Source organism: Diabrotica undecimpunctata, chromosome 4 (genome assembly GCF_040954645.1).
Source record: "Diabrotica undecimpunctata isolate CICGRU chromosome 4, icDiaUnde3, whole genome shotgun sequence".
Lineage (NCBI taxonomy): Eukaryota > Metazoa > Arthropoda > Insecta > Coleoptera > Chrysomelidae > Diabrotica > Diabrotica undecimpunctata.
The window spans coordinates 90,007,025-90,295,382 of record NC_092806.1 but is presented as its reverse complement, the minus strand read 5'-3'; the positions used below and the strand labels follow the sequence as shown (position 1 = coordinate 90,295,382).

Here is a 288,358-nt window from a genome sequence, read left to right as displayed (position 1 = left end):
TAAACTAACATTTTCTAGCGTTAACCATCCACAATCTAATGGATCTATAGAAAGGTTTCATGCCACACTCTCAGAAATGATTAGAGCAAATCAAGCCGAGAACCCAAACGATCATCCCTTTACTATACTTCCTTATGCAATAATATGCTATAACAACACAAAGAATAAGACCCACGGTTTCACACCATATGAACTTATATTTGGGCACACTGCAGGCCGACCACCAGAAACTCTATACAATCAAAAAACACTAATGAGTAAATATATTCGAGACCTGAATAACCGCATGGAATATTTTTACAAAGTAGCCAGAGCAAAAACAGAAAGACAGAAAGAAAAGGCGAAAGTAAGATTTGACGAGAATATTTCAGAACGAAGACCTGATTTTAAAATTGGTGACAAAGTTTACGTAAAAGAATCACAAATTAAATCAAAATCGGATAATCTTTTTAATGGACCTTTCGAAATTCAAGAAGTTTTTACAAATTCCGCAATTATCCTTAACCCCAAAACTAACCAAACCTCTAAAGTAAATTTTGACAGACTCAAACCTTATTTTGAATAATTTTCCTTTACAGATTCTATGGACTCCTTCCTATCGTCCAATCCCAAATTCTCCTCACTCCAATTAATAACACAATTGGAATATTTTTTCATGAAAAAGGAACTATACGAATATCTAATGACAAATGGACTTTACTTGTTTACAAAGAATTATTACCTATCAAAACTACAATATCCAATAATGACAGAATTTTGGAAAACCTGTTAGAAAAATTTATTAACGTGGATACACCGAGAAAACTTGCCTTTCAAGCCGAAGTACAGACACATGTTAGTCTGCTAAAACAAATCTCAAACTCCGTTAATTTAAAATATAAAGAAATAACCTCTGACACAGTACCTTATAATAAACGCCTAAAACGCGGTTTAGTAAATGGTATTGGAACAATCTGGAAATCTATTACTGGAAATTTAGACGCCTCTGATGGCGAATACTTTAATAAATGTATAAATAAGATAAATTCCGATGAAACTCAAATTGAAAATCTCCTAAAAAATCAAATATCTGTTACCACTTCAGTTATAAGAACTTTCAACACTACAATTCAAAAATTGCAAATAGACGAAGAAACTTTTAACAAAGACTTAAAAACTATCGAGACTACACTTCTGGACATTAATAACGACATATCCTTTTACCAAGCACAATTACAAATACTAGATTTATGTGAGTCCTTAATGGAAAGCTACGTATTTTTAGAAAATTATTTAAATGATATACTAAATTCTATAACATTCTCTCGCCTGCAAATTCTACATAGTTCTATTATTTCGCCCATAGACTTAATGGACGCATTAAAAGAAATCTCACAGTCATTACAAAATAACGTATTGCCTCTACCCACTTATATGTCAAATATAGCTCAGTATATTGACATAATAAAACTGCAAGCTTATCAGCTTGATTCAAAAATTGTTTTCGTTCTCGAAATTCCGTTAGTTGATCCCGAAATATTCACCTTGTATCAATTATATTCAATACCAATATTAGATAATCAAACTGGTTTTCATCATATACTTTCAACTGTTCATAAATACATAGCGCGAGATGATGATTCAATTTCATATGTCTTACCCATGGACACCGAAAAATGCAAACAAATCAGTCAAAACCAAAGAATGTGTACAGACATTCTTCCGTATCCCATAGACACAGATGCTATATGTGAAGCCCAGCTTTTGAAACCTCTTAGCAACTTACCAAAAACTTGCCAGATGTCCATGCTCTTGGCACAAGGTTACAATGTACAAGAAATTGACCGAAATTTATGGTTACTAACCATTTCCGATCCATTACCAGTAACAATCAAATGTGCAAGAAAAGACGTCACTACACAAATAATCAAAACAAATTCAATCTTAAGATTAATTCCCGAATGTATTGCATTCATCGGCAGTACCAGAATTCATGCTAGAGACCAAATTGAGAAATATACAAATATCACGTATAGAAGTCACCCAGTTAACGTACCCTACAGATGCTGTGACCATTTTGAGACAAAGAGTCACCTATCAAAATTGAAACCACTTAAACTCAGTAAGATCAACGTAGATGACTTAAATATTGCACAACACAAATTGGACCAATATTCAGAAGAACTGGACCATATTATGAGCCAATCATTCATTGAGGAACATCTACCCTTATTCACTATATCAACCTTATCCCTGATTATTATCCTAGTTATCTTATACCTTTTCTGCAAATACCGAACCAAAATATTCCCAAAAATTGCAATCTCCTTGTCCCAGGATCAGCGTCCAACTTCATTACCACGCAGAAATTCCATTAGACAGAAACTTCAGGGCTTAGCCTCCTTCAGAAGAAGACCCAATGTCCAACAAGAAAGCGAAGCAGAAACACCAATTACTCTGTAAAAGTCAAAGCAATGGCATTGACTTTTCACTAATAAGGGGAGCTGTTATATGAGAAAATATTAACCTTGAACTAGCTTAAGTTCGCCGACTTCAGATTTCATCATCCCATTCCCATAGAAACCGCTGAGCACGCATTAGAACTTTGTACGAACCGTTGGCCAATATTCATGGGAACAGCAATTCAGCACTTCATACCAAACATATAAATTACCATTCTCAGATGCCGGAACCACTCTTAGCTGCAACTTCGACCAGTCCAGTTATTGTAGTCATTTTAAATTAATTTAATTTTGTACTATTATTTAATATTTAATTTGTAACAAATAAAGTTCTTTTTTTTTAAAAAGTCAAATACGTGATTAGTGATCTAACATATATATATATTAGAAGTGATTATTTCGACAAAAAAATAATTTATAAATACATCAAATTATCGGGTAAAGTGGTCTGTAATAAAAATCTTTCTTTTTCCTAAATTACTCAATATTTCGCCATTTATTTAAAAGCTTCCTCAGGAGTAAACTAAAAACAATTTGAACATTACAAAAAATGGCGTACAAATACATTTTAAACCACTCACAGAATTTAAAAGATTTCGCAAATAAAAACTGACATTGAAGTATTTGAAATATTGAATGTCAAGATTAAATTGTCTTAAGCACGTTCGTTTATATATATATATATATATATATATATATATATATATATATATATATATATATATATATATATATATTGTTATGATGTATTGTTTGTTTGAATGATGAGCAATGAGTATTTTTTAATAATATAGGGTTTTTATCGCGGTTCTCAAAGAATTGGTTTGTAAGTACTTTTTTAAATTATCTTTATTATATCTATTATGAAACACACACATATATATATATATATATATATATATATATATATATATATATATATATATATATATATATATATATATATATATATATATATATATATATATATATATATATATATATATATATATATATATATATATAACCTAGCCAATGTAAATTTAAAATAAACTATCTTTAAATTGAAATTCTTATGAAACTAATTAAATTCTATAGACAATGTAAAATTTAAACAAAATATCTTCAAAATTGAAATTGTTATGACACTAACTAAATTATATTAACAAAATTTTGTACCTTCCTGTCACTGAATGCCTAAATGAACTGTTTTCCACTATATATATTATAATCACCACTCAAATGTCTTCTTCTCAGCTTCGGTTATCCCTGTTTTTGTGAAATTACTTTTTCCAATTATCAGCTTCCACCAATTTAAGATATTTTTCTTCACAGCATTTATAAACCACCAAGCAAACCAGCAACAGCATTTATTTTTATTCTTCTTTTCAATATATCAATATCCAATCACCAAAATATCATTTAATTTTAATATTCAATTAATACTTCTTCCATTATCATCATTTATACATAACATAATTTTTAATCTTCAATATTATTTTCTTTATACTGTTTCTTAATATTGATTTAACTCACTATATTGAACAATTGTAACTGATTGACTGCCTCTAACTAATTTTCATACAAAAAAAACTCATAACTAACTGAATCGACTTTCTTACTAAACTTTCTGACTGCTTGACTTAAACTTTCTGACTGCTTGACTTAAACTTTCTGACTGCTTTGAATCCAAATCACCGGGTATTTATATCTTTTTGGATGTTCCAGAACCATCTGGTAAGAAATCATGTTCCATTTGTTCTATTAAATACATGTCTGAATTTTCTGGAACAAACCATTTCGCAAACAAAGCCATCTCCGGTGATCTAGAGAATTCCTTACTTATCTATCGAGAATTTTGTTGGCATTTAGGCTTTTCAGATCAGAGTATACATTTAAATCAGTAACTTATATAAATTAAACATTTTAATTTAATAAATTACACATTTTAAACAACATATTATCATTATAACCCCACTTTATATTCGTAATTATTCTTAAACGTCACTTCAGAGTATGTATATCTGGTTGCCTAGTCACATGGCTCACTTAAATATATCTACAACATCATAATTACTAAAAAAATACATTTTATATGCTAACTTCTTAAAAATGCCCTCACATAAATATATTTTTATTAAATTCTCTAGTATATAACTTCTTAAAATAACCAAATACTTGTTATATCTAAAATTATCTAGTATATAACTTATAAATTATTTTCTTTAAACACCAATCATATCAATATATATATATATATATATATATATATATATATATATATATATATTGAACAAAATTTATAAATATTAAAAATAGCCAACATTCATCTTAATAACAATTAATAATTCATCAAATAAATATTATTCTTCTAACTTTTCTTTTATTGTTATTTTTATTTTTACATTTGAAATAATTTTAAATTTTTTTATCGTATAGCTGTAACGAACGTGCTTAAAACAATTTAATCTTGACATTCAATATTTCAAATACTTCAATGTCAGTTTTTATTTGCGAAATCTTTTAAATTCTGTGAGTGTTTTAAAATGTATTTGTACGCCATTTTTTGTAATGTTCAAATTGTTTTTAGTTTACTCCTGAGGAAGCTTTTAAATAAATGGCGAAATATTGAGTAATTTAGAAAAAAGAAAGATTTTTATTACAGACCACTTAACCCGATAATTTGAACGTATTTATATATATATATATATATATATATATATATATATATATATATATATATATCTATATATATATATATATATATATATATATATATATATAAATATTTAAATTTAATTATATTCAACAGCGATGCCAAATTTCTTATGCTAAACTGATTGATAATGAAAGTGGAATATACATTTTCATGTATATAATTTCAGCGAGTAAACGGTAAAACCCTAAACTAAATATACCTATATAATATTTTCACTGTACGATCATTTTAGACTCAAACATTTTCTGGCATAAACTTATATAACTCAATAAGGGATAAAAAGAGAAAGCGGATATTTTAAAATACCTGCACGGGATCGAAATTCTTGTAACAAGTACAGGAAAAAAGTTATTAAGGTCTTGTAAAGTAGCGTCGATATACAGATGCTACTTTGCAAGACGATGCTAAATTGATATACGGCATAAAGTGGACTCCGCCCATGTTAAAATTCAGGTTTAAGTGAGCCCCGTGGTCAAGTGGACACCGATATACGGAGCTCACTTGACCATTCCAATATTGATTCTGTCGATTCGTTAACATACAAAGCTTCATAATTTTTAAAAATTTTGTGGAGCTCATAAGTACACATGTATTATAAATGTATATCGTGTAGTTCACGTGTATATATTATAGGGGTCGTTCAGATCTTTTTCAATATATATTCGAACCATACGTTTATCGGTTTAAGTAGTCTCTGATAGTTTGGCAACTCTGCGACGGTTTATATCTGCGTATATATATATATATATATATATATATATATATATATATATATATATATATATATATATATATATATATATATATATACATATAGATATATATATATATATATATATATAGATAGATAGATATATATATATATATATATATATATATATATATATAGATATATATATATATATATATATATATATATATATATATATATATATATATATACCTACGGCATAAAGTGGACTCCGCCCATGTTAAAATGCAGGTTCAATTGAGCTCCGTGGTCAAGTGGATACCGATATACGGAGCTCACTTGACCATTCTATAATATTGGTTCTGTCGATTCATCAACATGTAGACTTTAATAATTTGTAAAAATTTTTTGGAGCCCGTAAATACCCCTGTATCATAAATGTATATCGTTTAGTTCACGTGTATATATTATAGGGGTCGTTCAGATCTTCTTCATTGTATATTTCAACCATACGTTTATCGGTTTAAGTAAGCTCTGAGAGTTTGGCAACTGTGCGATTATACCGTATATTTTCAACATATACCGTGAACGGTTTATATGGGCTCCTTATTTTTATCTACTGTTTGCAGACAGTGTAATGTCATACGCATTACACTGTGTAACAGAGGATATCGTATTACCTGGTATAACTACGTACTAAAAGGTAACTGGTTCTTTAAAAAACAGGTATATAGATACAAAAGGATTTGGGCTTATTATTTAATAGAATGTTCGCTTGCATAGAAAATTTTATTTTTTCTGCATTTTTAAAAATAATGTTGTTTTTTTATTTAATATAATTTTATTAGTTCAATGCTGAACTCGATGTTTTTTTAATTACAGAAATTTCGTAATATATTTTGTTTACGTAAGTATGTCTTTGTACGTTTTATGGAAGCATCCGATTAATAAAAACTACTTTTATTTTATCCAACCTTCTGCAATATCTTGTATAAAGCTTTTTTATTATTTTAGTTCTGGTCTTATTTGTGTAATAAATATGATATCTCGATAGAACGTTATCTCAAAATAAATATGTTATACAGTGTAGGTGCCTTTATGCTACCCTAAGCGAGAATGTTCTTCAACTGCCATTCTTACCATTATGTGATACAAAAAATTTTCTCTTGTGTAGGTATACGGAGACAATATAAGTGAGTTTGTTATGTAAGGGGATATCATATAGTTTTTGGAGAAATATTCTGTAATTTAAGGTGTCGTAAGCGGCATTTAGAGTGAAAAATACCACCCCTGATACCCGATATTTTTCGTACTGGTCTTTGATTTAGTATTTGTGATGTACATAATCTTCCCTATCTATAGCCACTTTTGCCTTTTAATTTAAGTTTTTCTTCTAATATCGGTGATATCATATTAACGATCTTGTGCAAAAGTATTTTGAATAGCTGACAAAATAAAGATATTGGCCGATAGTTTTTGTAGTCGTTGGAGTTTTTGCCAGGTTTAAGCAAGTTAACAACTTTGGCTTGTCTCTAGACTTTAGGTATCTCCATAATTTGAATACAGTTGTTCATCATCCGGATCAGCCATTGTAGTGTTTTTGGTCCAGATTTCGTAATAAGCTTTGTGCTCAGATCCTCAATGTCGGTAGTTGTATTATTTTTCATTAAATATGTAGATGGTGGATTCAAGCTCAACATCGTTGAAAATTCTCTGAAAGCTGACTGGTTTTGTCCTTACTTACTTTGAGTTATTCTTTGCTTTCTTTCCGACAGAGATAGCATGTCTATATCTATAATGTGGTTTTAACGATCAGCTGTATACCAAATACCCTAGGTTAGGCCCTATATGTGTTTCCTGCACTAGAAATAAGTCAGATTCGTGTTTAGCTCATATGTCTGATAAGTTTAAGTAAAGAAAAGTTTCTTGATCTTTAGAAATACCCTTAACAGTTATAGACATATGTTATTAGAATAGTTGGTCCTAAAAAGGACCAATTTGATTCTTCTTCTTCTTCTTCTAATGGCGCTACAACCCTTTGTGAGTCTTGGCCTGCTTAACAATGTTCTTCCATTCTGCCCTGTCGGATACTTTCCTTCGCCACTGCCTGATGTTCATGGTTTTAAGATCCCTCTCTACGTCGTCTATCCATCTTTTACGGGGCCTTCCTTTTGTTCTGTTTCCTTGGGGCTTCCATCTCTGGACTACTTTTACAGCTCGATTATCTGGCATTCTTTCTAGGTGACCAAGCCAGTTTAGTCTTTGTGACTTTACAATTCCCGATTTAACCAATTTGATTAAATCATATTAAAGAGGTGACTGAAGAATTAGCCGATTAATTAATTAATCATTACCCGGGGTATGCCCGATTGCGGTGGCCTTATTAGTACTTCAATCTTCGTAAAGGCTCGTTCTTTGAACCACAGAAGTAATGCCTAATCTTTTACTTTTTATTAAAAATTTTAATTTTACATGCCGTGTATTACTTTTTGACGATATTTCGAATCAGATTTGTATAGTAATAATTTTAGGTATTAAAGGGCCTCTTTGTGGAAAATAAATAAGTTTGTGATATCGGTCGCAACTCATCTATAGATAATAAAAAAATAAACAGTTAAAATAAGTGTAAACAATTTCAACTACATACATCGGCGCCACTGTTTAGGTCATAGGTTTACCATAGATATCAAAGGTAACATTTTAATTCAATGTTCTATTTACGTATTTTCAATATTAAAAAAGTAGGAAAAGACATTTTTATGCTTTTATTTTTTTTAAATCTATTCTATTTTCTTTCTAGAGTTCCGTCTTTTTTTTAACAACCTGTGCTATTTTTTCAATTGGGCACTTGTCCACAGCTATGACAAATCCTTTGTCCTCTGCTATTCTATATTAATATGACTGATTCATTATTTTCTCTAAACACTCATCAAGTGTTTTCATCTCTGCTGTTTCTAAAACCCTTTTTTTCTTCTCTGTGTCAGGTCTTGTTTCTGCCGCGTATGTCATTATTGGTCTGATGACTGTTTTGTAAATTCTGCCTTTCGTTTCTTTTCCGATATTTTTATTTCTTCGTATTGTTTCATTTAGGCAGCCTGGAGCTCTGTTTGCTCTATTCACTGGATCTTCCACTTCAGTTTCGAGCTTTCCGTAGCTAGATAATGTGATGCCTAGATATTTAAATTCCATCACATGTTCTATTATCTGACCTTCCAGCTCCAATTAACATCTTAGTAAATTTGCTGTTGTAACCATGCATTTTGTCTCTTTTGGGGAAATTAACCTGTTAAATTTTATATGAAATTGGTGTAGGATACGTTGTAAATCATCTTCACTTTGAAAGAGTAGTATTGCAGATTATTTTAATTTGTTTTTCTTCCATTTGGTATCCTTTTTAAGTTCTTACTTTTTTATTATTTCATCCATAATCAGGTTGAACAATAAAGGACTCAGGGAATATCCCTGCCTTATCCCACTGTCAGTTTCAATAGGGTCGGTTAGTTCTTCGTCTACTTTTACTTTTATTGTGTTGTTTTGGTATAAATTTTCGATCGTTTTGAGTTTTTCTAGAGGTATCTCTCTTGCGTACAATAAGTGGATAAAGTTTTTTAATTTATATATCTTCTGTATATTATTATTTCTTCTGTGTATTAAAAGTTAAATTTTGGTTATTATTAAGATTCTCTTAACGTGTTTATTGTCTTGTTTCTGCGGTACGAATATATGTGTATCATAATAGATTGTAATGCATATTTCATTTAATATAATTAAAGTGCTCTTTGCGTTTGCCAATTACTTTCTCACTTCCTCAGCGATAGGTCTTTTTTTTCTCATCAATAACCTTATCCTCGCTCGATACAGCTATTCTAAGATATTTATATTTCACTATATGCTCTATCATTTGGTTTTTATCTCAAATTTGTACCTATGAAATATCTAATATCTGGTGCTTTCATATGAAACTGGAATAAAACACTTGGTAGATAATGTTTATTCGTTTTGAGTACACTTTTTTTAGAACCTAGTACATTAAAGAATAAATATTTGTCTGTTTAGTGTTTTCAGAGAATTGACAGCCATTTTAAACTTAAGTAAGCGTCTATTATAAACTTCGAAAGTTTCCATTTTTATGCATTAGTATTTTCTTTTAATGCATCGCACTGAAACATTTATCATATAAATGTACGTATATCGAGTGGAGTTTTCGTGTAACAGTTTAAGAAAGTAGTAGTACTCTAATATTTTTTACCACTAGAATTATAGAAAACTCTGTACAGCAGGGAGATCTTAGTAACTTTTCGATTGCTACAGTTTATGACGTGCAATATTTGTTTCATAAATTAATAAAATTTAAATTACAATAATTTATAAATCACTTTATAAATTGATCACTTATGTTAATAGAGGTCATCGTGAGTGCAAAAAGTAACAACGAGTACGAAAGATATCAGGCATCAGGGGTTTTATTTGTAAATCTAAATACCGCTTACGACACCTTAAATTAAAGGGAATTTCTTTAAAAACTATATGACATCCCCTTAAATAATAAACTTACTCATTTTAATATATTAAACTTGCTGTATATAGAGACTCGCGGATAGCGGGTAGGAACTCCTTTTTGGACAGTCCTATCAGGGAAAGTGAATCAATCCCTGCCTTCCGCAGATTCCAGGTGTTTCCTGGCCCGGGAAACTAGTACCTCTTAAGGGTCCCTTCTCCAGGGTTATAGATGAAGACCACAACGGCATCCAGGGCAGAGAAGAAGGTCTTCACAACGGTCTGGAGGGCGGAGGTGGCAGCCCAATGGTTTTAGGGTTAATATAAAATCGAACTTGGAAATCGGTAGCTGGTCTTTCAGTATTTGTATTAAGCGGAAGTCATGTAGGCCAGAACGATCAATACATAACAGTACCCGGTGCGGTGGTAACCACTTAAACATGTACACAACGGTTTAGAAATCCAAGGGAATGACTACTACACTATTTTTCCCAGGTTTATCAATATAGCTGAGGAATTAAACGATGGCCTCGAGTACGGGCGCTTCTTAAATAAGACAGGGGTGCGAAGAATGGGTCCGGCTTGGCCAAATTTGATATCGAAAAAAGCTGTAGAATAGGCACATGGAATGTGCGGAGTTTATATGAACCCGGAAAAACACAGAATGCCATAAATGAGATGAGAAGACTGCAAATATCAATTCTGGGTATTAGTGAAATGCGATGGCCCCGATCTGGCCAATGCCATATGGATGATCATGAAGTGTATTATGCAGGAGAAGACAGTAATTATCATCGTAATGGTGTAGGATTCATAGTCTCAAAGGAGGTTAGCAAATGTGACAGGGCGATATGCCAGGTATCTGAACGGGTTATAGTGATTCAGTTGAACGCGAAATATAAATTTAATACAAGTGTATGCACCGACAGCGGAAAGTAAACTGGAAGAACTTGAAAAGTTCTACGCCGATGTAAAGACTGTCACTGATTAACTCAAGACTAGAGATCTTACTATTCTGATGGGTGACCTTAATGCTAAGATAGGAAAAGGCAGACAAAGTAACATTATTGGATGTTATGGACTGGGCGATAGAAATGAAAGAGGAGATTATTTCTCAGATTTTTGCAAAGAACATCATCATCATCATAAATCAGCCCTGAGTTGTCCATTGTTGAACATAGGCCTCCTCTAGACTTTTCCATCTGCTTCTGTTCTGCACATCTGCTATCCAATTGGTCACGATTCTTTTGAGGTCGTCGGTCCATCGCGTTGAGGGTCTTCCTCGGCTTCGCTTGTCAGTCCGTGGTCTCCACTCAAGCAATTTTTTTGTCCAACTGTCGTCTTTTATTCTTGCAACATGTCCATGCCCATCTCCATTTTTGCCTTGTAATATGTTCGGTATTGTCTTCCACTCCGGTTCGTCGTTTCTTGTTCTATTTCTTAAGCTTATTCCAAGCATTGATCTCTCCATCTTTCGTTGTGTCTTTCTCAATTTTTCGGCTGATGTTTTTGTCAGAGTTAAGGTTTCTGCTCCGTATGTGAGGACTGGTAGAACGCACTGGTTGAAAGCTTTTCTTTTTAAATGGATCGGTATATTTGTTTTAAATACGTCTCTCATTTTTCCGAATGCAGTCCAACCCAGACTTATTCTTCTGAGTAGCTCGCATGTTTGGTTATCTCGCATTAACCTTATTTCGTGACCCAAATACACATATTTTTCCATAAGTTCTATGGGCGACTTTTCGATTTTTATTAGCTCATTAGGGACGAGATTGGTCATCATTTTTGTTTTTCCATAGTTTATTTTTAAACCGACTTTCTGGGTTACTTGCTGTAGTTGTTGTAGCATAACTCTGGCTTCTCCTAAGTTGTCTGTTATGAGAACAATATCATCGGCATATCTGAGATGATTGAATATCTTTCCATCGGTGCTAATACCCTTTAATTCCCACTCTAGCTGTTTAAATGCGTACTCCATAACTGTTATAAATAGTTTTGGCGACAATTTATCTCCCTGCCGTACCCGTCTGCCAATTTTTATCTACTCAGTCATGCAATGGAGGTTAACGGTTGTTGTCGCATTTTCGTATATATTTCGAATAATATTTGCATACCTGTGATCTATTATGCATTCTTATAGTGCTTTTAAGATAGCAACTGTTTCGACTGTGTCAAATCTTTTGTGGAAGTCGACAAAGATAAGATCAAGGGGTCTGTTATATTCGATAGACTTTTCAACTAAAGTTTTAAGGCATTGCAAATGGTTGTTTGTTCCGTGTCCCGCTCGAAATCCTGCCTGTTCTTCTGATTGATAGAAATCAAGTTTTGCTTCTAATCTGTTTGTCAGTATTCGAGTAATAAGCTTGTATAGATGGTTAAGCAAACTAATTGGCCTATAGTTTTTAAGATCTGATTTATCCCCTTTTTCTGTGGGGATATCCTCCGATCCTACATTATGTACCTTTTGTATTGGTTGTTCGATGAGCTCTGGAATAACTTGACTTTTATACATATAATGTTTCATAGAAACTTTCCACTATATGTAATATGCTTGGTCTATCTGAGATAATATTTCCATTTTTGTCTTTAAGTTGGAAGATTTCTTTTTTGCCATTTTCCATTTTTCTCCTCAATGCTTTTATACTTTTGTTGTCTTCTATAGTTTTTATAATTTTCTTGTTGTTGTATTTTCTAATATTCCGTCTGATGGCTTTAGAAATTTCTTTATTGATGCTGTTTATATCTTGCGAGTCAACATTTCCTTGACTTCTCAGCATTCTACGGTCTACCATTTTTTGTTTCGTTTCTTTACTAATTTTTTGTTCTTTTTCATGTTTAGGGCCAGATTTTTTCTGAGCTTGTGTTAATGTATCTACTATTTCTTCGTTTAGGTTATTTATGTCTTCTCTTGTTGTATTGAGAAATCTCTAAATTGATTTAAGACGGTAACATCTTTGACTATATGTTTTTTGTCAGTGATGATGAAGTCGATCTCATTTTTTGTCTTACCATCGGGGCTCTTTCAAGTCCATCTTCTATGGATCTTCTTATAGAAGAAGCTATTCATTAAGTATAGATTGTTTTCTAATAGAAAATTTAAGAGTATTTCGCCCCTTTCGTTTCTACCTGGTGTGCCAAAATTTCCGAGGGCATTTTCAGCTGGGTCAGTGCTTATTCCTATTTTGGCATTAAAGTCGCCACATATTACCGTAAAATGTTCTTGGTCTTCTGAAACAGCTGTGTACAAGTCATCATAGAACTGTTCTATTTCTTCGTCAGCGTGACTCGATGTTGGTGCATAGACTTGAATGATCTTAATGGAGTAACGGGTGTTTAGTTGTAATTTTGCAAGTATTACTCTTGTGAAAACTGCTTTTACTGATATGATATTATCAGCTAGTTTTTTATTAATAAAGAGCCCAATGCCTCCATTCCCATCGTTTTCTCCGACATGATAGAAAATGTGACCGGATTTTAAAGTGGTTAGGCTTTCTCCTTTCCTTCTGACCTCAGCGACTCCAACAATGTCCCAACTGATTTTATTAAGTTGAGATTCCATTTCTATAAATTTTCTTCTGATAGCAGGGTTCTTGCATTGAAAGTTGCAATTTTTAGAGATATATATCTGTTAGATGGTTTTCTAAAATATGTCAGAATTTTGTCCCCCCCCCCCCCCAGAATCCGTGGGACTGACTGATAGTCTATCAGTGTAAGATTCTAAATTCTTCTTTCTACTCACCTGGGGTAAATCCATTTTTGTATTCGTATCTGACATAATAAAGGGGTAATAGCAATTAAAACGTCACGCTTACTTTGCGTGTCCACGAGTTTTTAGTTCAGCCGCCCATTATGGGTACAGACGCTGTTGACAACCGCCCAATATGCGTCAGACGCTATCGGTTTGGTTTTATACCATCCCTTAAATCCAGGGATGCCACTTCCGTCATCCACGTCGTACCGAAGATCTTCTTCTCCGCCGTACCTTCCGTTGTGGTCTTCACCTGTATCCCTAGGTAGGGGTCCGTGTTATACCCCACAGAACTGGGTCCCGATTTGGACTTGGCCATCTATTCACTCCGGCCTACTGAAATGATAGATGCCAATCCCCGCGACATGGACGCGCCAGATTGGAGTTACCCACGTAAGCGACAGAGAAGGTGGCTCTGTGCTCCGCAAAGAACATAACCTATGTATAAAGAACACCTTTTTCAAACTACCTAAACGGAGATTATATACATGGAAATCTCCAGCAAACACTCCCCGTAATATCGTCAGAAATCAAATTGACTACATAACTATCAGTGAGCGTTACAGAAATGCAGTAAAGTCTGTAAAAACTCTTCCTGGTGCCGATGTTCCATCTGATCACAATCTGTTTTTAGCAGAAATAAAATTAAAACTTAAACGGATAAAGCAACAACGATCCTATAACAAACTGGATATGGATTTTATTAGAAACAATAGCCAGATGATTGCAAACAATTTAGAGAGCAATTTTGAGAATTATGAACAACAAGAATCCATCAGGATCATTGAAACCCAATCAAAACGATTATAAGCAACTCAACTTCAAACTTTAAAGAGATCAGTCAAAAAAAGCAACAGTGGATGAACGATGAACGATGAATTTGATCGAAAAAAGACGCAATTTTAATAACCAAAACGTAGAAATGTATAAAGTAATTGAAGGGGTCAGAAGCAAAACCGCCTAAGTAGCAAAATACACATTTTGAGAAATAAAGCATCAAAGTTTTTGCTTCTTTAAAAATTCTGGATGTTCAAAATTAAAAATTTTAAAGTACTAAACAATTCAAAATAAGTATAAAATTTTAAAGATACTTCTGGTGAGAATTTTTTTTTATTTTTTTTGCCTTTGTCGACAAAAAAATCACTTAGGTTTTTTACCTTTAAGCAAAAATGGCTTTATAATATACAAAAAGAACTAAACAAAAGCTTAATTTTCAATTAATATTAATTTTTTCTTTAAAAAAAAACAAAAATGTTACTCTTTTAGAACACTAGAGTTACTCATAATCTGAGAAAAAATCTATGTAGTCGTCTTGTTCGTCGTTGGCATCCTCTTTGAAAGACTGAACAGCAGTGCTTTTTCCTTGTGTTTTTTTTGCTGCTTTGACTCATGCGGCAAATCATTATAAAATTGATGGTAAATGGGGTGTATGAACTCTAGCAGATGTTGTAAATTTTCCCATTTTTGATACTTAACTTGTCTCGTACTTCTTTTTTTTTTTGTCTTCAGTTGATGCTGAGATTAAGCTTACCAATCGATCGCATTTATTGTATGAATGAGGATGGTGAAATTTTAAATTTTATTGAAAATATGACGGTGATATAATTCCTCAACTGGGGGTTCATCGTTATTAGTGTAATTATTATCTTTGTAGAGACAATACATTTTACGAATGTTTAAATCGGATGGAAGGCGTTTCGTATTTGGATATTGATTATAAAAGTAATGACTCCTATAACGTGGAAATCATCTGATGTGTTCAATTACTCTTTTTCTTGCGTTCTCTGATACTTTGTTGGTTGGGACATATTTTTATCAGGCTCCACAAAATTGTCTTTGTCAACTTTTTTACACATAATCTTAAAGCGACTATCGCTGATATCAAAAGTTTTTAGGAAAACCCTGCATACAGAGCGGTCAAGAAGTTTAATTTATGTACTGTAATTCTTTTTGGTATTAGCAAGTTTTTTTAGGTTTAGTTTTTCTGATGTATGAAGCTAAAATAGCTGTTTGCAGGTTGGTAAACTGTAGAAGTTAAAGAAGAGTCGTTGTCTTTCAACCTCGTTAAACATTCCACATTGGTACCTACACGTATGCACATACTCCTGAACACATTTCTTTCTCTGCTTTCATATTCCTGGCCAGCGAACCTCCTATTTGTGATTTTATTCCTCTTCCATGCATGTATGTTACGTTTCCTTTTTCGGGTAGTTTTGAAAAGAAGAAATATGTTAACCCCTTACGTTGAACTTAACTTCGAAATTTCTAAAAGTACATAACTAATAATTACTAAGTTTATCGGTATCTACAAGTTTTATATTTACATAATAAATTAATTTTTGTTAGGGATATCACGCTTAAATTGAAACTATAAATTAACAAGCTAAAACACACACTTTTACTACTCAAATATTATATTCCACATGCGTGCTTGTAGTTGCTTCCTCGGCAGATATTATGGAATTATCGCTGTCGTAATCTTCTTCATATTCACTCGGAATAAAATCAGATTCTCCATCTGTAGCATATGGATTACTATCTGACTCTAAAAATAATATAACCTTAAAATTATTTAACTAATAATTCTATTATTTTATTATTTTTCCAAAAATCATTATAACTTACCTGACTCAAAAAACATGATCGAAATATTATGACAAAATATATAATTTCTGCAAAACACTAGTATCACTTAAAACACTGCTATTAATCCAATAAAGAAGTATAACCTACACACCATAAACAAATCCAAACCGTTGAGTGGAACCCAAACAACATAAGTAATAAAAATATATTTATTTCCAGTCGCATGTTTGGAAGTAAAACAGCCTAGGTGCACTAAGGCGATTTCTGCTCTTAACGGTTGGTGAATTTCATTTTGGTTGTTTTTTCTATTCATCAAAAGATGGCGATAAAGTAGGGTTAGAGCGTAGTCGATTTTACTACCAAACAATATAAGATATTCAGAACGCGAAACATCACTAAAGTCGTTTTGGTAAAAATTGGACTTAGGCGGTTTTACTTCTAACCCCTTCAATTAATAAAGAAATAAGGACTAAAATAAAATCTGCAACACAAACATACTTCGAAAACAAATGTTTAGAAATTGAAGAATTACAGGGAAAACATGATTCATTTAATATGTATAAAAAAATAAAAGAACTGACAGGACTGATAGTTTCTGCCCTTCAGGGACGATTTTTAAAAAATAATTATTTAATTTACAAATGCGAGAGAACTTTATTGCGTTCTTAAAAGTTACAATATTAAAATTAGACTTCGCTGTACAAAGTTTCAAATCAGACTGAATAATAATTAATTAAAATGAAATACATTACACATTGAAAAATAAAACAATAATTCGCAAGTTGCACTTTTATATTCAGGTCGATCATAGTTCAGGTGCTGACGCATCGGATTTAGGGTACTGGCTTATGGGGTCAACGACTATAACTCCTCCACCCTTAGTTTCTGGAATTTTTCATGGAATTGAAAAATGACCTAGGTTGGGCTTGGGGTAGGTTTTCTTCAGGATCATCTTTGATGTGAACACTCTCCATGGGATTATCATCTTTTCTTTGTGAATTTGTTCTTCTTATACATTTAATACCAAAATATGCTAAAATTATTATAATCAAAAATAATATTGATAGGTTCCAAAAATTAAAAGGACTAGTAGCTTTTGAGCTTTTAAGTATCAATGTTTTAATTTCTTCTTGTTTCTTCTTAACTAAATGAATCTGGTCCAGTTGGACATCTTCGATATGAACTTTGGGAATCTCTTCTTGATAAGGATGAGGAATAACTATATTCGGAAGTAATAGTGGCTGACTTTCAGAAATGAGGCGATTATTGCTAAATGTTTGATCTTCTGTGCTAAACTGGCATTGGAAAGGAACTGTGATGAGATAATTTCCAGAAATTATTTGAAAGTCTGTGTTAGTACAGTTCATTTGGATTTTGGTTTTGGTTACCAAAATGGCGATGTAGTGGGACTCATCTACTTGTTGGATTATATTTTTTGAAATGTGAACTTCTATTCTTTGGCATCTCGTAGGATTAGATTTCAGTTTAAGGAGTTGGAATAGACAGTCTTCTTCCTTTTTACTTTTCAGATGATTCTCGGGACAAAAGAATTTTGGCTTCAGATTAGAGCATGGTACAGATGTGTATTGGTAAAAATTTTCATTCATTATCAGATAGGTGTTAGGGGGTACTATGGTAGTTCGATTTACAGTAGGAATCGAGTATAAATGATAGTAGGAGTATTCGTCGGGATAAGCTATTGGAACATGGACAATGAAAACAATTGTCAAGTTAGAATAGTACGCTTCTGTTTCTAAGATATTATAATATTTATTTATGTCTGATGTAATATTCGGATAAATTAGTTCGTTTCTTGAATGATATTTCATCATTTGAGTTAATATTGACTTCAGTTCATTAATCTTTACTATACTACTATTTAAAATACCTAGTCTCGCAAATGTTATAGAGTTTTCTATTTCTGTGAGCAACTGTAATATAATATTTATACTTATACTTAGTTGGTCTAAAATATTTCTAGTTATAAGGAAATCTTCGAAATTAAAAATAAATTTATTAAGGTTTGAACGAATAGATTCTAAACCAGAGAAAATTACTTCTTGGTTACTCTTTATGAGAGAAATAGTATTATTAATATTCTCTACAATCTCAGTCGATAATGAAATTTGTTTATTAAGTTTATTTACAATTTTATTTTGGTTACTTTTTAGTTCTTCTAGTGCGTTATCATAATGTTTTGCGTCTTCTGTATCTAAGTTTCCTGTAATACATTTAATAATTGAGCCTAGTCCGTCTATAAGACCTCTTTTTGCTCTGTGGTCAGGTAATAGTGATTGGAGTTTTTGTTCAGCTAATTGTAGCTGGAAGAAAAGGACACGATCAAAATTTTCTAATTCGGAATAATAAGGACTACTAAGGCCGTCTTTGATTGCAGCAGTTACATTTTGATAGGAAAGCCTTAGGGTATTAATTTCTTTTTGAATTGGTTCTAAATTGACATAATGAATAAATGAATGAGTACTGGATTTAATTTTTGCAGTACCTAATTTATAAGGGAGTATACCGGGATTGTCTTTAAGATTTGTAAAGGTGATTTCTTTAGTCTCGACTTGTTGAAGGCCCAGGACCATCATCGTTGTCATTAGGAACCTGCAAGAGTTTTTTCCGGTTAGTTTTTGGTCGTCTTAAGTTTTGTTTATGTAAAAGTCTTTTTTGAGTAACAACTTTAATTTTTGCATCTTTAACAACTTTATCTTTCATAAATTTAGGGTTAAGTTTATTTCGTACAAGTGTAGTGTTTTTCCTGTAAACATCACTGTCTTCTTCGTATGTGAGTGGTTCGTGTCGATCCTTATTGTGATATTCAATACTTTTTTCTTTTTGTTCGATCAATTTTTTATTAAGTTCTTTATAGATCTCTTTGGTCATATCTCTATGTTTTTGTATATAATTATTAATCAGTTTTTGGTCTATGTTCATATCAAATATTTCTTTAGTGTTAATGTGTCCATTTATAATATCTATAGGCTTTTGTTGAGTTACGGAATGTATTGAGTTATTATATCCTAAAATAGCATAAGGCATTTGATTTAAGATATCAATTTTTTCATCTGATTTACTTCTAATTATTCGTAGGTGTTCTATTAGAGTAGAATGAAATCTCTCTATAGATCCTTTAGATTGGGTACTATTTGTAGTAACATAATGAGTTTTTACTTTATGTATGTCGAAGAATTCTTGTACAACAGAGTTTTTTAATTCTGTGCCTCGGTCCATAGTTACGAGATCAGGAATTCCATGATGTGTCATGAAGGTTAGAAAAGCTCTTACAATTTCAGTACTTGTCAAAGCTGAAAGTGGGTATGCTTGACCGTATTTAGAAAATGTGTCTATTATAGTAAGAAATTTTTGGCCTTGACTTTGAAAAGTGTCTGCAAATATTATTTCAAACGGTTTTGTAGCTGTGGGTGTAATCATTAATTTTTGATTTGGCGGATTACGATCATATTTATTTACTTGGCAAATATTACAATTATTTATAAAATCTGTTACATCTTGTTTTATTCCTGGCCAATAGTAGGTACGTTTAATTCTAGTTTCTGTTTCTAGAATACCTCGGTGATTGGTTTTTTCTTCATGAAATAACCTTATTTTTTCATGCTGTTCATCTTTGTCTACTAAATCTTTTAAGATGCTGTTACATTTTATTAACTTGTAGGCAGAATTTTTAAATGTGTTTTTTAACGTTTCTAATATTTCTGGTATATAGGTGTCTTCTTTGAAGTACACAGCATATTTGTATTTTGGGTCAATGTAATTTTTAAATATATTAATAGTTTCTTGTACAATATTATTTTTTGAAATTTGGATATAAAGTCTTTTTCTGTTGGGAAATATTTTTTCAATTTTTGGTTTGGCAGCTGAGTGTAAAACAAAATCAATTACAATTTGATGATCAAAAACATTAAGATGTTTATCAGAAATGAGCATTCCTAGTATTGGATCTTCTATACTAGTATGTACAGTTTCTCCATCATCTTCATTATCTTCAATGTCGTTATCTTGGTCATTTCCTTGTTCTAGGTTTTCTTCGTTAATGTCGTCGTCGATATTTACAGCCATCGAAACGCTATCATCATCGTTCCTTGTCGGAGTCTTATTTTGTTCTTCCATGTATTTTAAAAATTCATTACAATGAATCTCTATTCTAGATAGGGAGTCTGCATTTGCATTGCAACTTCCTTTCTTGTATTCGATTATGTAATCAAATTCTTCTAATTTTAAACGCCATCTCACTAATCGTGAATTTGGTTCTTGTAAAGACATAAGCCACTGTAAAGGTTTATGGTCTGTCATAATTTTAAATTGTCTTCCAAACATATAAGGTCTAAAATACTTAGTTGCCCATACTATCGCAAGAAGTTCTTTTTCTATAACACTGTAGTTTTGTTCGGACTCGTTTAATGTTCTCGAGGCATAAGCTACTGGTTTGTCTTGACCATTTACAATTTGAGACAATACGGCTCCTACTGCTACATTACTTGCATCAGTAGTTAATATAAAATCTTTATTAAAATCTGGATACTGAAGTATAGGTTCATTAATTAATAGATTTTTGCAATCTTCGAAACATTTTACAAATTCTGGAGTGTGTTCTATCTTAGCATCCTTTTTTAAACATTTCATTAATGGTTTAGTTAATCTGGCAAAATCTTTTATAAATCTCCTGTAATATCCTAACAATCCTAAAAATCCTTTTATTTCGCGTGCTGTTTTAGGAATTGGATATTTGACAATTGCATTAATCTTATCTGGGTTTGGTTTTACACCTTCTGTAGTTACAATATGACCAAGATAGGCTACTTCTTTTCTTAGAAATTCACACTTATCTAATTGTATTTTAAAATTATTGGCTTGTAAACGTTTAAAAACTTTTTCTAAATTTACAATATGCTCTTGTAGTGAGGTAGAAAAAATAATTATATCGTCTAAGTAAACAAGACAGATGTCATCTTGAAGACCTCGCAGAATATCGTCCATAACTCTCTGAAAAGTTGCAGGAGCATTCTTGAGTCCAAATGGCATACGAACATATTCATAATGTCCATTCTCAACATTAAATGCTGTTTTGGGAATATCGTCTGGGTGCATCTCAATCTGATGAAAACCACTAGCTAGATCAAGTGTACTAAAATAGTTGCATCTGCCTAATTTATCAAGTGTATCGATAATATTTGGTAATGGGTATTTGTCTGGAATTGTTTTCTCGTTCAGTTTCCTATAATCTACGACAATTCTCCATTTCTTTTTTCCTGAAGCATCTGCTTTTTTGGGTACTACCCAGATCGGCGAAGACCAAGGTGAGTTGCTTGGTCTAATAATTCCTTGTTCTAACATTTTGTTTATTTGACTATTTACTTCTGGTTTATGAACAAAGGGGTATCTATACGATTTACTATAAATAGGTAGTTCATCCTTAGTTTTTATAAAATGCTTAACTCTATTTGTAAATGTAAGAGGTTTATCTTCGCTATGAAAAAGATTAGAATATTTATTACAAATTTTTAGAATATTTTGTTTTTCTTCAGAGTTCATATGAGATGTACGAATTAAATTTTCAATATTAAATTTTTCGATTTTGTCAGCAGGCACTATGTCTGCATGGAATAATTCATGACAATTTTCGTCAAAGGGAACAGTATCAATTGGAGCATCTAAGGTGACAAAAATTTCATCTTGGGTTCGGTTATAGATTTCGACTAGAGCAAAACCGTCTATTGCGTTCGAGAGACATGCAGGGATTTCACATTTTTGAATAGTTTGGTCAGGGATAAATATACATCCTGATTTTTGAGAAACTGGAATTTTGGCTACACTACAAGATAATGGGTCCAATTTTTGTTTAAAGATTATTTTTAGGTCAGATTTATAGTATGTTATAGGTATACTAGAATATGGAGTAGTTAATTGGGAATTTACGAAATCTAACTTAGCATTAAGATATTTTATGTTATCTAGTCCTAAAAGACCATCGAAACTTCTATGAAAATCAAAAAGATGGAACTTAATCTTACCTTCCTGATTAAATTCTGAAAAAATGGGGATTTCTGCACAAAAGTCCTTCTTTGTACTTTGAAATACTGCGGAAACAACAAAGGGTTCATAAAAGATATAATTTTTGTAAAAAAGGTTAGCTTTTTCGGGATTTAAAAAGGATTTAGAGGAACCTGTATCTACCAGTAACTTTAATGGAGGATCATGAATCTGAATATATGGCAGTTCTCTTTTATTTGTGGAAAAATTTAATTCTATTAAGTCGGTTGGTTTTGAAAGATGCCGTCTTGAAAATTTTGATGATGCTCTTCGTTAACAATATCATAAATTTGTTGATGAGAAGTCTGAGAAGTATTTTGGTAATCACTATTATTAATCGATTCGTATTCAGTATTATATAGTTCTTCGAATGTAAAATTTTGATTTGGATTTCTAGGGTTGTGGAAATTATTCCTGAATTGGGGAGTACTATTTCTAGTAGTTGTACTCATAGGAGTAGATGTGTTTGGAGCAAAATTGGGATTTAATCGCCAAGCGTTCTGAGCTGGCTTGTTAGAGTTTTGAAAGCTATTTCTGAACTGGGGAATACTATTCCTAGTAGATGTACTCATGTTAGTGGGTCTGTTGGGAACAAAATTTGGATTTGGTCGCCAAGCATTTTGAGTTGGCCTATTAGAATTTTGGACATTATACTGATAGTTTTGGGGAGTGTTTCTTTGATACTGATGTGATTGTGTAGGTTGAAAATGTCTATCATTGCGAGAATTTATTTGGGAATTTAAATGAAAGTTATAGTTTGGTTTTCTAGAATATTTGTTACTATTATTATTATTATTATTAGTATTAAAATTTTGACTTTTTTGATAGTATTTAATATTATCTTCTTCTTTAATGAATTGTATAGCTTGCTCGATAGATTGTGGTCTCATTGCCCGAATTATGGGTCCTAAAGGTTCTCTTAAACCTGCTAAAAATGTTTTTAATGCTTGTTTGTTAAAGAAATCTCGTTTATATGTACGTTCCTGACCAAGATGGTGTAAATCTATATAGTTACAAATAGAATTTAATAAATCTAGCACCTTTTCATGAAATTGATAAGGTGTTTCGTTTGGCTTTTGTTTAAGATTAACTAGATCCTGATTTAGACAATTTTCGTCTCTTTGATCGGCAAAATTTAAAATTAATGTATTTTTTATACCATCCCAATCAGTATTGCCGCTAATCGCAATTATTTCTTCAGCTCTTCCTTCTAATTTATTTAATATACCGTTCAATAATAAACAATTTTGAAAGCTATTAGGATTAGTTGTATCAAAATAATATTGTAAGATTGATTCGGTAGCATTTATAAATCTATAAAGTTTATTGATATTACCATCAAAACGAGGAATAATGGCTAAATTTGCGATATCTAACTTAGGTACAATAATAGTAGCATTTGAAGTACTTGGTGAAGTCATTTTATTTTTATTTAATACTTTTCTTTCTTAATTATATTCTTATCTATCAAAAATAATAAGTAAATAATACGTACTCTTGACTATTATTTTCACAAAAGGATTTAATAGGCAAAGAGGAGTCTGAATATGAATAAAAATTATTAGCTTACCACATTTATGTACTTCTGCTTGTTTATTCTGATGTCCCTGGAAATTCTGGATGTCCTGATGGAGCCCAAAATCACTGACAGTTCGAAAAGTTTATGAAAAACGGAAACCGGTTCTTTTTTCGTCAAAGAGTTAAAACTCACGAATATCCGCAATGGAATTCTACGAAAAATCCACTAAGACTGCGCCAGTGATAGTTTCTGCCCTTCAGGGACGATTTTTAAAAAATAATTATTTAATTTACAAATGCGAGAGAACTTTATTGCGTTCTTAAAAGTTACAATATTAAAATTAGACTTCGCTGTACAAAGTTTCAAATCAGACTGAATAATAATTAATTAAAATGAAATACATTACACATTGAAAAATAAAACAATAATTCGCAAGTTGCACTTTTATATTCAGGTCGATCATAGTTCAGGTGCTGACGCATCGGATTTAGGGTACTGGCTTATGGGGTCAACGACTATAACTCAGGTCAGAACAAAAAACAGGCAAATAACATCGTTGATAGAGACGGAAAACTGACTATCACTAATTCGCATAAAATAGACAGATGGAAAGAGTATATTGACGAACTGTTTAGTGATGAAAGGCCCGAGCTTGAAATTAACGAAGTAGTTACAGGACCTGACATAACTATGGACGAAATTGAACAAGCAATACGATTAGCAAAGACCCGAAAAGCGACGGGACCAGATGAAATACCGAGTGAAATAATAAAGTGCTTCCAAAGTTTAGGTAAAATATCTCTCCTTCATCTGTTTAATAAAATTTATGGAACTGGCTATATACCAACGGATTGGCGGCTGTCGATTTTTGTGACGATACCTAAAAAAGCAAATGCAAAAAGATGTAGTGACTACCGAACCATCAGTTTGATGAGTCTCAAATCTCAAAAATCCCTCTTTTATACCACTTAAAAGAACAAAGTGAAGAATGACGGTACGCTGATCTATATCAGGTGTTGAATCAATAATTAGAGAGTAAAATTTCGCTTTCTGTAATTTGTTCACTCTTATGAGTTGCAGATATTTCAATACAATAGAAATAAATTCATCACCTATTGTAGGGATAAATAATTTATTATACCAATCTTGCAGTTAGATTGAACTCCATAAATATTCCAAAGCACGTATTTAATTACCATTATTTTCATACAAAATCATTTTTACCACGAAACGTTAAAGTGTAAGAAATAAATTTGATTGTCGCTACCATGGGTAAAAGTACTTACCTTCAATATATTTTTTTTCAAATATTATTTTTAAACACGTGCATAGTAAATAGGAATGGGAACACTATATCCTCCATACATTAAATATATCAATATCGCTCAACAGTTTAATACAGCATATTGGCACGTATGTAATATAATCCAGAATATATTACATACTAAAAAATACTATGTCTAAGTAGCCATTGTCAAGATCAATAGCGCCGATATAGGTAGTTAAAATTTTGAACACTTATTTTAACTGTTTATTATCCATATAAACGACTTGTGACTGAAATTACAAACTTATTTACTCTGCATAAAGAGACTCTTTATTACCTACAGTTATTAGTACACAAATCTGATTCGAAATATAGTCGAATAGTAATAGTCTGTAAATAAAAATAAAATTTTTCATAAAAAGTAAATGATAAGCCATTACTTAAGGGGTCAAAAGAAGGAGGCTTCACGAAGATTAAAGTACTAATGAGACCATTGCAATCGGACGTTCCCTGGGGAATGATTAACTAATTAATCGGCTAATTATTCAATCACCCGTTCAATATGATTTTGTCAAATCGAACCTTTTAGGACAACCTATTCTAATAATGTTTATAAAAATTGAGGGCATATCTGGAGATAAAGAAACTTTACTTCACTAAAACTCATAGGTAAGACATGTATCTAACACAAAAGTGACGTATTTCTAGTGCAGATAAAACCATGTGATAAATAGAAAAGTGTTATCTTTGCTGGTAAAGAAGCAAAGAAAAACTCAAAGTGAGAGAGGAAAAAACCAGTCACCTGAGAGAACTTTTCAACGATGTTGAGCTTGGAGCCACCATCTACATCTCTCTCTCCAATGGCGCTACAGCCCAAATCGGGCCTTGGTCTCCTCCAAACTATGCCTCCAACCTTGTCGGTCTCGCGCCGATCTTCTCCAGGTTCTCACGTCTAGCAAATTTTGCGCGTCCGCTGCCACTTCATCCTCCCATCTTTTCCGTGGCCTTTCTTTTGGTCTTGCGCCCTGCATTTTACTATCAAGGGCTCTTTTCGGCAATCTTTCTGTCTCCATTCTTACTACATGACCAGCCCAGCGAAGTCTCTGAAGTTTAACGAATTCTGAGATCGGTGTCTCTTTGAACAGTTGGTAGAGTTCATGGTTATACCTGGATCTTCATATTCCGTTTTCGTTAATAGGTCCAAATATCTTTCTTAGGACTTTTCTTTCGAAGACTTCCAGTTTTCTTTTTGTCTCTTCTGTCATCACCCATGTCTCGCATCCATAACATACTATTGGTCTGATAATAGTTTTGTAGACCCTGATTTTCGATCTTCAGTGTGTGTTGTTGGAGCGAAACACATGATCGAGTGAAAAATAAGCTTTGTTTCCCTTTACTAATCTTCTTTGGATTTCTGGTTCTTCTGTTCCATCCGTGTTTAATGTAACTCCTAAATATATGAAACTTTCTACCGTTTCAATATCGTCCTCTAATTCAACTCTGCGTCTGTTTCCCCTAGCTCTTGCCTGTGCTAACTTTTTTGTCTTTTGAATATTTATTTTTAGTCCGATCTCTTTTGCCTTTGATTTTAACTGTAAATATATTTCTGCCGCCTCTTCTGTTCTGCAAGACATGATGCTGATATCATCGGCATAGGGCAATCTGTATTGATTTATTTGTTAGGAGATTACCTCTTCCAATAATCAGCTGTCTTATCACATATTCCAAGGTCAGGTTGAATAGTGTCGGTGCCAGCCCGTCTCCTTGCTTTAATCCTTGGGCTATCGTAAAATTTTCAGTGAGCTCATTTTGGACTCTGACAGTTGCTATTGACGAATACATTGTTGTTTTTACCAGTCGGATGTATTTTTCGGGGATATTAAAGCTCTGCAATAGTTGATATAACTTGTTCCTATTAAGTAGTAGGATTGTTTGAAATGTATGAATATGTTGTGGACGTCAATGTCGTATTCCCACGATTTGTTTAAGATTTGTTTCACTGTGAATAGTTGGTCAGTTGTAGATCTTCCTTCTCGGAAACCGGTCGTTTGTTTAGTATGTAAGTAAAAATTTTGTACGCCGTTCACAAGAGGGTTATGCCGCGATAATTTGCGCATTTCAGTTTATCCCCTTTTTTATAAATTGGGCATATAATCCCGGTTTTCCAATCATTAGGGATCTTTTCATCATTCCAAATCTTGTTCATGAGCACATGCATTTGTCGTACTAGGTGATCGCCACCTAATTTATATAGCTCAGGGGGGACGTTGTCAATACCTGGAGCCTTATTGTTCTTTTGTGCTCGTATTGCCTGTTTTACCTCTTCCATCGTTGGGGGTTCTATATTTTCGGTGTCTCCCTAATTATGATGCATGTCAATATGATCTTCATTTTCTTGTGTCCCTAAAAGAGTTTGGAAATAGATTTTTCAGACTGATTTTATTTCTTTTGGATCACTGGTTATTTGTCCTTCTTGATTTCTGCATAGATTTGTTCGGGGTTTATATCCTTCTCTTAAATTGCGTAGATATCTGTACGCCTGTCTTTATTGTTGCTTTGAACATTTTCTTCCATTTTCTGTATATTCCGTTTTCGTATTTGCTTTTCTCTGTTCGGCATATTTTTTCTGCCCTCCGTCTTGAATCTTGGTAACTTGCCCTTCTTTCTCTGGTTCTTCTTTCCATATATTTCTTGTGTTCTTCATTTCTTTTCTGTATGGCCTTATTACACTCGCCATTAAACCATTCCCTTTTTTTATTTTTCTTTTTCTTGCCTATGATTTTTCTTGCTGCGTCAATACCTTTTGTTTTAATTTCTTCCCAATGTTCTTCGGTGCCTAGTGCTGTCAGTGTTTGTGTTATTTCTCTTTCATAGTTCTGTTTGACATCTTGATGTTTCAATTTTTGTATATCTAGCTGTTCTGTTCTTTGTTCCTATCTTTTCCTCCTGTTTCTCTGAATTCTGCATCTGTATTTTATCTGTACTAGGAGATGGTCAGATCCACAGCACGCTCCTCTTCGGCTTTTCACATCTTGTATGCTTGTTGCGGTCCATTTGTCTATCAAGACATGATCAATTTGGTTAGCGGTTGTTCCTCCAGGCATAATCCATGTCGCTATGTGTAAATAGGTGACGATAAAAGAAAAGCTTTCTATGATCAGTTAGGTGGTAGACTTAGAAATATTCCAACTAAGAAAAGACTCATAATAGAAGGTAACTTCAACGCTAATATAGGCTAATTAGACAGAGGAAATAAACATATAGATGGAGGATACGGCATTGGAACTAGAAATAACGCGGCAGATAATATACTGGAATTGGCAGTAGCACTAGGTATGGCCACTGTTAGTAAATGCTTTTAGAAGAGAGAAAGCCAACTTACCAACCAATAGAAATATTAAAAAATCAGTTTAAATTCATGCAAGGCAAATCAACAACGGATGCAATTTTTATCATAAGGCAAGTAATGGAAAACTAATGTTAGAACAGGTGAACGTAAGACTGATAAATTTCATTTAAGAATAGTATTGCATCAGGGGTCAGTGCTAATCCCTTATCTCTTCTAATTAGTGTTGGAAAAATTAACGAAAACATGTCAAGGAGATATCCCATGGTGCCTGATGTATGCTAACGATTTGGTGTTAGTAAGAGATAAGGAGAGAGAATTCAATTAATGATTGAGACAATGAAGATGGGCGCTTGAGCAAAAATATACTAAGGAAGACAAAAACAGAGTATATAAAGTGTGCATTTAAAAATTAACTTCAACTTCACTTTAAATCAGGTTGTAATGTTGACTGGTGAAATTATTGAAAAAAAAATCGTTTTAGGTAGGAATCTAGATTTGATGTTACAAAGCAATGGGGAAATAGATGGAGATATAGTAGACTCAAATAAGGATGGATAAAATGGAAAGAAGCAAGTGCTGTCTTGTGTGATAGAAAGGTTCTTACGAAACTGAAAGGTAAATTCCATAATACGGATATAAAACCGTAATTGGACAGTTAAAGAAATAAGAACAATGAATGCATTTGAACGAAATGACAATGCTTAGATGGATGGGTGGCTTAAAAAGAAAATATTAAATTAAAAATTAAAATATTAGAAGTCTAGGCGCAGCACCTCATCTATGCAAAAATGGGGAAGCATAGGTTACGATAATTAGGGCATGTTGATCGTCGACACAAGAGTCATGCAATAGATAGGATTCTGGTTTTCCAGGTCCCAGAAAGTAGTAGGAGAGAAAGACCGAACAAAAGATGACGGGAAACGAATAGGAGAAATATGTGTATGAAAGAAATTCATCTTGATATGGCGAAAGATAGAAAGATATTCCTGTATGTAAGGATAAGGCGTAAAGGGATAGAGGCAAAAAGAATGATGATGAAGAATCAGTAAATGTGGTGATACTTGCATATATACATAATTTTTCAAAATAAATGAATCGCTTATTTTTATTAATTATTCGCTACTCGATTTATTTAAAATATTATATAACAAATTGTTCATATTTGTTAAATCAGTAATGTTAAAACTGTTTGAGAAACACCTAGTTAAGAACCACCTTAAGTTAATGAAACCAATAATAAAAGAAAAGAGCTGATTTCAAACCGATAATTTTTATTCAAAGATAAAAAATATCCTATGATTAATTGAATATACAGAATTATCGATATAGGTAACTAAGTGAGAAACTTGTTGAGAAAAACGTTTTAGAAAAAAAAATGTGCTAGTCTTTTTGACATAGCTTAGGCCTTTGCTAAAGTATAGCATGGGAGTTTAACCTGCAAATAGTATACCTACATGGTCATAGTTGGAAATGGCACTGTCATACTCACAGTATTTGACAACATCAAAGTAGCAGCAAAAAAATTATAACTGTTATTAAATAAAATTCATATGTACTGAAAATTGGAAACCTAAACTAAATGAGTCCAAATTAATGAACGTCAAGTTTATACATCTGAAAATCTAAAACATTAATTTTACAAAAAACGATGTCTAAATACCCTATGCATCTTCCACAAAATACATGGAAACTGTACTTGAGACTTTTATAGTATATGTTAAAAAAAGGGAGGAACTCAGAAAAGTTATCAGAAAAGTATCCGCAACTCCTATAGTCATTAACTTGGTACTGATATCTCTGCTCCCCGATTTTAGCAAGCAGTCACCAAACCAATAAAACTGCTACATTCATGCTTCCTATTATCCAACGGTAAGCCAGTCCAGGAATATATGCATTATTATGGTACTGATATTGCTGCTGCCCCTCATAAGTAAGTAGAATATGCAAGGAAGTTTTTGGCAATTTAATAGGGTTTTTGTGTGTTACAATATAATTTCTCGAGAAAGTAAAGAATATCTATCCGCTATCCTGATTTATTCCATAGATTACATATTAGAATACTATAGAATAATGCTATTACCAGCCAAAAAACGGTATAATAGTAACGAGAAAACCAAATAAATGTTCATTAACAGACAAAAGAGACGATGTAAAATAGGGCATATAACGTAACAATAGACCCACATAATTTTGAAAAATTTAAGCGTTTTAGATATCGCAGATAACGTTGTCACATAAGAGACAAAAGGGAAAATTCAGGTAGCAAACTGATATATGTATAACCTCATAACACTTTTAAATCCAGAAGTGTAATACATACTACTAAAATCAGGATATATAAAACAGTGTAAGTAAAACTCAGGTATTAATTACATCAGGATTGCTAGAAAGATTGCCCTCAGTCAGAAGTGTTTTACGACCGGGAACCAATGCTAAGGTCAAACAGGTATATAAAAATTGCACCGTCGTACAAGAAACTAAATCTCAACGATAAAGTTATTGCTTTGCACTTTGTATTGATTTATAATCTGATTCATAATAGAATTATATATTTCTCCAAGAATTCTTCTTTCTGCGATGCTCAATCGGCTCTTATTTTATTTTTTCATTGTTCGTGTTTTACTTACATACGTACATTATTATTTTTCCTACTGCGGGATGTATTTTTGGATTTATTTTTTTGCTTAAAACGTAGCAATTGTCAGCTTGTATTCTGTTGTTATTCTCTGTTGTAGTGTTTTTGTTAAAAGTGCTCTTAAATCCCAAATATTTAGACCGATGAAACATTTCAAAGTTATACTGGTCTATTGAAATATTATGTCCTATTCTGTTTCTTATGATAGTCTTCTTATGATAGCCATATATTTTTTTATTATCGTTGATTTGGAGGACCCTTTTTTGCGATTTTTTCTATTGAATGTATTAATGTTTTTTTCTCACTAATAATTATACTCGCTACTATGTTAAACTCATCGTCAAAAGTCCCTATAATATGAGGACCTTAATTATTAAAGTGTGAGATTTTCTGTATTTGCTTTCCGGGCGATGCTCTCCAAAATGATGGTAAACACGATTGGAGACACGGCATCTTCATGTTTGAGGTCACTGAACATTTGAAAGTAACTTGGCAGTTAATTTCCTTATGTATGCCTAGTTCTTCCATAGCATTTTAGTTACAATCATATAATTATATCATTATATCATTATAGTTCTTCCATAGCATTTTAGTTACAATCTTATAATTATATTATATGGTTTGTTTAAAATCTATAAATAACTAGCTTAATGTTTTTCTTATTCCCAACATTTTTAATTAAGTATATTATAGTGAATATTTGATCAACGGTTCATTGAATTTTTCTAATTTCACATTAATCTTTCCTAATTTCACATTTGTGGTTGCTGGATGTCAAAGAAGACACCATTTTCCATAGCGGGTGCTATGATTCCAATGGGGTAAAGTACAACCTACATATTTGTTGCCAAAATTACTTTGATGCTGTCTCGAGTACCGTTTACTGGTATATGAATTTTGTTACGAATTTATCTTGTGTGCTGAACTCTATTAAATCTTTTACCGGAATTGAAAGGCATGTTTTAACCTTTATTTGTAACATTTATCGTTATTTGTCTTATATGTATACAAAATCGTCCTAATATTTGCGTTATACATGTGGCAATTAGCTGTAAAGTCATTAGTCTTTCCTGTCGTATCATATTTTCTTGATTTTTTTTGTAGACAAGCGGTTTAGTTTGTGTAATATAATATCCCCAATTCGTTTCATAATATTTAGTTTTCAAAATAGCTATTCGCTAATTCGTTCACCTTTTTTAAAGCACTTTGGGTTATGACTATTGGATTTTACTTTTTAAATAGAGTTTGGAATGGAATCTTCCTGTTTGAAATCAATGTACATTTAAAATTAAGTCGACAGTTTTTCTTGAAGTCTTACTTTACTTGTAGATTATTCCTTGTTAAATTAATTAGTTTATTAGGTAAGTCTAGTTCTGCCATGGTATTTCATAGTTTTATTCTTATGATTATATCAGTTTTTGTTTAAAATTTATAAATAACTAGTTTAATGTTTTTTTTTGTATTCCCAACATTTCTCATTAACTGCCTAATAGTGAATAATTGATCAACGATTTATTAAGTTTTTCTAATTCCACACTAATATTCACCTATTTTATAGTTCACCTATTTACTTAATCGTTCTAGGTGTATTAGAAAAAATACTGTATATCCTAATAATTAATAGATATATAGCTTATATCGCTATAGTTTATGCAGTACATTTTATTACATATTCCTTTTGTGTATGAGTATGCTTTTCAGCAAGTTGGTACTTACTCTTACTTCTAAATTGACGGATCAGCCTTTTAACTGCCTGTACTGAACTTTCTTCTTCATTTTGCAAATATATATAAAAATTAATAAAAACCACTCTGACATACCGCTGATTGAAATGTTGGATACCCTGGCCTATACTATTCAATCAACGAAAATACTAAGATCACACGGGGAGAATATCATGCGTTATTTCTGGTTTCGTCATAATTTACACTGAAATTATTAACAAGAGAGTGCTCTCACTTCCACATGTTAAAATTGATATATAGTACCAATAGATGCTAGTCATATTATACCATCAGTACTAATAAAATAGAAACTATCAAATTAATGTCAATTTCATTTAATCAAACGTACTAACCTTAGACATGGTCATTTAAGGAAACACACCTCAAAAATATTGACAATAAATTAAAAATATCTTAAGCGTGATAAAAGTACCAGAGAAGCAAAGCTCACAGCATGAGAATATTGCCTCGTACTTTTATATAGCAATTTGTTCTCACAATTTTGTAGTTTTTCGAAAAATGAACTCCAATTCGATGATTAAAACGTCAAACAAAATGTAAAAACCTATTCATATTTTGAGATCTAAAATCTTCAATTTAGATATTAAACATTCTTAATAAATGTATAATCTAATATTTAAGCCTGTTTATATTTTACAGACTTGGAAAACACTGAACAGACAAATATTTATTCTTTAATGTAACTAGGTTCTAAAAAAAGTGTACTCAAAACGAATAAATATTATCTGCCAAGTGTTTTATTCCAGTTTCATATGAAAGCAATAGATATTAGATATTATAAATTTCATAGGTACAAATTTGAAATAAAAACCAAATGATAGAGCATATAGTGAAATATAAATATCTTAGAATAGCTGTATCGAGCGAGGATAAGATTATTGATCAGAAAAAAAAGACCTATCGCTGAGGAAGTGAGAAAGTAATTGGCAAACGCAAAGAGCACTTTAATTACATTAAATGAAATATGCATTACAATCTATTATGATACACATATATTCGTACCGCAGAAACAAGACAATTAATAAACACGTTAAGAGAATCTTAATAATAACCAAAAGTTAAGTTTTAATACACAGAAGAAATAATAATATACAGAAGATATATAAATTAAAAAACTTTATCCACTTAGTGTACGCAAGAGAGATACCTCTAGAAAAACTCAAAACGATCGAAAATATATACCAAAACAACACAATAAAAGTAAAAGTAGACGAAGAACTAACCGACCCTATTGAAACTGACAATGGGATAAGACAGGGATATTCCCTGAGTCCTTTATTGTTTAACCTGATTATGGATAAAATAATAAAAAAGTAAGAACTAAAAAAGGATACCAAATGGAAGAAAAACAAATTAAAATAATCTGCAATACTACTCTTTCAAAGTGAAGATGATTTACAACGTATCCTGCACCAATTTCATATAAAATTTAACATGTTAATTTCCCAAAAAAAGACAAAATGCATGGTTACAACAGCAAATTTTCTAAGATGTTAATTGGAGCTGGAAGATCAGATAATAGAACAAGTGATGGAGTTTAAATATCTAGGCATCACATTATCTAGCTACGGAAAGCTCGAAACTGAAGTGGAAGATCCAATGAATAGAGCAAACAGAGCCCCAAGCTGCCTAAATGCAACAATTCGAAGAAATAAAAATATCGGGAAAGAAACAAAAGGCAGAATTTACAAAACAGTCATCGGACCAATAATGATATATGCGGCAGAAACAAGACCTGACACAGAGAGGACAAAAAGGGTGTTAGAAACAGCAGAGATGAACACACTTAGAAAAATTGTTGGTAAGACACTATGGGACAGAGCTAGAAGTACAGATATACGACGTAGATGCAAGGTGGAGAACATCAAGAACTGGTTAAGAAATAGAAGAGTAGAATGGAACAATCATATAAGCCGAATGACAACAAATAGAGTAGTAAAGACGGCAAGAAACGGTTAACCCATAGGAAAATGATCAGTTGGAAGACCACGAAAACGATGGAACGGCAACTTACTGGAGGCACATTGAAAAACAGACAGAGTCATATCTATATAAAAAGAAGAAGAAGAAGAAGATACACAGGATAATCACTAAAATAGCTGCAAGAAAAATAAAATAAATCAGTCATATTAATGTAGAATAGCAGAGGACAGAGTGTTTAGAGAAAATAATGGATCAGTCATATTAATGTAGAATAGCAGAGGACAGAGTATTTGTCATAGCTTTGGACAAGTGCCCAATTGAAAAAATAACACAGGTCGTTAAAAAAGACGGAACTCTAAAAAGAAAATAGAATAGATTTAAAAAAAAATAAAAGCATAAACATGTCTTTTCCTACTTTTTTAATATTGAAAATACGTAAATGAAATATTGAATTAAAATGTTACCTTTGATATATGTGATAAACCTATCACCTGAACAGTGGCGCCGATGTATGTAGTTGAAATTGTTTACACTTATTTTAACTGTTTATTTTTTTATTATCTATAGATGAGTTGCGACCGATATCACAAACTTATTTATTTTCCACAAAGAGGCCCTTTAATAAATAAAAAATATTACTATACAAATCTGATTCAAAATATCGTCAAAAACTAATACACGGTATGTAAAATTTAAATTTTTAATAAAAAGTAAAAGATTAGGCATTACTTCTGTGGTTCAAAGAACGAGCCTTTACGAAGATTGAAGTACTAATAAGTCCACCGCAATCGGGCATAACCCGGGTAATGATTAATTAATTATTCGGCCAATTCTTCAGTCACCCCGTTAATAGGATTTTGTCAAATTGGTCTTTTTTAGGACCAACTATTCTAATAGCATATGTCTATAACTATTAAGGGTATTTCTAAAGATCAAGAAACTTTACTTTACTTAAACTTATCAGACCTATGAGCTAAACACGAATCTGACTTATTTCTAGTGCAGGGAACACATATAGGGCCTAACCTAGGGTATTTGGTATACAGCTGATCGATAAAAACTACATTATAGATATAGACATGCTATTTCTGTCGAAAAAAAAGCAAAGAATAACTCTAAGAAGAGAGTCATTCTTATATTGTAGAGTAAGAAAGGACAAAAGCAGTCAGCTGAGAGAACCTTTTAACTATGTTCAGCTTGAATCCACCATCTACATATTTAACCTTCGGAGTACCAAGACTGGGTCAAGCGTGACCCGAAATTCACTTATTTCTTAATATTTCCTGAAATAATTTTTTTACAAATCCTATTGATCGTAAGTGCTCCTTATCTGTTTCAATCTATTTTTTCGTGTATCATTCGTGAACATGCAAATTACAGTTTTTCCTCTACGTAAAATCTATGATGCCGGGTCAGTCCTGACCCGTTCTTGAGATTTCGAAGGATTTTTCAATATGTTTGTAGGTACACGTAAAACGCAGCCGTCTCTGTTTACCAGTGAACGTATTCAAGGCCAAATGATTATGTTTGTAGAAATATTAGTCGATAGAAGTTAACCTTGGGAGTAAATGTAGTGTCTAATAGGCATATTCTACAAGAAAGTCCGAGACGAGAGGTCCAACTTTGGTGTAAAGGGGTATTTCACGTTTGTTTATAAATTTAAATCAAGCATCGATCTTGAAGTGTGCGGTATTATATCAAAATGTGGAAAAAGAATAAACCTTTGGGTGAAGCTGAGTTGTATGCCTTACTCCTATCAGATAGTGAAGAAGATGGCCTTGCAGAGCTTGATGAAAGCAATAGTGAAGCGAGTGATAATGACGGTTGTGAGCCAGAAGCACATGAAGGTAATTTATCAATTACTGAACTCGAGAACGAGGAAGTTTTAGCGACAACTTCTGAAAATATAGATAGTGAAAGATCTAACGTATCTGATGTTTTGTGCGAAGGACGAACATGGCGTTATTTAGCTCCAAAAAAGGGTAAGACATTGGCATGTAATTTATTACAGAAAAACGTAGGTCTAACTAAGAAAAGTCAAAATATTGAGACATGCATGGATGCCTTTAATTTATTTTTTTCTGATAGTATTATGTCAATGATTCTCGAGTATACCAATAAGAGAGCTATTGAGTTCATAGCTGCGTATAACAGTAAGAACGAGGAAAACATGAAGGATTGGATTGAAGTTGATCTAGTCGAACTGCGTGCTTTCTTTGGTATACTTATATTATGTGGAAGGTTCAGAGAGTCCCATCAGAAAGTGCAGAATTTATGGTCCAATACAAATAATGCATTTACGCGTCCTATTTATAAAGCATCTCTAAGCCAGAATAGATTTTTAAGTATTTTGAAGTATATTCGCTTTGATAATTTGGATACGAGAGCAGAAAGAAGAGAACGAGATAAATTAGCTCCTATTCGAGAAATCGCTGATCTATTTGCCCAAAATTGTAGGGAATCATATGAACCATCTGCTTTTGGTACTATCGACGAGCAGCTTATTGATTTTAGGGGACGTTGTCCATTTCGGATTTATATACCAAGTAAACCGAAGAAATATGGTATAAAGGCTTGGACCCTATGTGACGCTAAAAATTTTTATTGCTGTAACTTTGAGATATATACTGGAAAGATTGGTGATCAATGTGAACGTAACTAAGGCCCAAGAGTTGTCAAAACACTTGCAGAACATTGGTATAGGTCTGGTCGAAATATTACAACTGATAATTTTTTTACCGACATTGCTTTATCTGAAGAATTCTTATCCAAAAATTTAACTCTTTTGGGTACTATCAGAAAAAATAGGAAGAATTTACCCAAATCATTGCTTGAAATGACCGATCGCTCACTGTATTCTTCAAAATTTTTGTTCACTAAAAACATTACCTTAGTTTCATATGTAACCAAGCCTAACAAGTTTGTTGTATTGTTATCGACCTTACACAATGAACATGAAATTTCTGATGAAAACCAAAAGTTTAAACCAAGGATTATTTTGGATTACAACAAAACCAAAAGTGGAGTCGATATTTTAGATAAATTGATTCGAGAGTACACATGTAAAAGAGCAACAAGAAGATGGCCCTTACGTATATTTTTCAACTTTTTGGATATTGCGTGCTACAATGCTTTCGTTCTATGAAATACGAAAAATCCTGAATGGAATAACCAAGTAAATATAAAACATCGCAGAAAACTATTTCTGGAGGAGCTTGGAAAACAATAAACCTCACCCAATATAAAACGAAGAGCGGAAGCAATACAAGAAGAACCCACCGGATACCATAAATCCGTAATCGCTGCAATAGAGACCACCGGTGTTAGTGTAAAAAAGCAAATAGAAGTGCCGCAATCTGCAACAAAACGAGGTCGTTGTTATTCTTGTAGGGGTAGTGACAATAAATATTCAAAACGGTGTGACATGTGTAAAAGATTTATTTGTAATACTCATTCAAAACGCGAAGAAGTACATATTGTCAAAATTAAATGCAACTACTGCCAAAAAGACCAGGATGGTGAACCATCTTAAAAATTTAAATACAAAAATTTAGTATTATAATTATTTTGTTTCTTTGTTTTTTGTTAAATTAAAGATACTGTATAACAATACTGACTATTTAAAACATCCTTATAAATAAAATGAGAATGGGTCACGCTTGACCCATCATGGTAATCTAAGTAAGTCAAATAATCTTGGTACTCCGAAGGTTAATGAAAAATAATACTGGAAAATGAAATGAAAAATAAAAATAATAAATCTGGACCAAAAACACTACAATGGCTTATCCGGATGATGAACAACTGTATTCAAATTATGGAGATACGCAAAGTCTAGAGACAAGTCAAAGTTGTTAACTTGCTTAAACCTGGCAAAAACTCCAACGACTCAAAAACTATCGGCCAATATCTTTATTTTGTCAGCTATTCAAAATACTTTTGCACAAGATCGTTAATATGATATCACCCATATTAGAAGAAAAACTTAAATTAAAAGGCAAAAGTGGCTATAGATAGGGAAGATTATGTACATCACAAATACTAAATCAAAGACCAGTACGAAAAATATCGGGTATCAGGGGTGGTATTTTTTACTCTACATGCCGCTTACGACACCTTAAATTACAGAATATTTCTCCAAAAACTATATGATGTCCCCTTACATAACAAACTCACTTATATTGTCTCCGTATACCTACACAAGAGAATATTTTTTTTATCACACAATGGTAAGAATAGCAGTTAAAGAACAGTCACGCTTAGGGTAGCATAAAGGCACCTACACTGTATAACATTTACACAAACGAACGATCCATACCGGTAGATACTAGGACTTCTATTAAATAGACGATACACCTATTATATATAAAAATAAACTATGAATCAATTTTCAGCCAAAACCCCTGAAAAACTCGTGTGTGCTCCTTCAATTTCTCTAACATAGTAGCTTTCACAAAACTGAACATCCAATAATGTCATGAATTTGTTGAACGGTAGACTTCCTATAAATTCCTTGAAAATGATTTGTATCGCTTGGGGTCAGTCACAGATCATTGTTTAAAACTAAAAGGTAAATTGATGACCAGAAATAATATACTTCGCAAGTTTTTCAGCTAAAAATGAGGCGCACGTCCTTCCGCCCTTACAACATAGATGCTTGCACTATATGCTTCTGCTGACGAATATACCTTGTTAGACAAATTAACCATTATTTCTTTTTGTGCACACTACTACCTATTTTAACACAAAAATATCCACTGAAGCACTTAATGATATTTATTTTGAGATAACCTTCTATGGAGATATCATATTTAGTACACAAATAAGACCAGAACTAAAATAATAAAAAAGCTTTAAACAAGATATTGCAGAAGATTGGATAAAATAAAAGTAGTTTTTAATAATCGGATGCTTACATAAAACGTACAAAGACTTACTCACGTAAACAGAATATATTACGAAATATCTGTAATTAAAAAAAAACATCGAGTTCAGCATTGAACTAATAAAATTATATTAAATAAAAAAACAACATTATTTTTAAAAATGCAGAAAAAATAAAATTTTCTATGCAAGCGAACATTCCATTAAATAATAAGCCCAAATCCTTTTGTATCTATATACCTGTTTTTTAAAGAACCAGTTACCTTTTAGTACGTAGTTATACCAGGTAATACGATATCCTCTGTTACACAGTGTAATGCGTATGACATTACACTGTCTGCAAACAGTAGATAAAAATAAGGAGCCCATATAAACCGTTCAGGGTATATGTTGAAAATATACGGTATAATCGCACAGTTGCCAAACTCTCAGAGCTTACTTAAACCGATAAACGTATGGTTGAAATATACAATGAAGAAGATCTGAACGACCCCTATAATATATACACGTGTACTAAACGATATACATTTATGATACAGGGGTATTTACGGGCTCCAAAAAATTTTTACAAATTATGAAACTCTACATGTTGATGAATCGACAGAACCAATATTATGGAATGGTCAAGTCAGCTCCGTATATCGGTATCCACTTGACCACGGAGCTCAATTGAACCTGAATTTTAACATGGGCGGAGTCCACTTTATGCCGTAGATATATATATATATATATATATATATATATATATATATATATATATATATAAAGTGCACTCGTAAGTGAATGAGATGTTTTCGGTCAATTTGGAGATAAAAAAGACAAGAGTTGTGCTACTTTATCTATTTATTGAAGGCGTTTCGCCCACTGTTCAATGAGCATCATCAGTTCATCTAAAAGAGTTATTAGCGATACATCTAATATGAAAAACAATTAAGTTAATGATCTTACCTTTAAAAGATCTGTAGCATTAAAATGTTATTGTGAAGAAACATCAAAAATTAATCTACTAAATACATCAGCCAAAACACAGAAATACAGAACGCCGGAAGATTCCCAATTATTTTAATAATAGTAATTTTATATTATTTTTTTAATTTAACTTTTGAAAATATTGATTGATTATAAAATCTATCAAAAAATATAATTGTCAATTTTGAAATGTTATATTAACAACGACACGGCTAGGGTTCTTGACTGTTATGATCATATCATGCAAAATGAAGTATTTGAAAGCTCGAATACGGAAGAATCAATTTTGTAGTATTAGTGCATGCTTAAATTTGGCTTAAGTTGCTGATATCAGTTCTCTTATTTAATGCATTAGGTTGTTTCAAAATATGACACATCTCCATAAACTGTCTCTTATTAAGGTTACGTTCTCTACAGAGAATTCTAACATCATCAAAATTCACAGTATGTTTGGTGTTGATTGCATCTTCTGCAAGGGCGCAAGTATGTTTAGAAAGTTTAATGTCACTACGATGTGAAGTAAGGCGTCCTTTAAGGGAACGGCCAGTATGACCAATATAACATGCATCACATTCAGAACAGGGTATGTGATAGACTAAATTCACTTGTTCCAAAAAGGAAAGAGGTGTTTTAATTTTAGAAAACAAGTTCCTGACAGTCTTAGCATTATTGATAGCAATCTTAACATTACAATGAATAAAACAAAAGTAGATTTTTTTTAAGCTTAACTAATAAAAAAATAACTAATTTTCATCGCTATCGTCCGGAGGCTTAGATTTTAAATCTTTAGCATTCCAGGTACCAGCATGAACACCTTTCTCGTCGATAAGTTCGTAGGTCCATGGTGAGACGATTTTCCCAATAGAGAAGGGACCAACAAACATTTGCGCTAATTTGGCGCTAAAAAACTTAGATGCGTCCGACTTCGCATCTTCTCCAGACCATATCACCAATCTTAAATGTTTCACTGCGATGTCGCAAATCATATGGCTTCTTCCTTTTCAGGTAGGCAGACTTTAAACGTCTTTTAACATCAGCAAACAAATTCTCTAAGGCTACCTGCTTATCCTTTACGTTGGTGACTACGTTCCTTGGGAGGTTTTGCACATTTTCGTCTTCTGTGCCCGTCAAACGAATTTCTCTCCCGAAGTTTATTAAATTTGGAGTTACGTCAGTCACTTCATGCTTGGAACATCTCATAGTACAGGTGATTTTCGGTAGAATCTGGTCCCAATGACGCTGATCTTCCGAGACATAGGCTGTCAACATGGTCTTGATGACTCGATGTGGCCGCTTTACCGGATTTGCCTGTGGATGATACAATGCGACATATTTGATCTCTACCTGATAATTTAACATAAGATCTGAGAAGGAATGGCTAACAAATTGTACACCATTGTCAACGATAATTTTCTTTGGCACTCCATATACGATAAAAACTTCATTTTCGAGAATCTTAAGTTTTCGATTTGTGGCAGTTGCAGTTCGAAGAGGATACGCTAGGAGGTACTTACTAAAACAGTCTAAGATAGTTAAAATAAAAGTAAATCCTGTGGTGGTTCGTGGTAATGGTCCTTCTAAATCTACGCTAATTAACTCCCATGGACGGGACGCGGTTGGTTGAGCAGATAACATTTGCCCTTGGGGCAATTTTTGCTTCGGTTTAATGCATTGACAAACCATACATCTTCGTACATAGCGTGCTACGTCTGCGCGCATCTTAGGCCAGTAAAATTTTTGAGTTATCCTAGCGAGGGTTTTGGTAACACCTAAATGACCATAAATAGGTGGATCGTGATGATCTTTAATGGTTTGAATTTGTTTGTCTCGTGGAATAACTTCTAACCATTCTGAGAGTCCTAAATCTGGATACCGCGGCTTGGTATTTTTAAAAAGTTTATCGCCTTCCACTGCCCAAAAAGGGAATTTGTCAGGAGCTGCGTTCACTTTGAATAGCATATCGGAGTACCACTCGTCAGTAGACGAAGAGGTTATCACAGAATCGATGGAAGGAGTGACAGCTCGTGAAAGCGCATCTGGTACAAGATGGTCCTGACCTTTTCTGTGGACGACTTCGAAATCATAAGCCTGTAGTCTTAAAGCCCATCTTGCAATCCGTCCTACAGGATCCTTCATGCTGAACAACCACTTCAAGCTGTAATGGTCCGTGATTACAACAAACTTAGACCCTTCCAGGTATGGCCTTAATCACTCCACCGCAAAAAGCACCGCGAGGCATTCTTTTTCAGTGGTGGAGAACTTTCTCTCGTTTTTGGTGAGAGATCTGCTAAGATATGCTATCACATGATCGCCATCCGGATGACGTTGGGACAGAATGGCTCCTAAGCCATAATCGCTTGCATCCGTCTCCACAGTAAATGGAAGATTGAAATCGGGGCATGTCAATATTGGTGCAGTGCTTGATTTCACTTAAAGCTTTCTCACATGACACATCCCAAACGAACGGCACGTTCTTCTGGGCCAATCTCGTTAACGGAGATACTAAAGTAGAGAAGGACGGTATAAAGCACTTATACCAGGATGCCATTCCAATGATTCTCCTGACTTCCGCCACCGTTCGAGGAATTGGAATTTTTAAGATGGCATCAACCTTATCAGGATCAACTAAAAGTCCAGATCTATTAATGACATATCCGAGATAGTTTAATTCCTGACGACAGAAAACTGATTTTTCTTTATTTAAAATTAATCCCGCTTCAAGAAGTCTGTGGAGGACCTTTCTTAGGACCTCGATATGTTCCTCGAAGGTAGAGGTACATATAATTATATCGTCTAAATAGACAAACGTATGTTTATCCAATTCTGGTCCTAAGATAGTGTCAATTGCCCTCTGCCAAGTAGCAAGAGCGGAATGAAGACCGAATGGCATTCGGGTGAACTGAAACAGACCCCTATTTGGGACTGTAAATGCCGTCAAAGGTCTTGAATCTTTGCCAACTGAGATTTGGTGGTAAGCACTTTTAATATCCAACGTAGAGAGGTATCGTGCGTCACGAAGCTTGTCCAATATGGCACTAACATAAGGTATTGGATAAGCGTCGGGAGTGCTTACTGCCTTGAGGCGTTTGTAGTTGACACAAAATCTCCATTTCTCTTTTTGTTTAACCGAGACGATAGGTGATGACCAGGGTGATGATGACGGTTCTACTATGCCCTTGGCGATCAGGTCGTCTAATTCAGCATTAACCACCTTCTGCAAAGCAGGTGATAGAGGATAATATCTCTGCTTTATAGGTGGTGACTTGGTCCGTATCACATGTTCAACAAGAGTCGTTTGTCCTATTTTATTATCTCCCATGACGTCAAAAGCTTCTTTAATAGCATCATCAAGCAAGATGCGCTGTTCTTCTGTCAAAGACTCCAATATCCTGAATACCCGAAGCTTGGACGAGGTTCACTTCTTCACTTTTCCTAAAATGCCATTCTCCATTAAATAAGTCAGGAACAATATCCATTTGTGTCCAGAAATCGATCCCTAATATTAGTTTGTGGGTTATGGATGGTACGACAAGAATGTCAAGGATACGTACTCGATCCCGTAACCTAACTGGAACAAACAGAGTACCGATACTCTAGCATGAACTACCAGATTCAACAACACAAGAAACCTTTTGATTAGGGTCAATTCTAATTAAATATATCGAAACCATAACTACCCATTATTGTCCGTGTTGCTCCACTATCTAGTAATCCCATTATTTCTTTTCCGAGAATAGAAACGCTCAAGTACGGCCGTTGGTCGCCTTGCGCATGAGCCAAGATAAAGTCCAGGACTGCCATGTTGGTAGAAGAAAAAGAAGAAGAAGAGGGGGCCGATTCCTTAATATCCCCTGCCAGCCGGCCTACTGTGCACGACGTCTTGAGTTTTTTGAACAATTCGTACAGGAGTTGGTTGTTACGTTCGATCGTCCACAGTTAAAACAAAATATTTTCCAATTTTGAGTACATTTTCTAAATTTGTTGAAGCGGTACAAGATGAGGAATCTTCCACTGCACATGAAAAGATAGGATTAACTGGTTTTCTGTAAGTGAGGTCAGGTTCAACTAGCAATCGAGTATTCGTTGGTGGAGGACAGAACTGTTTTATTCTGCATTCGGTTTCCTCAATAGATTTTGCAAGGTGAAGCAACTCATGTATATTGTAAATCGAGCGAAGAGAAAGTCCTGTTTGTATGTAAGGAAGCATGTTCCGTTTGATTAGCTGTACTCGCTGGTCTTCAGAAGGGGAAGCATTAATTTTTTGAAGAAATTTTCCATCACAGAACAACAACATCACATAATGACAACACTGTGCAAGCAGCCATTAAAGAAGATACAGTCGTGCCTGCGAGAAGCGAAACGATCATAGTAGCGCGGCTACAGGAAATTGTGGACGAAGGGAGACCTGTTATGATGGAGCCTTGGAACGACGACGATGAGGTTGGCCGTGGAATCATAATTATAAAGGAATTGGTGACTTCGGCTAAGGAAATTCCTGTGAGACTTATCAATGTCAACGACTACCCAGTGACCATAAAGAAAGAGACAAAAGTAGGAACTTGTGTACCTGTGACATCCATAATCCGTCAGGCGAAAACATCTGATAATTTCAACGACAAATTAGACCAAATGGTTGCAGTTGCAGGACAGTCTCTGAATCAGATTGAAAAAAGGAAATTAAGGGAATTTCTTCGGCAGTATCGTGATATTTTCGTACCGAAAGGAGAAAAGACGGGAAGAACTACCTTTGTTAAGCATAAAATGGGTACTGGTAATGCTAAGCCAATTCGTTAAATAGCTCGACGATTACCACAGGCGAAAAGAGAGGAAGCTGAAACGATTGTTCAGGAAATGAAGAAAGACGGGGTGATAGAACCTTCTACGAGCCCATGGGTCTCTCCGGTGGTCCTGGTTAAGAAGAAAGACGGAACGACGAGGTTCTGTGTGGATTACCGTTTGCTGAACAACGTTACCAAGAAAGATAGTTATCCTCTGCCTCGGATCGATGACACATTGGCTGGAAGTAAAGTGTTTTCTACTTTGGATTTGAAGTCTGGATACTGGCAGGTAGAAATGGACCCAGTAGATAAAGAAAAGACAGCCTTCATCACAGGATCTGGATTGTGGCAATTCAACGTTATGCCATTTGGACTCTGTAATTCTCCTGCGACATTTGAGAGGCTTATGGAAAATGTGTTGAGAGGGTTATCTTGGAAAACATGCCTGGTTTATTTAGATGACATAATCGTCTTGGGGGAGACATTTGAAGACCATCTGAAGAATTTAGAAAACGTTTTTATTCGACTTAAAGCTGCCCAATTGATGTTAAACCCCAAGAAGTGCCAGCTATTTCAAGGTAAAGTCAATTATCTGGGTCATATAGTCAGTAAAGAAGGAGTGGCCGTGGATAAGGAAAAAATTGATTCCATTAAGGAATGGCCAGTACCAAAGGACAAACATCAAGTTAAAAGTTTTCTTGGACTATGTACCGTTCGCGTCATAAAAAACTGGTACAACTCTTATAACCAAAAACCGTGTTTTTTAAGTTGTGTACGTTGGTCTTATCACATGTGTCATTCTAATTTCTAGGGCACTGTTGCCAGTTCAACGAAAATATTATATAAAACCAGCTAAAAGCAGGGCTGTGCGACGGACCGCCAGTTTTGAGTATACTAAAAACTAAAACATTATCGAACATTCTCTATCAGTCAGTCACATTCATGTTAACATGCATCCTCAAAAATTCTCCTATTACTATTGTAATTTTCCATAATCTTAATTAAGTACCCACACATTGATTTGTGTTTTATTATAATTTATGAAAATATTTCAATTCAAAAATAATGATAGATAATCAATCTAGACATAACTTTAAATTATTATAATAAAACATTACAGTGAGATATTGGATTGTAACTGTCACGTTTTGAAAAGCGTTTTTTTGTCCCGGATATTTTATAATTTATAATACGTAGGATAAAGTATAATGCTAGTTTTTCACATTTATTGTTCTTGTAATAAATAATAATTTAATTTTGGTAGTGTGCCTGTTACTAAACTTATTGACACAAAATACAACTAGTGTTCGGTAGGTAATTGAAGTATAAAATTACAGTATATGCATTCCAATGTTCCCTGTGCCAATACACTAGGTTTAAAGGTCCTTCAAACATTTTGGATAGTAACTCAACCCTATCTCTAGTTATTAAATTTATTAGATACGGTTTTTTGTTGTTAATGATAAAAATAATACCTATCTAAAAACTTTGTACATTTTTGAACGTTATTTTTATTTAGATTTTGTGCAATCTCGTTATATGTGATGGCAACAACGAATTGATTCACGGACCATTGTGTCCAGTCTGAACACAGGTTTACATTGGGAAAAAAAAGTGTACCAGTTTTATATGACGGGAAGTGTACTTACTACCGAAGGTTTATTAAGAAGTTTGCAGATATCGCTAAGCCATTAACGCGACTTACAGAGGAAGCAAGAGAATACCGCTGGGATACAGACTGCCAAAATGCCTTTGAAACCTTAAAAAAACATTTAATAACAGCACCAATTTTAGGGTATCCACTGTCAGAAGGAGAGTTCATCTTAGATACGGATGCAAATAATGTGGGAGTTGGAGTGATTCAAGGAGGACAGGAACGAGTCCTCGGATATTTTAGTAAAGTTCTTTCAAAACCTGAGCGGAATTATTGCGTCACGAGAAGAGAACTTCTAGCAGTATTTAAATCAGTAGAGCACTTCTATCAATACCTTTATGGTAGGAAGTTTCTAATCCAAACCGACAATGCCGCCCTTAAATGGTTGATGTAGTTTAAGAATCCAGAGGGTCAGATAGCCAGGTGGATCGAACGACTCCAAGACTACGATTTTAAGATTGAGCACCGGGCCGGAGTTAGCCACAGAAACGCTGATTCTCTTTCCAGAAGGCCATGCCCAGCAGAGTGTTCCCACTGCAACAAAACGGAATCCAAGGAAGCAGCAGTGCTAAGAACGACGATGGTCAACGACGACTGGACGCCTACTAAGATAAGGGAAGAACAAGAGAGAGATCCAGTTATACAGAAAATCCGAAAATGGAAAGAGGAAAACCGTCGATCACCTTGGCAAGAAATGCTAAGAACGACGATGGTCAACGACGACTGGACGCCTACTAAAATAAGGGAAGAACAAGAGAGAGATCCAGTTATACAGAAAATTCGAAAATGGAAAGAGGAAAACCGTCGACCACCTTGGCAAGAAATATCAAACCTATGCTCAGTAGTTAAGACGTATTGGACCCAGTGGGACTCATTTATCGTCGAAGATGGCTTGCTCAAACGAGTCCTGGAAAATGATGATGGTTCAGAGAAGAGAAGACAGTTGGTGATCCCAAATAGCAGAATAGTCGAAGTACTTCGTCAGTTACACGACAGTCCAGCAGGAGGGCATTTTGGTGTAAAGAAGACCCTTCAGCGAATTCGGGAACGGTTTTATTGGATGAACAGTTCCGACTATGTAAAAGACTGGTGTAAGAAATGTACTATTTGTGCTACGAGTAACGGGCCTTATCGAAAAAGGAGAGCCCCTATGAGACAATATAATGTTGGAAGCCCGTTTGAAAGAATAGCTTTGGACATCGCTGGGCCATTTCCAGAAAGTGAAAATGGAGGCAAGTACAAGTTGGTAGTAATGGATTACTTTACTAAGTGGGTCGAGATTTACGCACTTGCAGACCAGAAGACCGCCACTGTTGCAGATAAGTTGATCCAAGAATATATCAGCCGATTTGGAGTGTCTTTGGAGATCCATAGTGACCAAGGCAGGAACTTCGAAAGTGATCTATTCCAAGGAATATGTGATAGACTAGGCATGAAGAAAACAAGAACTACAGCATATCATCCGCAATCTGATGGTATGGTAGAACGGATGAATAGGACAGTTGGCAAGTATTTGACAAAGATGGTGTCCGATCATCAGCGAGACTGGGACCAATATCTTCCGTTCTTCACAATGGCCTACAGATCTACTGTTAACGAGTCGACAGGCCAGACACCAGCCAGAGTCCTATTCGGACGCGAGATGCGACTACATTGTGATCTAGAGTTTGGGTGTCGACCTGGAGAAGATGTAGCAGGTGAAGATTATGTGATCGAATTACGAAGAAGAATGGACAACGTACACGAGTTGGTCCTTTCCCACCTCCAGATCGCTAATGACCGAATGAAGAAACGGTACGATAAGCAAGCCGAAAAGGGATGTTTTAAGAAGAACGACAAAGTCTGGCTCTACAATCCCAAAAAGCGAAAAGGTTGTTCTCCCAAGTTGCAGCAGTTTTGGGAAGGCCCATACTTAATTATGGTTCTCGATCAACGATGTCATCTACCAAATAAGCAAGATTCCGAGGGGAAAGCCGATGATAGTACACCATAACCGGCTGGCGTCTTTAGAAGGTGACCACGACGTAGATGAAGAAGTGAAAGTAAACCAAGTCCAAGATGTGTCTGACCTCACGTTTGAGGAATTCATGGGTGCCTATGGAGGTACCGGTAAAGCAAGACATGGTGTTACCACTGAATAAAAGCAAGATCTACTCGCGCTCCCCGATGACTACTCGCTGGCCCTTACCATCCCGGTCAGTATCAAAGACGCACCAGGGTTGGCATCCGTCTTTCGAAGGAAGTTCGGTCGAGTTGCAGAACTTCAATGCCGCCAAGTGCCAGCTCCTGGGAAAGCCTTGAAACTCCAAGAAGCATCACGTTACCTTTTCTACCTGGTAACAAAAGACACTGCCCGTGACCAACCTACCTACCGAGATGTATGGGAAGCCTTACTTCAATTGAAAGAGCACGTACTAGAGTCCGACGTGCAAAAGTTAGCCATGCCAAAGTTAGAGTGCCGCCAATTAGATTGGAGGGTTATCCGAAGTATGGTGGAGGAGATCTTTAAAGACACCGAAGTCCAGGTGTTAGTCTGTTGCAATCCGTATAGTTACTGGTGCGGAGAGAAAACCGTCCCTTGTCATTTTTATACAACTGGAAGTTGTAAAAGAGGGTCCAGTTGCCGATACCTGCATACCGTTCCAGTTCCAGTCCCAAGGTTCCAGGAGGAACCCTCTTTTAAGAGGGGGGCAATGTTACGATAGATGGTGACGTGTCGTATGACTCAGAACGGTAAACATGTTTATTACTAATATGCTTATTCATTTGAGTATTTTCTAGGTAATGCCTACCTGACACACGATGGGTCCCCCTTTGTTATAAAAACAACAATTCCAACCTTCTGGAGATGTATATACCTGACACACGATGGGTCCCCCTTTGTTATAAAAACAACAATTCGAACCTTCTGGAGATGTATATATAGAACATCCCAGAGGTACTTTTCAGTGCGTCATTAATTATGACGTCATAGAATGAATTAGGTGTGTCGAGAATTATTTCATATAATTATTGAAGAATCTGACAGATGCCAGGATCGTACTTAGCCACAGGGGTTAATCCCGTATATAAATAAAAAGTAAACAATATTATTTTTTAAATTTATAAATATGGAAACATTTAAAATTGACGACAAAATTTTATTGAATTTTTGTATCTTCTTCTTCTCAAGGGGCTGTCTGCGCATCTAAAGTTAGCAATCATCACAACGATTTTTAATTTTGAGACAGCGGCTCTAAATAAGTCGTTATTACATGAGTTACGTCTCCTTCCTATGGATCTTTTTTCCGGATTTTGTCTTCAGTCTCCTCACATCAATTTTCTTCAGTGTCCACGCTTCCATCCCGTATTATAATACGGATAACACGTTGCACCTCAGCAGTCGTATTTTTAACTTAAGGTTGTTAAGTTTCTACAGCAGAAAAGCCTCTGTATTCTTGTAAATGCGCTTCTGGCCTGTTTGATTCGTATTTGTTGAGAGCTGTCATTGTTTTCATTAATAGTTGTATCTAGGTATTTGAATTCTCTTACTATTTCAATAGGCTGATTCCGTACATATATCTCACGAATGTCCTGAGTTGTCTTATTATCATATATTTCTTGCTCTGTTGAGTGATGATCCATATTCTTCTTCGCTTACTGCGGTCACCTAATTAAGAAGTATCTGTAGGTCTTCATGTGATTCGGCTAAAAGAACTGTATCATCATCGTATCTCAGGTTATTAATGATTATGTCATTAATTCTAATGTCTACGTTTCGTTAATCCATTGCCTTACTTAATATGTCTTCCAAGTATATATATTAAATAATACTGGTGTATGTATACACCCTTGTGGAATAACTCTTTGTACTTCTATTTCTTCTGATGTTATTTCTTCTATTCTCACTACTGCTTTTTGGCCATAGTATAAGTAACACAAAAAAGACTGTTTTTAAAAATTTATTAGGTAACTTAAAAATTAATTACATAAATAAAACGTAATTCTAATCATAAAAACTATTTACTCACTAATGCGTAATAATAATAGTTTATTGAAAACACTGAAAAGTAGAATTTGAATATCAGTGTAATAGAAAATTATAGAAAAATACTGCCAGTGGAGAGTTTCCTTAAAGATATATCCTTAGACCAATTCATGGTGAAATATTTCGGTCATAACCTAACAAAACATTAATTAGAGAGGTGCCAGTCAGATTTGGATATAAGAATTGGATGATAACTGGTTCCACTGGATATGATTATGGTTTTCACGTTTGTTGCGAAAAAAAAAAACGAATGATATTGAAGATAATAAAAAAATACCACTTGGAGCTAAAGTAGTAATTGATCTATTGAAATACCGGCCTGAACCATCTAGAAATTAAATTAGATCAGGTCATTGGATGAGGACCTAGGAGTTTCCTGTGTTTACAACGTTTTGAGCAGAGACAAGTACTTATAAATAACAAAGTTTGTTCATCTAGCGGATAATGTCAAAATAGGCGATTCTACAGTTTGTATGTACAAAATTAGACTTTTAGCGTTTGTTTGTTTGTTCATCTAGCGGATAATGTCAAAATAGGCGATTCTACAGTTTGTATGTACAAAATTAGACTTTTAGCAGATAAAATTATAGAAAAATACTGCCAGTGGGGATGTTTCCATAAAGTTATTTCTTAGACAAATCCATGGTCAAATATTTTGGTCATAACCTAGCTAAACAGTTAATTAGAGAGAAGCCAGTCAGATGTGAATATAAGAATTGGGTGATAACTGGTTCCACTGGATATGATTATGGTTTTCACGTTTGTTGCCGAAAAAAGCAAATGGTACTATTAAAAAAGACCACTTGGAGCTAAAATAGTAATTGATATTTTGAAATAGTTGCCTGAACCATCTACAAATGAAATTTTTTCGATAAACATTTCATGACATATCAACTAATGATATATCTGAAACAAAAAAAATGTAAAGGCAACAGGAACTGTAAAATGTCCAGTAATCGAGAAAGCTAATGAAGAAAAATGCATATGATTATAGATTTGACAAAACTAATGAAATTTTGTGTGTGAATGGTGAAAAACTATGTGTATTGAATGGTGTTTTGAAAAATAACATACACATACCTAATGTCCCCATTGCAGGACGCCCTTGTATTTCAAAATGTTTTTGAAAAAAAAAAAAAAAATATTTTTTTGAACATAATAATAAATGTAACCCAAACGTCAAAATTGGCGAATCAAACGAAAAACGGTTGAGTATCAGCCAACAAAATCGTCATCTGAATAGTCAGAATCCGATTCATTTAAATCGACAATTACTGGAGCTATGGGGTTTATGTCAATTCTTTTGGTTTCTCCGCATGTTTTACATAGTTTCTCCATTTTTCTGGTGTAACCTAAAATTAAGCAAAGTTATTACCTAAGAATTAAAAAAAAATTAATTTACCTGTTGTAAAGATTGTTTCCAAATATTTAAAACTGTGGCTTCATTTGTAACGCCAGCAGTAGTTATATTCGCATCGTAATACCTTTTGCAATCAGACCAAACATTCTCTATCGGATTAAATTGACAATGGTATGGAGGGAGTCTCAAGACCTGATGGCCATATTGAAGGGCAAGTCTATCTAGCCTGTAAAACAAAATACATAAAAATGCCATTTAATAAATAAATTCTAATGTGTACTTAAATACTTTATCTTTATATGATACAGCTACATTTGCAGATAATACTGCAATAATAACCTCAGACGTGAACCTGACGAGAGCATCTGAGAAGCTGCAATACTACCTGGATATCTTTTCTAGATGGCTATATAAATTGAAAATAAGTGTTAATACAGATAAATCCGCTCAAATAACATTTACTACAAGAAGAAGCAGATCACCTCAAGTTACCATAAATAACAACCCAATCCCCATAAAAATTTTGGTAAAATTTCTTGGACTCCACTTGGATGAGAAACTGACATGGAAGACACACATAAAAGCAAAAAGAAAACGACTTAATCTGAAAGCCCTTGGAAGATTGAAACGAATCTGGCCAGAAGACCTACTTGAGTAACTGTACGGAGAGGGAGAGCCATTGCTGAATGGTACCTGGCACATGCATACTACAAAATACAAACTATTTACTTATTACTCTAAATGTTAGTGTGGAATATATTGTGAATTTGCAATGAAATAAATAAAAAAATTCCTATGATAGCCATATTAAAGGGCCAGTCTCTCCAAACTGTAAAACAAAATATATAAAAATGCCATTTAATAAATAAATTCTTATACATACTTAAATATTTTTTCTGGTAAATGCTTCTTTACAATAGCCATTAACTCAAACTTCATCATAGACATTGAATAATTTATATTTCGGTTTGTCAACCATTCTATTAAAGAATGTTTGGTCCAACTTGCATTTGGAATTTTTTCAAGTAAAGTTGAATGGTACGATGCATTGTCCATTATAATCAACGAAGGTTCTTCTAAGTTTGGTAAAAGCTGATGCACAAACCATTTTTCAAAATTATCTGAATTTATCGAATCATGGTAGTCACCAGATTTACTTCCACTTTTGAAAATGAGTTCACAGTTATTAATAAACCCATTTTCAGAACCTGCATGAAGGACAATGTATCGTACACCTTCTCCACTCTTCTTTCGGACTGCATAACTACTGCCATCTTGCCAGCTCTTCCGGAATCCTCCTTTACTAAATATCCACGTCTCATCCAGGAAAACTGGTTTAAAGGGGTATCCATTTCGTTCTCTTTGTACGCTTTTAAGAACTGGAGTCTCTTTAATGTAACATGTGTTTGCTCCATTAAATACTTCCTGTTTGAAATATTACAATTCACCCATCTGAATTTTAATACTTTTAAAACTCGCTGAAGTGCAGAAATCGAAATTTTAACCTCATCCACTTCCTCGAGCTTTTGTTTTAGTGTATAGAGAGTTACATGCTCACCTAAAACGAACAAAGTAAAATTAATAAGACACTATAGTGATTCTTCTAGAAATAATATTTGGAATGTAAAGTAACATATTAATTGTAACATTTGGAATTTATCTATTTAAATGGTATATGCAACAAACAGTATTCCGTTCATAAATCGTAGTAAGCATATTTGAATAATTCAAAGTGTAAGAGTTATAAAAATATATCTATATATTTTCCTAAAATGTATGATGTAAATGGACAAACTTCAGCAAAAAGGCAAAGAGGACTCTTAAATCTTTATTACAATATTGTTAGTAAGTTTACCAATTTACCACAGAAGTTTGGTACTTATATCAGTAGTATTCTCTTTATAATCACTTTTCACTTCTATATATTTTATATATTATGTAACTAGTTGTCAGTAACAATTTAAAAAAAAAAATGTATCTGAAAAGTTAGTTGCTCCTGCCTTTCTACATAACAGAAATATGATAAAATATTTTAACTACATATATTATTATTAATTATATATTATCTGTGACTTGGAATAAAAAGGGCGGATGTCCATTTTTCTGGATTTTAGGTTAATATCATTTCTATAGTAAGGACATGAGATAGTTTCATTTAAAAAAATCAGATGTCTGTATCTTTTAGGTTTTTACCTTTTGCAAAACATAAAGGTGTAAATAGATTTTTTTTTTTTATTTAACATCCAATGTTTATTGCAATCTGTCTCATTATAAACAATAAGCAATATGTATAATATATGTACAATAACATAGTGGGAAGCTGCCCAGTGGCGAGCACCCAGGTAAAAGATAACATAAATATAATCTATGATATATCAGCTAATTTGAACTTAACAAACAGAGTTTAATACAGGTAAACATCACTGACACACATATGAGAATTACAAGGCAAAAACACAAATTAAGGAAAGATTTAGAAAACACCTGAATAGAAACTTGTTATTTCACCGCACCATGACACTATGTTCTATTTTTCCTGATTTACTAGAGGTCCAAAGGGTCTGGTCGTTTTAATCTTCTTACGTGTGAAATGTTGAGCAGATCCGTGGCCAGCGGATTTGGATGGCAGGATAGTCTGTTCTTGTATACAGAGTTTACAGCAGATATTGCTTCGCAAACTGTTTGTAGCTGTAAATCGTGATGTAATCTGTGGTTCGTGATATACCAAGGGGCATTACAGATCTGGCGCAGTACTTTCGATTGGAAACGTTGAAGTTTTTGTATGTTGGTATTACTTGCTGTACCCCAGATTTGTGCTGCATATTGCCATACCGGTTTTAAAATACATTTATATATCAGAAGTTTGTTCTCCAGGCTAAGATTTGATTTTCGACTCATGTACCAATACATTTTCCTGTAGATTAAGCTGAGTTGAAGGCGTTTCTTCCAGATGTGGATGCCCCAATTAAGTTTGCTATCCAAATGGATTCCTAAGTATTTAACGACGTTATTAACTGGTAGTGGAGTGTTGTTTATAGAAACTGGTGGCGCGACACCTTTTTTTAAGGCAAACGTTATTTGTGTTGATTTTAAACTGTTAACTTGGACTCGCCACAGCTTAAGCCAGCTCTCTAGTTTAAGTAAGTGATTTTGTAATACCTGGGCTGCTTCAGTTGCTGTAGAATTTGAAGCCATGATAACTGTGTCATCGGCATATGTAGCGATTGTTGTATTGGTCGTCGTTGGGAGATCTGATGTGAATATTAAGTAGAGGGTGGGTCCTAGTATGCTTCCTTGTGGAACTCCGGAACAAATTGGAAACAGGTTAGTGATTTCCCCACCTCTTTTGACTTGAAAGAATCGATCTGTCAGGTAGGATCTTAAAAGTGAACTTATGGGATGAGGAAATATAGATTTAATTTTGGAGATAAGACCTACATGCCAAACTTTGTCGAATGCTTGAGAGACATCTAGAAATGCAGCAGTACAGTAATTTTTTTGTTCAAGCGAATTTCTGATAGTCTTTACCACCCTATGAATTTGTTCGATAGTACCATGTTGTTTCCTAAACCCAAACTGATAATTCGGTAAAACATTACTGTCATATAAAATAAGCTCCAGTCTTCTCAGAAAAAGCCGTTCAAATACTTTAGATATAATAGGCAACAAGCTAATAGGACGGTATGAAGATACTTCCGTGTGATCCTTATTAGGTTTTGGAATCAGAACAATTTGAGCAACTTTCCATTGGAGTGGAAAATAACCTGTTTTTAATATTGAATTAAATATATAAGTAATTAAACTTACGCCTTCGTTGGGTAGATTTTTTAGTACTAAACTAGATATTAAGTCATATCCAGGTGACTTTTTAATTTCCAGATTATCAATTATTTCTTTGATTTCAGATTTCTTAACAGGTTTAATAGGTGGAGCCATTTGATATGGTGCATTTACGACTTCATGGATAGCTTGTTCTTCTTCAACTGAGACTTCCCTCTGATGCGGTTGAAATACCTCGCATAGATGATTTGCAAAAGTATATGCTTTATCTATGTCAGTTTTAGCCCAAGTGCCATTTTGTTTCCTGATTGGCATATTCATTTGTTCGTTGTGTTTAAGTTTTTTTGTTAGTTTCCACAGCGAATAGTTTGTATCATCTGCAGGTGAGAGGTTCTTTAAATATTTGTTGATTCCACTGTCTTTATGTTGGATCAGTTTTCTTTTGAGTAGTCTGCAAGCTCTATTCAGATTTGTTTTATCTTCTGGATGCCTAGTGAGCTGCCATATCTTTCGCAGTTTTCTTTTTTCCAATATGAGTGTATTTATGTGTGCAGGATAGGACTCGGAATTGTGTTTGTAATAAATTTCTGGGGTGGACGTCCAAGCAGCTTGCTGAATAACTGTAGTTAAGTGAGCAACTGCGTTTTCTATGTCACTATCACTTTTAAGAGGCAAGTTTAGATTGATGGATGTTTTTATTTCTTCTCTATATCTGTTCCAGTTTGTTCTTTTATTAGAGAGTGTTAAATGTTTAGAACAGTTATGAATTTGGCTTTGTAGATCTATGAAGAAAGGGGAATGATCTGATGAGAGGTCAAATGAAGGAGAAATTTGGAGGTAGGTATGTGATATTCCTTTTACTATAGCAAAATCAATAAGATCAGGAATTTTTTGTCTATCAGTAGGCCAATACGTAGGCTCTCCAGTAGAGAAAGGAATTAAATGATTCTCATTAATACTTTTTAATAATTCTCGTCCACGTGAGGTTACGATTCTGGAACTCCATTTATGATGTTTGGCATTATAATCTCCAGCAGAAATGAAACGGTGTCCTAGCATCTTAAAGTATTCAGTAAAATGATCAGCTTTAATTATTTTATTCGGTGGACAGTAAACAGCAGATAGAATAATCGAGCCTTGTGAATCTTCGACCGACACTGATGTGGCTTGGATGTTAACTTTACTAATTTTATTTGTTTCATGATGCTTAATGTTATTTCTTATAATAATTGCCGTACCTCCGTGGGCTTTACCTAATGGATGTTGAGTTACATAGGTTGAATATTTGGGAATATGGAAATGGCTCTTATCAGTCATGTGTGCTTCGGAAATAAACATAACATCTAGATTATGATAGTAAATAAATGCTTTAACTTCGTGGAAATGAGAGGTTAAACCATTGGCATTCCAACAGCACATCTTTAGTTTAGTGTTGAAGGTTAAGCTTAGATATCAGAGAAATTATGAGATCAAACATCTTATCCATTCTTTCCATTAACTTATGTACAAGTAGTTCTAGATTATTTTGTATATGTTGAGGAGTTGTTGTTTCTATTATATGAGAAGTCTCATCTATGGTAGATGTATTTCTATTATCTCTTCCTGCAACAATTTTCGCATAGCTTGTAGTTGGTTGAGTGTTTGAAGGAAATTCTGCACGAGGTGGTTGACTTGCGTTTTTATCTCTAAGTGTTGGAAATTTTTTTTTCTGTAGCTCTTTGTATATTGAGCATCCCTTATAGCTGGCAGGATGATTTTCTAGACAATTTACACATTGAACATCTTTTATATTTTTTGGTTTTGGGCATTGAGATGATAGGTGATCGCCCACACATTTTACACAGCGCGGACTCCTGTGGCAATAATTGTGGGTGTGGCCAAAATTTTGACATCTTTGACATTGGGGTAGTTCCCTTTTCGGATGCGGTGGCTCAACTGTGACAATAGAGTTTAGTAATTTTGTAATATTATATATATCTTTATTGTTACTTTGAATAGCCAGTTCTATATTAAATAGTGGCAGATCTTTCTTTGTGCCTCTTTGCTTAATGTTGGAGATGTTCAGTGCTGTATGTCCGTGCGCTAGCAACGCTTTTTTAATGTCATCTGGATCTGTTGAAGGATGTAAATTACGTATAACAACTCGGAATCCACGGTTTTGTTTCAGTTGGTATGTATGGTACTGAGTATTTTTTTCTGCTAAAGATTTTACAATTAATGAATAGTTTTTGGATGAGTCAGCTTGAACTTTAATTTGGTTATTAGCAAGACATTTTAAAGTATATTTACCTGGAGTTATCTGCTGTAGTAATTCCTGTAGTGGTTTGATACACTCAACATTTTGGATAAATATAGGTGGTGGCTGTTCATCTTTTTTTTCTTCCAGCATTTCATCCTCTTCATTAGATTTATCATTTTCAAGTGCCTCGTATCTGTTAGATGTAAGAACAGTTTTACTTAGCCAATAATCTTTGAGTGTAGCTTGTTTGGTGTTTTTCAATTCAGGACTATCATCGTTGCGTTGACGTTTCTTGTGGTGGACTGATACCCATTCACTACCACTTTTTACCTCTTCTGCATCTGTGAGATTTTTTTGTGGTTTCTCTATTTGAAAGTTTGATAATTTTGTTTGTAGATCGATGTTGCGTATTTTAGATTTTTTCTGCTGTTCATCTAGAGAGTTGTAACTGTCTTTTCGATTTCTTCCAGGTGGAGGAGTGCGGGCTAGGCAGGATTTTCTAATGGCTGGATTTATGTCCTCAATGCATTGGTAGCTAGTTGGTTCTTGGTTATCTAGTTGGTGATCCATAGTTTTCCACTAATTACAACTAGGAATTGTTAAGACATTCCGGCATATTTTGTTAATATACCGGACTATTTTATTTGTATTTATGTTAATAAATGTAGTAATTAAACTTGTATTAGTTCTTTGTTGGATAATTATAATAACATTGAACACAATCACTTTTTCGGTTGTTTTTAACTTTCTTGATAACAAATGGCTTATACTAATTATAGGTACTAATTACAAAAAGATAAGATAATTATACACAAGTACAAGTGTAAATAGATAAAATAAGGATAAATAGTTTAATTACTATTAATAAACACAAATACAACAATCATATGGTTCTTCTACAATGGGTGGACGAGCAGCATTAAGTGTCATTTTATTTTATGTTATTTATAACATTTCTAGCATACAAATTGTTTCAAACATAGGGATATTCCAATATTAACTTTTATAAGTATATTGATACGTATTGAGTCATAAGCTTTTACACTACAATCAAAGGTGGTTACAATGTGGCCAAATACAAACAATGGCAGATTACTGGAGTTTACATGTTGTGACACCAGCCCTTTTTATTCCAAGCCACATTATATATATATATATATATATATATATATATATATATATATATATATATATATATATATATATATATATATATATCTCATATATATATCATTTTATTTATTTGTGTGTATCCTCCACCAATACTAACTATTCCAGTTATTGCTGCAGAATTGACGTCGAGGGATGGTTGTTTATATTTTTCAGTTTCTACTTCATGTTTCACGCGATACATTGGGCATAAGAGAGTGAATTTAGAATAAAATCCTTTTCACCTTTCACTAGTTACCGTAATATTTTCCGAAGAGCAATTGAACAATCCGTGGTGAGGGAATTGCAGTATTTGCCTAATAAAATATTGAACATCTACAATTCTTCTTTCTTGTAAAATGAAATCTGAAGTAGTTTGTTTAAAAGACATAAATTATTTATTTATTTTTAAAAGTTTACTGCACTTTAAATATTTTATATTTGGTAAAAAAAACTTACGTAGTAGCTGAATATTTCTTTATTATGTTTTCCTTGGCAGATTCTTCGAAATTACGGGATTGACTATTACAGAAAAATCGTATTAATTTCATGTTTAAAAAATTAAAAGTATGGCTTACTTAATAATTATCTCTGCTATTTATTCAGCCGCCTCTCCAGAATACCGTGCTCGTCTATAATAGTCCAAAATAAATAACTTAAAAAAAATAATGTATTACTTATTTAGTACCTACAGTTTCCGCTTCGACTAACTCTCCAGTCATTTCTGGATAACTAGTGGATCTTCTGCAATAGTGAAATTAAATAATTACATAAATAAGCGGTAAAAAGGATGACTTACTTATTTAATATCTTTTATTGGTTTTCTTATGGTTCAAATATTTCGAATATGCATTTTGAGCAATCTATCGCTGTATATATATATATATATATATATATATATATATATATATATATATATATATATATATATATATGTATATATATATATATGTATATATATATATATAGGTATATATATATATATATATATATATATATATATATATATATATTTATATATAATACCAAGCGTGTAGGGTCGAGGTTTGTTTAAATTTAAAATCGTTTTTAGCAAGATAAAAACCACTTATTAATGTCAAAATATTTTTAATTATACGTGAAGGTTTAAAGATTATACAGCTTTTTGTAGAATGGTAATTCATTTTAGTACATTTTTAGAAAAAAAAAACTCCCAAAAATAAATAATTAAGGCATTTAATTAACAAAAAATTAGAAAGAACTCGAAAAGGAAGCATTTTTGGAAAAATTAACAGGAAGGAAAAAGTATTTACTTCAATGAGATACGTCTAAAAAAATTTATTCGAAGCGATTTGTGAACGTTATTTGTTAATAACAATTTCCGGCCTACTTGGAAAAATAAAAAAGGTTTGGTGCGGTAGAAATGCAAAAAAAATTAGTCGGTATTTTCCGTTTCTAAGCGTCTTTTTAAAGGTAAATCGCTCACCTATTAGTAATAGGCACAAAATACTAAATGGTGTATAAGATGTAAACTTTCTACTACAATGCTAGCAGTGATAACCACAAACATAAAATCTACAAAAACTAAACAAATAGTTTATTCCTTTAAACCAAAATAAAATTTAATGCCAAAATTCTTGGTTTAGGGATCGATTTTATAGATGATATTTTCACTATACATTTACAAATCAGTTATATTAATCATATTTTAATTTATGCAAATAAAGAATTAAATAAAGTTTTATGAATTAATTGAGCAATAACTATACAACCCAGCTCTTCACAGATATGCACGTGCTAAACCGATTCTGTATAAAGTAAATACCGACACTTTTAAAGCTTTCATACCAGTGAGAATTTTACTACACGTAATTTGCTGTGTAAAAAAGATGAACTAGAGATCAGTGTCGATTCGCTCAGTTTAAAATCTGCTCCTACGCTCTTAATAAGTGGATTATTATGTCTGCAGAAAATCATGTAAAAAAATATAAAAAAGCAGTACCATAGTGGTATTCAGAATGTGAACTAACCGTACGTCAATGCAAAATAATGCATAATAACAATGCACTGAACTTTTATTTACCACTCTTACATTTTACCCTTACATTTGTCGGCTGTTGCTGACAATTCGTGAGAAAAATTTGAATACCGAGTAAAAAAAATATTTCACTCACTTATAGCCTAATATGCCTAATTATAGAAATAACTATTCCTTAATTAGATTATGTTTTTTGTTGAATAAATTGATTTAAATAAAATGCTGTTTACACTTATTCTTAAGGTTTCTTCTTCATTACGAAAGGGTGGCTATAACTACAGCAAATTGCTCTCTATCTTGAGCTGTTCTTAGTATCGAATGTGTGTCCATGCCTGTCCAGTCTCTTACATTTTTCAGCCAGGAGCATTTTTTTCTTTCTGGACCTCTTTTTCCTTCTACTTTCCCTTCCATTATGAGTCATAGAAAGTTATATTCACCTCGTTATTGGTCACGTGCTCCGTTTACGTAATCTTCAGCATTCTTTGAAAAACACACATTTCAAAGGCTTCTATACGCCTCATACTTGTAATTCCGAGAGTCCATGATTCCACTCCGTAGAGCAATAAGAAATAAATGAATGTTTTTACAAATTGATATCGGATATCCAACGATAAGATAGAGTTTATTAGGAATGTTAAATACATTCATTAATGTTTACACTTACATTGAGTTATTGCATTTAAATGACTTAAGTTTGATTTATACTTATTTATCCTTGGTTTGTTCTTGATTTTGTAGCTGTAGGATAGGTGGGTTTAAATTAATTGTCTTTAAAATACCTAGTTTACGTTGACAGTCCTTGATTTTTTAGTATTTATATTTTAATAACTTTCCTTTGGTTTAATAGTTTTGTACACTTGATTTTACTGTCATATATCGCTTAAAATAATTATTGAGAAAATGGTTCACTTACATGAGGTACAAAATATCAATCGTAAAGGTGCAAAAATCTAAATCCTATATCAAAATCACCCTTATGACCCCCCCTGACAAAAATTTCTGGATCCGCCACTGCAGCCAACAGCTGAAGATTGATTCAACTTCCAGCAGCTGAAGATTGATTCAACTTCCAACAGTCCAAGGTTCATAACATTTGGAACTGAGACTAATAAAGATTCTATGAATCTATTTTAATTATAAAATTTTATTAAACTATTTGACCAGAAACAATTATTTCACATATGTAAAAGTAACATTGACAAAATAATCAATAAAATGTAAGTTGAATAAATCTAAGTCAAATAAAGTAAGAAAATATTTTAATTTGAAATTATTTAATATGAAAATATGATAGAACATACACCTTAGGGGACAATTTTTAAAGTAAAAAACATATTAAGCCTAATTCTGCAATATTAATGCATGATAAATTTGGCTCAAGTTACTAATGTCCGTTCTCTTATTAAGAGCGTTAGGGTGTTTAAGTATTGAACATATTTTAAAAAACTGCCTTTTAACGAGATTATGTTCATTGCTAAGAATCTTAACTTCAATAAAGTCCACTTTGTGTTTAGTGTTAATAGCATGCTGGGCAAGAGCACAAGTATGCTTAGATAAGTTTATATCACTGCGGTGTGTCGTAAGACGCCCTCTCAGTGATCTCCCTGTCTTCCCGATGTAGCATGAGTCACACTCAGCAAGGTATGTGATAGATGACATTAACTTGTTCCAGAAGGGACAAGGGTGTTTTAGTTTTAGAAAGCAAATTCCTGACAGTCTTAGCATTCTTAACCGCAATTTTAACCGGTACGTTTTTCTGTTTGTATAGTTTAATAAGTTTTTAAGTAACTTGAGGAAAATAAGGTAGAGATGAGTAATAGGTGGTTGGAGTCCCAAGTGCAGAATTAGGCAGAACAGTGTTATTAATGGAATTATTTGATATTATTCTAAGTTGGTCACCATTGGGTATGTCATTTAAAGAGGAACCATAGCTTTGCAAATAAAGGTATTTATTAATGAGGGACGGTGGATAGGAATTCTCAATTAGAATATTTCTAAGTAATTGAAGGGATTCACTTCGATTAACCGGATGTGTCGGTCTATTTAGCCTACAGCTTAAAGATTTAATTAGGTTTAGTTTATATTTGAAAGGATGACAAGAATGGTAGTTGAGAAACCTATTAAAGGCCATTGGTTTCCTATACCAACTTGTGGTTAAGGTGTTATCTCCTATTTTAATGACACGCATGTCTAAGAAGGGAATACTATTTGTGGTGGGGTCCTCAAGTTCAGCAGTGAACTCTAAGTGAGGATCGAACTTGTTGAATAAAGACAAGGTGGCCTGTATCTTGTCTGGGGGTAAGGCTAATAATAAGTCATCAAGATACCGCTTAATAAAAGGGATTTGGAAATCTAAAAGACCCAAATTGCCAGATACTAAATCATCCAAAACAAAATTAACTAGGATGGGAGAGATTGAGGAACCCATAGGTATCCCAAAAATTTGAAGATAATATTTGTTATCAAAGACCAAAAAATTAGTGTCAAATACTAATTGCAACAGTTCTGCAAATACATTCCAGGATACAGGACAGTTAGGTTGGATAGAATTCCAACGATTTCTTAAGGAAGTAGTAACACTAGAAAAAGGTAAATTAGTGAAAAGAGATACCAGATCAAAACTCACTAAAACGTAACCTTGTGGAAGTTCAAAGTTATTAATAAATTCACTAAAGTGAAAAGAATCAACAATATTAAAGTTCTTATTATAATTATAAGATTTTGATGGTATATCAGTTAAAAATTTTGAAATATTAATATTTGGTGAATTAATGGAGGAAACAATCGGCCTCATGCTCAATGTGGGCTTATGTATTTCGGGTAGACAATGAAATCTGGGAGCATATCCATCATAATTAGTTGGTTTTTCATATTGTTCTTTTTAGATCAACTGATGATGCTTTCTGATTAGAAAGCGAAACGTCTTCAATAAATAGATGAAGTAGCCATCTTCTTTGTCTTTTATTTCTCCACTTTGACCGAAAAACCCACCACCCTTCGAGTGTTCCTTAATTTATATTGGATTGACGGTCGTACTCCTTTTTTCGATCATTTATATATATATATATATATATATATATATATATATATATATATATATATATATATATATATGTATATATATATATATATATATATATATATATATATATATATATGTATATATATATATGTATATATGTATATATATATATATATATATATATATATATATATATATATATATATATAGCTTTAATCCGCTCAAAACTGGACTACGGCAGCTTCATATACATGTCTGCATCAAAATCTGACTTAAAGCTACTGAACTCTGTGCAGTGCATAACACTTCTATTCGTCTTTGCTTAGACGCTTTCAAATCTAGTCCCATAGACAGCCTTTACTGGGAGGCTAATGAACTACCTCTCTGGATTCGACGAGAGTATCTTCTTCAATCTTACTTTGCTTTCGTATTCGCAAATCCATCCAATCCAGTCTACCATTTATTTACTTCAACATCGCCTCCGTAGACCCCGTAAAGGATCCAATCAATAATATACATCCAGAAATTAACTCTAAGAAAAACCATTGATCTTACTAAAACACATCCCTTCCCAATCGCGGATACTCCACCTCGGAATAGACAATCCCACATTCAATCACTTCTCTATTAGAATACAGTAAACATGAAACCTCAAGCCTTCTCATAAGGCAACACTTCGAAGAAATTATAAGGAAGATCCAATTCCAAAAAATTCTGTGTACAGATGCCTCCAAAAGCGAAGCAGGCGTTGGATGTGCCGTTACCACATATGATGAAATAATAAAATCATGATAAAAACCAAGCAATATACACAGACTTCCTGTCGTCACTACACTTGATAAAAAGTCTATACTCTCAGCATCCCTTAGTTTAAGAAATCCATAGGACTTACAGTGCACTCGCTTTTCAAGGTGTAAATGTCACGAACATCTGGCTACCATTCCATATCGGCATCCCCGGTAATCAAAAAGCAGACCAAGCTTCTTGTGTAAACAGTCAATCCTCAAAAGCCCAACATATTCAAATCCGTAATGACCTAAAGCAAATATTCAAGCAACAATAGTGTCATACCTAGCAAACCCACTGGAACACAATCAAGAGTGCATTACATGAGATCCGGCAGACTGTTGAAAAATTTGAACTTCCAACAATCTCTAGAAAAGAAAAAGCTGCCATCCGAATATTAAGAATAGGACATACCCGATTCCCACATGAATACTTAATGAAGTCCGAGCCGAAGCCCAATTGCCAAATCTGCCCAAGTGTATTAACTGTGAAACACATCCTGATCGAGTGTCCCCGGTACGCAAAACACAGAGTACAACATAAACTTAAGTCAAATAATTAATTAAAATCCTTTGTAAAAGGTATATATTTCTCTATAAAGGTCCTTTTACAAAGGATTTTAATTAATTTTTTAATATATGGTATACAGCCAAATACAGGAACGTAGATTCCCTGTGGATTTTAAGTCAAATATCAAAGAGGTTTTAAACTCCCACGATCAAGTCTTTAACCTAATTGGTTTCTGGAAAGACATGCAGTTGTTCAACAGAATATGACCCCTTGTTTTCCATGTACTTTACCTTTAACTTATAACTAAGTGATAGGTTAGGTTCTAAACTTATAGATTAACTGTAGCAATTAGTAACATATCCTTATCGTAATTATTGTATACAATATTGTTCGTGTCAATGGTGTCAATGATATTCCGATACTATAAAACAATATTTAACACAGTACGGTAGAAAATAATTTGGGAATATATGTATATATATATATGTATATATATATATATGTATATATATATATATATATATATATATATATATATATATATATATATATAATGCTGACATTAAACTGACAATAACTGTTTACAAAAATATATTTATATGCATTTTTAAAATTCATTCACTTATTTAATCTTTTTAAATGCTTGTTCTAAATCGGCAATCAAATCTTCGAGATCTTCTAACCCTACGGATATTCTTATTAAACTGTCAGATATTCCTAACAGGGCTCTCTGTCCGGCTGGTACTGAAGCATGTGTCATGACAGACCTAAAAAACACAAAGACGCGTAAAACATTCACATTTTAAAAAATGTAAGTAATTTGATGTGTCTTTTTAGAATAAATATTTTTGAACGTTTGATGCGTGGAAAATGAAATAAAAAAAGTGGTACGGTAGGCGGTACTGTAGACTAGCGCGAAGCTTCATACTATGCTTTCCGTATTTTTAAAATTTAAACAGTATTCATTGGCCGTATTTTCGAATTCGTTCGAGCATATTTCGCATACGAAATTAGAAGAAATTCGCTCGAAATCCAGTTTTTTATATTTTCGAATAGTGCGTATACGAATTTTTTCGTATACGACGACACGAATGGGTATAAACCATTCGAATTTCGATGCTAGTTAGTATACGATCAAAGTAATTTTTGCCATTTCAGTTGTCACTGGGCCCGTGTACGTCAGATAAAATTTCAGCTGATAGTTTTTAATCGTTGTTTTAGATTGAACAATACAATAAAATTTACATTAATACCTACCATATTTTTACATTGAACTTTGTTAATGGGTGGTTTAAATAATTTTTTAATAGAAAGAAATAGTTAAAGCCCTTGCCGAGGCGATAATATTAGCGGAACGAAGAGGCAAGTTTACCAACCCATTCTTAACCATCTAGAGGACTATTCGGATATACAATTTCAAAAATTGTACAGATTAACAAGGCCCCTCACAATGGAGTTGATAGAAAGGCTTTTTTTGTTCGGCCGACACTGAACCACCATATTTCATGCCCTTTTTTACTTCATGTTTTAGATAATAAATTCACCATAAACTAGGTTAAGTAAAACTGCCAATTATTCTTCTTTTTTTATTATTTAAGTTTTGGTTGTTCGAATTTGCAGTGTTGCCGGTGCAAATTCTTTTAGTATACGTATAAAATTTCGAAGGACGTTCAAAAATATAGATTCAAATTCGTATACGAAATTTTTCTTTCGAGTTAACTCGTATACGAAAAAATTTGATTGAATTCGAAAATACGACCCCTGTAGACTAGCGCGAAGCTTCATACTATGCTTTCCGTATTTTTAAAATATAAACAGTATGTTTAAAATTGCATAAAGTAATTTTATTATTTATTTATTATTATTCATTATAAAGTTTACATGTTATGTAACGGTCACCCCTAGTCACGTAAATGGCTCTTCCAATTGTTTACTGTGATTACTATTTCGTAAAAATTTCGTCATACTTTGCTGAGTTAGAAATCTCTTCCAAAGTATAAATATGAAAGTTCAACTTAAAATATTTTACTAATAACGGATAATTGTAAAAATCCGAAATTATATTTATATGAAATTGTTTTAAAATGAGAAGAATAGTATATAGAATAAAAATTAAATCAAGATTTCATAAGGACAACCTAAACCAAACCTTAACAAATGTTCTCTTTAGTGTCACACCCACTTTTATAACACCTACAAATCTTTTTATTTTTAAAAATAAACTTAGGTCTTTAAATTAGTAACTTGGTAATTGTGTTACTATCAATTTTGCTTTATTTTTGTCGAAATCACCTTATTTTTCTTATTGCATATTAATTTGTGTGTAAAATTGTTAATTGTTATTAATTGTCTGTATAAAAAAAATAGTTCTGTAAATTTCACAAAAAGGTGAAGTTTTACTTATTGAGGAAGTGTTGGAAGTGTATTGATCCAAATATAAATCCATTAAGTATAGAAACCAAGAAAAAATATGAACGAAAATTGGAAGTTTTAAATGAAGAAAATGATCAATACGAGGACAAAGGTGAAAGAGAAAAAGACCAATCATACAAAATATTAAGAAACAAGAATTAAAAATCAAAATATTAAAAATTGAACATAATGAAGGTAATAGATTTTTGTTTCGATACAGGGCAGCGACAAGACGCTTATACGTATTTCGACCTCTTTAGGTCTCCTCAGAGCGATATAGCCACTGCTCTGAACCAAAACAAAAATCTTTTCCGTCCTAGACAATAGTTATCAAAATAACTATATACGGACGTAACTACGCCATCTAAAAACAAAAAGAGAAATCAAACGATTTCTACCTGGCGAAACCGAATTCAAATTTTTACCACTGTGCCTTCTAAAACTTGCAAAGCAAACAGCTTGGTAAATTACTTGGCGAGGGAATCTAAAATTGTATTCCACATGCCGTTCATCATGGTCAAAATTCGTAGTGAATTCAGTTTCTGATACTCCAAACGGAGTAAAGTAATAAATCATAATGACGGTATTAGATTTTTGTTTCGATACACGGCAGCGACAAGCCGCATATACGTATTTCGACCTCTTTAGGTCTCCTGAGAGCGGTGTAGCCACTGCTCTGAACGAAAACAAAAATCTTTCCCGTCCTAGACAATAGTTATCAAAATAACTATATACGGACGTAACTACGCCATCTAAAAACAAAAAGAGAAATCAAACGATTTTTACCTGGCGAAACCGAATTTAAATTTTTACCGCTGTGCCTTCTAAAAATTGCAAAGTAAACAGCTTGATAAATTACTCGGCGAGGGAATCTAAAACTGCATTTCACATGCCGTTCATCATGGTCAAAATTCGTAGTGAATTCAGTTTCTGGTACTCCAAACGAAGTAAAGTAATAAAACATAATGACGGTATTAAATTTTTGTTTCGATACAGGGCAGCGACAAGCCGCTTATACGTATTTCGACCTCTTTAGGTCTCAGAGCGGCACAGAAACTGAATTCACTACGAATTTTAACCATGATGAACGGCATGTTAAATGGAATAATGGAATTTTAGATTCCCTCACAGAGTAATTTATCAAGCTGTTTGCTTTGCAAGTTTTAGAAGGCGCAGTGGTAAAAATTTGAATTCGGTTTCGCCAGGTAGAAATCGTTTGATTTCTCTTTTTGTTTTTAGATGGCGTAGTTACGTCCGTATATAGTTATTTTGATAACTATTGTCTAGGACGGGAAAGATTATTGTTTTGGTTCAGAGCAGTGGCTATACCGCTCTAAGGATACCTAAAGAGGTCGAAATACGTATAAGTGGCTTGTCGCTGCCCTGTATCGAAACAAAAATCTAATATTGTCATTATGTTTTATTACTTTACTCCGTTTGGAGTACCAGAAACTGAATTCACTACGAATTTTGACCATGATGAACGGCATGTGGAATGCAATTTTAGATTCACTCGCCGAGTAATTTATCAAGCTGTTTGCTTTGCAAGTTTTAGAAGGCACAGTGGTAAAAATTTGAATTCGGTTTCGCTAGGTAGAAATCGTTTGATTTCTCTTTTTGTTTTAATAAAAATTGAATGTAATTAAAACCAAAATGTGTTCAAGAAAATTTATAATAAATATACTGTACAAAAAGTGTTGTATTTTAATGTTATTTATATTAAATACAGTTACAGTTACAAATACTTGGTTACTTCAATAAACGAAACTTGAGACCAAAACAATGAAATAAAAATTTCAATGTGTCGAAATTGCCAGGGCCATCTTCATAAAAATGAGGAAATTTTTCTGCAACAGAGATATAAGCATCCCTCGCGGATTAAGAATGCTAAACGGCTACGTATTTAACACGCTATTATATGGTGTAGAGACCTGGACTCTCAAGCAGAACAATATAAAAAATATTGAAAGTTTCGAGATGTGGGGCTACCGTCGAATGATGAAGATAAGTTGGGTTGAAAGAGTTACAAACTTTGAAGTAATGCGAAGGATAGGAAAAGACCCAGAAATTTTGTCAACGATCAAACGAAGAAAACTCGAATATTTGGGTCACCTGATGAGAGGACATAAATACGCATTACTTCAAAATATAATGCAAGGAAAAATAGAATGAAAACGGAATCCAGGCCGTAGAAGAATGTCATGGTTGCGTAATTTGAGAGAGTGGTTTGACTGTACCACTAAATGAACTCTTTAGGTCAGCTGTAAACAAGGTCAGGATAGCCCAGATGATTTCCAATCTCCGACAGGAGTGGCACAAGAAGAAGAAGATATTAAATAAGTAAATTTAAACTATACAAAAATTTTAAGAACAGTACAGACATTGCTGAACTAATATATTTATGATTAATATACATTCGCGATCATAAAATCCGGGTCACCTTGAAAATCGCCGTTATTTCATTTTTAACGAGCTTTATCGTAAATAATAATAACACAAATACAAACTAATGCATGTTTCTGAGAATTGTTGTCAGCTTAGCGGTTTCCTTTGTAACAAAGAATTCCAATAGTGCCGATTTCGCGGAAAAGTGCACACTTCTCAAAATGAACGGTACCTGTGACTGCCGTTTGTTTTAAATGTCTCATTTGTGCTTCGACTTTATGTTCAAACGCAACAAACAAACGTTTATTATTGCCGCCATTAGTGTTTATTAGTGCCATTATTAGTGTTTATTAAAATGCCTTGACTGTTGCTGAAACGGCACGCATTGTTGCGCTTATGGAAGACGGTCACACTCAACGGCAAGTCGCAACAACTGTTGGCGTAAGCCTTTCTACGGTTCAATGAGTGCTTCAACGCTTTCAGGAGACGAGTTTGCTAACCAGACGATCTGGCTCTGGACGAAGAAGAACGACTACGGCACGAGATGACCGTTTTCTTGTGTTTCAGGCTTTACGAAACCGAACCTCAACTGCGGTTATGCATCGAAATTGCCTACAGGAAGTACGACATTGCAATGTTAGCGTTGCAACAGTCAGGAGAAGACTTCGTTCTTCTGGACTATCTTCTCGGGTAATGGCTACAGGACCGCCACTTGGCCGGGCGCATCGAGTTGCACGACTAGCTTTTGCTCGACAATACGCGCATTGTGAAATTAATGATTGGAGCAAAGTGTTATTCTCAGATCAATCCCGTTTCTATCTAACTGGATCCAATGGTGTAAGAATTTGGAGGAGAAACGGTGAATGATTTTCACAAGCTTGCATTGCTCCAAGTATGCCATTTGGTGAAGGCTCGGTCATGGCTTGGGGAGGTGTATTTTCCGACTTCCGCACAGAATTACCCTTCATCAAAAATGGGTCCTTAACTGCCCGAAGGAACATTACGGAGATTCTGGAAGAACATGTTATGCCCACCATGGCAGGGCTTGGAGAAGACGCCGTTTTTATGAAGGACAACGCGCGACCGCACGTTGCCAGGATCAGTATGCAATACTTGAACGAGGTTAGAATTACGAGGTTACCCTGGCCAGCTAGGTCTCCGGACCTGAATCCCATCAAACATCTCTGGGACGATTTGAAAAAACGTATTCAAACCCATACACCTCCTCCTAACAACGCACAAGAGCTTAAGGATCTGTTAGTGAGAGAGTGGAATAACATACCTCAACATGTAATCCAGAGAAAAATTGAGAATATGCCCCGTCGTCTGCAAGAGGTTATTAGAGCAAGGGGAGGCAATACACGACATTAGTCATTGAAATTCCACTGATGTTTTACCACGTTCTGTATTTTTCATTTTTTCTTTCGTATGTCTGTTTCAACAATTTGGTTTCTTTTCTGCTTTTTCAATAAAAACAATAAAAAAACCGTTTTTTTTTCTTTCAAAAGAAACTTTGATGACAAATAAAAAATACATTAGTTAAAAAAAAGGTTATTACTGCACCAGATGCAAAAATATTCAAGAAACTTGAAATTTTCAAGGTGACCCGGATTTTATGATCGCGAGTGTATGTATAATAATTATAAAAATAAAAATTACTGAAATATAAGCATCATAATCTATAAAATTTATCATGGCAAATGTGAACGTAAGTGTAAAACTTTGTACATCACATTGTAAATCAAGCTCTGCAAAATGTTGTGTAATACATAATTTACAATAATATTTCCTCAATTTCACCTTGAAATTGAGGAAATTTTTTATGGCATCAATTAAATGGTTTTCTTGTTGATCCAGATTATGATCTATAGGAAACAAGACTCCATTTTTTATGGTGACATTTTATATCATGGCAAAGGTGAACGTAGGTGCAAAACTTATACATTGTAAATTACCTCAGAAACAAAACAATTGGTTTAAAAGAAAATACTTTTTTAGAAATTGTAAATCAAGCTCTGCAAAATGTTCTCTAATACATAATTTACAATGTTTCTTCAATTTCAAATTGTCTTTTTTTTTCATTTTTATGGCCTTAATTAAATGGTTTTCTTATTGATCCAGATTATGATCTACAGGAAACAAGACTCCATATTATGACATTCATAGTCACTTTCAAATTTAATTTCATTTTATTTTTAAAAATTGAGAATCACCGTTTCCATACCCTGTATTGCCTTTCCACAACCTTCCTAGTTCGTATGGGAGATTCTTGGGAGATTATCTGCTTTTGTTCTAGCATCTTGTCTAGCCATGTCATCAAATATGATTTCAAACTGTCACCACATTGACCAACTATAAAAAGAGTACAAACCTAACAAAGTCTTCAGCTTCAAATCTTTGTATGGCACTATTATTAAATCTTGGTTTGATTCTGTACAGAACCCAGCCATTTTGCAATAATATTTCTAATTTTTAACTGATTTTTCGGACATATAATGCCAAAATTCTATTTCTGAACGATATATGCAGCTATGCATCTTTTAGATCATAGAATGGCATAAAACTCTTCTTCAACTTGGACCATTTCATCATTTATTTGATATATTTTCAAATCTTGACGCTGTTGCCCTCGATAAAGCTAGTCAGCTACTGATATTTCCATTTTTCCAAAAGCAAAAATATTAATGTTAAAAATAAATGTTATACTGGTGAAGCAGCTTCTCTCCTAAACATATGTGCTTATTAGAATTTTCTCTATATACATTAGAATATTAATGTTGGTTGGTTTGACTTTTTAATGATTTTTTATCCACATAAGTTAATGTGATAACACATTTTACTATATCTTAGTGATATTACTTATCTCTGTATTACGAAGTTTTACTAAAGGTTTAATTTGTTCCAATAAAGACATAACTATATTTTCTCGGAGGAAACCATTCAAAGAAGTATAAATCATAATATTATTCTTAAACAATTCATTCTTTCACTGTAAACTTTTAAGTGGCGTACATTAGAGACCGACCGATTAATCGGCTTCGGCATCGGCTTCGGCCACCTTCGGCCTAAATTCGGCTTCGGCCGAAACAAAGCCGAAGGTTTCGCCGAAGGTGGAATAATAAAATGCTCTGTCAGTATACTATACTACTATACTATAGAAATGAAACAATCTCTGAACAATATGCTTCGGCGAGTCTTTGATAATTTAAATAATATTTACACCCTATTTTATACCCTTAACTAAAACGTTTTACAAACTTTTAGGTCAGGTATTAGGTAGGATATAAATTTTAACAATAGGCCAAGATGTCTCAAAGATCATCATTTGAATATTTCTCACGTAGTAAAATTCTGATAATAATAATTTTATTGTATTTGTTAAAACTCACGATTACTGGTGTTTTGACTAGATACCTAAATGGCAAAACAAAGACTATTGACTATAAATTATTCGACTTTAATGTTTTATAATGTTATTTATTTTTATTATCGCTTCTATTACCAAATAATGTATAAGTGTTTGACTTTTTATCTCATACTTTCATATTTTTGTTTACCACTTATCAGGTAATAAAAAAATAAAGCACATTATTTAAATTTTTAACATATAATAGGTATATTTTTAGTCACCTTCGGCTTCGGCCGAAGGTAACCTACAGGCCGAACTTCGGCATCGGCTTCGGCTTCGGCCAAAAAAATCACATTCGGTCGGTCTCTAGCGTACATATATAAATTCATTTTTGGATTAATTCGAACTTGAAGAAGTAATCAGCATCATTTTAAATTTGAAAAACAGAATTAGGTTATAATGTATAGTTGACAAATTTCTACCATTTAAGTCAAAGTTGGATCGTAGTAGGTATTATGAAATTAAAATTTACACCTAAAGCGGCCTTTTAATTTATTTAATGTTCACTTTAAATTTATTATGATGTCAGGCGTTATTAAACAGATGATTTTATATTGATATTAATTTGATGGAATGATATTTATGACTTTTGACATTTATGATGAATTTTGACGTTCAAGAATCGTGAAAAATCGAATTTTAGTATCGGTCTTTTATTTTTTTAAATTGATATAAGGTTAAAAATGCTCGAATAAATAAACTTTGATCAAATGAAAGGCAGATATCGAGCACAGCTTATTAATTAAATATTACCCAAGTACTTTCGCTTCCTAGAGCATCTTCAGGGGCATTTCGTCAATTTTGGCGTATCCAACAATCTGTTGTGAATGTCATAAACATAAAATTGTGCATTACACTACACGCCACAAGGAGCAATAGTTTAAAATTCTTTAAAAAACGGCGAAGCTACATTATGGTTGGCATCAGGGGAGAGAATGAGAGATAAGAGAATTTCTCTCTCCTGATGCCAATCATAATGTAGCTTCGCCGTTTTTTAAAGAATTTTAAACTATTTGTCCTTGTGTCCTGTAGTGTAATGTACAATTTTATGTTTATGACATTCTCAACAGATTGTAGGATAGGCCATAATTGACGAAATGCCCCTGAAGATGCTCTAGGAAGCGAAAGTATTTGGGGCAATATTTAATTAATAAACTGTGCTCGATATCTGCCTTTCATTTGATCAAAGTTTTTTTTATTTTTTTGCTTGGTTTAGTATCTTTTATTGACAGATATACGTTTAATTTTTTACTTTTCATTTAATGTCTGTATTTTATTAGTTATTTTTCATGTAGTTTTTAATTTAAACCTACTTAGAGTAAATATATGATGATAAGAAAGGAATTGATCGAGAGTAGTGAATCTATGTGAAGACCCGCTATTCTATGTCGCTACCCGTGACGACGCCATCTTGTAGCGCTAGTTCTGTGACGCTCGCTTCAGCATTTCACTATAGAGAAGAAAGTAAAATACAACGCCAGTATAGAAGCTTCGCTTCAAAAAGATTGTATAAAAACTTACGGCAACTCTACCAAACTTTCGTAACCTCCTAAACTTTCACCAAGAGTGAACACTTCAAGTGCAGATAAAAACTTTTGTGATTCAGTTAAACCACCTTTCAGAACGAAAGAGAATACTCCACTATGTCCGCTGGTTTGACTTTTAAAAAGCTCATACTGTGGATGTGACTGAAGACCTAAAAAAATTACATACATATAAACAACGTATGGCAAGGAAAAGGGAATTTAAACAAAAAATAGATTTTATATTAGCTAAAAAAATAGATTTTATTATTCATAATTTCTCTATTGAAAAGACATTTTTCACAATATCAAAACAAAGATATTCTCTGTTGTGTTGAGAATATCTTTTAAGACAATTAAAATTGAACTTCTATCCAACTCATTGCTTTGATAAGGTCATTACGGCGTTGTTTAATGAGTTTAAATGCCATAGCACGATGGATGTATCTTTTATAAAAGCATTTAAACAAATATCATAAAACATTTACTTTGCTGTAATTTTATACGCTAAATTTAATATGCTAAAAATATGCGTAAAATATAATTTTAGTAATTAATGATGATGAACTGTCATGTTCTCAATTGCTGCACGGGTGTTTATTTGGTTATACCGTACTCATAAGACCAGAGCACTACGAAATATATTAAGAAGTAGAATAACCCCGTAATATATGTAAAAGAAAACATATGTTAGAATAGGAAAACATACCAGGGAAACATTCTCTATTACCACTGGATTAAAACAAGACGATGGGTTATTGCCATTCTGTTCAACAAAGTTTTAGATATGGCCATCAAAGAAGCTAACATACAACCTTAAGTGTTTTCGGACCAAAGACCTCAAATGATTTTGGCGTATGCCGACGACGCGCGACGTCGACACTGAATGAAGTAGCATCTTCAAAACAAAGAAAACTTTTATAAAAATGAAAGAGCAAGCAAAAAAGATACGACTAAACAGAAATGAAAAAAAATCAAATATATGCATATCAACCGCATAGCAGGTAGAGAGATAGAATAAGACAAAATATAAGTATGGGCACATACAATTTCTGAAGTGTCAAATAATTTCAGTATCTAGATGCCCCTATAACTCACGAAAACGACATGAACAGTGAAATACGGGCAAGAATACAGAAAGATAACAGAGGCTTCTACGCATTACAAGAAAATCAAAGATTTTGTGCCGTCGAGATCATCGCAGATCTAAATACAGTCTATCCGCTGGAACTTTACACAGGTATGAAATTATTCACGAATTATTTTTTATATTACGTATCTTTGGTACCCACAAAAACTAAAACAATGAATCCGTAAAATAGTTTCGAAACACAATTCAGATTTCTGCTTTAATCTGAACCTTCTATAAATGCAAGATATAACAGACGTTGATAAAGATGTTAATAGAGACATGGGGAATCTAAAATTTGCATTCCACGACATGTCTCCTCAACTAAGCAGAAATCGTTAGCGAATTGGTTTCTTGTACTCATACAGAGTAGATCCGAATAAAATGAAAAAGACAGTAAAGATTCCATTTCACGTACAAATCGTCTATGTATCTGTTTATACGTATTTCGCTTTAATAAAGCTCATCAGAACAGTTATTCATAGGCGTTCTCAACGTGAAAAATAGATCTGATTAACATCTTTATCAACGTCTGTTATACCTTGCATTTATAGAAGGTTCAGATTAAAGCAGAAATCTGAATTGTGTTTCGAAACTATTTTACGGATTTAATATCAGATGTCGCTATTGCGTCCGTTTCGAAGCCATTTTATCGTTGCTTCCCAAAGACAGAAAAGATCTATTTTTCACGTTGAGAACGCCTATGAATAACTGTTCTGATGAGCTTTATTAAAGCGAAATACGTATAAACAGATACATAGACGATTTGTACGTGAAATGGAATCTTTACTGTCTTTTTCATTTTAAAACAATGAACTTAAGTTGCCTGTCTATACACAACAGCATACTGCCATAGGACGATTGGTCTGTGATTGATTCACCTACATTCATTCACCGTTGTTTTGAGAGCATTTGTACTGTTTATACACTGTTTTCGTGTCATTTAAATATTCAATACTTTTTCTTACTTTCAATATACATATTATTTTTAAACAAACAGTTGTTATAAAGACTAACCGTTACCTTCGTGTTCAATTTATTAGGGTAAGAATTTATTTATTAGCGAATAATATAGGTAATACATATTCTAAGCCAGTGTGGTCCAACCTCTTAGACGTTGCGGGCCGTATTAAATTTGAAATTATTATGAAGGGCCAGAGAACTCGACTCGTTTTAAAAAAGTTTATTTTAAAAAATAATATACAAACGAAATATTATTTACAAGTATTTTATTATGGTTTACAATTTACATGTTATGTTTAAAATTTAATAAAAAATCAATGGGATGTTTAAGGCAAGAGTTTATCCTCTACTAACTTTTGCACATCTATAGCTATGCTAGTCGTAGTGAGTCTAATACACGCTAATATATACGTACTACCTACCAAACATTGAATATAGTTTAAACGCAAAGTTACGAAGTTTAGGAAAACGATCTTTGAAGACTAACTTCCAAAATGTACTAATGTCTTCATTTTCCTTTGCTTGAAAAAACGAATCGGATTGTAGTTCGCACAGCTCTAATTGGTATTCTGCTGATTGATTCTGGATGTTGACTCCCATTGAATTGTTAAAATGCTCAAGATTGGGTTTTAGTCAATCAAATTCCGATAACCTTTCATCGAATTCAATTTTTATTTCTGTAAGAACTTTTGCAAACCTCGAGAAATCGACCATAGTTTCATCTTCATTTATTTCGAAACACGCAGGAAAATGTGTGAGGTCGTAAGTTTTTTGCGAAATGTCTCAATTTGACTAACCAACTGTGACACTGTCTTATTTTCCCCTGGAGTTGTAGGTTTAATGTGTTCAAGTGAGAGGTAATGTCTGTCAGAAATGCCAGTTCCTGAAGAAATGTTTTGTTCTTAAGCTTTGTTATAAATACGTCCGTGTTTATAACAATTTCCGTTTCAAAAACAGTAAGATCTCTTTTCTTAAAGAAAAAAATTTCCAAGGCATTTACCTGCACTCAACCAGCGTATCTCAGAATGTAGGGGGACGTCCTTATATTCAGTATTTAATTCCTCTCCAAGAGAGAGATGACGAGAACTGAGTCGACCATTTTTTTAAATACATGCGTATTCAGCTCATCAACTCTTCTAGATACAGTTTGATGATAAACTGAAACACATTCAAAATTTTTGGCCATCTTTTCATCTCCAAAGAATCGCGCCATTTTAACGGCACACTACTTGATCATTTCTCCATCTCTAAATGCTTTTTTACTTTTGATAAGCTCTAAACATACTTCATATGATGCTGCTAAGCTTGATGATTGAACAGCTGTCAGTTTTGTAAATAGAGATTTTTGTTTATTCAATTTAGCTTTAAGTTCTTTTACAAGAGTATTGCGAGCTTCACCTTGATATTTGTCGTAGTTTGTTTTGTGCTGGGTTTCATAATGCCTACTAATATTGTATTCTTTTGATACCGCGAGTACTTGACAACAAACAATTCACTGAGGTTTGCCTTTTAATTTGATGAGGAAATAATGATTTTCCCATTTTCACTATTGGCACTACTCATTCTGAATTTAACATTTAATTTATTCGCCACTGTTAACTCAACACGACACGTGCAGCTGACTTAAGCTAACTGCACGCTCATCGGGAGTAGGTGTTCAAGGTTAACTACTTTCTTAGGATTACGGAAAGTTAGACAGGGTTGGAACAGGTAAAAGTTATCAATGGCAATATTTTTGAAATGTGTTTGCCGGGGCCGCAGTTTAACGAGCCTCGGGCCGCATGCGGCCTGCGTGCCTGAGGTTGGACTACACTGTTCTAAGCTATAAATTGACATTTAGTTATTTAAGTTTGTTTAAAACTCGTCAATGAAGTGATACGAAATACGTTTTAGTGGTTTTTATTTTTACAGTATGACTGGTAAACCACTAAATTCTCAAGCGCAGCAACTTGTGTTAAATGTGTTGGAGTATTTAGAATTAGAAAAAATAAATGGAGGGTGTTTGGAACCATTTTCATGTGTTCAACAGGTAAAATATTGAAACGTATGTTCGTTTATCAAAATACACATCATTGAACTATTCTTTATTTAAGAGAGTAGCTGTTGCATTTAATTTAAATAATTTATAGTTTTATAAAAACAAAGCACTTATTTTCTTGTCTCTGAACTAGTTAGAACAGCTCTCTGAGCTAGTTTTAGAGAACGATATTAGTCTGTAAAGTATAAGTAATGAATTAAGGGTAAATACATTGTATTTATTGGCAAACCATCTGTTAGCATTTTGTTAAAATAATTGGGATTTAAATACGAAAAGAACAATGATCGAAGAGCATTAATTGGTGGTACCAGTATTGCTGCCTTAAGAGCAAAGTTCCTTCGTAAATATGTGGAAAATCTTATTAGTGTGCATCCCAGAGATTTTATTTTTTGATTAAACATAGAATTATTCAAAGGGAAATAAAACAATTTTCTGGCAAGACAACAGTGTTAAAAATGTGTTAAAACGTAAACCAGAAGAATATAATGGTAAACGTTTTATAATTGTTCACGCTGGTTCTTCGAAAGCAAGTTTATTATTTTGCTCAAAATCTAAAGTAGCTGATTATCATGGGGAAATGAACAATGACATTTTAAGTAAATGTATAAGTGAACGATCAATTCCCAATTTAGAAAAGCCATCATGAATTGTGATGGATAATGCTTCATATCACTTTAGAAAAGCAAACTTTCACTGTTTCAACTAGAATGGAAATTATTACCTGATTGACAACAAACAAGATCAAGTATAACGCAAAACTCACAAAACCTAAATGATTACAAATTACAAATTAACAGAAAAGAGAATGTGTATATAATTGTAAGCTATTAAGAGTGCACGGCCATGAAGTGTTGAAAGTACCTCCTTGTCACTGCGAATTCAATACTATTGAATTAATTTGGGCAAACTGTAAGCCTACTGCAGACTACAATAACTATATTGGTAGATATAGGCCAGGGAAATAACCAAAAAATGTACCCTGTTTTTGACACTCGTCCAGCCAGGCACACGATAGTTGTTTTGAGTAGTACGGATCTCTGTAACAAAAACCTATCTCTCTTATTAATAAACACGGACTAACCTTGGACTAACATTAGTCCCAGGACTACACCCAGAACATTCATTTTTCGTATTAATAAACAGCGACTAAGGACAGTCTAAGCTAAACCTTGGCTAGTCTCGGACTAACATTTAATCCGAGGTAGTGGCAGGTTTAGAGAGTGACTAACTTGACAATTGACATTGAGTTGAGTTTTGGTATTCATAACCTGTAAATCTGTAATTGTTTTTGATTATTCATATACATTATTTAATAATGAAAGATTATTTTATCAATGACTTAAGATTAATAGAACAACTTAATGACTATAGAAATCAGCGAAATAATATTCATCTAAGACATATTAAAATATATAAAATTAGAAAAAATCCTCTAGAAGAATTAGAAGAAAATGAATTTAAGTACATACAAATATCGCTTTTCAAAAGCCACAGCAGTTTTTATAATAGATATGCTTAGAGATGATTTATCTGGTGATTCCAGAGGTGGACATATACCTACTCATTTAAAAGTTTTGTCTGCAATAAGAACTTGGGCCCGTGGAGAGGTGACATTTTTATTAAAGTTATTAATAAAAGTATATCTATATTGCATCTAGTATTGTTAACTTTTAGTTCTAAATATTTATTAGTTACACTATAAGCTCAGCAACATTTAATTTCTAAATTGACTGATTACATTATAATTTCAACAGATTCAAGATGATGCTGGAGATATTAGAGGTATAAGTCAGCCAGCAGTCTCCTTTGTTTGTAAACAAGTGGCTTTAGCTCTGGTACAGCACAGAGCTCGTTGGATTAAAATGCCAGAAAATGATTTGGAACAAAATGCCACAATTGCAGGTTTTTATGCAATATGTGGATTTAGGCAAGTAATCGGAGTTATCGACTGCACTCATAGAAGAATATCAAAAGTTAGTGGAAACATTGGACAATATTACATACATAGAAAAGGATATAGTTCAATAAATGTACAAGTAAGTTAAGAATAATTCTAGGCTAATTTGGTCACTTACTAAATTTATTGTATATGTCAAAACATAAATCACCTTTTCTGGGCTCATATAAAATAATTTTAGCAAAAAAACCACAAGAAAGTTTCAAAACCACTTGCTAAATGTCTAAAATTTATATATTTTTAAAATATACAAAACCTCTGTATATGTTCAGTGTGGTTTTATTTCTAAATATAAACAACTGCTTGACTGTGACTTATATATATAAAGTCACATATGTCAAACAGTTGTGACAAGTTATAAATAGAACGCTAGTGAAAATCCAGAAATTTGTATTTTTTAATTTATTTCAAAAATAATATGACTGGAATTACTCAGCTGTTTCATTCACTTACTAGTATGTAATACTATTTTATTTTATTTCAAGACATAAACGTCTGTTTTATTTTAGATTGTGTCCAATGCAAATTTGGAAATTATGGACATAGTAGCTCACTGGAGAGGGAGCACTCATGACTCCAGAATATTTAACGAGTGTAGTTTAAAACGTAGGTGTGAGCAATCTGAGTTCAAAGGCAGATTATTACGAGATTCAGGCTATGCCTGCACATCTTATTTATTTACTCCTGTCTTAAATCCACGATCAGAAAAGGAAGGACGCTACAACAGGGCACATATAAGAACCCGCAACTCAGTGGAACGGTGTTTTGGTGTGTGGAAACAAAGATTTAGGTGTTTATTACATGGGTTTACCACCAAATTAGAAAACACAAAATTATATATTATAGCATTGGCAATACTTCACAATATTGCCATTTACAAAGTTGATATGGTTGATGATATTGAACAATCAGGAAATGATGGGATGCCAGAAATACCTGCAATAAATAATACGATAAGAGGGAATGCAGCACGAGCTGCGTTTGTTAATGAAAATTTTTAAAAACAAAATTTATTTAATAAAATATTTTACAATCCATTCTATTTATTAGTATTTTTTATATTTTCTCTTTGTAATAAAATATTTTTTAAAGTTTCCTCCTGAATTTTTATTTTGAGGCTCTGTTCTTTTTGAGCCATCCTATGCTCTCTTGCCATAATTTTCATGCGTCTCTTATGTTCAATTTCTAGAAATTCCATATATTTCTTATGCTCATTTTTTTTAATTCTCTTGAAAATTGAACCAAACTTGCCACATATTCTTGATCCTGCAAATTATAATAATAGTTAAAATATGAATAAAAAGGAAAGGTTTGGCAGTCAACTGTTACAATTTCAGCTTTATTTAAGGACTTAATATTTACTACATGCACATAGCAGTTATCAGAAGTTATATAATTAAATACCTTTGACATGATTTGAGACTTTGCAGCATCCTCTTTTAAATTACCTTTGGATATCTGGAAAAATAAAAGTTAATTAAAATACTGACTATGAAAAGTAAGATGAGAATATATAAACATCAATAATTAGATAATTAGACCAATATTATTATATGAAGTAGAAACAATGATGACTAAAAATTATTATATAGATATATATATATATATATATATATATATATATATATATATATATATATATATATATATATATATACATATCGTGTAACCATCAATTTAAATTTCAAAAGTATTCAGCTAGTGAATGATGAAAAACAAATAGCAGTCAGCTACTTCATTGATTTAATGAAAATGTTTCCCTTTATATTTCTAAAGCTTCATCAGTTCACTGCAAAAAGGGAGTATGTATTGCACAATGGTAGGTTTATTTCTTAGCCTTTGTCATCTTTTTTTTTTGTAGTGAACTGATGAAGTTTTAGAAATATAAAGCAAAACGTTTTTATTAAATCAATAAAGTAGCTGTCTTCTATTTTTTTTGCCAAATAAAATGACCGAATAAACCTTTGCATTCGCTAGCTGAATACTTTTGGAATATATACTGTTAATTAAAATTTTCCAAAGGTGCTGTTTTTATACCTACATACCTTCTTACTAATTTTGCGTTCCATATTTTTGATATTTTTCCTAATGGGAGTGGAGATGCTTGGTATGTCCTTTCCTTTTGATGTGCTTGCCCCTTCATTAACATACTAATATAATAATATGGGTTACACAAACAAAACTTAATTATAATTAAATGAAAATTTGTAAACTATTGTGCAAAGATGGTCATTAACTCATTATTTAGCTCTGGCACATCAAATCAACCAACCTGTTTTATTTTTTCAATCTCCACCTGTTCACTCTCCACCTCTGTAAATTCTTCACTCTCCATCGGTGACAATATATCATTCTCAAATATCTGTTAAAACATGTTTTCATTAATCATATACCATAATTAAAAAATTTAAATCTTTGATAAATCCACTGACCTTTAATTGGGTGTCCACTTCTTCACTAGTACTTGGTTCCATTTCATAGGTTCATAATTGTATTATCTGTGAAAAACAAAATTTAATGTAATGTATGTAATAATACCTATTATATAAAAACTCACAGGGCCAACAGAATTATATAAATTATGATCTCTCAACAACTCTGCAGGATTCATGATGTCTTTAATCTCCATCACTATCACATCTGGAATTGTGGGTCCCTGTCCACCTCCAGTCTTTTTCTGTTCTCGATTATAATCACTGTACACCTTGCGGGCATTCATTATGTGTTTCCATTGGGACCTAAACAAAAACAAACAAAGTTCGGGAATTGTTAATTAAACAAATTGAATAAATAAATATGAAATTTCTGTGTACTTTTTACAAAAATGTTTATATAGGTATTAATAATTAATGAAATTTTATTAGAACATATAAAATATCTCACTTTTGATGAACTGCTTCCCATGCTTTTGTTTTTGATTTATTGGAGTTTGCATTTAACGATTTCTCCTCTATGATGTGGGAATAGTCTCTCAAAATACTGCGAAACAATTGCTGGAATATTACAAAAAAAAATCAGAAATAGGAAAATTTCTAATATAAACTTTTAAGCAAATTACTTACCCTTTCTTCTTCATCCCAATTCATTGAACGAATACGTTTTGCTTTTTGTTCGGTCATTTTAAGTTAAAAAGTTTAAACTTTTCAGGTAAAAAAAAATAATATAAAATATAAACAAACTCTCTCAGAACACAGTCCAACTAAAATTAACTCCAACTTATGCTAACTGTCAAATTCCACGGTTCGTAGTAAGCTTAGACAAGGAAAGAGAGAGGACGGGTAACGCTCGTTCAAGCCACGGTTCGTAGACTTACTACGGTTGCCTCTTCCGACTGGGGTGGGGATGCTTGAGTTACGTCACCAGAGTACACAAGATTACAAAACCCATTTAGGTATTGGCGATTGAAACTGAATGTAGAGGGCAGGTAGATTGCAGTGTTGATTGGTTGAAGGGGAAGAATTACGTCTCGAGAGTACAGTTTCGGGCTTAATGTTCATTGGTTAGGCGGAAGAGGCAACTGTAGTATGTCTAGGAACCGTGCGTTCAACCAACGTTCAAAAAGTGAAGCCACTTTTCGATGGGTCCGCCATTTTTTTGGTGTCAAACAATAGATGTGACACCAGTTTTGTTTTTAAGTTAAAAAAAAAGTGAATTGAACACCGATTTTTTTGACTACAAAATGGTGAATTGTGCGTATATTCTTTGTAAAAATCGCCGCGAGCAGAAAACACCAGGAATATCGTTTCATAGGTAAATATTTATAAAAGTGTAATTAGGTATTAATTGATTTTACTTCTCATTTCAACTTTAAACCTCAAAACCTATTTAAATTAGTATTTTAAGGAAAGGTGAGATCTAAATTAGTAAATAAGAATGCTAAATATGCATAGTTATTTCAGTAATTGTATTATAATTAATAATTTCCGACATTTCACTCACACACCATGATGATTTGCCAGTGGCGGTGTGCGTTGAGGGTTAAAATTCCATAAAAAATAAATTAAATTTCTAAGCATTCTTTTTTTAGGCATTACCATTGTTTATATAGTAATATTCCTATATAAACAATTATTTTATTATTACTATATTAGTATTACCGTGAGGTATTTTCAGTAACTCGTGGCATTACAATGTGTAGGTATAAAAGCGGTCATTAAAAGTATTATTAAGTAATTAGTTTTGTTTATAAGTATCTAAATTAGTAGTTTAAACTGATGTTATGTTTTTACAGATTTCCTCTCAATAATACCGAGAGAACAAATTAATGGGTTCAACAAATGAATGCTGTTAATTGGATGCCCACAAAAACCAGTAGACATGACAAAAACCAGTAGACATGACAAAAACCAGTAGACTGTTCGAAAAATTTCGAAAAAGAATGGTTCCACACAAGTGGTGACAAAACCTATTTATTAGGTAGTGCGGTTCCTAATATATTTGAGGAGATTAAAAAACGAAGAAAGGTAACCTTTTATAGCAATTAACACACTAAAGTTTTTTTTACATTTTTGGTATACAATTTTGTTTCTAATAATTGAAAATATTCAGTTAAGTATTAGATAACAACCCTCTAAACATAAAATGTCTTTTATATTTTCAAATTATCCACAGTAAAGTTCAGAATCTCTTTTATACTTCCATTACACGCTATTGGTAGAAGTGTTTGTTTTAATAACCTGAAGAGCACAGGTCATTAGCACATATTTTTTTTTTTAATTCAATACATCTTTTTTAAAGTTTTAATTTTGAGAGCTTATTGGATCGTGGTTAGGATATATGAACTATAGATATCCCCTTCACCTCTTTCAATCTTGGTTATTATGACTGATACAGCTCCAGAAACTATTTTCCGAATTTAATAACTTATTTCATTGTTTTAGCGCTGTTTAGAAAGTAGACAATCTGAAATTTCAACCTCGTTGGTGGACATCCCATCAACTTCAGCCCAGGCAGTCGATGAAACTCCACGCAAGAAAAAATTAAGAAGAAGACTATTTGCGGTACAAATGAAGAGTAAAAAGAAAATCAGACAATTAAATCAAAGAGTTAGACGGTTAAAAAAACGAGACGGCTAAAATACTGTGTTCAAGAATTAGCTGGGGATTCACAAAATGTTTTAAATTCTTTAATTACAAAATATCTTGTGGTGGTTTAACTTATCCATCAAAAGATGTAATACAAATTTGCAATATTTCAGAACATTTTATAAAACTGTATGAAAGCTCTTTACATACGAATAAAATTGTCGATATTATAAAAAATAAAATTATGTTCGAATGCATTCAGCTGCAATTATTTAAAAATCTTAAAGACCATGTATTAACATCAACAACTAATCATATATACTTTCTAATAGAATCTATAATTTTAAAATATTTGAATATTAGAATTCATTTTATTACAAAAAGAAGATCAGAAATTATAGATCTTCTTAGAAACCATTTAACACAAGAAATTTTGTTCCAAGGTCAGTAGTAAATTAGTGCTTACCCATTAAGGCCAAATTTTTTTTTAATTTAAAATTTTACTTATACACATAATTATGAGTAATCTTGTCCTTAATAAGGAAATATTCATGAAATTACTTTATATCCACGTCAGATGTCGTTATCAAAATACAAAATATTACTAAATTAAACCAAAATGTTGTTGCTTGGTAAAAAAATGTTTCTAATAATTTAATCTGACTCATTTATATCGGCAATTTAGACATATTTTATACATTTTAAAGTAGAAGACTTTAAAACAATATTGCCAATATTTGTGAATTGCGTTCCTGGGGCGACTTTATTGAAAGGTTGTTCATTTTATTATCAATATCCGTCACAAAAAACTATCATAACATGTGATTTGCCTTGAAAAAGACAACCACATGCAATGGTGACAGTAAAATTCTCGTGTTAATGATTCCATAGTAAATCACGAGGAAAAACCAGTTAGAATTTGAAGTTAACAAAAATTTTAACATGTATGACCTAGTGCGTTTTGATTCTATAAAATGTTGTTTTCAGGAATTAATTAATAAAGCAGACTCCCTCTATCAAGAGAACTGAAATGGCAGACTAATTACCTCGTTAAAAGCGGATCTCGTTATATCAGACAACAATGAATGAATGTTACGAATCTGAAAGTGATATAACAAATGCTTTTGCACATTATTTTGAATCTATACATTCTAACACTAATCCAATAATAAGAAGGAATATGGGCTTGAACAATTATGTGTTGATTGTATAACTCTAGAAGAAATCAATATTGCAATTAAGTCTTTAAAAAGTAGTGCAGCTATATATGTGGATGGGATTCCTTTTTATCTGTTTAAGGCGTATTCAGAAGTCCTGTTACATCCCCTACAAATGATATTTAATAAATGTTTAGAGACAAGCACGTTTCCGGATGCACTTAAGGCAGGTAGAATAACTCCTATCCACAAATCTAGAAATACCAGTTTAATATCAAATCATCGTCCTATAACAGTATTGCCTTCTCTTTCAAAAATCTTGGAAAAAATTATGTACAATAGACTGTAGACTCATGTTTCAAAAACTTTAATTGAAGAACAACATGGTTTCATAAACAAAAAATCAAATTAAACAAATCTGTGCATTCTCATTCACTATATTGCTTCAACCATAAATAATTCTTAAGTTGATGTTATCTTTACTGATTTAGCAAAAGCCTTTTATAGAGTAAATAATTCAATACTATTAAAAAAACTGAGGTCATATGTACTTTCTGACAAACTTATAAAATTCTTTGAATCTTACCTTACCAACCGTACTAATGTAGTCAAGTTTGGGAGCTGCTACTCGGACACTTTTATAACCAGGTCAGGTTACTTTTTGTTATGTTCATAAATGACATCACCGATTATATAAAATTTGCCAAGTTTCTTCTATTTGCAGACGATTTAAAATTATTTCTTGCAATAACAAATGAACATGACTGTATTAATTTACAATAAAATATTCAAGGTATATCCACATTCTGTAAAAATATTGATTTGAACTTAAATGAATCAAAATGTAAACTATTGACTTTTTCTAGAAAGCGAGAAATCATAAGAACCGATTATTTTATTAACGAAGTAAAACTTGAAATGCTAACAAAAATCAGAGATCTCGGGGTGTTATTCACTATACTATAAATTCAATAGGATTGTCAGGGCAGACATTTTGTAGTTCGTTAACACTCGGTGGTAAGCGGCTATATATTTATTTATTTATTAGCACACAAATACACTTCTTAATTATCATTTTTGACGGTTACATCTATTGGAAGTCCGAACTAGAGAAGGTACACTCGCTTTGTTGCGAAATTTATTATTTAGTACCGCTTGCAGCTTATCCGTGCCATTGAGGTATACCCTGAATGCCAATAGAGAGGCAGGCGGACACCGTTATTTCTTTTCGAAAGTAATATTCTCAATGCAATACGGCAACATTGTGAAAACTCACCCACAAATAACCATTAAAATCAGGTGGGTGGTCGTATTTCATGAGCGTACCGTCGGGTAACATCATGGCATCAAAACCAACGTGCAGTACATCTGTTAATAAACAAAATAAAAAAAAGAGGTTGTCTGTGAGAGAAAAGCAAATGATAAAATCGGTTTATGAGGGATTGCGTAGAAGATATCCAGATATGCTTATAGAGGACGTCGCGGCATTGTCTGGAGATTTAACGAAAGTATCGGCTCATACGGTTTTCCGAATAATTCAAGGTAACAAACCTATCCAAAAACCAATCCATAAAGGACGTGCAAAAATTGTATTGGACGATAGTATGAAAAGTATAATCCGAAGAAAAGTTCATGGATTTTATTTTAGGAACGAACTGCCCACGTTAAAGGCTATTCAACGAGAAGTTAATGCAGACGCAGATGATACTTTAAATAAAATATCCATGAGAGTATTACAAAGAACTTTACATGAAATGGACTTTCGGTATGTGAAGAGAAATCGGAAAAGTTTGTTGATCGAGAGAGACGAATTAGTGATCCGGCGGAGAAAATATTTGCAAAAAATTCGTGATTTTAGACGACTTGGTAAAAAAATTTATTATACGGACGAAACGTGGTTGAATGAGGGTCATACGAAATCCTGTGTGGCAAGACTTGAATATTAAAAGTGCGCGACAGGCTTTGATTGAGGGACTTTCAACCGGCTTAAAAGCACCCTCGGGCAAAGGAAGACGTCTCATTATAACGCACATTGGAAGTGATTCAGGTTTTTTACAAGATGATTTAAATGTGTTTACCTCAATCAAAACGGGCGATTATCATGAGGATATGAATTCGGATGTGTTTGAAACGTGGTTTTCGTCTATACTGACTCTTGTAGATCCTGGTTCGGTAATTATAATGGACAATGCATCTTATCACAGCCGTCGTATGGAAAAAATACCGACTTCTGCATCTCGAAAGGCAGATATAATAGATTGGTTAAGAAGTAAAAATATAGATTTTGATGAATCCATGATGAAAGGTTCAATTACTTGATATAGTGCGCGAACATAAGAGTTAATACATCAGATTTGCAGTAGACGAAATGGCACGCGAGCATGGCATCACCGTATTAACCCCCCAAAACCTGACCCCCTTAAAACTTATTCAAAAATGTTTTTCTTTTCAATTTGGCAATAAAATGGATTAAGATACAATAAACTTCAGGCATTTTTGTTTCAAATATACCTAGGTGGTCGTAAATAGCTGTCTAAATATTCATACGCTAGGCTTTCACAACACCATGTTTTTATTAGAAATTATACAATAATAGAAACGAAACTAATGAACTAATGAACGTTTACAAAGAAAACTTAAAATTATAAACAAAATAAATTTATCTCAAGTGGTACAATTTAAAACAGTTAATGTGAAGTCCAACATTCCATTTGCTGCAAATAAAAGTAACGCATTTATGGCATCTTGCACAACGTCTCTGTGTTTGATTTTTTATCGGCCAATGATTCAGTCTGTCATATCGAACTTCATCAAGGACATTTGAGGTTCTTTGAGGTGTAGGAGTACGAAGATCATTCATTTCTTCAAGTAACAGCAAGGAATTGAAATAATTATCTAGGAAAATTTCACTTCCTTCAGGAACATATCCTAAAGCCATCCTTTTTGTAACAGAACTGCCTAAAGGTATATTAGTATCTCTTTGGCTTTTCCCCTCATATAGTTCAAACTTAACGCAGTATCCATTAGTAGGAGTATTTAAACACCAAAACTTAAACTCAAATCGAATGGGCTTTCCCCTAATGAATTGTTTGAAATGATGACGACCGTAATAGGGTTCCATCGCCTCATCCAGAGACCATACAGTAGGTAACGGGTTTGCATACAATTGAAACTTTGATGACATATGCTTCAAAACGGGTCTTACTTTTCTGCATTTATCCTGTGGATCAGTTTCGTTGTTATCACTAAAATGAAGGTATTTAAAAATAACCAGAAACCTATCCGGGGACATAGCATTTGACACAGCCGGGTTGTAGGTGTTAGCCGATTTCTCCTAATACATTCTTCGATTTGGAAGTTTCACATATCCAGAAAGCAACAAAATAGCCAAAAATTTATAGAACTCTTCAGGAGCAATTGTAAAAGATTCATTTCCATTTTTGTACTTCGCATATTTTTGGGACTCTTCGCAAATTTGTTGAACAAATTCCAATGGCCAGAAAAGCTTAAAAAAATCAATTGGGCGACCTCCTGACTCGATCATATCATTTATGATTTGAGGTCGATTTTGAATTTGATTTTTTGTTTTTAAATTAGAATCCTCTGGCAACTCTTCTACAAAATGCAAGGGTTTCCGCGAACGTCTTGTTTTTTCGACTTTCAATTTTTTAGGCTTAGGTATGCTAATCCTGTTCTCATTTTTGAAGTAGAGAGGGTCCCAAATTCAATTCCATCCTTTCACGGTCGTGTGTAATTATTTCCACCTGAGAGCACTCTGCTAGTAGACCAGGGCCCAATTAATTTACGCTATTAGTATTCACCAAATTTTCTTCCTCTGGAACTTCATCGGTATCCGTGTCTCCGTCGTTTTCAGGGGGAAACAATGTAATGTCTATTAATTGTGCACCGGCAAGTTCATCGTCACTATTGGACTCTTCCAGACACGCTATTAGCTCTTCGGTAGTGAGTGGTCTCCTAAAAAAAACAAATATAAAATTACAATGCCTAACTAAACTAATGGTCATAAAATCCTAACGTATGAATTTTCATACGCTTAATTTTTGAATACCCTCGGTAACACAAATTAATTCTGTATACCACTAAATATAAACAGTAGTGTAATATAACCTCTAAATGAAAAAATAAACAAAGAATCTGACTAAAAACATAACAACTTAGCAATATTTTTGTATAAAGACTTACCTCCTCTCCCACTTTTGACGGAATTTAGTTGTCACGTCAGTTTGATTTGATTTAGAAGCCAAATTTTTAACTAAATACACCAATTAACCGGTAAAATATAAACACGACACGTTGTTTAATTGATATTTGACACAATAAACAGAAACCAGCGCCGTCTTTTCGCTGTAAAGTTAAACAAAAATGGTATGTTTTGCGTATGGATATTTAGACGGTAGGTTTTGAAGGGTTAAGAACTCCACCGTATCATTGTGAATTGAGTCCCATCGAGCCAATATGGACACAAATAAAAAATGAGGTAGCGCAAAAGAATACAACCTTTAAATTAAAAGATGTCAAATTATTATTAGACCAAGCCATACAAAATATAACCGCTTCCAACTGGCAGTCATGCATTAAACATACACAGAAAGAAGAAGATAAAATGTGGGACGTAGACACGCGTGTTGATGTTCTTATCGAGCCCATTATCATTACTCCAGGAGAAGACAGTAGTGATAGTGAATTAACAACAGGAAGTGATTCAGAATAAAAATATTTCTTTAAAATAATAACTAATAGGTACAGTTCTAGAGATTTTTTGTTGCTACATTCGGAGACTACCTGTGAGATCCTTCGTCCTACCTGGTTATAATTTTCTAAGTAGGTATGTACCTAATAACTATAGTATTATTATTATGGCAAGTTTGTTTTTCACAATTGTAGTTTACATTAGGTTGCTGGGTCTAGAATTATTATTTTCTGTAAAGAAGTTGGTATTTATATGTTAAAATGGATTTTATTAAAAAAAAAATATTGTACATTCTACCGATCTCAAAGTCGATCACAAAGCTACTAAGTTATTTCGAAACTATTACCTATTTACAAATTCATTCACATTTACTTAAAACTCTCATGTATAAATTGATTGTAAATAAAAGTTCAAAAGAAAATTTCTCAATTTGAATGCTACGTCGTGTTTAGTTTAAAACGCATATTATGACTAACGAGGGTTTTTCAAAAGGTTAATCTGACAATTCATCTACAGTTTGATGTCTTAACGGTGGAAAATTTTATAAAAAGCAGCGGAAGATATTCTATTGGGGAAATGCAAGGCGATACAACAGTTATTAGTTATTCTTACGTTTACTACTAAAAGTTTCGTTTATATTTTTAAGTTATTTTCTTTCTTGTTTGTTATGAATTTAAGATATTTATAAATGATAGGTTTTGTTTATTACAAATTATTACGAACCAGAAGTATATTCGTGACATTTCATTATTATAAGGGAGAAAGTTTTGGATTTAAAATATAATATAATTTAGCACCTCGATACCGTAAGGTACAAAAGGACGGCTTAAGTAAGTAAGTATAATTTAGCATTTGAGATGTTGTAAAATAAACATGTACATATTTCTTAAACTAAAAATAATATAAATGAATGAAAATATTGTGTGTACATCTGGCTTACACAATTAATTGTTAAGACGTAATATTTTGAATATAATATTTTTACATAACATTTTAACAAAATATATTTAACATAAATTAACAATTTTACCGTTGACGCAAAAATATTTTTATGTGCAAGTTTCCTATTATTTTCCTTATTTTAAAAATATACACGCCACCATTGAACTACACGCGTCTCTCATCTCGGACCCCTCGAGGATCTATCATTTCTAAGCGATAACCTGACAATCCTATTGAATTTCGACTATAGCACATTCTCCTTTAATGAGCACATTCTCAAACTAACTAATGATTGTTATAGACAGTTAGGCTTTATCCTAAGATCCAGTAAATAATTTTATTGTGACACTACAATTAAGCTTTTTAATGTATATGTAAGGTCAAAACTCGAATATCGTTGTACCATCTGGACTCCCTCCACAATATCACATAGTGATATGATAGAGTGGATTCAGAGGAATTTTTAAGGTCTTTATATCTGAAGAAATTTGGGATTTATCCTCTTAAGATTTCCTATAACTTGCAGAGAATGCTTTTTGACACTGTGTTATTGAGCGAAAGATGTAGAAATGCCTAAATCATTTTCATATTTAATATAGTTTATCAAATTATAGATTCTCCTACGATTCGTTCATTTATAAATTTTAATGCACCAGACCAAAGACTTATTTAAAATAACTCCAGAATACGCAAACTCCCCCATGGCACACTGCTTAATGGCAATGAACGATTTAATCGTGAGTGAAGACCTTGACCTATATAATATAAAAAAAGAGTACTATGTTACATAAATTGTGACACCCTTATTTATTGTTTTAAAGTGTATTTATTTTGTTGTATTATATAAATTGTATGTTCTTATTTCTTTGTATTGACCAACTGTGTGTTTATAATTGGCATCATTGCTGTAAATGTGCAGTATAAATAAATTTCGTTAATTTTGATTCCAAAATATTTGTATAAAATAAAATAAATTAAATAAAACATTTAATTTACAAAAATGTTTCATTTTAAATACGAATTAATCAATCCTTAAAAATACCCTAAAGATACGCCGCTGGCCACTACCTCCTGGTGGCAGTTTGGCTTCACTTTGAGCGATACGGTTACGCGTCCTCTCTCTTTCCTTGTCTAAGCTAGTAAGTCTACGAACCGTGGTCAAATTCTCAAATATTTTTCTTCTTTTTCATAAAATTCGCTCCATTTTTCTTCTTATTCGCAATGGTTGCCAACATAAACTTGTTGTAACTAGGACTAAGGAAGGTTTAGTTAGTCTGAGCTTAGTCCATGTTTATTAATGACATTCTGAAAATGAAGTTAGTACTCGCTTAATCTGGGACTAACTAGTCCGAGACTAACTTCGGACTAAGCAATTTTTATTAATAAGACAGTATATGTTTCCTGCAGTCGATTTTTTGGACTTAATTAGTTATTAACAAATTAAGGTCGAAAAACGGAAAAGTTTTCCTTTTTTCGTCTATCAGCAAAAAGTGAAGCATTTTAAACAAATTTTAGAAGAGAAGAAACTTATAAGTCATATAAAACCCTTCAAAATGGCGTTTTCTAAATGTTTCTATCCTTATTTGTTGCTTAGGAAATTGCAAAGTAAGTCAAAAATTTCGGTTTATTATAAATGTTAATAACTTTTTTGAAAATGAACTTATAACATTTATATTTTATGGAATGCTGTGTCTTGTAGTGCTTGAAATACGGTTAAAATTTCAAATTGATAGGTCAAATAGTTTAAAAGTTATTTTATTTGTTTATCCCACATTAATTTTGTTTGCAACAATATAAGTCAGAAAATTATATGTTTTAGTAATAGTAAGGGTAGTTTCTGAAAGAAGAAGACTTATTCTATTATTTACATTTATAAAAAATTAGGAAAATTAATTTTAAATATTGTAAAATAATTTTGCAAAAACATACATTTTTGCTTATAAACAATTAGAATAACTTTTTAACCATTGCATGTAAGAATATTTTTTTTATATTTAAAAAGCCTGATTTTTTTCACAAATTTGAAACAAAAAAAAATATCCTAAAATAATGTGGGACAAAGTTAGACACTTTTTTTATTTAATTCATAGCAGCTTTGTTTATAACAACTAAGAAATCTAATGAGCGTTATTTAAAAGTACATACTTTATAGTTTTAATGTACCAAATTTTAAAAATTTTGCCCTTTAATGGAATCGTCCACAAAGCTTCAAAATGTGTCCTTTAAATTCGCCGGCTTTGAAACTCGCAGGAGCTGAAGGGAGTTTTCAACGTTTATTTTTGAACTTGTATGTACTTTTTGCGTACATTACGAATAATATATTTATTTCAATAAATACATTGTCAAATAAACTACCTAATTTGTTTAAAAAAACTTTTGTTTTTTAATTTTTTTTAGTAATATTTAAGGTAAGTTTGAATGTAAAACAGAAATATTTATGATTAATGTATACTTCTTTAATAAAATTGTAAATAATTTATTAATAATTTGGTATAAATAAAGTTATATAAGAACAATTTCTTTTCCTACAACTTTTACTTATATATTTTTTTACCCTATCTATGTAAATTTACAGTCGGTTCGCCGGATCTTTGCACAAGTATGATATCGCACATTGAAATCAAAAGTGGCATTATACAAAATTCGGTGGTTTTTAGTTACAGCGACATCTAAAATCTACGAGCAAAACTACGTCCGTTGCAAAGATCTCCGTTGTAATAGCTCGCTCGGTTTTCAGTAGACGTCGCTAATGTCACTTCTTACTTTGTTGTCGCGAGCATGGGTCGTGACCGAGAAACCGACACTAAACCAGTAAAGGTCCAGCCGCCGCAACGAGTCTTAGCTGAGGTGAGTGAAAAAGTGACATATTTTGTATAATGTCGTTTTTTTAATTACTTGATAGTAAAAATACATCAAATTATGATTTCGTTATTGGCTTATTATTATTATATTATTATTACTTTTGGGTATGGAATCATACATACCCATTAACTCGGCCCACGGAGCACAGAGTCATCTTCTCTGTCGCTCACGTGGGTAACTCCAACCTGGCGCGTCCAAGCCGCGGGGGTGGGCATCTATCACTTCAGTAGGCCGGAGTGAATAGATGGCTAAGTTCAGGTTGGGACCCAGTTCTGTGGGGTATAACACGGACCCCTGCCTAGGGATACAGGTGAAGACCACAACGGTAGGCACGGCGGAGAAGAAGATCTTCGGTACGGCGTGGATGGCGGATGGCGAAGTGGCATCCCTTGATTTTAGGGATTGTATAAAATCAATACTCTATTCTAAGACCACAACGGCGATGAAGGTGGATGAGAACAAAATCGAAACGGCGAAGTCGGCGGAAGTGGCAGGAATAAAACACAAGAAGGGAAGATCGATCTCTAAAGTCCCGAAAGACAGTCGATCTAGAGGAAGGAAACCTTGAGGAAAAATTACCTGGTCCTCCAGGTTGGGGGTTTAGGCGTCAGGCCAGTTCCCTGTCACTTGTAAAAACTGGAAATTACTAAAAAGCCTAATGCTTGCCTCGGAATTTCGGACGGATTATATGGAAAAAGACACAAGCTACGGAAACGGATATTGAATATTGGTACATGGAATGTCCAGGGAATAAGAGTAAAAATGGAAGAAGTTATTCATGAACTGAAAAACGCCAACATGGATATAGTAGTCTTGACGGAGACTAAGAAAAAAGGAACTGGCACAGAAACTGTAAATAACTATACACACATATTCAGTGGCATCCCAAAACACCAAAGAGCAAAGAGAGGAGTCTCTGTAATGATACACAAAAAATTCAAACACAAAATAACTGATTTCGAGACAATCGACGAAAACATCATACGTGTTAATATCAACATAAATCAAACGCCAGTGACAATTCTTGGAGTCTACGCCATCTCAGATGACGAATCAATTGCTGCTAAGGACGAGTTTTTCGAAAAATTTAACGACATAATCACCAACATAGGAAAGTCACGAGAACTGATAATACTGGGAGATCTGAATAGCCGGGTGGGTCAAAGAATAAACAGTGAGGTGATCGGTCCCTACGGTGAAATAAACCTGAATGACAATGGAGAAAGGCTGATCCAAGTGTGTCAGAGTCATACTCTGAGAATAATGAACGGCTTCTATAAACACAAAGATATTCACAAATACACATGGGTACAACATACAAGGAATCTAAAATCGATCATTGACTATGTAATAGTCAAACAAAGCACTACCTTAAAAGTGAATGATGTAAGAGTACTTAGAGGACCGACGTGTGGTTCCGACCACTATATAGTTAGGACAAAAATGGTATTTCCTTTTAAATCTAACAAGGACAATAACGTTAATGAGGAACCTCAACAAACAGAAGTGATAACGAACAAACGATATAACTTAAACAGCCTTATCAACGAAAGCACAAGAAACCTATACCAGCACAGATTAGACGAAAAGTTGCTACATAATATAGAAGACCAGTCAGTAGAACAAGTTTACGAAAACATAACGAGTAGCATCAAAGAAGCAGCAGAGGAGGCCATTGGACTAAAAACTAATTCCGCTAGTAAAAAACTTTGGTGGAATCAAGAAATTGAAGAACTAGTACTTCGGAAGAAAAAAGCATACCACAAATGGCTAAATACAAAACAGGAGTTGGATAGAGAAGAATACAAAGATATTAAAAAAAGAACACGACAACTAGTAAACACAGCTAAACGAGAAATGTGGGACAAAAAATGCAAAGAGATAGACACATATATGGGAGGTAGAAAATGCTCAGAGACGTGGAAATTCCTGACAAAAGTTAAATCAAATGAAAAAAGAGAAACAAACATACAATTAATAACAACAGAGAACTGGATCCGACATTACGAAAATCTATTAACAGAAAACAGAGAGGAATATAGAGAAATGTCTCCAACTGAAATACACATACAGGGAGAAACGATAAACATCGATGAGAGGACTGTCATAAAAACGATACAACTACTAAAAAATGGTCGAGCTGCAGGTCCGGAGGGAATTTCAGCAGAACTAATCAAATGCGGTACTAACAAACTGTTTGAACGATTAACCTGGTGTATAAACCAATATCTAAACGGTGCACCAGTCCCGCATGAGTGGAAAGTATCCTTCATATCATCTATACATAAGAAGGGAAGTAAACTGGACTGCTCAAACTATCGAGGTATATCAGTAACCAGTACCTTAAGTCGCCTATATGGAAGGATACTTCGAGACATTATCGAACAAGAATATAAGGAACAAGAAGAAGAGGAACAATCTGGCTTTAGAGCGGGAAGGAGCTGCACCGATAATGTGTTTGTTTTGAAACAAATAATAGAAAAAAGATCAAGTACCAATCAAGAAACCCACCTTATGTTTATAGACCTTCAGAAGGCCTATGATACTGTACCCGCTAAAAAGCTATGGAAAGTTTTGCAGGAAACAAACATTAACCACACAGTAATTAACGCCCTTAAACAGCTTTATGAAGGATCAACGTCGGGAATAAAAATTGGAAATAGACTTTCAAAAAAATTTCCTGTAAACAAGGGACTCCGGCAGGGGTGTTGCATATCCCCCACATTGTTTAAAATCTACGTGGCGAAAGCACTGTATCAGTGGAAAAGAAAGTGCAGAGGAATGGGCATTGACCTGGGAGAAACTTGCCTATATACCCTACAGTTTGCAGACGATCAAGTCCTTATAGCCAACGATAAAGAAGACCTGACATATATGGCCAGAAAACTACAGGAAGAATACAAGAAGTGGGGTTTAGAACTCAATACACAAAAAACAAAATATCTCCCAATAGGCGCAGAACTATCCAACATTCAGATGGACACAACCGAAATTGCATTCTGCACTGAATATACCTACCTAGGAATTGATTTCGACACCACAGGCACAGACAATAGGGAAATTAGAAAACGAATAACCCAGGCCCGTAGAACAATTGGATGCCTTAACGGAGTTCTTTGGAGCTCAGAAATTGGTAAAAGACGAAAATACAATATATATGAATCTCTCATAAAAACCAGCTTAACCTATGGTGCAGAGACATGGAGACTAACAGAAAGCAATAAAAGAAAACTCGAAGCAACAGAAATGGATGTATTTAGACGATCACTTCGAATATCTAGAGCAGACAGAATTAGAAACGATGAAATAAGAAATCGGATGGGGGTAGATGGATCACTGGCAACAGACATAGAAAGGAAACAACTTATATGGTATGGCCATGTTCAAAGAATGCCAGAAACAAGACTACCAAAAATCGCCATGAAATGGATACCACCAAATCGTAAGAAACGAGGAAGACCAAAAAGAACATGGAAGGAGGGAATAACAAAGGCAATGAGCTCCCGAGACTTGACCGAAGAACAATGGAATGATAGAAATTCGTGGAAATTAGGCATCGGACAACGACGCAAGACGTTTTGAAACCGATATATATATATATATTGGCTTATTTTGTAAAGTGCCGATATTTTACTCAACTATTCCAGATAATTGTGTTTATATAGAATAAATAAGGGGCATATTGTGCTTAGTGTCATTTTTGTGGTTTAAATGTCATATTTTTAATTTCTTGCCATATTAAATAGACGTCATTTTAAGTAAAGTGTCATTGTTTTATTTAAAAATGTATATTTAATTAGAGAATTAGGATATTAAACACCGACATTTTGTTTTTATCACGTTTATTCCGTATTATTTTATAAAAGCTAAAACTTTTTAAAAGGCTAATTTCATTATTTTATAAGTTTATCACCTTAGATTTCTATGTATTTACTACCAATGACTTTAATTTTTGAATATAACCTAAAAAAGTACTATTTGTTAAAGGTACAAGAACTATCATGAATCCATCAAGAAGCAGAGGAAAAAAGATATTACAACTGACAATTGGGAATGACAGTAATACCCAAAATACTGTGCCTACTTCCACCAGGAACTTCGAACAGCCTGATGTTCCACTTACAGAAATAACATCTTCTGCTTTAAATATTATGAATAATTTACATGAAATTGGAGACAGCTCTAACCTTTTACCTGCTGAAATCAGTGATGATGGCGACTTTTCTCCCGCCTCAGATGATGATAGGACGTACTTACCCCCAAAAAAGAAACGCCGCCGATCTACTTCGACTTCATCATCCTCCAGTTCATCCTCATCTTCATCCAGCTCTTCTTCTTCCTCTAGTTCCTCGACTTCATCAAGTACGTTGTCTGATTTGCCTACAACCTCTAAAGCTAATCAAGGTACTCATGATACCGAAACTTCTGCAAGCAATGTTAATCTTTCAAAAACTGATGAAGCCAAAGTAATTAATTGCAGGATAAATAACGACCTAAATTACCAGTTACCTGAAGTTACTAAAAATTACGAAAATCTTACAAATGACCAAACTGCTCATAATTATGTCGGCAATGATGTCGAAGAGAATTTTGCAAATGATGTCTCTGGCACGCTGCTGAATGACGATTTTTTGGAACGGGATTTTGACAATAATTATAGAGTTGATAATGTAGCTCCTACAGCTTCAAATTCTCAGTTAGATGACCAAAGTACTCAAGCTCACGATGACAATAATGCCGCCCATTCAGCATCTGATGGCAATGATAAACCAAATAAGAAGAAGAAAAAGAAGCCGAGGTATGCCAGTATTGCGAAGAATTTAAGAAATGCCGGTCAAGAATATGTTATAACTTCCAAAACAAAAAAGGTTTTTCCGGCAAAAATTCTAAAACAAACTTGTGGAAATAACTGTCGGCTGAAATGCTCAGATAAAATATTTGGAGTGTCAAGGCAAAAACTGTTTGATGCTTACTGGGCTATGGCTTCCTTAGACCGACAAAGAGAATACATAGCTCGTAGTATTCAAAATATTATCCCGAAATATCAATACAAGAAAATGAATTCAAATAGGAAGGCAAAAAATGCTTTTTATTTTGAAATAAATAGTACCAAAACCAGAGTATGCAAGACATTCTACAAAAATACACTAGATATAACTGACAGGTGTATCAGAACTGTATTGGAAAAAAAAGATTCTTTTACTGCTATTCTAGAAGGTGAAAAGAGAGGAAGATATGAAAATCTCAGAAAGTTGTCTATCGATTTGGTAGAAGGAGTAAAAACACACATAAACAGCATCCCTCGAATCGAGAGCCATTACTTGCGTCAGCAAACCTCGAAGGAATTCATCGATGGTGGAAAAACAGTAATGGATCTTTACTCAGACTACAAAGACAATAGCATAGAGCAAGGACTACCCTATGTTATGGTACATTCCTATCGAAAAATTTTCAACGAAGAATTTAATATTAGTTTGTTCGTACCTAAAAAGGACCAATGTGAACAATGCACAATATATAAGCTGGCTGAAGATCCCAGAAAGGAAGCTTTGAAGGAAGATTATGACCGCCATTTAGCAGAAAAACAAAAAAGTCGAGAAGAAAAAGCTAGTGACAGATTGTTTTATCGTTGCATGCTATGACTTACAAACGGTAATAACGGTTCCTAAAGGAGACGTATCAACATTCTATTATAAGTCCAAAATAAATTGTTTGAATTTTACCATATCGGAGTTGAAAACAGACAATGTTGAATGTTACTTTTGGGATGAATCTCAAGGCAATCGTGGAGCCAATGAAATAGGTAGCTGTGTTTTGAAGTTTTTGCAAAAGAAGTCTTCTTTCGCTAATAAAGATCTTGATATAGTGTTCTATTCTGATAACTGCTGTGGCCAACAGAAGAACCAGTTTATCATTGGAATGTACGTCTATGCAGTATTAAATCTCAAAGTAAAATCAATAACCCATAAGTTCTTAATCCGAGGCCACACACAAAATGAAGGGGACGCAGTACATTCAACGATTGAGAAGGAAGTAAAAAAAAGTCTTAAATCTGGACCCATTTACGTACCTTCCCAATACGTCTGTGCCATCAGAAGTTCGAAAAAACGTGGGATGCCGTACATTGTAAATGAGATGGGATACGAAGATTTTATGGATTTGAAACAACTGCCAGTTATTAAGCTGAATAGGAATGTTGATGGTGCGGTTGTAAAGTTGTCTGATATAAAAGTCATTAAAATTGAAAAGAACGTAATGAATGAGATTAAAATATTCTATAAAACGTCTTATTTTGATGACTTCAAGGAACTTGATTTGGCAAAAAGAACATCCAGAAACAGCCGACCTCAAGAACTTAAACCATTGTACCACCAAAAATTGGATATATCTGAAAGGAAGAAAAATGACGTGAGGAGTCTTGTGGATGCGGGGTTGATTTCTGGATATTACCGATCCTACTATGAAAGTATTTTTAATTGAAAATGTAATAGCTCTTAAGTATTATCACATTTTTACAAATGCCTATTTGCATTTTTTGTTACGATTCGTTTATTTTCTTAGTTTATTTTGATAGTCTTAAAATATTTTATTTTAATTAAAACATTGCGTGATATTGTCGTGACTGATTCGAGTAAGACTTTCTTTTGTAGTACATACAAATAAATACTTTATTCATCTAAAATTAGTTTTTATTTTATTCCTGACATTCATTTACTCAATTGGAGTAGTAGAATAGAAGAAGAGTTAATGAATTAAATATGCCATTAAACAAAAAATAATTGATTGTATAAAAACAAAAGTGACACTATACTGAATTTCTTTTTTCAAATACCTTTTTTTTTCAACAAACACTAGTTAATTTATTTAAAAGTTATTTTATACTGAAAAAGAGATAATTAAATTATTATTTAAAACTAATCACATTGCTTGTTTTCAATTTATTTTTAAGTCTGGGCATAAAAATCATGTTAAAAAACTTTAAACAGCTATACTGTAAAATTGAGTTTTTTATATAGTGCCACTTTTGATTTCAATGTGCGATATTATTCACGAATTATTTTTTATGTTACGTATCTTTCCTACTCACAGAAACTAAAACTATTAACTTAAACCTCCTGTCCATACACAACACCATGCATTGAACAAAGACAGTCATAGAACAATGATCGCTGATTGATTCGTCTACTGACAATTGACATGACAATTGGAAATTTTGTTTTGACAGAGTTTGTAATATTTTTATAAATTATTTTCGTTTGATTTAAATAATCAATCAATTTTTCATACTTTAAATATACATATTTTTTAACAAACAGTTGTTATAACGACTAACCCTTACCTTCGTGTTCAATTTATTAAGGTAAGAATTCATGTATTAGCTAATAACGAATAATATATTTTTTTAACCTCTAAATTGACTACGTCAACGGACAATATGAAATATTTTTAAAGGTTTTTATTTTTAGAGTATGCCTGTCAAGCCTTTGACTTCTCAAGCTCAGCAACTTGTGTTGAATGTGTTGGAGTATTTCGAATTAGAAAAAGTAAATGGATGGCCTTTGGAGCCATTATCATCTGTTCAACAGGTAATATACTGAAATGTATGTTCGTTTATGAAAATCATTAAACAATTCTTTATGTAAGAGACTAGCTGCTGCATTAAAAATATCACGACGAACAGTATGTACAATTATTAAAAGGAAAGAAAATAATCACATTCTTTCAAAGCCAGGCAAAAGTAGACCTCGTCCGAAAAACAAAACAACTGATCTATCTGAGGTATCAAAAATGGCAGTGCGTAATACAGTATACGACATGTACCAACAAAGTAAGTAGTTACCAATTTCTTCAATCTGAATTTGATATACCATAAGATAATGGTATCATGTACCATGATAACCAGAAGGTCCTTTTAATCAATACTTTATATAAATGTATGTTGTAAAAAAGATTGTTGAGAGTAGTTTAAGAAAATTTCTGCTGAATACATTAATGGATATTAAGTCAATTTTCTTGTGAGTTTTTTAATTTGAAATAATTTAGTTTTATAAAAACAAAGTATTACTTTTTTTCATTGAACTAGTTATAACAGTGTGGTTTGTTCTGTACTTATCTGTTCTTTTTTTTTTAGAGAAACATGTTACTCTGCAAAGTATAAGTAATGAATTAAGGGATAAAGTTCCTTCGTAAATATATGGAAAATATTAATGCTGTGCATCCCAGAGACCTTGTTTTTTTGGACGAAACGTGGATTTATTCACAGGGAAATAAAACAATTTCCTGGCAAGACAACAGTGTTAAAAGTGTACGTAAACCAGAAGGGTATGATGGTAAACGCTTTATAATTGTTCACGCTGGTTCTTCGAAAGGATTTGTTACTGAAGCAAGTTTATTATTTTGCTCAAAATCTAAAGTAGCTGATTATCATAGGAAAATGAACAATGAAATTTTCACTAAATGGATAAGTGAAAAATTAATTCCCAATTTAGAAGAGCCATCATTAATTGTAATGGATAATGCTCCATACCACAGTGTGCTTTTAGAAAAGCAACCTTCCACTATTTCAACTAGAATGGAAATTATTACCTGGTTGACAACTCACAAGATCAAGTATGAGGCAAAACTCACAAAACTTGAATTATTACAAATTGCGAAAATGAACAAAAAAGAGAATGTGTATATAATTGATGAACTACTAAGAGAACACGGCCATGAAATGTTGAGACTACCTCCTTATCACTGTGAATTCAACGCTATTGAATTAATTTGGGCAAACTGCAAGTCATATTACAATAAGCATATTGGTAGAGATGGACATTCTGATAGTGCTGTTATAAATATGTGGAAAGAGGCACTAAACCAATGTAACACAGAAATTTGGGAAAAATGTGTGAAATATACTCATGAAATTATTACAAAGTGGTATATCCGAGAAAAAAATATGGTTGACACTAACATTCAACCAATCATAATAGACACTGGTAATATGAGTGACTCAGATTCTGACAGTAAAGAATTCTTAAATTTATGATTGGCTACGTGGCTGTATAGTGTATAAGGCTTCAATAAATATTTAAATTATATTATTGTTATAATAAATTTTTTATTATTATTAGATGTTCTTCTCTGATCTTTAAAAACGGTCTCTTTTGTTTACTTACATTTTAATCTTCTCATATCGCATTTTTGTTACTATTCTTTTTTGTAACCTTCTTAAATCTAAACCGATATTTACCAACAACGGGAACATCATCTGACGATATGTCAGCACCATATATTTGCTTATATTCAATAAAAAATACTTTAATTTCTGATTTTGTTTCGCTAATTAAATAAAATGTTTACAATATTTCAAAACTTACTGAAGATACCAATTCGAATTCATAATGAATTCAGAAAGGGAAGGAAAAAGAGAATCAGAAGGAAAAAGTGTACAAAGGTTATAGTTTTATTTTTATATGTTTTTAACTCTTTTTTCAACTTAATTTATCATTAGGATTACATTACCATTAATTTATAAGTATACCTAATAATTTTTTCAATACAATGTTAATAACTAATATTGTTCTGAAACTATTTTCTTGTGGCATCTTAATGTCATTTCCTATTTTTTTAGGGGAATAAGCCACAATTTAAGTTTATAATAAGTTTATTTGTGACGTTTCGATTTCTACTTCGGAAATCTTTCTCAAAATACAGAACATTATAATCAAATTTTGTTTTGGTTACTTGGTAGAAAATTTTTCTAATAATATATATATATATATATATATATATATATATATATATATATATATATATATATATATATATATATATATATATATATATATATATATATATATATAATTAGTGATGTAACGAATATTCGCATATTTTGGCATATTCGCATTCGCGCGAATGTTTTGCATAAAAATCCATTCACTTCTCAGTTTTTTTATTAAGAAAACTCACTTTATTTTACAAGCTTAGAAAACTATAAAATTAGATAACAAAAAATAAATGATACAGTAATTTTTTTTTTAATGTAAATAATAGAACAAGTCTTCTTCTTCCAGAAACTACCCTTACAATTACTAAAAATATATAATTTTCTGACTTATATTGTGGCAAAAAAAAATTAATTTGGGATAAACAAATAAAATAACTTTTAAACTATTTGACCTCTCAACTTGAAATTTTGACCATATTTTAAGCACTGCAAGACACAGCATTCTTGAAATGTAATGTTATAAGTTTATTTTCAAAAAAGTTATTAACATTTATAAAAAAAAACGAAATTTTTGACTTATTTTGCAACTTCCTAAGCAACAAATAAGGATAGAAACATTTAGAAAACGCAATTTTGAAGGTTTTTGTATGACATAAGTTTCTTCTGTTCTAAAATTTGTTTAAAATGCTTCACTTTTTGCTGATAGGCGAAAAAAACAAAAATTTTCCGTTTTTTGACCTTAATTTGTTAATAACTAATTTAGTCCAAAAAATCGACTGCAGGAAACATATAGGTTTTTGTTACAGCGGTTCATACTACTCAAAACAACTGTTGTTTGCCTGGCTGACCGAGTGTCATGAAAAAATGCATATTTCCCTGGGCTAATATGGACATTCTGATAGTGCTGGTTAAAATATGTGGAAAAAGGGCAAAAACACCAATGTAGCACAGAAATTATTAGAGAGTACTATCAGAGAACAACCGAACACAGAGAAGCGACAGTCCTTTGAAGTTACGTGGCCAAGCCGCCAATGACAGCTAACAACCAGAAAATTAATAGTCAGTGGGCATATCACACAATATAAATTCTTAAGAGCGTAGGCGCAAGTATTTTTGAAAAATTTAAACGCAGAATGAAAGACTACATTATTACTGAGGGCCGAAAGTCCCTGAAAACTTCTATAATGTTTATTATAATAAGTTACAGGGGTGAAAAAAAAAAAAGAGAAAATTTAGTGTGATTTTTAATTTCAAATATCTCATTCAAAAAAACTTTTTGTTTATTCTAAAGGACTTTCAAAATTTTTCAAAAATATTTGTTAGTTTTTTCAGGATTCGAAAAAAATGATTGTATTTAAAAAGCATTGGCCCGAAATTTTGCGCCTACGCTCTTAAGCGAAACAAAGAAATTACTAAAAATCTTAAAATTACAACAGAACAAGACTTCAAAATTGCAAAAACATGGTTGCAAATAAACAAACTTACATTAAATTATGGAAAAACTAAATAGGTAGTCATCTACTTTTTGCTATATACAAAAGTTGTCTGCCAATTTTTAATTCGTTAAATATAAATAACAAAGATCATTGAAGGTACTGCGTCATGCGCCAATGTTTTTCTTCTATTTCCTTTTACAATAACATTATCTTCAAAATTCAGTTCACAAATCCTATAATTATTATAAAGTGAATCCATTTTGAATAACAAATCTTCTCGTCTGCAAGCTTCTATCCACACTTTGGCACTACAAATTTTTAACAGAACAAATTTTAAACAAACAACTTTTTCTGTATTTATAAATAATACTTTATTACTTATAACTATAAGAGTATTAGTATATTCTAAGTATATTGTATGTAATGAAATATTTAACTTTTGTCAATATCTAATCTTAAAAAATTTACAGTTTTCTCTAATGTCACTAAATATTGAGATATGCAACAAATAAAGTTTTAATATTTTTTATTTGTAATTCCCATTTAAAACTCCTAAATATTTTATGTACTTCGATCCATATATTTGATCTTTTTTATTTATATTTAACGAATTAAAAATTGGCAGACAACTTTTGTATATAGCAAAAAGTAGATGAGTACCTATTTAGTTTTTTCATAATTTAATTTAAGTTTGTTTATTTGCAACCATGTTTTTGCAATTTTGAAGTCTTGTTCTGTTGTAATTTTAAGATTTTCCTAATTATCGGTCTAATTACGATTCCAACAATTTTTAGTTTGAGCATTTAGTAATTTCTTTGTTTCGTTTAAGAGCGTAGGCGCAAAATTTCGGGCCAATGCTTTTTAACATTTTTTTGCAATCCTGAGAAAACTAACAAATATTTTTGAAAAATTTAAACACAGAATGAAAGATTACATTATTACCGAGGGCCGAAAGTCCCTTAGAATAAACAAAAAGTTTTTTTGAATGAGATATTTGAAATTAAAAATTACACTAAATTTTCTCTTTTTTTTTTCACCCCTGTAACTTATTAAAATAAACATTATAGAAGTTTTCGGGGACTTTTGGCCCTCAGTAATAATGTGGTCTTTCATTCTGCGTTTAAATTTTTCAAAAATACTTATTAGTTTTTTCAGGATTCGAAAAAAATGAATACATTTAAAAAACATTTGCCCGAAATTTTGCGCCTACGCTCTTAAATCAAAAATATTCTTGTGTATAAAACCCTCTATATATTTTTATTTCCTAAAAATACTATATTCGTATTGTTGTCTTCGAGCGCGCTGACACCCGGCAACCATCTGTTGATTTTTTGACCTGAGCCTTCGGAGACTTGCGTCTTTCAATAAAAGAAATAGCACTGACACCAAATTTAATGTTTTCATTTTGAACTATCCCTTGGCAGACCAAAGTTTATTTTTTATAGCTCGGACAGACACGTCGGCGTCGGCTTACTGTTCGAAAGTGAAACCAATACTATTATGTAATAACTAATAATAATTACAAAGCAATAGTAATTACCTGTTATTATTCTTAGGAAATCTAAATAAACTTATTCCTTTTCCTGTCACAGATGAACATCCGCGAATCGCACAAATATATCCAGACATTTTAAATATAAATTAAACTTTTAACTATAAACTATAAATATAAACTTATATATTTAACTATAACTATAAACTATAACTATAACCTTTTAACTATAAATAATTATATAAATGGTCAAATGCAATTGTTGTGTCGAGTATTTACCATAGACGCCTACGGACTATCGAAAACAACCAGAATTCAAGAATAAGCACGGGTTTTTGACAGTTATACAACCAGAATCGGGCATGTGTATACAAAAATGGTACACGCTTTTGGACCGTTGCGTCGCTTCTATGTGTGTTCGATTATTCTATGGTACTATATCCGAGAAAAAAATATGGTTGACATTACATTCAACTAATCATAATAGATTATGAGTAGCTCATATTTTAACAGTGAAGAAATCTTAAATTTATTATTGTAAATGATACTTAAATATTTAAAATACCCAGCTCAAAAGTTTTTTATTATTTTTTTCAATTTAATTTGATAACACGTGTAACCTGCATCTAGTCTTATTGGGGGCTATGATGTATCATTTACGTAAATAATTACATACTAATGTAAAATTCCGAAAACGTACATCAGATTACAGTTCTCAAAACATAATGTGTAAAAACGGTATGATGTATCATGCCCTGCGTTGCTATGCGTAAAATGACCAAGCCACAGCAGAAAATTACATAAAACGTTATTTTCATTTCTGTCATATCCTGAAGATCTGTCAGATAATTCAAATTATCCTAACTTTTGGCTTCTTGTTTGTTTTTGAAAAAATGGATTTTGTAAATTTGTTATTACTCAATGAATTGAATGATGTGGCAGAAAGAAATTATGTAAATGTAGAGCAACGTCAGTTACGGGATACCAGTAACCCATTTGAAATAGATAACCAGATCTAACTAAATTGCAATAGAATTAAAGGTTCTCTCCCTACTTAATTTTGTAGGAAATGGAAGTTACCAAAAATGTACTGGTAACAACCTGTTATTTTCAATGGAACAAAGTACATTTAGTAAAGTATTAACAGAAATAGCTGCAGGGATAGTGGAACACTTGGTGCCAAAATGGCACTGAAAAAGATGAAGTACAGCCGATAGTTCTCATAGAAATGATTCCAAAGGAGGCAAATCAAAACAATGGTTGGGTGTTGGAAGCACAGAGAATAAGAAGTGTTATTGCTGCAAACTTTGTATAGTGAAACAAAAACTTCTTAATATTTTCATAATTTATTTATTTCACAATGATACATAGTGATATAGTTTTATAATCAAATATAGTTTAGTAATATAATTTTACAATTTAGTGATATTTCATCATTTTATAATATATATGATAGAGTTCTATAATCTAGTATAGTGTAGTGATATAAATGTTAATATTTCAATTAATTACAAAAAGCTCAAAACAAACAATCTAAAACATATTACTAAGTGGCTCAAAATTTTTTAAAATGTTTAGATAATACAAAGATATTATATTGCTGCAAACTGTATTATAACATATTTAATTAAAAATGTTTATATATTGTTAAAAGCAAAAACATAAATCATGTATGTTACAATTAATTACAAAAATGACACAACACTAACAAAACAAAAATATATTACAACTTGGCTCAAAGGTTTTGAAAACCCTTAGAGAATATAAAAAAGTGTTATCGCTGCAAATTTTATGTTATAAAATATTTAAATAAAAATGTTTATCCTCAGTTTATTTTATAATTATATGATTTATATTTATACAAACTTTGTGTTATAAAATTTTTAATTAAAAATGTTTAAAAAAATAAAACCTGTATGTTACAATTAATTGCAAAACGTTCAAAACAAACAAATTTCAAATATATTACAAAGTAGTCCAAAATTTGTTAAAACCCTTGGAAAATTAAAACATACAAGTAAAGAATACAATTTCAAAAATTAACACAAACCTAAAATATACCACAAAGTAAACCTACAAATACACCTAAAATATACTACTACAAAGAACAAGGTTTGCAGCACAGGCATTACAACTTTGGGTTGTATAGAACCGTTGTGGAACCTGACATAAAATTCATTAAGGTAGCATACCTTACATGGATAGAGCATTTCATCAGGCAAGAGGTAGGTGCGACAGTCAGAAATTTATGTTACAATTAGTTACAAAATCAAAAAGAATAACACAAAGATCAAGAGAAAACAAAAAATCTGAAACATATTACAAAGTGGCTAAAAAATTTTGAGTTATAAAATTGTTTATTCCATAATTGAGATATAATTTTATAAAAGATATGTTTATAGAATTTTAAATAAAACTATTGCCTTATTAATTTTCACAGTTTTCCTTTTCCTTCTGAAAAATATTATACACCATAATAAACATAATACATCAACCATTAATCTTTACCTTTAAAATCCAATGTATTTATAATCTGGGGCTCCCCAAGATGAATCTTTGAAATCAGTTGCAAAATCTTCCACTGATTGAACACCTAAAAATTTGGCATTTATTAAATTTGATAGTAACAGAAATTAATTTTCTTACATGTCTTCATTGTTCTCCTGTTTTTTTAGGGCCACCATCTACTGTATTTACCATGATAGCAAATTCCTCTCACAATTGGGCTACTTTCTTAGCCTTCCTTGACTATTTTGCCAGTAAGCACTATTTATTTTTATGAAGTCTAACATCACTTCCAATTGTTTCCTGGTTATTTTCTTTTTAATTGAAGCCATCAGTTTATTTTATTATAATTATAAAAAAAAATAGTAAATAGTTTCCACAAATTACATACAATAACATAACCTAACTAAGAGCGAAAACGGCACCTAATTTTATACAGCTTAAAAATTACATTATTTACATATAGATAAATTACATATCAAGGTAGGCAACTCGTTATACGTAGTTCTTAGATCATACCGATTTGAAAATGTTTACATAAATGTGTTAAAATCGGAGTTTACAGCATGTAATTATTTCACATAAATGATACATCATAGCCCTCATTATGTGTATTACAGTTTTAGTCATTATGTACGAATAATACCCGTTACGAGAATCAAAGCTCTGCAATCTTGAATCAATCAATCTCGTCAACAGTAGTAAAATCAAAGTCATTAACAGATGATGGAGCCCTGAGGTAGATTTCTATTTAGTTTTTTTAGATCATAACCCATATATTTGCTTATATGCAATGAAAACACTTTTATTTCTGATTATTATGGTTTAAATATTGATTTACTGTAGATATTATTGGGCAACCTGTAGGTTTCCAAAAATTATAAAATCACGTTTATAAATGTAAATGTAAATGTTATACGGCTCGAAACCTGGAACATAAAAAAACAAAACGAACTATTTTTAAGGCGTTTTGAATGCGAACTACTACGAAAAATTTATGACCCGACACTTAATAGGATAACAGGATACTATCGAATTAGAACAAATGAAGAACTGCAAACTTTGTAAAACTAGCCAGACATGTGCATAGAGCCAATAAAGAACGGCCCATCAAACATATATGGAAGGAAAGTCGTAGATGAAAAAAAAAATAGACTAAAATGAAGGAATAACATTCTAAAATATTTTCATGCCATGGGAACACACAACTGGTGAGAAGATATGATTTACGTAAGTAAGTGGAGGCAAGTCCTACAGACAGCGAAGACCAACGAAGGATTGTGAGAGACTGTTATGAGACCTTTCCCACCATGGTCTGACCTGCGCGGAGTCTTACTCAGTTCAGAGCTTCAGAGCAAGGATTTTGGATCAAGAATCATTATTTTTGTGTCACTGACACAATAACCTAATAATAGAGCCGACGATATAATTGACCAGCAATAATGATATGGATATTTATTAAAATTAGCATAGTAGTTTTGGAACATCTTTAAGTTGCGTATTTTATATTTCCGTATACTTTAATTTTTACCTATTAAACAAAAAAAATTAATTTACCTGGATGCATCACCTTTTCCACCTGAGGATGGGTTTCCAAATATTTAGCTACTGCAAGACCACTAATCTTATGTTGCGTCATCCTTAAAGCTAAGGTTTTAAGGCTTCTGTTGACTTGATAACAATCGAAAGGTGCAGGTACTATTCCCATTGCTAAAATAAATACTTTAGTTATAGAGCATACATATAAACTTACCATTACGTACAATTTTGTAAAAATTTTAGCTTATCGAATAATTCTTTGTTGTTTGTTGCAATAGAACCCATGATGACATCCGAATGTCCATTCATATATTTAGTAAGTGAATAAACTGCCAAATCGGCTCCAAGGTCAAGAGGTCTTTGTAGATATGGGGTTAAGAAAGTATTATCTACAGCTAAAATTACATTGTGTTTCTTCGCAATTTTAGCAGCAGCTCTAATGTCCATTACTTTCAGTGTAGGGTTTGTTGGAGTTTCGCACCATATTAACTGCAATAAAGTGAAAGCTATAACATGTATTTTAACGTGACTGATAGTTTCTGCCCTTCAGGGACGATTTTTAAAAAATAATTATTTAAATTACAAATGCGAGAGAACTTTATTACGTTCTTAAAAGTTACAATAATAAAATTAGACTTCGCTGTACAAAGTTTCAAATCAGACTGAATAATAATTAATTAAAATAAAATACATTACACATTGGAAAATAAAACAATAATTCGCAAGTTGCACTTTTATATTCAGGTCGATCATAGTTCAGGTGCTGACGCATCGGATTTGGGGTACTGGCTTATGGGGTCAACGACTATAACTCCTCCACCCTTAGTTTCTGGAATTTTTCATGGAATTGAAAAATGACCTAGGTTGGGCTTGTGGTAGGTTTTCTTCAGGATCATCTTGGATGTGAACACTCTCCATGGGACTATCATCGTTTCTTTGCGAATTCGTTCTTCTTATACATTTAATACCAAAATATGCAAAAATTATTATAATCAAAAATATTATTGATAGGTTCCAAAAGTTAAAAGGACTAGTAGCTTTTGAGTTTTTAAGTATCAATGTTTTAATTTCTTCTTGTTTCTTTTTAACTAAATGAATCTGGTCCAGTTGGACATCTTCGATATGAACTTTAGGAATCTCTTCTTGATGAGGATGAGGAATAACTATATTCGGAAGTAATAGTGGCTGACTTTCAGAAATGAGGCGATTATTACTAAATGTTTGGTCTTCTGTGCTAAACTGGCATTGAAAGGGAACTGTGATGAGATAATTTCCAGAAATTAATTGAAGGTCTGTGTTGGTACAGTTCATTTGGATTTTGGTTTTGGTTACCAAAATAGCGATGTAGTGGGACTCATCTACTTGTTGGATTATATTTTTTTGAAATGTGAACTTCTATTCTTTGGCATCTCGTAGGATTAGATTTCAATTTAAGGAGTTGGAATAGACAGTCTTCTTCATTTTTACTTTTCAAATGATTCTCGGGACAAAAGAATTTTGGCTTCAGATTGGAGCATGGTACAGATGTGTATTGGTAAAAATTTTCATTCATTATCAGATAGGTGTTAGGGGGTACTATGGTAGTTCGATTTACAGTAGGAATCGAGTATAAATGATAGTAGGAGTATTCGTCGGGATAAGCTATTGGAACATGGACAACGAAAACAATTGTCAAGTTAGAGTAGTACGCTTCTGTTTCTAAGATATTATAATATTTATTTATGTCTGATGTAATATTCGGATAAATTAGTTCGTTTCTTGAATGATATTTCATAATTTGAGTTAATATTGACTTTAGTTCATTAATCTTCACTATACTACTATTTAAAATACCTAGTCTCGCAAATGTTATAGAGTTTTCTATTTCTGTTAGCAACTGTAGTATAATATTTATACTTATACTTAATTGATCTAAAATATTTCTAGTTATAAGGAAATCTTCGAAATTAAAAATAAATTTATTAAGGTTTGAACGAATAGATTCTAAACCAGAGAAAATTACTTCTTGGTTACTCTTTATGAGAGAAATAGTATTATTAAAATTCTCTACAATCTCAGTCGATAATGAAATTTGTTTATTAAGTTTATTTACAATTTTATTTTGGTTACTTTTTAGTTCTTCTAGTGCGTTATCATAATTGCGTCTTCTGTATCTAAGTTTCCTGTAATACATTTAATAATTGAGCCTAGTCCGTCTATAAGACCTCTTTTTGCTCTGTGGTCAGGTAAGAGTGATTGGAGTTTTTGTTCAGCTAGTTGTAGCTGGAAGAAAAGGACACGGTCAAAATTTTCTAATTCGGAATAATAAGGACTACTAAGGCCGTCTTTAATTGCAGCTGTTACATTTTGATAGGAAAGCCTTAGGGTATTAATTTCTTTTTGAATTGGTTCTAAATTGACATAATGAATAAATGAATGAGTACTGGATTTAATTTTTGCACTACCTAATTTATAAGGGAGTATACCGGGATTGTCTTTAAGATTTGTAAAGGTGATTTCTTTAGTCTCGGCTTGTTGAAGGCTCAGGACCATCATCGTTGTCATTAGGAACCTGCAAGAGTTTTTTCCGGTTAGTTTTTGGTCGTCTTAAGTTTTGTTTATGTAAAAGTCTTTTTTGAGTAGCAACTTTAATTTTTGCATCTTTAACAACTTTATCTTTCATAAATTTAGGGTTAAGTTTATTTCGTACAAGTGTAGTGTTTTTCCTGTAAACATCACTGTCTTCTTCGTATGTGAGTGGTTCGTGTCGATCCTTATTGTGATATTCAATACTTTTTTCTTTTTGTTCGATCAATTTTTTATTAAGTTCTTTATAGATCTCTTTGGTCATATCTCTATGTTTTTGCATATAATTATTAATCAGTTTTTGGTCTATGTTCATATCAAATATTTCTTTGGTGTTAATGTGTCCATTTATAATATCTATAGGCTTTTGTTGAGTTACGGAATGTATTGAGTTATTATATCCTAAAATAGCATAAGGCATTTGATTTAAGATATCAATTTTTTCATCTGATTTACTTCTAATTATTCGTAGGTGTTCTATTAGAGTAGAATGAAATCTCTCTATAGATCCTTTAGATTGGGTACTATTTGTAGTAACATAATGAGTTTTTACTTTATGTATGTCGAAGAATTCTTGTACAACAGAGTTTTTTAATTCTGTGCCTCGGTCCATAGTTACGAGATCAGGAATTCCATGATGTGTCATGAAGGTTAGAAAAGCTCTTACAATTTCAGTACTTGTCAAAGCTGAAAGTGGGTATGCTTGACCGTATTTAGAAAATGTGTCTATTATAGTAAGAAATTTTTGGCCTTGACTTTGAAAAGTGTCTGCAAATATTATTTCAAACGGTTTTGTAGCTGTGGGTGTAATCATTAATTTTTGATTTGGCGGATTACGATCATATTTATTTACTTGGCAAATATTACAATTATTTATAAAATCTGTTACATCTTGTTTTATTCCTGGCCAATAGTAGGTACGTTTTATTCTAGTTTCTGTTTCTAGAATACCTCGGTGATTAGTTTTTCCTTCATGAAATAACCTTATTTTTTCATGCTGTTCATCTTTGTCTACTAAATCATTTAAGATGCTGTTACATTTTATTAACTTGTAGGCAGAATTTTTAAATGTGTTTTTTAACGTTTCTAATATTTCTGGTATAAAGGTGTCTTCTTTGAAGTACACAGCATATTTGTATTTTGGGTCAATGTAATTTTTAAATATATTAATAGTTTCTTGTACAATATTATTTTTTGAAATTTGGATATAAAGTCTTTTTCTGTTGGGAAATATTTTTTCAATTTTTGGTTTGGCAGCTGAGTGTAAAACAAAATCAATTACAATTTGGTGATCAAAAACATTAAGATGTTTATCAGAAATGAGCATGCCTAGTATTGGATCTTCTATACTAGTATGTACAGTCTCTCCATCATCATTGTTATCTTCAATGTCATTATCTTGGTCATTTCCTTGTTCTATGTTTTCTTCGTTAATGTCGTCGTCGATATTTACAGCCATCGAAACGCTATCATCATCGTTCCTTGTCGGAGTCTTATTTTGTTCTTCCATGTATTTTAAAAATTCATTACAATTAATCTCTATTCTAGATAGGGAGTCTGCATTTGCATTGCAACTTCCTTTCTTGTATTCGATTATGTAATCAAATTCCTCTAATTTTAAACGCCATCTCACTAATCGTGAATTTGGTTCTTTTAGAGACATAAGCCACTGTAAAGGTTTATGGTCTGTCATAATTTTAAATTGTCTTCCAAATAGATAAGGTCTAAAATATTTAGTTGCCCATACTATCGCAAGAAGTTCTTTTTCTATAACACTGTAGTTTTGTTCGGACTCGTTTAATGTTCTCGAGGCATAAGCTACTGGTTTGTCTTGACCATTTACAATTTGAGACAATACGGCTCCTACTGCTACATTACTTGCATCAGTAGTTAATATAAAATCTTTATTAAAATCTGGATACTGAAGTATAGGTTCATTAATTAATAAATTTTTGCAATCTTCGAAACATTTTACAAATTCTGGAGTGTGTTCTATCTTAGCATCCTTTTTTAAACATTTCGTTAATGGTTTAGTTAATCTGGCAAAATTTTTTATAAATCTCCTGTAATATCCTAACAATCCTAAAAATCCTTTTATTTCGCGTGCTGTTTTAGGAATTGGATATTTGACAATTGCATTAATCTTATCTGGGTTTGGTTTTACACCTTCTGTAGTTACAATATGACCAAGATAGGCTACTTCTTTTCTTAGAAATTCACACTTATCTAATTGTATTTTAAAATTATTGGCTTGTAAACGTTTAAAAACTTTTTCTAAATTTACAATATGCTCTTGTAGTGAGGTAGAAAAAATAATTATATCGTCTAAGTAAACAAGACAGATGTCATCTTGAAGACCTCGCAGAATATCGTCCATAACTCTCTGAAAAGTTGCAGGAGCATTCTTGAGTCCAAATGGCATACGAACATATTCATAATGTCCATTCTCAACATTAAAAGCTGTCTTGGGAATATCGTCTGGGTGCATCTCAATCTGATGAAAACCACTAGCTAGATCAAGTGTACTAAAATAGTTGCATCTGCCTAATTTATCAAGTGTATCGATAATATTTGGTAATGGGTATTTGTCTGGAATTGTTTTCTCGTTCAGTTTCCTATAATCTACGACAATTCTCCATTTCTTTTTTCCTGATGCATCTGCTTTTTTGAGTACTACCCAGATAGGCGAGGACCAAGGTGAGTTGCTTGGTCTAATAATTCCTTGTTCTAACATTTTGTTTATTTGACTATTTACTTCTGGTTTATGAACAAAGGGGTATCTATACGATTTACTATAAATAGGTAGTTCATCCTTAGTTTTTATAAAATGCTTAACTCTATTTGTAAATGTAAGAGGTTTATCCTCGCTATGAAAAAGATTAGAATATTTATTACAAATTTTTAGAATATTTTGTTTTTCTTCAGAGTTCATATGAGATGTACGGATTAAATTTTCAATATTAAATGTTTCGATTTCGTCAGCAGGCACTATGTCTGCATGGAATAATTCATGACAATTTTCGTCAAAGGGAACAGTATCAATTGGAGCATCTAAGGTGACAAAAATTTCATCTTGGGTTCGGTTATAGATTTCGACTAGAGCAAAACCGTCTATTGCGTTCGAGAGACATGCAGGGATTTCACATTTTTGAATAGTTTGGTCAGGGATAAATATACATCCTGATTTTTGAGAAACTGGAATTTTGGCTACACTACAAGATAAGGGGTCCAATTTTTGTTTGAAGATTATTTTTAGGTCAGATTTATAGTATGTTATAGGTATACTAGAATATGGAGTAGTTAAATGGGAATTTACGAAATCTAACTTAGCATTAAGATATTTTATATTATCTAGTCCTAAAAGACCATCGAAACTTCTATGAAAATCAAAAAGATGGAACTTAATCTTACCTTCCTGATTAAATTCTGAAAAAATGGGGATTTCTGCACAAAAGTCCTTCTTTGTACTTTGAAATACTGCGGAAACAACAAAGGGTTCATAAAAGATATAATTTTTGTAGAAAAGGTTAGCTTTTTCGGGGTTTAAAAAAGATTTAGAGGAACCTGTATCTACCAGTAACTTTAATGGAGGATCATGAATCTGAATATATGGCAGTTCTCTTTTATTTGTGGAAAAATTTAATTCTATTAAGTCGGTTGGTTTCGAAAGATGCCGTCTTGAAAATTTTGATGATGCTCTTCGTTAACAATATCATAAGTTTGTTGATGAGAAGTCTGAGGAGTATTTTGGTGATCACTATTATTAATCGATTCGTATTCGGTATTATATAGTTCTTCGAATGTAAAATTTTGATTTGGATTTCTAGGGTTGTGGAAATTATTCCTGAATTGGGGAGTACTATTTCTAGTAGTTGTACTCATAGGAGTAGATGTGTTTGGAGCAACATTGGGATTTGATCGCCAAGCGTTCTGAGCTGGCTTGTTAGAGTTTTGAAAGCTATTTCTGAACTGGGGAATACTATTCCTAGTAGATGTACTCATGTTAGTGGGTCTATTGGGAACAAAATTTGGATTTGGTCGCCAAACATTTTGAGTTGGCCTATTAGAATTTTGGACATTATACTGATAGTTTTGGGGAGTGTTTCTTTGATACTGATGTGATTGTGAAGGTTGAAAATGTCTATTATTGCGAGAATTTATTTGGGAATTTAAATGAAAATTATAGTTTGGGTTTCTAGAATATTTGTTACTATTATTATTATTATTATTAGTATTAAAATTTTGACTTTTTTGATAGTATTTAATATTATCTTCTTCTTTAATGAATTGTATAGCTTGCTCGATAGATTGTGGTCTCATTGCCCGAATTATGGGTCCTAAAGGTTCTCTTAAACCTGCTAAAAATGTTTTTAATGCTTGTTTGTTAAAGAAATCTGGTTTGTATATACGTTCCTGACCAAGATGGTGTAAATCTATATAGTTACAAATAGAATTTAATAAATCTAGCACCTTTTCATGAAATTGATAAGGTGTTTCGTTTGGCTTTTGTTTAAGATTAACTAGATCCTGATTTAGACAATTTTCGTCTCTTTGATCAGCAAAATTTAAAATTAATGTATTTTTTATACCATCCCAATCAGTATTGCCGGTAATCGCAATTATTTCTTCAGCTCTTCCTTCTAATTTATTTAATATACCGTTCAATAATAAACAATTTTGAAAGCTATTAGGATTAGTTGTATCAAAATAATATTGTAAGATTGATTCGGTAGCATTTATAAATCTATAAAGTTTATTGATATTACCATCAAAACGAGGAATAATGGCTAAATTTGCGATATCTAACTTAGGTACAATAATAGTAGCATTTGAAGTACTTGGTGAAGTCATTTTATTTTTATTTAATACTTTTCTTTCTTAATTATATTCTTATCAATCAAAAATAATAAGTAAATAATACGTACTCTTGACTATTATTTTCACAAAAGGATTTAATAGGCAAAGAGGAGTCTGAATATGAATAAAAATTATTAGCTTACCACATTTATGTACTTCTGTTTGTTTATTCTGATGTCCCTGGAAATTCTGGATGTCCTGATGGAGCCCAAAATCACTGACAGTTCGAAAAGTTTATGAAAAACGGAAACCGGTTCTTTTTTCGTCAAAGAGTTAAAACTCACGAATATCCGCAATGGAATTCTACGAAAAATCCACTAAGACTGCGCCACTGATAGTTTCTGCCCTTCAGGGACGATTTTTAAAAAATAATTATTTAAATTACAAATGCGAGAGAACTTTATTACGTTCTTAAAAGTTACAATAATAAAATTAGACTTCGCTGTACAAAGTTTCAAATCAGACTGAATAATAATTAATTAAAATAAAATACATTACACATTGGAAAATAAAACAATAATTCGCAAGTTGCACTTTTATATTCAGGTCGATCATAGTTCAGGTGCTGACGCATCGGATTTGGGGTACTGGCTTATGGGGTCAACGACTATAACTCGTGTCACAGAGACGAAGGTCTTAACCTATAGAACTTACTTCCGCTTTTTTTAAAGCAAGAAAATTTATTTTAAACATGTCTAATTAATAATTCGATATACCAATAATACCAATATATCGATATACCAATGAACGCACTTCGAATATGCGTTTGTTGTCAATTAAGTGCTAACGTGTTCATAAGAAAAAGTTCTTGAAAGAACTGTCTGATGAAAAATTGTTTGTTGTTTGATCGAATCTCTGGAAACTGATAAAGAAATATACAGGAGTAACGATAGTGTTGTAGATCCAGACTATGTTCAACATAATATATTACCGAAACTTTACTTTTTAGACTAAGATCCAGTAGACCGGCGACAAAAACTGCTATTGAGTGTATGTGTCGGGTTCCTGTTCAAGAGGATTACAGGGAATAAAAAAACAAATGTTTATATGGTTTTTTGACCTTAAAAAAGTATATCCCTTTCCCCACGTACCCACACAATCGTGTGGGATGGTTTTGAATGGATGTAAAACTGCTAAATCGTAAAATCTAGCGTTCAGTACAAACGACGATGGTTGTGTAGGTTCAGTGTTATGCTTTGCGCTGCCTGATACGATTGTTGGATTTATTTTGTTTTAACAGTCACAGCTTGTCTTGCGACAATGGCGGGTCGTCAATTCCGTAAGAAATGTAAGTAGATTTTTGTTATTAAAAAATGTCAATAATAAAATGTAAATGCATGTAGATTACTAACACATCTGTATAGAAAGCATCTACACATACACATTTAAAAAAATGATATTAATAATCTCAAAATATCCAATTACATTACTACCAACACAATTGTGTGGGTTGGGTTAGCATTATTGTCCTTCTCTCTTTTTGCAGATTTTGACTTTTACAAACCAGAAGATATCGAAGAGGCAATGAACATTATTTATGAAGATTCAGAACTAGAAGGCTTTAGTGATGACTCAGATTCTGACCAGGTGTGGAGTATTGAGCCAAATAGCTTTCGCAAAAGCCTCGGAGATAGCGAATCCTCGGATTCTGACCAAGAAGGAGAAGATACTCGTAACAATTCCCTAATTCACAACAAAAACCCGTGTTCACAAAATGACGTTGAGGCTCCTGGTCCTTCCGGTGTAACTGCATCTCCCATATTTGATCAACCACAAACCACTGGAAACCGTAGTTCTAAAATTGAAAAGCTTTCATTTCGGTGGAGCAAACGTTCATTTCAGGGCATCGAGAATAAACCAGATTAAAAAGATTTTCTAGGTAATCGAACAGATGTAATTGTTCAGAGTCCAATGCACTATTTGAGAAATATTTTCCAGATAGCCATTTCCAGCAGGAAGCTACGTATACGAATATGTATTGTTTGTCTAAGAAAGGTACAGAACTTTATACAACACCATCTGAAATAATGAAACTCTATGGTGCCCATCTTGTTTTTGGATTTATACCTTATCCACGTTTGCACTGGTACTGGAAAATGGGATTAAGATTACAGAGTGTTGCTGATGTTTTGCCCAGAGATCATTTTACTTTGCTTAGAACGTGTCTTCACTTTGTTGATACAGAGAAGCCACCAGATGATCCCACTAAAAATAAGGGAAAGTTCAAAAATAAGGGAAAAAAATTATGGAAAGTTCAACCAGTTATCGAATGTGTGAGAAATGTATGTCTTAAAATTGAAAGATCAGTTAATAACTACAGTATTGATGAGCAAATGATTCCCTTTACCGGCCGTTGTCATTTACGTCAATATGTAAAGGAAAAACCAAGGCCCACAGGCTTGAAAAATTTCGTTGTTGCTTCATCCACTGGAATAGTCTTAGATTTTGAAATATCAAGGACGATTGGCTCCTCTGCCAGATATAAAGTATGGACTTGGACCAGCAGTTGTTTTAAGACTGTGTTCATCTTGGCCCAGGGAAGTTTTTTACATTTTGATAGATATATCCGTAAAATAGTTTCAAAACACAATTCAGATTTCTGCCTTAATCTGAGCCTTCTAAAAATTGCAAGGCAAAACAGACGTTGATAAAGATGTTAATAGAGACATGGGGAATCTAAAATTTGCATTCCACGACAAGTCTCCTCAACTAAGCAGAAATCTACTCATACAGAGTAGATCCGAATAAATGAAAAAGACAGTCAAGATTTGATTTCACGTACAAAGTGTCTATGTATCTGTTTATACGTATTTCGCCCTAATAGGGCTCATCAGAACAGCTATTCATAGGCTTTCTCAACGTGAAAAATAAATCTTTTCTGTCTTTAAGAAGCAACACTAAAATGGCTTTGATATGGACGCAATAGCGACATCTAATAATAAATCCGTAAAATAGTTTCGAAACACAATTCAGATTTCTGCCTTAATCTGAGCCTTCTAAAAATTGCAAGGCAAAACAGACGTTGATAAATATGTTAATAGAGACATGGTGAATCTAAAATTTGCATTCCACGATATGTCTCCTCAACTAAGCATTCGGATCTACTCTGTATGAGTACAAGAAACCAATTCGCTAAGGATTTCTGCTTAGTTGAGGGACATGTCGTGGAATGCAAATTTTAGATTCCCCATGTCTCTATTAACATCTTTATCAACGTCTGTTTTGCCTTGCAATTTTTAGAAGGCTCAGATTAAGGCAGAAATCTGAATTGTGTTTCGAAACTATTTTACAGATTTATTATCAGATGTCGCTATTGCGTCCATATCGAAGCCATTTTAGTGTTGCTTCTTAAAGACAGAAAATATTTATTTTTCACGTTGAGAAAGCCTATGAATATCTGTTCTGATGAGCCCTATTAGGGCGAAATACGTATAAACAGATACATAGACACTTTGTACGTGAAATCAAATCTTGACTGTCTTTTTCATTTTGATAGATATTTTACAACCCTTAATCTAATTTCTCGTCTAAATGGATTAAAGTTTTATGGAACTGGTACTGTCATGAACAACCGAATTTCCAAATTGAATTTTTCACCAGATAATAAATTTGGAAAAGGAGACAGTGAACAGTTTTATTGCAGTAAACAAAACATGGTTGCTGTTAAATGGCGGGATACCAAATCCGTTACTATGTTGTCAAATGCGTCAGGGATTCAACCAGAACAAAGTGCCAGAAGGTGGTGTAAGACAGAAAAACGATACGTAGACGTCAAATGCCCTGAAATAGTAAGAACTTACAATATTAATATGGGTGGAGTAGACATCTGCGACCAGCAACTTGAATATTATAGAACCTGGATAAAAACCAGAAAAAGGACATTAAAAGTCATACTTCATTTTTTAGATTTAGCCGTAGTAAATGCTTGGATGGAATACCGCGAAGATTGCCGGTCAAATAATATTCCAAAATCTAAAATACGAGATCTTCTTACATTTAGAATGGGAGTCGGTGAAAGTTTATTAGCGTCACCTAAAAGAAAAAGATCAAATGAAGAAGTTGAAGAATAGGTTGAGGAAGAAGAAACACTAGATGAAACACAGATCAGGCCACAAAATTATCGAGCTCTACAACCAGCTGAAGATAAAAGGTTAGATGGTACGAACATTGGCCAAATATTGACCACTTAACTACAGCAAGATTTTGCAGAAGGTCGGGTTGTAAAAGCAGAACCCGTGTTAGATGTCTTAAATGTGACGTTTACTTTTGTCTCACCAAAGACCAAAACTGTTTTAGGAAATTTCATACCAAATAATATGTGTTCTAATGTATTAATATTTTATAGTTTTAGTAAAATAAACCCCAACCTACACAATTGTGTGGGTATCTTATATCTAAACACCCTGTATAAAGAATTGTTTGCACACAACCTTGTTTGCAATTACACAATGTCTTTTTTAAAAGTTCTTGTGCAGGCTTTTTTTGCATTCTGATTGATTGCAAAGATCATTGTATTTGATAATATTTTTTTAATGCGTTCACTTTAAGTCCGACATTTTTTAATTTATTTATTTGTAATAAATGTTAATAAATTTATATATAAGTTCGGATAAATTTCCGTAGTCAGGTAAACTCGACTTAAGTTTAGAATTGAAAATTTGGAACTCGACGTTTCAGCACATTTGGAGCCATTATCAAGAGGAATACGGTTCCGTTCGAGTTCGGGGTCTTAGTCAGCCCACTCCCTCACTCGTGAAGTACCAGTATCGTGTTCTGTAAAAATGATACAACCGTCAAACGGCACTGAGGTCTCAATCTGTCTACTCCTCAATGACGAGTGACGATTGGTCTTATCCTGTGGAGCTGCTTTTATACTCTCAGTATGCGCGGGTACGGTATGCGAAGAAACGGTCTGAGCGGGATGCAGTCGTTTAGTGTCATCCGCATGTTTAAGCTGTTACGCCGTTTTTCAATTTCGATGGCTTCACGAATGATTCTCGATTTTAAGGAGCGGATGGGGGCGATGGTTTTTGCTTTTTCGAAATCTATTTTGTGGCCTGTCTGAATATGATGTTCGGCTAGGGCTGAAGTAGTATCGGAATGTTTTGCAGATCTAGAATGTTCGTAAATACGGTTATGAATTCGTCGGTTTGTCTGTCCTATTGTAATTATAACTGGTATATTTTGTATCTTTTTATTGGTAAAGTTAACGTGGACAGATTTAATTTCGTTCAGTATCGTCAGCAAAGGTGGGAAGTATTATGTTTTAATACGGGTATGTCGGACATGTATAGTAAATAAAGGGCCGGGCTCAACACGCTACCTTTCGGAACTCCTGCTCTAATTTCTCTTATGCCTGAATAGGTGTTTTCTTGTTTAATTAAAGTGTCTTTCAGATATATAAGACTGTAAAATTTGCAAATATTGCTTGGGCATAAATGTTTTTAGCTTATATACCAAACCTTCATGTCATACTTTATCGAAGCCTTGAGCAACATCAAGAAATATAATAAAATATACCTTCTTTTCTTCTAATGACTTTTCAGTGATGTTTATGATTCTACGCACTTGATAAATTATTGCCGCGTGATTATTTCTGAAGCTAAATTGATGTGTCGGCATCAAGTTTTTTGTTTCAATACTTGTTTTCGTTCTTTTGTGTAGAAAAGTCTCGAATACCTTCGATATTACAGGAAGTATAGTGATATTGGTCTGTACGAAGAAACTTCATTGGGAAGTTTTCCTGGTTTAGCACTCATTATGACTTCCGTCATTTTCCATAAGATTAATAAGATTAGTATGTTTCACAATAGCTTCACGAGGTAGATTTTATAGTACCTCACTAGTGATTAAATCATAGCTTGGAGCCTTTTTTGGGTTGATATTTTCTCTTATTTCAATCATTACTTCTTCAGGAAATGTCGGTCTTATTACGTTCTCTACTTGAACTGTTTTTTCTTAATTTTGCTCATCTTCTTGTTGTGGACAATTAGTCTTTTTAGTTTTTTTGAAGCTTTTCATGAAGAATAATCAGTTCTATTATCATCCGTTAATTTTTTTAAAAATATATTAATCGTTTCATTCTTTAGTTATTGGATTTCTCTTTTGAGTTCTTGTCTCGCATTGTTTAATCTTGTTTTATCTTGAAGTGACCTAGTTTGTTGCCATATTCTTCTTAGTTTTCTTGTTATCAGTTATTAATTTTCTTATTTCGTTTGGATAATTATTTCCCTTTACCCTAGGTTTCAGAACAGTAGAGTGTTTTTCCATGCTGCTTGTTCACAAAAAGTTCCTCATCGTCATCTAGCTGTTTTTTGTAGTGGTACTGCTAGTTTGATTTTCTCTTTAAGACATATTTTAAAACTTTCCCAATCCGTTAGTTTATTAGTTAGTATTGGAATATTATCTGTTTTAATGATCGTATCGCTTACAGTTAATACTCTATGGGTGAATGATCCGAGTTATTGTCTGAACCATCATCAATGTCTAGGTAATTGAGTGAAATATTTTTAATTGCGAAGAAATCTATTTGGTCTGGAATTTTATTTCTATCTGTACGCCAATAGGTTGGTTGGTCGGTAGATATTGATTCGCACCTATGTTCGTTGATAGGCAATAGAAGTTCCTTTCCTTTAGTGGTAGTTAGTCTACAGTCCTAACGAGTATTCTTTCCATTGAAATCTACTCCTAATATATATATATATATATATATATATATATATCCTAAGGTATTCAAGAACTCGGTATATTGTTCTTTTTTAATGGAATGCCTATGCGGACAATATATTGAACTAACATTGATATCACAGTATTTAGTTCTTACACATACCGTAGTCGCTTGTAGATATGTAGTTTTATATTCTCTCCTCCTCGTGATGAAGTATATTATTTTTAATTACGATTGCACTACCTCCTTTGGCTGCATTATCAGGGTGTGTGTGGTACACTTTATATTCTCAGATATAGGACAGATATGCCAATTTTTTCGATGGCAAGGATCACCTGTAACTCTTGTTGATGTTATAGCAAACCACTGGCATTCCATTCCATGATTCTAATTTCACTAACCATTTCTGATTTTGGGAATAGCACCCTTAGCGCTATGTTCCAGGTAAGTAACTCTTTCATTCAATTTTTTTTTTAGTTCATCTACTATGAGCTGTACAGCCGAGTCTGATTATTTCTTATTCTGGTTTTCCATTTGTAGATTTGCATTGTTGGTTTTTAATGCATTGTTATATTTCTTATTTACAGTAGTTCTTACGGTTTGTTTCTAATCCGTTGCATTTTCTTTATTTTTAGTTACTCTACTTTTTGGAAGATTTGGTAGGTTGACCTTTTTTTTTTCTGTATCTCTTTTGCGACAACACACCCTCTGTATTTGGCAGGATGCTTTTCATCACAATGGACGCATTTTAGTTCTGCGTTTTTTGGTTTTCACATCTTTAGTTAATGCTTTTCTGTACATTTAACACATCTTGGTTCTCTGGCACAGTATTTTTAAGTATGCCCATATGCTTGGCATCTCTTACATTGTGGCACTAATTTAGAGCTCTTAACTGGCTGGATCTCCACTCTTAATCTCAAGATGTACGTAATACCATAAATCTTATTGACATCTTCATCTTGCCTAAAGATTACTATGAACATGTCTAATGGCTGTTTGGTTCGCATATTAAGTTTATGATATAACTTTAAACGGTCTGTACTGCTTATTTTCATATGAGTGGTATTGATAATTTTCCTCATTTAAAGCTTTTGTTAAATTTCGATATTGTTCACCATCTTGAACATTAATTTTTATAACATCACTATTAACAATTTTTGTAGTGAAACAAATGTTCTTTAATTGAAGATATTTGCGTAAGGTATCGTATCGTTTAATGCCTTTTACTATCACTGGGGGTGGTGGCATCTTGATTTTCTTGTCTGTCATTTCTCTGGAGACAGGTTTTGGTGGTGTAAGGGAAGTATCATTTTTCGTTTTTTTTTTATTTTTTTCTTTTACTCTAATCCATTCCGTCTCCTTGGCTAATTTTTCGTCGTCTGTGTAGTATTCTGCTTCTTTTGCTGATTCTTTTCTCTTTCTTTTATCTGGATAACTTTTGTTGCCAACCTTGTAAGTTGTGTCTACAACTGTGCTATTTGTCTTTCGAGAACAGCAACAATTTGACTTAGTTTAACCTTGTGATTCTCGGCAGTTTTCCAAGCATGATTCATTGCCTATTGTCAAAGTCTCCCCACATGCAGCACCAACTTGTTCTTCCATTTACATGTCTACAGTGAGTCAAGAAGGTAGTGGTGTAAAAACTTCTGTGTCTCTAACATATAAAATTTGATGTGTGCAGAAAGTTGTGCTATTATCTGGCAAGTAAGAATTTGTGTACTCATTAAGTGTTTACTTTTTATAATCTTTTTTACTAAATTGTGACTTATGAAGAATTGATAACATTTTCTATATCTAATTTAATTTTACAAAATATTAGATAACTCGGGGTAATTTTGCTCCAAACGAGTGGTGCAAAGTTACTCCGAAATATATTGTAATGATTTTATTTACAGTCTAATTTATCAAAGCCACCAAAGACGATTATGTCGTCTAAATACACCAGGTACGTTTTCCAAAATAAACCTCTCAACCCATTTTCCATAAGCCTCTCAAATGTCTCAGGAGCATTCCATAGTCCAAATGGAATAACGTTAAACTGCAACAATCCAGATCTTGTGGCGAAGGCTGTCTTCTCTTTATATACTGGGTCTATTTCTACCTGCCAGTATCAAGACTTCAAGTCTAACGTAGAAAACAAATGACTTCCAGCCAATGTATTAAACGTGTCATCCGAGGCAAAATATAACAATCTTTCTTGGTAATATTGTTCAACAAACGGTAGTCCACACAGAATCTCGTCGCTCCGTCTTCTTGACCATGGCCACCGAAGAAACCCATGGCCTGATAGAAAGTTCGATCACTTTCTTCATTTCCTAAAAAATCGTTTCAGATTTCTCTATCTAAGACATAATAATAAAGACATATATGATGTGAGAGCACTCCAGAACATGATTGTGTCCTTCGAACCACCATATCCCAAACGTCAGGTTCCCCAATGTACCAAATATCAACGCTACGGTCACACACAAAAATTCTGCCATATGCCTCCAAGATGCGTAAAGTGTGCAAGTAATCATCTTACTTTACACTGTCCACGAAAAGAACGCAGCAATAACGTAAAATGTGTACTTTGTATGGGAAACCATCCGGCCAACTATAAGGGCTGCAGCGTATACAAACAAATACAAAAAGAAAAATTCCTCCAACTCAGAAAGAATCAAGAGACCCACAGAACAGACACCCGTGAAACCAATAGTCAAAGAGTAACCCCTGGTGTTTCTTACGCTCAAAAAACTTCAGAAAATAGTCAAGCGGATGAAATCACAAATCAACAAACTAATGTCAGCTCAAACCATTCAACGAAAATCGCCAACCTTGAAAACCTGATGACAAAACTAGTAGAGAGAATGGACACTATGCTTAATCTTCTTATGTCTATGATTTCCAAAATGCACTAATGCAACACAGACTTAAAATAGCCGTCTGGAACTCAAATGGCCTAACGAACCACATCCAAGAAATAAAAATTTTCCTCGACGAGAAGAAAATTGATGTTATGCTTGTATCAGAAGCTCATCTAACAGACAAAAACTATATCAAAATTCCAAAATACATTGTCCACTACACAAAACATCCAAATGACAAGACACACGGTGGCACAGCTATTATTATCAAATCTAATATAAAACACCATGAGTTAAATAAGCTCAGCGAAAAGTACCTGCAATCAACTAGCATTGTCATCGAAGACTGGCTAGGCAACCTTACCTTATCTGCGGTCTACTGTCCTCCTGGTCAACCAATCAACGAAAACAACTTTAGCACCTATTTCAGTTCTCTTGGACACAAATTCATAGCAGGAGGAGACTTTAACTGTAACCATCATCACTGGGGCTCTAGGGTAATTACAACAAGGGGTAGACAACTGCTGAAGTCAATAACAGGAAACAACCTACAACACATATCTACAGGAGAACCAACTTATTGGCCTACAGATCCAAATAAAACACCAGATCTCTTAGACTTCTGTGTGATTAAAGGTATCTCTCTTAACTATTTAGCAATAGAATCATGCTGGGACCTCTCTTCAGATCATTCTCCCATTCTAATTGACCTAGACTCCAAAATCATACTCAGAAATAAGCCTCCAGTCCTAACCAATAATCAAACAAATTGGAAAATATTCCGAAGCGCACTAGCAGAACAAATACCAACGAACTTGCCACTTAAAACAGAATTACAAATTGAAAATGCGGTACAACAACTTACTACCTCCATACAAAAGGCAGGTTGGATTTCTACTCCTGAACAAACAACATGGAAGGAAAGCATAAACTGTTCGCAAAGTGCAAAAAACCTGATCGATGAGAAAAGAAAACTTAGGAAAAAGTGGCAAAACACACACACTCCTATTGACAAACAAAATTTAAACAGAATTACCAGAAGACTTAAAAATCTATTAAAAGAAGAGAAAAACAGGGGGATCCAAACTTAGAAAATTTGACTCCGTCCAAAGACACCAATTATTCTCTATGGAAGGCGACGAGAAAGGTAAAAGGTCCACAAGACGCCATACCTCCTCTAAAAAATGTCAAAGGTAAATGGGCAAGAACAGACACAGAAAAATCTGAGACATTCGCTGAACATCTTTCTACAGTATTTAGTCCATTTAACAGAATAGTGCCATTAGAACAAGAAGAACCATTTAATTCTTTTCTTGAGGCTCCATATCAAATGGATCTACCAATCACCAAGTTTAATATTAAAGAAGTAAAACAGATAATAAAGAATGAGATACAACCCAATAAGGCTCCGGGATTCGACCTCATAACGGGTAAGATCCTCCAGGAACTAACCAATGACTGTTACAGAATAATCACTATGATCTTCAATGCTATGCTTAGTCTGCATTACTTCCCTCTGCAATGGAAAGTGGCACAGATTATACTCATTCAAAAACCTGGTAAAGATCCAAAAGATGTCAACTCATACCGACCGATTAGTCTACTCCCAGTCATCTCTAAGGTCTTCGAAAAACTTCTACTACGAAAAATCAAACCAATATTGGACGAAAAGTGTCTCATACCTGACCATCAATTCGGTTTTCGTAACCAACATGGTACAATAGAACAAGTTCACAGACTATACACAACAATAAGAAGTAGTCTCGAGAACAAGCAATATTGTACTGCAGCCTTTTTAGACGCCTCTCAAGCTTTTGACAAGGTGTGGCATACAGGACTTCTGTACAAATTAAAGAAAAATTTACCTTACCCTTACTTTAAACTGCTTCAATCATACCTTACAGAAAGGAGATATCTGGTAAAATATAGTGAAGCCTATACAAAACTCTACCCCATCCTATCTGGTGTACCTCAGGGTAGTGTGCTCGGACCGATTCTGTACCTGATATATACGGCTGACTTGCCAATAAGCAATAACCTAACGCTTGCAACATTCGCAGATGATACTGCTTTCTTGGCCTCTCATAGCAACCCAATGATAGCATCAGAGAGACTGCAACTACATCTGAACAAAACAAATGAATGGCTTAAACTCTGGAGAATTAGAGTAAACCCCTCAAAATCTACACAAATTACATTCACTCTAAGAAGAGGTACATGTCCACAAGTTAACCTCAATGGACATCCTTTGCCCCAAAAGCATGACGTAAAATACTTAGGTATTCACCTTGACAAACGTCTAACTTGGACCAAACATATATGGACGAAAAGGCTTCAATTGGGAATTTTATACAGAAAACTTTACTGGATGTTGGGAAAAAACTCTCACCTATCGATTGACAACAAGCTGGTGATATACAATACAATAATAAAACCCATTTGGACATATGGCTCACAGCTCTGGGGTTCAGCTAGCAAATCTAATATTATGATAATACAAAGATTCCAATCCAAAACTCTGAGAACAATCGCTAATGCACCTTGGTATATCCAGAATGATGCAATACATAGAGATCTTCAGGTACTAACAGTCTCTGAAGAGTGCAAAAAAACTTCTGAACAATATCAAAACAGGTTGCGGGTGCATCCTAATACCCTGGCACACAATCTTCTAAACAACCAACAAGCGAAGAGATTGAAGCGACATGACCCCTTGGACCTACCTCACCTATCCTGACAGAGCCTACAGCAGTGGGAGTTACGCCTTCAACAGCACCCAGCCATTGTGATCAGTGCCGCTTTTAGTGCTCGCGTATCAGTGTATGTGCGCATCCTACCGGTAAAAAGCCAATTTGTGTCGAGATGATTTGGTCACTGGATCTTACATCTCTCTGTCATGTAAAGACAATAAAAAAAAAAAAATCTCTATCTTTGCCTATGGTAATCGTTGAACTATTTGACGAACTGGCTTAGCATTACTAGTATCAATTTTATGTTTAAAAACGGTAGTTCTTAATGTCTTTCCTCTTTTCGGTACGAAAATGTCACAATACTGCCTAAGAAATTTCCTTAATGTCCATTTCTCCACCTGATCTAGAGACTGGCCAGCAACTGCAACCATTTGATCGAATTTGTCGTTAGAATTATCGGATGTTGTTGCCTCACGAATTATGGACGTCACAGGTTTCAACTTTTGTCTCTTTCTTGATTGTCATCGGGTAGTCATTGACATTAATAAGTCTTACAGGAATTTCTTTAGCAGAAGTCACCAATTCACTTTTAATTCTGATTCCTTGGCCAACTTCCTCGTCATGGTTCCAAGGCTCCATCATAATAGGTGTTCCTCTTACCAATGTCGGCATACTAACGAAGGAAGATGGGAACAAAACTTTCAACTTTCGCGAAAGTGCTGAGGTCCTGATGAAAACACACTTTCCCGGTTCTAGTCTCAAATCACAATCACAGATCAAATCAAATCAGTCTCAAACGACTGGCATCTCGCCAGAACAATGATTAATGAGGAAAAGGTAAAATGGGCCATATTGTGCTTCACCCCTTTCAAATCACCAGGGCCTGACGCATATATCCAGCCCTACTACGGTGGGGACTGGATATCCTTCTGCCGCACCTCGTGGAAATATTCAGAGCCTCTTTGGTTCTGAGATATATTCCTAGGAAGTGGAGAGATTTACATACCAAAACCAGGTAGGATGGACTACACCCTACCAAAGGCTTTCCGACCAATTAGCCTAACATCCTTTCTGTTGAAAACGATGGAAAGGCTATGCGAGAGGTACATAAGGGATGAAGTTCTGGTCCATAACCCACTTCACCCAAATCAACATGCATATACTTCGAGAAGATCTACCAATTTTGCACTGCATCATGTAGTGGGAAGAATTGAAAGATTACTGGATAATAAAGAATCCACCCTAGGTATATTCACAGACATTAATGGAGCGTTTGATAAAACCACATTCCCAACTATCACCCAATAGCTCAACGTCAGGAATGTTACCCTGGCCGTAATCGAATGGATATTCAGTATGCTCTCTAATAGAAAAATAGCATAAATGTAAAGACGTTTCTGTTAGAGGCATGGTTACGAGGGGGTGTCCACAGGGAGGGGTGTTATCACCACTACTCTGGAACATAGTTCTAGATACACTGGTTGACCAACTCAGCAGCAACGGATTCTACACAAGAGCCTATGCAGACGATATTGCTTTCCTGTAAAGCGGTAAGTTTGAGAACACATTATGTAAGAGATCACAAGTTGCTCTCCGACTAATAGAAATATGGTACAAGGAACACTCACTATCTATAAATCCTAAGAAAACAGAGATGGTCCTCTTTACCAGGAAAAGAAGAATCACGGGCTTAATACCCCCAAGGATTCTAAACTACAGTCTAAATTTTTCTGACGAGGTGAAGTACCTTGGTATTACCCTTGACAGGAAGTTAACATGGAACTCACCCTTAGATGGTAGAGCTAAAAGAGCATATATTGCGTATGAGCAGTGACGACGAACGGTCGGGCGGACTTGGGGCCTTACGCCCAGGGTGATCGCCTGGGTCTACACCGCTGTCATTAAGCCAATGCTAACTTACGGAGCTATTGCTTGGGTACCAAAAGTGCTACAGGCAACAGCGATTAACAAACTAAACCATATTCAACGGATGGCTTGCATAAATATAACAGGTGCCATGAAAACAACACCAACTGCTGCAATGGAGTTGATCATTGGCATCAAGCCTCTAGATATATATGTCACAGAGGTGGCGCTAGTGACAATGATGCGACTGCGTTCAGCTGGTGCAAACCTTGATGTATGAATGGGACAATTAAGAACTCGTTTCTGGCGGGGAGAGCTGGATGCGCTACCACTGCTACAGGCAGGCTACGACTCAATTGATCCAAAGTTTGTCTTTAACAAATCCTACAAAATTGAAACAAGACAGTATATGGAGACAAACGTGGCAAATGCCTATTGCATATACACCGATGGCTCCAAAATGAAAGAAAGTTCAGTATGCGGGATATACTCCACATCACTGAATCTAAGAAGAAAGTGGAGTATGGACAAAAATGCCAGCGTAGTTCAGACAGAACTGACTGGTATCTCCATAGCCGCAAAAGAGATAACTCAAAAAGGTATAGCGGGGAAAACTATAATGACCTGCACAGATAGCAGACAAGCGCTACTAACCTTGAATAGACCACGTGTCACATCAGGTTTAGTAATGGAGTGTCACGAGTCACTAACTCAAGCTTCGGATGGTAATACCATCATCCTGAGGTGGGTTAAAGAACATAATAGGAATAAAGGCAACCGCATTGCTGACCAATTATCTAGGAAGGCGGCAGGCCTAAGACTCTTAGGACCTGGGGATCTTTTTGGTTGTACAAAAATTGGACTACAACAATCGCGGAAATTGTCAAATGTCACTCCCATACGCAAACCGTAAAAATATGGGAAGAAAGACAAGGATGTAAACTTGCCAGGGTAACACTAAGTAACCTTGAAGAGTAAACATCAAAGAAGTACTTGGGAATGACCAGGAAAAACCTACAGTTGGTTTTTTAACTGGTCATTGTCAACTAAGCAAACACCGGCACACACTGGGGCTAGCAGACATACCCCTATGTAGGAAGTGTGAACGAGAAGACGAAACTGTAGAGCATGTCCTATGTGAATGCCCGGAGTTATCGTTAATACGAGAGTACGCGTTCGGCGAGTCCTAGCCCACACCTGCCCGCATAAGAGAGGTGTCCCCTGGTGACTTGTCCACCTTCCTAGAAATGGCAGGATGGACAATGAGCTAAGGGTGAGAGCTCCCTGGGAGGATGCACAATGGGTCAATTGTGGCCTAAGTTCTGTGAAACTTAACTCGCCCTCACTACTCTACAGATACAGATTTACCAATTCCCTGTAGCCGCGCTACTATGATCGTTTCACTTCCCGCAGGCACAACTGGATCTTCTTTGCTGCTTGCACAGTGCCGTCATAATGTGAATGAAGAAATACCTCCTCGTTACCAACTTTGATAACCCTATTCTTAAAATCCAATTGAAATCCATGCAAATGTATTACGTCCATTGCTAATATAACATCCTCTTCGATGTCAGCAACTATGACGGTACGGACGAACTTTTCTGCTCCAATTCCTAATTGTATCTGGATTTCTCCATGGATGTTGGCATTTTCACCTGTCGCGGTCCACAGTCGCAATCTCGAGGGTAAAAGTTTCTTACGACTGTTTATAACTGTCGGGCGTATAATGGTCCTGGTCGTTACGGTATCCACCAACAATGTATGCTTTTTACCATTTATTTCTCCATCTATATACTATCCTCACGACATTTAAAACAAGATATTAGTACTAGATGGTCTTTGGAAAAGTTCCTGGTCGAAGCTGCCCCTACGTATTTCCTGCTGGCCAGTTTCTTGATTTGTGTTGTACTCACAGTGTTTACTTAAACTTCGTGCGTGTTCCTTTTCACCACAATCACAACACCTTATGGTATTCGTTTTCTTGAATGCAATTCCTCTGATCACATTAACAAGTTGATCAACTTTGCCTTCTTCTTCTTCTTGACAAGATATCGACCAGCGTCTTGTGACGAGCTAATCGTAGTGTTCTCTACATTTCATGATCACGAAAACCATCAATAAATGTCAAGCCAGCCAAATTTTTAATCATGTCTTCGGGAGCTGTTGGATAAGCATATCGTACTATCCTGGTAATAGCTACCTCATATTCTTGAAGAGACTTATCTATCTTTAGTCTTTGTATTGTCGAAGTCATAAGTGACATTAGAGATTTCCAAAGACATGCGCTAGAAACTTTGCTTTCCGGAGACCCAAAGTCCGTCGAAACTTTGTTTTCTAGAGATGTAATGTCTCCAGAAGCTTTGGCTACATCGGAAGAAACTTTCGAAATATCACTAGGAACTTTGTTTTCTAAAGATTTAATGTCACCGGAAACTTTATTTTCCGGTCTACAAGATGTGATTAACGAAATCAAAACAACAGGCTTGTCCTCAAATAAATAAGTTTCTGGCTCGAAACACTCTTCTTTGAAGGTGCTCTTTAGTCGTTGGACTAATTCAGGCTTTCTCCCAATAGAACTTAGTTCTTTATCTTCGAGTTCTCGTCTCTCAGATCTATTACTTTTAATCCATAGGTCGTTCTCATTTTTACACAATTTATTTAAATACTTAACACCACTTGTAAGTTATGTTTTTATTTACAGTAAATTTATTAACTCTTTTAACTTTTTATTAAAATGTTCTAATAGGTAGTTTATTCAATTTTTATTTACACTCATTTATTTTACACTAAAACTATTCATTTACACATAATTAATTAATTTATATATATATATATATATATATATATATATATATATATATATATATATAGAAACAAGTATTTATGCCTGACTACAATACGCGCGTTATATTTCAAAACTCGACTGACTCTACGATTTTAATTTAATTGTTTATTTGTATGTATACGAATTCAATCGTTCTGGAATTTTCATCGAAGCCGGCCCCTGCGTCTATACCTGACCAGAAATTTCCTCAGCCATGATAGCGCCAGGTAGAGAAGTCTGAAACCCTTGGTCGGAATTGGATGTCAAAATTTTAGCCGAATCGGACTCGTATTTTTGTTTTCACAGTATGTACTCTTTCACCACGACAACGCACCGGCACACACCTCCGCCATCGTCATGGCCAAATTGACCGAATTGGGCTACAAACTGCTGCCTTATCCACAATATTCTCAAAATTTGGGCACGTGCGAGCGACTTCTTTTTGTTTCCAAACTTAAAAAAGTTACTCGCCGGACAAAAATTTAAATCGAATGAGGAGTTAATCGCTGCCATGGAAGCCTACTTACAGACCTCGAAAACTTATTTTTCAGACGGCTAACGAAGTTGGAGCATAGCTAGGTCAAGTGTATCCAGCTAAAAGGAGACTATGTTGAGAAATAATCCGCCACTTTTTCAAAATTTTCGTTTTTCTTTTATAGGCTAAGTACTTATTGGACAGCCAACATTTCTTAACAAATCACATAGATAACACGTACAAGTAAAGTGTAACGTTAATATACAAATATACAAAATATTTTGCGGACAATAAATTACAAAATATGTCCTACGTATCATGAAAGATTCTAAACACCAAACTATTTTATTAAAATATTTCTGCCAAGTTCTAGAGAATAATAATGAACTATTTACCTTAGTATTTGGTTTAATGGAATTCTCAAGATTTTTTATATCAACCATATCCACAATAGTAATCTCAATATTGTAGTTAATGAGAACTTTGCTAAAAAATCGGTAAGTTCCTCCGTAGACATCATCCCCAATAACAACATTATCTCCACTTTTAAATAAACCAGCGATAGCCGTAAGAGCACCAAGACCAGAAGAAAAAGCTAAACCGTACGAAACATTGTCTAACTTGGCTAGTACATTTTCCAGAACTTCTCTGGTTGGATTTCCAGATCTGCCATATTCGTATTTCTGAAAAAATAATAATTATATCGTAAAAGATCATGAGAATAAAATAAAAAAGATGCAGTTAAATGTGTCGATAGCAATTAAAGTAAATTGTATACTCACGCTTAATCAAGCCATTAAGAGCGATGCTGGGAATATTTATATTCCACTAAGCATCAACAATTTACCCATATAAATTGCTATCTTTCTTGTACTCATTGCGTCGAGTAAGGACGATAAATATGCTATCGACACATTTAACTTCATCTTTCATCACTAGATGTCTCTAGTAGCATACTCTGGTAATTATTTTGTCTATAATTGCCGAGTAGCCGGTGCGTTTTGGTTTAATTTGAGTTTTCTTACAAGCTCTCTCTGATGACGGGAAGACCCAGAAACACGTGTCAGGGAGTGGTAAGAAGCTCAAATTAAATCGAAACGCAACCATTTTCGCATATAAAAAAGATGCATTTTATTCCCGACTTAAGCCGGCCACTCACGATACTGCGACGTCGTTCAATTTTATCGAATTCGACTAATTGACAAACATTTTATCGTCTGTGACCGTGCATCCAACAAAATCGTTACAATTTTACCACAGAGAAACCGGTTTCTATCATGCAGTACTGCAGAATTGATATAATCGAGGATTTTGTCGAACGACACCGCAGTATCGTGAGTGACCGGCTTTAGAGGTCGTAGTTTACAAGAACAGAAAGAAAAAACACTATGATTAAAAAATAATTAGGTGTACTTAATATTATACTTCTTTTTAAGAAATACTAGAGGCCCATCAAAAAAATCACCTAAGATGGGCCTCTAGTATTTCTTAAAAAGAAATATAATATTAAGTACACCTAATTACTTTTTAATCGTAGTGTTTTTTCTTTCTGTTTTCTATGTGTCAGCGTTAAAACACACCAGCAAAAGATGCCATAAACAAAGTTTTATTATCTTTACCTAAATTTTAAAAATTTTAGAATGTATTTTGTCCATTATTTTATATGTGTGTTATTAATGAGTGTCAATGCTTTTATAAATAACCTCAACGACTTAGTAAGTTGCACTGAAGAATTGTGATATTTTATAAATATTTACATATTTTTCTTATTACAGTGTCTTGAAAAAGGAATAAAATCATTCCGAAAGCTGGACAAAAAGTCAAAAGAGTGTTTTATTAACACCCCGGCCAATTTTCTGACTGCAACCCTAATAAACTGTGTTGTTTATATAAGGATCACTCGAAAAGTGGTGGGTTTTTCGGTCAAAAGGTGGAGAAAAAAGACAAAGAACTTTGTCCACTTCACCTATTTATTTGAAGATATTTCGCTCTCTAATCAGAAAGCATCATCAGTTCATCTAAAAAGTACAGTATTAAAAACCAACATCCATAGAATAGAATAGTCAATATAAATGTGTTACCTCAAAAAGACATGTAGCAGTCAATGGTATAATATGTAAAGAAGCTTAAGATATTAGACATTAAATGGTTAGGTTGTGTAAATTGAAACATACGGTTATATAAATTTAAACTTTATTAAGTTTATGTTATGTTGTATAAATTGAAACTAAACATAGTTTACAATTTGATTCAAACATAGAACAGCAAAAGACCATGTGGTCATTGCACATGTAATTTAAAAAAGTATGTAAAAAATAAGTATTTGCTGAGAACTAACAAGATCATAAGATCACACTTCCAACAGTATGAAATGAAATTAATTTAATTTAATTTTTACTTTAGGTAACATTATTGAAATGATTAAGAGTTTTGTAACCGTTTCAAAAGATTTAAAAGAAAATCATTATAAATTTCGATTATTTTTTTTTAATAAAATTACTAACCCCATCTATCTGTCAAGTACTGGTAGCCGACTAAAGGATTCTTCTGTAATTCCCAAATATATCCGGTAGATGATCAACTTGTCACTCACGCCCAGATTCAGAGAGCGCAAGAATAGCGTCTCCCTCTTTTCTCTTAAGAACGTCCAACCGTTAAGACGTGTTTCCGAAGTGGGTCTCATTTAGAGGTAAGCTAAGAAATCCTTTTCTTGTCCATATTTCAGATAGATATTTATTTTTAGACCCTTATTGGAGAGGCTATAATGCTGATATATTTCTAATACATGTCTCAAGATAATACTGGTATGGAGTTATTCCAGATCCTGGCCCAGTAGCGGTATCTTTTTATGGAATACCTAACCCCTCTTATCTAGGATGGTGGTGGATTGATATAGGATGGAGCCGAACCAATGGTTTCATTTGGTTGACTGATTAAATAAGAAAAGAAACAGAGCAGATTCAGGTTGTACCAATTTTTATTATATCTTCTATCAAGAAAACGAGAAATAATTATGAACTCAAAGAATGAAAATATAAAGTATATTCGTTTACCAAATTCCCATCAGTAAACATGAGCACGTGTTGATATTCGCCGTCTCATTCGTCAAGAGGCAATAAAATATAATTTATTACCGTAAGCGAGGCATATTCTCATGTTACAGATCCCAACTTGTGATTATTTTAAATTCTAATTGTATCGTGTTGATTTTTAAGTAATTATATTGTGTTATATTTATGTTATAGTTATTGTTAGTTATTTACTGGTCGTGTTATTTTTTAAAGTTTAGTTTAATTGTGATATAATGATTAAATTTCAAGAAATTCTTACGCTAACAGTTTCAAAAGTAAATATTTTTAAAAATCATATGATACATAGGTCGTACATCAGTACGACCCTGTTTGGCTTACACGTGGTTCTGTTGACGACTGGGAATTTGTAGAATGAATAGGGTTTAGTGAAGTGTTTTAATTTTATTTAAAGGTTTAATTTCTCTATTGTTCCTAGTTGATAAATAACTATATTATTTTCAATGTAAACAAATTTCGAAATTTGGGGTTATATATATATATATATATATATATATATATATATATATATATATATATATATATATATATATATATATATATATATATAGAAATGTAACCATTAGCTCCCAGACTATTAACATTATTGTTCGTTGAACTCCAAGAAATAGCAAGCTCAGCAATTGCAAACCAAGGGACAATAAACTTGATTTTTCAATTTTTATATTTTATTCATTCCATTATCATTCTCTGATCAATGCGTTTCATTTTGTAATTAAGAATTTTTATTGTTTAATTTTTGAAGTAAAAACTTAGTTGTACTATTTTAAAAATAAAATCTTTTTTAAAAGATATTTTGAAAGTGCGTAAATTTATCTGGCGCTGCGAACAGGATACAGCTCGTACAAGAAACATAAGCAGTTTCCTTGGTCAACGAAGTTGTTAGACGAGAAATCCGAACCGCAAAAGAAAAGATTATGTGCAGGACATCCCAACAGATCATCCTACTGTAAGTACATTTTCCTTTTCATTCCTATTTTTGATTTATGAGCACTTTCATTGATATTTCGCAAGACTCTGTTAATAATTTAAATACTTTGCTTGAAAATCTCACATTGAATACTGAAATTGATTCTAACACCCGTATTAACGCCGATCCCGATTTTACTCAACAAATCCCTACTATTATTATCACAGAAGTTGAAATGCCGTTTCTAAATGCCGATATTACTAGCCTATGTGCTACGTTGCCGGAATTTTCCACCGGAGATAATTTATCTACCTTTTTAAAATCGGTCGATAACTTGATTACATTCCTGGTAGGCCAACAGCTTACAGCTTCGCAAGAATTTATCTTAAACTCTAACATTATTGCTCGTATCAAAGGCGAACCACGGGATTTTCTTAATTATTCAAACAAAACAGCTTGGGCTGAAGTAAGGCCAGCGCTTTTAGCTAAGTACGGAGACAGACGCTCCGAAGATATTCTAGTTACTCAACTTTCTACGACTGTCCAGAAAAATCACGAATCTTATGATCAATACCACCAGAGAATTACAAGAAATTTAAACGATTTATTACAGTATACAACTCTAAATGATAACGTTGAAACTGTTAATTTTAAGACTCCCTATTTTAAAGATATAGCCTTAAAAACATTTTGCACAGGTATTAATGAACCATATGCCGAATATTTGTCGCATTTTACAATAACTTCGCTTGAACAAGCGCTCCAAAAATGTATAGTTTATGACAATCACAAATCTCAACAGAAATATATGAATTATTTAAAGACGCAACAAAATAACAAACCTTTTTTACCAAAACAAAAACCTGCTAATACAAACCAGACATTTTTTAACAATAACCCAAATCCCACAAGAAATGTTTTTCAACCAAACTCTAACTTTTATCCGAGACAACCAAACTTCAACTCTTATCAGAGACAACTAAACTCCAAATCTTATCAGAGACAACCAAACTTCAACTCTAATCCGAGACAAAACTTTTCTCAAGCGAATTCTAACTTAACATCAAGAAACAATGCCCATCAGAATACAAATTTTGCTACTAGGCCAAACGCCAATGCAACTCCTAACTCTAATTTTAATTCTTTTAGAAATAATCCACAAAATAATAACAATTTCAATAGACAAATCCGAAATCCCCAACCTGAAAGATATCATGCTACCCCAATGAGTCAGGTACAGACTATCGCCACAAGAAATGAACCCATGGATTTGGATGCGTCCACTATTAGACGTACGCATCATTTTAACATTAATGCAAACTCAGATGAAAATTTCGAATACCCCCCTGAAAATGTCGAATACGCCCCTGAATATTTCGAAGTTAATGACAATGACTATCCCCAAGAATTAATTGAAGAAACTTCTCAGGATTTTCTCGAGGATCCAACAGACGAAGATCCTCCACCGATATCGATCTAAGTAATCTCCAAGCTAACCCCCGACTACCGTTCTTCTTCTTACCTGATTCAAATATTAAAGTATTAATCGACACTGGTGGCACCCACACAGTTGTCTCACCAAAAGTTTTAAAATATTTTGATCCCTCACATATTTACGAAAAACCCTTACTGACATCCATGAAAACAACCCAAAATTATTTACTAAACATAAAAACACCTCTACTACAAGTCTATAATATTTACGAACCCATAGATGCTCGAATCGCTAATTGGAGCGAAGATTTCGATATTCTTTTAGGAAACTCTGAGCTTGAACGTTTTAAAGCCGTAATTAATTATAAAACTAAAATACTAAACTTAACCACTCACAATGTCGAAATTAATTTCTATACTTTATACAATAAAATACCCGTTGACATACAACGAGGACAAGTCTTTATTTACGCCACAGAAATTGCAAATTTACAAATACCTAACTCAATCCACAATGTAAGTGACGGATTTTTAGAAAACATTATACTTCAAAAACCTATGCAATTAGACACTTTACACGTCGAAACTCTAGACAATTATGAAATTTCACCTCCTCCGACCGAATTTGACGAACCAGCAATAAGAACAGAACACCTAAACGAAGAAGAAAGAAGTAAAATCATAAAACTTTGTAAAAAATACAAAGATATTTTTTACGATGATTCAAAGAATTTAACTTTCACATCTGCTGTGAAACACGAAATAAAAACCAAGGACGAATTACCCATTTATGTTAGAGGCTACAGACATCCAAAATCTATGCAAGAAGAGATCACTCGACAAGTAAACAAACTTTTGGACAACAAGATAATCCGAAATTCAATTTCGCCATACTCAGCACCTGTATGGATTGTTCCCAAGAAACCTGACGCCTCAGAAAAACGGAAATTCCGTATGGTGATTGATTATAGAAAACTCAATGAGAATACTATTGGAGATAAGTATCCTTTACCAAAAATTGATGAAATCCTTGACTCTATTCACAAAACAGCATTTTCAGTACCCCACGGCCACTTCGAATTTTTACGAATGCCTTTTGGACTAAAGAATAGTCCTGCCACTTTCGAAAGATTAATGGACAACATCTTAAGACCCTTCCTACACAAATTTTGCTTTGTTTATATGGATGACGTTATAGTCTTCTCAAAATCTTTACAAGATCACTTGGTCCACATCTCCACAATCTTTGACACATTTCGAAAAAACAATCTCAAGGTCCAACTAGATAAATCTGAATTTCTGACTAAAGAAGTTGCCTTCCTAGGTCACATAGTTACTCCCGAAGGTATAAAACCAAACCCCAGTAAGATCGAAGCTATCCAAAAATACCCTCTACCCAAGACTGTCAAAGAAATAAAATCCTTTTTAGGTCTCATTGGCTTCTACAGGCGTTTTTGTAAAAACTTTGCAAAGATCACCTCTCCATTCACAAGATGCACACGAAAAGATGCAATCATTGACCCCACTAATCCAGAATTTTTAGAATGTTTTGAAAAATGTAAACAGTTACTAACCAACGCCCCGATTCTTCAATATCCCGACTTTTCTAAACCATTTGTATTGACCACTGATGCATCTAATGTCGCTATTGGATCAGTGTTATCTCAGAATAATCAGCCAATCGCCTACTACTCTCGCACACTAAATACTGCAGAGCAGAACTACTCCACAATCGAAAAAGAATTACTTGCCATGGTAGATTCTTGTAAACACTTCCGCCCATATCTTTATGGCCAACATTTTATCATTGAAACCGATCACAACCCACTCGTTTGGATTAATAAAATCAAAGACCCTTGCTCAAGATTATCTCGCCAAAGGATTAAACTTGAGGAATTTCAATTTGAAGTCCGATATAAAAAAGGTAAAGAAAATCAAGTAGCCGACGCTCTCAGCCGAGTTCAAATAAACGCCTTAAGCACTAGTTCAAACTCTGCTGAACCACCGGATATTAATGACCAATTTGACGTCGATGAATTCTTAAACGACTTTGACAAAAACCAAAACCTAACGGACGAAAACACGCAACACACCTCTGTCGAAAATCCCATAACAGGAATAGAAATATCAGAAGAACTAATCAACTTGTCATCCAACCAAATTATATTTGAACCTCACTCTGACGAATACAAAATGACTTATAAGAAAATTTTTAACAAACACCGTCATACAGTAACTATCACTGATGATTGGAAAAACGAATTACCAGAAACCTTCCAACATTTACTTAGGCCCAACCAAAAATTTGCTATAAAAATACCACACGAATTCCGACCATTCATATGTAACTATTTTAAAGAAAACATAAATTCTACAGTCAAAACAATATTTTGCAACAAACTATTACAAGACATCGAAGACGAAACACAACAGTTAGAATGTATCAGAAAATACCACACTGATAACCATAATGGAATAGTAGAAACTTACAAGCATCTGAGACATACATTTTACTGGCCTTCTATGCAAACTACAATCTCAAACTTTATCAACTCGTGTGAAATATGCTTACAAAACAAGTACGAAAGACACCCTTACAAACCGCCACAATTAGGACCACTTTTGGGACAAAAACCGTTCCACATATTACACATAGACGTATTTCATTGTAACAAAAATCTTTATCTGACCATTGTAGATTCATTCTCCAAGTACGCTCAATGTTATAAACTACCTGACAAAACCTCGATCTCTATTCTGAGTAAACTAAGACACTACTTCTCTCATCATAACTATCCCCAAAAAATTGTTTGCGACCCAGGCACAGAGTTCAATTCTGCAATCATTAAAGAATTCTTAAACCTTCATAAAATAGAAATACATTTTACTACTGCCAACAACTCATCTTCTAATTCACCCGTAGAACGCTTCCACTCCACACTTATTGAAAAACTTCGCACCTTGCGTGCACAAAACCCTAACTATTCTCTAGACGACGTATTCACACATGCCGTTTTAATCTACAACCAATCTATTCACAGTGCTACCAACTATTCTCCTTTCTCAATCCTTTACGGTCCATACGCCGAAAAAATACATTTCGATTTCGACCTTCCAGTGTACGAAACATACAACCAAAACCATAAAGACGAATTACAACCATTCATCCAAGAACTTTATAATAAACAAAAAGAAAAAAGACAACACGCTTTAGACAAACATAATGAAAACGCCGAAGAAATACCCGAAGTCGATCTTTCACAACCTCTGTATGTATCTAAGAAAAAACACAAACCCAAATTACACGCCCCTTACTCCACAATGCATCCCGGCAAACAAGAAAAGACTAAAATAACCGGAAAGACAGATAAACAAAATAAAACTAGCACCCACCTTAAATTTGTAAAACGAACCAGGAAACATGTAGACAAAAATATTTCAAACAAAATCTCCTTTCAGGATAACCCTGTCCCTGGGACATCCACTCAAAATACTGGAAGTCCCCAATAATGGATACTTCGCCGAAGATATTGGCAAATCTCACGAAATTTGTCACTACCACAGACACTTTCTTCACATTGACTTAGAAAAACTAGAAGAAATCCTAAACATTAGCCCATTAGACTATTTTAAAGACAACCGCTTTCGACATTATACTCTCAATACAAACATTTACAACAACAAGCACAAGATGACCTACACAAAATTACACGTAAAAGAACGCAAAAAAGAGGACTTTTCAACTTTCTAGGTACAGCTATAAAATACATTACAGGAAACCCAGATGACTCAGATCTAGACCTTCTAAAAACTCATATTACCGCTATAGAAATGAAACAAAACGAGATAATTAAAACGCTTAATAATCAGATCTCGTATGGGCAAGCCAGCGATACGAGGTTCGAAAAACTCTTGATAAATTTAAATAAAAATAATGCTTTGCTTACGTCCACTATTAACAAGCTGTCAGTTGACCTCGACGGATATGTCGCACTACAGAACGAAATATTAAACCTTCAAAACATTTATGAATTTTTGATGAAATTAATCAGAACCATCTCCTTATCTCATCTAGATATCTCCAATATCTAATTGTTTACATTAAAGGAACTTGAAACTCTTAAAGCCGATCTCTTAAAAATTTATCCCAGAAATTCTTTATTAGTAAATGACGAACACCCATATGAATTAGTTGAACTTTCCAAAACATTAGTTTGTGTCACACAGCGAACCATGCTCATAATAATCAAAATTCCTATCCTCTACGAACAATCCCACAACACATTTAAAATTTATCCTATTCCAAATGCAGACCATATTATGATTCTTCCACCAGCACATTATCATTCCAATAATAAATGGTTCGAGACCTGCACGAGACAAGCCGAGAACATGATATGCACAAAACCAGTAAGATCCCAATGTACTATACCAAATGTCAAGAATTGCACCAAAAGTATAGCCAAAGAAAATTTCTTCCAAGAAACCAACAATGCGATACTATTGGGAATAGTAGAACCAATAAATATTAGAGAACAAACTATTAAATCCAGCAGCATCCTTACCACAAATGAATCCATTACCATAGATGGCATCAAATTCAACAGAAAGTCAAATCAAGAAATCCACGTACCAGATATCATACCCATGGAACTTATTGCAAACCACGAAATCATAATCGAAAAATTGAGAATCCCAGAAACGCATGGACAAATTCAACCTATCGAGATGATCGCTAATTTACCGCAACTTTCCACTGGAGTCAGCATCACTGCACTAATAATCATCTTATTTGTGTCATCGATCCTAACAATATTCCTACTGAAGAAAAGAAAACGTATTTCCAAAATCCTTTTCGGACCTAAGCTAGACACAGCCCAAATCCAAATTTTAGAAGAACTAGTAGCAGAAGTATCAAGAACTTCGAGGACGAAGTCAAATCTCACCGAGGGAGAAGAAATGTAACCATTAGCTCCCAGACTATTAACATTATTGTTCGTTGAACTCCAAGAAATAGCAAGCTCAGCAATTGCAAACCAAGGGACAATAAACTTGATTTTTCAATTTTTATATTTTATTCATTCCATTATCATTCTCTGATCAATGCGTTTCATTTTGTAATTAAGAATTTTTATTGTTTAATTTTTGAAGTAAAAACTTAGTTGTACTATTTTAAAAATAAAATCTTTTTTAAAAGATATTTTGAAAGTGCGTAAATTTATCTATATATATATATATATATATATATATATATATATATATATATATATATATATATATATATATATATATATATATATTGTTATGATGTGTTTTTTTTGTTTGAATGATGAGCAATGAGTATTTTTAATAATATAATATATAGGGTTTTTATCGCGGTTCTCAAAGAATTAGCTTGTAAGTACTTTTTTAAATTATCTTTATTATAACTATTATGAAACACACATATATATCTAACCTAGTCAATGTAAATTTAAAATAAACTATCTTTAAACTGATATTCTTATAAAACTAATTAAATTCTATAGACAATCTAAAATTTAAACAAACTATCTTCAAAATTGAAATTGTTATGACACTAACTAAATTATATTAACAAAATTTTGTACCTTTCTTTCACTGAATGCCTAAATGAACTGTTTTCCACTATATATATTCTAATCACCACTGAAAGTCTTCGTACTTCGGTTATCCTTGTTTTTGTGAAATTTCTTTTTCCAATTATCAGCTTCTACCAATTTAAGATATAGTTTTCTTCACCAGCATGTATACACCACCAACCAAACCAGCAAACAGCATTTATATTTATTCTTCTTTTCAATATACCAATATCCAATTATTATAAGTTGATTTATACTAATCTCCAACCATAATATAATTTAATTTCTTCCAATATACCTTTTTTTATCTTCAATAATTATTTGTGTATAATTATAAATGTGCATTAAATTATATGCATAATTTTTAATCTTCATTTAACTCACTATATTAAACATTTTGACTATTTGTACTTGATTCACTGACTCCAACTAACTTTCATAATAAACTGCTTGACTTCTGACTAAAAACTTCTAAAAACTGCCAAAAACTCTTCTGACTACACTATCTAAAACTTTTCTGACTAAAAACTTTCAAAAACTGCCAAAAACTGCCATCTTGAATCCAAATCACGGGTATTTATATCTTTTGGACATTCTAGAACCATCTCGTAAGATATCATGTTCCAATTTGTTCTATTTCATACTTGTATGAATTTTCTGGAACAAACCATTTCGCAAACATGGCCATCTCCGGAGATCCAGAGAATTCCATTCTTTTCTATTAATAATTTTGTTTACATTTAGGCTTTTCAGATCAGAATATATAATTAAATTAGTAACTAACACTCTAATTTAATAAAATACACAATTCAAACAATATATTATTATAATAACCCCACTTATATTCGTATTATGATTCTTAATTTGACACTTCAGAGTATAAATATCTGTCAATCTCCGAGAGTATTTTTGGTTGCCTAAGCACATGGCTCACTTATATATATTTACAATATTAAAATACAACTTTTTATAATTATTATATGCTAATTTCTTAAAATACCCTCACATAAATAATTTTTATTAAATTCTCTAGTATATAACTTATTTAAAATAATCAAATACTTTTTTATATCTAATATTATGTAGTATATAACTTATAAATTATTTTCTATAAACCCCAATTGTCACAATACCCCAAAATTTAAATTTAAAATAAATAATTTACTTATTATTTTTTTAAATATTAATTTTCTTATCCCTTATTAAATTTAATAAATCAATTTTTTTTTTTTTTTTATTTAAAATGTGTTAAATACATCCCTGTTCGCTGTCTATGTCAAAACAGAGAACAACGGAGCAAGCACAGTCCGGCTATTCTATGGTCAAACTGTCATGTCAATTGGAGCAATGAAAATGGAGGCTATGTCAAAAATTAAAAACAACTAATGTAAGGTTCTATAATTATTTTGTATTCTGTTTATTTATAGACAAGATTTCCGTTCACAAGGCTTTCATCTATATGAATCGTAAGTTTTTCACTTTCCATATTATTTTTAGAAAGACATTTATAGTATTAATTCTGTATCTAACCCCAAATTATGATTTTTAGGGTAGCAACAATTTCCACATGTACAAAATTCAACAAGTATGATGTCAAATTTATTCACAACAATGAAATCTACCATCTATTTAACAAATCAAGTCTATTGAATAAAATGGATATATCAGTAAGCTGTTAGTATTTTTATAATTAGTGTTAAGTTTATAATATATTACTTCTTTTTGAAAAATTGTACATTTTTCTTGATTTATTTTAAGTCCAACTTTATCTAATCTGTTTATTATAATTTTTAGGTGTTTCTCATGATCTTCAGCCGTTTTAGAAACAATTAATATATCACCAATGTAGTGAATTACAAAATGTTCATATTGATCCAAAATATCATGAAGACATCTACATAGAACACTGCAAGATGATTGAAGTCCAACTGGTACTACTTTGAATTGATATACTAATCTATCTATCTGAAATCCTGTATACTGTCTACTTTTTCTTTCTAGAGGTATTAACCAGAAACTATGCTGTAAATCGATTTTAGTGAAAAATGACATTCCTGTAATTCTTCCTAATATTCCATCTATACTCATTGGTGCTTCAAATTGCTTTTCAGTAATCTTGTTAATATTCCTTGCATCCAAACATAACCTGATTTCACCTGATCTTTTTCGTACTACTACTATGGGGTTAATAAAACGTGTGTCTGCCTTCTCAATGATCCCATCTTCTAACATATTATTAATTGTTTTGTTTACTTCTTCTCTGTATTTATATGGTATTGGGTATGATTTTGTTTTAAAATCTTTTTCTTCTTTAACTTTTATACTATGGATATAATTTTGTGCAATTCTATTTTCTTTATTGACAAGTCCCTTGTGTTGCTGCAATATGGAAATGACTATTGATTTATATTCTTCAGGGCAATTTAAAACTTTCATTATATCTTCTTCTTTACAAATAAAATTATTCTTCATTATGTACTCATTATTCCTTGCTTCCAATTTTACGCACTCCGCCTCGTAGGCATCCATCTGCTTAAAATTTCCATTCCTTAAATATTCACTACAATAATTATTCTTTACATTCTTTTGGGACATTTCCCTATCATCAAAATACATTTCTTCTTCATAAACATCATTATTTTCTTTTAATAATATCCTATCAACTCTTATTCCTTCTTCTACCTCATCTTTCTGCATAAATTTAATTATTTGCCCTTCCAAAGTTACCATTTTTTTTTCAAAATCTATCTTTACTTTCTTCTTTTCCAATTCATCATTTCCCATTAATATATCAACACATAAATCCTTGACAATAAATCCTTGCATATTAATTTCTTTATTAAGAATATTAATTTTAAAATTGGCTAGTTTATCAATTTCACCCAACTTCTTATTATTTGCACCAATAATTTTAATTTTTGGAATCTTTATTATATCTGATAGTTTTAATGTATTAAAAATAAAATTCTCCGAGACTAAAGTACTTTCTGAACCAGTATCTATCATAATCTTAATCATTTTATTTTTGGCCAAAGCATTTATATAAATTAAATTAATAGATTCAATAATTTTATCTTCATCTAAAGAAATAAATTCAGAAGGTTTTTCATAATAGCAATGGCCTAACTTGTAATTCAGAAAGTTTACTGCACAAAATTTTGATTATTAGAATTGTCAGATTGTATCTGACCGCTTGGATCTGATGTCGTATGTCTTTCCCTACTATGACTTCTACTCACATTTTCTTGCCTTGTACTATTTCGTTCCCTGTCTTCGCAGCTTCTATTCCTTCGAATACAATTTACCTGTCTGTTATAGTTAGGTCGCTCTGTATTTCTTCTATTGTTAAAATCTTGTCTATTATTATTAGTACTGTTATTAAAATGTTGTCTATTATAATTAGTATTATTATTAAAATTTTGTCTATTATAACTAGTATTATTATTAAAGTTCTGTCTATTTGGATTACTGTTAGTATTATTAAAATTTTGTAAATTATCACCATACCTAGTGTTATTGTTATATGATTGTCTATATTGTTGAAAGTTATTATTGTTTTTTCTGTTGTTATTATTACTTGTCATATTGCCTCTTTGTATTCTTTGAATAAAATTAATAAAACTATCTATTGTTTGAATATTTTGTACAGTTACGGTTTGCACAACATCAGCATCAAAATGTCTAGATACATTTAAGACTGTTTCATCCTCTCTAAGTGGTGGTTCTAAATATTTTGCAACTGTTATCAATTTCAATGCATAATCTACCATATTTGATTTTAAATTTTGATTATACTTTCCAAAATATAGAATTTCTCTAAACTTGGCTTGCTCTAATTCACCCCAATAATAATTTAAAAATTTATTTTCAAATGTTTGAAAATTATCTAAATCATTCTCAATACTAGCAAACCAAGTTGCTGCATTGTCATTTAATGTCATTCTAATATAATCTTTAATATCATTAATATTATTCACAAATCTTAATTTATGTTTTAAACTATTTATGTATACTCTAGGATGCAAATTTTTTATATTACCAGAGAATTTAATCCCAGTCTCATTTGTTAAATTTAAGTAAGGTCTCCCTATGTCTCTCATTTGTGAAATATCATCTATTCTCTGTTCCACATTTCTTATTTGATTACTATTTATTTGGATATTTTGTTGTATATCGTCTAATTTTTCTTCTGTGTTTCTCCTGTCTTCGTTAATTTTTACTTCTAAGTTACATTTCTGTAACTCTATTTTCTGTTCTATATCTATCTTATTATCTTGAATAATCCTCTTTACTTCTGTCCTCTCATTGTCTATCCTTTTCTTGTAGTCATTCCGTATACTTTTTATTTCATTTGCTACTTTTTTCTCTGCAGCTTCAAGTTTTTTATCCATTTGTTTTACAATTTTATTATTATTATCTTCTATTTTCTTTTCTAATTTTCTATAATTTTCTTCCAATTTCTGTTCCATTTTTTTCATGTCTTCTTTGACTTCTTTTGAATTCTCTTCCAATTTTTTCGTATTCTCTTCCATTTTCTGTTCCATTTTTTTCATGTCTTCTTTGATTTCTTTTGAATTCTCTTCCATTGTCTTGTTCATCTGCATCATTAATGACATCAAAGCTGCCATATTGACATTTTCCTCTCTTTCTGGATTCATTTCTGCAGTATCTTGTGGAACTTGAACTAAACTCTCCTCTTGTATAGGTTGTGTTTCTACTTCCACATCTTCTTCATTCTTTTTGCTTCTTATACCTTTCTTTCCTTGAGACATTTTGAGACTTTACTTGTTCAAATATAATTAAAATTAAAATCTATACTTTTTTCTTTCTACTGATAATTAATTTAATTATATGAGAGCACTTATCTTCCCAAACTAATTCTTTTAAATAGAGAGCCACCGCGTTGGGTGCCAAATTGTTATGATGTGTTTTTTTTGTTTGAATGATGAGCAATGAGTATTTTTAATAATATAATATATAGGGTTTTTATCGCGGTTCTCAAAGAATTAGCTTGTAAGTACTTTTTTAAATTATCTTTATTATAACTATTATGAAACACACATATATATCTAACCTAGTCAATGTAAATTTAAAATAAACTATCTTTAAACTGATATTCTTATAAAACTAATTAAATTCTATAGACAATCTAAAATTTAAACAAACTATCTTCAAAATTGAAATTGTTATGACACTAACTAAATTATATTAACAAAATTTTGTACCTTTCTTTCACTGAATGCCTAAATGAACTGTTTTCCACTATATATATTCTAATCACCACTGAAAGTCTTCGTACTTCGGTTATCCTTGTTTTTGTGAAATTTCTTTTTCCAATTATCAGCTTCTACCAATTTAAGATATAGTTTTCTTCACCAGCATGTATACACCACCAACCAAACCAGCAAACAGCATTTATATTTATTCTTCTTTTCAATATACCAATATCCAATTATTATAAGTTGATTTATACTAATCTCCAACCATAATATAATTTAATTTCTTCCAATATACCTTTTTTTATCTTCAATAATTATTTGTGTATAATTATAAATGTGCATTAAATTATATGCATAATTTTTAATCTTCATTTAACTCACTATATTAAACATTTTGACTATTTGTACTTGATTCACTGACTCCAACTAACTTTCATAATAAACTGCTTGACTTCTGACTAAAAACTTCTAAAAACTGCCAAAAACTCTTCTGACTACACTATCTAAAACTTTTCTGACTAAAAACTTTCAAAAACTGCCAAAAACTGCCATCTTGAATCCAAATCACGGGTATTTATATCTTTTGGACATTCTAGAACCATCTCGTAAGATATCATGTTCCAATTTGTTCTATTTCATACTTGTATGAATTTTCTGGAACAAACCATTTCGCAAACATGGCCATCTCCGGAGATCCAGAGAATTCCATTCTTTTCTATTAATAATTTTGTTTACATTTAGGCTTTTCAGATCAGAATATATAATTAAATTAGTAACTAACACTCTAATTTAATAAAATACACAATTCAAACAATATATTATTATAATAACCCCACTTATATTCGTATTATGATTCTTAATTTGACACTTCAGAGTATAAATATCTGTCAATCTCCGAGAGTATTTTTGGTTGCCTAAGCACATGGCTCACTTATATATATTTACAATATTAAAATACAACTTTTTATAATTATTATATGCTAATTTCTTAAAATACCCTCACATAAATAATTTTTATTAAATTCTCTAGTATATAACTTATTTAAAATAATCAAATACTTTTTTATATCTAATATTATGTAGTATATAACTTATAAATTATTTTCTATAAACCCCAATTGTCACAATATATATATATATATATATATATATATATATATATATATATATATATATATATATATATATATATATATATATATATATATATATATATTCATTTACTTTATAACTAATTCTTAATTTAATACGATACAAAGCTTTTTTGTTTATGGTAATGTAAACATGAAATGGTATTTTGGTATCCTTTTGGGATGACATAACTTTTAATGTTTTCTTTTTGTTCATTACTAAGAAATAATAAAGTATAGTTTTCTTGTAAAACTTCCATAAATCTTAATTTTTTTTGCTCGTCCCCTTCGAGGATAAACCAGGGGTGGCGTCCAATAATAAATTATAATTTCATATTATCTAATTGTGCTTGGATTTAAGATACGATATAGTTTCTATATGTTTAAAAAAAACCCCGCCCAACACTCTTCGACAACGAGCGATTCTGGCCTTAAATATATCATTGTAGTACGCAATGCTACAAAATTTGGCACTCTTTGCGTGGGGCCTCTTTCAGGCCTTTTGAATATTCCTGCACATTCAGAATTTTTTAGATTTGAGTCCCTTTTCCCGAAGCCAGATATCTTTCAATATTATTAGTTGTTTTGTACCCCCCTGTATATGTGGTTAATTAAGTCTGTATGTTTTGAACCATTTTTTTAGTTAAATTGTGTATTTGCCTTTACCCAATTTTCGTTAAATCAAGTTTAACTGATACGATTTTCATTTTCCTTTATTTTCATTTTCATTTTCTAGTCGTATTTTTAATTTTGTGAATCTTAATACGTATTTGGAATGATATAATCATTCACTGCTTACATGCGAATTTTTATGGTCTTATTTTGAATGGTAAGATAATCGTCTGTTTATTCCCAGTCCGTCTTAAGTAAACATCCCATAAGTGAAAAATGAATTTTGTTTATTTCTTTGAAGTGTTTATAAGTAATTTATTTCGTCTTCATTTTAAGTGTAGACAATTGTTGACTTTTTAAATCAGCAGATATTTTGACGACCCAGTTTCGCACGAAAAAAGTAGGTTATACAGGGTGATATAAAATAATATTAAAATATTTTTTTGATAAATAAGTTTGATTACAGTAAACAACGGTGGCAATTTAAAATTTTCTTTTGTTTTGCTTTTGACGAATATATTAAAATGGACTCTTCTGTAGTACAATACCTAAAAAATAGTGAGGTTGATTATGAATTGTTTATAAGATGTGTGAAAACGAAGAAAAGCATTAGTGAGAAGAAGACAATGCTTCGCAAATTGCTTAATAAAAATGCTGTTATTGATTTGGACGAAAATAAGTTAAATTTTGAAGAAGAAAGAATTCAAATTGATCTAACATCATCTGATATTCGTGTTTTGATTGATGAGTTTGAAGGTGATATAGGTGACTCAGTCTATCGTAGGGCAAAAGCTCATCTCTCCCATTTATCTCTTAGAATATCCAGATTACCTGTCGAGTTTGATGAGGAAATCGAATATAAAAATGAGGCGTCTGCTAATTGTTTATTGTTGGAAGGAGAATTAGATGATAAAATTATTTCTGGTCAACCATCCACTTCTTCAAATGTCGTTTCTCCACAGCCCGTCGTTAATATTCCAGCTCCAATTGTGCAAGTATCTCATCCAATTAATTTAGCTGACTGGAACGTAAAATTTAATGGTGATGCAAAGAGTGTTTTCCCATTTCTTGAAAAAGTAAGAGACTTGGCTGAATCTCGCAATATTGATCATAATATCCTTTTTCGGTCGGCTGTTGAACTATTTTCTGGTAGTGCTGCAGTGTGGTTCAGAAGTATTCGTGGTACTGTTTCCTCATGGAACGATATTATTTGTCTCCTAAAAGCTACTTTTCTCCCTCACGATTATGATAAGATTTATGGAACCAAATTAAATCTCGAAAACAAAAGAAAAGTGAACCTTTCGCTTTATTTCAAGCTCAGATTATGGCTCTAGCTAAACGTCTGACAACTCAACCTTTAGAGAACACTCTTGTAAAACATATGAGACACAATATCCTTACAGAATATATTCCACTGATTGCGCTAGTTGATACTAATAGCGTCGAGGAGTTATCTGTAGTGATCCGTAAATTAGAAAATAATGCGGTTTCTCTTAATGTCAAAAAGGAGTCATCTTCATCTGTATCTTATGTTAGTCATGTTTCCCACAGCACTTCGAAACAAGCAAATGCTAAATTCTAAAAGCTCCAAGGTAGAACCTCCAATTAGAAATTCCCAGAAGTATAGAACGGTTAGTTTATTATAGTAATATTATAAAAGGTGTAATGAAGTTACCACAAAAAGCTTCCATTGCTTTCAGGAGACACCCGGCAAATTGGAGCCCATTTTAGATCCACCTAGCTATCACGTGCAAAGGCAAAACATGATGAACAACAACGCGAATTACCAACCGCTAATGCAGTAAAGCGGTAAGTTTAAAAATATGAAAAAGTAAGAGAAAACCTTGTCTGTACGAACCATCAAATGAAAGAAAAAGATGCTTAAGAACACATTTTCCCTTCAGGGAATGGCTCGGAGAAAAAGAACAAACAAGTGAGGTCGATTTAATTCAACTTCCAACAGTCCAAGGTTAATAATAATTTGGAATGAGAAATTAATAAGAATTCTATGAATCTAATTAATTTCAAAAATTATTTTATTGATACATATATATATATATATATATATATATATATATATATATATATATATTGTTGTGATCTGCTATATGATGTCTTATTATTGATTAAGACTAATTTAATTAATCCAATTATTTAATTAATTGGTTCACTAATTTATGCAGAGTAATACAATTCAATTACTATTAAAAATTCTCAGGGTGCCTTTTTAATTTTACTTTAATCAGTTTACTTTATATATCTCTTCTAGTGGGTTCAGTATCTCCTAGTTGCTCATAATCGGGATAAAACAGGAAACGGAACTAACATTAAAACAACATAAATATGCACACAAATTATTATTTATTTCAATAAGCAATACGGTGAATGTTAATAAATAACTTTTTGTGGGCAATTATCTTTCCCAACAAACTCCTATACTCTAAATTTAATTTTAATTAACAAACTATCTATTGATCTGCTTTATAATAATATCTACTAAAAAATTTACCATATAAAAAATATAATTTATTCACAAAAATATAACTCTTTAAAACTTGGAATCTTAGTTCGTATGCTTATATTTGATTTTATCTTTAGAATGTCTTAAAGTTTTCTTTCATTCAAATTATTTGACTGACCTTTATTTTTTTACACCAATGATGTCTCCTCTCGATCAAACCACAGTTCCTTCCTTGATTGATTATGTCCGGCTACCATCAAATCTTTCCAGTTCTCAGCATCGCTCCAAAACCGCATACCAGCAAACTACTCCTCCGAAAACACAAGCCCAAGCCTCTTTTGACCGGTACTCTTTATTCACAAATTCTCCTTTCTTTCTCAATTAGATCTCGTGGACTATGCAGACTCAAAAGAGGTATTAATCTTCTCGTTTTTGATCTGCTCTCAGCTTCCACCTTTTTCACTAACAAACGAAAAACACTCCTACTCCGATTGACTACACGAAAAAAACACGTCTTCTCTTCTGGTCTGCCGGTAACATAATACCCTTTTCAATCTCCCCAGACAACCTTCTCAAACTACCTCATCCCCCATCATTCCTTTTTAACCAATCATAAGCATTTATCTTTCCCACTAATTTTCGATTTAGAAAATTTCCAACATAATATTTAAAACAAATAAACTAATTTCACTCAAATTACTTTTCAGAAACCATTAACAATTTTGCCTTTTTCAACCGAAATAAGCTTCCAAATTCTTGTTATCTCATATCTAAATCTAATTCTTATTTACTTTCGAAAAATGTCCACCGCAAAATACAATTACAAAGTTTATTCCTTAAATATATAATTACACGAATTCCATTGTCCTTTCACTATTCACTTAGTCCTTCAAGGAAAAACTAGTCCGTCACGGAAACAATGTCTTTTCTTATTCTAACGATTACAAATAGGTACAGGGTTGTATTTTAACTTATATGCCCGCGGTATATTAAAATAATAAAAAAACTCTTTATTCTATTTCTGATCGATAAACTGATCCATAATAAATCCCCGCCTTGTTTTGAGATACAAATATTCCTTTTTTTTTTAAGTGTAACCAAAAAAAATATTATTTTCTCTCAACACAAAATCTTTCTTTTGTAGTCATTTTATCCTATCCTAAATTTTTATTACTCCATCTTAAAATCTATACTATTTTTATTCATGGTATTTGTACACATCCTGGATATTGTAAACTCCTCGTATCTTTTCTGATTCTACATGTCTAAAAATATAGCTGTTTATTCCATTTTCATTTTGTATGATGTATGGACCCTCGAAAATAGGCATTAGCTTTGCACACACGTCCCCCGTGAGATTTGATACTCGTAACGCCCTTACAAGCACCTTTTCTCCCTTCTGGAAAGTCACTGGTCTTCGTTTTCTATTCTGGATTTGCCTTTGGAGATATTTTTCATTACTGCGCTGCAGCCTCCTTCGAACAGTTTCCAATACTATTTGATACTCTCTCTGCTCCGGTTCTTCCCATGGCCGTACTGGCATAATACCCTTCATGACATATTCCGGCGTCTCTTTTGTCACTGTACTTGGAGTGGTGTTCAAGTAGTTTTCGATTTCTGCCACTTTTCTATCCCATCGTCGATGTTGTCCAATGGTAGCAATGCGGAGGAATTTTGTAGTCTCTTGTATAAAACGTTCTGACGGATTACTTTTAGGATGTCGGATACTGACAAAATTTGTCCCTATTCCCCTGTCTTGCAACTGTCTCTTGAATCGGTCACTCCGGAAATACGTAGCATTGTCTAAAAGAATTTTCGTTGGTGTTCCTACGGTGGCTATAAAATTGTCTATTTTTCTCATAATTTCTTCTCCCGTTGTCGTACGGCACGTGTATAGCTTTACATATTTCGAAAAAATATCTACCATCACCAAAATATGTTTGTTCCTCTGCGTGGTCATTATCAGATCACTTAACATATCTATTGCTACAATGTCTAATTTTTGGTGGGATACAATATTTTTAGCCACATTTTCATTTCGGAAATTTCTGCTTTTATATTTTTGACATGTTTCACATCTTTGGGTAACTTCTTTTGCAATCCGGTAATCTTTTCGGCATATATAGTTTTCGCGAAAAACCAACCAAACCTTCCTGCTGCCGATATGTCCATTGTCCTCGAGTAATTTCTGTATGATCCTTTCTGCCAATGTCTGTGTTATCACGTATAGTTCCTTTCCATCTAGTCGTTTGAAAAATATACCGTTTTCACTCTCCGCTCTTCTTTTTTCTCTTTCTTCCAGGTCTTCTTGATTTGTTCTAATTTCGTTTAACGAAAATACACCTTCCTGTTGTGTCAAAATGTTCAGTCCTACATGAAAAGCAATTACTTCCTTTTTCCCCGAGTCTTCATCCCTTGTGAGAGCGTCAGCTATAATGTTGTCTTTTCCTTTTATATATCGAAACTCAAAGTCATACTCCTGTAGTAACAAAATGCCTCTATGTATACGATTGTTAACCAGACGATTTTTCATTATATGTACCAAAGCTGCATGATCAGTTTCGATTGTGAATTTTGCTCCCAACAGATAAAATCTTTACTTATTTACACAGAAAAGTACGCTAGCAAACTCTAGTTCAGTCACACTGTATTTTCTTTCGTGTGTTTTTGTCACCCGGGAAATAAAACAAATCGGCACTTCTTGATTGTTTTGTATTTGCGACAAAACTCCCGCAAATTTTTGTATGGATGCATCAGTTCGTAGTATGAAAGGCAAATTGTACATGGGATGATATATTTTCGTTCCTTTCGAGAATTCCTCTTTTAAAATTTGAAAAGCTTTCTCTTGTTCTTCTTTCCAATTCCATTTAACACCCTTCTTCAATAATTTGATCAGAGGAATTTCCTTCTGGCTTAAATCAGGAATTAGTTTTTTGTTGATTTCTATCCATTTTCTTTGATGTTTCATTCATTGTTTGTGTCTGTATTTGCATCATTGCTAATAATTTTTCTAACATCCCTGTTTCTTTTCTTTCCTCCCTTATTGTAGCATTTCCTTCATTATCCGATCCTTCTTCAACAATTGTTTCTTCTAATCTGTTATCCTCGTTTCTTTCTTGCATTTTGCTTTGACTCCTTGTGGTCGACATGTTGTTTCTTTTTGTTACTGTTTTTTGTCCCCGCCAAATGTGAAATTTTACAACACTCTCTATGTTGCAGAACACGACAAATATTTCTCCCCCAAATATTATCAATTTATCACATAAATTTTAAATTCATCAAAAAATTATATCAATCAAAAATAGAATAAATGTAAAATTGTACCTAGATAAAATAACTCAAATAATTTCATAAATTTTCAAATAAATATATCAAATTCTTTCCGACGGGCAAATAAATTCTCTCAATCACCTGTTTTCCGTTTCTGATCCTTCAAATTTACAACTAGAGATACTTTTAAGCCCCACGTTGGCTCACCATGTTGTTGTGATCTGCTTTATGATGTCTTATTATTGATTAAGACTAATTTAATTAATCCAATTATTTAATTAATTGGTTCACTAATTTATGCAGAGTCATACAATTCAATTACTATTAAAAATTCTCAGGGTGCCTTTTTAATTTTACTTTAATCAGTTTACTTTATATATCTCTTCTAGTGGGTTCAGTATCTCCTAGTTGCTCATAATCGGGATAAAACAGGAAACGGAACTAACATTAAAACAACATAAATATGCACACAAATTATTATTTATTTCAATAAGCAATACGGTGAATGTTAATAAATAACTTTTTGTGGGCAATTATCTTTCCCAACAAACTCCTATACTCTAAATTTAATTTTAATTAACAAACTATCTATTGATCTGCTTTATAATAATATCTACTAAAAAATTTACCATATAAAAAATATAATTTATTCACAAAAATATAACTCTTTAAAACTTGGAATCTTAGTTCGTATGCTTATATTTGATTTTATCTTTAGAATGTCTTAAAGTTTTCTTTCATTCAAATTATTTGACTGACCTTTATTTTTTTACACCAATGATGTCTCCTCTCGATCAAACCACAGTTCCTTCCTTGATTGATTATGTCCGGCTACCATCAAATCTTTCCAGTTCTCAGCATCGCTCCAAAACCGCATACCAGCAAACTACTCCTCCGAAAACACAAGCCCAAGCCTCTTTTGACCGGTACTCTTTATTCACAAATTCTCCTTTCTTTCTCAATTAGATCTCGTGGACTATGCAGACTCAAAAGAGGTATTAATCTTCTCGTTTTTGATCTGCTCTCAGCTTCCACCTTTTTCACTAACAAACGAAAAACACTCCTACTCCGATTGACTACACGAAAAAAACACGTCTTCTCTTCTGGTCTGCCGGTAACATAATACCCTTTTCAATCTCCCCAGACAACCTTCTCAAACTACCTCATCCCCCATCATTCCTTTTTAACCAATCATAAGCATTTATCTTTCCCACTAATTTTCGATTTAGAAAATTTCCAACATAATATTTAAAACAAATAAACTAATTTCACTCAAATTACTTTTCAGAAACCATTAACAATTTTGCCTTTTTCAACCGAAATAAGCTTCCAAATTCTTGTTATCTCATATCTAAATCTAATTCTTATTTACTTTCGAAAAATGTCCACCGCAAAATACAATTACAAAGTTTATTCCTTAAATATATAATTACACGAATTCCATTGTCCTTTCACTATTCACTTAGTCCTTCAAGGAAAAACTAGTCCGTCACGGAAACAATGTCTTTTCTTATTCTAACGATTACAAATAGGTACAGGGTTGTATTTTAACTTATATGCCCGCGGTATATTAAAATAATAAAAAAACTCTTTATTCTATTTCTGATCGATAAACTGATCCATAACAATATATATATATATAAATATATATAGTATAGGTAAAAGTTTATGGTCGGTATGGACCTTATGTGAGATAGAGTGAGAAACACCTGTTTAAAAAGAGAGAGGTATATTAGGTCCGCCCTTTAAATCGCCGAACTTGCATGAGTGGAAATAATACAAAAGGGGAAATTCAACGTTGCCAAACTTATTGGTTTGATTTGACCTGTTGTCTTTTTAGCATTTGAACAATGTTCTAAGATAACCAAATTTGGGCGAAATGGATTTAAATGGCAGCTTACTGTTTTTTATTGGGATTATGCCACAATTTTACTTTACAATAAGTGTAATATAACATTTTGATTTTCACTTCGGAAATCGTTTTATATAAATAAAATTAATAATGATTCGTATTTTAAGTACGATTTCCGAATTAAAAATCTAAACATCAAAATAAGCTTATTTTAAAGTCACATTGTGCCTTATTTCCAATAAAAATAATAAAATGAATATAACTCCACAATAAATAAACCTTCATACGAAATTATTTGACAACGTCTCATGTAGCGTAGTCAAAGCACCGAATCAGATGTAGAGGTGGATCTTTGATGTTTTTATCCTTAAGAGCGTAGGCGCAAATTTTCGGACCAATGGCTTTTTAAATGCATTCTTTTTTTCGAATCCTGAGGAAACTAATAAATATTTTAGAAAAATTTAAACGCAGAATGAAAGATTACATTATTACCGAGAGCCGAGAGTCCCTGAAAACTTCTATAATGTTTATTTTAATAAGTTACAGGGATGAAAAAAGATAAAATTTAGTGTGATTTTGAATTTTAAGTATCTCATTCAAAAAAACTTTTTGTTTATTCTAAGGGACTTTCGGCCCTCGGCAATAACCTTTCATTCTGAGTTTAAATTTTTCAAAAATGTTAGTTTTCTCAGGATTCGAAAAAAATTAATATATTTAAAAAGCATTGGCCCGAAATTTTGCGCCTACGCTCTTAACGCAACTAAACCGATTTTCGTAAGCAATAACTATGATTGTTTAACAGTAGTTTCAAGTAAGAGAGTACCTACATAAACAAACATAATGGATATTATCGTTTATGTGTATCTTTATTGAAGTGAAAGAAACTAATGAAGGATATATTTATTATAACTTGAAAAATAAACTAAACAATACAAATAGTAAATCGTACTTACATTTACATTACACGTTATTATTAAATCGCGAATCGTCTAAATTGACATTTAAAAACGTTTTATCTAGAAGTTTTTCTACTTTATTTCTTGTTAACCGTGTTCTTTTTTATTTAAAATTAAACCAGATTTTGAACATGTGTTCACATTTACAATACTTTATAAATATAGTGGTTAAGTTAGGATATACATGGCAATGGTTTTTCCACCATTGTAATGGACTCTCGATACAGGTGTACATTTAGATGAGTCATGTCCAATTAATTGTTCAAAAATACACCATGGACTTAAGTCATCTTTATCGTCTCTTATTCCTTTTCTTGTACTGGTTGATTTTTAATAGTACAATCTTCTTTTTCTTTTTTTATAGAAGTAACCAGCTTCTTAACTCTTTCTTTTGTTTTTTTACCTGCATTTTTATCAGAAAATCCCTGCACATTAAATCGTGAATCCAGAAATGTACATAATGACAATGTGCCACTCTGTTCTATCCCTCTAAATCTTTTTGCTAAACCCGATATTAGTAATTGTACTACGTCGGATACTGTGGATGTAAGGTTACCGTTTGCTAAAATTTTATTGCAAGATTCTTGCATTATTCTTACCATAACAATCACTGAACTACTCTTCAAGTATTTTTGGCCACTCATTGTACTTGTTATTTCTTTAAAAAGCCGCAAAATTTGGGAAAGTTGAGAACAAATAATCCAGTCTTCATTATTTAGATTTGGTCCAAGTCTAAGTCTGTATTAACTAATACAAATGTGGAACGGATTGCCCCTTCTAACTCGGTCATTCTTTTTAACATGTAATAGGTGAAGTTCTACCTAGTTTCCACATCTTGGATTGGCCGTTTGGGAACTTTGTTATGTTGTAATTGATACTTTAAAAGCCTTTATAAAGATAAGGTACTTTTTTTGAAATGTGTTTTTTTAGAAAGTGAAATTTGAAATTAGTGAAATAATTTCACTAATTTCACTATTTCACTAATTTCAAAAGCGATCTTTTCTGAATTATGGTTTCCAGAAAAATGGCAGCAGCCTAATAAAACCGTTTTGAATTCTAAATTTTCGGTTAAATATTGTCCTGTTAATGTGATGTAACTCTCCGTTACTCCATATGTCCAGAGGTCAGTAGTAATACAGATATTTTCTACTTCTTTAACAACTTGTGATCTAATAATTTGCTTAGTTTTGATATAACATTCCTGAAGTAATGAACCTGAAGTAATGAACAAGTTTTTCTTGTTAGCGGTTTATATCCAGGAATCCACCCTGCAAAGTTTTTAAAAGCTCGTTCTTCAACTATGGAAAACGGATGAAACGAGTCTTTGCATAGGTTTAGTAAATCCATATCTATTTGTTACTTTTGTTCTGAACTAATATTTTTATTAATGGAAGTATCCATCACCTTTTGACGCTTGGGTGGCGGTGGCAGTATGTCAGTACTTGTAGAAGTAGTCGAAACGGACAGAAATGCGTCAGGAGAAGTTTCAATCATTGCAATATTCAGAAAGCGGACCATAAAAGCTGCATCTTCTACAAATGTGCATTTTTTAAAAATAAAATTATTATTCTAATACTAGGTCAATAATTTTGACTAAGAAAAATAATTCATAATTGAATATTTACAATAAATAAATCCTTTGACGAACTATCAATAAAGATTTGAAATCGAAAATGCAGATCAATCGTAAATCGAAACTCATTCATTAATCAGAATACCTAGTTATAAAAAACAAAAGAAAGAGTTAAGAAACTGGTTATTTCTATAAAAAAAGAAAAAGAAGATTGTACTAGTGAAAATCAACCAGTACAAGAAAAAGAAACTGATAAACATGACTTAAGTCCATGGTGTATTTTTGATGAATTTATTGGACATGACTCATCTAAACATACACCTGTATCTAGAGATATAAAAGAAGTCGACATCATGTATTTGTCTGATGATATTACCCACAAAAAATTTCGAACGGAGATTGGAACTGTCCATTACAGTGGTGGAAAAACCATCGCCATGTATATCCTAACTTAACCACTATATTCATAAAATATTGTAGTATTGTAACAAAATCTGTTCCTTGTGAACACATGTTCAAAATCTGGTTTAATTTTAAACAAAAGAAGAAACAACAAGAAAAGTGGAATAACGTATGTTTTTAAATGTCAATTTAGACGATTCGCGATTTAATAATGTGTCATGTAAATGTAAGTACTATTTGTATTGTTTAATTTATTTTTTAAGTTATAATAAATATATCCTTCGTTAGTTTCTTTCAATGTAATAACCAATATGTTTTTTGTGTACTCACTTATTTGAAACTACTGATAAACAATCAACTAGTTACAGTTTACGAAAAACGGTTCCGATAAAAATGTCAACGACCCACCTCTAGTTTCTTAGGATCGGAACCAGAAATATGTATATCTCAGATCGGAACTAATCGAAACTAATCGTCTTACTACTGGGCAATGAGCAGCAATAAGAAATATGGAGGGGAGACTAAGAGGAAATATGATTGTTATCTTTGTCTATTCGCTGAAAATATGATTTTATATCTGTGTTAGATATCCTGTTAAATTTTACCATACCGACCATAAACTTTTACCTACACTATATATATATATATATATATATATATATATATATATATATATATCAATAAAATATTAGTTGAATATCAATCTTTATTAAGTGAAGTAAAGTAAGAAAATTTTATTTTATTTTTTTTTGAATTTATTTAAATAGTGAAAATACATATAAACACACATGTTCGGGAATCCTTATTTCTTTATTTTATATTGAATATTATTATATTTATTCCGGGTAGAATAAGTTTTAGATCTTTAATAAGTATATTTCCTTGAAATGATGCAGAATAACCTTATGTGCTTATTGGTCGCATTTCATTCAAAAGCGCGATATAATATGATTTTACTTCCACGCACACAATCGCTCATATATCCAAATGGGCATGCTCCAATGTGTAGATTTTAACCGACAAGGTACGACTTCGCTTCCAACCTTCAAAACGGTTAAGAATTCGGGGCTTTACGTATCTAGCGGTAACGTCTGGCGTCCAACAGGAATTTCATGGAAGGAATCCATTGAAGTGATTGAGCAGTGATGAATTGAGTAATCACATTTGGGTCTGCATAATTAACTAAATCCTAAAGAACACCAATTTAAGGTAAGCGTTTTGTGCATAAATTGTAGAACCATATTATTTGAAATTCAATCTTAAATTTCCCAATTCGTTTTCATATTTCCTACAATTACTATTCAACACACCTTAGAGGACAATTTTAAAGTAAAAACCCATTAAGCGTAATTCTGCAATATTAATGCATGATAGATTTCGCTCAAGTTACTAATGTCCGTTCTCTTATTCAGAGCGTTAGGGTGTTTCAGTATCGAACAAAAACTGCCTTTTTACGAGATTGCGTTCGTTGCCAAGAATCTTAACTTCATTAAAGTCAACTTTGTGATTAGTGTTAATAGCATGTTGAGCAAGAGCGCAAGTATGCTTAGATAAGTTAATATCATTGCGGTGTGTCGTAAGACGCCCTCTCAGTGATCTCCCTGTCTGACCGATGTAGCACGAGTCACACTCAGCACAAGGTATGTGATGGATGACATTGACTTGTTACAAAAGGGACAAGGGTGTTTTAGTATTAGAAAACAAATTTCTGACAGTCTTGGCATTCTTAACTGCAATTTTAACAGGTACATTATTATGTTTGTTCAGTTTAATAAGTTTTTCTCGTAGCTTGAGGGAAATAAGGTAAAGAGGAGTAATGGGTAGTTGGAGTCCCAAGTACAGTAGTAGGCAGAACAGTGTTACTAATGATATTTGATATTATTGGTCACCATTGGGTATGTCATTTAATGATGAACCATAGATTTGTGAATAAAGGTATTTATTAATGAGGTAAGACGGGTAGAAATTCTCAATCAATATGTTTCTGACTAGTTGAAGGGATTCCCTTTGATTAACCGGGTGTGTTAGCCTATTCAGCCTGCAGCTTAAAGCTTTAATAAGGTTTAATTTATATTTAAAAGGATGACAAGAATGGTAGTTGAGAAACCTATTAGAGGTCATTGGTTTCCTATAACAACTTGTGGTTAAGGTGTTGTCTCCCATTCTAATGACACGCATGTCTAAAAAGGGAATACTATTGGTAATGGGGTCCTTAAGTTCAACAGTGAACTTTAAGTGAGGATCAAACTCATTGAACAAAGACAAGGTGGCTTGTATCTTGTCTGGAGGTAAGGCTAGTAATAGGTCATCAACATACCGCTTAATAAAAGGGATTTGAAAATCTAAAAGTCCCAAACGGTCAGATACTAAATCATCCAGTACAAAATTAACTAGGATGGGAGAGATTGAGGAACCCATAGGTGTCCCAAATATTTGTAGATAATATTTATCACCAAAAACCAAAAAGTTGGTGTTAAATACTAATTGCAAATACATCCCAGGATACAGGACAGTTAGGATGGATGGAGTTCCAGTGATTTCTTAGGGAGGTAATGACACTAGATAAAAAACTCACTAAAATGTAACCTTGTGGAAGTTCAAAGTTATTAATAAATTCACTAAAGTGAAAAGAATCAGTAATATTAAAATTATTGTTATAATTATATGATTTTGACAAGATGTCAGTTAAAATTTTGAAATATTTATATTTGGCGAATTGATTGAGGAAACAATAGGCCTCATGCTCAATGTAGGCTTATGTATTTTCGGTAGACAATAAAATCTGGGAGCATACCCATCATAATTATGTAAAACTTTAGCAAGAGGTTGATCTATGATGAAGTTTTTTAAATGAGTGATAAATTTATTTATTTTGGTTTTTATATACCTTTTTATAAAGGATTTTATTAAAAAATTTTTATTTATTTTATTAGTGAATTTAACACAAGGGTTGGTAGAGAGAGGTTGATAGTAGCTATCATCATCTAACAACGATTGACTAAGAATGAGATATATATATATATATATATATATATATATATATATATATATAAATATATATATATACATATATATATATATATATATAATATATATATATATATATATATATATATATACATAAATATATATACATATATACATATATATATACATATATATATATATATATATATATATATATATATATATATATATATATATATATATATATAAAGTAGTTAGGTATTATTGACTGACACGTTATGTAAAATAAAGTTTTATTTTGAGGTTGCAGTCATTAATAGGGCAGGAAAGTGAAACTCTTTGTTCTTTAATCAAGCTTTCGCAAAATTTATTTGCTTCTTCAGGATATGCTAAAATATGGTATCAGTAAATACAATGAAATTAGAATTAGATAACATTGTATAAAACTAGTATAAAAACTTACATGAGGTTAATCCATTAAATTTTTAAATTGACAAAACATTAAAACTTAACTTATTAAAATTATAATTTATGTAAGTACAATATTTTAATTTTATTTAATTTTGTATAAATTCATTATGACATTGATTATTATATTGATGTTTGATTTATGTCAGAAAGACACTCGTTTCTGTTTATTATATTTTTTGTTGTTAATAACTAGCTCTTGATTGTTATTATGGTTACGTACAAAGTGGCGCCAAATATGAATATTTAAATTTTTTGAAATTATAGTATTTATAGTCAGAAAATCTAATATTAGAAAATTATAGTATTATAAATAAATATCAATGCGTTAATAAAAAAAAACTAATATTGATAAACTAAGCAATATCTATAATTACATTCTGTCTTACGAAAATTAATACTATAATTTTCTAATATTAGATTTTCTGACTATAAATACTATAATTTCAAAAAATTTAAATATTCATATTTGGCGCCACTTTGTACGTAACCATAATAACAATCAAAAGCTAGTTATTAACAACAAAAAATATAATAAACAGAAACGAGTGTCTTTCTGACATAAATCAAACATCAATATAATAATCAATGTCATAATGAATTTATACAAAATTAAATAAAATTAAAATATTGTACTTACATAAATATATAATTTTAATAATTTAAGTTTTAATGTTTTGTCAATTTAAAAATTTAATGGATTAACCTCATGTTGTAAGTTTTTATACTAGTTTTATACAATGTTATTTAATTCTAATTTCATTGTATTTACTGATACCATATTTTAGCATATCCTGAAGAAGCAAATAAATTTTGCGAAAGCTTGATTAAGATTAATATTATTACAAGAATTAATATTAAACTCAACAGTCTTCCAAGTTGAGCCGCGTCGATTATCATTGCGCCGAGCTTTCCAGCGCCAATACCCACACTAAAACCTACGTCAACCTCCACCCAAACCACGTCACCATCGACGGTATAAATGAACCGTCCTCTATTCCCAGCACCAGTAATACATTGGATAGTTCAGTGTAGTAGTGTTTGGGGACTCAGGAGACTGAGACCTCGGAAGCTCTGAGGAAGACATCGGAGAGGACGTCGAAAGCTCGGCGCAATGATAATCGACGCAGTTCAACCCAGAAGACTGTTGAGAATAATATTAATTCCTGTAATAGTAATAATCTTAGCTCTAGGTTTAATTGTAGTAGCCACGGAAATCTTTCGGAACATTTTATTCGCCTCTACGGGTAGGAATTTTACCAGGAGCTCACTACTGCCCACTGCTGCTACGTAAGAATCGTTTTCTTTAAGATTTAACATTCCTTAAAGCCTGACTGTCATAATGTCATTACCAAATTTCTGAAACTCAAACACCACACTACTTCTTCTATCTCTCAAATTTTTAGAACGACCGGTTTTGTGCTTCTCCGTGAAGCGATTCATTCCAGTAGACGAAAAGTAGATGTCAACAAATATCAGTATTTTTAATATCTGGTCATCTATTCATTCTTTCAATGTATATCCTATATTATGGGATAGTTTCGACCGTATCAACACATATACTAGACAGCCCTAAACACTTATGTGGTTCATAACTTTTCTGATACTCCTATGTCGACCATTGCCACTGAAGCTTTAGCAAAAGGTTTTAATTACTCTGTTACCCCAAATCACATTTCAATTGAGACAACCATCTGTCAAACTGAAGAAGCCATCTCTAGTTTACCTTCCGAAGATGCTGAAGTAACTACGAGTTCTTAGAAACTCAAAGCCTCCTACTCCGAACATTAGCCAATCCGAGAAAAAAGCCCTGAAAGAACTTCAGTCAAATCCAAATATATTCACTGTTCCCGTCGATAAAGGTAATTCCACCGTCATCCTAAACACTTCTTACAATAATAAACTCTCAAATCTCATGAATACTGAAGACTAGAGACCAATTCCTAATATTCCAACAACCTATTGGGATAAAACAACAAAAGAGATTATCGATAAAACCTCTCTTCTTGTTGACATAACGTATGGTCCTAAAGTTTTGGGAAAAATTTCACCTGGTCTGATTGAGAAGCAAAATGCATTTAACAAAGAAGGCCATGGAATTGAAATGTCATCAGTTATTGACATTTAATAAACAAAGCAGAATATTTTGGTTTGTGCTCTGCAAAATGTCTTATAAACTTGATATTCGTCGAGGTGTTTATAATATGGTTGGGTGAATGTCGAAACGAGATATTGTTAATAATATTTATCGAGATCAAAACATAAGCAAATCGACAATTTATCGCACAATCAGAGAATGTGAAGAAAGGATATCATGTGTTAACTTACGTAAAAAAGGCCGACCGCGGATTTTGAACCATATAAGAGAGGCAAGACTGATTGAAGCAGCTAAGAACAAAATTGGGGTCTCACAGCGAAAACTGGCCAGAAGATTTCATGTTGAAAAGACTACAGTATACAGGACCCTATCGAGTAACAATATTATCTACCGAAAAGAAGGAAAGCTCCAAAATACACAGAGGATCAATTAGAGAGAATTCCGAGATGTTGCCGCGCGTTAAGGCGAGTGCATTTCGTCAACAAGGTGATCGTGATGAACGATGAAAAATATTTTACTTTGTCCAACTCTGAGATGAAGGGTAACGATGGGTTTTACACGAACGATTACGAAAATGTACCTGATGAAATAAAATTCAAAAGTAAGAAAAAATTTGAGGACAAAATTTTGGTATGGTGTGCAATTTCTGAGGCTGGCTTTATCTCACAGCCCTACATTGGCGTTGTTCGAGGCGAAGCCTTAAACGCAAATATTTATATTCAAAGATGTCTCTCTAAATTGCTTCAGTTTGTGAACACACATCATGCAAATGATCAAATAGTCTTTTGGCCAGATCTTGCTTCATGTCATTACGCGAGGATCACAAGGGACTGGTACGAAACTAACAACATTACCTTTGTACCGAAAGCAGACAATCCCCCCAACCTACCTCAGGCTCGTCCAATTGAAGAGTTCTGAGCAATATTAAGTCGGAAAGTCTATAATAACGGATGGGAAGCACAAAATCAGGAACAGTTAAGACGCCGCATATATACAAAAATTAGAGAAATTGACGGCGAGGTCGTCCAAAGGATGATACAACGTGTCAGGGGAATTATTAGGCAAATCGAAAATAATGGTCCCTTCTCTGTAATTTGAATTTTGATTTATAATAAGGATAGTTAAGTTAAATTGTTGAATAATTTAATAAAAATATAAGATTATTGTGGTCAGAGTTATATGCTTTTGAAATTTTTCCCAAAACTTTAGGACCATACGTTAAAACAAAGTCTAATTCCTCGTGAAAATGCTTCCAGAACACCTTAAATTATATGGCATAACCAAAAATTCACAAACCCGATATTCCTCTACGTCCCATTGTCAGTGAATACAACTGCCCTGCTTAATCAATGGCCAAGTACTTGGCCAAAACTCTACAACCTCTCACCGAAAATGCTAATATAAAAAATGATTTTCATTTCATCAAACTTCTTAAACAATAACTTATCTCACCGTTAGACATTCTAGTAAGTTTCGATATCGTTTCGCTCTTTACAAACATTCCTATAGACGAAACTTTACAAACTAAATACAGTATCCAGGAAAACCACTTATCTCTCCTTAAACAGTGTTGTCCGATTTCGCCAACGATACCTAAATATTTAAGAATTACCTAAGTGGGCTTAGATACTTCCCATAATACTATAACTAACAAGATAAGTCAACGCGCATGTTCTTGCATATCTCTCGCATACCTGTGACGTAAGCCCGAGACAACTTTAATGATGCCAATTTAAATGCTCTATCTGTTGCTATCCTGTGTGATTCAAAACGTAGTGAATGATATTTTTATTTATTCATTGATGTAGTAAAGACTTTTTATATTATATTCTTATATAAATTTTGTGGTGAAAACATTCAGTTTACTGTGTTAATATCACCTAATTTATTTATCGTACGCAATTTCCTCTCGACTACCTGTAGCTACTTTATAAAGAAGACTAATTATTTGGTTGCCATAATGTATTGTGCCGTGGTGGGTTGTTTAAACAATTATAATAAAAAATGTAAATCTTTTTCGAAGTGTCGCTTTTTAAGTTTCCTAGAGACAAACAAATGCGTAAAGTATGGGTCTTCAAGTGTTTTCAGCGAGACAAATTTAATGTAGAAACCGCGAGAATATCGTCGGAATACTGCGAAAACCAGGTAAATGACAAATTTTAAAATATTGAGTTAAGTATACCAAAATTCTCAGCTTTTTCCGCTCTACATACAGGTAAAACCCAATAAATGATACGACTTACCATTCAGTAGATAATTTGTGTAATAAACAAATAAGTTACACCTAATCAACTTTTCATTTTCAAATAAAACAATATATCGCTTCTTACTTCCATAAAATTAAAGTTCTGTTGCATGTAAAACAAAGTAAGCCCACATATATTATTATGCCGGACAACAATATATTTCTACTAGTGCAAACCATATTCAGTAAAAAGGTGATATATATATAAGTGTCTTATAAGCGTCTTATAAGTGTCTTTAATACATTTTACGTGTATGATTTATTAAAATTTCTCTTTCATATCGACTAGTAAAAACCTTTAAGTACACTTACTTCATTCTACCTGAAAACGGGTTCAGTTAAAATTTAGAAATGGTTACTAAGCTAAACCCATAAATGATTTTTATAACACACACACAGATGGAATAACTGAAGACAGCAGTTCAATTCTTGATGATTCTGAGAACAATATAGTCTTAATGATGGAATCCATTTTTGATAGTGACTTTTCAGATGTAGACCCCACATATCAGCCAAGTGAAGAGGGATCTTCACTAGGAAGTCTATATGATTTACACCCAGCTGTCTTTGATAGCCTAAATGATGAGAAAAAAGATACTGAAATAGGTACACCCACGAACAATTTAGTATCAACTGAAATAGCTAGTTGGATATTAAATCTACTTCTTGACAAAGTATGGAAAGACGTACGTCCACTAAAACGTTGGAGAAAAGCTAACCCCAAAGATTGGGTAATAAATGTCGCAAAAAGGAGGCGTGCTGAGGATTTGCCTTATGAGATAAAAAAGACCATAGACCAGCAAAATTGCCAAAACCAGTTAATTGTTCAAAGTGCTTTTACAAATGTGCCAGTTATTTCAGCGAAGATTACAGACAAAGACTATATCGTGATTATTAAAAGTTAGAATATATAGGCCAGAAACATTTTCCTATTGCACGTATTAAAACGGAGCCACCAAAGAGAGTCGTTGCAGTTCGTTAAAGTTTAAAAAACCACGTGCATTTTCAAAAAAGTGTTACTTTTCTTTGAATGGTCAAGAGATACAGGTATGTGAGAAATTTTTTGTAAGATACTTTGTATATCAGCGTCGTTAATACAAGATGTTGTAAGAAAAACTTATATTCTAGGCTGTTATGCAGATACGGATAAAAGAGGCAAGCATACACCGCCAAATAAAACAAGCAGTAAAACCCGAAAAATCGTGAAGGCTCATATTGAGTCTTTTCCAACCATGGGCCCACATTATGTTCGCCAAAGTTCAAAGCGTAGATATTTGGACAAAAATTTAAGTATAATGTACCAACTTTTTATAAATGACTATGAGCAGAAGAAACTGGAAGGCGGAAGGTGTTAGCGAAATTACATATCGAAGAATATTTTCTAACGACTATAATTTAAGCTTTTTTGCTTTTATAAAATTGCCTATCATTCATATAAATAATAACTATAACTACAGACAGCTGTTAATAAAATTTTCAGGGAAAACCAGTTAAATGTGATAAATATCGACTAATACCTTAAAACATTACTATTACCTAGTAAAAGCCTAATATCTCGATCACAAAACTGGACAATATTATACTTGGTTTAATATATTTGTGTTAAATATGTTATTTGAAGAGTAATTGATTTATTTAGATTTACAGGTAAAACCAGGCAAGTGATTGCATTTCCAACTTAAATTTAGGATTAGTCAGATAGGTGTCTCAACTTTTTCAAACTAATGATAGAATATCATTTCAGATATATGCATCTTTCACTAGAATACCTAATATCAAAAACAAGCTGACTGCTTAATTCACAATAAAAAACTAAACGTTAAAAACGTTTTTTCTCGATTTCGGTATTCCGACATTTACCTGGTTTTCGCAGTATACCGACGATATGATCAAAACATTTTACAGAAGCTGACTATTGTTCAAAAGAAAAACTATAGTGGAATATTACTGCTAATAGTATAATTAATTATTATGAAATTGTTACTGAAAAGATCTTTTCATCGCTAAACTTTCCTAGTGGTGACACAGAAATTAACCCTGAAAATTTAATTGACAGTCATCAGGATTTTATTAATTCACATATAAAAGACCTGGAATGGGATTGATTGGAAAATTTAGCCGGTTTCATTGCATTTAAGTTACAAAAAAAAAAGAAATACTTGGATATATTCCGGACGCTAACGATAAATCGTTTAGTTGGGTAAACCACGTTTCTGAGGGTGGTTTACCCTCCAACCAACACTGGAATTTGTAACTAAAAGATGTAAAATTACTTTTTTTATATGTAAAATGTATTTAGTACTAATTCTAATTAAAAATATTAAAGATAATTATAACAATATCCGCAAGAGAAAAATCACGAAGATTGTAAAATAAATGTGTAAATGATATTCATAAAGTCTAAAGTATGACCTGTTTTTACTTATGTTTCAAATTCTTTACATTTTACCGGCCTTTTATATTTAATTTATGTCTTGTAGCAATCTCTATTTTGTTTGTAATACACACAATCAAATCGAAGATTCATATATTTCTTTAATTAATTTTACAAATTACTTATTAATTTTCAAACCACGTTTTCACAGAAAGTAACTAGTTATGACTTCTTAGTGCACGACATGGCATCGAGGTATACTTACCGTTAACAGTTTAAGTTTCGAAGTTGTTCATTACAGTAATGGAACAACGTTGCCATATGATGCATCGTTAAAATAAGATCCACACCAGTCCCTTGGCTTTGTCTCGCTATGACGTCATGCGCAAAGTCGATTAAAATTAGAACGTCAAGTGAGCATACCTTGTTTGTTATAGTATCATGGATACTTCCTAACTATAAAACGGATTTCACCATACGCTAAGAATTGCCTAAACCGCTTAAGAATTACCTTATCGTAGGATACGTTTTACGATCTCACTAAACATTGTAAGTATTACTTATAGTTCAAAGTAAGGTTATGTTTTTACAGTTTTGACGGATGTATTTGTGAAGTTTGTCAATAACTTGCTTCTTACGTTAATTTGTGTGTTATTATTCTGTAGTTAGTTGGTAGTGTATTATTTTATATTAATAAGTATTGCTTTGGTACTACAAATCATTTAAACTCAGGCAAAGCAATAAATAACTGACAATAGTCATGTTATGTACATCTTATAATATAGGTGGAGATGATGCAGAGCTTTTTAGAAAGAGAAAAGGCTACTTTTCTATAAATGTGAAGACAGTATCTTCGCCAGACTTAAAAAGCATACGTCGCTAGCCTGGATCAACCCATGACTCTGTTATATTTCAAAATAGCAGATTATGTTTTAATTTTGAAAGAGGGATATATGGTAATGGTACATTTTTAGAATATGCACTAAAGGTAAATCAATTTTTACTACTTAATATGTCTAAATAATAATATATAAGTAGTAAATTAAATATTAATTAAGATTAAGGATTAAGATTAAATTTAGAAACAGCTACAAATGTAATAATAGCATGTGCTATTTTACACAATATTTGTATTTAAGCAAAAGAAGGTGAAGATGTTATTGTCCAAATTTTTTTTCAATAATATGTGAATCAAATAGGCTAATTTTTATAATACAAATCTTAAAAAAATAAAGATAAATTAATTTGTTCTAATCTCGAAAGTTAATACTAAAGAGAAAAAATTATATAGTCTACCTAACAAACTAGTGTTGCCTTTGAAAAACCAATTCATGATTTCGTCAAAAGTGTGTTTTGGTGAAATCGGGCATGTATGTCCAACACTTATTACATCTTCCAAAATCAATTCTACAGACAAATAAATGGTGCCCCAATAGGCTCCCCACTATCTTCAGTAATTGTCAATAGCTTTATGGAGGACTTCGAGACCCGATCACCATCCACATCAATGCTCAAACCCACTATTGGTTACGATATGTTGACGATACATCCGTCATTTGGCCCCATATCAGGGATGCTTTAGTGTCTTTTCAAACTCATCTGAATAGTATACATCCTAGTATCCAGTTCACGATGGAGGTGGAAACTGATTCATCCCTACCGTTTCTCGACATTATCATAAAGAAAAACCAATCCTAAGGTTTTTATCACTCTGTTTATCGAAAACCCACCCATACCAAGCATTACTTGGATGCCAACTCTCCACCTTCACAAATTAATTCAGTCATTAATAAGCTTGTCTCCAGAAAAGACTCAAACCCTCATCATACGAAAGCTTTTCTTCCTTACATCAAAGGAGTCACTGACAAAATCGTTAAAATTCTTAAATCAAGAGGAATAAAGACAATATTTACGCCCCAACAAAACTTTCAATCAAAGATAACATTCCAAATGAACAACACGGAGTTTATGAAATTCCTTGTGCAGACTGCTCCCGATTCTATATAGGCCAAACAAATCGTTGAATCCAGAATATGATTTATGAACATTCTATTTCTGTTCGCAATACCGATTCAATTTCAGCCCTAGGTCAACACCATCTTCATACAGGTCACAAAATTGATTTTGAAAACTCCAGAACCATAGCCCCCATCCGCTTCTATAAACCAAGAATTATCTGAGAATCCATAGAAATTTGAAAAAAAGGCGAAATTGTCTTAATAAAAGAGATGGAGGCATACGGTTACCTTCGACATGGAGAACTCTCATAAAGAAAATATCGTCTGTACCACCCGCCAAATCAAAACCCTACTGTCAGAAATAAATGAACCGTCCTTCGCCTCTACGGGGAGAAATTTTACCAGCTCACTAAATCATATAGCAATCTGCTGCTACGTAAGAATCGTCTTCTTTGTGATTTAACATTCCTTAAAGCCTACCGAGACCATTAAGTCATTCCCAAATGTCTAAAACTTAAACATCATACTTCTTCTTCTATCTCCCAAATTCTTAGAAAGACCAGTTTGCGCTTCTCCCTGAAGCTTTTCATTTCACTACACGAAAACTAGATGTCAATATCTCAATGTCTCAATCTCAATCTATCTTCACTAGACGAAAACTAGATGGTCAATATTTTCAATATCTATGTAGTCATCTATTCATTCTTTCAATGTACATCCTATATTATGGGACACTTTCGACCGTATCAACACATGGACACATTAACACTTTTGAACCTAAAACTGAAACTCAGAAGTGCAAATTAGCGCAGTGACAGTGTATATAAGTAGTGTCTGGCGGCTCGGGACACTGAGAACTCGGCGCAATGATAATCGACGCGGAAATATAAATTCTTGTAATAGTATTAATCTTAGCTCTAGGTTCAATATATATATATATATATATATATATATATATATATATATATATATATATATATATATATACATATATATATATATATATATATATATATATATATATATATATATATATATATCTACGGCATAAAGTGGACTCCGCCCATGTTAAAATTCAGGTTCAAGTGAGCTCCGTGGTCAAGTGGCCACCGATATACGGAGCTCACTTGACCATTCCATAATATTGGCTCTGTCGATTCGTCAACATGTATAGTTTCACAATTTTTAAAAATTTTGTGGAGCCCCTAAGTACCCCTGTATCATGAATGTATATCGCTTAGTTCACGTGTATATATTATAGGGGTCGTTCAGATCTTGTTCCGTGTATATTGGAACCATACGTATATCGGTTTAAGTAAGCTCTGATAGTTTGGCAACTATGGGATTAAGCCGTTTATTTCCAGCGTATATTCTAAACGGTTCATATAGACTCCTTACTTTTGTTATCATTCATACGCATTACAGTATGTAACAGATATGTGTACTACCAAATACCTGTTTTTGGTAGGTACGTGCTTTTCTAAAAATAGATTTATAGATACAAAAGGATTTCATTACCAAGTTGGATGTATTTTTTCATATGCGAAAATTTCCTAATGTATTTTGTTAACGTGAGTATGTCTTTATGCGTTTTATTTAAGAATCCCGTTAATAAGAACTTCTTTTATTTCATCCATTGTTTCATGATATCTTATATACAGCTTTTTTATTATTTTAATTCTTCTATTTTATTATTTTATTTTTTTCTGGATTCTATTTCTTATTATTCTATTTTTTAATTCAGGATAGAAGGTTATCTCAAAATAAATATTTAAGTGCTAAAATAGATATTTTTCTGTTAAAATGGGTAGTAGTGCACAAAAAAGGGAAGAATGATTAATTTTTCTAACATGAATTATACCACTTCACCAATATTACATATTTCTAAATGTTTTATCTCGTATTTAGTTGTAATATGTAATCAATATAAGTGGAGTTAGTGTCAAATTTGCATTGATCTTTATAAGTAATAGCTTACTGACTGTACTTTACATGTTCAGTTCACATAAATAAACCTTGTCCCTTCAAAAAGAGCGATTTGAACGGTAAAGTTAACTAAGAAAGTGCGATAAGTCTTGTACCACCCCACATGCACACAAGTTAACCGGTGTTTGCAGGCAAGAGTCCTCCTGGCAGATTTAAGGAAGATACCTACCATAAGGAAGTTCCGTTCGAGGGATCAGATGGAGAGGAGCAGCTTATTTTTGTTTGTATATCTTACAGATGTGTTGATATAGCCAGTTTTTCCTTGATTCTAGTCATAAAATGGGCTGGTATTCGTGGAGTGGATGTCACTAATCTGGACTTTATTTTTTTTGCTCTCTAGCTACTTGTCTTCGGATATTAGGTGGATTGATAGCTACGATATTGTAGAGCTTATGTATGGATGTGAGTCTTAATATTCCCTGAATTTGGCTGACTAATTTATAACTAAATATTTTATAAGTTATTTAAATAACTATTTATAAGCGGCATTTAGATTAACAAATACCACTCCTCATACCTGATATTTTTCGTACTTCTCTTCGCTGTGTTGGGCAAGATTTAGTATTTGTGACATATATGATCTAACCTGTCATATATAGCCACTTTTGTCTTTTAATTTGAGTTTTTCTTCTATTATCGGTTTATATTAAGGATCATGTACAGAAGTATTCTGTATAGCTGACAAAATAAATAGATATATTGGCCGATAGCTTTTGTGGTCGTTGGAATTTTTGCCAGGTTTAAGCAAGGCAACAACTTTGTCTTTGCTTTGCTTGTCTAAAGACTTTGAATATTAGCCATTGTTGTATTTTTAGTTCCAATTTTATAGTTAGTTTTGTGCTCAGATCCTCAGCCAGGAGCCGTAATATTGTTCATTATATATGCTTTATACGCTTATGCTTTAGAGTATGGGTACTTTAGTACAAAGTACCCTTTGCTTTTGCCAATTGCTTTGTCACTTTCTCAGCGATGGGTCTCCCTTTTGCTCATCAATAATGTTCCCGCTCATTATAGTTATTCTAAGATATTCAGATTTCACTATATGCTCTACATTTGGCTTTATCTCCTATTAATTTACAACTACGACGAAATCTTTATAATATATCTGATGCATTGATATTAAAGTGGAGTAGAATACTTGGTAGATAATATTTATTTGTTTTGAGTATACTTATTTTACGACCTAGTACATAAAAAAATAAATACTTGTGTGCTCAGTGCTTTCTAAGTCTGTAAAACATAAACATGCTTCCATATTAGATTATACATTTATTAAGAATGTCCGCTCTCTGAATTTAAGTTTTTATCTTAAAATATGACTGTGTCCCACAATCTTTCACAAAAGTTATTCTTTTCTGAAATTTTCTGAATAAGGTTTAATAGGTTTTTATATTTTGTTTTACGTTTTAATCTTTAAATCGGAGTTCATTTTTTGAAAAACTATAAATACGTGACAACAAATTGCTATATGAACGGCGTTATGCATCACTAGACCCAGCCCCAATTTCTTAAATTGTGGATTATGGCGCTTTCTGGTGGAAAAGAGGAACAACAGGATACCATCAGATGTAGACCAAACAAAAGAAATTAGGACACGCATTGAAATAGCACGTGCATTATTTTTTAAACTTTAAAAGTTTCTTTGTTTTCGGGATATAAAGTTAGAGCCTGAGAATGCTTCGATGTTAGGTGTTCTCTACTTTTCTTTATGGCTTGGAAGCGTGAACACTAAAACAAGTCCATCTGAATAAGTTGGCCGCCTTTGTATTTTGGTGTTACAGAAGAATCCTACGAATATCATGGATTCAAAGAATGTCAAACGTGGAAGTAACTAGAATGATAGGAAATGGGGCGAAAATATTATTAACTATCAAAAGACGAAAACTTGAGTACTTAGGACATGTGATGAGAGGGCAAAAATACGCATTATTACAACTTATTATGCAAGGCAAAATCCGAGGAAAGCGAAATGTGGGAAGACGAAGAATATTCTGACTTAAAAACTTAAGGGAATGGTTTGAATGCAGTAGTGCAGAACTTTACAGAGCGGCAGTCAACAGAGTCCGTATAGCCATGATGATTTCCAACCTTTGATAGAAGATGGAACTTAAAGAAGAAGATAGAAAAAGGCATAAACTATCTACGTAATAAATCCCATTAACCTGTTAGTAACGGATAACCAGATATATTTAAAAAGATTAAGTACCTTTCTTTTTATTTTGGATTTTGAATTTTGCATAACTAGAGCAAGCGACTAATTTTTGTGTATTAGTTTTGGACCAAGCGCCTCTTGCGAGCGTTTTAATGATTGTAAATCGAATATTTGGCAACATATGTACATAAACGTGGTTAACAATGGTGACGTTGGCAACTTGTTGAGGCGTTTAGGTTAAGAAGTAGTGGCAGTTATTGCTTAAATTTTTCTATAATAGTCACATTACAGAAGAGCTAACACAGAAAGAGAATACTTAACAAAAGACATAACATTAAGTAAAATGTATGAATTGTATATTGAAGAAGCAGACAATGATCTTGTTAAATTTTCGTTTTACAAAAAAATGTTTTTAACACGATTTAATCTTCAAAGAAAAAAGTTGAAAAAAGATACTTGTAGTAGATGTGATTGTTTCGAATTAGAAATTAAAAATTGCACAGATAACGAACAATTAAGCGTTAAAAAAAGAAAAAATGTGCACTTAGAAGAAAGAAAGCTAGACATGAAGATAAGCAACGATCAAGCAGAAGTGGAAACCTTTTGTTTTGATTTAAAGAGAAACTCTTCCCCTTTCGAGAATTCTAATAAATATTGTATATTATAAGCGTCAATTATGTATTTACAACCTTGGTATCCATAGCGCCAAGGATAAAAAAGTCATTGTTATATTTGGATAGAAGGTGAAGCTGGTCGGGGAGCCCAGGACGTAGGCATTTGTCTTAAGAAACACATTGAAGAAAATGTTACTTCTGCAAAACATGTAATTTTGTGGTCAGACTCTTGACCATTGACCAATCTCTACCATTGAAAAAATTACATCACGCTATTTCTTTCCTAGTCATAGCTTTTATCCAATGGTAGTGATTTTGGAGATTTTGAAAATGCCCTAAAATTTCAACAACGTTTATATACCGTTGATGATTACCTAAACGTGATGAAAAAATTCCGTAAAAAGAACCCACTAGTAGTTCACAGAATGAAAAAAGAAGAATTCGTCAAGCTAAGAAGAAATACAAGCGAATCAACAGAAGAGACCAATTTAATAGATCTTGATAAAATATTAAAGTTAACAACTACAATTTCGTAAATATGGAACACTTTAAATATCTTAGATAAATAATCACGGTTAATAATAATGCCACCAAAGAAATACAGATCATAATTTAAACTTTTTACCTATTTTAATACATAGATGCTAATCATGGACAATGACTAAAACGGATAAGGAAGAACTACGAATATTTGAAAGGAAAATAATAGGAACATTATTTTAACCTCATTATCATATCGCTACAAATCCGTATAGAAGAAGAACACATAAAGAAAGCTCATATAACGATATTGTTTAGGCAAATAAATTGCTTAAGGTAGATCGTACACATGCATAGACGCCAAGATGTCAAACTTGTAAAACTGGTATGGAAGGAAGTTAGCACAGAAGAATACCACTTGGGCGTCTCAGTATGCAATGAAGAGAAAACATCCAATCATATCTCAAAAAATTAACATCGTGAAGGTTCTTATCTGAACCCCATAACAAATGGCTAATCTTTTACTTTTCATTAAAAATTTAAATTTTAATAAGTCACGTAAATAACGTTTTAAAAGTGCCTTTCCTGAAATAACTTTTTTTAAGCCTGGTTTGTTTGATTACATGTAATTGATTTGATAGTCCCCAACAGATGAATATTGACTATAGGTAGGATAGCAGGTAGTTGAACAGGCATGTGTTGATAAATATGATGGGTCGGTAGATAGTCTCATTATTCCTAAATCTGACCTCATGTTACCTTCCCCCTTCATTTGTGGAAGTCCTAAAGGCATTTTTTCTCTTGGGGCATCCTCCCAATTTAACTTGGCAATGTAGTTATTATAGAGCCTTTGGATATAGCCAGCGCAACTTAAGCATTGAGATTTAGCTTCTTACACGACGTTGTTGTCTTTATATATGTGTTTGGCCTTGGCATTAGTTCCGTTCGGTATTGGTTAGTACGCGGACCTTTGTAAGTCGGAAAATACTTCTGATGGCTTTTTCTAGCAATCCTGATCTAGTTAATACCTGAGTTTTACGTACATTGTTTTGTTAGCGTTCTGGCCACATATCCACACATTAGCACTGGTTTAATCACTGTTTTATATATCCTGATTTAAGAAAGTCGTATTAGACCTCTGAATTTAAAAGTATTATAAGAGTTATATATACATCAGTTAGCTACCTGAATATTCCCTTTTATTTCTTATGTTACAACGTTATCTACGATATCTAAAATGTTGCAATCCTTTAAAATTATATGGGTCTATTGTTACGTTATGCCCTACTCTACGTCATCTCTTTTGTATGTTAAAGAACATTTATATGCTTTATTACTGACTATTAGACCGTTTTTTTTTTGTTAATATCATTATTTTATAGTATTCTAATAATTTATGGATTAAATCCGGATAGCAAATTGATATTCTTCACTTTCTCGGAAAAATAATATTCTAACACACAAAATCCTATTAAATTGCCAAAACCTTCCTTGCATATTCTATTCACTTATGAGGGGCAGCAGCAATATCAGTACCATAATAAGACGTATAGTACTGGACTGGCTAATCGTTGGATACTGGGAAGCATGAGTTTTAATGTTTTCGGGACTGCCATCTGTTAGCGGAGTGAGGAGATATCAGTACCAAGTTAATGCATATAGTAATTGTTGCTTGAACTTTATTATTATTAAACAACACTATATTTTCTAGTAAAATCATCATGACTTTACAGTAAGACAAATTTTCGAACGTTGGTTATGGAAACATCATGTACATACCACCAGGTTCCCTATGTCGATATCCAGCAAAATCGTTGTAATAAGGAAACGGCAAACAAAAATCCAGAGATAACAATATGCACCAAGAAAGTCTGTTTTATTCAACAGTCGAATAAACTACAGATTCTTGATTCAAATAGTCAAAAAATCAATAAACAGCTTAGTAAAATAGAAATAACGCCTATTTAAGATGTAATCCATTAACGGGCCAAGGTACAAAGCACTCCTGGCATATGCTAATGATATGGATCTCATAAGAAACTTTCTCCGGTCCGCAAACATCATTATACTTGGGTTACATTGATAGTTATGTGGCAATCAGCTGTAAAAGTCATTGCCTTTTTCGTGTCGTATCATATTTTAGCATATCATATTTTGAGTGAAATTGATCCTAAATGCGTCTAATAATATTAAGTTTGTAAAACAGCTGTCCGTTTATGCTCATTCGGTCACCTTTTGTAAAACAGTCTGTGTAAATATAAGGGATTTATATAATCTTTTCATTTCGTAATCTTTTCGTTTTATAATTATAGTTCTCTTGCTTTTATTTTCTATGGTAATACATATACATACCCAATTCAAAAGGGAGAAAACCAGCGAATTCTAAATTAAACAGAAACATTATTCTCTCTTTCTCCCTATATGTTATATAAAGATCATCGTCATCGTATAGTCAGAACGGAACAAGATTCTATTGCCTTTTCTTCTTTTTGTCTTCCCTTTCCTATTGAAAATACAGCCAGGTAAATGACGTTTTTAAAATTTATGTCAATATTTCTGAAGTGCCTTTCCTTGGATAATTTTTTTTAAGCCGAGTTCGTTTGATTACATGTAATTGATTTGATATTCCACAACAGATAAGTATTGATTGTAGGTAGGATAGCAGGTGTTGATAAATATAATAGGTCGGTAGATAGTCTCATTTTTCCTAAATCTGGCCATATGTTACCTCCTCCTTCATTTGTGGAAGTCTTAAAGGCATTTTTTCTCTTGGGGCATCCTCCCAATTTAACTTGGCAATGCAGTTATTATAGAGTCTTTGGATAAAGCCAGCGCAACTTTAGCACTGAGATTTAGTTTCTTGTACGACGTTGCTATCTTTATATATATATATATATATATATATATATATATATATATATATATATATATGTGTTTGATCTTGGAATTAGCTCTGTTCGGTATTGATTAGTACTCGGACCTCTGTAAGTCGGAAAATACCTCTGATGGCTTTTCTAGCAATCTTGGTCTAATTAATACGTTCTCGTCACGTATCCACACATTAGCACTGGTTTGATCACTATTTTATATATCCTGATTTTAGAGACTCGAATTAGACTTCTGGATTTAAAAGAGGGTTATATATACATAAACATCAGTTAGCTACCTAAATATTCCCTTTTATTTTTTATGTAACAACATTACCTACGGCATCTAAGACGCTGCAATCTTTTAAAATTATATGGCTTTATTGTTCCGTTATGCCCTACCCTCGATCCTCTCTTTTGTATGTTAAAGAACATCTACTAGAACATCTACTAAAGAAAGCCTAATCACTTTAAAATCCGGTCACATTTTCTATCATGTCGGAGAAAACTATGGGAATGGAGGCATTGGGCTCTTTATTAATAAAAAACTAGCTGAGAATATCATATCAGTAAAAGCAGTTTCCACAAGAGTTATACTTGCAAAATTACAACTAAACACCCGTTACTCCATAAAGATCATTCAAATCTATGCACCAACATCGAGTCACCCTGACGAAGAAATAGAACAGTTCTATGATGACTTGTATACAGCTGTTTCAGAAGACCAAGAACATTTTACGGTAATATGTGGCGACTTTAATGACAAAATAGGAATAAGCACTGACCCAGCTGAAAATACCCTCGGAAATTTTGGCACACCAGGTAGAAACGAAAGGGGCGAAATACTCTTAAATTTCCTATTAGAAAACAATCTATATTTAATGAATAGCTTCTTCTATAAGAAGATCCATAGAACATGGACTTGGAAGAGCCCCTATGGTAAGACAAAAAATGAGATCGACTTCATCATCACTGACAAAAAACATATAGTCAAAGATGTTACAGTCTTAAATCAATTTTTGGTTGCAAGCGATCATAGAATGGTCCGAGCAACTGTAGAAGTCAATATTAAGCACGAAAGACTGAAGATGATAAAAAGTAAAAAATTCAAACCTTGGATGCGCCCAAGGAATGAAATTGAGATTGAAAAATATATCACCAGTAACTTATTCAGAAATACAACAAGAGAAGACATAAATAACCTAAACGAAGAAATAGTAGATACATTAACACAAGATCAGGAAAAATTTGGCCCTAAACATGGAAAAGAACAAAAAAATAGTAAAGAAACGAAACAAAAAATGGAAGATCGTAGAATGCTGAGAAGTCAAGGAAATGTTGACTCACAAGATATAAACAACATAAATAAAGAAATCTCAGAAAATACAACAACGAGAAAATTATAAAAACTATAGAAGACAACAAAAGCATGAAAGCGTTGAGGAGAAAAATAGAAAATGACAAAAAAGAAATCTTCCAACTTAAAGACAAATATGGAAACATTATATAAAAGTCAACTTATTCCAGAGCTCATCGAACAACCAATACAAAAGGTACATAATGTAGGATCGGAGGATATACCCGATATATCACGAGAGGAAATTCAACATGCCCTCAAAAATATGAAAAATAATAGAGGTCCGGGGGAAGATGGTGTAGTCATTGAGACAATTAAACTAGGAGGTCCACTTTTGATGTCCCGAATCCAAACACTTTTTAATCTATGTCTGCATAGTGAAAACATTCCAAGTAAATGGAAAAATTCGGTTACAATCATCCTCCACAAAAAAGAAGATAAAGCAGATCTCGAAAACTATAGGCCAATTAGTTTGCTTAACTACCTTTACAAGCTCTTTACTCGAATACTGACAAACAGATTAGAAGCAAAACTCGATTTCTATCAATCCGAAGAACAGGCAGGATTTCGAGCGGGACATGGAACAAACGACCATTTGCAATGCCTTAAAACTCTAGTTGAAAGTCTATCGAATATAACAGACCCCTTGCTCTTATCTTTGTCGACTTCCACAAAGCATTTGACACAGTCGAAACAGTTGCTATCTTAAAAGCACTATCAGAATGCAGAATATATCAAAGGTATGCAAATATTATTCGAAATATATACGAAAATTAACAACCGTTAACCTCCATTGCACTGAGAAGATAAAAATTGGCAGAGGGGTGCGGCAGGGAGATACCTTTTCGCCAAAACTATTTATAACAGTCATGGAGTACGCATTTAAAAGGCTAGAGTGGGAATCAAAAGGTATTAGAATCGATGGAAAGATATTCAATCATCTCAGATATGCCGATGATATTGTTCTCATAACAGACAACTTAGGAGAAGCCAGAGTTATGCTACAACAACTACAGCAAGTAACCCAGAAAGTCGGTTTAAAGATAAACTATGGAAAAACAAAAATAATGACCAATCTCGTCCCCAATGAGCTAATAGAAATCAAAAAGTCGCCCATAGAACTTGTAGAAAAATATGTGTATTTGGGTCACGAAATAAGGTTAACGCGAGATAACCAAACATGCGAGCTAATCAAAAGAATAAGTCTGGGTTTGGCTGCATTCGGAAAAATGAGAGACGTATTTAAAACAAATATACAGATCCACTTAAAAAGAAAAGCTTTTAACCAGTGCGTTCTACCAGTCCTCACATACGGAGCAGAAACCTTAACTCTCACAAAAACATCAGCCGAAAAATTTAGAAGGACACAACGAAAGATGGAGAGATCAATGCTTGGAATAAACTTAAGCAATAGAATAAGAAACGAGGAAGTTCGTAGACGAACCGGAGTGGAAGACATTATCGAACATATTACAAAAAAAAATGGAGATGGGCAGGACATGTTTCAAGAATGAAAGACAACAGTTGGACCAAAAAATTGCTTGAGTGGAGACCACGGGCTGACAAGCGAAGCCGAGGAAGACCCCCAAAGCGATGGACCAACGACCTCAAAAGAATCGTGACCAATTGGATACCAGAGGTGCAGAACAGAAGCAGATGGAAAAGTCTAGAGGAGGCCTATGTTCAACAATGGACAACTCATGACTGATTAATGATGATGATGATGACTATTAGACCGCTTTTTTTGCTGCTACTAGCATTATTTTAAAGCATTCTATTATTTAATTTATGGATTAAATCCGGATAGCAAATATTCTTCACTTTCTCGGAGAAATAATATTCTAACACACAAAATCCTATTAAATTGTCAAAACCTTCCTTGCATATTCTATTCACTTATGAGGAGCAGCAGCAATATCAGTACCATAATAAGGCGTATAGTTCTGGACTGGCTAATTGTTGGATAATGAGAAGCATGAGTGTAGCAGTTTTAATGTTTTCGGTACTGCTACCTGGTATCGGGGAGCAGAATTATCATTACCGAGTTAATGCATATAGGAATTGTAGCTTGAACTTTATTATTATTAAACAACACTATATTTCCTAGTAAAATAATCATAAATTTACAGTAAGAAAAATTTTTGAACGTTGGTTATGAAAACATCATGTACATACCACCGGGTTCACTATGTTCATATCCAGCAAAATCCTTGTAATAATGATACCGGAAACCAAAGATAAAAATATGCTCCAAGAAAAACTGTGTTAAAAAAACAGTCGAATAAAATACAGATTCTCGATTCCAATAATCAAAAAATTAATGAACAGCTTACTAAAATAGAAATAACGCCTATTTAAGATGTAATCCATTAACGGCCCAAGGGACAAAGCACTCCTAGCATATGCTAATGATATAGAACTCATAACTCTAATGAGAAACTCTTCCGTCCACAAACTTCAATAAAGTGAAGAGAGCACAAAAAATGTTTGACTTAAAATCAACGAAATAAAAACCAAATACAAGCGAATCAACAGAAAACCAATCAACCAATTCAATAAATTTAGAAAAAACATTAAAGTCAACAACTACAATTTCGAACGTACGGAACACAAATATCTTAGATCACTAATTACGGTTAGTAATAATGCCACTAAAGAAATACAGAGCATAATTCAAACTTCAGACCTATTTTAATACATGGATGTGAGTCATGGAGAATGACTAAAACAAATAAGCAAGCACTCCGAATATTTGAAAGGAAAATAATCAGAAATTTTTATTTAACCCCATTATCATAACTACTGTTTAAATGGGAATAAGCCACAATTAGAGGTGAAAGTTAGTTTATTGAGGTTTCAATTTCCACTTCGGAAATCATTCTCACTAATGTTTGTATTTTGAGAACGATTTCCGAAGTGGAAACTGAAACGTCAATAAACTAACTTTAAGCTTTAATTGTGGCTTATTCCCATTTAAATAGTAATTACTTTAAAATGCCACAAGAAAATAGCTTCAGAACTCATTATCATATCGCTACAAATCCGTATAGAATAAGAAAACATACTGAATAAAGAAAGTTCGCATAACGATATTGTTCAGGAAAATAAATCCCTTAAAGTATATCGGACACGTGTATAGACGCCAAGATGTCAAACTTGTAGAACTGGTGTGGAAGGAAGTTAGCACAGAAGAATGCCACTTGGGCATGTCAGTATACAATGGAGAGAAAACATCCAATCATATCTCAAAAAATGAACATTTCATTTGATTGCAGATTCGTGGAAAATCAATCAACTTGGAGATAAGTTGTAGTCAGCGAAGACCTACCCAGTGTTGTAGCGCTACGTAATGATAATGATAAATAGAAAGGAGAAACAGTGACAAAAAGCAACAAAAATGGACTATGGAGCAAAGCTGCTTCAAAATCTTTGATTGGAGAGGATTAAAATGAAAGTATAAGAAATACAATCGATGATTGATGGATTCGAGAAACTTGAGACTTGAGAAAGGCACTCTCCGAAACAGCTGTAGTGATAAGATAGAAATAATTTTGTAGAAGTTTTGCTGTTTTATTGTTAAACAAAATGGAATTAACATACGACATTATATACGCTAAAATAACTAGACAACTGATATGATACGGACATATAAGGAGAAAGTTTAATGATACAATAATCTACCCAATATTTGTTATGAGTAAAAACGATATGAATAAACAAAATAAAGAAATCCATGGCAAAAGGCAAAAAGAGTAATGATTTAAAAATGAGAGAGGTATCCTGTGGATAACATGTGCTTAATTAGGAACTAATGGAGATGAAGATCAGAAGACGACAAAGAATGTTTTAAATTGATAATTGTATACAATTTTTAGCAATGTATATTTATAGGTCATTATTAGGGCCAACGTGCTAATTTTATGTAAAATAACACTTCCACCAGCACGGTGGAATCAAATACACCCAAAGTTAAAAACTATCGATGTTTATATGAAAGATGAAACCTTATGGCACATGACCGTGCAATCTTGACACCTATACATTATCACATAATTGTGAACGGTATATTGTACCTAATTACTAATTATTTTATTCTAAGAATAAGTTTAATAATTTACGGGAGATTTATTGTATTTAAAATTTTACAGGATCCGGTATCGTAATAAGAAGTCAAATTTCACTACTACGCCATTAAAACGTGTTAAATTTTACTTTGGATATTCTTTCTGTGAATATAATAAGTAAAAATACAGTAAGTTTCATCTTCTTATTGTGCCGTATTCTAATTAAGGTTAGCGATTATTTCTTTAAACGCTTCCCATAAATTATTATAGTTTAAATTTAACTACTTTATGAAACAAATATTGCACGTCATAAATTGCAGGAATTGAAAAATTACAAAGATCTCCTGTTTACAGAGTTTCTTTTAATTTTATGTAGTTTATTATAATCCTACCGAAGGGCTTCTACTTTCTTAAACTGTTACACGACTACTCTACTCGATGTTAGTACATTTAGAGACTAAATGTTTAAGTGCATATTCATTTTAACAAAAAATAATAATAAATAAAATGAAAACTAGCCATTTACAAGCTTATAATAAATACTTTTTTAAGTTTGAAAATAATTAAAGCAAGTAATATAAATAACCACCATAAAATATTTAACTACATTAACCGAGTACCTATTTGTGAAATTTCTCGATGACTAAATTGATTGATATTTAAATAAATTTGAAGTTCCAAAACGTACCTGCTGTAAAATTTAAAAATCTACGACTAATCAAATTATTGGCAACATCGGAGGAGTTTAGTTATGTACGCAAAGAAATGTAAACGGATCCCAAAAGTGTTTTAACCTATTACGGAGTCCACTTAATCCGACGTGTTGGTCGGAGTCCACATAAAGCGCTACCCAGATAATAATATACACGATGTATATTCGCCTGGAGTTAGTATAATACCGTTTTAGTACGGAGCCCCCATTAACCGCTAGATCTATATATATATATATATATATATATATATATATATATATATATATATATATATATATATATATATATATATATATATATATATATATATATATGGTTTCAGTTGTTTTCCGGGTTTGACTCCGCGTTAAATATTTTTGGTTTTTGGAAAAACCATTGTTTTGACGACGTTTCGGCAAGGTCACACTTGCCATTGTCAAGTCAGATTCTGCTTCGTCTTGATGTTCCAGGCGAACTGATTTCTCGGTCGCTGCACGCTGAGTTTAACTCAGCGTGCAGAAAAACGTAAAAATTAAAATAGCGAAGAAGACCACGCCCACTCTGCGCACAGGAGCAATGACAAGAAGCGCAACAAGATATTTAAACTCAGCGTGCAGCGACCGAGAAATCAGTTCGCCTGGAACATCAAGACGAAGCAGAATCTGACTTGACAATGGCAAGTGTGACCTTGCCGAAACGTCGTCAAAACAATGGTTTTTCTAAAAACCAAAAATATTTAACGCGGAGTCAAACCCGGAAAACAACTGAAACCACATATGGCTCCCGCGGAAATTTCAAATTCAATATATATATATATATATATATATATATATATATATATATATATATATATATATATATATATATATATATATATATATGACAACTTACAGCACATATTTTTATAGACATTTGTTATTTTAAATGGAACACCCTTTATATTATTGCATTTTTAAATTTTGCATTTAATTCTAGAAAAAAAATTATATAAGGTAACATAGGTCAAAATTTCATGTTTTTGATTTAGTCATCTCTTATCAAAAATTTTGGCAGATAGTCAATTTTTTTTAAGTTAATAATAGCTCATCCATGTACAAACTTATGTCTTGAAAACTCTTGCACCCAAAGAATAGGTATCGTTCTTTCAGGAATTTACATTGAAATTTTCAAACACATGGTGTTTACAAATGATACGCCATTTCTATAAACTTCAAACCATAGTAAGTCAATAATTTTAAATGAAACACCATGTATTATGTTACACAATGAGTTATTATTAGAACACGTGCTTTATTTGCTAAAAAATATCCAGATCGACCTCGAACTAGCCGTGGAACTGTGAAGAGATTACTTTTAAATTCAACACATTTGGGTTATTTAAAAAAAAATTCGAAGCCTATTGTGAATAATAATGATCATAAAATTAATGTTCTTTTCTAATTCTAATTCTAAACGAGACATTTCTATCACTTTGAAAAAGAGCCCATAATCACAAATAATGACAATTATGACATTCATACACGGCCTGCTAGAATAAAACAATAACTATCTTATCTTTAACATTAAACCACATTATCTTCAAAATTAATACCTTTAGGTATAGGGCTATGAATCGGCTCGAAGCTTTCGAAATGTGGTGTTATAGGCGCATCTTACGTATATCCTGGGTTGACAGAGTTACTAATGTGGAGGTCCTGCGTAGAATGGGGAAAGAATGTGAAATTCTCATGACCGTCAAAACTAAAAAGTTGGAATATCTAGGTCATGTAATGAGAAACCAAGAACGTCACGGCCTTCTCCAGCTGATTCTCCAAGGGAAAGTAAATGGTAAGAGAGGACCGGGAAGAAGACGCATTTCCTGGCTTCAAAATTTGCGAAAGTGGTATAACACGACTACCACTGAACTGTTCCGCGCTGCAATAAGCAAAGTGAAGATAGCCGTGATGATCGCCAACGTCCGGAACGGATAGGCACTTTAAGAAGAAGAAGAGGTATAGGGAACCCTAATGATATTTGAAAGAGAACTGATTTCTTTTTTTACCAAAATTATAAAATACAGGGTATTTCATTTAAAATTATTGACTTACTATGGTTTGAAATTGTGAACAATAACAATTTGTATTTAAAAATTCTATTTCCATGTAAATTCGTGAAAGAACGTTACTTATCCTTCGGGTGCAAAAGTTTTCAAGAGATTATATTTTTAAATGGATAAGCTATTATTATCTTTAAAAATTTTGACTCTATCTGTCAAATTTTTTGAAAAAAAGATGAATAACTAAAAAAAATATGCAGTTTTGACATGCAATAATATACAGCGTGTTCCATTTACAATAATAAAGTTGCTGTTCACTTCCGGTAAAACCGTAAGTGGAATGTCTGTCGAAATGTTTTCTTAAAGTTTGTCATAACTTGTAATCCCCATAAACCAATTTTCATAAATATCGTGCAAATAGTTTCCGATATATAGATAGTGGCTCGTCGTGGCACACCCTGTATATAAATGAAGATTTGTAAAATAAATGGATACTGAAATAAGGAATTTTTTGATCAAGTGTGGCTTGTGACTTTATTATATACATACAGTGTATCTGTCCAATTAAGTCGGCACCAAATGGGATTTTTTTTATTTTTAGTTTTATGAAAAAAGTTTTTTTTATATAAAGTTCTGCGTATTATAAAACCTAAAATACAATCATCAGATATTAATTTTTGTTATAGTATACGCAGTTTGTCAACAAATATGATTTTTATGAAGAGTAAAGAAGTTTGCTGTCAAAAATTTATTGGTTTGTCAGTGCATCCTAGATTAAATATATCGATGTATAAATAAATTATAAATGAATAGGAAATTAAAAAATAAATAAAAATAATAAACATGTTAATATTATAATTTATTAATATTACTCCAAAATTACTCATAAAATTTCAACATAAAATAAGACAGTTTGAAGCTATTTTCAGTCTAACTAAAAGTAATAATACATAAAAAAAATAAATTCGAAGGTGAAGCATCTTTTACTTCTCCCTCCTGGTCTACATTGTCAGAAATATACGACAATAAAACATTGAAAATTTCTAATTGAGTTGTTGCGTGAATGATCTTATACAGTATAATATATGAAACAGGCAACGTGGCGCCAAATGTAGGCATATTGGAATGTGGGTCTAAGTCAAAACTGGGTAAAAAGTTTAAAACGAACGTTTTAAATGGTGTAAAGTGCAGTACTTATCATACTGGCTGTGCAAGAAATCATAGTGATAGTGCAGTTACGTTTATTGCTGACGATGTAATTACACGTTGTAATCCGACAGCGGTAACTAGGGATGCGCGATGTTCATCGATGATTGAAAAACATCGATATTGAAAGCTCTAGGTCGATGTTTTGCCATCGATATTTAGGTATTCGTTAACATCGATGTTAAATGAAAACATCGAACACTATTTAATAATAATAATAATAATAATAATAATGCTGGAAATCTCCTGGACCAGACGGAATTCAAAACTGCTGGCTTAAAAAGTTCTGGAGTATTCATGAGTGCTTATCAGTATTAATTAATCACAGTATTTCTAATCCGCAGGAAATACCATCTTTCCTAACCCAGGGAACAACTTATTTAATACCAAAAGATCAAAATAACACCCAAGATCCAACCAAATATCGTCCAATTACTTGTCTTCCAACTCTGTATAAATTGCTCACATCCTGTGTAGCCCGGCGTATCTACCAACACTGTGCTCTAAACAATATCATAGAGCCTCAACAGAAAGGGTGCGCTAAGGGTTCCATGGGCTGCAAAGAACAACTTATCATCGACTCTGTAATTTCTAAATAGCAAAAAAAGGAATCTCTTTACTGCTTTCATCGACTACAAGAAAGCGTTTGATTCAGTGCCGCATGAATGGCTTGTAGATATATTAAAAATATATAAAGTCGATGATAACATAGTGACCTTTTTAAAACATATAATGTCAGATTGGAAGACAAAAATTCACCTCCAAATACCTGGTGAAAACAATATCGAAACTGAAACTATTGCAATCAACCGGGGCCTATTTCAAAGAGACTCGTTGAGCCCACTGTGGTTTTGTCTAACGATGAACCCCCTATCCCAGCTACTGAACTCAACTCACAGGTTTTAGCATCAAAAATAATACTACTGTTGTGGCAAAGCTTAGTCATCTATTGTATATGGATGATTTAAAACTATTGGATTCTACTCGATGCCACCTGGATCAGATGCTGAAAACAATGGAAAATTTCTCTAATGACATTAGTATGCACTTCGGCCTTGATAAGTGCCGTGTTTTAAATATAATTAAAGGAAAGGTTCAGCCCGGTGGATTCGATATGCAAAACGGCCAGAACATCGAGGCCATGGGTGAAAATGATATGTATAAATACCTTGGAATAAAGCAACCGCGGAAGATTGACCATAAGCAAATGAAAACTGAGATAACTACTGAGTTTATACGAAGGGTAAAACAGCTGCTTCACAGCTTAATAGTAAAAATTTGTTCCAGATCTCATACTAGTTAATAAACTAAAGAGACAAACAACACTAATTGATGTGGCGATACCCAACAACAATAATCTTCGTGTTAAACAAAACGAAAAGATCGCCAAGTACAGGGATTTGGAAATTCAAATACGAAGACAGTGGAGAATGGAAAGTACCCAGACAATACCTATTATTCTCTCTACTACTGGAGTCATTCCGAAGAACCTCCTAGAAAACATAAGAAAGCTAGGTCTGAATGAACATCTCTACAAGACCATGCAGAAAACTGTACTTCTCTCAACGTCCAGATGTGTACGAAAATTTTTGGGAGATACTCCAGCATACCATGTCACCTAGGGCTCGATAACACGGAAAGAGTCCCACCAGAGCTCAATCCTTTTGATACCGTAGGTATCTGGGATGAGTGAATTTTCCCCTTAGAGGGAGTGAGAACCGTATGGCTAAATCTGGGATAATAACAATACCTGTGGGAGTTTTTTGTCAGTTCTTCTATCAGGTGCGGCCCCCTGCGAATGGGGGATGCTCTCTGGGTATTCTTAAAACCGATACGCAGAGGGTAACAGGGATACCTGCAGTGGAATAGAAACTGACACCTGGCAGTAGGTATAAAATGCACACCCATGAAAATGGAGTTAAATAGTTTGTGTTTAAGGTCGCTGCCTGGGGATCGCCAGGGCACGTTTGTAGCCGGCGCTGGACGTGACAGCATGCGGGACGTCGGTGGCAGGGTGCTGAGGAGGCGGGCCCCTGTCATATAATCAACTACAGCCCAACAACAACAAGAACAACCACAAGCGAGCCAAACAATACCAAGAGCTCGACTCGCTGAAGGTGCTGCGCTGGAACACCAGCCGGCGCTCACCCAAGCGGGACGACCGAGGCAGCGCATGAAATGGACTGCGTCCATAAATGAAAATATTTTGCGCTTCTATTACCAGGTGACAAACCTTGGTCAAGAAACGATCGGGTATCGACAAAATCTTTATGCCGAATTTTGCAGGGAGTACCCAGAAATTCAAGTAACTGAACAACGAGTTGCTGATCAGTACCGTGTAATTATAAGAAACAATCTTATCCCAGAGACTAGACGCAATACCATTAGAAGCGAAGTCGAACGGGAGATTAATCATCAAGAGGTCAATGTGAATCAAGTCCCTAATGAAATACATTCCTGAGCTTGCCATACAATAAACTCAACCTGATAATACACTACAGGACAACAACGAGTTACGCGAAACTCTGATAAGCGAAATGGCACGTGCTATACAAGAGTTTAATGGAACAAATCCACTTAGCAGACCACCGCTACCAAAAATAAACTCTTTTGCACTCTGGGAGAAACGGCTTCTAAACCAGATTAAATTATTGCGTAGGGACATTGGTCAAATGACAGAATATATACGAGGAACAACAAGTAGAAAAGTCATTAAAAAAGCTGATCAAATAATGCTAAGCACTGCAAGACACTCGCAATATGATCCAGAAAACAACACAGCCCAACAGTGCCTGGATACATTAAAACAAAAACTCTCCGTTTATTCAGAACGACTAAGGAGGTACAAAGTTAGTAACAGCCGGAAATGTGACAATGCACTTTTTGAGCATGCCGAGCAGGCGTTCTATCGGAAACTCAATTCCACTGCCGAAAGTGCCAATAAATCATACCCAAGCCAAGAAGAAATTCAGGAGTTTTGGGGAAATCAACTTTCCACACCAGCTGCTCTTAACACCAATGCTGGATGGATAGAAGTTACGACGCACAGCTGTCAACACTACCGTACAACTATCTAAGAACCCTTCACCACAGAAGTCTCTAATATCATCAAAGAGCTTCATAACTGGAAATCTCCTGGACCAGACGGAGTTCAAAACTTCTGGCTTAAGAAGTTCTTGGGTGCTCATGAGTGCTTGCCAACACTAATTAATCGTGTTATTTCTAATCCGCAGGAAATTCCATCATTCCTAACACAGGGAACAACTTATTTAATACCGAAGGATCAAAACGATACACAAGATCCAGCCAAGTACCGACCAATTAGGTGTCTTCCAACTCTGTATAAATTGGTCACATCCTGTGTAGCCCAGCGTATCTACCAACACTGCGCCCTAAATAATATCATAGAACCTCAACAAAAAGGATGCGCTAAGGGCTCCATGGGTTGCAAAGAACAACTTATTATCGACTCAGTCATTTCTATCCAGGCATACACCAAAAAAGTAACCTTTTTACTGCTTTTATTGATAATAAGAAAGCCTTTGATTCAGTGCCGCATGAATGGCTGGTAGATATATTAAGAATATATAAAGTCGATGATAATCTAGTGACCTTTTTAAGACATATAATGACAGATTGGAAGACTAAAATTCTCCTTCAAATACCTGGTGAAACCAATATCGAAACTGAAGATATCCCAATTAACCGCGGCCTATTCCAAGGAGACTCGTTGAGTCCACTTTGGTTCTGTTTAGCGATGAACCCACTATCTCAGCTGCTAAACTCCACTGACTCAGGTTTTAGCATCAAAAATAATAACACTGTTGTGACGAAGCTTAATCATCTGTTGTACATGGGTGATTTGAAATTAATAGCTTCCACTCCAAACCACCTAGATCAAATGCTAAAAACTGTAGAAACTTTCTCAAATGATATCAGTATGCATTTTGGACTAGACAAGTGCCCTATACTAAATATAGTCAGAGGAAAGGTTCAGCCCGGAGGTTTCGATATGCAAGATGGCCAAAACATCGAGGCAATGGGTGAAAATGATATGTACAAATATCTCGGAGTAAAACAAGCGCGGAAAATTGACCATAAACAAATGAAAACTGAACTAACTTCGGTGTTCGTGCGAAGAGTAAGACAACTAAATCGGTCATATCTTAATAGTAAAAATGTATTTAAGGCATTAAATACGTACGCCTGTTCCGCGCTGAGCTACTCATTTGGTATTAAAAAGTGGTCAAAAACGGATATAGCGGGTCTTCAGCGGAAAGTAAGAACACTTCTCACAAAGGCGCAAAAACATCATCCAAGCAGTACAGTAGAGAAAACAACATTACCGCGGTATCAAGGGGGAAGAGGACTTATGGATATAGGTGAGCAATTAGATAAACAAATTGCTAATTTAAGAACTTATTTTCAGGTACAGGCTGAGACATCAACTTTACGTCGAGAAATTTACGCAGTAGATGATACAAAGCCACTTAAACTGAGGGAACAAGAAATGCGCATAAACCACCTGACTCAGAAAGAAAAAATGCGCACCTGGATGAGTACACCTCTGCATGGGCGACATATCAATGAGATCAGCCAAGAATATGTCGAACATACAGCGTCGAACTATTGGTTGGCATCAGGAAAGATGTTTCCCGAGACTGAGGGTTTCCTACTTGCCATTCAGGATCAAGTTATTCCAACTAAAAATTACCTGAAATATATTGTTAAAGATCCTCAAGTCCAAATTGACAAGTGCCGATATGGATGCCCATAGTGTTTCTTGCCCACCCAAGAAACCATCCAACATCTTACCGGTGGCTGCCAGGCATTTGTCGGTACTGATTATAAAGAACGCCATGACTCAGTAGGAAAGATTATCCACCAAGAACTAGCTGACAAACTGGGACTTCTCCAAACCGACCATCTTCCTTATTATCAATACGTCCCTGACAGAATGTTGAAAATGACAACTACAAGCTATATTGGGACCGCACTGTGCGTACAGACCAACCAGTGGCGCATAATAGACCGGATCTCATACTAGTTAATAAAATTACTAGGCAAACAACACTTATTGATGTCTCGATACCCAACACCAATAATTTACGTGTTAAATACAACGAAAAGATCGCCAGGTACAGAGATCTAGAAATATAAATTCGAAGATAATGGAGAATGGAAAGTAACCAGACAGTACCTATTATTCTATCTACTACTGGTGTTATTCCCAAAAACCCCCTAGAGAACATAAAACAGCTGGGCCTAAATGAACATTACTATAAGGCCATGCAGAAAGCTGTACTCCTCGCGACGTCGAGATGTGTACGAAAATTTTTGGGAGATACTCCAACATACCAAGCCACCTAGGGCTCGAAAACACGGAAAGAGTTCCACCAGAGCTCAATCCTTTTGACACCGTAGGTATCTGGGACGAGTGAATTTTCTCCTTAGAGGGAGTGTGAGTCGTATGGCTAAATCTGGATAATAATAATAATAATAAAGGCCTTTATTTTTCCTTCAAATTCATACAATACACAAAATATATAAATTATATATGCATAACATACAATAAGAAAGAAAAAATTCCGAAGATCAGTACCTCTGCTTTTCATCTTAAGGAAGAGAAAAAAAAAATAAAATATATTTTTTTGCACGTTCTGTAACAATCAATTAAAAACCATAACCAATTGAAACATTTAGCATTTAAATATTGTCCAAAAGATATCACACAGTTTATACATACTTCATAACAAGTCATCAAATAGTTGCACATGTGTTACTTACTTAGCAATTTAGATTTAAGAGATTTCTTAACAGATATAATTGATTTTAATTTTAATTATTTAGCTAATCCATTATATACTTTTGATATTTGATATGTAAATGAATTTTTGAATTGTTCTGTACGATGTGACGGAGCTGTAATTGTATTTTTGTATCTTGTATTGACATGTATGTCAGTTTTGTATATAATTTATTTAAAAAGATATGCTGGTAGAGAATTTTTGATAATTTTGTGGAAAAGACAAGCAGCATGTAGAAATCTTCTCTTTTCCATGCTCAACCATTTTACATGTTTTAATTTGTGAGAAATAGGATGGTGTCTTCTTACACCACAGATCAGATGAAGACACGAATTTTGAACCACCTGGGTTCTTCTCCTGTCATCTCAACTAATACAAGGCCCATACACACCATTTCCATAGCTAAATTTTGATAATAGTAAACTTTCACTATTCTTTTTACTTTGTATGACAGACAGCGGCGATTATGATAAATTGTTCTTAGACTGAGAAATGCTTTACTCACACAGGTGTTAATATGTTTTGTAAATTTGAGGTGATTATCTAAAGTTAAACCTAGATTTTTTGCACTAGTTACAGGTTTAATGATTTCATTATCAACAACTATTTCAATGAGGTTACTCATCTCCAAACACATCCTGTTTGGACCAAAAACCACCAGATTAGTTTTTTTAGAGTTTATATTCAATGCATTATTTCTTGCCAAACAATCAATGATTTAATATCTTGATTAACAATCTCAATAGCACTTGCTCGGTCAACTGGGTAAAATGAGTGATAAATTTGTGTATCATCTGCACAGATGAAATTTTCAGGTATTCAAGGAGGTACCAATATTGGTGGTGTATAAAGTAAATAAGATTGGACCTAAGATGAGTCCTGAGGTACACCTGACAAAATGTTTAGAAAATCAGAGCTTCTTTCGTCTATTTTGACGCTCTGTTTTTTGTGATGCAAGTACAACTTAACTATATTCAATGTATCCATGGAAAAGCCGATTGACTTCAAAATTGCACAGAGTAATGAATGATTGAGAGTGCCGAATGCCTTAGAGAAATCGATCAAAACTAAAATGGTAACCTTACCCACATCTCTTTCTCTTAAAATGTCATGAGTTATTTTAAGGAGTGCTGTTTCACAGTTAGTTATGAAATGGCCTAAGGCCGGACTGAAATTCAGTTAAGATATTATTGTTAGAAATATAATCACCAAGCCGCATTTGCATAATGCGTTCTAACACTTTTGATAGAGTAGGCACAATAGTAATTAATAGGTCTAGTAATTAATAGGTCATCCTTATATTCGGTTCGATTGTTACATTTAGGTATGGGTCTAATTAACGCTTTTTTCCATTCATCTGGAAAATAGTTACTCGAGAGGCAACAATTCATTATATGCGTTATATAAGGAATGATTAATGGGCAACATTGAAGTAACATTTTTAATTTTAAACCGTCTGAACCTCTAGCATTAGATTTAATAGTATATAACAATTTTTGCACCAGATCACACGATACTGGAGTAAAGGTAAATTGTTCCCGATTAGGTACAGTATTTAAATAATTGTCAATTGTATTTTGATTGATTGTTGTGGGGATGTATGATGTGTAGTACTGATTAATCTCATAGGGTTCTTTTATGTTTCTGGAATTGTGTGTTCATTCTTACCAATATTAATGAGTTGTAAATTTTTCCAAGTATTTTTTATCCCACCCACATGAAGTTTGTGTTGAAAGAAAGCAATGTTGTATAATTTATAATCATTTTGTAGTAGGTAAGGTGAGCTAAATCCTTAGTTTTCCGTCCCTTTTTTTAGCCTGATCTCTTAGTGACATAAGAAGTTTCACATTATCTGTTAGCCAAGAATTATAATTTTTAGTGACTTTAATCTTTTTAAAATGAGCATGTTTGTCGAAGAGAGCCACAATGGAGCTGCTTAAGAATTTTACTTTGTCATTGATGTTTTCAATGTGATAGATGTTGGCAAACAGAGTATAGTTTAAGAGTCAAGTAAAAAAAGATTTGCATCGAAGTGTTTGAAATTTCTAACAGTCATAAAATTCAATTAAAAGTATTAATTATGTAGTCTGGTGGTTTATAGACTACACCTATACCTATCAATAAGTCATAAGTTTAGTTCTGTGGATCGTTTTTGCGATGAATTTTTTCAGACATTTTCAAATGAAGAGTGGAAAAAACGGTGTGAACACGTTAAAAGTTTCGAACAATTTTTTAGGGAAAAAGAACCTGTTTTAGATTTAGTTTTTGATGAAATAATGATTAATCTTGACGAAGACAGTAGTAGTGATTTCAGTGATGATAATTCTGAATCTGATAGTGATTTTTTAGGAGTTGAGCCTCTGTAAATATTTTACTCTTCTTAATTATTATTTCTTATTGCTCTATCTTCGCGAAATTTTAAAATTTTCGTTTCTGTCCATTTCTAAGGCTCTATAGTCTTAATATATATATATATATATATATATATATATATATATATATATATATATATATATATATATATATATATATATATATATATATATATATATATATATATATATATATATATATATATATATATATATATATATATATATATATATATATATATATATATATATATATATATATATATATATATATATATATATATATATATATATATATATATATATATATATATATATATATATATATATATATATATATATATATATATATATATATATATATATATATATATATATATATATATATATATATATATATATATATATATATATATATATATATATATATATATATATATATATATATATATATATATATATTTAATAGGGTATTATTAATTAGACGGCTTCTAGATGATTTAAGTTCTTGGACGCACTGATATTTTTTATAGTTTATTTTTATGAACGAGAGAGTAATTAGCATAATTTTAACTGGTAACTCCAACCACTCCATGGGCGTGCTCAAGATTAATTGAAAAATTACTTTGAATAATTGTAAAAAATAAATGAATTATTTCAGTGTTATAAAGTGTTATGTGTATGTAAACAAAAGTGACCTCTTTTATCACACACTATATTAGAACTGACTGGCCTACATTAAAAAGGGTTTTAAAAAATTCACATTTTTTTTTAATTTTTAAAAATAACAAAAGAGAAAAAGAGTTTTTAAAACCGTCTAAGGTATGTTCAATAGATGAATAAAAATATTAATATAAAACTTACAGCTACTTGTTACAAATCCAAATCAGATTCAGAAGATGAACTTTCAGAACCAAGATTTATAATAACTGGCTCGATCATTTTATCAGTAATATTGTCCAGCTTCCACATTTTTTCCTCTTCTTTAATAGTGTGATTTACTGTCTTTTCCCAGTTTTCAGGTTTTACATTATTTACGGCCACCAAAAACAACTGTTTAACATCATGAATTTTAAAAGTGGTATTTTTTCTTGAAACTTCACTCTTTATCTGTGCCCATACCAGTTCAATCGGGTTTAATTCACAATGATATGGTGGGGATCTAAGTACTGTCATTCCACGATTTTTGGCAATTTCATCAATTTCGTATTTTTTAAATTTTTCTTTATGAAGGGCACACAACGAATAAAGTTCCTTTCTTATAGATCCGGGATGGTACGTAATATTTTTTGAACTCAGCCAATTCTGCAAGTCTTTTTTTAACCACTTGGTTGTGGGCAGTCCTTCTATAAGTCTGGAGTGATAACTTGCATTATCCATTACTATTACACAGTTCTTAAGAAGAAGATCTATCATTTGTTCGAACCATTCTTGAAAGACGCGTTCATGTCTTCATGGTAGTCACCGGTACGAGTTGATTCAAAAGTTAATAAACCACCTTCAACAAAACCGTCTGAACCGCCAATGTGTACTATTATCAGCCTGCGTCCCTTTCCTGATGGTGGGTTTAAACCAGTAGATAAGTTATTTACAAAAGCGTGCCTTTGACTTGTAACAGTTTCATCCTGCCAAAATTTATTTGGTGTATGACCCTCGTTGATCCATGTTTCATCAAAATAAAATATTTTTCTTTTTTGGTTTCTCATTTCCTTTATGGTTCTTAGAAAATGTCTTCTCCATATGACAATATCGCTTCTTTCTAATAAAATAGACTTTCTGGGATTCTTTTTCCAGCGGAAGCCTATTTCTTTTAAAAGTTTCCATAACGTACTTCGACTCATTTCTGGGTAATCCTTATCATCTCGAACTGAGACAAGAACTTTATCCAATGTTGGAAATTCTTGTCTAAAGAAGAATTCATGCACTTTCCGTCGAAGTCCTCTTTTAAATGATATTCTATTTGAAATTTTGGTTTTCCTGGAGCATTACGTGGCATTTGAAAACTACCACATTTCTCTTCTTTAATAACTCTGTAAATCGTAGATTTCCCAACACCAAGTGTACTGCTAACTAACTCAACGGTCTCATCAACACTTTCACATAAACGTTTGTCTGTAAATGATTTAAAACGATTAAATATTAATGTTTTTTCATTAACTGTTAGAGGACCAATTTTTCGGCGTTTACACGGCACTTCCAAATTTTCCATAACACTAGTATACACAATAAACTGCACCTTGCAACTGAAGTACCTACTTTTAGTGAACTGTTAAGAATTTTGAATACGCCACTTGGACCTTCCTACAAAATGGAAAAACCCACTATCACATTTTCTGTGGAATAAGTTTAGAAGGTTATCTAGTCAATTACTGTCGTAGATTCCTGGAATTAAAGAATTAAATGTTTGATTGTTGAAACCCTTACTTCGTGGAATGCACTCATTTCAGATAAAATAAAACTTTTTATTTTATCTAAAGAATTAAACTTTATTTTGCAAATAGGTAGGTACTTATTAAACTTTTATTGGTTATATATAACCAATAAAATAAACATCTTACATTTCTTGCAAATTCATTAGTACCTGTTAACCTCCATCACTCCGACACTGGCAACCTTATTTAGGGATTAGTAAACCTCACAACTATTGTATTCTATTCTGCTCCAACCTTTATACCTGGTGGTCATACTCAATTTAAAATTGTTTTCCTATATACTTCTGTAAACTTGTTGACAAATATCTGTTTTTCATTGAGTCACCCGTATCAACAGTTTAGGGATTTGCATACATAATTTATTGTTTTATTACTCTCTCATACATAAAAATACACTATAGTATCTCTACGACACTTTTGCAATGTGTAATTATAATACTTTTACTAGTTTAATACTAGTATCCATTGAATGCAATAAAACAGAACTTGACTTAAAATACTGCCTTGGGGGAGTAGAAGGTTCGTAGTTCTAGGTGTAGTCCTTACTTGATTTATTTTTAAATGCATTTTCCTGTTTGTGTACAGCTAGTAGTTAGTTATAAAGTTCGCTAATTATTGTATAAGAAATCCAATTGAAATTAATTTGTTCGTTAAAACATGTTTTACCATTGCCGTCTGTCAACAAAGTAGGAGACAGTTTTGGTTCGTATGAACTACTGTCAGTTCCGACTACGTCACTATACAATCAAATCATCGGCGAAGGTTGTGCGACATTTATATTCTGTGGTATAAACATAGATTTGAGCAGTTCACTTTCACTATTGGCATGACCTTGATGGGAACTGTTTACACTCGATTGTTTGTTAGTTTTTACACTTTTTTCGGATATCTTTGTTTCTAAAAAACTTACTCTTTGTAATAATAATCCATTATTTTCTTTTAAAATGCTGTTCTTGTCCTCCCTCCATTTCCTTGATATAAGTCTTTTTAGTAACTCGTTTTCTAACTTAAGTATTTCTGTATCAGCTGTTGATTTAACTACATTCAGGTTATGTTCACCATTTTCACAGCACTTTATTAAATTCTTCTCACAAACTTCATGTCCAATATCAAATCTTCAGAATTCATATCCGAAATTGGACAGTATAATTTTATCACCCAGTAGACCGAATGAATCTATTTGTTATTAAATACACACACGTAGTTAATTAGGTTACATACACATTTGGTCAATTATCACTAATATAATTTGGACATCAGTCAAAAGTGCTGACAAAGTTAAACAATTTACATAAATTAAATACACATGTCACGCGAGGTCCGCGAAAATATTGACCCAATTAAAGTTTATATAAAACTAATATCTCTTGCCTAGAAGAGCATTCAATCAATATTCACTCAACGAACTTGATAGTCTTCAACGATCAACTTCATCAGTCTCTACTCAAAGTAATCCCGGGTCAACACCCATAGTGTACGTCTCTACAATAAACTCTGCTACTATTATTTGGTGTTTCCATTACAACTGAACGAACATCTTCACTGAGCCAACGAAGGGGATTTGTTCATGGTCCTATTGAGAAACAGAATACTTCAAGGAAGTTTGAGAGAGCCTATACAGTCCACGCCAGCAACACCCTCAGTAGCAGAGAGAGACCACTAGACCCGGGAGAACGAGAGCAGTACCAGAGCCGAGAGCAGTACCAAAGCCGAGAGCCATACTAGAGCCGAGAGCAGTACCAAAGCCGAGAGCCATACTAGAGCCGAGAGCAGTACCAAAGCCGAGAGCCACACTAGAGCCGAGAGCAGTACCAAAGCCGAGAGCCACACTAGAGCCGAGAGCAATACCAAAGCCGAGAGCCATACTAGAGCCGAGAGCAGTACCAAAGCCGAGAGCCACACTAGAGCCGAGAGCAGTACCAAAGCCGAGAGCCATACTAGAGCCGAGAGCAGTACCAAAGCCGAGAGTCATACTAGAGCCGAGAGCAGTACCAAAGCCGAGAGCCACACTAGAGCCGAGAGCAGTACCAAAGCCGAGAGCCATACTAGAGCCGCAGAGCAGCCAAAGGACAGGACCGATTGCAGAACCCACCAGAAGCGAGGGATCCTCAACGTCTAAGAACACAAAAAACCGTAAGTTTTTGAATAATTACAAAATCTTCCAACTTTTACAATCTTACAATTTAACAAGTTTTTTTTTTATTACAATTTAACAATTTAGAACAATCTCCACTCTATCAATCGTATAATAATGTACTTTAGAATGTATACCATTTAAATAATACAGAGAATTGATAAAACAAAAAATAAACGTCATTCACAACTATAATTTACTAAACAGTAATTTTGTATGACAATTTGAAAAAAGAAACGTTCATACATATAGCTTGCTTTTAATTTCAATTAAATACTTTATTTCGAAAAATTAAAATAATTACGTAGCAAATAATTTCATTTATTTTTATATATATCATTGTGAGAGTGTGTCGTTTACATCTTGACCTACCTCAGTACACAGCAGGCAAGGTCAAACTCATATTTCGCTAAATTGCACATTCCGATAGAAAAGAAAGTGTTATAGTACAGGTATACTTATTTAATAAATAACGTACATTTCGTATTGTCTAATATATTTACCGCTGAATGTAAAAATTTATAAAAATAATCATGGAAAGTATATACGTTAAGCAAGCGGAAATAGGAACAGAAATAACGAAACTCGTTTCAAATACAAAAAAGGATTCCCAATCTCGGAAAAATCAACAATACATCCGGGATAGACAAGGAATTCTAAGAGTCACCGGAAGACTGAGACACACGAATCTAAAGTACGGAGAAAAACATCCGATAATTTTGCCAAAGGATAGTGCATTAACAAAGTTACTTATAACAGATAGTCACGCAAGAAATCTACATAGCGGATTACAACAAACACTATAGTACATAAAAAGGAAATACTGGATAATCAACGACAGAAGAACCGTGAAAGATCATCTAGCAAAATGTTTAAGGTGCAGGAGGTATAAAAGCCAAGCAGCACAACAATTAATGGGAGATCTACCGAAAGACAGAGTGAACCCGAGTCATCCCTTTACTAACACAGGGATAGATTATGCCGGGCCAATAAAAATAAGTACCACGAGAGGCAGAGGACAGAGGAGCTATAAGGGCTACATCTCAGTATTTGTGTGTCTGTCAACGAAGGCAGTACACCTTGAGGTAGTAAGCGATATGTCTACGGATGCATTCATCGCAGCGTTAAAGAGATTTACGGCACGCAGAGGACAGTGCAACAACGTATACAGCGATAACGGAACCACATTCATAGGAACAGCAAATTTGTTGAAAAAAGAAAATCAAAAAATAAATGACGAGATAAAACAAGGATTACTGGCACTAGGTACCCAGTGGCATATCATACCTGCATATGCACCACATTTCGGAGGATTATGGGAGAGCGCAGTGCGAATAATGAAATATCACTTGAAAAGAATCATCGGGGAAACAGTTCTAACATATGAAGAATTGAGTACGGTGCTGGCACAAATAGAAGCATGTATGAACTCGAGACCATTATGTGGGTCATCAGAAGACCCTGAAGGGAAAATAGCCCTGACACCAGCTCACTTCCTTATAGGGAGAGAAATTATATCACCAAATCGGGAAGAAGAGCTTACGACTTATTTGAAGATGCCGACGAGGTGGAGATTATTGGAGAAAATAAAAAGAGACTTCTGGAAAATTTGGAAACAGGAATACCTGCACCCTAACATAAAAGAAGAAGAAATAGTTATAATTAAAGAAGAGGATACACCTCCAGGCAGATGGCCATTAGCGAGGGTAACAGAAACACACCCCGGAGCGGAGGGATTAACCAGAGTAGTAACAGTGAGAAAGGCAAACGGGAAACTGACTAAAAGACCCATACATAAGCTAATACGACTGGAAGAAGAGAAACAGGAAAAGCCGAAGAAGGCAGCAGCACTAAGATGGAAGAAAATACTAGTAGCTATAATGTTTTTAACGATGTTAAAACCCATAAAGGCAGAACCGTATAAAATATATAATCCGGTACCAGGATTTTTCACAGAAGACCTTGGAGAGGTCGTCATAGACCGGGGAACATTTCGAATAAAGGTGTTACTCGAAAAAGGAAGAATTCGAACAGAGCACCAACTAATAGGAAATATGATACAAGGCGTACGAGAACTGTGTCATGAGATAAAAATCGTGAATTGTAAGGATATAATAGGGAAGTTAGAGGAAGGACAAAGAAAGGCGGAGTCAGTAAGCGAGGGGTTGACAGTAGAAATAAAAGGAAGGGAAAGAAGAGGAATATTAGGAACAATATTAACCTCAGTATTTGGAGTCAATGACGAAGCCTACAGTAACATTGAAGCATTAGATAATAACCAAAAGGAGCTAATAAAGGGATCACAGCACCAGGCGAAGATAATGTTAGAAACAATAACATCAATCAATCACACAGAGAACAGGATAAACGAGCAAATGAACAAGTTTAACAAAGCACTAATCACAGGTCTACAAGAAATATCTAAAGGACTTAACGAAGTAGAAGACAAAGCACAAAAACTAGAAACCGAATATAGCACGTTACGAATACAAACGATAGCATTACAAGTTATGGACTTCATAAACGAATATACTCAATTTTACGAGGAAATATTAAACCTTAACTATAACCACGGACACTTCATTGATAAAGTGAAACCGGGTGAAATAACCAAATTAATAGGGAAAGCAGGGCAGATACTGCCTCAAGGGGTCGAAATACGACGACAACCCATTATAGAAACAGAAGTCAGTCATGACGACAGATATATAACAGTCATCGGGTACTTCATAATGACAGGGAAAAATAAGTACAGCATGCTCAAAGTCACGGCCATACCACTTAACGTTGAAGGGTCGGTGTTGCACACATTTGTCGCCCCAAGGAATCTACTGGTCGTAGATTATAACACACTGCACTACTTCGAATTGACCGCGGAAGATAGAGAAAGGTGCTTAGTGTTGACAAAGGCGCAGATAGCGTGCTCACCAACGGCTATAAGAAACATGGATACCCAACCAAACTGCATACTTGAAGAAATTTATGAGCGATCTAAGAATAGCACATGTCCAGTGGTAGCCAGGACAATACAAACAGCTCAATGGAGTAAGATGGGTACTCCCAACCTCTGGCTAGTTATCACGCCAGTCACGATACACATATCCATTATTTGCGATGGAAATCAGAGCGAAAGAGTACTGGAACGAGTCACATTCCTGAAGCTTTCACCCAAATGTATCGCCCAAACGAAAAATATTACATTACTCCCCACTAGCAGTGGGGTGGACAGAGCAGTGACGAGTTACCTGAAGTCGCCAATCACTCCCGTGGCCCAACTGGTGGCGAGTACACCCCGCAGGTTTAACACGCCTCTAAACACCTACCTTGACATACCAGGAGGAGAGCTACGTCATGTGTTACTTGAGGAGGAGAGTCTGGAACAAGACATGACGCATACGCAGTGGCGATCGATTCACGAATCTAATTGGCATTATTTTGTGGCCACCGGGATCATTACTATAATGGTAATAATTGGGATACTCACGTTATGGAAGTACCGTCCTGTTGCACGACTATGTCGTTCAGGGAATCCACAACGAAGGGGAATTTGTTCACTTCAAAACCAGTCCTTTTTGGACAGCTGGGATGAAACACATTGAAACACCATTTACATACCACAATTTTGCATTCTTTTTTGGTGCAGCATTTGAAATTAATCTGCTAATTATTGTCACCATTAACTGACCCTGCGTCCTCGTAGCCGGCCATCATTTAAGTATAGATTACTGTTTTCACGGGCTGGTAATTTATATAATGACACGCTGATTAAAGTTACCCGGTAAATCCCACACCCCACTGTTTAGTCTATTCCATATTTAATAATCAGTATTATCATTCATGAATCACCATTATCATTATCATTGATTTTAATTGTGAGCTTGAAAGATGAAATCGGAGCTATTATTAACGTACCATTTTAAAGTTTTATTTAAAGCAGTGTTTATTCCAGCAGAGTCCACACACATGACAATGCCAACTCAGAACTCAAAATGATTCGTGGAAATAATTTGACAAATGCGTTAGAAGATAAAAATTATGCAAAATGCCGGTTATGCTCTGAAATTAATTAAAACATGCGGCAATACATAAAATGCCCACCCAAGAGCATACATGAAGAATTTACTGACAGTGTATAACGACGACACTCAAGTACCTACTTCTTCACTTTCAGAAATATCAACATCATCATCTTTTACTAACAGCCTAATAAAAGTGGCTATTATTCTGCCATTCCTAACAAAAGACAAAAAACAACTAGTATTTACTATCACTGTGAAATCCTAAACGAATGGCGGAGGAACACAACTATTCTTAAATTTAAGACGGGCGACAAGAATTACTCTCGATACGTAGAAATATAAACACTGAGCCCAACATTAAAACTCAAAACAAAGATTTACTATTTTGATTGGAAATAAGTCACAATTTTACTTTAAGTAAGTTTATTTGACGTTTCGATTTCCAGTTTGAAAATCGTTCTCAAAATACAAGACATTAATAAATTAAACTAATTTTGTTTTTGTTAATTGGCGAAAAATTCTTCTAATAATTTAATTTTATGTGACTCTTGAGTGACTTTTTATGTTATATTTGAGTTGCGTTCCTGGGACGTCTTTATTGGAAAATAGTTTATTCGATTACATGAAGTCAACTTTAACTTAAGAATAGCCGCCAGAAAAATCATAGCATGTGAGAGAGACAACCACATGCAATGATGACCTGTTATTGATTCCAAAGTAAATCATGAGAAAAAAAAAACAGGAAAAAAAACCTCATGATAATATTCCGGCATGGTAGATAAGTATTTGGTCTTACATTTAATTTACTCTAAATATTAATAACAAACTCTCTTTTTGTATGTATGTTATTTAAAACCCAAATGATGTCTCGTCGATAACTAATATAATGGTGGAAAGTGGAAGGAAGCGAGTGGTGTGTTGTGTTGTGTGGCAGAAAATTCTATAAAACTGCCATAAAACCAACTATCATATACAGAACGGAATATTATGCAGTTAAAAACAAAGGGAAGCAACGAATGCATATATGGGAAACGAGAAGGCTTAGATAGATGAGCGGAGTGACAAACTTAATGCCAAAAGATGAGCGCATAGACTAAGATGGTTTGTTAATGTTTAATGTCGAAACGTTAATCACCCAATACGAAGAATTGCTGATCTCGGGTTTCTGAAAGAATAGGAGAGGAATACCAAAGACCGGGGGAGAGCGCTTAGGAAGGACACGTCGGTGAAGGATAAAGAGGTTTGATATTGATATGACCCAAAATAGAAACATGGATAAATGTAATTAGGGAAGCCCACCCCGCCTAGAGATAAAGAGAATGACGATATGAGTATTTAACGTAATTAATTTTGGCAACATTTGTCCCTTTTATCATTAAGTTGTGAAATATTCGGTAATTTATTATTGGTACAATTTATATTTATTTAATTTTGTATTTATTGTATCTTTTATCCAACATTTATATTTTTCATTACTTAAAAGGTTATCAGATGATACTGCAAATATGTAAAAATAACACAATTTCGAAATAAATTAACAAAAATACATTCAAAATATTACAAATCACATTCAAAACTACACTTTATTGTCGGGGAATTTTTGTAGTGTTTTCTTGCGAATATGACGAGCGTAAAATTAGAAATTCTCCGAAATGACACTAAATTCCAAAACCAAGAACCACAAAACTAAACTTTACTTGTTATTAATAATTATCTAAAAGGAAAATTGCAATTGGTTGATTAATTTATTAATGAAACCTCGAATATCAACCTTATTCCGTCATTACCTAAAGCATATAATAAAGGTTGATTCAGACCAAAAGTCACGGGAATATCAGATCACAGTCAAATCACCGTCAAGGGGCAACTCATTCACACACACAGTCCAAGCAGATCATCGTCAGTCTATTTCAGCATTCAGCTCGATCAAGATGTAAAAAATGTAAAAAAATATTCAGTTGTAATGTAAAACAATTTTTTAAATTGATATTTTTCATTGCTAATCCATATAATTTAGACTATTTATACGAATACTTATACGAAATACAGTGCAACCTCAATATAACCAAACTGGAAGAAAATTAGGAAATATTTTCGTTTCTCTGTGACGGTCAAGGAACACCTTTTTCGTTTATCAACCATTTTTGTTTATTTAAATTAAGTACTTAACTTCCAACAATAATTATTGTCTTACGAAAAAGTGAACATATCGAGATATAAATTAGTGAATTGTGAAATTTTGTGTGAATAATTGACATAATACAAGACAAAGGAATCTTTTTTTGTAAATAAAATGAATGAACTTTTCTTCGAATGGATTTTTTAACAGTATCGTCTACATAAATGGGTTTTCTCACTGTTGACGTTTTAGATGCTTCTGTAATACTTCCACTCTTTCGTTGGTTTAACAGTCTATAAATAGTTGCTTCTCCAACTCCGGTCATAACTGAACACTTGGAAACTATACTCCGAACAGAACTGTTAATTTTAACTAAAATGATTCACAATCTGCAAAACACGTTCTGCCCCTTGGAAATTTTAATCCTTTCTAAGAAAGTTGAGGGCTTATAAATTGAGCCTTCCCTTTTTGAAAATTGTTAATATTTTGTACCTGTAGAGATTACGTACTTATACCATTTGATTATTAAAATGACTACAGAATTTAAGAAAAGAATTGAAATAAATTGGTATGTTTCAAAACTTTAGGTAAAAAAAAACATTTGTGTTATCCATTATTTTTAAATGTACTATAAGTTTGTCACCGTGGGCTATTAGCAGTAGACTAACACCCCGGTACGCATCGCCTCGTCTTCTACAGAATTTACAATTGGCCAATTGACTTGGAAATGCACACACCGATACGTGAGAAAAATGTATAAAAATGGTGCATATTTCAAGCCAATGCAGTCTAGTCTGGCTCCGGCTCCCACATAGGGTCTACTATACCCTGGGGGTCCCTTTACCAAACTCTTTTGCTTGGATCTTTCTAATGCTAAATTCTTTTTATTTGTGAAGAAAATACCAAACATTCCAAGAAATGGACCGAACACGGAGGAACTATCGATTAGGCCGATCAGAGTCCTCTGTAGAGCACATAGGGAGCAGATATGGGTTCAATTCTTGTTCCCACTTCTCCTTACGATGACGGGTCTGTCGTCAGATCGAAAGAATCAGAACGTAGATTGTTCTTTCTGGACCAATAAAAATCACGATTATTATCTATTATTTTATTGGCCTTTCGACGGAGAAATCATTGCGCATATGTAAGTGGGGGCAACCACGAACAGGCATAAAAGCAGTGCATTCTTCGGTCCAGAGACAGGCTATCAGTTCTTAATCTATATCAAGACCTATTTTGGCTGACTAGCCGGTTCAAAGCAACTGCGTTTTCTTTCCTCACCTACCTAAATCATCAAATGGTGACTTCGTCGACAGAATATCTCGCTGCTTATATTTGCTTGAAATAAATAATAATCTACAGACTTACAATTATTTCGGAAATAATAATAAACAGTGGAAATTCGGCACTTTACTGTTTTCTTACTTGTTTTGGCTAGAAATAAATAATAGTCTAACGACTTATTGTTAACGAATTATTTCGCAAATTGTTAGACAGTCAGAGTTGGACGCTTTGCTGCCAAGTTATTATTTGTGAGAATAAATAAAAGTATAGCGACTTATAATTATTTAGAAGAAGAATTTCGCAAATTTTCGAACAGCCAAAGGTTTAATGCTTTGCTATTAACTCACTAATCGTTCGAAATAAATAAAGGTCTGAAGGGAATTAGAATTATTTCACGGATTGGTGAATGAGCTGAAGTAAACACCTTGCTGTTAGATCATTAATTGTCCGAATTAAATAAAGGTCTGAAAGAACTTAGAATTATTTCACGAATTAGTGAACAAACTGAAAAAATACTTTGCTGTTAAATGACTATTTGTTCGAAACAAATAAAAGTCTAAAAAGACTTACTATTATTTCGGAAATTGCTAAACAGCCAAAGTCTAAAACCTTCCCGATATTTCCACCTATTAAGTAGTGCCGATTGCACTTCGAGATTAAAGGAACTGAAATCTCTGCTTAACAATCGAGGTGGCTTCTGTGCATAGAGTACTCCTTTAACATTTGTTATGTAAGATATGCTAAGAATTTCGAACTCTTAAGGTACTCTATATTGCCAGTGGCACCCCGTTCACAGCAGAGCTCAGATATATATCGAGTCAGTGTCAATCCGAGACAAACGAAAAAATTTCATTAAGAAGATGGAATCGAAAAACCTTCGTTCCTCTTCTCCAGCGACGGCTGGTAATCATCCATAAATCCAAGTTACAACTGAAGATGAACCAACCGTACGACAAACCTGTCGCTGTATGCTGTTAGATTGGATCTAATACGCATCGAAGTGCATATTAGTCCACGACTAAAGCACGCGATGATAAGTCATGTTGCTGAGGTTGATCCACGAAAGACTGTGAATCGCCTTTAGCCGCTCTGTCCGAAAAGATGGACGATCTTAAGACTCTCTGTGGTTCCATATATAACTAATATTGTTCTGAAGCTATTTTCTTGTGGCATTTTAAAGTAATTACTGGGAATAAGCCACAATTAAAGATTAAAGTAAGTTTATTGACGTTTCAACTTCCACTTCGGAAATCGATCTCAAAATACAAACAAAAATTTCCGAAGTGGAAATCGAAACGTCAATAAACTTACTTTAACCTTTAATTGTGGCTTATTCCTATTTAAATAGTAATTATCTGTAACCAAATTCGAAAACAGAGAGAAACAAATAGAAAACGACTGGAAAGACGTGCGGGGTCAGTTCGTCACTCAGATTCCCTCTCTGAGAATATCTCCAGGTCGAGGTGTCAGGATTTGACGACGTGAAACACAGCAGATTGTCGGGAAGTGACGCTCCTTGCTGGTCTCGTCGCTGCCTCCACTCACAATACAAATAACAAGAGTTTGAATATATATGTAAGAAAAATGTCATATAAAATAATAAGCTGGAAAAGAAAATATTAAGTTAAATATAAAGAACAAATAATATCAAATAAGCACAATAAGATGTTACATAACAAACAACAGATGTTATGGTAGATGAATACCTGTGAACACTATCAAGAATAAATAACAATCAAAAGAAATATTCCTGAAAGTAAAAGTAACGATATAACGTAAACATTATAATGTACTATATCGTACAGCAACAAGTAAAATATCATAATCGCTCGAAATTAACAGATAACCTTAATCTCTTCAAGAAGGTAGACTAGGAGAAATAAAACAGCAGATAACTTTGGAAAGGTATTCCCCAACCAAAGGTGTAGACATTAGAAGATCTTAAGTCCAATGGGCCTTCTGAAAAAAGTACACCGTCTTTTATTCCAGAGCTACCAGGTCAAAGTGGGCGTGGCCCGTAATTCACCATTTAGGGAAGAGAATAACTTCAGGGACCAATCAGAAGGCCGGGAGAGTGAAATGCGCAGATCGGAGCAAGTGATTGGTCAGTTCAGAGTTGATGACGTGACCGGTCTGGCGACGGTCTGTTGTCGGACGCTACCACTTACTGACCAATCAGTGTAGCGAGAGTATCGGTAAAAATTACCGATTGGCTCTCTGGCTGGAAAACCAAACTACTACGTCATAATCCCAAAGAACAAAGGAATCTCTGGGATAAAAGAACGCGTTTTTTCAGTCAGAGACCAGTTCGAGTTTCACCTTGTAATCGAAGACTCCTAGGCTCGGTGTTTTTCACCTAGAATCTGCCTTTTTATTTAACGATCCTGCACTCATCACAACTCACAGTCAAGCTCTACGGCCAAATCCAACAGAACGAACTGGCAGAAGATTTTATCACACGAAAAGCAGACTTCTTCAGACAACTACATCCCAGAAGAGCAACGCTGCATGATCATTGCCAACCAACTCCTACCACAAATCAGGATCTGCCTCGGGCTGGGGATGCCAAAGACAGAGGACAATCTCAGACGAATAGCGAAAAAAATGGAAGGAGATGCGCACGCAATACGTCAAACCAAAACGTTTCGATGCAACTCCACGAACGACGTTCAAGGAACACCAACTAAATCATGTTGATGATGAAAGGGTGTCCCAACTGAATCCCATATCCCAACGGTCGATGGCCACAGGACTCCCAAATCTCAATGGAAGGATCAAGACCAAGAGAGTCAAGATACTAATCGACACCGGTGCTTCTGGAAACTTCGTAAACCAGAAACTGATCCAGACCAGGGACCCGAAGACTCGATCAGGGACGATTCAGCTGGAGCCATGGACAGTACATTTCTAAGTCGAGGGACTACCGAAGTCGAAATCATCATTGACAACTTCAGTACAACACAATGTACCGTACTGGAGAAACTTAACCACGATGTTGTATTAGGGATGCCACGGTTAGACAAATGGAAGCTAGCATAAACATACCCCGAAAATGTTTTCACTTAGACATCACTTCCAGGACCACAATCTACACTGGAACAACCATGATAACCAACTCACAAAGACCCAACCACTGTAGGAAAACCAGGCACCAACCTTTGCCTACGAATTAATCCAGAAACTGATACAACAATACAACGATGTATTCGACGAGTGTCTACGCCAGCCAACCACAAAGGCTACAGAAATACAAATCGAACTATCGGACACACAACCTATATATATATATATATATATATATATATATATATATATATATATATATATATATATATATATATATATATATCAGACCACAGAAGACGCCGCATTACAGATCAGGAAATATCTAATTTAGTCTTTCTCAAGACTAAATCTTAAGTTTTTCAGATGTTTCAAGAAATCTCTGTGTTCTCTAAATATGGGAATTACATCGTCTCATTTTATACAATTTTTAAAAAGATGTTGTCATTAAACAGAAACAGAAAAGTAAAAAAAGTTAGGTAAATCCAGTAAGAATCCCGAATAACACTTGAATACCTTAGTTTTCGCATAAACGATGGTTGTATTTGCTTCTTCGAGGCGTAAAAATATTTTAGTTAATATATTTTTTAAATGTGAATTGGGAACGTATTGATTCAGGTTGTATGGATATGGAAAAATGTGATTAATCTCGCAAAAACTAGCAAAAACCCTTAAAAACCTCAAAAAACATGGTTTTTTAAGGATTAATTACCCAATTTTTAAATGTCCTAAAGGATTAGTTTACTTACAATTATGTAATTAAATTATAATATATAACCTATAAATAAAACCTTGGTTTGATCTATTCTGAAGTGTATAAAATGGAGGAAATCTCACAAAATACCCTACAAAACTGTTTTTGAAGATGGTGTACCTTACGAAATAATCTGAAATCAGAGATATAGTTTGTTGATCAAATGCCCAAATTAAAAAAAAATAGACCTGTAGCCATTACCAAAAAAAAGTTAAAAAAAAAAATGTATTTTTATGTTATGTACAATCAACTTACGGGTCAAATAGACAAGTTTTGTAAAAGCCTCAACTATGCGTGTGAATTTTTTGAAATTTTTAAATTGATTGACTGAAATAATTAAATTCTGTGAGTGAGGACATTTTGCCTACCTTAACGGGAGATACCCTTTGTTTCAAGAAGGTGCTTGAAGAAATTGCTATGACTCAAGCTGTGTTGTTCAATTGGTTTTGTAAGGCTCGAAATATGTACTATGAGAAATATCTAGACCTATAATTCAAGAAAAAGCCCTCGAAGTTGCGCAATACCTAGTACTAAGTGACTTCAAGGCATCAAATGGTTGGTTAAAAAGATTTCGTCGTCGACATGATATTACTTTTAAGAGAATAATATTTGGCGAATCCGCCGATGTTAATGTCGACGTGCAATCTTGCAAAAAAACTGTTTGTTATTTTAAAGGATTATACCCCAAAAGACGTGTTTCTTGCAGACGAGATGCGTTTCTACTATCGTGCGTTGCCAACAAGAACAGACTTTTACAAAAAGATGAAAAAGCAGAATGGAAAAGTAGTATTGTTTCTGTAGATTGCTACACATCTCACTCTAAGATTGCACTGGATAATGTTAAGCTTATTTTTCTTCCACACAATACAAGCTCACATTGGCAACCTTTAAACCAAGACATTATCCATAATTTTAAAATAATCTATAGAAGCTACTTGATTAAGAAGCTTTTAACTTGCATTGCTCTTCAAGAAACAGAAAAAAACATTACAGATCAGTTGCTTTAATTTCCCTATATCCTCTCTTAAACGAACACTTCTCTTTAGCGATCAGCTTTGGATTCTCCGAGGATGGTCGCTATTGAAAAGTTTTACTATACAATAGTATTTAATAGTTTTGTACACTTTTTACACTGTAAGGCAGTCCAAGTAAATCTACTTATGGGAGTTATGATTGCATTCTAAACTTATTTCTATATTATGCGCATTTTACGGGTGGAAAAACTGTATTTTAACCATTACAAAGGTTCAATGTAAAACAACATTTGCCTTCTGTAAGGTCAACGAATATTTTTAACGATAGTAAGTATTAACAATTAATTATTAGTTTAGACGTATAAGCGTTATCTAAATTACGATATAAAATGTTTCAAAAGTTATTTTTTTAGTAAATATTTCAACAAGTCGTTAAATTTCCAAATACTCATTTACGTAGCATAGGAACATTGAACAGAATCTAGGCAGAAAAAATGCATTACCTTAAATTGAGCTGGTCCGTATTGTTTAAAAGTAGTCGACGTTACTAAAGGTGTTACAACAGCCATAGAATCCCATTGTTCAGCTTCTTGAGAATGATGAATGGCGGCTGTGGCAAAACCTTTGGGGACGGGCAAGTATCCATCATTATCTCCATCTGCACCAATAACCCTGCTATTTGCTAACGCCATATTTACCTACAATATATCTAAATTACGGTTTGCTAAGCACATAGTGTTGAAAATATTTGAATGTGGTAATATAAATAATCTCTTTATGATAACAATTGCTAAATATCCATGTGATAAGAATAAAGAATGATCGAAAATAACCTAATTATATCTAATTAAGATATAACGTGTCATCATAAATTAATGCTGGCAATATTCCAACACCGATTCCAATATCATACCGAAAACTCGCATCAATCTTTAAAAAACTAATGGATGTCACAGTTTTACCATATGCCATTATATGTATCCTAATATTACTAGTTCAATATACAAAAATAATATATTTTTCTGAATTTCACAAACAATGTTAAGTTGTAATTATACATATAACTTACAAAAAAGTTGTAAGTCGGATTTAAAACATAACATCAATCATCAAGTGAAATTCTACCAGAATACAAACTCACTGTATCACCCAAATAGTTGGCAGACCGGAGCGACAGGAGGTTACATCTACGTCCGCCCCATCTACATCGACCACGATCTATAAACACAATTCACCTTTTCATGTATTATGAATTTTCCATAGGGATGAACGCTGGACGGGACAGTGATTTTTGCTGCAGGACGGGACACGGGACGTGACAGCGATTTTTTTGTGGGACGGGAATGGTGCTTTGTTCTGCGGGACGTACCGCATGTCCCGTAAAAACTGTAGGTACTTTTATTATTATCGGAATGATTTGGTAATTAAAGCTATATAAGGATCTGGATTATGTTTGCAACGTAAAAATATTTATAGAAATTAAAAGGTTTTCTGTTTTAATAATTCATATTGATGAAACATAATTGATACGTTTAGAATAACAGAAAATTATAAAATATTTTCACACAAACAGTGTGACTTGCCGTCCTAGCCTTTTATATAGTTAGATATTATATTAAAAACCATCGGTATTGCGAGTGAAAAATACCAAAAAATTAGGTTGAAGCAAACTGAATTTCAAATACCAAAATCGGTATATGTAAAAAGGCACTTTTTCCGCTTCCAATGAAGCAATTTTCTTATTTTTTTAAAATACGATGTAACTCGAATACAGCCATCTAAAAAACGCATTACCAAATGTCAGAGATGCTTTAGTTTTGTTATAAATAAATGAATTTATTTATACTCCAGTCGTCAGAGACTTGCCACTGAACCTCTTAAAAATATAAGAACAAGCTGAGAATTTTTCTGAGAATGGTAATTTTGGGACCCCAAAAAATATGTAAGAAAGTTTACTATTCTTACCTCTCTGATTCCCCCTAAAACCACCCCCTCGTAGGAAAAAATCGATTTACCAAGAATCGGTGCGTCGTATATAAAAATATTTCCAATAAAAACTGTAGCTGAGACAATTTTGCACAAAAATGTTTAGTACCTAGCACTTTTTGTGTAAAATAAACCGTTCTCTCAAAAATATCGCTTAAAGAGACGCGGCAACGTGTGCGAAATCAATTAAAGAAAATTGTATTAATTCAACTGTAAAAATTCGATATTTTTTTGATTAGAGTGTCCTATCGACAAAAGTCAAAAAGAGTTTTAAAGATGAAGAGTGCAGCTTTCTTATACAATTTTTGTACTTTGTCACAATGAAAGTCAGTTTCTATAAAAATGCTAAACAAATAAACGTTGCTCGATTTTTGCAATTTTTTACGATTCTCATGAGATCATTAAAATTCATCACTTTTCCATTAACCGGTCACCAAGGAATTTCCATTGTTAAAGCTCAATCTTCAAAACCTATGGCATGAATTTTTAATTTTGATTTTTATCAACAAATGTGATACATTTCAAAAATGCCTAAAACGCTGAATTTAATTTTTCACATTACAAACGATCTAAAACATTTAAAACAGCTTTGTTTTGATTACATAAGTACGTTTTTCTAAACTACACAACTTAAGCTACAAATTTCACTCAATACCGTCTTCCTAGAAGTATTTTCCGTGACGTGCAACCGTTTTTAATGTGACAGTTTAAATTCAGCGTTTTTAGGCATATTTGAAATGTCTTACATTTCTTGCCAAAAATCTAAATCGAAAATTCATGTCATAGGTTTTGAAGATTGAGCTTTAACAATGGAAATTCCATGGTGACCCGTTAATGTAAAAGTTTTAAATTTTAATGATCTCATGAAAATCGTAAAAAATGACAAAAATCGCGCAACGTTTATTTAACACTTTTATAGAAATTGACTTTAATTGTGACAAAATACAAGAATTGCGTAAGAAAGCTGCCCCCTTCACCTTTAAAACGATTTTTTCTTTTTTGTCGATAGGTCATTCACCTCAAAACAGATCCGCCCTGGTCCAAAACTCAAGTTTCACTTCAGCTATAAAACACGAAATACGAACACAAGACGAAAATCCTATTTCGTTTTCGATATCCTAAAAGTATGCAGGAAGAAATAATTAGACAAATAAATAATTAGAAAATTAAATTATTTCACCTTCTATATCACCTTATTCGGCTTCCGTATGAATTGTTCCGAAAAAAGCAGACGGTTCCTGAAAGAGGAAATTTAGAATATGTATAGACTATGTAGCGTTTTAAATTTTATAATACGTCCCTGCTCGTTTATCTCGTCAGTACGCATAAAAATTGCCATAAAATCTGTGTTTGTCTTTTACGAAAATCCTTAATGCGTAAATAACGCTGGATATATTTTTTGTCTATGTGTACTTTCAAATCCCATAACCTTTTGTTACAAAGTCAGGTAGAACTCCGGTTTAAAAACTACGTGCTATTTTGTTAATTTGTATTATGTTATATCTATTTCGACAAGTTTTTGTCGTAGAACGAGGGTCCGAGGTATATTTGTTTGTTTAGGTTTTATAAACACAAGGGGGAGAGTTATTTTATGGCGTGGAATTTGAAAAAATTTAACGCAAAATAGGGTCGACATTTAAGTTGCAAGCAGAGCAGACGTGCTACAATGTGAGTCGAGCTAAGGAAGTCTAACAAAAGATTTGAAATGTAAAATCTGGGGCAATTTTTGAATCGAACAAGTGATTCAACTTTTTTGTAATGTTCTCATACCAGTGGACGTGATGATACTCTTTGCATAGGCAGTTCTGTCAGAGTGGTCACTGGAAGATTTGAACAGATACTGGAAATTTTTGAAAAGTATTATATAGAATGTCCCCGTCGACAGCTTGATTCCTCCACCAAGTTCCTGTTTCAATTGTTCCTGCCTGAGTACGGAAATTATCATATTTTCTACTAGTTGTTGAGGTTGATTTTAGTTATTTTGTGTGTTTGCTTTCATCCATTTTTTGAAAAATGAAGTCTACTCAGGTTAATCATTTGAAATCAGGAGAGTTATCTTATGAGCTTTTCATAAGAGGTAAAAATGTCCCAAATAAGACAGTTGATGATAAGAGAAAGATGTTGAGAGCTTTGTTGGCCATGGAGGCCACTTCGTCTTCAAGTTTAGTCGATTTGGTTAGTAATGTAGTAGATCCTGAGAAAGAGTTGTGTGAGATTAAGTTGATTATGGAAGATTTATGTATTGGTGCTCAATCAATAAATGTAGAATCAAATAAAGCTGATTTTGCTAGATTTGAGACAAGGTCTACACATTTAGATACCAGATTAGAGAATTTCCCTATGAATGATGTTGAGGAAGATGTAAAAAAGTTTGTCAATGAGTGTAAAGATGATTTGTTGTTGTTAAAGGGGATGTGTTAGAAAAACTAGAAATGTCTGATGATTTAGTAAAACCATCCACTAGTAGCCCAGTTTCAGTCCCTGTAGTTCCCAGTTGAACAGTCCCAGCCCCAATAATACAGGTTTCAACTCCTGTCATTATTTCTGATTTACATATTAAGTTTAATGGGGAAAGTAAAGCCCTCCCCACATTTTTAGAGAAAATTAGAGATTCTGTTAGGTCTCGGAATATTTACGAAGACAGCCTGTTTCGTTCAGCCATTTAATTATTTGAAGGTAATGCTGCTATTTGGTATAGGAGTGTTAGAGATAAAATTAATAGTTGGGATGAGTTGGTAGCCCTACTCAAATCTGCTTTTTTGCACCCAGATTATAATGATAATCTCTTTGACAAAATTAAAAGTAGAAAGCAAAAAAGAAATGAATCCATAACCATTTATTCAGCAGTGATGGAAAACCTTTTTAAACGTTTAGAAACTTACCCTAGTGAAGCCCAAAAGGTGAAAATAATGAGGAAAAATATTTTAGTGGACTACATTCCACTGATAGCCCCTACAAGATTTTGCTACAGTAGAAATGTTAGTAGCAACTATAAAACGTTTGGAGCAGAATGTCCTGCCCTTGTTGCAGACTACTAAAGGTCTTGCTGACTGAGGTTTGTTGTAGGATGATTCAGAAAAGCCCAAAGAACAAGTTCATGTGGTGAATAATCAAAACAAGCAAGATAAAAGTGAAGTAGTCAACAGACAGGACAGAGAAAATAATCAATCTAGGAGACCCAATCCCAAATATATGTATGAAGATGATAGACCCAGTCCACCAGAAAATACTAAGTAAGAAACCAGTCCTTTTCGTCCCCACCCCCAATGATGCAATCTTTTTCGTCCCCACCTCCATTAATGCAGTCAGCCCGTTATCCAGCTCCCAGAAATCCGAAAAAGATTATTTGTTTTAATTGTAATAGGCCAGGTCATATTTCCCGTGACTGTAGAAGCAAGCCAGTATCTTGTTATCTTTGTGGTTATAAAGGTGTGACCATATCTTCTTGTCCTAAGTGTTGTATTTCAAATAGATCTAAGACCAATAGACCTTACAGGTCATCATTGAACCCAATTTTTGAAAAGAAAGATAGTGATAGTCATCCTCATGTTAGTATTTCCATTTTATCTAGAAACTTTGTAGTTCTTTTAGACAGTGGTTGCTCTACATCCGTTGTAGGCGCCGCTGGAGTTGAATTTCTAAATTCCCAAGAAATTAAATATAATCCCACATCTACTAAGCATGTCCGCTTAGCAGATGGTTCCAATAAATCAGTTGTCGGTAACATTGATCTTCCAGTAGAGGCTGATGGTGTTTGTCATATGATAAAATTTTTTGTTGTACCTTCTGTCCCTTACAGTTTCATTTTGGGAAATGATTTTATGCGTCAATTCTCACTGTTATTAAACTTTGAGGATAGGACATGGCATTCTTCCCGAAGGAAAAATAAAATAGAAACTACCCAAGAGATTAATTATTTAGAGGTTGATGTAGATAGAATAGACCTTTGGTTTGATCATTTGAAATTAAAGATTCTCCGATCCCCCCTTGATTTTCCACAGTGGAAAGTGGAGAATGATTTTGTTTATAAGTTTGCCCCTACCAACAATTCTTTTAAGACTAATAATGTACAGTGGAAAATTCTTGTGCCCAAACCACAAAGGTTTGAAGTTATGAAGTATTGTCATGACCCACCTACGTGTGCTCACTTTGGATTTTCCAAAACTTTGTCCCGTATTCAAGAAAGATATTATTGGCCCCAGATGCGTGTTGATGTGATTAAGTTTGTCAGGTCATGTAAAGTTTGTGGTGCTCAGAAGACACCAAATTATGCTCCATTAGGTAAAATGGGTAAGCAGAGAGAGGCCAAGTTCCCTTGGCAGATAGTTGCAATAGGTCTGATAGGTCTCTTTGTTCGTTCAAAGAAAGGTTATACGTGGTTATTAGTGGTTGCTGATTGGTTTAGTAAATATACTTTAGTCCAACCTTTGAGAAAGGCCACCGCTAAGAATATTGTTGAGTTTTTGGAAAATGATGTTTTCCTAATGTTTGGTGTTCCTCAATATGTGATTTGTGATAATGCCTCAAATCTGAACAATCCTCTCTTAATTGAGCTCTGTAATAGGTATAACGTTCAGAAGGTATGGTTTAGCCCAGTATATGCACCTCAGTGTAATTTTGTGAAGAGGAACAATAGAACCATTGGTACAGCAATACGTACGTATGTTAAAGACCACGTAGATTCGGATAAGAATTTAGCACAGATCAGACAAGCTATTAACACTGCAAAGCATGAAGTGACTGGATATACTGCAGCTTTCCTGAATTATGGCCGTCATGTTCCTTTAAGTGGAAACTATTATGGTGTTGATCATAAGGATCAACAGAATCAAGATATAGAGATTATTCCAGGTGACCGTAACATGTATGCTTCAGAAGTCAAAGGTTTAGATAAAGTTTTTGAAAAGGTTAAGGCTAATCTTCTAACTTACGTAGAAGAGAAGTCCAATTTCAAGTGGGTGATAAAGTTTGGAAAAGAAATAAGGTTTTGTCTTGTGCTGTCAACAAGTTTATGTCCAAACTAGCACCGAAGTATATTGAAGCAACTATCAAGGAAAAATTGTCACCAGTGGTTTATCGTTTGTCTGTATTTTCGAGTTTGTATGTTGATTTGATTTCATCCCTTTGGAACATTGTTCCACTTTTGATAATTTTAATTCAGGTAACCTATTTTATTTGGGAGACACATGTGAGAATCACATTTTGTCATATGTAGGTATATAGATTTAGGGTCTATATCCTAATTTTTTTGTGGAACTGTTGCCGAATTCCCTGTCTCGCTAAGCGTATAGTGAAGATGCCTACCTGTTAAGTGTAGAGCAATTTTTTTTGGATTTGTGCATAGCACTTGGTTTAGGCAACGAGGTGTCATGGCTATGCCTGCCCGACAAAATCACTTGTGTTACTGCTGTGAATGTCAGCGAGGTTCACTGCAGGGCATAAGGTTAGCTTCCCCTAAGGCATAGAAACTCATGTCACCTACAGTTCATTTTAGAGTCTAAATTTCAGAATACTCGACTTTAAAGAGTCTGGCGATCGATGGCACGCTAGCCCATTCTTTGTAACTAACTTTGTTTTTGTTGTTTAATCCCATGCTAGCCATCATCTAAAAGATATTATTACGAAGTTTCGACTCAGTTAAGAGGTCATCTTCTGATTTGGTTTTTGTTGTTTTACCTTTGTCAAAAACTGGATAAGAATTATCCGAGTTTTTTCTTTTAAGAAGGGGCATTGTAGCGTTTTAAATTTTATAATACGTCCCTGCTCGTTTATCTCGTCAGTACGCATAAAGATTGCTGTAAAATCTGTGTTTGTCTTTTACGAAAATCCTTAATGCGTAAATAACGCTGGATATATTTTTTGTCTATGTGTACTTTCAAATCCCATAACCTTTTGTTACAAAGTCAGGTAGAACTCCGGTTTAAAAACTACGTGCTATTTTGTTAATTTGTATTATGTTATATCTATTTCGACAAGTTTTTGTCGCCTAGAGGATTATATTTCATGATGCCCCCCTAATATAAAAAAGAGTTTTTATTTGTCTTTCGTCGTTAAAACGCAATAAACTGGAATATTTAAAAAGTTTGGGAATTTAAAAAAGGAATGTTTTTGTCGCTTAGAACGAGGGTCCGAGGTATATTTGTTTGTTTAGGTTTTATAAACACAAGGGGGAGAGTTATTTTATGGCGTGGAATTTGTAAAATTTAACGCAAAATAGGGTCGACATTTAAGTTCCAAGCAGGGCAGACGTGCTACAATGTGAGTCGAGCTAAGGAAGTCTAACAAAAGATTTGAAATGTAAAATCTGGGGCAATTTTTGAATCGAACAAGCGATTCAACTTTTTTGTAATGTTCTCATACCAGTGGACGTGATGATACTATTTGTATAGGCAGTTCTGTCAGAGTGGTCACTGAAAGATTTGAACAGATACTGGAAATTTTTGAAAAGTATTATATAGAATGTCCCCGTCGACTGCTTGATTCCTCCACCAAGTTCCTGTTTCAATCGTTCCTGACTGAGTACGGAAATGGTTTCCTGTTTTCCATTTTGAAAATCTGTCCAAGTAGCTTCCCAGAGATGTAGCAAGTTTTTCCTTTACAAAGTTAAGTGATTGCTTTCATTAAAAGAATTTGTAATGATTAATAAATTGTAAATTTTATGGTTTAACTTAGCTGTCATTTTAATTGTTTTTTTTAATTTAATGTTAACATATGGCAGCTAGCTTTATTTTTTTCGATATTTATTTGTTTTGTTTGTTTTAAAAAAAGGTTAATCTCTTTGCGGTAACATTTGTAAGTTTTTGTAGTTTCTCCAACCCCTTTGTAAACGGACACATGTAAGTTTTTTTATTCTGTATTTGGCAACTATTTATATAGTATATTTTTTTGTGCCATTTATATGTTTGATAACTGTTTGTATAAGACAAAAATAAACGTTTGATTTGTTTCTCTGATCCATTGTTTGTATTTATTTTAGAAAATCTCCTAATCCTTTATATATTTTTTATTTTAGGATATTTTTCCTAAATCCAGCAAGTCTAGGATTCTTCAAAGCGGCGTCCTTTCCTTTAAAATAGCTAGAGGCCCTTTCTTGTTGTCTTAATCCAGTTGTCCAGGAGATTTACGTAAGTAACCCCTTTGTTTCATATTTTGGTAGCTACCCCAATCTCAACCCCCTTGTCTTTTACTTACCCATGACCCCAGCTCTCCAGCAACCCCCTGAGTGCCGTTCGCATACGTTTCGAATTATTTTGCTTGCCCTATCTTCGCCCCATAGTTTCTGTCCCCTATTTCTACCCCTATGTTCGTACCCTGAGGTAGGCAAAATAATTCGTTACAACTATAGAAAACTTAACGAAAACACAATAGAAGACAAATACCCACTCCCAAGCCTTTACTGCCCCCACGGATATTTTGAGTTCGTCAGGATACCATTTGGTCTGAAACACAGTCCATCAACATTTTCTAAATTAATAGACAATATTTTACGATCTTTTCTATACAAATATTGTTTCGTACACATGGATATGGCTCTCGTAATCGTTATAAAATCGTAATATTTTCTAAATCCCTGCAAGAACATTAAATACACATTAAAAGTATCTTCAAAACTTTTGAAGACATTAATCTAAAAGTTCAGCTTGACAAATCCAAATTTCTAACAAAAGTCACTTTATTAAAGCAAATCGTGACGCTCCAAGGCATCATGCCAAATCCAGCGAAACTCGAAGATATTCAAAAATACCAAATTCCCAAAACATTAAAAGAAATTAAGTCATTTCTCGATATAATTAGATATTAACGCAGGTTCATAACCGCAGGTACCAAACTTTAGAAAAATTACCTCACCCTCCACGAGATGCACACGACAAATTCTATCATCGATCACAGTAATGCCGCATACGTGGAATCTTTCGAAAAGGGCAAAGAGCTACTTTCTAATACTCCATTTGTTCAGTACATTCAGGACTTCAATACCCCAATAGTATTCCTTCAGTACTTCAATACTTTTCTAAACGTGTCACACTATACTAAAACAATTTTTAATTGAAGGCGATTAAATTTATTTAAACACATAAGTAATTACGCAAAAATTAAATCTAAGACCGATATAATTATTAAATTTTCACGTGTAATTTGACAGGTATCTTATAGTTGTCTAACAAAATTTTATTATTATAGAGTAACCCAATACAGTACTTCAAAAAACAGAAACTTTTGCAAAATACTTAGTTTTTCATTAAGACAAAATCTGAAATTTTAACATATGATCTTATGGTCTTACACTTCGTTCTCTATTTATAGCATTGCTGTCTGCTGTAAACGTTATATTTGTTTTTTTTAACTTGATTTGAAAGTTTCCTTGTATTTATTAATTTGTTTTTTATTCCATATAAATTAAAATGAAGTAAGCTAAACTATTTCATGTGAATGCGTGTATAGTGCATTTTTGTTTATTTGAGTAAATTTTTGAAATATGAAATGAAGATGGCACTAACTACTAAAGAGTTAATAGCTTTGTTAGAAAAAGACTCAGATTGTGAAAATGCTGACTCGCTTAATGTGGGTTATTTGCCGCCGGAATTAGATGAAGTTTCCGATGTAGAAGACATTGATGATACTATTATTTGTGAATAATAAATAAAATCGGATATTGAAGTACATGAAATACAAGTAATTGACGATTCTAATTATATTCCTCTGAACCACAGATAAAACGTCCAAAGAAAAAACCAGGCAAAAACAGTAAATCCAGATTTGTCTCAAGTTATTATTATCAACAACAGATACTCCTTCGTACTCAGTAGTAATTCAACATCGTCTGATTGATATTTAGTTATATGTCGAATTTTTTTCACTCTTTTTTGATAAACAAGTAATTGAGAGCATTCTATATTTTACAAATATTTATGCATCGCAGAATAACCATCACGATTTTGAAATGAATGCCATAGATTTAAAAAAATTATTGGCATATGTATATTATCTGGTTTACACTCTGCTTCAAGTTGATATATATTGTTCGAAGGATGAGGATAAAGAAGTGCACATTATAAGAGAAAGCATGAGACGACATAGATTTATATTTATAATTTATAGTAGTGAAGAAACCGCTACATCAGTGTCAAACTTAGTATATGGACATCAATCTAAATTTGCTTTACCAGATGAAACCAGATTCGACAATATTGGCCACATTACAAAAAGAGACGATAGTGCAAGAATGTCGGATGTGCAAAAGTAATACTACTTATTTATGTAAAAGGTGTAGAGTGCATCTACACCCCGAATGTTTTGAAAATTTTCACCTTAAAATTTAATTAACATTTAAGATACAATATGTTCCTTCATTAAAAATTGTACTGTTTTCCTTGAAAATGAGAAAAAAAACCTTTTGGTTGTAAATTAGTGTTAATTTATGTGTTTTTAATCAAATCTAATAAATTAATTGTCAAAGTTCTCTTTGTTTATTGTATCGCCCTAATGAGTTAATACTATAAAAAGAATAAACTTATCCCAAATTTACTTTACTTACCTTAATACTATTTTAAAGTTACAATCATATCCGTCTCTTGTCAGAATTGGATCAGTCTTTCTCCTCTTTCATTTCTTATGCCAAGACCATATGTCCCCACGACATTTTCGACTGTACCTTGTCCTATTTTGGCATTGAAATCGCCCATGATAATAGTAAGTTCATTTTTTTTTGTCAGTTTTAGAGTGTCTTCTAGAGTCTGATAGAAATTTTCTGTTTCTTCTTCAGTGAATTCTGATGTCGGTGCGTAGACGTGAATAATGTTTATATTAGAGGGACTCGAGTTAATTTTCAATAGCACAACTCTGTCTGATATGGGCGTAAATTCTATTACTGTTTTAGCTATTTCCCTTTTTACTATTATCGCTACGCCATTTCTGTTTCTTGTTGTGTCGTATCCAGAATAATAGATATCGTGTTCATCTATAATTCTTATTTCAGAATTTGGCCATCGAACTTCATTGCATCCTAAAATATCTATGTTCAGGTGAGTCATTTCTTGAATACTATTTGCTGCTTTGCCTGCTTGGTACATGCTTCGAATGTTCCACGTACCGGTCCTTTTAACTTTTGGGACATTATTGGCTGACCGGCGGATTCTTACCACCCTCTCCCCACTTGAGGAGTGCCCGGGACTGAGGGCCATTTGTTTTGGATTTTCAGCCATTGTGGTGTCCTGGGGATATCCTTACGGATCTTTAATGTTGTAGTCATCCCGTTGTAGTAATGTTGTAGTCATCATGCTCTCAGTTGATCTGCGGGTGTTTATTTGTCAAAGCCTTATTCACACCTGTCCCACATATCTGTAGGACGTTCCCTATCAGCCATTGGGACGCGCTGTGTTGAGGTTGAGAACTACTCCCCTCCGAGTGTGTTTTCCAAGAAGTACTGAAGAGCCTCTACTCAATTCAGAACCCATTATTCTTGGAAACTACACCGGCACGGTAATCCGGTTGCTCATCCAGGGCAAAATCGAAGGAGAACAACTGTCCTGGCTGCGTAACATGGACAGGTTGAACGGTCGAGAAATTGTTTTATCTAGCTACCGACTGAGAAAAATTTTATATGGTTGTTAATACGACGATAACAAACGCTTGAAAACAAGCACGGCACATAAAGAAGAAGAACGTCGTACTTGTCGCAATTAGGTAACATTATTATCTAATTTTTAGATAGGTTCAGAGGTTCTTCTGAGGTTGGAATTCCGTTAATTGGATTTTCTGTCGAAGTATGTTGAGTCTGCGTTTCGTCTCAGTTATTGTGTTTTATTTTGTCGAATATATTTAGAAAATCGTTCGATTCAAAATCTGTGGTGTCATCAGATTCGGCGCAAATTGAGGCTCTAGTGAGTTTTTTTTTTTCAATTTGCACACGCGAAATGGTGCCTGCTATCTAATTTTCTTTGGCTCGTTTATATTTAACCTCGAAGTTTTAATCTTCTAATTTTAAGCGCCATCTAGCTAATAAAGATAAAGGATCTTTGATCTTGTATATCCAGACTAAAGGATTGTGGTCGGTTTCAATTAAAAATGTTTTTCCGTATAATAGGTATGGGCGTAAAGGTTTGCACGAATCGATTCTACTAGGAGTTATTTTTCTATCGTTGAATAATTTTATTCCGCGGTGTTTAAAGTAATGAGTAGTAACCTATAGGCTGATTCTCTTGTGTTAATACAGCTCCTATTGCAATGTTTGGGGCATCTGTAGTTATAGTCAGACAATTTTAAATTAAAGGTGACTAATCTACAAATTGAACTAAGAGCTAACGACAACCATGCGAAATCTCAGAAGTAAATTCTTACCGGGGTCATTTCTATTGTGTATGATCCGCCCATGTAAATAAGTGAAAAAGTAAGTGAGTCCCATAAAATTTGCCCCCGTAACAATATAAATTGGTGCGATTCACGAGTGTATAGTTAGATAAGTTCATTGAATAGCTTGAAACATCGGTAAACTTATCAACATTTCGCTGGTCTATATATATTTACGTTCTTAGAAATAATGGGAATGACAGAAATGTGATATTTTAGTTTATTCGTTCCACATTCAATATGTGCATTGGCGTAGTGTGTTCAATTTCTTAAAAATATATTTATTAAATAGACTTTAAAAAAAGTGAAAAAATAGAAAGCGCCCGGTGATAATCCAGGGAAAATCATAAGAAACCAAATTGATTTTATCAACATAAACAAAAGGTTTAAAAATTCTATCACCTCAACAAAAACATATCCAGGAGCAGATGTCTTCTCAGATTATAGTCTATTGGTTGCAAATATCAACATACGACTCAAAATAATTCATAAGAAAATGAGGCCCAAGATAGAAATAATGACCTCCAGAAAAAAGTAAAAACAGAGATTAATAAGAATCTTGCGAAAATAGTTGAAGACACTACTAGAGGTATAGAAGAACAGTGGAACGAAATGAAGATTTATTACAACAATTTCGTATGAATATCTAAAACCAAAAAGAGAACAGAAGCAAGAATGGAACAGATAAACTATTGCAGATGATGGAAGAGCGAAGAAAATTAAAAGGTAGAAATGACAACGAATACAAAAAGTTACATAAGACTATACCAAAGGAGATAAAAGGAGCAAAAGAAGCATGGCTGGCGGAGAAATGTACGGAAATTAAAACACGCAACGCAAACATGACGATTTCCAAATGCACAAAAAAATTAAAGAGGTAGAGAACACCAGAAAAGGACGCAATACAGGCATAGTAGTAGACAAGACCAGATTTTTACTACCATTGAAGATAAATCACGAATGGAATGGAAAGAATCTATGCAAGAATTATTCGAATGTGCAGCACGAAGTCCGACTGAAATAAACAATCCCTACGACCCACAAATAACAAACGAAGAAGTAACTATGGCCATTAAGCGGATTAAAGATGGGAAATCACCAGGACCTGAGGAGGTGCATGGTGAAATTTTAAAGCTATTAGAGGAACACTAAGCCACGGCTCTTATGAAGCTATTCAACAACATCTACGAGACTGGTTACTTACCAAAAGACTGGCTACTATCAATATTCATTTCACTTCCTACAAAGCCAACGCTAGAAAATGTGAAGAACATAGATTAATTAGTTTGATGAGCCATGTAGTTAAAGTACTCCTTACTATCATTCACTCGCGGATATACACCAAATTAGAAGAGCACCTGAGTGAAGTTCAATTTGAATTCACAGCAAGACTCTGATCACTGATCTCAAACTTATATCTCCAACAAAAAGCAACAGTGCGATTAGAAAATGAACTGTTCGAGATGTTCACAGTCGAAAATTGAGTTAGACAGGGTACATATTGTCACCAGCATTATTTAATATATACATACTCTGAAAACATCTTTAGAGAGGGCTTGGTCGAATCAGAAGATGGAATTGCTGTAAATGGCCAACTTATAAACAATATTAGATATGCAGACGATACAGTGTTGCTGGCAGATAGTGGGCAGGGACTAAAACTAAATTACAAGAAGACAAAAATAAGGATCATTAGTAAGAACACCAACATAAACGCCCAAATTACAATAGGCGATACACCGGTAGAAAGAATGGAAAAAAAAAAATACACATATATATATATATATATATATATATATATATATATATATATATATATATATATATATATATATATATATATATTTATTGTTATATTCCTATTTGACATGAGAAATAAAAACTTATATTCCTATTTAAAATTTAAATTAAAATAAAAAAATTTCCTTTCTCAACCACGAGCATAAATTTTTAACGCCCTGTATATGACAAATTTTGTAAAAAGAATTATAGCTAGTTTTAAGAGAGTGTTTCGTAGAATTGTTTACTAGCCTCATGAACAATGTATTTCAAGCAAACAATTAGACGATTAGGGTTGATAGTTTACGAAAGTGTTCGTCGAAATTTTTATTACAACTACGGACAATATGTTTTAGTTAAACAAAGGAGAAATCATTAAGTTTTCGAGATATGCAGGTAAGAAGCTCATTAGCCCGTACGGTACATAGTAGATAGTTTAAATCTACCTTTGTATTAAGATTCTCAAAAATAGATAAGAATTTGATTATTTGTAGCAAAAAGAATAAGGATACGGAATTTTATTTCTTTCTTGGAACTCCATAAAGACAAAAAGATACGTAAATTTGAAAATTTGTATTGATTAAGGAGAGAGGTAGTTTTGGGTAAATAATGCGACACGATTGAAAGTTGGTTTTGATTGGATGGAAAATTAATTATGGGGGAACGATTTGGAAGTCGGATTTTGGCCGGTTTGTGTTTGAAAAGTTACAAGCATCATCAAACAAATCGTGGAACGAGTATCCTTGAGTCCTTGAGTCTAAAGTATCCAGTATTGTGTTAACTGATTCAAAAAGTTGAAAGATTGCATCAGGAGAAAGCCGAAACGAGTACGGTACGAAGCAGTAAAAGGAAACGAGAACAAAATTTAGCAGATAAGCAGAGACATTCTGGGGAAGCGTGGACGAGTTTTCCTCTGATCGCAACACCAGCAAGTAAGAAAACGTGTTATGGGTGAAGACATGGTAGAATCATCAGCAAAGGTCATTCGTTTTCTAATATGATATGAATGTATTGTTGTTAGTGTTAAATACCACAGGGTATATGGAACTACATATTTCACTATTATAAAATCATCAGATGTAAATCAGTTTGTTTATTATAAATCATTGTAGTTGACTTTTTTTTCAATATACAATAATATTGATAAATATTTTTTTTTATATATCAAGAAAATTTAACACCGAGAACATTATGTAAAGCATAAGTAGAGACATTCACAGTTATTGATTTAAAAAAGAATTTTGAGACAAAAAGAAATAAGATTCTTTTTTTTTATAAATGTTTATATGAAATAATAAAGATAGGAGAATAAAAAAATTTGTAATATTGAATATCGATTTCCGTTTTTATAAAATAAACGATTTTTAAAATTTCTAATTGAAATCCATATGTGTATTATTTAGATTCTCTTTTGTCTATCCCTATAAGGAAACCACTGAGAAATATTTGAAGCCACAAAAGTAAGTAGTGATAGGATCATTCAGCCCTGAGATTTATATTTTGTTTATGTTTTGATTTAATTAATTAATGAAATAATTAAATGATTAATTAATTGAACTAGATTACATCTATAAACATCTATAAATATCAATAGAGTCAAAGTAGATCATAATATATATATATATATATATATATATATATATATATATATATATATATATATATATATATATATATATATATAACGTTTAATATTTTAAAAAATTCTTACCTCAAGAACAAAAATCAAACCCAAATAAGGTTACTCAAGATACTTATGTATGTACAATGCAGCTTATTAAATCAGAACAAGAATAAATAAGGCAAAAACTAATTTTAGACGAGTACGAGATTGAAATAACCTTGAACATTTGTGTGTATATAATATGTGTATTTTCCACTCTCTGTGGTTGATGGGTTTTTTTGATTAAATAAAAACATGGTTTAATACTTAGAACTGTAAACTGGAATGCTTAATACAGGCAGATTATTTTATCTTTAAGAAAGAGCGGTGAATTGCATAACATTCTAGAAATTAAGATAAAAGTACAAACATTGCTAACTGATTGAACTGATCAGTATCGATAGACATGGAGTAAATGGAAATACATATTTACTAATGTTTCAAAAATATTAGTAATTACTATCAGACTTGTAGTACGCACGCAATAGATAAAGACCGATCACCATACTTTATATGTATAGAGTAATGCACGTGTAAGAAAGCGTAGAATGGCAGGATCGCTCTGTAAAAAAAGTTGGTTTGCCAAAAAACATTATACAATAACATTATTCCCTTCGGGGATCATATCTAGGACCATTGCTATTCTTGTTTTTTATTTCTGATATTGAATGGATCTTTAAATTTATTTTCTCTTGTTTGCCGATAATTTCAAAATATCTCCAAAAATATGTACGTATCTTGTTGGTACCCTAAATCTACACAAACTAAAATTTTATAGAACGAAAATATGAATAATCAGATAGTCTTCTAAGTTCAAACAGGTTAATTTTAGCATATCTATGAAATCGACCAATTCAAATCATTGCAAATAATCTGCAGTTTGCCTAAGTCAAAGCTTAAATAAATTCAAAAACTTCCACTATGCATACTTCAGTGTTCAAAGATACATCTATTATGATAATTTAACATATAAAACTTTATTTTTAAAGAAGGCGCTCTGTATTTATACAGGATGTGGATCTTTCAACCCCTGGCAGATCTAAAATTCCAACAATTTAGATCAACAACAAAGCTCGAGGAACAGAGCATAAATAGTGTACATATTCGGTTAGGTAAGGACACATCGCATGGCAAGTTCCGCTCCTGCCGAAGATTTATTGACAATATGACAATTGTAATATTGTTTGTTCCGCATCTGAAAAGTTAAAATCAATTGAACTAAAGCCAATCCATTCACGGAGTTTGCGTGACCACGAAATTTTACGTCTTGCTACTATTTTTCTTCTTTTGATTCTGTCCTGCACTATATTCCGCAACAGTTCTTTTCTCTCATATTCAATGTGTGTCAAGTATTCCAACTTCCTGATTTTTATTGAGTTTCAAAATTCACATTGTTTTCCAGTGGTTCGAAAACTTGTACGATTGTTTTGCGAGTCATCAGTAATCCATGATACCTTCAGACTACCTTGGTAATACCACATTCGAACACTTCTAGGTTTTTAATGTTCTATTATCTCAGTGTACAAGCCTCAAACCCGTATAAATGGTGAAAAAGATGCATTGCCTTATAATATAATACGTTAGAAGAAACATACGGAAGGAATAATTCCCCACCACAACCTATAAATATTTTATGCATTACTACAGTAATATTATTTTCCGTTTTTTATTATTTTATTATTTATTTAGTTTATTATTTCCGTTTCATTTATTGATTGAACGTATCACACAAAAAGCATCATTTTTCTTTTGCTAGAACGCCAATTTGTGACGGGTAGCTTTACTAGACACCAGACTTCGTAATACACAAGTTTAATCTAAACAAAAATAGAATCAAAATAAATAACAAACTAAAATTAACTTCTATACAATAAGTATGTACAATACAACAAAAATACGAATTCTAGTGAATGATAGTCGACGGCGCTAAGGTATGCTGTTGATACCTGCGAAAAATAAATATTGGCGATGCTAGGATGGTTGAAGCAGAAGGACGATGTACTAGGTGTAATACCCAAACACCGGGAAAGACTAGTAAATTCTTAGTCTAGGTTAGGGGTGGCCGATCGAATACTACTCGATACGGACAAGGAAAAAATGCGATCGATCGCAGACGGGAAGGGCGGTTGGCCTTTAAGAGCGTATGCGCAGATTTTAGACGGAGCGAATCGACACTGACGCTCCTATCAATAGTTTTTCTTTCTTTACACAGCAAATTACCTCTCCATGAAAAGCAAAACCTTTAATTACAAACTCTTACAAACATCTTTATTATAATATGAAGTCAAAATTTAACAACTCACTTAAAATATTGTCAAGCGCCACCTTCATATTTTGTCATATCTACACCATGGGTACTTTAGTTTATTGTTAAACTTGCATTTACGATTATGAAAACAAACTCTTATAAAATACTACTTTTTTGAACTTTAATGACTTGAAATACTTGGATCTTCCATAAATAATAAACAATAAATAACTTTCTACATATTTGTGTATTTGATAAATAAGTGATTTATCGATATTATTTAATAAACAACTCAAAATATTCCTGAAGCCGTGTCAAATATTTAGTAGCCTTGTCACCACATTCAGTTCGACTGAGTGCGTTGTATGACAAAGATAGCGAATATTCGATTTGGAAAATACCACCATGGACATAGTGTTCATTTTTTAAAATCCTGAAAAAAACTAAAAAATATTTTTGAAAAATTTAAACGCAGAATGAAAGATTACATTATTACCGAGGGACGAAAGTCCCGTAGAATAAACAAAGTTTTTTTTGAATGAGATATTTGAGATTAAAAATGACACTAAATTTTCTCTTCTTTTTCACCCCTCCAACTTATTAAAATAAACATTATAGAAGCTTTCAGGGACTTTCGGCCCTCGGCAATAATATAATCTTTCATTCTGTTTAAGTTTTTCAAAAATACTTATTAGTTTTCTCAGGATTCGAAAAAAACGAATGCATTTAAAAAGCACTGACCCGAAATTTTGCGCCTTCGCTCTTAATCAATACTCAAAGTCCCAGGGTAGGAGCTCTTACCAGATCAGTGCTCCGGCTTGAACTCCCAGGACGGTTAGTCTTTGATCAATACTCAAAGGCTCAGGGTTGTAGTTCTTACTAGATCAGTTCTCCGGTTCAAAATCGGATTTTTGTTGCGGTGGAAAGCGTTTTATACCGTTGACAGTGTTCCATCTCCAGCTCGCATCGATAGTACTGGTAGTTTGCAGGTAGGAGTGCGTACAGAGATGACAAGTCGCCAGTAAGCGCTGACAATGCCATCGTTACAAGATGTATTAAATGCATCGGTAAGCACCTTAGCATCCTAATACATCTCTTCAAAAAGGGAGACAAATCGGGCCCGGAAAATTACAGAGGAATTAATTTATTATTAAACACCATACTATAATTAACAACTAAAGTGATAACAAATAAACTGAATGAAATTATAACACTACCAAAAAAACAAGGATTTAGGTCGGGAAGATCATACACCGACGCTATATTTATAATGAGGCAAGTGCAAGAGAAATCATTAGAATACAACAAACCCGCATATCTATATTTCGTGAATGGAAGGCAAAAGGCATTTGACCGGGTCAAATTACAGGACGTTATTCACTTATTGTACGCAAGAGAGGTACCTTTAGGAATAATCAAAACGATCAAAAATATCTACCAAAACAACACAATAAAATTAAAAGTAGAAGAACTAACTTACCATAATGAAGCTGGCAATGAGATAAGAAAGGGGGGATTACCTGAATCCTTTATTGTTCAACCTGAATATGGATGAAATAATAAAAAAATAAGAACTAAAAAAGAATACCAAATGAGGGAAAAACAACTTAAAATAATTTACTATGCAGACGACGCAATACTACTCTCTCAAAATAAAGATGATTTACAACGTATATACCAATTTAATATAAATCGCCAGAAAATTTAACATGTTAATTTCCCCAAAAAGACAAAGTGCATGGTCATAATAGCAAATTTACTAAGATGTAAATTGGAGCTGGAAGGTCAAATAATAGACCAAGTAAAGGAGTTTAAATATCTAGGTATCACATTATCTAGCTACGGAAAGTTCGAAACAGAAGTGGAAAATCAAGTGAATAGAGCAAACAGAGCCGCAGGTTGCGTGAATGAAACAATATGGAGAAATAAAAATATCGGCAAAGAAATGAAAGGCAGAACTTACAAAACAGTCGTCAGACCAATAATGACATACGCGGCAAAAACACGACCTGACACAGTAAGAACAAAAAAGTTGTTAGAAACAGTAGAGATGAAAACACTTAGAAAAATTGATGGTAAAACACTATGGGACAGAGCTAGAAGTACCGATATACGACGTAGATGCAAGGTGGAGAACATCAAGGACTGGGTAAGAAATAGAAGAGTAGAATGGAACGATCATATAAACCGAATCACAACAAATAGAGTAGCAAAGATGGCAAGAGACGGTTCCCAATAGGAAGATGATCAGTAGGAAGACCACGAAAACGATGGAACGACATCTTAGTGGAGGCACATTGAAAAACAGATAGTCATGTCTACATAAAGAGAAGAAAAAGAAGGTGAGCACCTTAAAAAAATAATATATGGAGGAATAAAAGAGCAAGGTTTTTGACGCAGACGTTACAACTCTGAGTTGTACAGAGGTTTCGGGGAATCTGACGTAAAATTCAGTACGGTAGCACGCCTTAGATGGATAGGACAAAAATCTACAAGATCGTTGGGCAGATGAATTAAAAATTGGGAAATCGATATCAAGTGGTATGGTGGTGTTCACAACATTTTTTATCAACAGATTTTTTTTTCAAGTAAGTTTGCTGAACAGAATTGCAACATTTATTATATATAATGTGCCTACCTAACCTAAATAAAATTTATACACTAACATAGATCTTAATTAAAATTTCTATTGCAGCTGCAGCAGGGAAAAAGAAACTTTTAAAGAAAGGTGTTGTTCCCTCTCAATGCCTTCCTAAAGGAACACACGACAGAAAAATCAATGAGGAACTGGTGAATGCTAGAGTAATGCGTAATAAAAAACGGGAATTATTAAGGTATTTGTTTTGAGTACACATATTTGCTCATAAATAAAATAATCTTTTTTTAGGACACAACTTAAGAGAGAAAATGTGCATGAGGCCAATGCAGATGATGCAATTCAAATTACTGAGTTATCTGCTGCATGTACATCGAATTCTGTAGGTACATCAAAGGACGAAAATAATATGGAAGAACTAGATAATAATATGGAAGTAGAGCTTAAATGTGAGAAAGAAACACAAGCTGATATCTTCCAATTATTCCCAAACTTTACTATTTTGGATCATTTGTTTACAAGTGAAAAAAAATTCTTACCTGCATGGACGTTACAGTAGATATATAAACAAAGTTTAATCTACAAAACTCAAAACTCTTATGATTAAACAATATTCAGAAATTTTGCAATCTCACATATGTCAGATATTTCAGAATTAAGCAAGAATACATGTACACAGATTCAAAACAAATCAAAGCAGGGGTCCCTCAAGGAAGCGTATTAGGTCTGGTACTGTATCTGTTATACACATACAACATACCTGAACTAGAAAATGATACTATAGCCACCTTTGCACATGATACTGCTATCCTAGTTGAAAATAGGCGATACCAGCAAAGAGGCAGCAGAAAAATTAAAGATCAAACTAAATGAATCTAAATTAATTCACATTAATTTTATAAATACAAAAATCCAAAATATTCCAATTAGAATAAATGATGCCCAAATACAATATGCATACTCCACAAAATACTTATGTATAACACTTGATGCAAGCTTAGACCGTTTAATGAAAGCATTTAATAAAAAAAATCTTTCTTAAGGTTTCCGTTTTTGTTATGTGTTGTATCCATGGTATATAAAAAAAAAGAATTACTATCATATACTTAATATTTTTAATGTTTAATTTCATAATTCTCGCAGAAATTGTTTAGACTACTGATTAATATTTGGAGTTCTACCTACTTCCAAGGATAAATGTATCATTCACGAATCTTACATTGTTTAACACTTTGTCGTTGATTGATTCCACCTTGTTGCAAGTTAGATTTTTTCTTCTTCGCTCTACACTACAGGGTGTGGCATGAATATTGGGACATATAGAATCAGGTTAATTGGACCAATATAGTCTTCCCAATGTTTAGGTCTTTTGCTATGTATTTCCCTTTCACAAAAGGGTTCTAGTTACATAAAAGGTGTTTTTACATCTCTTTGGGCTAATTCATCAGCCATTTCGATTCCCTCCACTCCGATATATCCCTGAATTTATAGTAGGGTAGATTGTTTGCTTAGTTCATTTGATGTCTGTAAACATTCTCATATCACTTTGGAGTTAATCATATCTGATGTGAGTGCATTGATCGCTGCTTGACTATCGTACATTCTGACAACCTCTTGACTCTGATATTTTTGATTAAGTTTAAAGTTAAGCGCCCACCGGGTCGGGATGGTATGGTAAAGAAAAGACCATGTATAAAGACTGGTTAGTAATTAAGTGATGATCAGTCAACCTCAAACAATTTTTAAAAGTTCAAATTTAATTCCAATCATTTGAAAAGTAAATTATTTAATTTCATAAATTTTATATTCAGTAAAAATGTTGGATTTTGTTCTGGTAAAAGAAAATGAAATGAATATAATATTTATATACACACAATAAAATTTATTTTATTAATGACATTTTAATTATAGTAATCATTCAGTGTACACTATACTCAACATCACCCAGCCTTCATTTATCACGTCCACTGCTGGACATAGGCCTCATTTAAACTCCTCCATTCTCTACGATTTTGTACTCTTTGTTGCCATTTTTTGTTAATATGCCTGATGTCCTCATCCCAACGTATAGGTGGTCTTCCTCTACTACGTTTGTCTGCTCTTGGCCTCTAATTTGTAATTTTGTACAAAATAACACAACATCAGCAATACTCGTCCTTCTTCGCAGATCTTTGTTTCTTATTCGGTCCCTCAACGTCCCTCCCAGCATAGACTGTTCCATTCGTCTTTGTGCCACTCTAAATTTCGAAGCTGTAGTCTTGGTTAGAGTCGTAGTTTTCGCCCCATAGGTCATGACCGGAACCGAGGGGTATATTAAACTATAATTTTTTTAACAAATTCTCTTCAAACAAGTTCTTTTTTGAGAACGATTTCCGAAGTGGAAATTGAAATGTCAATAAACTTACTTTAACCTTTAATTGTGGCTTATTCCCATTTAAATAGTAATTATTTAAGGATAGCTTAAAAATGTGAAAAAGAGGTCTAGATAATATAAAACAAAAATTCTTGAGAAAGTTGGGAGGCAATCCATCAGGACCAGGACTGTTATTCACATCCAGTTCTGATAATTTTAAATAAATATCAGATATCTTCTTCTACGGCACTACAGCCCAAATTGAGCCTTGGCCTCCTTTATTTTTTGCTTCCCCTCTTGCTTGTCTGTGGCTGATCTTCTCCATAAATGGATTCCTAAAAGGATTCCTTTCTTGGCTTTCCAACCGGTTTCTTTCTCTGCATTCTAGCATTCAGTGCTCTTTTTGGTAGCCTATCCTCTCCCATTCTTGTCACATGTCCGGCCCACTGCAATATTTGTATTCTAATGAAGTCTGACAGTGGTGCTTTCTTATAAAGTTGATAAAGCTCGTTGTTGTATCAACTTCTGAAGATTATGTTTTCCCTCACAGGTCCTAGTATTCTCCTCAGTACTTTCCTTTCGAATGTGTCGAGTTTTTTGGATGTTTCTTTCAGGACCCATGCTTCAATGCCATAGCATGCTATTGGTGAAATTAAGGTTTTATAGATTCTCATCTTTGTATTTCTGTGGACATTTTAGACTGAAATATATGGGAGAGGGCAAAATAAGATATAAATATCAGTTATAGTTACATTGAAACCAGTCAAGTCAGTAAGACCAAGTGAAGGTGAGTTACATATTTGAGTCGAATAGACCATCGAACTAAACAGAACTGTGACAAAAAATCAGTTATTTTCACAGAATCAGCTGACTAAAGTCCCTATAGAAACCATTGCTAACCAAACCACTATTATTGGGACATCTTTTGGTCATCTTTATCTCAAATTCTATGGGTGGGTGGTGAATACCCTCCCTCAAAAGAGCTTCATCTGCCCTGGACACAATTACATCAGCATCATCAACCAGCACCAAATCGAGAATATTACAAGTTGAATTCACAATACAGTTGGACTGAAACAAATTATGGTATGCACGCAGACCAGACACAACCTGCAGAGCTTCAAACACAGATGCTGTGGCAGCTGGTAGATGAATTTTTGTACAGCACATATCATTTGAAAAAAATTCACAGTTTGGTAAATTGAAGTCAGCAGCCAGATAATAGTGTGCAGATGGATAAACTTCAAATATTTGTTATAAGGTTTGACAAAATATGGAATATTTGTCAAATGTAGACTTTGGTGGAAAATATGCTGTTCCTATAAACTGATTTGCACCTTCAGTCACCAAACTCTTATGAACTGCAATAAGGACTCCACCACATCTTGAGAATGAACTTGTTTCCCTGTAGCCATCAGTTCTATATATGTTAAGGTCAAACAACTGCAACTCTTTATTGGCATAGTTACATTCTTCACATTCTTTCATATTCTTTTTACTAATGTAGACAATGTACTACATTTTCACATGTAGAAGCGCTTCTAATTGGAGAAATTGTCACATTTGGGAAAACGAAAAACCACATGCCATCAGAGAAGCACAATTTCAACATGAACTGAGAATAAATTTTTGGTGTAGATTTTTTAGAGATAATTTAATATGTCCCTTTGAATTACTTGCAAATTCAACAGCAATTCATCATATTTGGAATTTCTTCAAAATGCTTTTTTTGATGAACTGGAAGAGTTACCAGTAAACCAAGAGATATATGGTTTATGCAAGACTGTGCCCCGTCGCATTTTGCCTTGGTGGGGCAAAATTATTTGAACAATCAGTTTCCTCATAGATAGATATGGTGAGGAAGTGAGTTTCCATGGCCTGCTCGGAGTCCTGATTTTAATCACTTACATTTTTTATATTTGGGGACATATGAAGACATTTGTGTATGCTCAAAAAATTAATACCAGACAAAAATTATGGCAACAAATAGAGAATGACCCAAATTTGATCAGAAAGTAACCAAACATATTTCTGAAGGTTAGGAGAAATTTTCCTGACAGAATTCAAAAATGTATTTGAAGTGGATGGAGGCCACTTTGAAACTTTATTAAATTGATTTACTGTTACAATCGTTTAAATAAATATTTTATTCAATAGTTTTATCTTGGGTAACCATCATTTTATTAACAAGCTCAATCTGAAAACTTACCAAGAAAAATTGTTTTAGGATAATAAAAATCATAGTTCTGATTTTTATAAACTAAAACATGAATATAAACAAATCATTTGAAATGGAATTTGCTGCACTAAATTGTATAACTTTATTAGTGACATAGTTATGACTTGTGTGAAATGGATGTTGGCAATAAAATAATATTATGTAGTTTAAACATTACCTTTAAATGCAAATAACCTAAAAACTACTACCGCATTGTATACAGACAAAAGGATAATATTGAAGTAAAATTTAACAAAGAATGGAAAAAATGTGCTGAAATGATTATTACGACAGTGGCATAGATTGTGAGGGAGGGAAAAGCAAGCATCTGGTAATAGCTGAAAATTATCTTTTAACATTAGTTAAAGTATCCTAACATATGTAAAGTGCTTGTCAAGTTTGAAAAAAATATATTGGAAAGTGTTAAAACAATAGGCTAAAATCATTTTAGAAAAATTATTGTAATAAAACACTCTGTATCTCGGTAAAGAGGAATATTGTATTTAAGTTTTTTAGGTTAAATCCTGATATTTTATGCTAAGGTTTCTCCTGATACTATATGGACAATTCTTAATGAAACACCCTCTATAAGTTAATATTTGAAGCTTCGTGAGGCTGTTCCCTGTGTTGCCTATATAGGCTCTACTTCCTTAGGCCACTATGCTGTAAGTGATGATTGATCCCACTGTTGCCATGTACATCCACCTCAGAATTTTTGGGCTATATTCCCAGTTTTTTTCTGCAACATTTCTGCACATTAGGACTTTTGTGACCTTGCTGATAACACATTGGATAATACTAGACTAGTGAGAGCTACAATGCATACAGTTATCTGCAAAGCAAAAAACCAGGGTGAACATTCACAAACTTTTGAAATATATCAGATATGGCAAAGCGTTAGTTTGCCCTCTTTTTTACATAGTTCTAGAGAAAGCCATAAGAGATGCCAAATTAGACAACATAGACGCAATGTTTAATAAATCTTCATAAACTATGGCCTATGCAGATTATAAGGCTTAACCTTTGGTAGGACAGACAAATTAAAAGAAACATTTATGTTAAAATCATAGTGAACATCACATTCAAACTTCTAACTTTGAGATAGTAGACAAATTCATATATATGTATTTGAGCACCCTTGTGACAAATGAAAACTTTACCAGGGAATAAATAAAACTGGGGTAAATTCTAGCAAAAAGTACTACTATGGGCTATATAAAATAGTTATTTCCACTGTGTAGAACTAATATGTAGAAATTTAAGTTAGAAAACAAAAATAAAATGTAAAATTCTTATTTTACCAGCACTAGGATATCTATTTAAAATCATATGGACCATCTCCAAAGCAGATGAATATCTTCTGTTTGTGTTTGAACTACTGATCCTGGCAGGAATATTTCATTGCACATGTGAAAACTGTATCCAAAAGATAAATGGAAAGATGGAATTTATGATTCCAATAAAATCGATTTTTAAGGGAAACAAATACTTGAAATACACATGAAATATAAGACTACCTCTTGCATTCTTCTCTTTAAGTCTGTGTACTGTTTTTATATTTTAAAAACTTGTTTCGCCAATGATAAATAAATGAATTCATCATTGCATACCTTCCTTTACATAACTGATTGAGGCCATGATCTTTAGCTTTTCATCATCATGTTAAAGAATATTCATATTTTATTTGATAAACATAATTTTAATTCAATTTGCAAATAATTGAATATATCCATTATTGATATAAGGCGTGAGTAAATATTTAAAAATAACTCAAAAATAAGATGATTTATGAGAAGTTATTGAAAGTAATATTGCAATAATATAAATTTAGAAAAAATTCTTACCCTAGAACAAATAACAAATAACAGACGACAAAACTGAGTTAATTTATTACTGAATTTTTGGTTAACTTTAATTTTCGTTTTTCGTACTGTGGCAGATTGACAGTGACAGTTAACCTCCAGCCACACATGGGTTGACTGTGCTACCGAAGTGAGGGAACGTCGATGGAGAAAAGAAGAGGAGATCAGAGCAGCTGATGGCTGTCAGAACACGATCACACGACGAGGTGACAACTGACAACGAAAAGAACTCTTACAGTTTTCTTACTTGTTTTTAGTATGTAGTTTATTGTTAATAAATCAATAAAACAGTTTAAAGTGTGCCCCGACTACTTTTGCTCCCCGCAAACAGGCCACATTGGTGACCCCGAGAAAAAAACTGTTAGTATAGTTCGTCCCAAAGCCTTCTTTTAGTGCGTCATAGTTGATCGAATTCTCTCTAACACATTAAGCTAGAAGAGACAGAAAAAAACATGAGTCTGTGATTATTATACATAGAACTTGGAAAATTATTTATCGTAAAGCTAATTCTAGTTACGGATGTATAATTGGTTGGAGTTTAGAATACGCTAAATAGATATCCAATCAATGATGCGCATAAATATAATTTGACGCAGAAGGTCTTGACAATAGGGAGTTTTTGTAACTACCTAACGTAACGTATCTCCCTATAAGTAAAGAACTAACGTATCGAAGAAGATGAACGTTAAATTGAGAGTTTTTGTTCTGCACGTAACGTAACGATGGTGTTGCCCTCACCGAATTAGTGATTAACTAATAAATTGTCAGTGTCAGTCTTGTCCTTGTCAACAATTTTTAATTTTTGATATGGACGCGATATTAAATGTAGGTGCCTTTATTGATGATGAAGAAGACGAAGACATAGAAGATGCCCTTCTTCTCCACATCTTGCACGACTATACGGCCGCTTTAATTTTGATACCATTAAAAATATTTTTCGCTTTTGAATTAAGTGAAGTCGTTTTCTACTGCTTTCCATTATTTATAAAAATCAAAACAAATATACGTAACCACAAATGTAAACATACACATACCAGTGTGCTTATGAAATGTGGATGTTGAAATTTTGGTAATCGTGTAAGATTCCCTTGTGCATTCGGTTACCTTCGGCTCGATAGGGATGCGTATGAACGTAACGTACCAGCCCGTTACGTTAGGTAATACGTATCTAGATACGTTAGTTCAACCATTAATGCGCATGCTTATATGTCAAAAAGATACGTTACGTATACGTATTTGCTTGCACAAAAACTCTCTAGTACTTTCACAACGTCAACTGATATCGCAACGTCAAACGTTAATACCGTATTGAGACGTAAATAACGGATAACGGTCTGTTGAAACACAGGTATCAAGAGAGTTATCGCAAATTGTTCTGGGGAGTACGATAAGACTTAACGTTATTATGACAACTGTAACCTAGAAATTAATGTTAGTCATAGCCATACTCGAATATAACTACTTGTACTTAACTGTTTTTTTTTATTGAATAATGGATTTGGAAATTGATGCAGCAATAATAGCTGGTGTTGATGATAACGAAGTTGAAGACTTAATTCTTGGTAATTTGCTACAAGGAGAAGATATTGAGCAGGTAGACGTGCACTTTAATTTTAATGATTTAACCAATAGTCAATGTCGATGTATAAAACTTGTCTAAACAAAATAAGAACACACGTGTTTCTCAAAACAAACCAAACAACATAGATAAGGTTAGATTGCCAAACAAGATCATCCACTTGATCCACAGTCACAGTTTTTAGTTTCTAAATTTGTATTCTATCAAATATTTTTATGTTTTATGCGAAATGTCAAATTATCGTTTAACGTAATTACCACCCCTTATTTCGACTCAAATAGCGGAAGCCCTTATCCGTTATTAACGTGACATTCACTATGCGCTTGCGTACATGTCAAAATAGCGTATTCCGCTATTAGCGTGCGATAAAAATGCACTTGCGATATCTCTCTAATAATTGTCATTCCAGGTTATACTCTGTTTTTTAACCAGGAGTAAACTAAAAAGACAGATTCACACCCAAAAAAGTTACTAGAAAAGTCACCAAATACATCTTCTTTTTTGATTGCTTATCTCGGCCTTGCGGTAATCCAGTAATCAGTATTGGACAACCTCACATCGATTCTAACCTAATTTTGTTTGTTTATGTTTGAATAATAATTTTTTCCAATTCACTTCCATTCCAATATATATTATTTAGTTTTTCTAATTACAATAAAAAAATGTTAGACTGCTATGAAGAAGTTGAAAGAATTTTTAGAGTTTATTTATCACATTGTAGAAGAAAATCGTCTGGAACGAGTCTGAAAAATGGGCAATCGTCTATATGGGATTGCCCATTTTTCAAATGTACAATTAATAGACATTTTCATTATGCAGGCTCCATTAAATGAATTGTAGCTCTTTCTGGTCATAGAAGGGAGATTATGGATATTGTTGTTGAACTTAAAAACTTTCTCTCTTATACACTGATTATAATACAATCATAGAAGCCACCCCCCACTGGCATGTTTAGAATCAGTGTATATATATATGTATGTGTAATCACTGTATGTATATATGTATATTTTTAGGTAATGATCAAGAAAATAGATACAATAGTGCACATATAAGAACAAGAAATATTGTATTGTAGAAAAGCTATTTTGGAACCCGAAAAAGACAGTTTCCTTGTTTTCAACAAGGTCTACAATCCAAATTAAATATATCTCTTGCAATAATATGTGCTACAGCCATTACCTTACAATCTGGGTTTAAGGGAAAATAATGATGGTGATAATGATTTTGTAGAAAATGTTGATGTGTTGGTCAATAGAAATGTTAATGATGTGGAACAATGGTTAAATTCTAGGAGACATTTTATTCAACAATTTTTTTGCATGAGAATGAGAATACTATTGAATATCATACTAAATGTTGTTTTTTTCTATTATTTCTCAAAATGTGATCATAATCATTGGCTTGACAACCTTTTTTGTTTGGGTTTTGGTCTCTTCAGGAATACTTATTTCTCAATTCCAATCTATTTCAATGACTTATTCTAAGTATTTGTTCCTTACCTATATCTAATCTTTGGTCTTCCTCGTGTTATATGTCCATCTGACATTTGTTTATTTTGGAAAGTATTTCATGTTTCCTCATATTATGTGGTCCTATTTTGATGAATGTTAATTTAACCCATTATGACCCGAGTTTTTTTTGTAATGTATATATTAAAGAAACTAATATATGTTTATTAAAAATGTATAATAATAGACAAAATTAACAATTTTTTAATCTAAAAATCTATTAACTAACAAAAAATATGTGTTACATAAATGTAATGCTAGGGCATTATAGTATTGTAGCTAAAATAAAATATATTCTTAAGAAACACAACGAAATTTGTATTAAAACTAGAATGTCCTCATATGAAAAATATAATTATTGCAGTCAATACACATGCGGTTTTTATATAAATACAAACGAAAAATCTAAAAAAATGTAAGGAATAACGCAGAAAATACAAAAAATCGTCGATATAAATTTTGAAATTTAAAATTTCACAAATGTCATTAGTGTTAAAATGTCATAATTTAGTGGAGTAAACTTGCCTGCGGTTGGACCAATTAGAAACAAGAATTACGGCGCGGAAAATTTGAATTACTCCGCCTGGTTAAAAAACAGACCATAGTATTATCAGACATTTTACAGTGAAAATTTAATTTTGTATTTATTGTCATAAAAATATTTTAAATATGCCGAGATATATCGAGAAAGAACAAAGACTAATATTAAAATTATTAAATTATTTTCAATTAGAAAAAAGGGATTACAATTCTGTAACTATCAAATTTAACTAAAATGACATGCAATAATTCTCGACATTCTTAAAATCCTATATTATGTCAAAATTAGTGATGCACTGAAAGAACGGTTTGGGACAGACTGTACCACGTTTTATACACAACTATAACAAACACCGACCAAATAATGCCAAACAATATGAATATTACACCGTGCGAAGGCGATGATCACTCATTCATTGCACGGGTAGGCATTAGAGCGCCAGAGTTTTGGAGCACTGAACCAGAACTATGGTTTCTCCGGCTAGAAGCGCAGTTTCGACAAGCCAAAATCACAACTGACAACTGTAAATTCGACCATACTGTTGCTAGTTTAAACAGTGAAGTACTTATAGAAGTAGCAGACATATTATTAAAGAATCCCACTGCTGGTAATGCCTATATACAACTAAAAACTCGACTTCTCCAGTAAACTCGAAAGTATGGCACCAGCTCAGATGAAAAGATCCACAAGTTGATGGAACTCACTCTGGGTGACCTAAAATCCACTCAACTACTCCATCGAATGCAAGCTTTGGAATGGATAGCATTAGTACGCAAGTTCTCAAAAATTTTTGATTGGACCGCCTACCACGTTCAGTTCGAAGCTTTATATCAATTCTTGATGAAGACCTAGAAGAACTTGCTAAGAAAGCCGATACGTACCTCCGGTGTTCCAGTTTTCCAGTCATGGTTGTTACCGAAAGCTCTACCTTAAACAAAACAGTGGCTACATTGAGTGACCAAGTGAATGCTTTATCCAACAGATTAACTGTAGCTGAAGAAGGGCAACAGATTCAAATGGTCAAGAGTACCAAGTTATCATCTGACGAACAGTGTTACTACCATCGAAGATTTGGTGCACAAGCAAAGAAATGTAGACCACCCTGCAATTTTACAAAGAACGATCAAAGGGCGCAGTAATGGCGGCAACCGCAACCCCTCATATACCACGCCGCCTCTTCATTACCGATAGTGCTCTCCAACTTCAATTTCTTATTGATACAGGGGCAGACGTAAGTGTGCTTCCACGTAAAATCTGCACTGCGACTCAGCCCAGCACTGTATGCCTGTATTCTGCCACCGGACCGTGCATCCAAACATATGGTCAGAAACAGCTCACACTAAATCTTGGTCTATGCCAACCTGTAACATTGACATTTGTATTCGCAGATGTCACCACACCTATACTAGGGGCCGATTTTCTGACGTACCATGACATTAGTGTAGACATGAGAAACAAACGACTAGTAAGTCCAAGTATGTTAAGCAGTATTACTTGTGTGTCTCGTCGTGTTAGGGTGCCAGAAGTAGGCTTATCCACTGCCCATCCCTATGATCGTCTAACTGTTGCTATACCAGAGGATACTGAAAGAGTCCAGCACTATATTGAGACTCGAGGTACAAAAGTTTTCTCTAAACCACTAAGACTTCCACCAGACCGTCTTCAAGCTGCACGAGCAGAATTCAACAAGCTGATGCAGGCAGGCATTATCCGACCATCAAAGTCATCTTGGGCCAATCCGCTTCACTTATTTCAGAAGTCGAATGGACGATGGCGTGCCTGTGGAGACTTCCGACGTTTAAATGCCATGACGAAACCAGATCGCTGCCCTATACCGCACATCCAGGATTTTGCTAACCAGCTACATGGTAAGAAAATTTTCTCTTGCATCGACTTGGTACGTGCTTTTTACCAAATTCCAGTCCACCCGAAGAATGTCCAAAAGACGGCTGTAATAACCCCCTTTGAGCTGTACGAGTTCCTCCGAATGCTCATATGTATATGTATACATTGACAATATTTTGGTTGCCTCGGAGACTGAGCATGAGCAACACGTGGCATGAGTACTTCGGATTCTGGAAGCAAATGGACTCCAAATCAACAAGGATAAATCAAAATTCCGTAAACGTGAAGTAAACATCCTGGGTGCCACTGTATCCCCAACTGGCGTTCGTCCATTATCGGCTAAAGTTAGCGCGATTCGTAAGTTTCCACAACCTACGACCTATCGGCAGCTACGACGATTTATGGGTATGTTCAATTTCTACAGACGCTGGTTACCTAATGCTGCCAATGAGCTAATGCCACTAACGGAGTTATTGTCTCAGCAAAAGAAAAAGCAGCAAGAACTAACATTAACACCAGCAGCCGCAGCAGCTTTCACCAAGGTAAAAGAACTCTTGGCCGCGTCGACTGAATTGGTCTTTCCAGCACCAAATGCCCAATTGAACAATGTCAGTTGATGCCTCAGATGCTGCCATCGGCGGTGTTTTGCAACAGCTTATAGGTGAACACCTACAGCCCATCGCTTTCTTCTCTCGAAAGCTTTCTAGGACGGAGCGAAACTACAGCACTTATGACCAATAGTTGCTTGCCATATTCAGTGGCATACATCACTTCCGCCATTTTCTTGAGGGTATGCCGTTTACCATTTATACTGATCACAAGCCTTTAACGTTTGCCTTCCAACAGCGACATGAGCGGCAGATAGCAGATAGCCAGGTGGATCGAACGACTCCAAGAATACGATTTTAAGATTGAGCACCGGGCCGGAGTTAGCCACAGAAACGCTGATTCTCTTTCCAGAAGGCCATGTCCAGCAGAGTGTTCCCACTGCTACAAAACGGAATCCAAGGAAGCAGCAGTGCTAAGAACAACGATGGTCAATGACGACTGGACGCCTACTAAGATCAGAGAAGAACAAGAAAGAGATCCAGTTATACAGAAAATTCGAAAATGGAACTCTTTGACAAGTTGCTTTGACAAAGTCCTCGTAGACATACCGTCTCAGGACTCGCAACTAATGTAGAGTCATATGTCGCCATGTTACCAATCCAACGGTAACTTTAACATCTTAACTGTAAATTAGACATAATGTAAACCAAATTTTATTTAATAATTTTTAAAGGGTTTTTACCCACATATTTAGTGGCTACATCCATGTATTAACTAGACACTGATGATGGAATATTCATTCCGAAAACGTTTTGTCAATTCAACATAGCCCAACTGGGTTTTTTATATACCTTTTTATAAAGGATTTTATTCAAAATTTTTTAATATATGGTATACAGCCAAATACAGGAACTTTGTTTCCTTGTGGAAATAAATAATAAATAAAATAGAATAGAATATAATTATTAAATTCACAACAATACATTCAATTTTTGACTAATTCCATAGCAGTAGATAGACAAATAAATGTAGCAAAAGTTGGTGAAACTATAGCAGCAAAATTTCAAGGTAGTTTCTCAGCTATATCTAAAGAAGGAGTTTTAGTTACTTTGAATGATGTTCTTGTTTGTGACAATATTTCTTACAATTTATTATCAGTAAGACAAATTGAAGAAAAAGGTTTTCGTGTGATTTTTGAAAATAAGGAAGTAAAAATCATTAGGGGTGATACTGCAATTATTACTGGAAAATTGATTGGTAACTTGTATTTTATAGAATTGAAATTGTAGTCAGATGTGGTTAACATTGTTCGAGATACACCTGAGTTGTGGCACAAGCGGATTGGACACTCTTGTAGATTTCCTGTGAGTTCAGTATGTGAGATATGCTTGAAAGGTAAGCAAACACGTTCTCCATTTTTAAAGAGCATCCCAAGTGACAGGAAAGCTCGATGCTTACTTCAATATGTGTCCACAGATGTGTGTGGAAAAATTAACCCTGCTACTCATGATGGTAAAAATTATTATGTTTCATTCATTGATCATTACAGTCATTTTGGAATGTTATACCTTATTAAAGAAAAGAATGAAGTGGAAACATGCTTTAGGAATTTTGTAGCCTTAACTGAATCAAAATTCAATCTGAAAATAGAGTATTTGAGATGTGATAATGCTGGGGAGAATAGTTCTAAAAGCTTTAAAGATTTTTGTACTAGTAAAGGAATAACTATACAATATTCTGTACCCAGGAATCCAGAACAGAATGGATTAGCAGAAAAATACAATCGTACTATTTTAGATAAATCTAGATGTTTAATTTTGGACAGTGGTCTTGACAAGCCATTTTGGGAGAAGCTGTATTGGTTGCTGTGTACTTAACAAATCGAACTCCTACAAGTACATTGCCTAATGACTGTACACCAGCTGAAGTTTGGTATGGTTACAAACCTGATATGAGCAAAATTAAATTATTTGGATGTTATGCTTATGCACATATTCCTGAAGAAGATCGATCTGGGAAGTTTGCTGAGAGATCCAGAAAATGTATTTTTATTGGTTATTGTGACAATGAATACCGCCTCTGGGACCCTCTAAAACGAGCAGTGTTTACATCTCGTTCAGTCAGATTTGATGAAACTTGTGAAAGTGAATCTCCAGTTCATGTAATGAGACATAGAGGTGTGAATGAGCAATTTATTGCTGAACCTGAAGTAATACAACCTGAGAGTAATCAAGAACACGAGATACGTAGAAGTTCAAGAGATAGACGTATGCCTTCTTATCTTGATGACTATGAAGTGAGTATGATGATGGCTTTATCTGCTGGCTGTCTACCTTCTGAATTACCTAAAAACTATACTGAAGCTGTTTCGATGGGGAATGGATGGAAGGAGGCCATAGATAAAAAAGATACTTAGATACTAAGATCATAAAGAACTTTTGGCGTTAGAAAGCAACAACACCTGGACTTTGGTAGAACCTAAGGTTGATGATGTAATCATTGATTCACGATGGGTTTTTGTTGAGAAAAATGTTGATGGTCAGTTGGTGAAAAGAGCTCGATTAGTGGCCAGAGCTTATCAGCAGACAGCGTTGGACAACGAAGACGTATATGCACCAGTAGCTAGATTAACCACCCTGAGGGTACTATTAGCCATTGCTGTCGATCGTGATGTGGATATTCATCAACTTAATGTGAAAAGTGCTTTTTTGAAAAGTTCAGTGTCTAGTGATGTGTTTTTAAAGCCACCGGATAGTCTTAGTGTTAAACCTGATGTAGTATGTAAGTTGATAAAAGCTTTATATGGTTTACGAGAAAGCCCTAAATGTTGGAATACAACTATTAATAAATTTACTTAAAAATAAATTTTAAATTTATTTAAAAAATTTACTAAAAATGATCAAGTTTCTGTTCATGCATATGCTGACTCAGATTTTGCTAGTGACGCTAATGACAGAAAGAGTGTTTCTGGATATGTTATTCTTTGTAATAATAAAGTTGTAAACTGGTGTTCTAAAAAGCAATCTGTAGTTGCTCTTAGTAGCAGTGAAGCCGAATATTTGGCTCTGTCTGCGTGTATGACTGTTTGTTTTTAGGTCAACTTTTAGAAGAAATGTTTGATTTTGAATATGCTATTAGAATTTTTGAGGACAACCAAGGTTGTATAAAAATGGCTCAAACTTACGAGACCAAATGCTCAAAACATATTGATGTAAAACATCATTTCGTAAAAGATATGGTAAATAAAGGAAATTTTGTTATTGAGTATGTTTCTACAAACAAACAGTTAGCTGATATTATGACCAAGGCATTGCCTGTTACTCAATTTGAATTATTGAGAAATTATTTGAATGTTTTTAAAACTAATGTTTAATTTTACAGTTTATTAGTTTATTGTAATTTTGTTTGCAGTTTGTACTTAATTCATTTGTACTTTTGTAGAATTGAGAGGGGGTGTTGCTGTACAATTCTGTACTATAATTATTATGTGTATGTTGGCAACACATTTTATTTTTATTTATGTCTGATGATTTACTTGTCACTGGTATCTGTACACACATTTCACTTGTACTTGTAAAACAATAAAACTTATTTCTTTTCTAATTAAATACATATAATAATAGTGTTATTATTATTAACCTGCGTAAACAGTATATACCTAAATACAAATGTGAAGCATTTTACTTCTGTATAAGTTTTTTAAAACATTATATATAATTTCGTCAATGTATCTTTCTATTTTAAAAACTCTTATACTTTATACAAAAAAATGGGGCAACACTGTGACGCACAAAAATAAAGTTCGATGCCAAGGTTATGTTCATTGCACTCAAATTAAAGTTAGCCTATATTTTATTAGTGACACCAGTTCGGTGTTCGGTGATAATCAAGAACGGTTGACTACATAGGAGATAGTTCCATCGCCCAAATTTATCTGTTACTGTAACACGCGGTTGTGACGTAGGTGTGGAGATGACAAGCAATTATCGACTTTATTGTTACTATTAACACAGAACTGTGCTAAAGGTTATTCCACGAATATACGACTGTTTGGGATTAGAGAGTTAAAGTGCAGGTAACACTAACGTAAACGTAAAGAAATTACGTTTACGGCCACTATACGTTTTAACTGTGAAGTGTAAAACGTCTAACGTGTGTTTCTAACCTTACTTTTACCTTTACTCAGTTGTTGTGGATTGTTAACAAATTTGAATGATTAGACAGTGTCCTTTTATATTTGTTTCCTGGTTTAGGTAGATTTTTTGTGAAATATTTTGATTGCTTTTACAGCAGAATGGAAGATATCCTTAATATTGAAATGTTTGGGGAATCTGATTTCGAGGATAATGACATGGACGATGCTGTACTTCTACATGTATTTGGTAATAATTTATTGGGAAATTGGTTTCAGTCTTTTTTTTTTCGATTTTTTCACTATTCTTAGGTTAAAATAATACAAACAAAAGAAAAATCTTTGGTTAAAATCACAAAACAACAAAAAGTTTTTAATTTTCGGAGATTTGACAGACATTCGGTAATACTCGGGGCAATTTGGATAACGTTAAGGGAATTCGTATACGCACTCAAGGTTACGGAGACCCGTTAACGCAAACGTGTGTATTTCTCTACTGCGCACGAGTAGCTGTCAAATTATACGTTAACGTTAAAGTTTTGCCCTGTGCCTAATGCACTTTAACTCCCTATTATTGCGACAACGAATATTTTACTGTGCAAGTAGAAGTATGAAAGTAAATTGGTCTAATTAATATTCCAATAAAAAGGGTCTACTGTTAGTATGACATCTGAACTAAAATAATTTCAGTTAATAGATGTTCAGATAGACGCAAAATTTATTGTGAAATTTAATCCGAACATGACAAAAAATTTTACGCAAAAGCTCATTTTTACGCAAATGTGTTCATTAGACATTTGGGTTGGATTTCAGTGAAATGTATACACCAAAGAGGCGTGCCGGGTTTCTTTGATATTACGCTATTTTATTACTTTATTAGGTACTACAACTGTAATAAAAATAAATATAATATTTTTAATATAAATGAAAAGAAATTGGCAGAACGATGGTTCAGAAACCAGAAAAAGAATCTATAATATTTCACTTTAAATATTTGTTTGCTTTGAGTGGATGTACCCTTAAAAGTTCCGAAAGTAACATACCTTGGCATTTGGAAATAACATACCGGCTATTGATAGTTAAAGTACCGAGTCGTTACAGATATTAAAAAGAACGAAAATTTACATACAGTTTCATATATCGCCGACTGATTTAAAAACCGTCTGTATAGAGGTTTCCGGTGAAGAAGGGTGTCCATTAAGAGAGAGTTTAGTGTAGTGTATTTGTTTATTGAAGCCAAAAATGCCGAGACGTTTTAGATGTAGACAACTTTATATTTAATCTACTTTCTTATTTTACTGCTAAGAAAACAAACGGGGGCCCTTTGCGACCTGTTCAGTCCGTACATAAACGTGTGTGTGTGATGCACTCTATATTATTGAAACAAAACTAAAGTCGGTTTTGCAAAAAGCAAAAAAAAGTGGATAAAGTAAACAAAATGAAACACAATTTAAATCTCGCCGACAACCAAAGACTATAGGTCTTCCCGAAGGTTGCAAATTTGAAATCCGTGACAATATATAAAATGCGCGAAAAGAAAGAACATGTTTCTTTAGATTCAGAGCTACAAAAATTAAAAGTCAGAAATATATTTGAAATTTCCAGAACAACTCTCTGGAAAGTTTTAAGACAGATTGGCTTTAAGTTCAAAAAGGAAGACAATACAGAGGCTTTGTCTAAAAGAGCTAGTGTCGTTCACAAAAGAATAGAATTTTTAAGAAATTATAACATATTTAAAAAATATTGTTCTTCCTTCGTTTATTTAGACGAAACATGGATTTTTGCTTAAGGAATTATCAAACGAATTTGGCAGGATGAGAGCATAAAATCCATAAAACACATCGATAACGAGGGAAAGAGATATATTATAGTGCATGCAGGTGGAAAACATGGTTTTATTGAGGGAGCAGATCTTGTGTTTTTATCAAAATCATGACATGACATGATTATCATGACAATATGAATACGGAGATGCTTGTGAAATGGTTGAAAGAAAAACTGTTGTTAAGTTTACATGAACCATCCGTTATAGTACTGGATAATGCTGCGTACCATTTGGAAATTTTAAATAAGCAACCAACAAACACCTAGACCGTAGATAAAATAATAGAATGGTTAACGAATAAAAATAATACATTTCCTTAATACTGTTTTAAGCCTCAATTACTAACGTTAGCTAAAAGTCATGCACAACCAAACATATAATTCGCCTACATGACCTGTTGTTCTTTCTCTCACTCGATGGATCGCGAATGTTCTTGATGTCTTTTTAAAAATGCAATCGTTACCTGGGGCATGCCGAAAGCATGTTCGTAACAATATGAATGCAGCCTCTGAATGTTTACTACTGGTATTAAAATTCATATAACTTTTAACAACTTTTATTTTTAACTGTTTTTTAAAATTAGGATTATAGATTGTAACGATGCTTTGATCGTTTAACAGTTCGAACCGTGGGAGTGTCAATATTTGCGCATCCACTTCTACAACGTGACGGCGTAGTGGTATTCAAACGGCTATTTAAGGCGTGTGAATAGCGGAATTAGACAGTCTTGTAGCTAGCGCTCTAGGCTCCCTGACTCGCCGGTGTAGTGAACCAGCGAGACATTCTGGACAGAGATAGTTCCGTATTGAGGATCATACTCTCTCCCTAACCAAGCGGAACCCATCGGTATTGCGTATTGAGCATTACCGTGGATCTGCACAGAACCAACCGGGACAGAGATTTCCGTATTGAGGATCATACTCTGTCCTTAGCCAAGCGGAACCCGTCGGCATTGTGTATTGAACATTGCCGCGGGTCTGCACAGCTAAATATTTTGTTTGCGAGCATATTCGGAGCTTTCGCTGAATTGAAGCGAAAGCGAGTATATTAGTAGTACTAATTAGTTTCTTTTCTTTTATAGACGTTTGCCGGGGAACTCATTCATCGCGGGACCCAGAGGGAAACGTAGAATTCATTTTATTTTTGTTTTATAAGTATACAACGTAGAATTCCTTTTTTTTAGTTTTTATTTATTGTATATATATACTTAATAGATTTATTTTTATTTCAAACCTGTGTTTTACTGAGTCTGTTGCCCCGAAAGAGCTACCCATCACAAACTGGCGCCCGAGCAAAAATTAATAAAATGCCGACAGATAAAGACACAGACTCAGTAACAGGTACGTCGTGGATAAACCGACTTTGCAAAGAGGAATTGCAGAGCGAGGCCGAAAAATACGGCCTAGATCCCAAGGGAACCGTCGACGAATTGAGAGCACGACTCAGAACCTATTTTAAAAATCGCGAGGAAGCTACAGGAACAATCCCAAAAGAAAAAACTTCCAAGGGAACAGAATCCGACACACTGGCCCAGGAAATTTCGGGCATCCGAAGACAATTACAGGAATTAGCAATAACGAAACAAATGGGGCAACCAGAATTGCTAAATCAAGTACGAAAGTGGAACACACACTTCGACAAGAAACATTCAGATGCAATAGAATTCTTAGAGAGGATAGACGAATTAAGCTTGGCCTACGAGATCGATAAACAAGATCTACTAAGAGCATTACCAGAATTATTAGGAGACCACGCCTTGTTATGGTACAGAAACAATAACAAAAATTGGAAGTCATGGACAGATTTCAGCGAAGATTTTAAAAAAGCTTTCTATCCCAGGGGATATTTGCTACAACTAGAAGAGGAAATCCGAAACAGAAAACAGAGACAGAACGAACCAGTAGATAAATACATCACGGAGATTCAAACATTAATCAGACGAGAAGGATCTTTTTCTAAAAACCAAGAACTCGAAAGGATATACAAAAATTTGTTACCAGAATATAAGCTTTATGCTCGCCGCCGGGATTTCGGAAACTTAGCCGAATTACAGGATTTAGCCCAAGAATACGAAGCTCTAGAAGACGAAAAGACCCGAGCAAATCAGATTTGCCGTGGAAACTGGAGACGCACGGAGCAAGCAGAGTACGATGCGAAAACGGCATGCTTTAGATGCAAGATGCCAGGTCACAGCCGTAAAAACTGCAAAAACCCATGGAAAAAGTTTTGTTCGCGTTGCGGCAGAGAAGGGGTTTACAGCAGCGACTGCTGTTTCAGGCGTCAGGGAAACGAATTACAGACTGGAGAAACAAGGAGTCGTCCCAGTCTGTAAAACAAGATTCGACTCCATTCGTTTTCGCCGTTACACAGCCAGCAAGCAATGACATTCGACTGTTCGCATCACTAAAAATAGGGCAAAGAACATACAGAGCGCTCATCGACACAGGAACTACCAAAAATTACGTCGGGGATAGAATAGCTCAGATATACAAGGACTCTCTAGATAGCTACAGCGGGAGAACAAGACTAGCAAATGGAGCGTCAATCGAGCTTAACCAGAAGTTGACAATTGAATGCGAGATCGATAAGTTACAAACCCGACAAACATTCATAGTAATGCCAGGGTTGACGGAAGATGCATTAATAGGAGTGGAATTCCTCAGGAACCATTCTATCGAACTTAAATTCGATAAACATACGACCAAACAATACATACAACATCAAGAAGAGACTTGTAACACTTTAAAAGACTCCACTCAAAATACGGAGTTAGAAAGGTTCCTACGAAAAGAACTAAGGGAGTTTGAGAACATAACAGGACCCACCAACTTAATAAGACACGAAATAAAATTGAAGAAAAAGTGCGATCCAGTCAAGCAGCCTTATACGCGGCACAATCCCGCAATGCTACAGATCATCAACCAAGAAGTGGACAAGATGTTAAAAGAAGGAACCATCGAACCCTCCACAAGTGGTTGGAGTTCACCGATTGTACTAGTTAGGAAAAAGGATAACTCGTACAGATTTTGCATTGACTTTAGAAAAGTCAACGAACTATCAGATAAGGACGCATATCCGTTACCCAGAATATCGGAAATTCTGGATAGACTTAAGGAAGCAAATTTTATATCGACCCTCGATTTGAAACAGGGATATTTTCAAATACCCCTAGAAGAAACAAGCCGCCCAGTGACAGCATTCAGCGTACCCGAAAAAGGCCATTTTCAGTTCAAAACCACCCCATTCGGACTGCATTCCGCAGGAGCCACTTTCCAACGCCTACTGGATAAGGTAATACCTCCCGATATGGAATTCGCGTTTGCCTACTTGGATGATATCGTAGTAATATCTAAAACGCTTCAAGAGCATTTAAATCACCTACATGAAGTTTTCCGAAGACTGAAAGAAGCCAGATTACAGCTGAACTTCGAGAAATGCACGTTTTGCCAGTCAGAACTCAGATACTTAGGACATGTGATTGGAGCAGAAGGAATAAAAACCGACCCGGAGAAAACCAACGCTATAACCGGACTTACAGCACCGAGAAATGTGCGTCAACTCCGCCGGTTCCTAGGAATAACATCATGGTACCGCCGATTCATAGAGAACTATTCGACAATAGCAGGACCGCTAAACATGCTTCTGAAGAAGAAGATAAGATGGAAATGGACCGATAAGCAGGAAAACGCGTTTGAAGAGCTAAAATCAAAACTTACATCGGCCCCAGTATTAGCATGCCCCGATTTTTCGAAAACATTTTACCTGCAAACAGATGCGTCGAACTGTGGACTTGGAGTTGCACTAACACAGAAATACGACGGCCAGGATAAAGTAATTGCATATGCTAGTCGAACCCTCACACCAGCCGAGACAAAATATTCCACAACGGAAAAAGAATGTCTATCCATCGTGTACGGGATAAAGCAAATGAGGCCGTATATAGAAGGATACAATTTTAAGGTCATATCAGACCATCAGTCCCTCAAATGGCTGAAGAACCTTAAAAACCCGTCAGGTCGGTTAGCCAGGTGGAGTTTAGAACTGCAACAGTACGATTTCGAGGTAATATATAGAAAGGGAGTCCTCAACAAGGTAGCAGATGCTTTGTCACGACAACCACAAGAAAACCAGAGCGAAGAACCAGAGTCGGAATTATTAGCATCAGAACTGGAATCATGCAGTTGGTACGATAATTTATATAGGAATGTACTCCAGAACCCAGACGATTTCCCGGATTTACAAATATCAAACGGGAAATTATATAAACACGTTTGGAGCAGCCGTAATCTAGCCGACCCAGAGTTTAATAACCCATGGAAATTATGCGTACCAAGATATAAAAGGAAAGATATTTTGGAGGAAAATCATGACTCGACCACAGCAGGCCACTTAGGAATTGCAAAAACAATTTGCCGAATAGTTCCGTATTGAGGATCATACTCTCTCCCTAACCAAGCGGAACCCATCGGTATTGCGTATTGAGCATTACCGTGGATCTGCACAGAACCAACCGGGACAGAGATTTCCGTATTGAGGATCATACTCTGTCCTTAGCCAAGCGGAACCCGTCGGCATTGTGTATTGAACATTGCCGCGGGTCTGCACAGCTAAATATTTTGTTTGCGAGCATATTCGGAGCTTTCGCTGAATTGAAGCGAAAGCGAGTATATTAGTAGTACTAATTAGTTTCTTTTCTTTTATAGACGTTTGCCGGGGAACTCATTCATCGCGGGACCCAGAGGGAAACGTAGAATTCATTTTATTTTTGTTTTATAAGTATACAACGTAGAATTCCTTTTTTTTAGTTTTTATTTATTGTATATATATATTTAATAGATTTATTTTTATTTCAAACCTGTGTTTTACTGAGTCTGTTGCCCCGAAAGAGCTACCCATCACAAGATAGAGTGGATCAAACAGACTAAATAACCATGTATAACCTGTAGAGCATTTTTAACTTTGATATATAATAACATAAGTAACACTATTTAAAATTGAAACATAGGTTTCAATAGTTTAGAAAACTCTAAACAAATCAAAAGAAGAAAAGATTATATACATATGTTTTATAAATAAAATTGAAAAAGTATTAAAAGTTGCACTATTTACATAATTAATTATCAGGATGGAAATCTCTTGATACCTTTGGAAGTAAATATCTCATTTAGTACATACCATTGTATATAACAATATTCTGCAAAATATGCAGAATATATTTTTTATACTATGCTGAGAGTCTCAAGGCCGAAGCACGCACAGCTTTTGTCAAATGCATGTCCACTGCTCTCCGTCGTATACTCTCCTGTACCAATTCCATACCTAGGTTTTTTTGAAATAATCTTCGCGTTTTGGAAAATTATCTATCTGGGTTGTTGCCTTTGTAAATTACAAATGCATTAATTGCTGCGAGATTAAGGAGATTATAAACGACTACCAGTCGATCGGATTAGCCAAGCGGGCTGGGCGGCTGGCTTCTCCTTCGCTTCAATGCGAGAGAGTCAGTTCGATCCCCAGCTCGGTGTGCAGAAAACAAAAAGGCTAACGCAGCAGTTTAAAATTCTAAAATGAATCTGCGGCTTAGTCTAGAATATGCTGGTATCTGATCGGCCTATGGTGGAGGAGTACGGCAAGAGATAAGGGCTTGCGGCTAGGTGATACTCCTCCATAGATCCCTACCGGAAGGGCGTCGAACGCCTAAATACCGGGTATATATATATATATATATATATATATATATATATATATATATATATATATATATATATATATAAATATATATAATGAACCAGAAGTATTTGCTGACAACGTAAGGTGTTACTACTACCATTGGCCAACGTTTCGTATTTCTGGTAACATTATTATGATGTGATCATTCTGTCCTACAACATCTACTCCACTCTTTGTGGAATTATAAACAGTAATTATTTCTGGTTTTTTCTGATCACCAGTATCTTCATCAATCCGATCATCTCTGTGCACAGTGGAAACAGCAATCACATTTTTTCCTTTCTTCGGTATATATGATACAGTGTTTTTATCGGTAAACTGACGTATTTTCTTGGAACAACCGAATAATCCAGTTCACAAAAATGCACAGGGTTGCCAAATGAAACAAGATTGCAAGAAAAATACAACTAAGAAGCAGTGCAAATATTGTTACACATTTGATCGGGTGGGGTCTGTCAGGACAAACGGCCATGCAGCAGCTATTTAGAAATTTCAAAAACAATTTCGTATAAAAAAACGAATGGGATTTTGGTTTCTAGGAAGGTAGAAATGAACTGAAACTGACTCTACTGAAAAGGTAGAAATTAAAAAAAATAAATAAAATGAGAGAATTATCCAAAATTTTTATTTTGTCGTAGACTCACAGACCACACCCGATGAACGGAGGGTTAAAAGTTTGCAGTTGTCGAAGATGGTACCTACACTTCACCCGTTTGGACATAAGGTGTTGATAATGTCCCCTCCAAATTAACTGTTAAAAAACATGTAGTTCCAAATACGTCAAGCGATTATTCCTTGTAATCGTTCATTTTTTCAAGTTTTCGCGCTTTATTTGCAAGGGAATGGTGATTATCCCTCTGTGTTCTTGTTTGAATGCATTTTTCAGTGTCCGATTCTGTGGAAAGTTGAACTCTGAATATATCACAAGTTTTACATATATCTTTTTTAGGTACATAAAAATGTAAATTAAATTGACTGATAAAGATGTGACGATAAAAAGATGCTTTCTCTGGTTCTTTTCCATCATATTCACATTTTGAAACGTAGAGTTTATATAGTTGAGACCTACAAAGAGTAGGTGGCAAGTACTGACGTTTACTAGAACGTTGACTGTAGTGACGAGTGTAGCGAGGAAAGCTTTTAATATGGTCTTTTATGTTGTCGACAACTTCGTCGCTTTTTTTTGTTTCCAGATGGCCCCCTTCCTCGTTGATCTGGTGAAGGTATATTTGTGATTGTATCATTTTTATGTCTTAGTGCATATCCAGTCTTTTGTTGCTGATCTGAACTACTGAGAGAAAAAATTTCTTACAAACTTGTTCATTAAACATGAGCTGCCGTAAATAAATTAAACCGGGTTAATTTTTCTATGCACACCAGATAAAATGCCACTGAACTGCACTGGTTCCGACTAAAACATGGCTGATTCCGTCTGCGCGAACGAGATGCGCCCACTTATTTTTTCAAGCAGAGTGGGCATTCTGATTGTTTATTATTCTGTGATATGGGTCAGATTCGGAACTATTTTCCATGTTCATTAATGTCATCTGCACAATTTTTTGTGTTCTGATACTTTCTGGTGACATTGTAAAATTAAGTAGGGTTCTAATCTAACAATTTTACAAATTATTGCTGTTTTACTTTAGACATTTGCAAACGAACTGTTTATCAGCTGTTTACTTGAAATTAAACAATTTAACAATTGGCAGCTGAGAAGTTCGATCGTTAATAAAATACAAGGAGAGAGGAAACAATTTAACAATTGGAAGCTGACAAGTTCGACCATCAATAAAATACACGAAGAGAGGTTACGTTCACCTGCTCTTTGAATCACTTCTGTCTGTATCATCCCGGTGCCTTTAGTAGCAAACTAATACGCACCCTGATGCGCATCGCCCGGCTTTTTGCATTTTATTCAATTTTCTATTGGCCAAGAGGTCCGAAAATCTCATATAAATATTAAAATGTCTTTAAATATGGGATTATTCGGATCTCAAGGCAGTCGAAGTCGGTCCTTCACGGACTCTCCTAGAGCACTTCGCTCCAGGGGCTCTGCTTGTTTTTTCTTTTAGACTCTGTGGCTGAGTCTTTTCTACCTACAAACCTAAGTTTTATTTAACCTTAACAGTTATAAAACAAATAGATCTCGTCTTTTTCAAGACGATATCGAAACATAGAGCGTCCGGAGTGGTAATTTTGATGCTATTTTTCAAAAGTATTACCCTTCCGGTACGACATCTGCAGCGTACAACAAAGTTAAGCGAACTTTACATTTACGAGTACTCGGATTTGAGTTATAAGTAGAACTGCGATCGTTTACATTAAATCCGAGCTATCAGAGTTGTTTCAAAGAGAATTTAAAAATGGCGCCATCAAGAAAGAAACGAGCTGCAGCTAGAGACTGAAAGAAATTCATATTTAGGAAAGGAGTGAAAAACCAAAGATTCTGGTTTAAAGAATATATTTTTATTATAAATAAGTACATACTTAAATATAAAACATTATTTTTTAATAGAAATGCTACAGATCTAAATATAAAATACAGCTCGTTTCTTATTTGTACTTGGCGTTGTGCTGAGTTTGTCTAGTTTTATCTTATTATATATATATATATATATATATAAATCTTTGTTTTTTCTAAAGCTCAATATTTCGCCATTTATTTAATAGCTTCATCGGGAGTAACTGTAAAAAACAAACATTTCAAAAACACTGACCTACACTTAGATTTACAATACTTACAGAAATTAAAAGATTATACACATAAATAAAATTGAATATTAAAATAACATTATTGTTGATGAAACTGTACATTTAATAAAATGCATGTTAAAATTTAAAATATCTTTGAGCACGTTCATTAACAATAAATAAGATGGAACAAGTAAAAATTATTTCAAAATGCAAAAAATAACAATGTAAGAAAAACATTGGAGGAATAGTATTTCTTTAATTAATCATTAAGGCTAGTTAGTATGATTAATCATTAAAGTGAGTGTAGTTTTAAATTTTGTTTAATATATTGCAATATATGTTGCTTAATTGCCCCGTGTCTGTTTTATAATTTAAAGTTTGTTTATTTTTGTTAATGTGGTACATCTCCAAAAATAACCTACTTTTGTAATTTTCAGTCTGTGCCAAAATACGAGCATTGTTGTAGTCTAACAGATGACCGGTGTTTTTGTAGTGCTCGACAACTGCGCAAGAATTTTTTCCTAAGCGGCATTCACTTTTATGCTGTGTGATACGTTGTTTTAGCCACTGCGATGTATGGCCAATGTAGCTTTTTTCACATCCTAGACACGGTATTTCATATACCACATTACTCCTATATAAGGTTGGTACTGGGTCTTTAATTTTAGAAAAAAGTTGTTTGCTATTTATGGTATTGTATTTTGCTATATTAATATTGGACACATCTTTAAATATGGATACGACAGACTGAGTTAGACCGTTAATAATATTGTGAATCGCTAAAAATCTCCTTTCTGTCCTCTTTCTAATAAGAAGAAGAGAACTGACAGATGAGAGATAGATAGGATATAATCAAAGAAGATAGACGCTTAGATAAGCGTCTATCTTCTTTGATATAATGTTAAGAGATGGGAATTTGAATTTGTACTTTGTAGTAATCTAATATAATCGGTGGAAATAAAACTTAATAATATGAAAGCAGTTTATTTTATTATATAGCCAGACTGATGATTAAAGAAAACAAAAGGTTATGGGCCCAGTTCACGGATGAAAAATAATAATAAGGTATCAAAAAGCGAATATAGGTTATATACACATGTACACGATGGAACAAAGAAAAATGTATAATATTGAGGCCCTAACAGGTGAGAATTACTTTTCATGGAAGTTTCGGATGGAAATAATATTGGCAGAAAATGAAGTATTAGAGTGTGTAAAAGGCGAAACAATCACAACAGGTTTAAGCGAGAACGAGATGAAAAAATTCCAAAAAATGAACAATAAAGCCAAATCAATAATTGTTTAATGTGTTTCCGATGCACAATTAGAGATATTGCGGGACAAAGAACAGGCGTACCATATGTGGAAAAGTTTAGAAGAAAAATATGAGAAAAAGGGTCTACCAGGACAACTGTTCCTAAAAAGAAAGTTGCTGTCCATGAAATTGAAAGAAGGTGAGTCATTGGAACGATTTATTGGTGAATTTGAGGAAATCCTTAGACAGTTAAGAGCCACTGGGGTAAAAATTGAAGATCAAGATATAATATGTAATTTGCTGTTAACTTTGCCAAAATCCTATGAAACAGTGGTAACAGTTATCGAAAATTTAGCGTCTGGTGTACTATCATATGAAGAGGTAAAGAAAAGGTTATTGAGTGAAGAAGAAAAGAGGTGCCTGGGTGCAAGAGCAAGTCGAGTAGTTGGTGCTGAACAAGTTGCTTTCAATGTTGACACATCTTATTATAGGTGTGGAAAAAGAGGCCATTATAAAAGAGAATGTCGAGCAAGACTATCCACAAGTTATCAAAGAGGTTTTCAGGATGGTTTTAGAGGAAATGGATCAAATAGAGGTAACAGTTATAGAGGTACGAGAAACTTACAACACAACAGAGGAATGCATAGAAGCAACTTCACCCAACAGCAGGATAGATCACATGAGATTGATGATACAACTGATGAAGTGTCTAAGGTATGTTTTATAACTGAAATAGGTAAAAATGTAGTTAATAGTGAAACAGTGAATAACTTAGAATTTGTGATTGATTCAGGATGTACTGATCACTTACTAAATGATAAAAGTATATTTACAGATTTGGTAATTTTGGATAAACCTATAGATATAGCATTAGCAAAAAAATGGTAACTATTTACCTGCAGTTGGTATTGGAAATATTAATGTTTTTAGCAATGTATGTGGTAGACAAGTAGAATGTAAAATTGAAAATGCTTTTTATGTACCACAGTTAAGAAAAAATTTACTTTCTGTAAAACGATTGGAAATGTCTCAGATTACTGTAATTTTTGAAAACGGTGTTGTAAAATTAATTAAGAACGGTTGTTTAATAGGATTAGGTAAAAGAGATGGTTTATACAAAATAAATTTTGAAGTAGTTCAACAAAAATGTTACTCTGTCCAAAATGACCAAAATAAAGAATTTATTAGATGGCATGAAAGGTTTTCACATTTAAATTTTAAATCACTAGAAAAAGTAATTAAAAAGAATTTAGTTGATGGAATAAACAAGGACATACATATTGGCGGAGTGAATTTTTGTGAACCTTGTATACAGGGAAAGTTTTCAAGGTTACCTTTTTCAACCAGGACAAAAAGTAATAGAATTTTAGAAATAATACATTCTGACGTGTGCGGGCCAATCAGTCCACAAACAATTGATGGTTGTAAGTATTTTGTCACTTTTATAGATGGTTTTTCAAATTTTACTATGCTTTTTTTAATTAAAAATAAAAGTGAGGTTTTCAGTAAATTAAAGGAATATTTGAGGTTTGTAGAAGCAAAATTTAATTCAAAGGTTTCTAAATTAAGATGTGATAATGGGGGTGAATATGTTTCAAATGAATATAGAGAGTTTTGTAAAGAAAATGGCATTCTATTAGATTATACAGTACCATACACACCTCAACAAAATGGTAAGGCAGAGAGGATGAACCGTACTTTGGTGGAAAGAGCTAGATGCATTATGAATGCTTCAATGGTTCCTAAGTCTTTTTGGGGAGAAGCTATAAGGGCATCATGTTATGTGATAAATAGGTCACCTTCGGAAAGCCTGGATGGAGACGTTACACCAGCTGAAATATGGAACAACAAAAAACCAGATGTTAGAAATTTAAAAGTTTTTGGAAGTACTTGTTATGCTCACATTTCTGACGAATTGAGGAGTAAGTTTAATGATAAGGCAGGAAAATGTGTAATGTTGGGCTATGCACCTACAGGTTATAGATTGTGGAATACAACTAAAAACAAAATTATTATTGCCAGGGATGTAAGGTTTAATGAAAATGAATTTTATTTTAAAGGATTGGCAACACTAGATGAAGGCAGAGAAGATAGGATCAAACGTGATGAAGGTATGGATAGAGTAGACAACATTGCAAAACAGGAAATGAACCGCAGAAATGAAATTGATCAAGTTAGTATTAATGAAGAAGTAAGAAATGAAGAACAGAGCACAAGTCGAGCAGAAGGTAGAGGAAATAGAAATATAAAGCCACCAAAATGGTTAGAAGATTATGAGACTTATATGGCTCTATGTGCCATGAATTTGGTTGAAGATGTGCCACAGTCATTTGAAGAAGTAAAAGAAAGGGATGATAAAGATTGCTGGGTTAAGGCAATGGAAAGGGAGATTGATTCGATAAATAAAAATGGTACCTGGGACATAGTTGATAAAAAACCCGTTGGAAGGAATATTTTGGATACGAAATGGGTATATACTTTTAAACCTTTTGAAGAGAGTAAATGTGATAAATATAAGGCTCGATTAGTAGTTCGAGGATTTGCACAAGAAAAGGGAACAGATTATGAAGAAATTTATTCTCCAGTAGCGAAAATGACCACCATTAGAACGATCTTGGCTATTGGAAATCAATTTTCATTTTATTTCAGACAACTAGATATTAAGTCAGCATTTTTGAATGGAACTTTGGAAGAAGAAGTCTATATATATTCGCCAGAGGGAGTAGAATGTAAAAATGAAGTATATAGATTGAATAAAGCATTGTATGGGTTAAAACAATCATCAAAATGTTGGAACATAGAAATTAACACTTATTTACTTGAAATTGGATTTATAAGGTCTGAGAATGATTTTTGTTTATATATTACAAGTAATGATAATTTTGCAACATATCTTTTAATTTATGTAGATGATATAATAATTTGTGGTCCTGATAATGATTTTATAAACTATATTGTAAAGCAGTTAATGGAAAAGTTTGAATTGAAGGATAAGGGTAAACTTGAATATTTTCTTGGTTTAGAAATAAATTATGATAGAGACAAAGGTATTTTACATATTAGTCAGATAAGATATATTAGTTCTAAAGAGCAATAAGCTGATGGGCTTACAAAAGGCCTACCTGTAATGAGTTTCTCTACATTTAAGAATTTTCTATGCTTGAAAGGTTTTTAACGAGGGAGGGTATTGTGAATCGCTAAAAACCTCCTTTCTGTCCTCTTTCTAATAAGAAGAAGAAAACTGACAGATGAGAGATAGATAGGATTTAATGTTAAGAGATGGGAATTTGAATTTGTACTTTGTAGTAATCTAATATAATCGGTGGAAATAAAACTTAAATATGAAAGCAGTTTATTTTATTATATAGCCAGACTGATGATTAAAGAAAACAAAAAATAAAGGGGAGTTTTTTGTATTTGATTGACTCATTGTTAGAGTCAAGGACAGGACCATCATAGAAATTACTGCTGTAAATGAGTTTTTTTAAAATATGTTTAGGATAGCCGTTGTTTAGAAAAAATTTGTATAATATGTCCAGATTTTTTTGTAACAAATTATCATCAACAATGGACATTACCCTGTTTTTCATACCCAATACTGTATTATATTTTTGACGAGTGGTGTGGTTTGAAAAGTAATTCATATACCTTCCCGATGCTGTTGGCTTTTGGTACCAATCCAATGTCAGAATATTGTCATTTGTTCTTATTACCTTTGTGTCTAAAAATGGTATACTAAGATCTGTCTCGGTTTCAATTGTGAACTAAAGATGTTTATTAAATGAATTAAAAATGTTTAATGTGGCATTGATGTGATAAGATGGAACTGCACATATGATGTCATCGACATATTTATATATAAATGGTAATTCGAAAGGTAATTGTGTGATCACATTGTCTAAGAGATGATCAGTTACAATAGTAGCAAGGATGGGACTAATCGGGGACCCCATAGGTGTTCCAAATATTTGGGAGTAAAATTTTTCATTAAAACTGAAATAAGTGTTATTAAAAATGAACCTGAGAATTAGTAAAAAATTATCTTTAGATAATGTCGTGTAGTCTTTTATAAGGTTCCAATTTGATTCTATAATGTCCGTGACCATATTTAATGGAATGTTTGTAAATAAAGAAACCACATCCAAAGAAATCAAAACATAATCTTTTGGTAACCGCATTCCCCTAACAGCATCGACAAAGGTAAATGTGTCCTTAGAATTATAAATGATGCCTTTGAATATGGCAATAATTATAATTCTAATACAGTTTTAAAATGTAATTTTCATTACAGACCACTTTACCCGATAATTCGAACTTATTTATTTATATATATATATATATATATATATATATATATATATATATATATATATATATATACAGATTGAACGAATTTAAAACGGAACATACAATTTAATACATGTCTGTTTGAACTGCATTTAAAATAGTGGACCAATATAAAACTTGGACAAAAATAAATCCATATCCGGTGATAGACATTGTATAAAATATCGTTCAACTATCTGTGTCCTTTAAAGGAAAGAGGAGCTTGCCTAATAGTCGGAGAGATAGAGCCGAAATTTTGAACTGGTCAGTAATATGACATGTCTCTATTGGAATATATTCATAGTAACTCGGTTAAGACTTTGCCTTACAGACGGACGCCCCTCGTGGTACAGTGGGTGGCTATACAGGGATGAAGTTGTAATTTTTTTCGGAAAAATTAACGATCGATAATATGGCTGAAAATTTGCCCAGAGTAAGATCTTGGTATAACTAGACGAAATCCCAAAGGCCGGACGCGAGAGTGGATACATAGGGGTGGCGGACAGGGGTGAAGTTGCAATTTTTTGGGGAAAAATTAACGATAAGTAATATGTCCGCCATTTTCAGGGATCATTATTTAGCCCCTAAAAACTCTAAATCCAAAAGAGCGGACAGCTGGGTTGGTACAGAGAGCAATAAAACGGGGCCAAATGTACCACTTGCCTGCGCATTTTAGGTCTCGGTAACAATTTTCAAACTAATTTTATTATGATATTTTTATACCGATTGATTTGAAAATTTGTATGCTCACTTCTGTTACTATTCTGAAAAGCGTCAAGTAGAGTTTTCCTCAAAATTTTTCAAAAAAATTTCCGTAAATGAAAATTTTCGTAATTTTTTGAGGTAAAATCTAATTTGTAGAATCCTTTCGATTTTCTGTCAGTTATACCATGATTTTTTTCCAAAAATTTTCAAACGATTTTTCCGGTAAGAAAAAAAAATTTAGAAAAACTTTAAAAATTTCGTCATTTTTCATAAAAATATCACATTCATTATCTGCTTCATTTTCAATCACTACTTCTCGAACTGATTCTGGCATTTGAGGTCCAATAAACCATTTGAATTTATATGTTTCATCTTCAAATTCCCAACCATGTTCTTCAACAATCAATTCTGTTGGTACTTTTTTATGAGCATTTGTCCAAATATTTGAAATATAATGAGCTCGCAGTAGATGTTGGTGTAATTCATCTTGACATGGTGGTAAGCTTGAAGCATCGAAATTTTTTAGTTTTTTTTTAAAGGCTTGTTCACATCATGCAACTTATACTGCCGGTTAAATAGTGAAAATCTGACATCGTTTACTTTTCTTTTTGGAATTGTTCTCGTCAGTCCTGTTCCATATAAGTGACATATGAAAGTTTCTAAGGTTTCAAAAACTTCATTACAATCGAAGTCAGTTTCACCAAGTTGGATAAAAGCATCTTGATACTTATTACATTTAGCGCATGCGTCTAGAATTACTGATCTAAATGGAACGCGCATCATTATTATTTTAATATTTTAAAATAATAATGATGCAAAATTAATGTCCAAACAGAATTGGTAAAATTATAATTAACTAATGAAAAAAAACTTCAATCAATTTGAAAGTTAAAAAAATTTTTGAAAATATCTACAAAGTAAATTTCAAAACTTAAAAAAATGATAATTCCACTATTAAATTGATTTTTATTAATAATTATTTGTAAAATGTTAAAGGAATTCTACAAATTGAATTTTACCTATTGATACATAGAAATAATATAGGTATTTTGTATTTGATTATTAATGTAATAATAAATCAAATTTTTCTTATATCTGAACAACCATTATTTATGCAATATAAATTTAAATACCTTTTTATTGTAATAAAAAATAAGTAAAATTACTACACTCTGGGCCAAAATTAACCGGCCACCTTAAAAATGGGAAATTTTTGATTTCTTATATCTCCTAAACCTGTTGTCCGATTTAAGTGATTTTTTTAATATGTTATAGCCTTACTCTTTGACAATATCTCTATAATAATATTGTTGTTAAACAGGTAAATTTTCATTGTATACCGGGTGTACGAACCAAACTGTGTTTTTTTCTTAAAGTTTGCATCACCCTGTGGAATATTGTAGCATTTGTAGAATACTGAAATTAAATCGTAACTATAGCCTCATGCTTTTTCAACATTTTGTTCTTTGATTGATTGGCTTATGTTGGATAATACAAAAGTTAGGTGCTTTAAGAACTAGACATGTTTATTATCAATTTTTATCTCCTCGGAAGAGAAAAAATAATCTTTGTGAAAAAAAGTCATTTGTTACAGTAAAAATCCAATGAATAAAATCTTTGAAGAAAATTCAACTTAACAATATTTGGAAATCAAAGTCTAATTGAAAAAAAAAGGGTATCAATAATGGGTGTTGCCGCCTCTAGCCCTTAGGACTTCTTGGAGCCGGTTTGGCAATGCATTCATGATATCCTGGATATCAGATTGGGGGATATTGTGCCACTCTACCGCAGCTGCCTTCAGCTCTTCAAAGGATGCAGGGGCTGGTACTCTTGTCCTTACCCGTCTTTTAAGGTTGTCCCAGATATGCTCAATTGGGTTAAGATCGGGACTGTGTGCTGGCCATGGTAGAACTTGAATTCCGACCTCATTAAGGTACACACAGGTAGATCTTACTATATGACAATGTGCATTTTCATGCATTAGTCTGAAGTTATCACCAATGAATGGTGCAAAGGGCATAACATGGTATTGGAGAACTTCTTGCACGTATAGTTGGGCATTCACACTGCCTCTACCGAACACAACTAGATCAGTACGCGCTTCGTAAGAAATACCTCCCCAAATCATTATTGACCTTCCCCGGTAAGCCACTGTTTCGGTTATAGTGCATACAGCAAACCTTTCATTTTGACGCCTATGGACACGTTGGCGTCCATCTGGACCTTTTAGGGCTATTCTGCTCACATCTGAGAACAGTATATTCTTCCATTCCGCCATAGTCCAGTTAGCATATTCTCGCGCAAAATGAAGTCTAGCCCTACGGTGTTGTGAGAGCAGTTGTGGTGAAAAGAGTTCAAGTTTATTTCTGACAGTCTTCTTCTAATCGTTTGTCTACTCACACTAACGTTTCTCACCTCAAGAAGAGACCTACGAGCTTCAGGAGAGGTGCAAAAGCGATTTCTCAATACTTTAGTGACAATGAAGCGGTCATCTCGAACTGAAGTGCACCGTTTTTGGCCTTGTCTTTGCCTGCGGTTGTACGACACTTAAACAATTTCACTCACAATGATATAAAATTGCAATTTTAATTGTTAATTTTAATTACAAATTTAATTTTAATTACAAATTTTCCAGAATTGTTATTAACTCGGAAACAGATCTGCAACAATGTCGTACAACGACTATATGTCAAAAATCCTTCAATGACACAAATTTAGGAAACAAACTTTCACAGTTAATGTAAAAAGAACAATAATAAAGGTGGTGGGATTAATTTTGTTGGTGAGTTAAATCGTCTGTATTGATGAAAAACATGACTAGTTGTTAAACTACCTAACTTTTGTATTATACAACATAAGCAAATGAATCAAAAAACAAAATGTTGAGAAAACATGAGGCTACAGTTAGGTTTTAATTTCAATATTTTAAAAATGTTAGAATATTCCACAGGGTGATGCAAACTTTAAGAAAAAAACACAGTTTGGTTCGTACACCCGGTATACAATGAAAATTTACCTGTTTAACAACAATATTATTATAGAGATATTGTCAAAGAGTAAGGCTATAACATATTAAAAAAATCACTTAAATCGGACAACAGGTTTAGGAGATATAAGAAATCAAAAATTGCCCATTTTCAAGGTGGCCGGTTAATTTTGGCCCAGAGTGTATTTGTTATACCAAAAATATTTAATAGTTAACATAAAATTACTTTAATTTAATAAAATATCAAACATTTATTCAATTAAAAATTAATTCGTAAAATATTTATATTTAAGAAAAAAATGTGATTTGTAAAGTAAATATGACTTTAGTTAAAAAAAAACATTATCATAATATCATTTTAAAACTACAAAATATTCTATAAAAGATTCAGACGATGACGTAGAGTTTTTTTTTTTCTTATCGGAAAAATCGTTTGAAAATTTTTGGAAAAAAATCATGGTATAACTTACAGAGAATCGAAAGGATTCTGCAAATTAGATTTTACCTCAAAAAATTACGAAAATTTTCATTTACGGAATTTTTTTGGAAAATTTGAGGAAAACTCTACTTGAGGCTTCTCAGAATAGTAACAGAAGTGAGCATACAAATTTTCAAATCAATCGGTATAAAAATATCATAATAAAATCAGTTTGAAAATTGTTACCGAGACCTAAAATGCCCAGGCAAGTGGTACATTTGACCCCGTTTTATGGCTCTCTGTACCAACCCAGCTGTCCGCCCTTTTGGATTTAGAGTTTTTAGGGGCTAAATAATGAGCCATGAAAATGGCGGACATATTACTTATCGTTAATTTTTCCCCAACAAATTGCAACTTCACCCCTGTCCGCCACCCCTTATGTATCCACTCTTGCGTCCGCCCTTTGGGATTTCGTCTAGTTATACCAAGATCTTACTCTGGGCAAATTTTCAGCCATATTATCGATCGTTAATTTTTCCGAAAAAAATGACAACTTCATCCCTGTATAGCCACCTCCTGTACCACGAGGGGCGTCCGCCTGTAAGGCAAAGTCTTAACTCAGTTACAATGAATATATTCCAACAGAGAAATGTCATATTACCGATCAGTTCAAAATTTCGGCTCTATCTCTTGGACTATAACTAAGCGATAGGTGGTTTGACAGCATAATAACTGCTTGTGTAGTCTAGTTTTCACAGTGATTCTAGACAACCTATTTGGGTGGAGTTTTGACTTGTTCTTGAATGAGTTCAGAATCCAGCAGCCCGCTGAAGTATTGGATTTTTATAATATAATTATTTGACAACCTTTTGTTGGCCAACCACCTAGAGCGGAGTTGAGCCGAAATACATTGATTTCGTATGTTCCGTTTTAAATTCGTTCAATCTGTATATATATATATATATATATCTACGGCATAAAGTGGACTCCGCCCATGTTAAAATTCAGGTTCAAGTGAGCTCCGTGGTCAACTGGACACCGATATACGGAGCTCACTTGACCATTCCATAATATTGGCTCTGTCGATTCGTCAACATGTATAGTTACATAATTTTTAAAAAATTTGTGGAGCCCTTAAGTACCCCTGTATCATGAATGTATATTGCATAGTTCACGTGTATATCTTATAGGGGTCGTTCAGATCTTTTTCACTGTATATTGGAACCATAGGTATATCGGTTTAACTAAGCTCTGATAGTTTGGCAACTCTGCCATTAAGCTGTATACTTCTCGCGTATAGTCTGAACGGTTGATATGGACTCCTTATTTTTGTTATCGTTCATACGCATTACAGTGTGTAACAGATATGTATACTATTAACTACCTGTTTTTGGTAGGTACGTGCTTTTCTAAAAATAGCTTTATAGATACAAAAGGATTTCGTTACCAAATTGGATTTTTTTTCATATGCGGAAATTTCCTAATGTATTTTGTTAACGTGAGTATGTCTTCATACGTTTTATTTAAGAATTCGATAAATAAGAACTTTTTTTATTTCATCCAATGTTTTATGATATCTTGTATACAGATTTTTATTATTTTATTTCTGGTTTTATCTGTGTACTACATATAATTCTGGATAGAAGGTTATCTCAAAATAAATATTTATTTGCTTAAATAGATATTTTTGTGTAAAAATGGATAGTAGTGCACAAAAAAGGGAAGAATGCTTAATTTATCTAACAAGAATTATACCACTTCACTCATATTACATACTTCTGAATGTTTTATCTCCTATTTAGGGGTAATATGTAGTCAATATAAGTGTAGCTAGTGTCAAATTTTCAATGATCTTTATAAGTAATAGCTTACTGACTGTACTTTACATGTTGAGTTCAAATAAACAAACCTTGTCCCTTCAGAAAAGAGCGATTTGAATGGCAAAGTCAACGAAGAAAGTGTAATGAATCTTTTATCACCCCAGATTCACACAGGTTAACCGCTGTTTGCAGGCAAGAGTCTTCCTGGCAGATTTAAGGAAGATAACTACCATAAGGAAGTTCCTTTTGAGGGTTCAGATGGCGAGAAGCAGCTTATTTTTTTTTGTATATCTTGCAGATGTGTTGATCTAGCCAGTTTTTCCTCGATTCTAGTCATAAAATGGGTTGTTATTCGTGGAGTGAATGTTACGAATCTAGACTTTGTTTCTTTTGTTCTCTAGCTACTTATCTTCGGATATTAGGTGGATTGATAACTACGATATTGTAGAGCTTATGTATGGATGAGAGTCTTAATGTCCGCTTAATTTGGCTGACTAATTTATAGCTAAATCTACGTGTCAAGTATGTATTGATGTCACCCTTACAAGCTAGGTATATTTGGCAGCAGAAGCATAGAGTTTAAGAGTCTACGTTTTAAGAGTGGAAGGATGTGCTTCCCGTTTTTAGCTGACAAGTTCGCGGAGAATACTATTTTTCTGGTTCTAGTTTGCCATTTAGTTTTAAACAAAGTTCTGTAAGTTACAAAGTGTGTTTAATGATTTCATGACACTATTGGTTCAGGTATATGTTCAAATTTGTGAAAGCATCTCTGCTAGTGACATTGAAGGAGCACACCTGACTTTTTCCAAGGTTTGGCTTAAAATTGATTTATAATCTATTTTTATTGTGTTTAAGATATGATTTAGATTTTTCTCCACTTCAGCAACAAAAGTTTGTGGTTCTGCAACAATAGATGTATCGTCTACATAATAAAAGTCCTAGTATTTACTGGAATGGGTTGTGTAAATGTTATACAATGTAGGTGCCATTACGGTACCCCAAAGGAAACCGTTCTTCTACGTTCTCAATCTTCATCTTTTCTTACCATTGAGTGATACGGAAAATCTTCTGTTGTTCAATTACCTAAGGGGATATCACATAGATTTTGGAGAAATGTCCTTTAATTTAAGGTGTCGTAAGCAGAATTTAGATTGACAAATACCACTCCTCATGTCTGATATTTTTTATATCCGTATTCGTTGTGTTGGGCAAGATTTAGTATGTGTGACGAACATGATCTACCCTGTCATATATAGCCACTTTTATCTTTAAATTTAAGTTTTCCTTCTATTATCGGTTTATATTAAGGATCATATGCAGAAGTATTGTGTATAGCTGAAAAAATAAATAGATATATTGGCCGATAGCTTTTGTGGTCGTTGGGGTTTTTGTCAGGTTTAAGCAAGGCAACAACTTTGTCTTTACTTTGCTTGTCTACAGACTTTGGATATTAGCCACTGTTGTATTTTTTTGTCCAAATTTTATAATTAGTTTTGTGTTTAGATCCTCAGTCAGGAGCCGTAATATTGTTCATAATATACGTGGATAGTGGATCCAAACTCAACATCGTTGAAAGGTTTCCTCAGCTGACTGGTTTTGTCCTCTCTTATTTTAAGTTTTTCTTTGCTTCTTTGCCGGCATTTATTATGTTTATTTCGTTATTTTCAGCGATTAGCTTAATACCAAATACCCTGGGTTTGGCCCTCTATTTACTTCCTGCAGTAGAAATACGTCACATTTGTGTTAAGCGTAGCTATATGTCTGATAAGCTTAAGTAAAGTAGAGTGTGTGTATCTGTAGATATGTCCTTAATAATTATAGACATAAGTAGAATAGTTGGTCCTAAAAAGGACCGATTTGACAAACATCATATTGAACGGGTGATTGAAGAATTAACCGATTAAATAATTATTCATTATCCAGAGTAAGAGTACTCTCGATTGCGGTGGTCTTATTGTAACTTCAAATTTCGTGAAGGCTTCTACTTTGAACTCCATAAAAATTTAAATTTTACATACTGTTACTTATAGACGATATTTCGAGTCAGATTTGTTTAGTAATAACTGTACTTAGATAGTCTCTTTGTGAAAAGTAAATGAGCTTGTAATATCGGTTTACAACTCATATATGGATAATAAGGAAATAAACAGGTTAAAATGTGACAACAAATTGCTATATAACAGTACGAGACAATATTCATATGCTGTGGCAAAATCATCATATTTGGGTTTCATATTTCAATTATCATATTTACATTGATATTTATGTGGCAATCAGCTGTAAAAGTCATTGCCTTTTTTTCTGTCGTATACTCGTATCATATTTTAGCATATCATATTTTGAGTAAGTTAAGTAAGTAAATGAGCTTGTAATATCGGTTTACAACTCATATATGGATAATAAGGAAATAAACAGGTTAAAATGTGACAACAAATTGCTATATAACAGTACGAGACATTATTCATATGCTGTGGCAAAATCATATTTGGGTTTCATATTTCAATTATCATATTTACATTGATATTTATGTGGCAATCAGCTGTAAAAGTCATTGCCTTTTTTTCTGTCGTATACTCGTATCATATTTTAGCATATCATATTTTGAGTGAAATTGATCCTAAATTCGTCTAATAATATTAAGTTTTTAAAACAGCTGGGTTTTTATGCTCATTCGTTCCCCTTTTGTAAACCAGTCTGTGTAAATATAAGGGATTTATATAATCTTTTCATTTCGTAATCTTTTCGTTTCATAATTATAGTTCTCTTGCTTTTATTTTCTATATTTTCTATATAAAGATCATCGTCATCGTATAGTCAGAACGCAACAAGATTCTATTGCCTTTTTGAAAATACAGCCACGTAAATGGCGTTTTTAAAATTTATGTCAATATTTCTGAAGTGCCTTTTCTAGGATAATTTTTTTAAGCCTAGTTCGTTTGATTATATGTAATTGATTTGATAGTCCATAACAGATAAGTATTGATTGTAGGTAGGATAGTGTCCTCGACGCATCAAGGAATTTGGATATCGGTTAAAATACTTGGGAATTCCAAGGTTGGCCAAATCCAAATTTCTAATTGATTCGATGCAGGGAAATTCCACTTTCGCTAAGTAAAACAAAGGATTTGTTTTACATAAAAGCAGGTAGAATTTCTCTCATCGGTCAGTCGAGCTTGCTCTTCTACTGTAGACCTAGTCGGTGCTATTATTGTTCCTACTAAGTTATTGTTTTATTTCTGATTTCTTATATACCATTTTTATTTTAGCATTATTGTATATTCAGACCTTTTCAGGTTAGAATATTACTTTGATCTATATTTGTTCATATACTGATTGTTTGATATTTTAATTGGTTATTTTGATTGTTTATTTTTCTTGTATTTTGTGTCTAAGTTGTTCTTCCGTAAGTTAAGAACACTTAGAAATATTTATCTTGCTTTTTCTATTTTATATTTTGATTTGTACTTGTCTAAGTAGTTCTTTCCGGTAAGTCAAAGAACTCTTATTTCTCTGAATATTTGACTTGATATTTTAATTGTTTGTCTAAGCCGTTCTTTTCCGGTAAGTCAAAGAACTCTTAGAAATATTTTCATAATCATTGTTGCATTATTATTTCCGATATTTTATCTAAGATATTTTCTTTCTTAAGTTAAGAAAATACTTAATACATTTGTTTCTTTCATTTTCTATTTTATGCTAAGTTGTTTCTTCCGTAAGTCAAGAAACACTTAGACATATTTCTATAATCTGTTTCATTTTTGCATTTCTCGTTTTATATTTTGAGTATTTTATTTTTCCACTCTAAGTCGTTTCTTCCGTAAGTTAAGAAACACTTAGAAATATTTCCATATTTTACTCTCACATTTACATATTTCATTTATCTATATTTCTGTCCTAAGTTGTTTCTTCCGTAAGTCAAGAAACACTTAGAAACATTTTTTTTCTTTGCATTATATTTTTATACCATTTAATTTAATTGTTTACTAAGTTATTCCTTCCGTAAGTCAAGGAATACTTAGATCATTTTTACCTATCTGTTTTCCATTTTTGCTCTGTTACTTTGTAACTGTTCCTTGGAACCGTTACCTATAACAGATATTTGTCACTGGAACTGTTATTTATAACAGCGGTAGTATTTAACCTTTCTACCAGCGACAAACCAAAGATGGTGAATACCCGATCCAATTCCGGGGATAGGAAGAAGCCCGAAGAGCCGGCGATGGGTCCTACAGGCCCAAATGCCCCCTCTCGGCAACATGGCGCCCAACCCACTAAAACCGAATCCACGACCCCAGGACCGTCTTCGAGCCAGCCTTCCACAGCTGACTTCATCTCTGCCCTTATGCAAGCGATGATGGCCCTATCGACCACTCAAGGCACCACACCCAGGATGCCTCATCCTGAGCCACCGAAGCCCAGGATTTCATATATGAAGCCCCCTCAGTTCTCAGGCCGGGACACTGAAAACCCTCTCAGCTTTCTAACCAAAGCCGAGACCTTCTTGACAAAATACGACGTGGACGAGGACAATTGGATAGATTACCTCATCGACAACTCACTCCACGGCGACTCGAAGAAATGGGCCCAGAAGTTTTCCCACACAGACCTACCGTACGACACCTTCCGAGACCGTCTCCTGAGGAAGTACAACGACCCCGCTTTGCTCTCAGCCCTCACGTCGAAACTTCATGGAGAACATCAACGGAAGGATGAACCCACGGAGGACTTTATCAACGGTAAAGCAGCCTTATTCAGACGTCTCGCACCATACACCCCTGAGGACCAGAGGTGTATCACCATCGTAAACCAACTGAGACCCGACATCGCGATCTGCCTACGAGTGAACATTCCAAAGACCGAGGAGGACCTCCTAACAATAGCCCAAGGAATGGAAGCTGATACCCGCCGGAACACCGTCGCTAACAAACCCCAACATCAATCCCAGCAACAATCCCGACAGCGACAGCTCTACCGTCCCCCACGTCAAAACAACACACCACGCCACCCTGAAGCGATCGAGGAATGGAGGAACCCCAACAGACAGTCCAGGATGCCACCGATGAGCCAACCACCACCTCCACTACCTCAGAACCAGGGAAACGCCAACAGGGGCGCCAACTAAACCCTGTTGTGAAGATGGTGCCCCAACTGAACCCGATTCAGACACGACCCTCGACGACAGGCCTTCCCCAACTCCATGGAAGGATCAACGGACAACGTGTGAAGATCTTAGTCGACACCGGTGCATCTGGGAACTTCATTCACCAGAGATTGATCCAGAGACGGGACCTGCAACGAGGATCAGGATTGGTTCAGCTGGCGTGCACGGGCAGCACGTCCCGCACCCTAGGGACTGCTGAAGTCAAGATTAACATCGTAAATGTCTACACGTCGGTACCACCTGCAGAACCACCATTTACTGGAAGAACCCAGCAAAAAGGCAATCCAGGACGCAGCGGCTGGAACCCCATCAAGCTCCATCCTTCGCTTTGCAACAAGTTGAAAAGTTGATTCAAGAGTACGATGACGTTTTCGACGACCGTCTACGTCAGCCGACCACCAAGGCCACCGAAATGAAAATCGAAGTGACCGACGCCACGCCTATCAACGTTAAGCCCTATAAATATTCTACGGAGAAGAAGCAGATAATGGCCAAGGAGGTGAGAGAGATGCTAGCCGCAGGAGTCATCCGCCCCAGCAAATCTCCTTACAATAGCCCGGTGGTTATTGTAACCAAGAAGGATGGCACCCCCCGTTTCTGCGTAGACTATAGGAAGCTTAACAACGTGACCATCGACGAAGCCTCCAGCATGCCACCAATCCACGACTCCATCAAAGAGATTGGCACGGCTCAGATCTTCACCACCTTAGATCTGAAGAGTGGATTTTGGCAAGTCCCACTGCACAAGGACTCCAGCCCGAAGACAGCGTTCAGCCTGCCTGACGGGTCCTCATACGAATTTACGGTGATGCCCTTCGGCCTCAAGAACGGTCCAGCTGTGTTCCAGAAGCTCGTGACTTCAGTCTTCGCAGGATACATCGATGTTTTCATCAAGGTATACATGGATGATATTATCATCTATTCAGAAGACTGGACCCAACACCAGAACCACCTCCGCCTGGTTCTAGAGAGACTTCGGACACACGGACTATGGGCATCCCTAAAAAAGTGTAAATTCGCAGCAGACGAACTGGAGTACCTAGGACATAAAATCACCTCTGCCAACACCCAACCTCTGGAGAAGCATGTGGAGAAAATCAAAGGCTTCGACACTCCAAGGACGATGAAGCAACTGCGAAGCTTCATCGGGACAGCCAACTGGTTAAGGGATTTCATCCCTCGATTTTCGGACATCATAACACCCTTGACGGACCTCACCAAGGGTAATAAGAGACGGATGCACTGGAACGACGCCGCAGAAGCCGCCTTCCAACGTCTCAAGATCGAAATCGAGGGAGATCTCCTACTCCACCGACCAGACGCGTCCAAACCCTTCTGCCTCCAGACGGATGCCTCCGATGTCGGCATGGGCGCAGTCCTGTTCCAAGGAACCCAAGACGACAAGAGAGTCATCGCATATGCCTCCACGAAGTTAAAACCAGCAGAAACCCGTTACCATATTAACGAGAAAGAGTGCCTCGCATTAGTTTGGGCACTCAAAAGGTACAAGCACTTCCTCCAGGATCAGCACTTCACGCTGTACACCGACAGTCAGGCTCTCCTGTGGCTCCATCGGTTCAAGGAAGACAAGGCCAAACTATCCCGATGGGCCTTGCTACTTCAGGAGTTCAACTTCACCGTGATAAATATCCCAGGGAAGGAGAACGAACTCCCTGACCACTTGTCCAGGAACCCAACCACGGAGAGAGAAGAAGAAGCTGACCAAGACGAGGAAGTGGTGCGACTTAGCTGGCCTACAACGGACGTGGAGGAAGACGAGTCCTTTCCTCTACTATGTATGATGGAGGACGTCGACGAGGATGAAGACACCAACCCCGTCCTAGATGATCTGGTTGACCTACCACTCCAGGATAAAATCCGGAGAAGCCACCA

At 33.4% G+C, this 288,358-nt stretch overlaps 3 protein-coding genes and 2 long non-coding RNA genes across 7 annotated transcripts; 3 read left to right on the top strand and 2 right to left on the bottom strand.

Moving 5' to 3' along the window:
• Nucleotides 1-66,902: 66,902 nt before the first annotated feature.
• Nucleotides 66,903-249,527, bottom strand: Cth (Cystathionine gamma-lyase). Of its 2 annotated transcripts, none has more exons than XM_072529897.1 (7): nucleotides 249,377-249,527; nucleotides 221,847-222,041; nucleotides 138,710-138,997; nucleotides 113,749-114,013; nucleotides 113,543-113,695; nucleotides 76,056-76,230; nucleotides 66,903-67,095 (listed from the first exon to the last, which is right to left on the bottom strand). In XM_072529897.1, the coding sequence occupies exons 2-7, from the start codon at nucleotides 222,033-222,035 to the stop codon at nucleotides 66,951-66,953; spliced, it is 1,215 nt and encodes a 404-aa protein (XP_072385998.1). In that variant the 5' UTR covers nucleotides 222,036-222,041; nucleotides 249,377-249,527; the 3' UTR covers nucleotides 66,903-66,950. The 2 variants fall into 2 exon arrangements, with proteins under 2 accessions (XP_072385998.1, XP_072385997.1); XM_072529896.1 differs by lacking the exon at nucleotides 249,377-249,527 and adding an exon at nucleotides 238,166-238,319.
• Nucleotides 83,236-85,313, bottom strand: LOC140439757 (uncharacterized). Of its 2 annotated transcripts, XR_011950719.1 has the most exons (8): nucleotides 85,207-85,313; nucleotides 85,028-85,137; nucleotides 84,702-84,882; nucleotides 84,577-84,642; nucleotides 84,417-84,506; nucleotides 84,190-84,281; nucleotides 83,549-83,602; nucleotides 83,245-83,410 (listed from the first exon to the last, which is right to left on the bottom strand). XR_011950719.1 is itself a non-coding variant. In XM_072529898.1 (7 exons), the coding sequence occupies exons 3-7, from the start codon at nucleotides 84,616-84,618 to the stop codon at nucleotides 83,330-83,332; spliced, it is 372 nt and encodes a 123-aa protein (XP_072385999.1). In that variant the 5' UTR covers nucleotides 84,619-84,642; nucleotides 84,702-84,882; nucleotides 85,028-85,122; the 3' UTR covers nucleotides 83,236-83,329. The 2 variants fall into 2 exon arrangements, 1 of the variants encoding a protein (XP_072385999.1); XM_072529898.1 differs by lacking the exon at nucleotides 85,207-85,313 and having other exon boundaries at nucleotides 83,236-83,410; nucleotides 84,190-84,294; nucleotides 85,028-85,122.
• On the top strand, nucleotides 85,760-87,417 carry LOC140439759 (uncharacterized). The gene is made up of 3 exons (XR_011950721.1): nucleotides 85,760-85,894; nucleotides 86,376-86,607; nucleotides 87,025-87,417. It is a non-coding gene; the product is annotated as an uncharacterized lncRNA (long non-coding RNA).
• Nucleotides 150,504-152,016, top strand: LOC140439758 (uncharacterized). The gene is made up of 3 exons (XR_011950720.1): nucleotides 150,504-150,813; nucleotides 150,897-151,021; nucleotides 151,142-152,016. It is a non-coding gene; the product is annotated as an uncharacterized lncRNA (long non-coding RNA).
• A 4,633-nt stretch (nucleotides 249,528-254,160) lies between the features above and the next one.
• Nucleotides 254,161-257,293, top strand: LOC140438791 (uncharacterized). The gene is made up of 3 exons (XM_072528440.1): nucleotides 254,161-254,890; nucleotides 255,105-255,475; nucleotides 256,706-257,293. The coding sequence occupies exons 1-3, from the start codon at nucleotides 254,161-254,163 to the stop codon at nucleotides 257,291-257,293; spliced, it is 1,689 nt and encodes a 562-aa protein (XP_072384541.1).
• The last annotated feature ends 31,065 nt before the right edge of the window (nucleotides 257,294-288,358 follow it).

Bases quoted from the DNA above. Each gene is read 5' to 3' on its own strand.
- Cth (XM_072529897.1), bottom strand. From the start codon at position 222,035: ATGGCGTTAGCAAATAGCAGGGTTATTGGTGCAGATGGAGATAATGAT. The intron at 138,998-221,846 runs GTAATGCATTTT...TTATTTTTTCAG, and splicing joins ACGGACCAGCTCAATTTAAG to AAATACGAATATGGCAGATC. The intron at 114,014-138,709 runs GTAAATAGTTCA...ACTTTATTGCAG, and splicing joins CCATTAAACCAAATACTAAG to TTAATATGGTGCGAAACTCC.
- LOC140439757 (XM_072529898.1), bottom strand. From the start codon at position 84,618: ATGGAACCAAGTACTAGTGAAGAAGTGGACACCCAATTAAAG. The intron at 84,507-84,576 runs GTCAGTGGATTT...ATGTTTTAACAG, and splicing joins AAGTGGACACCCAATTAAAG to ATATTTGAGAATGATATATT. The intron at 83,603-84,189 runs GTATGTAGGTAT...TTATTTTTCCAG, and splicing joins AACGCAAAATTAGTAAGAAG to ATATCCAAAGGTAATTTAAA.
- LOC140438791 (XM_072528440.1), top strand. From the start codon at position 254,161: ATGGCGGCAACCGCAACCCCTCATATACCACGCCGCCTCTTCATTACC. The intron at 254,891-255,104 runs GTAAGAAAATTT...GGATTCTGGAAG, and splicing joins TTTTGCTAACCAGCTACATG to CAAATGGACTCCAAATCAAC. The intron at 255,476-256,705 runs GTCAGTTGATGC...TTGAAATTGTAG, and splicing joins CAAATGCCCAATTGAACAAT to TCAGATGTGGTTAACATTGT.